The sequence below is a fragment of the Papio anubis genome, chromosome 20, assembly GCF_008728515.1.
Source record: "Papio anubis isolate 15944 chromosome 20, Panubis1.0, whole genome shotgun sequence".
Taxonomy (NCBI): domain Eukaryota; kingdom Metazoa; phylum Chordata; class Mammalia; order Primates; family Cercopithecidae; genus Papio; species Papio anubis.
In genome coordinates, this window is record NC_044995.1 from 16,766,178 (window position 1) to 17,053,039 (window position 286,862).

The 286,862-nt window shown below is 44.2% G+C and overlaps 12 protein-coding genes, 1 long non-coding RNA gene and 4 pseudogenes across 40 annotated transcripts; 11 read left to right on the forward strand and 6 right to left on the reverse strand.

Annotated features, from left to right (window-relative positions):
- Positions 1-21,381: 21,381 nt before the first annotated feature.
- Positions 21,382-30,186, forward strand: LOC103880095 (galactoside-binding soluble lectin 13-like). The gene is made up of 4 exons (XM_031659469.1): positions 21,382-21,720; positions 24,287-24,363; positions 24,883-25,093; positions 26,610-30,186. Exons 1-4 carry the CDS (start codon positions 21,706-21,708, stop codon positions 26,724-26,726), a joined length of 420 nt encoding a protein of 139 aa, XP_031515329.1. The 5' UTR covers positions 21,382-21,705; the 3' UTR covers positions 26,727-30,186.
- Positions 30,187-37,218: 7,032 nt separating this feature from the next.
- LOC101011765 lies at positions 37,219-38,133 on the forward strand (annotated as a pseudogene). Its single transcript, XR_004180273.1, has one exon. The product of XR_004180273.1 is annotated as a 40S ribosomal protein S2 pseudogene (transcript).
- Positions 38,134-40,385: 2,252 nt separating this feature from the next.
- LOC116271604 (galactoside-binding soluble lectin 13-like) lies at positions 40,386-44,095 on the forward strand. The gene is made up of 4 exons (XM_031659035.1): positions 40,386-40,467; positions 41,275-41,377; positions 41,897-42,107; positions 43,624-44,095. The coding sequence occupies exons 1-4, from the start codon at positions 40,386-40,388 to the stop codon at positions 43,738-43,740; spliced, it is 513 nt and encodes a 170-aa protein (XP_031514895.1). The 3' UTR covers positions 43,741-44,095.
- Positions 44,096-84,629: 40,534 nt separating this feature from the next.
- Positions 84,630-89,862, forward strand: LOC101014155 (galectin-10-like). Its single transcript, XM_031659470.1, has 4 exons — positions 84,630-84,713; positions 87,286-87,362; positions 87,753-87,963; positions 89,612-89,862. The coding sequence occupies exons 1-4, from the start codon at positions 84,699-84,701 to the stop codon at positions 89,726-89,728; spliced, it is 420 nt and encodes a 139-aa protein (XP_031515330.1). The 5' UTR covers positions 84,630-84,698; the 3' UTR covers positions 89,729-89,862.
- Positions 89,863-97,185: 7,323 nt separating this feature from the next.
- Positions 97,186-105,706, reverse strand: LOC108583282. Its single transcript, XR_004180274.1, has 2 exons — positions 99,200-105,706; positions 97,186-97,506 (listed from the first exon to the last, which is right to left on the reverse strand). It is a non-coding gene; the product is annotated as an uncharacterized LOC108583282 (long non-coding RNA).
- A 9,571-nt stretch (positions 105,707-115,277) lies between these two features.
- LGALS14 (lectin, galactoside-binding, soluble, 14) lies at positions 115,278-229,936 on the reverse strand. 17 transcript variants are annotated; one of them, XR_002518784.2, is made up of 8 exons: positions 189,045-191,852; positions 188,564-188,704; positions 182,811-182,876; positions 162,932-163,977; positions 136,984-137,052; positions 136,756-136,875; positions 136,325-136,534; positions 134,606-134,864 (listed from the first exon to the last, which is right to left on the reverse strand). XR_002518784.2 is itself a non-coding variant. In XM_009194447.4 (6 exons), exons 4-6 carry the CDS (start codon positions 133,066-133,068, stop codon positions 118,022-118,024), a joined length of 543 nt encoding a protein of 180 aa, XP_009192711.1. In that variant the 5' UTR covers positions 133,069-133,115; positions 134,537-134,864; positions 182,811-182,876; positions 229,836-229,854; the 3' UTR covers positions 115,278-118,021. The 17 variants fall into 17 exon arrangements, 7 of the variants coding, with proteins under 7 accessions (XP_009192711.1, XP_031514885.1, XP_017807425.1 ...); XR_004180209.1 differs by lacking the exon at positions 136,984-137,052 and having other exon boundaries at positions 136,325-136,531; positions 189,045-191,851; XR_002518783.2 differs by lacking the exon at positions 136,984-137,052 and having other exon boundaries at positions 189,045-191,851.
- On the reverse strand, positions 126,932-128,917 carry LOC108583280 (annotated as a pseudogene).
- On the forward strand, positions 148,301-148,486 carry LOC108583281 (annotated as a pseudogene).
- LGALS13P1 lies at positions 163,001-168,112 on the forward strand. 9 transcript variants are annotated; one of them, XR_002518975.1, is made up of 6 exons: positions 163,038-163,148; positions 165,174-165,250; positions 165,510-165,661; positions 165,751-165,961; positions 166,464-166,561; positions 167,797-168,112. XR_002518975.1 is itself a non-coding variant. In XM_017952436.2 (4 exons), the coding sequence occupies exons 1-4, from the start codon at positions 163,065-163,067 to the stop codon at positions 167,955-167,957; spliced, it is 420 nt and encodes a 139-aa protein (XP_017807925.1). In that variant the 5' UTR covers positions 163,038-163,064; the 3' UTR covers positions 167,958-168,112. The 9 variants fall into 9 exon arrangements, 2 of the variants coding, with proteins under 2 accessions (XP_017807927.1, XP_017807925.1); XR_002518974.2 differs by lacking the exon at positions 163,038-163,148 and adding an exon at positions 163,971-165,044; XR_001897718.2 differs by having other exon boundaries at positions 165,174-165,661.
- LOC108583279 (placental protein 13-like) lies at positions 189,207-193,354 on the forward strand. Its single transcript, XM_017952439.3, has 3 exons — positions 189,207-189,434; positions 191,223-191,328; positions 193,104-193,354. Exons 1-3 carry the CDS (start codon positions 189,313-189,315, stop codon positions 193,218-193,220), a joined length of 345 nt encoding a protein of 114 aa, XP_017807928.1. The 5' UTR covers positions 189,207-189,312; the 3' UTR covers positions 193,221-193,354.
- Positions 208,121-212,100, forward strand: LOC101010710 (galectin-16). The gene is made up of 4 exons (XM_009194459.3): positions 208,121-208,142; positions 209,232-209,364; positions 209,865-210,075; positions 211,851-212,100. Exons 1-4 carry the CDS (start codon positions 208,121-208,123, stop codon positions 211,974-211,976), a joined length of 492 nt encoding a protein of 163 aa, XP_009192723.3. The 3' UTR covers positions 211,977-212,100.
- LOC103880094 lies at positions 229,275-231,123 on the forward strand. Of its 2 annotated transcripts, XM_031659471.1 has the most exons (3): positions 229,275-229,408; positions 230,091-230,282; positions 230,984-231,123. In XM_031659471.1, the coding sequence occupies exons 1-3, from the start codon at positions 229,337-229,339 to the stop codon at positions 231,023-231,025; spliced, it is 306 nt and encodes a 101-aa protein (XP_031515331.1). In that variant the 5' UTR covers positions 229,275-229,336; the 3' UTR covers positions 231,026-231,123. The 2 variants fall into 2 exon arrangements, 1 of the variants encoding a protein (XP_031515331.1); XR_004180277.1 differs by lacking the exons at positions 230,091-230,282; positions 230,984-231,123 and adding an exon at positions 229,721-229,762.
- Positions 231,124-238,845: 7,722 nt separating this feature from the next.
- EID2 (EP300 interacting inhibitor of differentiation 2) lies at positions 238,846-240,373 on the forward strand. Its single transcript, XM_003915518.4, has one exon. The coding sequence runs from the start codon at positions 239,093-239,095 to the stop codon at positions 239,801-239,803; it is 711 nt and encodes a 236-aa protein (XP_003915567.1). The 5' UTR covers positions 238,846-239,092; the 3' UTR covers positions 239,804-240,373.
- A 3,262-nt stretch (positions 240,374-243,635) lies between these two features.
- Positions 243,636-251,315, reverse strand: LOC103880092 (annotated as a pseudogene).
- Positions 251,314-253,201, forward strand: EID2B (EP300 interacting inhibitor of differentiation 2B). Its single transcript, XM_003915517.5, has one exon. It carries the CDS (start codon positions 251,373-251,375, stop codon positions 251,856-251,858), a length of 486 nt encoding a protein of 161 aa, XP_003915566.1. The 5' UTR covers positions 251,314-251,372; the 3' UTR covers positions 251,859-253,201.
- Positions 253,202-258,294: 5,093 nt separating this feature from the next.
- On the reverse strand, positions 258,295-263,374 carry SELENOV (selenoprotein V). Of its 2 annotated transcripts, XM_003915516.5 has the most exons (6): positions 262,469-263,360; positions 259,928-259,952; positions 259,767-259,820; positions 259,583-259,657; positions 259,390-259,489; positions 258,295-258,418 (listed from the first exon to the last, which is right to left on the reverse strand). In XM_003915516.5, exons 1-5 carry the CDS (start codon positions 263,287-263,289, stop codon positions 259,412-259,414), a joined length of 1,053 nt encoding a protein of 350 aa, XP_003915565.2. In that variant the 5' UTR covers positions 263,290-263,360; the 3' UTR covers positions 258,295-258,418; positions 259,390-259,411. The 2 variants fall into 2 exon arrangements, with proteins under 2 accessions (XP_003915565.2, XP_017807923.1); XM_017952434.3 differs by lacking the exons at positions 258,295-258,418; positions 259,390-259,489; positions 259,583-259,657; positions 259,767-259,820; positions 259,928-259,952 and adding an exon at positions 260,795-261,205 and having other exon boundaries at positions 262,469-263,374.
- A 13,258-nt stretch (positions 263,375-276,632) lies between these two features.
- DLL3 (delta like canonical Notch ligand 3) lies at positions 276,633-286,125 on the reverse strand. The gene is given in 9 exon segments (XM_017952431.3): positions 276,633-276,722; positions 276,725-276,818; positions 277,027-277,606; positions 279,194-279,416; positions 280,363-280,580; positions 281,595-281,837; positions 284,009-284,066; positions 285,520-285,801; positions 285,950-286,125. Coding segments are annotated over 9 exon segments (1,857 nt in total). The 5' UTR covers positions 286,019-286,125.
- Positions 286,126-286,862: the final 737 nt, after the last annotated feature.

Sequence of the window (286,862 nt, forward strand, 5' to 3'; positions counted from 1 at the left end):
TGAACAAACAACTCAAAAGAGACTCACACGCCCAAAGCCATATTTCTTCCTTCCATAGCCCAACGCCCTTCCATCTTCTGCATAATATCCTGAGATGCTTTGACTCTGTCTCTCTTTCAGGGGCAACTATTAACATTTTAACCACCTGCATGCTTCCAAAGTCACACTCTCTACACCCCACCCAGGATGAATTTCCATTAGCAAGGGCCAAGTCCTGGCTAATACTAGGAAGATATTACTATCATTAGCTTAAGTGTGGGGATTGGGAGATACCCTGGCACCTTCTGGGAGATGCCGTGATTATGCACATTATAAAAGAGTGTAATGAGGTGGATATTTTTATTGCGAGATTCTCTGCCCCTCACAATATATCCACTGAGGTCAGGAAAGTATCTCCCTTCACCTGCACCATTTTCACAGACTGTGGTAAAAGGCAGTGGGCAAACCTTTAGGTGGACTTACCATTCACAAACACCTGGGGAAGGAGATACATTGTTTGTGAGCTCAGAACATTCAGACCTCCACCTTCCCTTTCCACAAATGCCTTTCCTCTTTCATCGCCTGTAAAATTTCTATTCTCCCTCAAAGCAAAATAACTCAAATATCTCCTTCTCCAGGAAACCTGGCCACGCCTTGGCTGCAGTAAATCATCCTCCATTGTCCCACTTCTTTGCTTCCAGAGCTTCTCATCCCTGGTCTACCCTGATGACAGTGAGCCTGTAGTTTTCCCTCAACATTCCTGACTGTCCGTGAGAGGAGGAGATGTGTTGGATTCACCTCCGAATCTCTACTTGCACACCACCCACTGTAGCGCTTAAAGAGTTGTGTTCAGTGTTTTCCTCAGGGTCAAGACCTCTGCCATACACAGGAGACATGTCTTCCACCCTCAGGGATGAAGGACTCCAGTGGGGAATGTGTCTGTGGTCTGTGTTTTCTCAATGAGAAAGAGACAGTGACCAATAAGGTTCAGAGTTTTGATGTTTCAGCTCTTTCTGCAGAAATGAGCACGTTTTATTGAGAAGACAAGGAGAGCACCAGAACCAGAGGTAAGCCTTTGTGGTTGGGGCTTGTGTGCAGCAAAGGGCATGGTAGGATATGGTATCCAATTGTCCTACCGAGAACAGATCAGAATTGGACTCAGTTCCTCCACAGCAGCCCCACCCCAGCCACTGAGGTCCATGCCCCTCACCCCTTAGGGCCCACATACCTGGTACTGATTGTCCAGCATCAAAACTCACAGCTCAAATGACTTCCCTGTCACAAAGGAGCCAGCGAAAGCAACGTTTTTCTCATTCCATAACCCTTTCTGGATACTATTCATCACTACCACATTGCTTGTGTACACTAGGAAGTGGAATGTGCTGGTGGCGTCTTCTTTGGGATATTCATAGAAATCCACCTGGAATTCTGGATTCTTTCTGCAGAGACAGGAAAACGACTTTCTCCATAAAGCCATAACTAGAGGAAATGTAACCTCCTGAGAGCAAACACGGTCCTTCTCGCTCTCTCTGTCTCAAATATCTACCTACTTTTCTCAGTTTGCACCCACCCCAACACACAGGCACACATGTGTAAAAAGGAAATCCTTTCCATCATTTAAGGATGACGAAATCCTTACATCAGCCACTTCTGTTCATTTTGGTGATGGAGAAGTCTGAGTTGCCTCTATGGTGGGTCCCAAGGCATGCTAATACTTCCCCCTTTCCCTCCACCTTCCATTACACACAAACTGTTGTCTACTCCCTTAGAAGGGAACATAAAATTTGTCGTAATCTTCATCATATGACCCACAGTCAGGGAAACAGTCAGCCAGCAGGAGTGGAGATATGGGAGAGATGGATGCATCATTAGGTGAAACCAAGACTTTGTTTCCTGTATTGATGCCCGGGTAGAATCAGGACACAGAGCATGGTTTCCTCTTGCAGCGAAGAGACACAGGCATGCCCCTGACAAGGAGATATTAATCTGAATCCAGACACACACACTCAGGGGCAGAGACACACATTGTATACACAACTAATTCCAAACTTAGATAAAAATACATAAAAACAGAAAATTATGCAAATCCAGCCATTCTCATGGACAAACATATACACATTCTCTTTTGCACTGTAGGCCAGTGTGTGGTAACCAAATCTAGGTTCAGCTGCTCACATTCAAAAGCCAAAGTCAAGAGATGAGGGTTGGTGGGAGGAGAAGCATGTTTATTGGGAACCAGCAACCTAAGGAGGTGGCAGGCTATGGTTGCAAAGACCATCTCAAGTTTCTCAGGCGGGCTGGAGGGTTCTTATGGGAGGGTGATATGAGGAAACGATGCTTAGGGGTTGGGATCAAGAGGTGACTGAGGACTGCAGACATATGTGTGCACACGAGGCTCTGAGAAGATTGGGAACTTCTTTGTCCTTAGTCAAGTCACAATGCTCCTATAAATCTTTAGGAAAACATAGTTGTTTCCACATCTCCCCTTTCCTTGCACAGTTCACTTAAAAACTACATGGTTGCTTTTATGTTTTATCTCAGTGCTTTACAATTATCTTAACTTACATGCAGGAATGGGTAAAAGTCTCTTAAACAAAAGTGGAGTTTGTTTTGGTGATTCCTCTGCTGTTTCACTGTTACATGTGTTCAGTGATTTGCACCCAGATGACCTCCTCACTCAGAGGGAGATGTAGGATTTGCCTTGATCTTTATCAAATGACTCAGGGAAACAGTGAGCCTTGGAGAAAAAGGTTTCAGACAGGGATATCAGCTACTGATAAGGACCATTATGAGGAAGTGTCAATAGAAGTTTTAAGGAGCAACAAGGAGGCCACTGCATGTGGTGTAGAGGGGGAAAGAGGTGTGAGATGAAATTGAACAGAACATAGAAAAATAGATCACAGAGAAACTTATGGACCATTGTAAGGACTTTGACTCTAAGTGAAAGACGGGAGCCATGACAGAGGACAGATATGATCATGCTTATATTTTAAAAGGATCCCCCTTGCTGCTGTGTACGGAATGGACTAAGGATAGGCATGGACAGAAGAAGAAGGACTATTTGTAAGGCTATGACAGTAATCCTCCAGTGAAAATGGTAACTCAGATCAGATTGGTGGAAGTAGAGCTGGTAGAATTGGTTAGAATATTTATATGTTTTACAGGAAGAGCAAACTGTATTTCCTGGTGAATTAGATGTGGGAGGTCATGAAAAGAGAAGAATCAAGAATGACTCCAGGGATTTTGGCCCAAGACACTGAGCTGGTGAGGAAGTCATAAATTAAGATTGGCAAACTGAGGATGGAGCATGTTTAAGGGGGAAGCATATCAGGAGCTCAGTTTTGGGAACCTTGAGTTTGAGATGCCTGTTGTATGTCCAAGTGCAGGGAGTTGAATGCATGAGTTTAGAGTTTGGTACAGAGGTCTGGATTGGGGATGTAAATTTGGAGCTTGTAACAGATAGATAACATTTAAAACGTGAGAGGCTGAGATCACTAAGGGAGTAAGTACAGCTGAAAAACAGAAGGGAAACAGCATTGGGTCAACCCAAGATAAAGAAGTCAAGAGGAAAGGAGGAAGCAGTAAAGGACATTGAGATGGAGCAAACAGCGAGATGAGAAGAAACCATAAGAGTTCCGTGTCCTGGTGGCTAAGTGAAGAAAGTTTATCAAGCAGGAAGAAATAATCAACTGGCAGGTTAAGTAAGATGAGACCTGATAACTGACCATTGTGTTTAGCAATATGCAGGCCATTAATGACTTTCACAAAATCATTTCTATGAGGTGGGAGGAGAGAAGGCCATTTCAGATTCAGTTTAAGGAGAAATGAGTGAAGAAATTAGAAGAAAGTGAGACTATGCAGTTCTTTTTTTCATATTAAGTAATCAACGTAATTCTTTCACCTATTATATGAAAGCTTGCATGACTGTTCTTTATTTTATCCTTTAAATCCTTTACAAAGATTCTCAAGATTTCTTTTTTCAAAAATTTTAGATTTAGGGGGTGCCTGTGCATGTTTGTTACATTGGTGTATTGCACAATGTTAGGGACTGGGCGTCTAGCGTACCCGTCACTCAAAAACTGAACACTGTGTTCAATAGGTAATCTTTCAATCCTCACTCCCTCCTCTCTCTGCCTTTTTTTGGAGTCTCCAGTGTTTATTATTTCCATTTTTTATGTCCATGTGTACCCATCATTTACCCCCCATTTTAAGTGAGAACATGCAGAATTTGATTTTCTGCTTCTGAGTTAACTCTCTTAGGATAATAGCCTTCAGCTTCATCCACATTGCTGTAAAGGACATGATTTTATTTTTTTTTTATGGCTACATAGTATTCCACAGTGTATATGAAGCATGTTTTCTTTTCTTTCTTTTTTTCTTTTTTTTTAAGATAGCACTTCACTCTGTTGCCCAGGCTGGAGTGCAGTGGCACAATCTCGGCTCACTGCAACCTCTGCCTCTTGGGTTCAAGTGATTCTCCTGCCTCAGCTTCCTGAGAAGCTGGGATTACAGGTGGTGGCCACCACACCCAGCTAATTTTTATATTTTTTGTAGAGTTGGGGTTTCACCATGTTGGCCAAGCTGGTCTCGAACTCCTGACCTCAAGTGATCTGCCCGGCTCGTGATCGTCCCAAAGTCCTGGGATTACAGGTGTGAGCCACTATGCCTGGCCATATGTAGCATATTTTCTTTATCCAGTCAACTGTTAATGTACACTTAGATTGGTTCCATGAATTTTCTATTGTGACTAGTGCTGGAATAAACATAGGAGAGCAGGCTGGGCACTGTGGCTCATGCCTGTAATCCTAGTACTTTGGGAGGCTGAGACAGGTGGATCATCTGAGGTCAAGAGTTCGAGACTAGTTGGGCCAACAAGGCAAAACACTGTCTCTACTAAAAACAGAAAAATTAGCTGGACGTGGTGGCATGCACCAGTCTACTCGGGAGGCTGAGGCAGGAGAATCTCTTGAACCTGGGAGGCAGAGGTTGCAGTGAGCCGAGATCATGCCATTGCACTCCAGCCTGGGCAACAAAAGCAAAACTCAAAAAATAAACAAATAAATAAAATTTTTTTAAAAAGTAAATAAAAATAAACATAGGAGTGCAGGTGTTTCTTTTCCTTTGGGTAGGTACTGTTGGGTCAAAGGCGAACTCTATGTTTAATTCCTTGAGATATGTACACACTGATTTTCATAAAGGTAGAACCAATCTACCTTCCCACAAACAGTGTACAAGCATTCCCTTTCCTCTGCATCCATGCCAACATCTGTTGTTTTTGACGTTTTATTAATAACACCCAAGAGGAAGAAAAGAAATGGAGCCACATCTAGCAGAAGAATGAGATCAAAGATGGACTTCTCTGTATTGTCTGGATTAAAAGTTTTAAGTGCCCAGCACTTTGGGAGGCCAAGGTGGATGGATCACGAGGTCAGGAGATCGAGACCACCCTGGCTAACACAGTGAAACCCCGTCTCTACTAAAAGTACAAAAAAAATTAGCCAGGCGCAGTGGCGGGTCCCTGTAGTCCCAGCTACTCAGGAGGCTGAGGCAGGAGAATGGCATGAATTGGGGGGCGGAGCTTACAGTGAGCGGAGATCGTGCCACTGCACTCCAGCCTGGGCGATAGAGCGAGACTCCGTCTCAAACAAAACAAAACAAAACAAAACAAAAAAATTAAATTGACGGAGAAGTTGCAGTTTTATTGAAGCAGCTCCACAAATGGAAAGGCTTTTATTTTTTGTTCACTATTTCAAGAAAATTTTTTCACCATTTTTTGTGAAGCATCCTTAAGATTGTTGGCCTCACTATATTTTTATTTGCTAATATCCTGAAATCAACTTTCTGCTTCAGACAAGCATTGAAAAAAGTGGCTTATAGACCTTGAATCTGGAAACATGTCAGTGGAGAAGTTTAACTGTCTTTCTTTTTTATTATTTCAATTTCTTTGTTAAATACTTCTGAAAGCATTCTGAATTCCATCTTTGTGTTATCTTGAATTTCTTTGAGTTTCCTCAACACGGCTATTTTTCTCTGCCTGAAAGGTCACATCCCTCTATTTCTCCAAGATTGGTCCCTGGTGCCTTATTTAGTTCATCTGGTGAGGTCATGTTTTCCTGGATGGTGTTGATGCCAATAGATGTTCTTCAGTGTCTAGGCATTGGAGGGTTACGTATTTGTGGTAGTCTTCACTGTCTGGGCTTATTTGTAGCCATTCTTTTTGGGAAGGCTTTCTGGATATTTGAAAGAACTCGGATGTGGTGATCTAAGCAGTATCTGCTTTAGAGGATACCCCAAGCCCAGTAACGTGATGCTTCTTGCAAACTCTTAGAGGTACCGCATTGATGGTCTTGGACAAGATCCAGGAGAATTCTTTGAGTTACAAGGCAGAGACTCTTGTTCTATTCCCTTAATTTCTCCCAAACACAGAGTCTCTCTGTGCTGGGCTGCCTGGAGCTGTGGAAAGGTGACACAAACACCATTGTGGCCACAACCACTATGACTGCTGTGGGTCAGACCTGAAGCCAGCACAGTACTGGTTCTCCCGCAAGGCTTTCTGTAACCACTGCCTGGCTGCTGCCTATGTTTGCTCAAGAACCTGGGGCTCTAATATAGGCAGGTAGCAAAGTCCCCCAGGCCCTAGGTGGGTCCAGAAGTGCCATCTAGGAGTCAGGGACTGGAGTCAAAAACCTTAGAAGCCTACCTGGTGTTCTGTTGTATTGTGGCTGAGCTGGCACTCTTCCTGCTCTTTCCAAAGGCCATGGTCACCCCATAGCCACTGCCACCCCAGGCCACAAGGAACACTGCCAGACTCCCTTTGATGTTCTCTTAGGGCTCAGCAGCTCCTAGGTCAGCTTGTAGTGAATGTTGCCTGGCCTGGGGCTCACCTTCCAGGGCAGTGGGCTCTCCTCTGACCCAGGGCGGGTTCAGAATTGCTGTTCAAGAGTCAAGTCCTAGAGTCAGTGACTCCAAGACCTCGATTGGTGCTCTACTCCCTGTGGTCATGCTGGTACCTAAGGTGCAAGACCAAGTCCCCTTTACTTTTCCCTCTGCTTTACTCAAGCAAGAGCCCTGCCCCATAACAACCACAGATGGGAATGTGCTGAGTCTCAGCTGAAGCTGCAGGTCTCAGAGGCTCACCCACGGCCCTCAGCATAGTACCTGGGTATCGCTGCATGTTATTCGGAGTCCAAGGTGATAAATGACTATTCAGTTAGCAGGTGATGAATGCTTCCAGGAATGAGTCCTTTCCTTGAAGACAGCAAGTTTCCTTCTGACACAGGGTGTGTCTAGAAATGCCATCTGCGAGCTAGGGCCTGGAAAGAGGGCCTCATGCCTCCAACCAGTGCCCTATCCTGCTGTGGCTGAGGTGATATCCTAGATGCAAGGCAAAGCCTTCCCCATTCTTCCCTCTCCTCCCCTCAAGTGAAAGAAAGGGGTCTGTTTTGGAGCTGTGAGCTGTGCAGCTTGGAGTTAGGGGAGGAGATGCCGGTACTCCCTTGGCTGCCCAAGCTGGTGTTTTGGTATGTCATGTGCACTGTTTCTGGCATGTGCACTGTTTCCAAGTCCCCTGTTTCTGGCCCTCGTTGAGCACTAGGACTAGCCTAAGAGTTGCAGTCCTTACAGCCTAGACTGCCTTTCCAGGTTCCTTGGAGACACAGAATGCTGTAGCTGTCAGTGGTGAGATTCTCAAGTTCACTCAAGTTCAAGATCACTGGGATCTGATTCCCCTCTGGCTAGCACTAGTTTAAATGCTTCCTCCGTGAGCAGGGGTCAGCTGAATGTGGTCCAGTTTTCCTTTCTGCTCTAACAGGACGGCACTGAGTTCAATGCCTCACCAGTGCTGTGTTCTTCCTCTCCCAGCTCCCAGAGACCTCTGTACCGCTATGCTGCTGCCAGGGAGTGCTGGGGGAGGTGGTACCAGAGATTCAGGACTGGTTTTTTTCTCTCTTCAGTCCCTCTTTCAGCAAGATAAAGTTAAAACCAGAATCTACAAATGCTCACTTGATTATTGGTTCTTATGAAGGTTTGTTTGTTTGTTTGTTTGTTTGTTTGTTTTTGAATTAGATACTTGTTAACTTGGCATCTTTGTAGGGGGGATAATCAGTGGAACCTTCTATTCCACCATCTTGCTCCTCTGTCTTCGTAATTGGCTTTCAAACTAACAAAATCATATTTACATTTCCACCTGTGTCTTAGGTTTACTTATGCACACACCAATTGTTTGATGGTCCCTGGAGTGGAGAATAATAGGAGAGTCCTTACAGCAGCAGTCACGTAGGAAATATTATCCCCCAGAAGGTACATCAGTAGCATTTCTTCGGTGGGTCCCAGAACACAAACAACTCTTTCTGAAAACAGCCATTAGATGTATTTAATCTTGTTTTGTTGGCATCCTAGAAGTGGATGATGGTAGAATAGGTCAGAATACTGATATATTTTAAAGGAAGAGCCAACTGTATTTCTTGGTGAATTGGATGTGGGGTGTGATGTAAAGAGAATAAAGAATGACCACCAAGATTTTTGCCCAAGACACTGGACGGGTGAAGAATTCATAAACTGAGTTTGGCCAAGCTGTGGATGGAACACATTTAAGGGAGAAGGATATCAAGAGATCAGCTTTGGGAATCTTGAACTTGACATGCCTGTTATATGACCAAGTGCAGAGAGTTTACTATATCAGATCAGAGTTTAGTAGAGAGGTCTAAATTGGAGATATAAATTTGGGGCTTGTAACAGATAATATTTCAAACTTGAGAGGTTGAGGTTATCGAGGGAGTAAGTGCAGCTACAAAAGAGAAGGGGAACAGCATTGGGTCAATCCAAGATAAAGAGGTCAAGAGAAAAGGAGGGAAGCAGTAGAGGACACTGAGATGGAAGAACCAAGAGATTCCAGCGTCCTGGTGGCTAAGTGAAGAAAGTTTATCAAGGAGGAAAGAGCAATCAACTGACAAGTTAAGTAAGATGAGGACTGATAACTGACCATTGTGTTTAGAAATGTGCACGCCATTAATGACTTTCACAGAAATCATTTCTATGAGGTGGAAAGAGAGAAGGCCATTTCACACTGAGTTTCAAAAGAAATGAAGGAAGAAAATATTAAAAAAGTGAGAATAGGCAGTTTTTTCCTTTTGAGTAATCAATATGATTTTATCATCTATTATTATATGAAAGCTTGCATATGCTTTAATTATTTTACCCTCTAAACCCTGCATAAAGAAAGTCAAGATTCTTTTTTTTTTTCCAAAACTTTTGCATTCAGGGTGTACATGTGCATGTTTGTTACATGGGTGTATTGCATAATGGCAGGGATAGGGCTTCTGGGGTACCCATCACCCGAATACTGAACATTGTGTTCAGAAGGCAGTCTTTCTATCCTCACTCCCTCCTCTCTTTGCACTTCCTGGAGTCCCCAGTGTCTATTATTTCCATTTTTATGTTCATGTGTACTCATCATTCACCTCCCCTGTAGAAGTGAGAACATGCAGTATTTGATTTTCTGCTTCCGAGTTAGTTCACTTAGGATAATAGACTCCAGCTTCATCCATGTTTCTGCCAAAGACAAGATTTCATGCTTTTCATGGCTACATAGTGTTCTACGGTGTATATGTAGCAGATTTTCTTTATCCAGTCAAGTGTTGATAGACACTTAGGTTGGTCCCATGAATTTGCTATTGTGAATAGTGCTGTAATAAACATACAAGTCCAGGTGTCTTTTTTATATCATCATTTCTTTTCCTTTGGGGGGGTGCTCAATAGTGGGATTGCTAAGTCAAAATGTAGCTTTGGTTTTGATCCCTTGAGATATCTCCAAACTGTCTTCTATCGAGGTAGAACCAACATACCTTCCCACGAAGAGTGTACAAGCATTCCCTTTTCTCTGCATCCACACCAACATCTGTTGCTTTTTGACTTTTTAATATTACCCAAAGACTAGGCACTTCCTTCAGGGAGACTTGTGGCAAGAGGAGGCAAAGAAATGGGGCTGTAGCTAGCAGAAGAATGAGATCAAGAGACGGACATTTCTTTATTGCTCTGGCCTTGAAGTTTTAATTGATGGTGAGGTTGCAGTTTTATTGAAGTAACTCGACAAATGGAAGGGTTTTTTGTTGTTGCTGTTCACTATTTAAAGAAAATTCTTTCCCAATATTTTCAGAAGTATTCGTGAGATTGTTGGCTTCACTCTACTATTGTTTGCTTGACAGCACTGGGATTGACTCTGCTGAAAGTAATTCAAAGCCCTTGATGTGGTACCTGGGTCACGCTGCTGGTTACCTTGACATCAACTTTCTGCTTCATACAATCATTGAAAAAAGTGGTTTACAGACCTTGAATCTGGAAACATGTCAGTGAAGCAGTTTAATTGGCTTCCTTTTTATTTCAATCTCTGTTAAATACATCTAATAGAATTCCAAATTCCCCTTATGTTATCTTGAATTTCTTTGAGTTTCCTCAACACAGCTATTTTGAATTCTCTGTATAGATGGACACATATCTCTGTTTCTTCAAGACTGGTCCCTGGTCCCTTATTTAGCTCATCTGGTGAGACCATGTTTTCCTGGTTGGTGTTAATGCTGGTAGATGTTATTCGGTGTGTATGCATTGGAAGGTTAGGTATTTATTGTAGCCTTCACTGGCTCTGCTTATTTGTAGCCGTCCTTCCTGGGAAGGCTTTCTAGATGTTTGAAAGGATTTGGGTGTGGTGACCTAAGCTGTACCTACTTCATTGGATGCCCCAAGCCCAATAACGTGATAATACTCAAGAAATAGGCACTTCTTTCCTTTTTTTTTTTTTTTTTTATTATTATTGTACTTTAACTTCTGGGGTACATGTGCAGAACGAGCAGGTTTGTTACATAGGTATACCCGTGCCATGGTGGTTTGCTGCACTTATCAACCCGTCACCTATATTAGGTATTTCTCCTAATGTTATCCTTCCCCTAGCCCCCGACTCCCTGACAGGCCCCAGTGTGTTGTGTCCCCCTCCCTGTGTCCATGTGTTCTCATTGTTCAACTTCCACTTATGAGTGAGAACATGTGGTGTTTGGTTTTCCGGTCTTGTGACAGTTTGCTGAGAATGATGGTTTCCAGCTTCATCCAGGTCCCTGCAAAGGACATGAACTCATCCTTTTTTATGGCTTCATAGTATTCCATGATATATATGTGCCACATTTTCTCAATCCAGTCTATTATTGACGGACATTTGGGTTGGTTCCAAGTCTTTGCTATTGTGAATAGTGCCGCAATAAACGTCAGTGATAGGCACTTCTTTCAAGGAGATTTGTGTTTTACAGATTCTTAGAGGTATGGCCTTGATGGTCTTGGACAAGATCCAGGAGTGTTCTCTGGATTACCAGGCAGAGACTCTGCTCTCTTCCCTAAATTTCTCCCAAACATACAGAATCTTTCCGTGCTGAGCTGCCTGGAGCTGGGGGAAGGGTATCACAAACACCCCTGTGGCTACCACCACTATAAGCGTGCTAGGTCATACCCGATGGCAGCACAGCATGAGTCTCCCCCAACATCTGCCGTAACCACTGCCAGGCTGCTACCTATGTTTACTCAAGGCCCTGGGGCTCTAGTATCAGCAGGCGGCAAAACCAGCGAGGCCTGTGTTTTTCCCTTTAGGTCAAGGAGATCTCCCAGGCACCAGGTGGGTCCAGAAGTCCCAACTGGGAGTCAGGGACTGGACTCAAAAATCCTTAGAAGTCTACCTAGTGTTCTATTATATTGCGGCTGAGCTGACACTCAAACTACATGACACAGTCCTTCCCACTCTTCCGGCGCCTTTCCTAAGGCTGATTCTGTAGCCATTGCCTCTCCAGGCCATGAGGAGTACTGCCAGTCTACCACTGATGTACCCTTACGACCCAAAAGCCCTTAAGTCAACTTGTGAATGCTGCCTGGACCGGGGCTTACCCTTCAGGGCAGGCATCAGCCAAGTTTGGTCCAGTTCTTTTTTCTACTCTAGCAGGACAGCACTAAGTCCATTGCCTCACAATCGCTGTTCTCCCTCCACCACTGCCCAGAGATGCTCTCTGTACCACACTGTTGCTGCCAGGGAGTGTGTGGGGTGGGGGTGGGGAGGTGGGTGGAGATGATGCCCCCGATTCAGGGCTGTTTTTTCTATCTTTTCAGTGCCTCTTTCAGGGATATGAAGTTAAAACCAGGTACTATAAGTGCTCACCTGGTTTTGGTTCTTATGAAGGTGTTTTTTCTGGGCAGGTCCTTGTTAACCTGTTGTCCTTCCATGGGGGATGATCAGCGGAGCCTTCTATTCTACCATCTTGCTCCTCTGCCTTCATAATTGGCTTTCAAACTAACAAAATCATCTTTTCATCTTCAACTGTGTCTTAGGTTTACTTACACACACACTGATTGCATTATGTTCCCTGGAGTGGAGAATAATAGGAGGGCTCCTACGGCAAACCACTTGTGGTAAGAAATACTGGCTCCAGAAAATACACGCGGCGCTGTTTTCAATGTCCCCTAATAAACAAACATCTGTCTCTTGAAACAATCATTGGATGTATTTAATCCTGAGTTTTTGGCATCATAGAAATGGATCTGGTAGAATTGGTCAGAATATTTATATGGTTTTTTTTAAAGTGCAAACTGTATTTTCTGGTGGATTGGATGTGGGATGTGATAAAAGGGGAATAATTGAGAGTAATTACCAGGATTTGGCCCAAGGCACTGTGTTGAATAAGCCATCAACTGAGATTGGCAAAGCTGTGGATAGAACACGTTTAAGGGGGAAGGTTATCAGAAGCTCAGCTTTGGGAATCTTGAACTTGAGATGCTTTTGTATGTCCAAGTGCTTGAGAGAGTTGAATATATGGGTTTAGAGTTTAGTAGAGAGATTTGGACTGGGGATATATATTGGAGGGTTGTAACAGATAGATAACATTTCAAATCTGAGAGATTGCCATCACCAAGGGTGTAATTACAGCTAAAAAAGGAAGAGAAACAGCATTGGGTCAATCCAAGATAAAGAAGTCAGGAGAAAAAGAGGAAGCAGTAAGGGACACTGAGATGGAGCAAACAGTGAGATGAGAAGAAACCGAGAGAGTTCAGTGCCCTGGTAGCTAAGTAAATAAAGTTTATCAAGGAGGAAGGAATAATCAACTGGCAGGTTAAGTTAGATGAGGCCTGACCGCTGACCATTGTATTGAGCAATACGCAGGCCATTAATGGCTTTTACAGAATCATTTCTATGAGGCGGAAGGGTAGAAGGTCATTCAGACTGAGTTTGAGGGGAGATGAATGAAGAAATTAGAAGAAAGTAAGACTATGTAGTTCTTTTTTCCTTTTGAGTAATCAATATATATATTCTCATCTATTATTATATGAAGGCTTGCATAGTTATACTTTATTTTATCCTTTAAACCCTGCATAAAGAGGGTTAGATTTTTTTTTAATTTTAGATTTGGGGGCACATGTGCATGTTTTTTTTTCTCCTGAACATATTGCATAATGGTAGGGATTGGGCTTCTAGTGTGCCCGTCACTCAAATACTGAACATCGTGTTCAATAGATAATCTGTCAACCCTCACTCCCTCCTCTCTCTGCCCCATTCTGGAGCCCCCATTGTCTATTATTTCTATTTTTATGTCCATATGTACCCATCGTTTGCCTCCCAACTTGTAAGTGAGAACATGCAGTATTTGACTTTCTGCTTCTGAGTTAGTTCACATAGGATAATAGTCTCCAGCTCCATCCATGTTACTGCAAAGGATAGAATTTCATTTTTTTGTGGCTACTTAGTGTTCCCTGGTGTATACGTAGCACACTTTCTTTATTCAATCAACTGTTGATGGACACTTACTTTGATTCTGTGACTTTCCTATTGTGAATAGTGCTGCAATAAACATAAGAGTTTAGATGTCTTTTCATATAATGACTTCTTTTTGGGGGTGTATATACTGAGTATTGGGATTACTGGGTGGAATAGTAGGTCTTTTTTTAATTTGTGGAGATATCGCCATACTGTTTTCCATAGAGGTACAACCAATTATGTTCCCACCAACAGTGTATTAGCATTCCCTTTTCTTTGCATCCATGCCAACATCTGTTGTTTTTTATTTTATTATTAATAATGCTTAAGGAATAGGCACTTCTTTCAAGGAGATTTGTGACAAGAGGAAGCGAAGAAATGTAGTCACAGCTAATAGAAGAATAAGATGAAATGATGGACTTTCCTTTATTGCCTGTATTTACAGTTTTAATTGATGGTAAATTTGCAGTTTTGTTGAAGCAACTATGCAAATGGAAGGGCTTTTTTGGTTCACTATTTAAAGATAATTCTTTTACAGTATTTTCAGAAGTTTTCTTAATATTTTTGGTCTCGGTAGGTCCTGGCAATCAAACTACTCCCTTTAAGAAAAAACCATTAGATGCCTTTGATCCTGTTTGGTTGGCATCATGGAAGCAGAGCTGGTAGAATTGGTCAGAATATTAATAAGTTTTAAAGGAAGAGCAAACTGTATATCCCGGATTGAAGATGTAATGTGATTGGAAGAGAAGAAGAAAGAATGACTAGCAAGATTCTCTTATTATAGTTTTATTAACTGTCTGTCCATTCTTTATTTAGTTATTTGAAATTGTTAATGGATTTTTTCCCAGAAAAGGAAGACTTTATAAGGTCAACCCAGCTTGTAGCATTTTGCTATTGCAATAATAAACGTGTATGTCTATTTTCAGTGGCTGATAGAGCAATGGATTTGAACCATAGCTTGGACTTACCAGATATTTGAACATTCTACCCAACAGCTGCAGAATATACATTCTATTGGTCAGCAGATGAAACATTCTCCAAGACAGACTATGTGATAGGCCACAAAACAAGTCTCAATAAATTTAAGAAAATTGAAATTCTATCAAGTGCTCTTTCAGAACACAGTGGGATTAAGTTGAAAATCAACTCCAAAAGGAGCCCTCAAAACTATGCAAATACATAGAAATTAAATAACCTGCTCCTGAATGATTGTTGGGACAAGGATGAAATCAAGATGGAAATTAAAAAATTCTTTGAATGGAATGATAATAGTGACACAAGGTACCAAAAACATATAGAAATCTCTGGGATACAGCAAAGGCAGTGCTAAGAGGAAAGTTCAAAGCCTTAAATGCCTGCATCAAAGAATTTGACGGAGCACAAATAAACAATCTAAGGTCACACCTGAAGGAACTAGAGAAACAAGAACAAACCAAAGCCAAACCCAGCAGAAAAGAAATAACCAAGATCAGAGCAGAACTAAATGACATTGAAACGAAAAAAATACAAAAGATAAATGAGACCAAAAGCTGATTCTTTGAAAAGATAAATAAAATTGATGGATCATTAGCAATATTAACCAAAAAAGAACAGAGAAGATCCAAATAAGCTCAATTAGAAATAAAATGGGAGATATTACCACCAGTACCACAGAAATACAAAAAGATCACTCAAGGCTGCCATGAGCACCTTTCTGTGGGTAAACTAGAAAACCTAGAGGAGATGGATAAATTCCTGGAAATATACAACCCTCCTAGATTAAACCAGGAAGAATTAGAAACCCTGAAAAGACCAATAACAAGCAGTCAGATTGAAATCCTACAAAAAATTGTCAACCAAAAAGTCCAGGATCAGACAGATTCACAGCTGAATTCTATCAGACATTCAAAGAAGAATCAGTATGAATCCTGTTGACACTATTTCACGAGATAAAGAGGAAATCCTCCCTAAATCATTCTATGAAGCCAATATCACCCTAATACCAAAGCCAAGAAAGGACATAACAAAAAAAGAAAAGTACAGGCCAATATCACTGATGAATATACATGCAAAAATTCTCAACAAAGTACTAGCTAACCAAATCCAACAGCTTATCAGAAAGGTAATCCACTACGATCAGATGAAACCTACTGCATCCCTGCATACCAAAAAATGCAATCATGGTTTAACATACACAAATCAATAAACGTGATACACCATGTAAACAGAATTAAAAACAAATATCACATTATCATCTCAACAGATGCAGAAAAAGCATTGGACAAAATCCAGCACCGCTTTATGGTTACAACCCTCAGCATAATAGCTATAGAAGGGACATAACTTAAAGTAGTAAAAGCCGTCTATGACAAACCCACAGCCAATATAATACTGAACGGGAAAAAGTTGAAAGCATCCCCTCTGAGAACTGCAACAAGACAATGATGCCCACTCTCACCACTTCTATTCAACATAGAACTGGAAGCCCTAGCCAGAGCAATCAGACAAGAGAAAGAAATAAAGGGCATCCAAATCAGTAAAGATGAAGTCAAACTGTCGCTGTTTGCTGATGATAAGATTGTATACCTAGAAAATTCTAAAGACTCCTCCAAAAGCTCCTAGAGCTGAAAAATAAACTCAACAAAATTTCAGGGATACAAAATTAATGTTCACAAACTAGTAGCTCTGCTATACATCAACAGCAACTAAGCTGAGAAACAAATCAAGAACACAACCCCTTTTACAATAGCTGCAACAAAATAAATAAAATACTTAGGAATATACCTAACCAAGGAGGTGAAAGACCTCTACGAGGAAAACTACAAAACACTGCTGAAAGAAATCATAGATGACACAAATGGAAACACATCCCATGCTCTAGCATCCCATGTGAAATTTCAACATTGTGAAAATGACCATACTGCCAAAAGCAATCTACAAATTCCATGCAATTCCTATCAAAATACCACCATCATTTTTCACAGAACTAGAAAAAACAATCCTAAAATTCATATGGAACCAAAAAGAGCCCACATACCAAAGCAAGACTCAGCAAAAAGAACAAATGTGGAGGCATCACATTACCTGACTTCAAGCCATACTGTTAATATAAGGTCATAGTCATCAAAACAGCATGGTACTGGTACAAAAGTCAATAGACCAATAGAACGGAATAGAAAACCCAGATATAAAGTCAAATAGTTACTGCCAACTGATCTTTGACAAAGTAAACAAAAATATAAAGTGGGGGAAATGATGCCCTATTCAACAAATGGTGCTGGGATAATTGGCAAGCCACATGTAGAAGAAGGAAACTGGATCCTCACTTCCCATCTTATACAAAAAATCAGCTCAAGATGGATGAAGACTTAAATCTAAGACCCAAAACTGTAAAAATTCTAGAAGATAACATCAGAAAAATCCTTCCAGACACTGACTTAGGCAAAGGCCTCATGATCAATAACTCTAAAACAAATGCAACAAAAGCAAAAAGATAAATAGATGGGACTTAATTAAACCAAAAACTTCTGCACAGCAGAAGAAGCAATCCGGAGAGTAAACACACAACCCACAGAGTGGCAGAAAATCTTTGCAACCTGTACGTCTAACAAAGGACTAATACCCAGAATCTACAAGGAACTCAAACAAATGATCGTGAATAAACTAAATAGTCCTATCAAAAAGTGGGCCAAGGACCTGAATAGAAAATTCTCAAAAGAAGATAAACAAGTGGCCAAAAAACATATGAAAAAATGCTCAACATCACTAATGATCAGGGAAATGCAAATCAAAACCACAGTACAATACCACCTTGCTCCTGCAAGAATGGCCAAAATAAAAAAATATTTAAAAAGTAGATGTTGGTGGGGATGCGTTGAAAAGGGAACACTTTTACACTGCTGGTGGGAATGTAAACTAGTACAACCACTATGGAAAACAGTGTGGAGAATTCTTCAAGAACTAAAAGTAGAACTACCATTTGATCCAGCAGTCCCACTACTAGGTCTCTACCCAGAGGAAAATAAATCATTATTTTAAAAAGATTCTTGCACACACATTTATGGCAGCACAATTTGCAATTGCAAAAATATAAAACCAGCTCAAATGTCCATCAATCAACGAGTGGATAAAGAAATTGGGATGTATATGTATACCATGGAATACTACTCAGCCACGAAAAGGAACAAACTATTGGCGTTCACAGCAACCTGGATAAAACTGGAGACCATTATTCTAAGTGAAGTAACTTAGGAATGGAAAACCAAACATTGTATGTTATCATTCATAAATGGGATCTAAGCTATGAGGATGCAAAACATAATAATGATATAATGGACTTATGCAAAGGCATCAGAATGACACAATGGTTGTTGTTTTTTTTTTTTTTTTTTTTTTGTATGTCAATGATATAATTAATGTTTGGATTATGCATGACAAGATTTTCTTGAGAACAAAGGCCAGCTCAGCTGGTGAACACTGTCACACTCATAATGACAGCCTGGCCACACTCTGCATCTGTTCCCCAGAATGTTCCTTTACTTGTTCTACTGACTGAACTTGTCAACCCAGCTGAAAATCCATTTTTGTTTCATTTTCTCTTCTAGCCACAAAACTATTAAGAGATTCAAATGAAATCCATAGCCCGGACATATCTCACCACTCAGTCAACTGATAATTCCTGAGAAGCACTCTCTGGTTTGAATTCCAGGAAGAAGTTAGAGGAAGAGGTATTTCTTTCTCAGAGAAGGAGCTGTCGAGCATCTGCTCTAAGCCAGACACTTAGTAGTCAACACAAAGCTGCTCTCAGTGAACTGGCAGACGATGAGAAGTGGCCACGCCGTGGCTGTTCTATGAGAGTAGAGGCATGGGATTGTCCCGTCAGTCATGTGAAGGGTGTGATGGAGAGAGAAAGGCCAGGAATCACACTGATGTTTCTGTATAAAAGAAGGGAAGGGAGGGAGGGAAGGAGAGAGGGAATAAATGTGGATCTCCTTAAAAGGAAACACCGGGCTATCAATACCTGGCATAAAACCATGGCATTGAAATTTATGCATTCAGTGAACATTTATTGAGCACTTACCTTGTGACAGGCAATTTATGAAGTGCCGGGATGTTCCAGGATAGAGAGGAGGCTGAGCAAACCCACCTTGCTGTATAGAGTGGTCGAACCTTGCTGGAGGAATGAGAAACACAGAACACAAAATAGTTACAAAGAGCTCTCTGTAACAAGAAGGATGGTTGTTGGGTTCCAAACTGTGATTAAATTTTTAAAAAAATTTGTGCCGGGCGCGGTGGCTCAAGCCTGTAATCCCAGCACTTTGGGAGGCCGAGACGGGCGGATCACGAGGTCAGGAGATCGAGACCATCCTGGCTAACCCCATCTCTACTAAAAAGAATACAAAAAACTAGCTGGGCGAGGTGGCGGGCGCCTGTAGTCCCAGCTACTTGGGAGGCTGAGGCAGGAGAACGCCGTGAACCCAGGAGGCGGAGCTTGCAGTGAGTCCAGATCGCGCCACTGCACTCCAGCCTGGGTGACAGAGCAAGACTCCGTCTCAAAAAAAAAAACTTTGTTTACTGTATTATGACCTTTATTTTTAAAATGTTTATACAAGTCATTTAAGTAATATAATACCTTCTTGTGTGTAAAATTCAGACATTACAGATTTATACCTTGACCTCATTTCTTCCAAACCCAGTGTCCCCCCTACAAGGAATGCCTTCTTTTGACATTTTCTAGTACATTTATGAGTGTTTGTGTGTACCTATGAGATCAATTTTATTTTTTTGTCTTTAAAATAATTGGTCTCGGCCGGGCGCGGTGGCTCAAGCCTGTAATCCCAGCACTTTGGGAGGCCGAGGCGGGTGGATCACGAGGTCAGGAGATCGAGACCATCCTGGCTAACACGGTGAAACCCCGTCTCTACTAAAAATACAAAAAAATAGCCGGGCGAGGTGGCGGGCGCCTGTAGTCCCAGCTACTCGGAGGCTGAGGCAGGAGAATGGCGGGAACCCGGGAGGCGGAGCTTGCAGTGAGCCGAGATCGCGCCACTGCACTCCAGCCTGGGCGACACAGCGAGACTCCGTCTCAAAAAAAAAATAAATAAATAAAATAAAATAAAATAAAATAAAATAATTGGTCTCATATTATGCATGTTTTCTTCATGCCTTTTCATACTACAGCATTTCTTGAAGATATAGCCATGCCAGTACTGATCATTTTGTTTTTCTTTTATATATAGTCTATACACTGACTACTTGATTAAAAACTGTATTGCAAAACATTTCAAATGTATGCAAAAGTAGAGAACCATCATCCCCAGATTATTTTAAAGCAAATCTCAGCTATTATATAATTTCATACACAAAACCTAAAGTTTTTCAGGGGAACAGTGTGTGCTGGGAAAGATGTAATTGAAAAGAAAGACTGAAAGCAAGTCATAGGGCATAATGGATTTCTGAAGAAATAGTTGTAACCAGCTTTACCCATGTCCCTACAAAGGACATGAAGTCATCATTTTTTATGGCCGCATAGTATTCCATGTTGTATATGTGCCACATTTTCTTAATCCACCGACATGGCACATGTGTACATATGTAACAAACCTGCATGTTGTGCACATGTACCCTAGAACTTAAAGTGTAATACAAAAAAATAAAAAAATAGTTGTAACCAGCAAAAGTATGGGCTATTGCGCAGAGGATTTGGAAGTCAAAGAAGATCAATCTCTGTGGATCACTGACAGGATTACTGGAATGCCTGAGAAGGAAATAACATCAACATCTTTATGCACAACTTACTAGGTGGCCAGATGCCCTGAACTGATATTTCTTCCCCAGTTCAGATGAATAACTGGGATATTACTCAAAATTCTGTTGCATATCTGTTTCAAGGAAAAGCAGTTCCTCTTTCCCTTCTGTGGTAATTTCTTATCAGCCACAGTTCTGGGCAGGGTGTGAGGGTGGTTACCTAGAATGGGGTTTCCAAATCTCCTCAATTGTGACCTCTGACCCTTTTCGTTTCTTCCATGTCCATACCTAGAGTCAAAATCCAAGGAATGCAGTGGGATGACACTACGAATTCATCTTAAGGAAATACCTTATATGCCAACACAACTGTGTGATTGTGCTGATTTATATGAACGGAAACTTGGGGTGTATGCTTGGAAATGAATTGTCAGGGTTCTAGACCAGGGAAAGTGGAATTTATTGTCGGGTCAAGCACGACCAATATTAATGTTAATGCATCCTCATAGCTTAGCTCCCACTTATGAGTGAGAAATCTCACCTTTCTCCAAGAATCTGCAGGAGAACAAGAGCTTCTGAGATTTTGATTCACATGAAAAGAAATAGAGAAACAAGAGGGCATACCTAAAACCCAGGTGTCTGAGAGACAGAGTGCGGGTGGCCCTCGCCTGGGGGGATGGGTGAAGAAGACACAAGTGTTTTCTCTACTTCTGTCCCTAGGTCCTGCTAAGGATCAAGGTCTATGCTCTCCCAGAACCTCTGGAGAAGAAAGCAGAGGATTTTCTTTCAAGGCCAAGTGCCTTGCCCCCAGGATGTCCAGCTTTTTACCATTGCACAAGCTAGGAAAATGCCCACCTTCCTGGTAGATTCTGCACAGTGGAGGAAAGGCTTCATGAGAAGCATGGAGGCTGGAATTCACACCCCTCAGCCTCACTCCATCATCTTTATCTGTGCATTTCCCTGGTGACCCCCTTCCTCCCCCAGTACCTCCCTCACGGTCATTTCTGCTGCATCACAGACACAGGCCTCCAAACAGGTGTGGTTGTGAATGAGTCTGTTTCTAACACCCCACCCCTTCTCACTCTGTGGGGAAACCTTCCTGGGAGGGGCTTGGAATCAGGAATAAAGCCAGAGGGCAGGGGTGACAGGGACCCTTTAAATTCTGCAACTCAGAGATTCACACAGAAGCCTGGACACAGTTCAGAAGAGCAGCCCAGATCGAGGCAACAATGTCACCGTTACCCGTGAGTTGAAAAGGCGTAGCCTTCCATAATCTCAAGTTATGTAAAGAAGAGAAAGAGGGAGATTTTATGAGATGAAAATATCAGCATTTCCAGTGAATGCTTTACTGAGAGTTGTGAGGGTACGGAAGAGAGACCCCGGGGAAATGGTATCTGAGATGGCTGTAGGGTGTGGTGTGTGGAGCCTGGGTTAGCATAACCTTCTGTGCGTGTGTGATAGTGTCTGATAGGGTGGACTCTGCACAAATGATGTGACTTTAAGTAGGAGGTGGATGGGTCTGTGAGTATAAGGGGATAACTGTGCTTTGTTTTCATGACTGTGATGTGAGTGTGTGTGTGAGCCCTGCCAGACCAGTGCATGGGCATCTTTATATGCATGGTGAGCAGCGATGCATGACTCAGTGAGCGGCATGGCTCTGTGTGACTGTGGGTGTGTGTGCTGGGATGTGACTGGGTATTAAACTGGGAACATGCATTGGCCTTTCATTCGTGTGAAGGTTCCTCCCCACACAGAAATGCCTCTGATGAAGCAGCTGTGCACCTTCCCATGTGTGTTAATGTGGATCTCAGGTGGCAGAGCTGTTGGGGATCTTGGGAACCATGAGTTATTGAGGACTCGTCTCTGAGCATGCATAAGAGCAGAATGCATGAATTCTCAGGCACCTCTTCCCAAGCAGAGTGGGAAAGAGAAGCAGGCTATGGGGCCCATGGTTCCTCAAGTGGGGTCTGCACAGTGACCACTGGCTCCTGCTCCCAGGCTCAACTTCCCTGTCTCCACCTCCTGCTGTTCCTCCCATTGTGTGCCAGGACGATGAGCAGATCCTGATTCGCTAGGGAAGGACATTGAGAGACTTGGGTTCAAAGACAGAATCACCCAAAACAAGAAAGTAACATGTTTGACTTCAGTTCAGGCAGAGCTTCCAATGGACATTCATCAAGTTTGCTAAGGCCTGTAATCACAGCACTTTGGGAGGCCAAGAGGGGAGGATCACTTGAGGCTGGGAGTTGGAGACCAGTCAGGGAAACACAACAAGATTCCATCTTTCCAAAATTAAAAAATTTGCCAGGCATGGTGGTGCATGTCTGTAGTCATAGGTGTCTGGGGGCTGGTTGATGTGAGAGGATCACTGAGGCCCAGGCGTTCAAGGCTGCAGGGAGCTGTGATGGTGCCATTGCATTCCGGCCTGGACGACAGTGTGAGACCCTGTCTCAAAAAGGAAAAACGTCATTCACTTATCGATTCCTTCCAATTGCTTCCCCAACTCACACTTTTCATGTGTGCAAGTACTGAGGCCGTGCTCTCAGCAATGTGTGCCCCTTCTGGGAGGGACATCCATTACCCTCGATGGTTGTGATGCATGTGCCTCCCACACAGAGGGGTTTCCTGTTATTTTATGATTTCTCTCTCTCTTTCAACGAGTGTTGTTTCTCATGGAGTGACTCTCTCTGCTGTTACATCCTCCAGTCTTGTTTTCAGTTTCAGAGTTGAAATTGATCACAGGTCAGTGTTCCATAAGGACCCTCCCCATTCTGCCAGGTCATAACCAACAAGCCCTATATATGGCAGGGATTAGGCTAAAGATTTTACATGTATTAATTCCTGAATTACTGAAAACACCCTGCAAAGTACGAGATTTTGATAATCCCCCTTGTACGCGGGACACTGAGGTAGGGAGCATTTAAGTAATGAATCTAAGGTTGCATTGCTGGCTGGGTAGAGTGGCTACCCCTGTAATCCAGCAGTTTGGGAAGCTGAGGCAGGAGGATCCCTTGAGCCCAGGTGATCCAGACCAGCCTGCACAACATCATGAAACCCTGACTCTCCAAAAACGTAAAAAATTAGCCTAGTGTGTGGTGTGCACCTGTAGCCCCAGCTACTCAGGGGCCTGAGGTGAGAAGATCCCTTGAGCCTGAGGAATTGAAGCTGCAGTGAGCCCTGATCACCCCACTGTACTCCAGCCTGGGAGGTAAAATGAGACCCTGTCTCGACAAACAAACAAACAAAAAGTTTTTTAAAAAGTTAACTTCCCACTGCTAATAAGAGGCAGAATCAAGGATGGAATCAAGGCAGCCCACTTTCTGAAACTCTGCTTTTTTTTTTTTTTTTTTTTTCTCTCTGTTGGCCAGTCTGGAGTGCAGTGGCGTGATCTCGGCTCACTGCAACCTCCACCTCCCAGGTTCAAGCGATTCTCCTGCCTCAGCCTTGCAAGTAGCTGGGATTATAGGCGTCCGCCACCACGCCCAACTAATTTTTGTACTTTTAGTAGAGACAGGGTTTCACCATGTTGGTCAGACTGGTCTTGAACTCCTGACCTTGTTATCTGCCCACCTCGGCCTCCCAAAATGCTAGGATTACAGGTATGAGCCACCACGCCCAACCCGAAGCTCTGCTCTTAACTAGGATCCCCCATTTCTTCAGGAATATTGGGCCCTGACTGTGCTAGAATGGAAAAAGTGAGGCTCAGAATCTGCCCTTTGATCTCTAACCTTCTGCACCCTGGGAATCTGTTACAGGAGAGGAGGCCACACTTGCCCATGCCCCTCTCATCCACTCTCAATCCCCTGGCAGGTGCCACACACACGGCCTGTGTCCTTGTCCACTGGTTCTTGCGTGACAATCAAAGGAACACCGATCCTCCCTTTCATGTGAGTACTCCATGGTCCATGGCAGAGGGATGGAGGAGAAGGGAAAACATTTGCTCGGGAGGTCACCTCATGTGTGAGTGATGTGGAAATGTCTAGTTGGCAGGATGGAGGCACCATGTAAATGCAGGTCCTGGAGAATCTCCTGCACCAGGCATGGGAACTGCAGTTCCTGCATTATGGGCCACTCTTGGACTCTAGGAAAGAAGAAAACTCAGTGGTTGGAGATGTGGCTCTTTTTTTGTTGTTGTTGTTAAATCAAGGGGCATAGGATTTTCAGGGAATGAACAAGTCACAGACTCGAGTCAGTGATTATGGCTCAGTTTCCATGCAGGGATGAAAGACAGGGCATCTCACCCCACAGGACAGGAAGGGCTGAAACAGCCTCATAGGGATGAGGCCGCAGTGTGAGCACCAAGACTTCACTCCACCTAAGGAAAGAGGGAAGGGATTTGTGTGTGTGTCCTTTGTGTGCCCACAAAGGGAGGGACCTGCCGAACACACTGTGTGCTCTGCCCTCAGCAATGACCCACAGCTGCAGGTGGATTTCCACACTGAGACGTGTGAGAAGTCAGACATTGCCTTCCACTTCCGAGTGTACTTTGGCCATGTTGTGGTCATGAACAGCCGTGAGTGTGGGTCCTGGAAGTCTGAGATGAGATGCAACAATGTGCCCTTTGAGGATGGCAAACCGTTTGAGCTGTGCATCTCCGTGTTGGACAATGAATACCAGGTGAGTACCCCAGGAGCTCCCAGCACCCAGCCTCTGTGGGATCCCAGGGCAGGAGGCAGCCCTCCCTCAGCTTGCCCCACAAGACCCATGGGGCGCATCTTCCATAACAACTTTTGCCCCAGGCTTTTCATCACACAGCACCCTCTGCTTGCACTGCCACTCTCATCTCTTTTCCCTCAGTGGCCACAGTCAAGGTCAGTTCATCTGCCATTTCTCCCAAGGTGAAGAATCTCTTCCGTCTTCACCCATAGCTCTCATTTCTATGTGTGCTGTTATTTACATTTTCATGTGGCTAAGTGGATAAAATGTCATATGACTGAAACTGTTTTAGTCAGTCAAAAATTAGGTCTTCCTCTCACTCCTGAACCCCAATCTTCAGAGCAATATTACTACCTCTCTATTCTCCTTCTATACACAGTGCATGTTTATGGAAGCATGTGTATCTATATATGTGTGTGTCTATGAATACATGCTTTCATTTATTTTTAAACAAATGCTGGCATCAGTTTCTCTACACATTACTCTTTAGAAACTAGAATTGATTTGTGCTCAAAGAGTAGATCTTGAAGAAGTCATCTATCCATGGTGCTGCCTCATTTTTGAAAGACTGCATGATATCCCCCTAGAAGGATTTCCAAAACTTGCTCAACTTGACCCTTTACATGACCATTGAAGTTGTTTCCTATATTATGTGCCCACAAATGCTGCCACATTAAGCTTTCTAATCAACCTTCTTGCCATTATGCACCTCCCAATACTTATATTGGAAGATAATTACAGAGAAATGGAATAGTTGGTTCAAAATTGTGTGCATTTTAAATTGGAGAATGAAACTTAAAAGATGACTTCCTGTAGAGCCTCAGTAGTAAAGAATGTGAACAAACGTTCTGACTTTTAAAACCCAAAAATCCTTTGGGTGGGCCAAAAGATGTACATTTTATTCAGATTTAAGTCAGAGATGTTTTCCTATGTTTATAAGCTGTTAAAGGTAACATCCTATGTATTGCAACGCTTGTCCAGTTCCACCTCTCTGAGAACACTTGAGTTTCATTCTCTGCCACCACCAGCCCACAGATGGGCAACTCCTAAGAGGAACTGGGTCATCAGGAATGAAGGGCAGTCATAGATTGTGCAGGTGAACAGCATGCATTCAGTGAACTTTGTCGAGCACGAACCCCATGCACGGCCCAGTGCAAGATGCAGGGATTCAAGTTCATGGGACACTGTCCCTGGCCATGGAGATCATCAGGGTTAGAGGGAGGCTGAGCAAACATGGACTGCGTGACTCAGAGTGGTAGAACCTGCTGGAGAAATGAGAGGAAGCACTGAAAATAAAGGAGAGAACTGTCTGAAATAGACACAAAAGGAGTCTGTAAAAAGAAGCCTGTCTACTGGCTTCTCGTTTCCAATTAGGCATTTTCTGTTTGGATGCTGTAGGTTCCAGGGCAGTCTGGAGAGGAGGCTGAAAGCTTGTTTTGTAAAATACTGTCGTCCTGATGCATTTTTACTCTTGTAGGTAAGTGTCAATGGCCAGCACTGTTACAGCTTTCCTCATCGCTTCCCGCCATGCTATGTGAAGATGGTGCAAGTGTCTAGAGATATCTCCCTGACTTCGATGTGTGTCTGCAATTGAAGGTGATAGCCAGACTCCTCGTTGTGCCAGAAGTCCCTCTTTCTACATGATCATGGGATTCCCAGAGCCAGCTAACAGCATGATCCCTCCTCACTTCAACCCTTACACTTGCGCATTAAAACTTCACCACACTTCACAAAATTTGGTTCTTGCTTTCAAGGGGAAAAAGAGGTAGTGGTCATCATGAAGAGGGCCTGGGGGATTTTATGGGTGGTGGGACGAAATAAAATAAAATAAATCTTCCTGGGGCACAAATAGTGAGAAACAAGGCCACTGAAAGGTCTGAGAACACATTAGGAGTAACACTCTTCAATAGCATGGAGTTTATGTCAGACACGCTGAACCAAAATCCCTACCCAATTTCAGAAGAGTCGCTGCACCAAAATGTCCTGTAGTTGTTTCCAGCCACACAGGGATAAGCAATGGGATTGGGGGCTTGACCCATAACAGGGTGAGTGGGACTGTGTCTGAGTTGATCAGGGCTGAGTATGAACCTCACTGTCTACACTGAAAACAGAGGGGAGGGAACACTTCAGGGATCCCATTTTCCCACCTGCACCCGAAATCTCACCTGTCCCTCCACTTAACCAGGAAGAAAGCCCAGAAGTAAATCACCTGAGAAGAAACTCATATGCTGTCCCCACTCAGTTCGGGAACAAAAGATACACAATATTATTTCTGGAAATGTAGAGCACAGATGTAGAAATCTGATTTGTTCATTTACAGAGTGCTCATGGATGATCATGCCCTTTCCCATCCTCGCTGCAGACTGAGAAAGGGAAGTCATTTCACAGAGAAGGACGTGTAGGCTGCAACAGTGGACATGACAGTCGGTACTTTGTAGAGTGTAAGTCTTGGTCAGAGATGGAAGCAAGAAAGCCTTTCATCAGGGCACACAATGCTGGCCCTCACTGATACTCTTTCCTTTAGCCCTGATTCATCTCCACCCACAGACACAAAGTTAGGAACCCTCTATTGCCACCCTCTGAATTGCCCCCACTGCCTCCCCTCCCCTTGCAGGAGCCCAGTCATTGATCTTAGAAGACCCCTACTGATGTCCTAGTCCTCTGCTAAACTCTTTTTCTTCCTGGAGTGTTTTCTTTGGGAGGAATTCTGGACTAGCTCCCTCCATCTGAGATTCTCTAATTACTTTCATCTTCAGAGGGTCTTGATCTCTGGCTTCCCTGTAAGTCTCTGCGTCCATTCTGGACATTTATTTCCATTCACCATTCAGAAAGGAAGACATCTATCTGCTTCACATTGCATGGAGTCCATGATCTTTCTGGGGACTCTCCTAGAATAAAGAAATGAGCTGTATGAGGAGACTGGGACAATTCCATGTGGAAGGCAATGTTTGCAATAGCCTCAAGCTGGAAGCCACCCAATGTCCATCAGGAGTGAAATTCCTGAGTATTCAGTTTTCATAAAACTCGAGAGTGGAGAGCGGTGAAAAGGAAGGGACTCCATGTATCAATATGGATGAATCCTAGAAACAGAAACGTGAAGGATAGATGCATGACCGAAGAGAAGAAATCCAAGATAAACATCTACAGGCAGAATTCAACAAAGTGATAACACTAAAACAAATCACAAAAGAAAGGCAGGAGCGTGGTCGCCTGTGTGGGCAAGAAGGTCCCATGGTGGGAAAGGACATATAGGAGACTATGGGTGTCAGCAACGGGCCATGCCTAGAATTGGGGTGGTTACCTGAGTGCTAGTTTAATGCGAATTGACTGAGATTTCATCGCATATGGACAACCAGAGAAAAATAAGTGAAGGAACCCAGGCGTATGAGAGACGAGAGTGTGAATGGCCCTCACCTGGCAGAGGCAAGGGGCCTGGATGGGGTCAGGATGACACAGAGACTCTCTCTACCTCTCTCCCCAGGTCCTGCTGAGGATTAGGGTCTATGGTCTCCCAGAAGGTCTGGAAGAGAAAGAGGAGAATTTCCTTCAAGGACTGGGTGTCTTCCCCCCGAATTTTCACTTTTTCACCATTGTACAAGTTGGGAAAATGCACACCTTCCAGGGGAATTCTGCACAGTGGAGAAAAGACTTCATGAGACGCATGAAGGCTGGACTTCACACCCCTCACTCTCACTCCGTCATCCTTATCTGTGCATTTCCCTGGTGACCCCTTCCTCTCCCCTGTACTTCCCTCATTGTGGTTTCTGCTGAAGCACAGTTACAGGCCTGCAAACAGGTATGGTTGTCACTGAATGTCTTTCTGACATCCCACCCCCTCTCACATCACAACTTGATGAGAAGGGCTTGAAATCAAAAATGAAGCCAGAGGGCATGGCTGACAGGATGATTTAAATGCTGCAACCCCAAGAGATTCGCACAGAAGACAGGACACAATTAGGAAGAGCTGCCCAGAGGGAGACAACAATGCCACTGCTACCTACCCATGAGTTGAAAAGGCACAGCTTTCAAATCTCCCAAGTCACATAAGGAAAGGAAGAAAAGGGGCAGATGTTGTGAGAAGAAAATTTGAGCATTTGTACTGTCAATGCTTTGCTGAGAGCTGCAGGTGTGTGGAAGAGGGAGACCCTGGGGAAATGGTATCTGATCCCTGTGGGGTGTAGGGTGTGGACCCTAGACCAGTTTAACCCTTTGTTAGCATGTGATGGTGTCTGTGACAGCAAACTCTGCTGAAATGTGACTTTAGGTGGGAGGTGGATGGTGTACTAGGATAGGTGGATGTGTGAGTGAGTGTAAGGCGGTGATTGTGCTTTGTCTTCTTGACTGATGTGAGTGTGTGTGACAGCACAGCTGGACCAGTGCGTTAGCGTCTTTATACGCACAGTGAGCAGGTGTTTGTAACTCACTGAGTGGCCTGGCTCTGTGTGACTGTGGGTGTGTGTGCTGGGATGTGACTGGGTGTTGAACTGAGACCATGGATGTAGCCTGCTGTGCATATGAAGGTTCCTCCGCACACAGCAGGGCCTCTGATAAAGCAGCTGTGTGTCTTCCCGTATGTGTCACTGTGGATCCTGGGTGGCAGAACTGGTGGGGATCTTGGGGACTGGGAGTTAGCAAGGTCTAATGCCTGAGCATTCATGAGAGTGGGATGCACGAATCCTCAGGTGCCTCCTCCCACGCAGAGTGGAGGGGAGGAAGGCAGGCTTTGTTGGAGTGTATCCTCAGGTGGGATCTGCACACAGTGACCACCAGCTCCTGCCTCCAGCCTCAGGTCTCTCCCTGTCCCCTACCCTAGCCTGTCCTTCCCATTGAGCACCAGGATGGTGGGCAGTTGTGATTCACTAAGGAAGGACATTGGGGGACTTGGTTTCAGAGACTGAATCACCCAAAACCAGGAAGGTACAAGTTTAACCTCAGTTCAGACAGAGCTTACAGTGAATATTCATCAAGAAATTTGCTGAAGCCTGTAATCCCAGCATTTTCGGAGGCTGAGGTGGGAGGATCACCTGAAGCCAAGGGTTGGAGACTAGCCTGGGCAACACAGCAAGATTCTGTCTTTCCAAAAATTACAAAAATTACTGGGGATGGTGATGGGTACCTGTAGTCCCAGCTGCTTGGGAACTGAGGCTGGAGGATTGCTACTGCCCAGACATTCAAGGCTGCAGTGAGCTGTGATGGTGCCACTGCATTCTGGGGATTAGGGTGAAGGTTTTACACATATTAACTCCTATATTACTGAAAACACCCTACAAAGTAGGACTTTTGGATAATCCTGCCTGTATTGGGGAAACTGAGATAGGGAGAGTTAAAGTAGTGAATCTAAGGTCACACTGCTGGCTGAGTGAAGAGGTTCACCCCCGTAAATCAGCAGTTTGGGAGGCCAAGGCAAGAGGATCTTTTGAGCCTAGGAGCTCCAGACAAGCTTGGGCAGTATCTATGGGACCCTGACTCTCCCAAACCATAAATAGCTGGTTCTGTGGTGTGGACCTGTAGTTTCAGCTACTTGGGGGACTGAAGTAAAAGGATTGCTTGATCTCAGAAGATTGAGGCTGCAGTGAGCAGTGATGGCCCCACTTCACTTGAGCTTGGGCAATAGAATAAGACCTTGTCTCAAAAAAAGTTCAAAAAAGTTCAAAAAATATTAACATCTCACTTCTAGTAGAAGGCAGAATCAACAAGGGAATTGAAGCAGCCCAGTTTCTGAAGCTCTGCTTTTGACTATGGGCCCCCAATGTCTTCAAGAATACAGGGTGCTGACTGTAGTAGGGTGGGAGTGGGGAGGCCCCAGGGGCTACCTTTCAACCTCTAACCAACTGCAACATGGGAACCTGTTACAGGAGAGGAGGCCTCACATGGCCCTGTGCTTCTCACTCAGTCTCAGTTTTCTTGCAGGTGCTATACACAGAGTCCGTGTCCTTAAATACTCGTTCTTCTATGACAATCAAAGGGAAACCGGTTGCCCCTTTCATGTGAGTACTCCATGGTCCAAGGGTGGTGGGGTAGAGGAGAAGGGAGAACATTTGCTCAGGGGGTGACCTCATGTGAGTGATGTGGAAATGTCTAGTTGGCAGGATCGAGGCACCATGCAGGTGCAGGTCCTAGAGACCCTCCAGCAACAGGCATGAAACCTGCAGCGGCTACACTGTGGGCCAGTCATGAGGCCTAGGGGAAGAGGACACTTAGGGGTTGGGGTTGTGGCTCTTTATCTATAAAGGGACACATTTTCAGGGAGTGGACAACTCATAAGATTAGTGAGTGTTTCCATTTCCATCTGGGAATGCTGGGCAGAGCGTCTTTTCCCACGCTTCCCCAGGAAGGAGGAGATGAAGCAGCCCTACAGAGAGGAAGCCTACAGTATTATCAGGAAGGCTTCTGTCTGCCCTGGAGAAAAATGTGAAGGATTTGTGGGTATGTTGTGTGTGTATCCAACAAGAGAGGGATCTGCCCAATACACTGTGTGCTTTGCCTTCAGCGATGAAACCGCAGTTACAGGTGGATTTCCACACTGTGGTGAATGAGGACTCATACCATTGCTTTCCATTTCCAAGTGTACTTTGGCCATTGTGTGATCATGAACAGCTGTGAGTATGGGGTCTGGAAGCAGGAGGTGAAATCCAAGAATACGCCCTTTGAGGATGGCAAAGAATTTGGGCTGTGCATCTCAGTGTTGGATAATGTGTACCAGGTGAGTGCCATAGGAGCTCCCAGCCTCCATGGGCTCCCAGAGCAAAAGACAGCTCTCCCTGCCCTGGCCCCAAGAGTTTCTTGGGGCTCATCTGCCATAACCACTCTTGCCCCAGGCTTTTTCTCTCACACACAGGGGTTTCCTTAACTTCTATCATTTTCCTCTGTTTCAACAAGTGTTGTTGCTTGCACAGCCATCATCTCTGCTTGCACTGCCCTCCTCAGTTCTTTTCCCATTTCTGACCTGGGCCAAGGGCAACTCATCTGACATTTTCTCCAAGGCGGATAATCTCTTCTATCTTCCACAGTTCTCATTTCCACTTATGCTGTTATTTCAATTTTCATGTGGCTAAATGAATAAAATTGTTTTAGTCAGTCCAATACAAAGACTTTCTGTTACTCCTGAAGTCCAATCCTCAGAAGAATATTGGTAGCTTCTCTACTCTTCTTTTATAGCTAGTCTATGCTTATGGATGCATGTAAATACACACACATATTCTTTCATTTCTTTTTAAACAAATGCTGATGTAGATTCCTTTACACATTACACTTTAGAAAAACACAGGTTTTTGTACTCAAAGTATATATCTTGGAGAAATCATCTATCCATGGTGCTGCCTCATTTTTTAAGGATTGCATAATATTCCCATTGAAAAATTACCAAAATTTGTTGAATTTGATTCTTTACAAGAGCATTGAAGGTGTTTCCAGTGTTGTTGTTGTTGTTGTTGTTTTAATTATTATACTTTAAGTTCTGGGGTACATGTGCAGAACGTCCATTTTTGTTCCATAGGTATACACGTGCCATGGTGGTTTGCTGCACCCATCAACCCGTCATCTACATTAGGTATTTCTCCTAATGTTACCCCTCCCCTAGCCCCCACCTCCTGACAGGACCCAGTGTGTGGTGTCCCCCTCCCTGTGTCCATGTGTTCTCATTGTCCAACTACCATTTAAGAGTGAGAACTTGCGGTGTTTGGTTTTCTGTTCTTGTGATAGTTTGCTGAGAATGATGGTTTCCAGCTTCATCAGTGTCCCTGCAAAGGATCTGAATTCATCCTTTTTTATGGCTGCACAGTATTCTATGGTGAATATGTGCCACATTTTTTATCCAGTCTATCATTGATGGGCATTTGGGTTAGTTCCAAGTCTTTGCTATTGTGAACAGTGCTGCAGTAAACATACAGGTGCATGTGTCTTTATAGTAGAATGATTTATAATCCTTTGAGTATATACAGTAATGGGATTGCTGGGCAAATAGTATTTCTAGTTCTAGATCCTCGATGAATTGCCACACTGTGTTCCACAATGGCTGAACAAATTTACACTCCCACCAACAGTGTAAAAGCATGCCTATTTCTCCACAACTTCTCCTGCATCTGTTGTTTCCTGACTTTTTAATGACCACCATTCTAACTGGCATGAGATGGTATCTCAGTGTGGTTTTGATTTGCATTTCTCTAATGACCAGCAATGATGTGCTGTTTTTCATACGTTTGTTGGCTGCGTGAATGTCTTCTTTTGAGACATATCTGTTCATATCCTTCGCCCACTTTTTGATGAGGTTGTTTGTTTTTTTTTCTTGTAAATCTGTTTAAGTCCTTTGTAGATTCTGGATATTAGCCCTTTGTCAGATGGATAGATTGCAAAAATTTCCTCCCATTCTGTAGGTTGCCTGTTCACTCTTATGAGAGTTTCTTTTGCTGTGCAGAAGCTCTTTAGTTTAATTAGATTCCATTTGCCAGTTTTGGCTTTTGTTGACCTTACTTTTGGCATTTTAGTCATGAAGTCTTTGCCATTGCCTATGTCCTTAATGGTATTACCTAAATTTTCTTCTAAGGTTTTTATGGCTTTAGGTGTTATGTTTAAGTCTTTAATCCATGTTGAGTTCATTTTTGTATAAGGTGTAAGGAAAGGGTCCAGTTTCAGTTTTCTGCGTATGGCTTTTCCCAACATCATTTATTAAATAGAGAATCATTTCCCCATTGCTTCTTTTTGTCAGGTTTGTGAAAGATCAGATGCTTGTAGATGTGTGGCATTATTTCTGAGGCCTCTGTTCCGTCAGTTTGGCCTATATAACTTTTTTGATACTTAGCACCATGTCGTTTTGGTTATGTAGCATTTTAGTGTAGTTTGAAGTCAGGTAGTGGGATGCCTCCAGCTTTGTTCTTTTTGCTTAGGATTGTCTTGGTTATGTGGGCTTTTTGGTTCCATATACAATTTAAAGTAGTTTTTCTAATTCTGTGAAGAAAGTCAGTGGTAGCTTGATGGGGATAACATTGAAATCTAAATTGCTTTGGGAAATATGGCCATTTTCACGATATTGATTCTTCCTATCAATGAGCATGGAATGTTTTTCCATTTGTTTGTGTCTTCTCTTATTTCCTTGAACAGTGATTTGTAGTTCTCCTTGAAGAGTTCCTTCACATCCTTTGTAGGTTGTATTCCTAGGTATTTTATTCTCTTTGTAGCAATTGTGAATGGGAGTTCACTCATGATTTGACTCTCTGTTTGTCTATTATTGGTGTATAGGAATGCTTGTAATTTTTGCGCATTGATTTTGTATCCTGAGACTTTGCTGAAGTTGCTTATCAGCTTAAGGAGATTTTGGGCTGAGACGATTCATAACATGGAATTTGGCAGTGGATTTTTGGATATGACCTTAAAAGCACATAATCACAAAGTGATCCCAGCACTTTGGGAGAGCAAGGTAGGTAGATCACTTGAGGCCAGGAGTTTCATATCAGCCTGGCAATATAGCAGATCCTCGCCTCTACTAAAAATACAAAAACAATCAGCTGGGCATGGTGGCTCATGCCTGTAATCCCAGCTACTTGATAGGCTGAGGCAGTTCCTCAACATGGTTACCATATGACCCAGCGATACCACTTCCAGGTATATATACTAAAGAACTGAAGAAAGAGACTCACACAGATATTTGTTCAGCAATGTTTTTAGCAGCATTATTCATATAGGCAAGTGATGGAAACAGCCCAAATGTCCATCTACTGATATATAGCTAATGGAAGATTATTAGCCTTAAAAGTGGATAACATTCTGATAGTAGCTATCACATGAATGAATCTTTAAAACGTGCTAAGCGAAATAAGCTAGACTCCCTTGAGGCTCTAGGTGCAGGTTAGAGAGAGAAGGTAATGGGGCAGGAGTAGGGGCTATGGACATTTGAATCCTTCCTCCTGCAGCTTTCTCGTGCCTTCAGGGACTGCTTAAGCCTCATCTCACATGGACCATTTCTAGTTGATAACGGAGTGATGCTGCGTAGGAACAACCTTTTGACTGGGTGGTCAGATAGCAACCAGTTCTTGACAGGCAATTAAATCGCAATATAAATTGATGCTCACGGTTAAGCATTCACTCTCTAATTAGGCCAGATAGCAAGACAAACGCTTTTACTTGAAAGCAGAAAACTTACTCACAAAAGATGGCATGGTTTTGCTCCACAACTTCAGGGTGTATGCTGCGATTCACCTGTGGAATCCTGCTAAATTTCGCAAGAGCAACACTACCTGCCATTGACACTTCAAGCAGGACTACAACTCCTGAGTGCCTAACCAGAGATAGATGCATGCAGCCTGGGTCTGGTGTAGACCCTTCTCTTGTGCTGGGTCCCACACAAGTTAATAGCTTTTTAGGATACTGGGTAAACAGGCCAGAGTAATGTACCAAAGTGAGGCAAGTGTTGCCTCCAATATTGAACGAGATTTACTAGGCAGGTGCCCCTTTGCTGGTGGTACAAGGGACCTCGTGCAACAACTCATCCTGCACCTAGAAAGAGACAACTTCACATGTCCCACTCACTGAAGGCTTGCATAGTTCCTTGAGTGGGAAAGCCCCTGAATGTTGGAGGAACTTGTTTCCCGTGGGCAGAAACACACAAACTTCTTAGCAGTATGTCTAATGTAGTGGCCACCTCCTGACTGCCAGGTCTCATCAACATAATATCATCAATGTAAAGAACCAGCATAGTATCTTCCAAAAGAAAGAATTGGCCAAGGTCCGTGGGAACTAAATTGACACAGGGTAGGGGAGTGAATATGCTCTGACATAGGATAGTGAAGGCAGCTGATCCTCCCAGCTGGAAAGAAATGGCTTCTGGTGGCCTTTACTGACAGGTGACAGGTACCAAGAAGAAAACATTCAATTGCCAGGTGGATAGATGCACACCATACACCTGGGGATGTTTATTTGCTCAAGCAATAAACCACATCTGGTACGGCAGCTGCACTTGCAGTTCCCATCTGATACAGCAGCTGAAATTGAAGTTCGCATCTCTTGAAATTGATGAGAATGCACCGTCATTCTCCAAGACCCAATTGTTTTCTACACAGGCCCAATACGTGAGTGAATGAGAATGTGATGGAATCACCAGCCCTGTATCTTTCGAGTTCTTCACGGTTGCACTAATTTCTGCAAACACTCCAGGAATGTGGTATTGCTTTTTCTTTACTAGTTTTGTAGGTAGAGGCAGCTCTAATGGTTTCCATTGACCTTTCCTATCATCATAGCTCTCCCTGCACAGGTCAGAGAACCGATGTGACATTCTTCCATTTGCTGAGCGTGTCTATTCCACTTATGCAACCTGAAACTTAGCAAATAACCACAGATGGATTGGAAGCCAATTGGGAGGCTGCCAAGGACTCTTCAATACTTCCACTTCATTATAACCCTGGTTTAACTTTTAAGCCAGATAAAAATCCGATTATGTTTTATTTGCACACCTACGTACAAGGTCAGGTGTGGTTTCCCAAGAAATTCATGGTGGGGACATAAATGATTTCATAACCCACTGCTGGAATCTTACAAATTCTGTTTCTACCACATCAGTGTTACAGAAAGAAGTTACAGAAAAGACATTTGTTCATTAAGAAAACAGCAAGACACTCAGAGTAGATACACAATTGCCTGTCCTAGGTGAACTGGCATGAAATAAGAATTTTTCAATTCATGGCTGTTTCATTCAGGTAGAGCCATAGGACTTTCCCATAGGGGTCAGAAAGGTTGTAATAGAAAGAGAAGGGTAAGGGAGTGCCTGTAGGCTTCTGGACTGAGAGAGGGGATTTGGAATGTGAATAACTGAGTCGCGGGGTGTGAGGGGATGTGTCTGAGCTGAGTAGGACTGAGGGGGAGCCACATTCTACACTGAAAACAGAGTGGGGGGCACTCCTGGGGTCTCCCTTTCACTTACCTGGACTCCAAACCTCACAGGTCCCTTCACTCAACCAGGAAAAACAAAAGCAAAAACCCCTGCGCTGTCTCTCTTTCTCAGGTTAGGCATGGGGGATAAACAATTTTGTTTCAGGAAAGGTTGAGACCCAGACTTAGAAAAAGCTAACTCGTTCATGTCAAGAGTGCTCATGGCTTCTTCTCCGAGAAAACACCAAATGGCGGATGACGCCCGTGCAGCTGGGGGGCCCGGAGGCCCTGGTGGCTCTGGGATGGGGAACCGCGGTGGCTTCCGCGGAGGCTTCGGCAGTGGCATCCGGGGCCGGGGTCGCGGCCGTGGACTGGGCCGGGGCCGAGGCCGCGGAGCTCGCGGAGGCGGGGCCGAGGATAAGGAGTGGATGCCCGTCACCAAGCTGGGCCGCTTGGTCAAGGACATGAAGAGCAAGTCCCTGGAGGGGATCTACCTCTTCTCTCTGCCCATTAAGGAATCTGAGATCATTGACTTTTTCTTGGGGGCCTCTGTCAAAGACGAGGTTTTGAAGATCATGCCGGTGCAGAAGCAGACCCGTGCTGGCCAGCGCACCAGGTTCAAGGCGTTTGTTGCTATCGGGGACTACAATGGCCACGTCGGCCTGGGTGTTAAGTGCTCCAAGAAGGTGGCCACCGCCATCCGTGGGGCCATCATCCTAGCCAAGCTCTCCATTGTCCCTGTGTGCAGAGGCTACTGAGGGAACAAGATCGGCAAGCCCCACACCGTCTCTTGCAAGCTGACAGGCCGCTGCGGCTCTGCGCTGGTGCACCTCATCCCTGCACCCAGGGGCACTGGCATCGTCTCAGCGGCTGTGCCCAAGAAGCTGCTCATGATGGCTGGTATTGATGACTGCTACACCTCAGCCCGGGGCTGCACTGCCACCCTGGGCAACTTTGCCAAGGCCACCTTTGATGCCATCTCTAAGACCTACAGCTACCTGACCCCTGACCTCTGGAAGGAGACTGTGTTTACCAAGTCTCCCTATCAGGAATTCACTGACCACCTTGTCAAGACCCGCACCAGAGTCTCCGTGCAGCGGGCCCAGGCTCCAGCTGTGGCTACAACATAGGGTTTTTACACAAGAAAAATAAAGTGAATTAAGCCTGCTACTAATAAAAAATAAAAAATAAAAAAAAAAAAAGAGTGCTCATGGATGACCACGCTCTGCTCCCATCCTCCCTGCAGACTGAGAAAGGAAAAAAGCCATTTCACAGAGGAGAAGCTGCAGGTTCCAGTAGTGTCCAGGGCAGTCATTGCATTGCTGAGTGTGAACCCTTCTTGGAGATGGATGGAAGGTGATCAGGGCACTGATGAGGATACACACTATCAGCTCTCTCTGATGGTCTTCCTTGCAAGTCTCATTCTTCTCCCCCCTACAGAGATGGAGTTATGACACCTCCATTGCCATCCCCTGCAGTGCCCAACACCATAGCCTATCCCCATGTCAGAGCCTGGACCTTGATCTCAGATGAACCCTCCTGACACACCGGTCCACTCCTAAGATTGACTTTTCTCATGGAGTGTTTGCTTTTGGGTGGACTCTGAGTCAGCTCCATCTATCGGAGGTGCTCTAAAGATTCTAATCCTCAGTGGGTCATGGTTCTTGCCTTCTCAGTAAGTCTCTGCTTGCCTTATGAACGATTACTTGTATTCACAGTGAGAAAGGGAGTGATTTGCTTTAAATTTCAGGAAGTCCATGATACGTCTTGGGATTTTCCATGAAAAGAAAAAATGATCAGCACGGGGAGACTGGGTAATTTTGTGTAGAAAGCAATGTTTACGATTGCCCCAAGCTGGGACCCTCCCAATGTCCATCAGGAGTAAAACTGGTGTATATGTGTTGATCTATTTATAAAACTTCAAAGTGTACAGCAGTGAAAATGAAGGAACTACAGCTGCACACGGCAGTATAGATGAATCCTAAAAACACAAATGTGAACTAAAGATGCACCACCCAGAAGAAGTCTTCCAAGAAAACCATCTACAAGCAACATCCAACAAAGTGGTGAAACTGAGAGAAAAGCAAATAGGAAAGGCAGGAGCAGGGTTCTCTGTGGGGGCACGAAGGTCACATGGGGGGAAGGAACAGGAAGATAGGAATCTCATCTTTCTTTTTTTTTTTTTTTTTTTTGAGACGGAGTCTCGCTCTGTCGCCCAGGCTGGAGTGCAGTGGCGCGATCTCGGCTCACTGCAAGCTCCGCCTCCCGGGTTCACGCCATTCTCCTGCCTCAGCCTCCCGAGTAGCTGGGACTACAGGCGCCCACAACCGCGCCCGGCTAATTTTTTGTATTTTTAGTAGAGACGGGGTTTCACCGTGGTCTCAATCTCCTGACCTTGTGATCCGCCCGCCTCGGCCTCCCAAAGTGCTGGGATTACAGGCGTGAGCCACCGCGCCCGGCTGGAATCTCATCTTTCTCCCAGAATCTGCAGGAGAAGCAGGGAATCTGAGATTTCCATGCACACAGACTCCCACAGAGAGAGGACAGGGTGTGTGAAACAGGAGAGCTTAGGTGTGTGAAACAGGAGAGCAGTCCTCATTCACCAGAGCCAAGGGGCCTGAGTTGGGCTCAGGAGAACACAAGGACTCTACCCACTTCTCCCCCCAGGTCCTGCTGAGGATCAAGGTCAGTGCTCTCCCAGAAAATTTGGCACAGAAAACAGAAGATTACATTCTATGGCCAACGCCTTTCCCCAGAAGCCCAGCCTGTTTCCTATTGCACAAGTTAGGAAAATGCAAACATCTCAGATCGATTCTGCACGGTGGAAAAAAGGCTTCATGTGAGGCATGGAGGCTGGACTTGAAACCCTTCACCCTCACGCCATCCTCCTTATCTGTGCATTTTCCTGGTGACCCCTTTCTACCCCTGCTACCTCCCTCATGATCATGTGTGCTGCATCAATGACACAGGACTGCAAACAGGTGTGACTGTGACAAAGTTTATATCTAACACCCCATCCCTTACCCTATAGGGAAACCTTTCTGAGAGGGTCTTGGAATCTGGAATGAAGCCAGAGGGCAGGGCTGACAGGGACCATTTAAATGCTGCAACTCCAAGAGATTCACACAGAAGCCTGGACACAGTTCAGAAGAGCCACCCAGAGGGAGACAACAATGTCACCGCTATCCGTGAGTTAAAAAGGCACAGTTTTCAATAATTTCAGGTCACACAGGAAAGGGAAGAGGGAGATTTTATGGGATGAAAATATGAACATTTCTACTATGAATGCTTTACTGAGAGTTGTGGGTGTGTGGAAGAGAGGCCCCAGGGCTATGGTATCTGAGATGCCTGTGGGGTTTGGGGTGTGGATGCTGGACCATTGTAACCCTCCGGGAGCATGCGAAGGTGTCTGATGACACTGAACTCTGCTAAAAATGATGTGACTTTAGATGGGAAGTGTATGACCCTCCAGGATATGGGTGGGTGTGTAAGTAATCCAGCAGTTTGGGAGGCTGAGGCAGGAGGATCCCTTGAGCCTAGGTGATCCAGACCAGCAGGCACAACATCATGAAACCCCAACTCTCCAAAAACGTAAAAAATTAGCCGAGTGTGTGGTGTGCACCTGCAGCCCCAGCTACTCAGGGGCATGAAGTGAGAAGATTCCTTGAGCCTGAGGAATTGAAGCTGCAGTGAGCCCTGATCACGCCACTGCACTCCAGCCTGGGGGGTAAAATGAGACCCTGTCTCGACAAACAAACAAACAAACAAAAAGTTTTAAAAAAGTTAACTTCCCACTGCTAATAAGAGGCAGAATCAAGGCAGCCCGGTTTCTGAAACTCTGCCTTTTTTTTTTTTCTTTCTGTTGGCCAGTCTGGAGTGCAGTGGTATGATCTCGGCTCACTGCAATCTCCACATCCCAGGTTCAAGCGATTCTCCTGCCTCAACCTTGCAAGTAGCTGGGATTATAGGCGTCCGCCACCACGCCCAACTAATTTTTGTACTTTTAGTAGAGACAGGGTTTCACCGTGTTGGTCAGACTGGTCTTGAACTCCTGACCTTGTTATCTGCCCACCTCGGCTTCCCAAAGTGCTAGGATTACAGGCGTGAGCCACCGTGCCCAGCCCGAAGCTCTGCTCTTAACTAGGATCCCCCATTTCTTCAGGAATATTGGGCCCTGACTGTGCTAGAATGGAAAAAGTGAGGCTCAGAATCTGCCCTTTGATCTCTAACCTTCTGCACCCTGGGAATCTGTTACAGGAGAGGAGGCCACACTTGACCATGCCCCTCTCATCCACTCTCAATCCCCTGGCAGGTGCCACACACACGGCCTGTGTCCTTGTCCACTGGTTCTTGCGTGACAATCAAAGGAACACCGATCCTCCCTTTCATGTGAGTACTCCATGGTCCATGGCAGAGGGATGGAGGAGAAGGGAAAACATTTGCTCGGGAGGTCACCTCATGTGTGAGTGATGTGGAAATGTCTAGTTGGCAGGATGGAGGCACCATGTAAATGCAGGTCCTGGAGAATCTCCTGCACCAGGCATGGGAACTGCAGTTCCTGCATTATGGGCCACTCTTGGACTCTAGGAAAGAAGAAAACTCAGTGGTTGGAGATGTGGCTCTTTTTTTGTTGTTGTTGTTAAATCAAGGGGCATAGGATTTTCAGGGAATGAACAAGTCACAGACTCGAGTCAGTGATTATGGCTCAGTTTCCATGCAGGGATGAAAGACAGGGCATCTCACCCCACAGGACAGGAAGGGCTGAAACAGCCTCATAGGGATGAGGCCGCAGTGTGAGCACCAAGACTTCACTCCACCTAAGGAAAGAGGGAAGGGATTTGTGTGTGTGTCCTTTGTGTGCCCACAAAGGGAGGGACGTGCCGAACACACTGTGTGCTCTGCCCTCAGCAATGACCCACAGCTGCAGGTGGATTTCCACACTGAGACGTGTGAGAAGTCAGACATTGCCTTCCACTTCCGAGTGTACTTTGGCCATGTTGTGGTCATGAACAGCCGTGAGTGTGGGTCCTGGAAGTCTGAGATGAGATGCAGCAATGTGCCCTTTGAAGATGGCAAACCGTTTGAGCTGTGCATCTCCGTGTTGGACAATGAATACCAGGTGAGTACCCCAGGAGCTCCCAGCACCCAGCCTCTGTGGGATCCCAGGGCAGGAGGCAGCCCTCCCTCAGCTTGCCCCACAAGACCCTTGGGGCGCATCTTCCATAACAACTCTTGCCCCAGGCTTTTCATCACACAGCACCCTCTGCTTGCACTGCCACCCTCATCTCTTTTCCCTCAATGGCCACAGTCAAGGTCAGTTCATCTGCCATTTCTCCCAAGGTGAAGAATCTCTTCCGTCTTCACCCATAGCTCTCATTTCTATGTGTGCTGTTATTTACATTTTCATGTGGCTAAGTGGATAAAATGTCATATGACTGAAACTGTTTTAGTCAGTCAAAAATTAGGTCTTCCTCTCACTCCTGAACCCCAGTCTTCAGAGCAATATTACTACTTCTCTATTCTCCTTCTATACACAGTGCATGTTTATGGAAGCATGTGTATCTATATATGTGTGTGTCTATGAATACATGCTTTCATTTATTTTTAAACAAATGCTGGCATCAGTTTCTCTACACATTACTCTTTAGAAACTAGAATTGATTTGTGCTCAAAGAGTAGATCTGGAAGAAGTCATCTATCCATGGTGCTGCCTCATTTTTGAAAGACTGCATGATATCCCCCTAGAAGGATTTCCAAAACTTGCTCAACTTGACCCTTTACATGACCGTTGAAGTTGTTTCCAATATTATGTGCCCACAAATGCTGCCGCATTAAGCTTTCTAATCAACCTTCTTGCCATTATGCACCTCCCAATACTTATATTGGAAGATAATTACAGAGAAATGGAATACTTGGTTCAAAATTGTGTGCATTTTAAATTGGAGAATGAAACTTAAAAGATGACTTCCTGTAGAGCCTCAGTAGTAAAGAATGTGAACAAACGTTCTGACTTTTAAAACCCTAGAATCCTTTGGGTGGGCCAAAAGATGTACATTTTATTCAGATTTAAGTCAGAGATGTTTTCCTATGTTTATAAGCTGTTAAAGGTAACATCCTATGTATTGCAACGTTTGTCCAGTTCCACCTCTCTGAGAACACTTGAGTTTCATTCTCTGCCACCACCAGCCCACAGATGGGCAACTCCTAAGAGGAACTGGGTCATCAGCAGTGAAGGGCAGTCATAGATTGTGAAGGTGAACAGCATGCATTCAGTGAACATTGTCAAGCACGAACCCCATGCACGGCCCAGTGCAAGACGCAGGAATTCAAGTTCATGGGACACTGTCCCTGGCCATGGAGATCATCAGGGTTAGAGGGAGGCTGAGCAAACATGGACTGCGTGACTCAGAGTGGTAGAACCTGCTGGAGAAATGAGAGGAAGCACTGAAAATAAAGGAGAGAACTGTCTGAAATAGACACAAAAGGAGTCTGTAAAAAGAAGCCTGTCTACTGGCTTCTCGTTTCCAATTAGGCATTTTCTGTTTGGATGCTGTAGGTTCCAGGGCAGTCTGGAGAGGAGGCTGAAAGCTTGTTTTGTAAAATACTGTCGTCCTGATGCATTTTTACTCTTGTAGGTAAGTGTCAATGGCCAGCACTGTTACAGCTTTCCTCATCGCTTCCCGCCATGCTATGTGAAGATGGTGCAAGTGTCTAGAGATATCTCCCTGACTTCGATGTGTGTCTGCAATTGAAGGTGATAGCCAGACTCCTCGTTGTGCCAGAAGTCCCTCTTTCTACATGATCATGGGATTCCCAGAGCCAGCTAACAGCATGATCCCTCCTCACTTCAACCCTTACACTTGCGCATTAAAACTTCACCACACTTCACAAAATTTGGTTCTTGCTTTCAAGGGGAAAAAGAGGTAGTGGTCATCATGAAGAGGGCCTGGGGGATTTTATGGGTGGTGGGACGAAATAAAATAAAATAAATCTTCCTGGGGCACAAATAGTGAGAAACAAGGCCACTGAAAGGTCTGAGAACACATTAGGAGTAACACTCTTCAATAGCATGGAGTTTATGTCAGACACGCTGAACCAAAATCCCTACCCAATTTCAGAAGAGTCGCTGCACCGAAATGTCCTGTAGTTGTTTCCAGCCACACAGGGATAAGCAATGGGATTGGGGGCTTGACCCATAACAGGGTGAGTGGGACTGTGTCTGAGTTGATCAGGGCTGAGTATGAACCTCACTGTCTACACTGAAAACAGAGGGGAGGGAACACTTCAGGGATCCCATTTTCCCACCTGCACCCGAAATCTCACCTGTCCCTCCACTTAACCAGGAAGAAAGCCCAGAAGAAAATCACCTGAGAAGAAACTCATATGCTGTCCCCACTCAGTTCGGGAACAAAAGATACACAATATTATTTCTGGAAATGTAGAGCACAGATGTAGAAATCTGATTTGTTCATTTACAGAGTGCTCATGGATGATCATGCCCTTTCCCATCCTCGCTGCAGACTGAGAAAGGGAAGTCATTTCACAGAGAAGGACGTGTAGGCTGCAACAGTGGACATGACAGTCGGTACTTTGTAGAGTGTAAGTCTTGGTCAGAGATGGAAGCAAGAAAGCCTTTCATCAGGGCACACAATGCTGGCCCTCACTGATACTCTTTCCTTTAGCCCTGATTCATCTCCACCCACAGACACAAAGTTAGGAACCCTCTATTGCCACCCTCTGAATTGCCCCCACTGCCTCCCCTCCCCTTGCAGGAGCCCAGTCATTGATCTTAGAAGACCCCTACTGATGTCCTAGTCCTCTGCTAAACTCTTTTTCTTCCTGGAGTGTTTTCTTTGGGAGGAATTCTGGACTAGCTCCCTCCATCTGAGATTCTCTAATTACTTTCATCTTCAGAGGGTCTTGATCTCTGGCTTCCCTGTAAGTCTCTGCGTCCATTCTGGACATTTATTTCCATTCACCATTCAGAAAGGAAGACATCTATCTGCTTCACATTGCATGGAGTCCATGATCTTTCTGGGGACTCTCCTAGAATAAAGAAATGAGCTGTATGAGGAGACTGGGACAATTCCATGTGGAAGGCAATGTTTGCAATAGCCTCAAGCTGGAAGCCACCCAATGTCCATCAGGAGTGAAATTCCTGAGTATTCAGTTTTCATAAAACTCGAGAGTGGAGAGCGGTGAAAAGGAAGGGACTCCATGTATCAATATGGATGAATCCTAGAAACAGAAACGTGAAGGATAGATGCATGACCGAAGAGAAGAAATCCAAGATAAACATCTACAGGCAGAATTCAACAAAGTGATAACACTAAAACAAATCACAAAAGAAAGGCAGGAGCGTGGTCGCCTGTGTGGGCAAGAAGGTCCCATGGTGGGAAAGGACATATAGGAGACTATGGGTGTCAGCAACGGGCCATGCCTAGAATTGGGGTGGTTACCTGAGTGCTAGTTTAATGCGAATTGACTGAGATTTCATCGCATATGGACAACCAGAGAAAAATAAGTGAAGGAACCCAGGCGTATGAGAGACGAGAGTGTGAATGGCCCTCACCTGGCAGAGGCAAGGGGCCTGGATGGGGTCAGGATGACACAGAGACTCTCTCTACCTCTCTCCCCAGGTCCTGCTGAGGATTAGGGTCTATGGTCTCCCAGAAGGTCTGGAAGAGAAAGAGGAGAATTTCCTTCAAGGACTGGGTGTCTTCCCCCCGAATTTTCACTTTTTCACCATTGTACAAGTTGGGAAAATGCACACCTTCCAGGGGAATTCTGCACAGTGGAGAAAAGACTTCATGAGACGCATGAAGGCTGGACTTCACACCCCTCACTCTCACTCCGTCATCCTTATCTGTGCATTTCCCTGGTGACCCCTTCCTCTCCCCTGTACTTCCCTCATTGTGGTTTCTGCTGAAGCACAGTTACAGGCCTGCAAACAGGTATGGTTGTCACTGAATGTCTTTCTGACATCCCACCCCCTCTCACATCACAACTTGATGAGAAGGGCTTGAAATCAAAAATGAAGCCAGAGGGCATGGCTGACAGGATGATTTAAATGCTGCAACCCCAAGAGATTCGCACAGAAGACAGGACACAATTAGGAAGAGCTGCCCAGAGGGAGACAACAATGCCACTGCTACCTACCCATGAGTTGAAAAGGCACAGCTTTCAAATCTCCCAAGTCACATAAGGAAAGGAAGAAAAGGGGCAGATGTTGTGAGAAGAAAATTTGAGCATTTGTACTGTCAATGCTTTGCTGAGAGCTGCAGGTGTGTGGAAGAGGGAGACCCTGGGGAAATGGTATCTGATCCCTGTGGGGTGTAGGGTGTGGACCCTAGACCAGTTTAACCCTTTGTTAGCATGTGATGGTGTCTGTGACAGCAAACTCTGCTGAAATGTGACTTTAGGTGGGAGGTGGATGGTGTACTAGGATAGGTGGATGTGTGAGTGAGTGTAAGGCGGTGATTGTGCTTTGTCTTCTTGACTGATGTGAGTGTGTGTGACAGCACAGCTGGACCAGTGCGTTAGCGTCTTTATACGCACAGTGAGCAGGTGTTTGTAACTCACTGAGTGGCCTGGCTCTGTGTGACTGTGGGTGTGTGTGCTGGGATGTGACTGGGTGTTGAACTGAGACCATGGATGTAGCCTGCTGTGCATATGAAGGTTCCTCCGCACACAGCAGGGCCTCTGATAAAGCAGCTGTGTGTCTTCCCGTATGTGTCACTGTGGATCCTGGGTGGCAGAACTGGTGGGGATCTTGGGGACTGGGAGTTAGCAAGGTCTAATGCCTGAGCATTCATGAGAGTGGGATGCACGAATCCTCAGGTGCCTCCTCCCACGCAGAGTGGAGGGGAGGAAGGCAGGCTTTGTTGGAGTGTATCCTCAGGTGGGATCTGCACACAGTGACCACCAGCTCCTGCCTCCAGCCTCAGGTCTCTCCCTGTCCCCTACCCTAGCCTGTCCTTCCCATTGAGCACCAGGATGGTGGGCAGTTGTGATTCACTAAGGAAGGACATTGGGGGACTTGGTTTCAGAGACTGAATCACCCAAAACCAGGAAGGTACAAGTTTAACCTCAGTTCAGACAGAGCTTACAGTGAATATTCATCAAGAAATTTGCTGAAGCCTGTAATCCCAGCATTTTCGGAGGCTGAGGTGGGAGGATCACCTGAAGCCAAGGGTTGGAGACTAGCCTGGGCAACACAGCAAGATTCTGTCTTTCCAAAAATTACAAAAATTACTGGGGATGGTGATGGGTACCTGTAGTCCCAGCTGCTTGGGAACTGAGGCTGGAGGATTGCTACTGCCCAGACATTCAAGGCTGCAGTGAGCTGTGATGGTGCCACTGCATTCTGGGGATTAGGGTGAAGGTTTTACACATATTAACTCCTATATTACTGAAAACACCCTACAAAGTAGGACTTTTGGATAATCCTGCCTGTATTGGGGAAACTGAGATAGGGAGAGTTAAAGTAGTGAATCTAAGGTCACACTGCTGGCTGAGTGAAGAGGTTCACCCCCGTAAATCAGCAGTTTGGGAGGCCAAGGCAAGAGGATCTTTTGAGCCTAGGAGCTCCAGACAAGCTTGGGCAGTATCTATGGGACCCTGACTCTCCCAAACCATAAATAGCTGGTTCTGTGGTGTGGACCTGTAGTTTCAGCTACTTGGGGGACTGAAGTAAAAGGATTGCTTGATCTCAGAAGATTGAGGCTGCAGTGAGCAGTGATGGCCCCACTTCACTTGAGCTTGGGCAATAGAATAAGACCTTGTCTCAAAAAAAGTTCAAAAAAGTTCAAAAAATATTAACATCTCACTTCTAGTAGAAGGCAGAATCAACAAGGGAATTGAAGCAGCCCAGTTTCTGAAGCTCTGCTTTTCACTATGGGCCCCCAATGTCTTCAAGAATACAGGGTGCTGACTGTAGTAGGGTGGGAGTGGGGAGGCCCCAGGGGCTACCTTTCAACCTCTAACCAACTGCAACATGGGAACCTGTTACAGGAGAGGAGGCCTCACATGGCCCTGTGCCTCTCACTCAGTCTCAGTTTTCTTGCAGGTGCCATACACAGAGTCTGTGTCCTTAAATACTCGTTCTTCTATGACAATCAAAGGGAAACCGGTTGCCCCTTTCATGTGAGTACTCCATGGTCCAAGGGTGGTGGGGTAGAGGAGAAGGGAGAACATTTGCTCAGGGGGTGACCTCATGTGAGTGATGTGGAAATGTCTAGTTGGCAGGATCGAGGCACCATGCAGGTGCAGGTCCTAGAGACCCTCCAGCAACAGGCATGAAACCTGCAGCGGCTACACTGTGGGCCAGTCATGAGGCCTAGGGGAAGAGGACACTTAGGGGTTGGGGTTGTGGCTCTTTATCTATAAAGGGACACATTTTCAGGGAGTGGACAACTCATAAGATTAGTGAGTGTTTCCATTTCCATCTGGGAATGCTGGGCAGAGCGTCTTTTCCCACGCTTCCCCAGGAAGGAGGAGATGAAGCAGCCCTACAGAGAGGAAGCCTACAGTATTATCAGGAAGGCTTCTGTCTGCCCTGGAGAAAAATGTGAAGGATTTGTGGGTATGTTGTGTGTGTATCCAACAAGAGAGGGATCTGCCCAATACACTGTGTGCTTTGCCTTCAGCGATGAAACCGCAGTTACAGGTGGATTTCCACACTGTGGTGAATGAGGACTCATACCATTGCTTTCCATTTCCAAGTGTACTTTGGCCATTGTGTGATCATGAACAGCTGTGAGTATGGGGTCTGGAAGCAGGAGGTGAAATCCAAGAATACGCCCTTTGAGGATGGCAAAGAATTTGGGCTGTGCATCTCAGTGTTGGATAATGTGTACCAGGTGAGTGCCATAGGAGCTCCCAGCCTCCATGGGCTCCCAGAGCAAAAGACAGCTCTCCCTGCCCTGGCCCCAAGAGTTTCTTGGGGCTCATCTGCCATAACCACTCTTGCCCCAGGCTTTTTCTCTCACACACAGGGGTTTCCTTAACTTCTATCATTTTCCTCTGTTTCAACAAGTGTTGTTGCTTGCACAGCCATCATCTCTGCTTGCACTGCCCTCCTCAGTTCTTTTCCCATTTCTGACCTGGGCCAAGGGCAACTCATCTGACATTTTCTCCAAGGCGGATAATCTCTTCTATCTTCCACAGTTCTCATTTCCACTTATGCTGTTATTTCAATTTTCATGTGGCTAAATGAATAAAATTGTTTTAGTCAGTCCAATACGAAGACTTTCTGTTACTCCTGAAGTCCAATCCTCAGAAGAATATTGGTAGCTTCTCTACTCTTCTTTTATAGCTAGTCTATGCTTATGGATGCATGTAAATACACACACATATTCTTTCATTTCTTTTTAAACAAATGCTGATATAGATTCCTTTACACATTACACTTTAGAAAAACACAGGTTTTTGTATTCAAAGTATATATCTTGGAGAAATCATCTATCCATGGTGCTGCCTCATTTTTTAAGGATTGCGTAATATTCCCATTGAAAAATTACCAAAATTTGTTGAATTTGAATCTTTACAAGAGCATTGAAGGTGTTTCCACTGTTTTGTTTGTTTGTTTGTTTGTTTTAATTATTATACTTTAAGTTCTGGGGTACATGTGCAGAACGTCCATTTTTGTTCCATAGGTATACACGTGCCAGGGTGGTTTGCTGCACCCATCAACCCGTCATCTACATTAGGTATTTCTCCTAATGTTACCCCTCCCCTAGCCCCCATCTCCTGACAGGACCCAGTGTGTGGTGTCCCCCTCCCTGTGTCCATGTGTTCTCATTGTTCAACTACCACTTATGAGTGAGAACATGCGGTGTTTGGTTTTCTGTTCTTGTGATAGTTTGCTGAGAATGATGGTTTCCAGCTTCATCAGTGTCCCTGCAAAGGATCTGAACTCATCCTTTTTTATGGCTGCATAGTATTCCATGGTGAATATGTGCCATATTTTTTCATCCAGTCTATCATTGATGGACATTTGGGTTAGTTCCAAGTCTTTGCTATTGTGAACAGTGCTGCAGTAAACATACAGGTGCATGCATCTTTATAGCAGAATGATTTATAATCCTTTGAGTATATACCCAGCAATGGGATTGCTGGGCAAATAGTATTTCTAGTTCTAGATCCTCGATGAATTGCCACACTGTGTTCCACAATGGCTGAACAAATTTACACTCCCACCAACAGTGTAAAAGCATGCCTATTTCTCCACAACTTCTCCTGCATCTGTTGTTTCCTGACTTTTTAATGACCACCATTCTAACTGGCATGAGATGGTATCTCAGTGTGGTTTTGATTTGCATTTCTCTAATGACCAGCAATGATGTGCTGTTTTTCATACGTTTGTTGGCTGCGTGAATGTCTTCTTTTGAGACATATCTGTTCATATCCTTCGCCCACTTTTTGATGAGGTTGTTTGATTTTTTCCTGTAAATCTGTTTAAGTTCTTTGTAGATTCTGGATATTAGCCCTTTGTCAGATGGATAGATTGCAAAAATTTTCTCCCATTCTGTAGGTTGCCTATTCACTCTTATGATAGTTTCTTTTGCTGTGCAGAAGCTCTTTAGTTTAATCAGATCCCATTTTTCTATTTTGGCTTTCATTGTCATTGCTTTTGGTGTTTTAATCACGAAGTCTTTGCCTATGCCTATATCCTGAATGGTATTATGGTATTGCCTAGGTTTTCTTCTAGGGTTTTACGGTTTTAGGTCTTACGCTTTTTTTTTTTTTCCCCGAGATGGAGTCTCACTCTGTCGCCAGGCTAGAGTTCAGTGGCACGATCTCGGCTCACTGCAAACTCTGCCTCCCAGGTTCAAGGAATTCTCTTGCCTCAGCCTCCCAGGTAGCTAGGACTACAGGCTCATACCACTACACCCAGCTGAATTTTTTTTTTTTTTTTTTTTTGTATTTTTAGTAGAGACGGTGTTTCACCATGTTGGCCAGGGTGGTCTCAATCTCTTGACCTTGTGATCCTCCCACCTTGGCCTCCCAAAGTGCTGGGATTACAGGCGTGAGTCACCGTGCCTGGCCTAGGTCTTACATTTAAGTCTTTAATCCATCTTGAGTTAATTTGTGTATAAGGTATAAGGAAGGATTCCGGTTTCAGCTTTCTGTATATGGCTAGTCAGTTTTCCCAACACTATTTACTAAATAGGGAATCCTTTCCCCATTGCTTGTTTTTGTCAGGTTTGTCAAAGATCAAATGGTTGTAGATGTGTGGTATTATTTCTGAGGACTCTGTTCTGTTCCATTGGTCTATATATCTGCTTTGGTACCAGTACCATGCTGTTTTTATTACTGTAGCCTTGTAGTATAGTATCGTTTGAAGTCAAGTAGCGTGATGCCTCCGGCTTTGTTCTTTTTGCTTAGGATTGCGTTGGTTATGTGGGCTCTTTTTTGGTTCCATATGAATTTTTAAGTAGTTTTTTCCCCAATTCTGTGAAGAAAGTCAACGGTAGCTTGATAGGGATAGCATTGAATCTGTAAATTATTTTGGGCAGTACGACCATTTTCACAATATTGATTCTTCCTATCTATGAGCATGGAATAGATTTGTTTGTGTCCTCTTATTTCCTTGAGCAGTGGTTTGTAGTTCTCCTTGAAGAGGTCCTTCACATCCCTTATAAGTTTTATTCCTAGGTATTTTATTCTCATTGTAGCAATTGTGAATGGGAGTTCACTCATGATTTGGCTACCGTTTTGTCTGTTATTGGTGTATAGGAATGCTTGTGATTTCTGCACATTCATTTTGTATCCTGAGACTTTGCTGAAGTTGCTTATCAGCTTAAGGAGATTTTGGACTGAGACGATGGGGTTTTCCAAATACACAACTATGTAATCTGCAAGCAGAGACAATTTGACTTCCTCTTTTCCTAATTGAATACGCTTTGTTTCTTTCTTTTGCCTGATTTCTCTGGCCAGAACTTCCAATACTATGTTGAATATAAGTGGTGAGAGACGGTATCCTTGCCTTGTGCCGATTTTCAAAGGGAATGCCTCCAGTTTTTACCCATTCAGTATGATATTGGCTGTGGGTTTGTCATAAATAGCTCTTATTATATTGAGATTCCATCAATACCTAGTTTATTGAGAACTTTTAGCTTGAAGGGCTGTTGAATTTTTCTCGAAGGCCTTTTCTGCATCTATTGAGGTAATTACGTGGTTTTTTAAATTGGTTCTGTTTATGTGATAGATTACACTTATTGATTTGAATATGTTGAACCAGCCTTGCATCCCAGGGGTAAAGCTGACTTGATCATGGTGGATAAGCTTTTTGATGTGCTCGGTTTGCAGTATTTTACTGAGGATTTTTGCATCTATGTTCATCAGGGATACTGTCCTGAAATTTTCTTTTTGTGTTGTTTCTGCCAGGCTTTGGCATCAGGATGATGCTGTCCTCATAAAATGAGTTAGGGAGGATTCCCTCTTTTTCCATTGTCTGGAATAGTTTTAGAAGGAATGGCATAAGCTCCTCCTTGTGACTCTGGCACAATTCAGCTGTGAATCCGTCTGGTCCTTTTTTGGTTGGTAGGCTATTAATTATTGCCTCAAATTCAGAACTTGTTATTGATCTAGTCAGTGATTCAACTTCTTCTTGGTTTAGTCTTTGGATCGTGTATGTGTCGAGGAACTTATCCATTTCTTCTAGATTTTCTAGTTTATTTGCGTAGAGGTGTTTATAGTATTCTCTGAAGGTAGTTTGTATTTTCTGTGGGATGGGTGATGATATCCCCTTTAACATTTTTTTATTATGTCTATTTAGTTCTTCTCTCTTTTCTTCTTTATTAGTCTGGCTAGTGGTCTATCTATTTTGTTGATTTTTCAAAAATCCAGCTCCTGGACTGGTTGATTTTTTTGAAGGGTTTTTTTTTGTTTGTTTGTTTTTTGTTTTGTTTCTTTGTCTCCTTCAGTTCTGCTCTGATCTTAGTTATTTCTTGTCTTCTGCTAGGTTTTGAATTTATTTGCTCTTGCTTCTCTAGTTCTTTTAATTGTGATGTTCAGATGTCAATTCTAGATCTTTCCTGCTTTCTCTTGTGGGCATTTAGTGCTATAAATTTCCCTGTACACACTGTTTTAAATGTGTCCCAAAGATTCTGGTACATTGTTTCTTTGTTCTCATTGGTTTCAAAGAACATCTTTATTTCTGCCTTCATTTCGTTATTTACCCAGTAGTCGTTCAGGAGTAAGCTATTCAGTTTCTATGTAGTTGTGCGGTTTTGAGTGGGTTTCTTAATCCTGAGTTCTAATTTGATTGCACTGTCATCTGAGAGACTGTTTGTTATGATTCCCATTCTTTTGCATTTGCTGAGGAGTGTTTTACTTCCAATTATATAGTCAATTTTAGAATAAGTGCAATGTGATGCTGAGAAGAATGTATATTCTGTTGATTTGGGTTATTGAGTTCTGTAGATGTCTATTAGGTCCTCTTGCTCTAGAGCTGAGTTCAAGTCCTGAATATCCTTGTTAATTTTCTGTCTCGTTGATCTGTCTAGTGTTGACAGTGCAGTGTTAAAGTCTCCCACTATTATCGTGTGCGAGTCTATGTCTCTTTGTATGTCTCTAAGAACTTGCTTTATGAATCTGGCTGCTCCTGTATTGGGTGCACATATAATTAGGATAGTTAACTCTTCTTGTTGCATTGATCCCTTTACCATTATGCAGTGGCCTACTTTGTCTCTTTTGATCTTTGTTGGTTTAAAGTCTGTATTATCAGAGACTGGAATTGGAACCCCTGGGTTTTTTTTGCTTCCCTTTGCTTTGACTATTCCTCCATTCCTTTATTTGAGCCTATATGTGTCTTTGCATGTGAGGTGGGTCTCCTGAATGCAGCACACCAATTAGTGTTGACTCTTTATCCAATTTGCCAGTCTGTTTCTTTTAATTGGGTCATTTAGCCCATTTTCATTTAAGGTTAGTATTGTTATGTATGAATTTGATCCTGTCATTATGATGCTAGCTGGTTCTTTTGCCCGTTAGTTGATGCAGTTTCTTCATAGCATCGATGGCCTTTATAATTTGGTATGTTTTTGCAGTTGATGGCACTGGTTGTTCTTTTCCATGTTTAGTGTGTCCTTCAGGAGCTCTTGTAAGGCAGGCCTGGTGGTGACAAAATCTCTCAGCATTTGCTTGTCTGTAAAGAATTTTATTTCTCCTTCACGAATGAAGCTAAATTTGGCTGAATATGAAATTCTGGGTTGAAAATTCTTTTCTGTAAGAATGTTGGATATTGTCCCACGCTCTCTTCTGGCTTGTAGGGTTTCTGCAGCGAGATCTTCTGTTAGTCTGATGGGCTTCCCTTTGTGGGTAACTCGACCTTTCTTTCTGGCTACCCTTAACATTTTTTTGTTTATTTTAACCTTGGTGAATCTGACAATTATGTGTCTTGGGTTTGCTCTTCTCAAGGGGCATCTTTGTGGTGTTCTCTGTATTTCCTGAATTTGAATGTTGGCCTGCCTTCCTAGGTTGGGGAAGTTCTCCTGGATAATATCCTGAAGAGTGTTTTCCAATTTGGTTCCATTCTCTCCATCACTTTCAGGTATAACAATCAAATGTGTATTTGGTCTTTTCACATAGTCTCATATTTCTTGGAGGCTTTGTTCATATATTTTCATTCTTTTTTCTCCAATCTTGTCTTTTCACTTTACATTATTGAGCTGATCTTTAATCTCTGATATCCTTTCTTTCACTAGATTGATTCAGCTATTGATACTTGTGTATGCTTCATGAAGTTCTCGTGCTGTGTTTTTCAGCTCCATCAGGTCATTTATGTTCTTCTCTAAACTGGTTATTCTAGTTAGCAATTTGTCCAAACTTTTTTCAAGGTTCTTAGCTTCCTTGCATTGGGTTAGAGCATTGCTCCTTTAACTCAGAGGCATTTGTTATTACCCCCTTTCTGAAGCCTACTTCGGTCAATTCATCAAACTCATTCTCCATCCAGTTTTGTTCCCTTGCTGGCGAGGAGTTGTGATCCTTTGGAGGAGAAGAATAATTCTGGTTTTTGGAATTTTCAGCCTTTTTGCTCTGGTTTCTCTCCATCTTCCTGGATTTATCTACCTTTGGTCTTTGATGTTGATGACCTTCGGATGGCGTCTCTGAGTAGACGTCCTTTTTGTTGATGTTGCTACTATTCCTTTCTGTTTGTTAGTTTTACTTCTGACAGTCAGGCCTCTCTTCTGCAGGTCTGCTGGAGTTTGCTGGAGGTCCATTCCAGACCCTGTTTGCCTGGAGATCACCGGCAGAAGTTGCAGGACATGAATGATTGCTGCTTGTTCCTTCCACTGGAAGCTTTGTCCCAGAGGGGCACTTGCCAGATGCCAGCGACAGCTCTCCTGTATGAAGTATCTGTTGGCCCCTTCTGGGAGGTGTCTCCCAATCAGGATACACGGGAGTCAGGGACCCACTTGAGGAGGCACCCTGTCGCTCATCAGAGCTTAAATGCTGTGCTGGGAGATCCGCTGCTCTCTTATGAGCTGTCAGGCACGAAAGTTTAAGTCCGCTGAAGCTGTGCCCGCAGTCACCCCTTCCCCCAGGTGCCCTGACATAGGGAGATGGGGGTTTTATCTATCAGCCCCTGACTGGGGCTTCTACATTTTTTTCAGAGATGCCCTGCCCAGAGAGGAGGAAATCTAGAGAGGCAGTCTGGCTGCAGTGTCCTTGCTGAGCTGTGGTGGGCTCCCCCGTTTCAACTTCCTGGCAGCTTTGTTTGCATTGTGAGGGTAAAACTGCCTACTCAAGCCTCAGCAATGGTGGATGCCCCTCTCTCTACCAAGCTTGAGCATCCCAGGTCGACCTCACACTGCTGTGCTAGCAGCGAGGATTTCAAGCCATAATTTTAGCATGCTGGACTCCACGGGGTTGGGAACTACCAAGCCAGGCACTGGAGGGAATCTCCCAGTCTGCCGGTTGTGAAGACCATGGGCAGAGCACAGTATCTTGGCCAGAGTGCACTGTTCCTCCCAGTACCGTCTCTCATGGTTTCCCTTGGCTAGGAAAGGAAATCTCCCGACCCCTTGCACTTCCCAGGTGAGGCGATCTCCCACCCTGCTTCGGCTAGCCCTCCGTGGGCTGCACCCACTGTCCAAACCGTCCCAATGAGATGAACCGAGTACCTCAGTTGGAAATGCTGAAATCACCCGCCTTCTGTGTTGATCTCGCTGGGAGCTGCAGACTGGAGTTATTTCTATTCGGTTGTCTTGCCAGCAAATCCCAGAAATCCCTGTTTCTACATGACGATGAGATCTCCAGAGTCTGTTAACAGAATAATCCCTCCTCACTCATTCCCATACACTTGGTCATTAAAAGTTCACCAAATTACCCAGGATTTGGTTCTTGCTTTAAGAAGGGAAAGAGAAAGTAGTCATCTCAAGGGGGTCTGAGCGATTATTTGGGAAGCATTAAAACATCAAAGAGGAAAAACCTTCCTGTGACTCAAGGAGTGAGTGACGAGGTCCCTGGAATGTCTGAGAAATTAGGAATGGCATCCTCCTATAGCACATAGTTGACATCAGACACTCAACCAAAATTTTTACCCAATCTCAGATGACTCACTGTACTAAAATGTTAGGTATCTGCTTACAGCCACACAGGTATAACTGGTGGCTTTGGGGAGAAACTGTAACTTTAGGACAATCAGGTGGAATTTCTTAATTCTTTACATTGTTCCCTGGATGTTTACTGTATGTGAACACTGGAACACTGTGCCTTGCTCTATGCAGGCTGCCATGAAGGAACTTTAGAAAAAGATGACAAATTCCTGGTCAGGCATGGTTGCTCATGCCTGTAATCCCAGCACTTTGGGAAACCGAGGTGGGCAGATCACTTGAGGTGAGGAGTGTGAGACCAGCCTGCCCAACATGGCGAAGCCATCTCTACTAATAATACAAAAGTTAGCTGAGAGTGGTGGCTTGCGCCTGTAATTCCAGCTAGTGGGGAGGCTGAGGCATGAGAATCGCTTGAACCCAGCAGGCAGAGGTTGCAGTGAGCCAAGATTGTGCCTCTGCTCTCCAACTTGGGTGACAGAGTGAGACTCTGTCTCAAAAAAAAAAAAAAAAGACAAGTTCTCCATGTGAAAATTTCACTCCAAGCAATAGTTAGAGAAACACAGAAGTTTAATGATTTCTCTTCAATGATCCTGATTGTTCTTGTTTCTAAACACTTACAATATTTTTCCAATTTATGTGGACACAATTCTGGGATTTCTCTTTGGAAACAAGTGGTTATGGTTTTCAGATCAGAAAATATGTAGTTTATTGTTGGACTAAACACAATTCACACACATGGACACACTGAGGAGACTCTGCTTTGCTGCTGTTACGTTTAGACACTGCAGCACAGCAAACCTCCCAACACATATTGGCTGAAAGCAACCATTTATTCTGATCTCTCCCAGCTTTGTAGGTTTACTGGACTCATGTGGTTGGTAGATCATGAGGTGGGAGTCACGTTGTTTAAAGGATCTATAGGCTGGGATTCCAGGGGATGCTTCACTCACGTCTGACTCAACACTAGGGCTGGGTTAACACCTGGGGGCTGGCTGGTTATCTCCTTCCCTGACTCATCTCCCCTTTTGTGACTTCAATTTCCTCAAATCGTGAGAGACTCATGGTTCTCTCGAACTTAATGAATGGTGATTGACATCCACGAATGAAAGCCGTCCAAAAGGCTCAAGGAGAAGGTGCAGGGCATTATAGGACCTAGTTCTGAAAGGCTGATAGTGTCACTTCTATGACATTGTATTGATCAAGGTGAGTCACACAGGCAGCCCACATCAAATGAAGATGAATCCACAAACTGTGATTATTTTGACTTGTGGTCCTGAACGGTCATCCTTGGCAACTATTTCCACTCAGTTCCACACAAACATGTATAAACGTGTATATGGGTTTACACGCTTCCCACATACAAAAAACACTAACCCTGTAAGGAACCACTGGAGGCAATACAATTACAGAAACAGGCTCAGATTGAAATCTAGCATTTTATCATCCAGTGAGGATCTGGTGTCCATGAGGTGACTACGAATTATCAGGTGCCCTTTCTCTCATCCTGTGCACTAAAGGGACACATTATTTACTCTATACAAATGAAACATACGAGACTGAAACAGACATAGGAAAATTCAGTGAATACACCTGTTTTAGAGGGGCAAGATGTAATAAAAGGCACCCTTTGCCTCATTGCACTCCTGAAAGCAAGAGGGGTCACCAGCAGCTCTGTTGGAACCACCCATGAAAATTCAGCCAGGGTTCTTGCTCTTGTTGCATCAGTTCAACACAGCACGGTCTGTTCTGGAAATACTGCCTCAATATGTGCCCCCACTGTTTCTATAAGTATATAAAGGACAAACATTTCATTAAGTTGGAGTAAGATGTCTTCCTTGAATGGACAACCAAGGCATGACCCAGTGAAAGAAACCATATTAACTCTGTACATAAATTAAAAATTCAAACAAACAGACAAGAACAGAAAAGAAAACAGACCACAGTCATGGTCCATATCACTGAGGAAACCAACAAGGCCCCTATTTTCATTTTCTCTGGGAGAGTTTCCCTGCGGCAATTGGCTTCATCCTCCATTCTTAGCTTCTTGGGGCTCCTACAAAGATGGTGTAATGACAACCTTTTTCCCTCTACAAGAGCTGTGATTATCTGCTTCATAGTGCAAATGGAGAACCACTTAGGAGAAGATAACATATTACCTAAAGCTCAACCAAGGCAGATTGAAGAGGGTCTCATTAAATAGCTTCTTTTCCTGCTGGGCCCATCTCAGGCATCATTTTGATCATCTTCATCCTCTCTTCTCATGTTCATTGCCACAACTCATTTAACTCCAACCTTACTCATGGGTATGCCTCTGTCTGTACCGCTTCTTTAACCTAACATCCAGATACCTTGAGGGGTCAATGCACAGTGAATTACACTCTTCATGCCTCTCTTCCTTGTTTCTTTCTAGTGTGGACTGAAATTTCTTCCCCTCTCATTGGAAACTCTCAGATTCTGATTAGATACACTCTCCTCCTTACATCATCCCTGACAGAATCTTGGTCACTTCTCTATTTTGATAAGGGACTGTAGGCCACATGACCAGCATGGAATTCATTTCTTGAGGAATTAGGCAATTCTTGCTCTGAGTGGATGAAGAATTTCCTGGGCCCTATGAATTCCTGAGTAGAACATGACTTTGATTTCACATCTGCTTGCCCCCTGGATGACACCCATTTTATTCGAATAACTTACAGAGTCCTACATGCTGGCCTTGCAACACACACGATGACTCCTCTTTCTTGACTGATATTCACCAGCTCATTTCAGTTCACATGGGCCATTTGTTACACTTATTTTTACCTCAGATACTACCCTTTGCTCATGGTGGCCTGGATGACATTTCAGATACAAAGAGATGACAAAGAGAGTTCAGGAACCAATGTTCAACAAATAACTTTTAAATTGCCTCTTGGGGCCTACTCAACATCTTTTTCAGGCTCCTTAACCTGAATTCCTAAACTTCTTCCAGCAAATTCGGCATAGCTCAAAACACAGAAAGTCATTTCTGGGCTCTAAAGCCTTCATTCATAAAGGTCTTTAGGCTTTTCAGTTTTTGTTGAAGCCTTCCACAGAATAAATGTACTCTGTTATAATAATGTCCTTGACGCCCAAGTCGCTTAGCCTGTGGCGCTGTCCATGGTGCTGAGCATCGGTGCATTCGGCCCTGTGCAAGTGAGGGGCCAATATGACACAACAAGAGAGGAATTCCATTTTGTTTTGTTTTGTATTTAGTAGATCACGGTCCAAATCTCCATGAGGAATGAAGCAGAGATTCAACTTGGATTTTCAAACCACAATTTCTGCAATACCCTCTTTCACCATTCCTATTCAACATAGTGTTGGAAATCTTGACCAGAGCAATCATGCAAGAGAAAGGAAGAAAGGGCATCTAAATGGAAAGAGAGGTTAAACCATCCCTGTTAGCAGATTTTATAATTCTATCTCTAGAAAACCCCATAGTCTTCGTCCAAAAGATCCCTAAGCTGGTAAATAACTTCAGCAAAGTTTCAGGATACAAAATCAATGTGCAAAAATCACTAGAACTCCTATATGCCAACAACAGTGAAGTGTAGAGCCAAACCAGGAATGCAATTCCATTTACAATTTCCATAAAAAGAATAAAATAGCTAAAACCCCAGCTAACCAGGGAGGCAAAAGACCACTACAATGAGAATTACAAAAAAACTGCTCAGAGAAACAAGATATGACACAAAGAATTGAAAAAACTTCCACGATTATGGATAAGAAAAATAAATATTATCAAAACAGCCATACTGCCTAAATAAATTTATGAATGTAATGTTATTGCTATCAAACTATGAATGAGATTCTTTACAGATTTAGGAAAAAAAGCATTTTAAAATTCACAGGGAACAAAAAGAGTCAAATTAACCAAGGCAATTTTAAGCAAAAAGAACAAAGCTGAAGTCATCTCATTGCCCAACTTCAAACTATACTACAAGGCTGTGGTAACCAAAACAGTGTGGTATTGGTATGAAAATAGACACATAGATCAATGGAACAGAATGAAGAGCCCAGAAATAAGGCATACACCTACAATCATCTGATCTTTGACAAAGCTGACCAAACAAGCAATGGAAAAGGATTTCCTGTTCAAGAAATGGTGCTGGGAGAACTGGCTATCCATATGCAGAAGAGTGAAATTCAATCCCTTCTTTACATCATATACAAAAATCAACTCAAGATGGATTAAAGACTTAAATGTAAAACCCAAAACCATAAAAATCCTGGAAGACAATCCAGGTAGTACCATGCAGGACATAGGTATGGGCAAAGATTTCATGATGAATATGTCAAAAGCAATCACAACAAAAGCAAAAATTCACAAATGGGATCTAATTAAACTCAAGAGCTTCTGCACAGTGAAAGAAACTATCAACAGAGTAAACAGAGAGCCTAAAGAATGGGAGAAAATATTTGCAAATTAGGTATCTGACAAAGGTCTAATATCCAGCATCTATAAGCAACTTCAACAACTTTACAGGAAATAAACATACCCATGAAAAAGTGGGCAAAGGGCTTGGCACGGTAGCTCATGCCTGTAATTCCAGCACTTTGGGCAGCCACTTCTAATGGGCCACTCGAGACCAGGAATTTGAGAAAAGGCTGGGCAAGCCGGGCGCGGTGGCTCACGCCTGTAATCCCAACACTTTGGGAGGCTGAGGCGAGCGGATCAAGAGGTCAGGAGATCGAGACCACAGTGAAACCCCATCTCTACTAAAAATACAAAAAATTACCTGGGCACTGTGGCAGGTGCCTGTAGTCCCAGCTACTCGGGAGGCTGAGGCAGGAGAATGGCGTGAACCCAGGAGGCAGAGCTTTCAGTGAGCCGAGATCACGCCACTGCACTCCAGCCTGGGTGACAGAGCGAGACTCTGTCTCAAAAAAAAAAAGACTGGGCAGCACGTCAAAAATCCGTCTCTACTAAATATAGAAAAATTAGTCTGGCATGGTGACATGCGCCTGTAGTCCCAACTGCTCAGGAGGCTAAGCTGGGAGGATCACCTGAGCCCAGGAACCAGAGGTTTCAGTGAGCCGAGATGGTGCCACCCCAGTTGAGCCTGAGTGTCAGAGTGAGCCCTGTCTTAAAGCAACAACAAAAAAAGGTGAGCAAAGACAGGAACAGACACTTCTCAAAAGTAGACATACAGGTGGCCAACAAGCATATAAAAAAGTTCAACATCATTGAACATTAGAGAAATGCAAATGAAAACCACAGTGAGATACCATCTCATATCAGTCAGAGTGGCTCTTATTAAAAAGTCAAAAAAGATGCTGACAAGGTAGTGGAGAAAAGGGAGCACTTACACATTGTTGGTAGCAGTGTAAATTATTTCATCCATTGGGGAAAGCAGTGTGGTGATTCCTCAAAGAGCTAACAACAGAACTACCATTCAACCCAGTAACCCCATCACTGGGATTGGTGTATGCACCATTGTGTACACAGAAGAATAGAAATTATTCTGCCATAAAGACACATGCACATGAATGTTCATTGCAACACTATGCAGAATAGAAAGGACGGAATTAACCTAAATGCCCATCAAGGACAGATTGAATACAGAAAATGTGGTATGTGTACACAATGGAATGTTATGCAGCCCTAAAAATGATGAAATTATGTCTTTTGCAGGAACACAGATGGAGCTGTAGGCCATTATTCTTAGTAAACTAATGCAGGAACAGAAAACCAAATATTTTATGTTCTCACCTGTAATTGTGAACTAAATGACGAGACTCGTGGACACCAAGAGGGGAACAACACACACTGGGGCCTACTTGAGGCTGGAGGGTGAAAGGCGGGAGAGGAGCAGAAAAGATAACTATTGAGTACTATGCTTAGTACCCAGATGAAGAAATCATGTGTACCACAAACCCCATGACACTGCTTTATCTGTATATGTATCCCTGAACCTAAAATACAAGTAAAAAAAAAAAATCAAAGAAAAAAATAAATCTCACTTTTCTGCTAGAATCTGCAGGGGAAACAGTGTCTCTGAAACTTTGATTTACATGGACACCAAGAGGAAGAAGACGGTGTAGCTAGAGCCCAGGTTCGTGTCAGGCAGATGAGTGTGGCCCTCACCTGGCAGAGCCAAGTGTCCTAGTGTGGGACAGGTTTATGCAAGAACTTTCTCTACTTCTCTTCCCAGATCCTCCTGAGGATCAAGGTCAGTGCTCTCCCAGAACCTTTAAAGGCAAAGAGAAGAATTACCTCTAGGGCTAACATCGTTCCCCAAAATCTCCAACATTTTTTTTTCTTAGCTATTGTACAAATTAGGAAAATTTCTACCTTCTGGGTAGATTCTACATAATGGAGAAAAGACCTGAGACGCATAAAGCATGGGCATTACAATTACTACCCCTCATATCATTATCCTTATCTATGCATTTCCCTGGTAACACAATCCACATCCTGGTACCTCCTCACCGTCATTTCTGCTGCATTACAGACACAGACCTGCAAATAGCTATAGCTGTGACCGAGTTTCTGCCTGACACATGACCGTTTCTCATGCTGCAAGGAAAGCTTGCTGGGAGGAGCATGGAATCTGGAATGAAGCCAGAGGGCAAGGCTGAAAGGGGTCATTTAAATGCTGCAACTCAAGAGATTCACTCAGAAGACTGGACGCAATTCTGAAGGTCGCCCAGAAGGAGAGAACAATGTCATTTCTAACTGTGAGTTGAAAAGGCACAGCCTTCAATAATCTCATGTCACACAAACCAAGAAAGAAATGGGGTATTTTATGAGATGAAAATATGAGCATTCCTACTATGAATGCTTTACTGAGAGTTGTGGGAGTGTGGAAGAGAACCCCTGAGGCTAGGTATCTGAGATGATTGTGGGGTGTGCGGTGTGGATCCTGGACCAGTGCAACCCTCTGTGAATGTGTGGTGGTGTCTGATGAGAGTGAACTCTGCTGAGATCATGTGATTTTAGGTGGGAGGTGGATGGCCCACCAGGACAGGTGGGTGTGTGATTGAGTGTAAGTGGTTGAGTGTGCTTTGTCTTCCTGTCTGGGATGTGAGTGCGTGTGTGAGCACAGCCAGACCAGTGCATGAGCATCTTTATGTGCACACAGTGAGCAGGCATGTGTGACTCAGTGAGTGGCGTGGCTCTGTGTGTCTGTGGGTGTGTGCGGGGATGTGACTGGGTGTTCAACTGGGAACATGCATGTGGCCTTTTGTGCATGTGATGGTTCCTCCCCACACAGCAGGGCCTCTGATGAAGCAGCTGTATATCTTCAATGTGTGTCAATGTGGATCCCGGGTGGCTTAACTGGTGGGGATCTTGGGGATTATGAGTCACCAAGGACACCGTGATGGTCCCAAACATTGGTGTATGTGGGCCTCTATTTGTAAGTAAGGGGCCAAGAAGATGGAATAAAAGAGAAAACATTTCCTCAATTTATTTGTTTTTACCATTTTTAACTTTTATTTTAAGCTCAAGTGTACATGTGCAGGTTTGTTATACAGGTAAACCCCTTGTCATGGGTGTTTGTTGTGCAGATTGTTTCATCATCCAGATACTAAGCAAAGTACCCAACAGTTATTTTTTTCTGCTCTTCTCCCTCCTCCCACCCTCCACTCTCAAATAGGCCACTGTGTTTGTTGTTCCCGTCTTTGTGTTTATGAGTTCTCATCATCTAGCTCCCACTTATAAGAACATGCAGTATGTTTTTTCTGGTTCTGCAGTAGTTTGCTGAGGATAATGGCCTCTAGCTCTATCTATGTTCCCCCAAAAGGCGTGACCTTGTTCTTGTTTATGGCTGCATAGTATTCCATGGTGTATATGTACCACATTTTCTGTATTCAATCTGTCATAAATGGGCATTTAGGTTGTTTCCATGCCTTTGCTATTGGGCATAGTGCTGCAATGAACATTTGTGTGCATGTGTATTTATTGTAGAATGCTTCATATTCTAATAGTTATATATATTTTTGTTTCAATAATTTTTGGGGTACAGGTGGTTTTTGGTTACATGGATACATTCTTTGGTGGTGATTTTTGAGACTTTGGTGCACCCTTCACCCGAGCACTTTACACTATACCCAATATGCAGCTTTTTATCCCTCACCCTTCCCACCCTTCCCTTGAATCCCCAAAGTTTATTACACCATTTTAATGCCTTTGCATCCTCATGGTTTAGCTTCCACTTATGAGTGAGAGCATATAGTATTTGGTTTTCCACTCCTGAGTTGCTTCACTTAGAATAATGACCTCCAGTTGCATCCAAGTTATTGCAGTGGCCGTTATTTCATTCTGCTTTATGGTTGAGTAGTATTCTATGGTGCATATTTACCACATTTACTTTCTCCACTCATTGTTTGATGGGCATTTAGGTAGGTTCTATATTTTTGTAATTGTGAATTGTGCCACTGTAAACATGTGTGTGTGTGCATGTGTCTTTTTCATATAATGACTTCTTTTTCTTTGGGTAGATACGCAGTAATGGAATTGCTGGATCAAATGGTGGTTCTAGTTTCAGTTCTTAAAGGAATCTCCATACTCTTTTCCATAAAGGTTGTACTAGTTTGCATTCCCACCAGCAGTGTAAAAGCATTCCATTTTCACCACATCCACACAAACATATTTTATTTTTTAACTTTTTATTTATGAACATTCTTGCTGGAGTAAGTTGGTATTTCATTGTGGTTTTTATTTACATTTCCCTGATGATTAGTGATGTTCAACATTTTTTTCATAAGTGTATTGGCTATTTGTGTATCTTTTTTGTCTCTGTACTGAAATTTTATTGCATTTTATTTTATTTTTTTGAACTTGTCAATTCAGTTTATTTTTTCCCATAAGTTATTGGGGTACAGGTGGTATTTGGTTACATAAGTAAATTCTTTATTAGTGATTTGTGAGATTTTGGTACACCCACCACCAGAGCAGTATACACTGAGTTCTATTTGTAGTCTTTTATCCCTTGCCCCCTCCCACTCTTTCCCCAAATCCCCAAAGTCCATTGTGTCATTTTTATGCCTTTGCATCCTCATAGCTTAGCTCCCATATATCAGTGAGAACACAAGATGTTTCGTTTTCCATTTCTGAGTTATTTCACTTAGAATAATAGTCTCCAATCTCATCCAGGTCAATGCGAATGCTATTAATTCATTCTTTTTTATGGTTGCATATTACTCCATTGTATATATATGTACCACAGTTTCTTTATCCATTGGTTGATTGATGGGCAATTGGGTGAGTTCCATGATTTTGCTGTTGTGAATTGTGCCACTATAGACATGTATGTGCAAGTATCTTTTTCGAATAATGACTTATTTTCCTCTGGGTAAACCCAGTAGTGGGATTGCTGGCTCAAATGGTAGTCCTCCTTTTAGTTCTTTAAGGAATCTCCACACTGTTTTCCATAGCAGCGTTAACAGTTTACATTCCCACCATCAGTGTAGAAGTGTTCCCTGTTCACCACATCCAGCCAACATCTACTGTTTTTTGATTATGGCCATTCTTTCAGGAATGAGGTGGTATCCTATTGTGGCTTTGATTTGCATTTTCCTGATCACTAGTGATGTTGAACAATTTTTCATATGTTTGTTGGCCATTTGTATATCTTCCTTTGAGAATGGTCTATTCATGTCCTTAGCCCATATTTGATGGGATTGTTTGCTTTTTTCTTGCTGATTTGTTTGAGTTCCTTGTAGATTCTGGAAAGTAGTCTTTTGTTGGATGCATACTTTGTAAATATTTATTTCCCACTCTGTGAGTTGTCTGTTTACTCTGCCGATAAGAAGAGTACTACAAAGAAGATTTTTAGTTTAGTTAGGTCTCATTTGTTTGTTTTTGTTGCATTTACTTTTGGATTCTTAGTCATCAATTCTTTGCCTAAGCCAATGTCTAGAAGAGTTTTTCCAATGTTATCGTCTAGGATTTTAATGGTTTCACATCTTAGATTTAAGTCTTTGATCCACTTTGAGTCGATTTTTGTGTAAGACGAGAGTTGAGGATCCAGTTTAATTCTTCTACATGTGGCTTGTCAGTTTTTCCAGCACCATTGAGTATGGTGTCCTTCCCCCACTGTTATGGTTTTGGCCTGCGTCCCCTCCCAAATTTCAAGTCAAATTGTAATCCCTACTGTTGGAGGAGGGAGGAGGAAGGAGGGAGGTGATTTGAACATGGGGGTGGATTTTCCCCTCACACTTCTCATGATAGTGAGTCAGTCCTCATGAGATCTGGTTGTTTAAAAGTGCAGCAACCCCCACTTCACTCTCTCTTTTTCCTGCTTCAGCCACATGTAAGACATGTCAGCTTCTCCTTCACCTTCTACCACGCTTGTAAGTTTCCTGAGGGCTCCTCAGCCACACTTCCTATACACCCCATGGAATGGTGAACCAATTAAATATCTTTTCTTGATAAATTACGCAGTTTCAGGTATTTCTTTATAGCAGTGTGAGAATGGACTAATACCAAAAATTGGTACCAGGAGTGGTGCATTTCTATGAAGATAACTGAAAATGTGGGAGCAACTTTGGAACTGGGTGATGGGCAGAGATTGGAACAGTTTGGAGGGATAGAAGAAGACAAGATGACGAGGGAACGTTTTAAAATTTCTATAGACTTGTTGAATAGTTGTGACTGAAATGCTGATAGTGATATGGACAGTGAAGTCCAGGCTGAGGAGTTCTCAGGTAGAGATGAGGAAGTTATTGGGAACTGGAATAAACGTTGCTCTTGCTAGGCTTTAGCAAAGAGACTGGTGGCATTTTGCCCCTGTTCTAGGGATATGTGGAACCTCACACTGGACAGAGGTGGTTTAGGGCATCTGGCAGAAGACATTTCTAAGCAGCAAAGCATTCAAGAGTAGCCTGGCAACTTCTAACAGTGTATGTTCATATGCATGAGCAGAGATGATCTGAAACTGGAACTTATATTTAAAAGGGAAGCAGAGCATAAATGTTTGGAAAATTTGTAGCCTGATTATGTGGTTGGAGAGAAAAACTCATTTTCTGGGGAGAAATTCAAGTTTGCTGCAAACATTTGGGTAAGTGAAGAGCAACCAAGACAACAAATGCCTTCATAGGCCCATAGGCCTAGGAGGAAAGAATGGTTCTGTGGGCTGGGCCCAGGGCTCTGCTGCCTGCCCTGCACAATCTTGGGACACTGCTCCCTGCATCTCAGCTGGTCCAGCTCCACCTGTGGCTAAAAGGCCCCCAAATATGTCTCAGGTCACTACTCCAGTGGGTGCAAGCCATAAGCCTTGACAACTTCCATGTGGTGTTAAGCCTATGGGTGCACAGAGGGCAAAAGTTGAGACTTAGGAACCTCTGCCTAGATTTTAGGGGATGTATGGAAATGCCTGGATAGCCAGGCACAAATCTGCTGCAGGGGTACAGCCCTCATGGAGAACCTCTACTAGGTAAGTGCATAGGGGAAATGTGGGACTGGAGTCCCCACATAGAGTCCCTACTGGAGCACTGTCTAGTGGAGCTGTGAGAAAAGGGCCACCATTCTTCAGACCCCAGAATGGTAGATCCACCCAGATCACCAGAAAGGTGATCCTCCCAAAGTCCTGGGATTACAGGTGTGAGCCACTGTGCTCAAATAACATGCTACACTGGCCATATGTAGCATATTTTCTTTATCCAATCAACTGTTAATGTACACTTAGATTGGTTCCATGAATTTTCTATTGTGACCAGTGTTGGAATAAACATAGGAGGGTAGGCCGGGCGCTGTGGCGAAACATTGACTCTACTAAAAATAGAAAAATTAGCTGGACGTGGTGGCATGCACCAGTAATCCAAGCTACTCTACTCAGGAGGCTGAGGCAGGAGAATCGCTTGAACCTGGGAGGCAGAGGTTTCAGTGAGCCCAGATCGCGCCATTACACTCCAGCCTGGGCGACAAAAGAAAACTCAAAAAAAAAAAAAGTAAATAAAAATAAACATAGGAGTGCAGGTTTTTCTTTTCCTTCGGGTAGGTACCCAGTAGCGGGACTGTTGGGTCAAAGGCAAGCTCTATTTTTAATCCCTTGAGATATCCACATGCTGATTTTCATAGAGGTAGAACCAATCTACCTTGCCACGAATGGTGTACAAGCATTCACTTTTCTCTGCATCCATGACAACATCAGTTGTTGTTTGATATTTTATTAATAACACCCAAGAGGAAGCAAAGAAATGGAGCCACAGCCAGCAGAAGAATGAGATCAAAAGATGGACTTCTCTCTATTATCTGGATTAAAAGTTTTAATTGATGGAGAAGTTGCCGTTGTATTGAAGCAACTTCACAAATGAAATGGCTTTTATTTTTTGTTCACTATTTGAAGAATATTTTTCACCACTTTTTAGAAGCATTCTTAAGATTGTTGGCCTCACTATATTTTTATTTGCTAATATCCTTAAATCAACATTCTGCTTCAGACAAGCATTGAAAAAAGTGATTTATAGACCTTGAATCTGGAAACATGTCAGTGGAGAAGTTTAACTGTCTTTCTTTTTAATTATTTCAGTTACTTTGTTAAATACTTCTGAAAGCATTCTGAATTCCATCTTTGTGTTATCTTGAATTTCTTTGAGTTTCCTCAACACGGCTATTTTTCTCTGCCTGAAAGGTCACATCCCTCTATTTCTCCAAGACTGGTCCCTGGTGCCTTATTTAGCTCATCTGGTGAGGTCATGTTTTCCTGGATGGTGTTGATGCCAATAGATGTTCTTCAGTGTCTAGGCATTGGAGGGTTACGTATTTGTGGTAGTCTTCACTGTCTGGGCTTATTTGTAGCCATTCTTCTTGGGAAGGCTTTCTGGATATTTGAAAGAACGCGGGTGGGGTGATCTAAGCTGTATCTGCTTTAGAGGATACCCCAAGCCCAGTAACATGATGCTTCTTGCAGACTCTTAGAGGTACCGCATTGATGGTCTTGGACAAGATCCAGGAGAATTGTCTGAGTTACGAGGCAGAGACTCTTGTTCTCTTCCCTTAATTTCTCCCAAACACAGAGTCTTTCTGTGCTGGGCTGCCTGGAGCTGTGGAAAGGTGACACAAACACCACTGTGGCCACCACCACTATGACTGCTCTGGGTCAGATCTGAAGCCAGCACAATACTGGGTCTCCTGCAAGGCTTTCTGTAACCACTTCCTGGCTGCTGCCTATGTTTGCTCAAGAACCTGGGGCTCTAATATAGGCAGGTAGCAAAGTCCCCCAGGCCCTAGGTGAGTCCAGAAGTGCCATCCAGGAGTCAGGGACTGGAGTCAAAAACCTTAGAAACCTACCTGGTGTTCTACTGTATTTGGCTGAGCTGGCACTCAGACCGCAAGACATAGTCCTTCCCACTCTTCCCTGCTCTTTCCAAAGGCCATGGTCACCCCATAGCCACTGCCACTCCACGCCACAAGGAACACCGCCAGACTCCCTCCGACATTCTCTTAGGGCTCAGTCAACTTGTAGTGAATGCTGCCTGGCCTGGGGCTCACCTTCCAGGGCAGTGGGCTCTCCTCTGGCCCAGGGCAGGTTCAGAATTGCTGTTCAAGAGTCAAGTCCTAGAGTCAGTGACTCCAAGACCCCCATTGGTGCTCTACTCCCTGTGGCCATGCTGGTACCTAAGGTGCGAGACCAAGTCCCCTTTACTTTTCCCTCTGCTTTACTCAAGCAAGAGCCCTGCCCCATAACAACCACAGATGGGAATGTGCTGAGTCTCAGCTGAAGCTGCAGGTCTCAGAGGCTCACCCAAGGCCCTCAACATAGTACCTGGGTATCGCTGCATGTTATTCGGGGTCCAAGGTGATAAATAACTACTCAGTTAGCAGGTGATGAATGCTTCCAGGAGTGGGTCCTTTCCTTGAAGACAGCAAGTTTCCTTCTGGCGCAGGCTGTGTGTCGAAATGCCATCTGCGAGCTAGGGCCTTGGAACGGGGGCCTCATGCCTCCAACCAGTGCCCTATCCTGCTGTGGCTGAGGTGATATCCTAGATGCAAGGCAAAGCCTTCCCCATTCTTCCCTCTCCTCCCCTGAAGTGAAAGAAAGGGGTATGTTTTGGAGCTGTGAGCTGTGCAGCTTGGAGTTAGGGGAGGAGATGCCGGTACTCCCTTGGCTGCCCAAGCTGGTGTTTTGGTATGTCATGTGCACTGTTTCTGGCATGTGCACTGTTTCCAAGTCCCCTGTTTCTGGCCCTCGTCGAGCACTAGGACTAGCCTAAGAGTTGCAGTCCTTATAGCCTAGACTGCCTTTCCAGGTTCCTTAGAGACACAGAATGCTGTAGCTCTCAGTGGTGAGATTCTCAAGTTCACTCAAGTTGAAGATCACTGGGATCTGACTCCCCTCTGGCTAGCGCTTCCTCCATGAGCAGGCATCAGCTGAATGTGGTCCAGTTTTCCTTTCTGCTCTAACAGGACGACACTGAGTTCAATCCCTCACCAGTGCTGTGTTCTTCCTCTCCCAGCTCCCAGAGACCTCTGTACCGCTATGCAGGGAGCACCCAGGGAGTGCTGGGGCAGGTGGTACCTGAGATTCATGGCTGTTTTTTTTTTCTCTCTTCAGTCCCTCTTTCAGCAAGATAAAGTTAAAACTAGAATCTACAAGTGCTCACCTGACTGTTGGTTCTTTTTTTTTTTTATTTTATTTTTTTTATTTTTCATTATTATTATACTTTAAGTTCTAGGGTACATGTGCATAACGTGCAGCTTTGTTACATATGTATACTTGTGCCATGTTGTTGTGCTGCACCCATCAACTCGTCAGCACCCAACTACTCGTCATTTACATCAGGTACAACTCCCAATGCAATCCCTCCCTCCCTCCCCATAATAGGTTCCCTCGTGTGATAAACTCTTCCCAGTCCAAGTGATCTCTCATTGTTCAGTTCCCACCCATGAGTGAGAAATTACGTGGTGTTTGTTTTCTGTTCTTGTGGGATAGTTTGTTGAGAATGATGGCTTCCAGCTGCATCCATGTCCCTGCCACAAAGGACACAACTCATCCTTTTTATGGCTGCATAGTATCTCCATGGTGTATATGTGCCACATTTTCTTAATCCAGTCTGTCACTGACGGACATTTGGGTTGATTCCAAGTCTTGCTATTGTGAATAGTGTCAAGAAATGAACATACATGTGCATGTGTCTTTATAGCAGCATGATTTATAATCCTTTGGGTATATACCCAGTAAATGGGATGGCTAATATATGGTACATCTAGTTCTAGATCCTGGAGGAATCACCATACCTGTTTTCCATAATGGTTGAACTAGTTTACAATCCCACCAACAGTGTAAAGTGTTCTATTTCTCCACATCCTCCTCCAGCAATCTGTTGTTTCCTGACTTTTTAATGATTGCCATTCTAACTGGTGTGAAACAGGTTCATTGTGGTTTTGATTTGCATTTCTCTGATGGCCAGTGATGATGAGCATTTTTTCATGTGTCTGTTGGCTGTATGAATGTCTTCTTTTGGAGAAATGTCTGTTCATAATATCCTTTGGCTCCACTTTTTTGATGGGGTTGTTTGTTTTTTCTTGTAAATTTGTTTGAGTTCTTTGTAGGTTCTGGATATTAGCCCTTGTCAGATGAGTAGATTGCAAAATTTTCAAGCGAGCAAGATGGCCGAACAGGAACAGCTGCAGTCTCCAACTCCCATGCCAGCTGCACAGAAGACCGGTGATTTCTGCATTTCAACTGAGGTACTGGGTTCATCTCACTAGGGTGTGCCGACAATCGGTGGTGGTCAGCCGTTGCAGCCCGACCAGCGAGAGTTGACTATGCGAGGCATCAGCCTCACCTGGAAGCTGCAAGGGAAAGGGAATCCCTTCCTAGCTAGGGGAACTGAGACACACAACACCTGGAAAATCGGTAACTCCCACCCAATACTGGCGCTTTTAAGCAAAACTGGCACACCTGGAGATAATATCCCACACCTGGCCGGGAGGGTCCCATGCCCACGGAGCTCCCTCATTGCTAGCACAGCAGTTCAAGCATCTCCAAGCAAGGCAGCAGCCAGGTTGGGGAGGGGCCATTGCTGAGGCTTAAGTAGGTAAAACAACCCGCTGGGAAGCTTTAACTGGTGGAGCTCACAGCAGCTCAAGGAAACCTGTCACCCCAGACTCCACCGGGGACAGGGCACTGATAACAACAACAAAAGCAGCAGAAACCTCTGCAGACGAACCACTCTGTCTTGACAGCTTGAAGAGATATGGATCTCCCAACACGGGAGGCTGAGATCTGAGAAGGGACAGACTGCCTGCCTCAAGTGGGTCCCTGACCCTGGAGTAGCCTAACTGGGAGACATCCCCCACTAGGGGCAGTCTGACACCCCACACCTCACAGGGTGGAATACACCCTGAGAGGAAGCCTCCAAAGGAAGAATCAGACAGGTACACTCGCTGTTCAGCAATATTCTATCTTTCTCTGCAGCCTCTGCTGCTGACACCCAGGCAAACAGGGTCTGAGTGGACCTCAAGCACCTCCACCAGACCTATTGCAGCTGAGGGTCCTGACTGTTAGAAGGAAAACCATCAAACAGGAAGGACACCCCTACACCAAACGCCATCAGCACGCCACCATCATCAGTTGACCAGGAGGCAGATAAAACCACAAAGATGGGGGAAAAGCAGGGCAGAAAAGCTGGAAATTCAAAAATAAGAGTGCATCTCCGCAAAGAAGCCGCAGCTCATCGCTAGCAACGGATCAAAGCTTGACGGAGAATGACTTCGAATTTAGATGAGAGAGAGAAGAAGGTTTGTGTCCATCAAACTTCTAGACTTGAGGAATTACAATCCAGTGCAAAGAAACCAAAAAAAAAAAAAAAAATGAAAAAGTGGAAGATCTGATATGAGGACGACGTAAGGTCGAACGAAATGAAAGATGAAAACCATGACGAGAAATGGATTAAACGTGAATAAGCTCAGGTGAACTCCGACCTGATCAATCCTGAAGAAAGAGGATCGAAGGATTGAGGGATCCAAAACGAAACGGTCGAAGAAACCAAAGAAAAAGAAGAAAAAGAAAAATGAAACAAAGCCTGCAAGAAGTAAGGATTATGTGAAAAGACCAAATCTACGTCTGATTGGGGTGCCTGAAAGTGAGGGGAGAAATGGAACCAAGTTGGAAAACACTTCAGGATATCATCCAGGAGAACTTCTCCAACCTAGTAGGGCAGGCCAACATTCAAATCCAGGAAATAAGAGAACGCCACAAAGATACTCCTCGAGAAGACACTTAATTGCCAGATTCACCAAAGTTGAAATGTTGGTTCTTATGAAAGTTTTTTTTGTTTGTTTGTTTGTTTCGAGTTAGATACTTGTTAACTTGGCATCTTTGTAGGGAGGATAATCAGTGGAACCTTCTATTCCACCATCTTGCTCCTCTGCCTTCGTAATTGGTTTTCAAACTAACAAAATCATATTTAAATTTCCACCTGTGTCTTGGGTTTACTTATGCACACACCAATTGTTTGATGGTCCCTGGAGTGGAGAATAATAGGAGAGTCCTTACACCAGCAATCACATAGGAAATACTGTCCCTCAGAAGAAATGTCCCTCAGTGGCATTTCTTCAGTGGGTCCCAGAAAACAAACGACTCTGAAAAAAACCATTAGATGTTTTTAATCCTGTTTTGTTGGCATCCTGGAAGTGGATGATGGTAGAACTGGTCAGAATACTGATATGTTTCAAAGGAAGAGCAAACTGTATTTCTTGGTGAATTGGATGTGGGATGTGATAAAAAGAGAACAGAGAATTACCACCAAGATTTTTGCCCAAGACACTAGACGGGCCAAGAATTCCTAAACTGAGTTTGGCAAACCTGTGGATGGAACACATTTAAGGGAGAAGGATATCAAGAGATCAGCTTTGGGAATCTTGAACTTGACATGCCTGATATATGACCAAGTGCAGAGAGTTTACTATATGAGATCAGAGTTTAGTAGAGAGGTCTAAATTGGAGATATAAATTTGGGGCTTGTAACAGATAATATTTCAAACTTGAGAGGTTGAGGTTATCGAGGGAGTAAGTGCCGCTACAAAAGAGAAGGGGAACAGCATTGGGTCAATCCAAGATAAAGAGGTCAAGAGAAAAGGAGGAAGCAGTAGAGGACACTGAGATGGGGCAAGAAACCAAGAGATTCCAGCGTCCTGGTGGTTAAGTGAAGAAAGTTTATCAAGGAGGAAAGAGTAATCAACTGACAAGTTAAGTAAGATGAGGACTGATAACTGACCATTGTGTTTAGCAATGTGCAGGCCATCAGTGACTTTTACAGAAATCATTTCTATGAGGTGGAAAGAGAGAAGGCCATTTCACACTGAGTTTAAAAAGAAATAAATGAAGAAAATATAAAAATGGAAGAATAGTCAGTTTTTTCCTTTTGAGTAATCAATATGATTTTATCATCTATTATTATATGAAAGCTTGCATATGCTTTAATTATTTTACCCTCTAAACCCTGCATAAAGAAAGTCAAGATTCTTTTTTTTTTTTTCAAACTTTTGCATTCAGGGTGTACATGTGCATGTTTGTTACATGGGTGCATTGCATAATGGCAGGGATTGGGCTTCTGGGGTACCCATCACCCGAATACTGAACATTGTGTTCAGAAGGCAGTCTTTCTATCCTAACTCCCTCCTCTCTTTGCACTTCCTGGAGTCCCCAGTGTCTATTATTTCCATTTTTATGTTCATGTGTACTCATCATTCACCGCCCTTGTAGAAGTGAGAACATGCAGTTTTGATTTTCTGCTTCCGAGTTAGTTCACTTAGGATAATAGACTCCAGCTTCATCCATGTTTCTGCCAAGGACAAGATTTCATGCTTTTCATGGCTACACAGTGTTCTATGGTGTATATGTAGCAGATTTTCTTTATCCAGTCAAGTGTTGATAGACACTTAGGTTGGTCCCATGAATTTGCTATTGTGAATAGTGCTGTAATAAACATACGAGTCCAGGTGTCTTTTTTATATAATCTTTTCTTTTCCTTTGGGTAGGTGCTCAATAGTGGGATTGCTGAGTCAAAATGTAGCTTAGTTTTTGATCCCTTGAGGTATCTCCACACTGTCTTCCATCGAGATAGAACCAATATACCTTCCCACGAAGAGCATACAAGCATTCCCTTTTCTCTGCATCCATGCCAACATCTGTTGTTTTTTGACTTTTTAATATTACCCAAAGACTAGGCACTTCCTTCAGAGAGATTTCTGGCAAGAGGAGGCAAAGAAATGGGGCCGCAGCTAGCAGAAGAACGAGATCAAGAGATGGACATTTCTTTATGGTTCTGGCCTTAAAGTTTTAATTGATGGCGAGGTTGCAGTTTTATTGAAGTAACTCCAAAAATGGAAGGTGGTTGTTGTTGTTGTTCACTATTTAAAGAAAATTCTTTCCCAATATTTCTGAAGTATTCTTGAGATTGTTGGCTTCACTCTATTTTTATTTGCTTGACAGCACTGTGATTGACTCTGTTGAAAGTAATTCAAAGCCCTTGAGGTGGCCCTTGGGTGTGCTGCTGATTACCTTGACATCACCTTTCTGCTTCCCACAATCATTGAAAAAAGTGGTTTACAGACCTTGCATCTGGAAACATGTGAGTGGAGCAGTTTAATTGGCTTCCTTTTTATTTCAATCTCTTTGTTAAATACATCTGATAGGATTCCAAATTCCTCTTATGTTATCTTGAATTTCTTTGAGTGTCCTCAACACAGCTATTTTGAATTCTCTGTCTGAATGAATACATATCTCTGTTTCTTCAAGACTGGTCCCTGGTCCCTGCTCCCTTATTTAGTTCATCTGGTGAGTTCATGTTTTCCCGGATGGTGTTGATGCTAATAGATGTTCTTCAGTGACTAGGCATTGGAGGGTTAGGTATTTATTGCCGTCTTCACTGGCTGTGCTTATTCATAGCCGTCCTTCCTGGGAAGGCTTTCCAGATATTTGAAGGAACTTGGGTGTGGTGACCTAAGCTGTGTCTACTTCATTGGATGCCCCAAGCCCAATAACATGATAATACTCAAGAAGTAGGCGCTTCTTTCTTTTTTATTATTATCATACTTTAACTTCCGTGGTACATGTGCAGAACGGGCAGTTTTGGTACATAGGTATACCCATGCCATGGTGGTTTGCTGCACCCATCAACTCGTCACCAACATTAGGTATTTCTCCTAATGTTATCCTTCCTCTAGCCCCCCATTCCTCGACAGGCCCCAGAGTGTGATGTTCCCCTCCCTATGTCCATGTGTTCTCATTGTTCAACTTCCACTTATGAGTTAGAACATGTGGTGTTTGGTTTACTGTTCTTGTGGTAGTTTGCTGAGAATAGTGGTTTCCAGCTTCATCCATGTCCCTGCAAAGGACATGAACTCATCCTTTTTTATGGCCACATAGTATTCCATAGTGTATATGTGCCACATTTTCTGAATCCAGTCTATTATTGATGGACATTTGGCTTGGTTCCAAGTATTTGCTATTGTGAATAGTGCTGCAATAAACATCAGTGATAGGTACTTCTTTCAAGGAGATTTGTGTTCTTAACAGATTCTTAGAGGTATGGCCTTGACGGTCTTGGACAAGATCCAGGAGTGTTCTCTGGATTACCAGGCAGAGACTCTGCTCTCTTCCCTAAATTTCTCCCAAACATACAGAATCTCTCCGTGCTGAGCTGCCTGGAGCTGGGGAAAAGGCATCACAAACACCCCTGTGGCTACCACCACTATAAGCGTGCTAGGTCATACCTGATGGCAGCACAGCACTGAGTCTCCCCCAACATCTGCCGTAACCACTGCCAGGCTGCTGCCTATGTTTACTCAAGGCCCTGGGGCTCTAGTATCAGCAGGCAGCAAAGCCAGCCAGGCCTGTGTTTTTCCCTTTAGGTCAAGGAGATCTCCCAGGCCCCAGGTGGGTCCAGAAGTCCCATCTGGGAGTCAGGGACTGGACTCAATAACCTTAGAAGTCTACCTAGTGTTCTATTATATTGCGGCTGAGCTGGCCCTCAAACTACATGACACAGTCCTTCCCACTCTTCTGTCCCCTTTCCTAAGGCTGATTCTGTAGCCATTGCCTCTCCAGGCCATGAGGAGCACTGCCAGTCTACCACTGATGTACCCTTACGACCCAAAAGCCCTTAAGTCAGCTTGTAGTGAATGCTGCCTGGACTGGGGCTTACCCTTCAGGGCAGGCATCAGCCAAGTTTGGTCCAGTTCTTCTTTCTACTCTAGCAGGACAGCACTAAGTCCATTGCCTCACAATCGCTGTTCTCCCTCCACCACTGCCCAGAGATGCTCTCTGTACCAGGCTGTTGCTGCCAGGGAGTGTGTGGGGTGGGGGTGGGGAGGTGGGTGGAGATGATGCCCCCGATTCAGGGCTGTTTTTTCTATCTTTTCAGTGCCTCTTTCAGGGATATGAAGTTAAAACCAGGTACTATGAATGCTTACCTGGTTTTGGTTCTTATGAAGGTGTTTTTCTGGGCAGGTCCTTGTTCACCTGTTGTCCTTCCATGGAGGATGATCAGCGGAGCCTTTTATTCTGCCATCTTCCTCCTCTGCCTTCGTAATTGGCTTTCAAACTAATAAAATCATCTTTTCATCTTCAACTGTGTCTTAGGTTTACTTACGCGCACACTAATCGCATTATGTTCCCTTGAGTGGAGAATAATAGGAGGGTCCTTACAGCAACCATCAGGTAAGAAATACTGGCTCCCAGAAGATACATCAGTGGCGTTTGTTTTTCAATGGGTCCTGACATACAAACGTCTGTCTCTGAAAACAATCATTGGATGTATTTAATCCTGAGTTTTTGGCATCATAGAAGTGGATCTTGTAGAATTGGTCAGAATATTTATATGTTTTTTTAAAAAGCGCAAACTCTATTTTCTGGTGGATTGGATGTGGGGTGTGGTAAAAGGGGAAGAATTGAGAGTAATTACCAGGATTTGGCCCAAGGCACTGCCCTGTTGAATAAGCCATCAACTGAGATTGGCAAAGCTGTGAATAGAACACGTTTAAGGGGGAAGGATATCAGAAGCTCAGCTTTGGGAATCTTGAACTTGAGATGCTTTTGTATGTCCAAGTGCTTGAGAGAGTTGAATATATGGGTTTAGAGTTTAGTAGAGAGGTTTGGATTGGGGATATATATTGGAGGGTTGTAACAGATAGATAACATTTCAAATCTGAGAGATTGCCATCACCAAGGTTGTAAGTACAGCTAAAAAGGAAGAGAAACAGCATTGGGTCAATCCGAGATAAAGAAGTCAGGAGAAAAAGAGGAAGCAGTAAGGAACACAGAGATGGAGCAAACAGTGAGATGAGAAGAAACCAGGAGAGGTCAGTGTCCTGGTAGCTAAGTAAAGAAAATTTATCAAGAAGGAAGGAATAATCAACTGGCAGGTTAAGTTAGATGAGGCCTGACCGCTGACCATTGTGTTGAGCAATACGCAGGCCATTAATGATTTTAACAGAATTATTTCTATGAGGTGGAAGGATAGAAGGCCATTCAGACTGAGTTTGAGGGGAGATGAATGAAGAAATTATAAGAAAGTAAGACTATGTAGTTCTTTTTTCCTTTTGAGTAATCAATATATATATTTTCATCTATTATTATATGAAAGTCTGCATAGTTATACTTTATCCTTTAAACCCTCCATAAAGATGGTTAAATTTTTTTTTAATTTTAGATTTGGGGGCACATGTGCATGTTTTTTCTCCTGAGCGTATTACATAATGGTAGGGATTGGGCTTCTAGTGTACCCGTCACTCTAATACTGAACATTGTGTTCAATAGATAATCTGTCAACCCTCACTCCCTCCTCTCTCTGTCCCATTTTAGAGTGCCCAGTGCCTATTATTTCTATGTTTATGTCCATATGTACCCATCATTTACCTCCCACTTGTAAGTGAGAACATGCAGTATTTGATTTTCTGCTTCTGAGTTAGGTCACATAGGATAATAGTCTCCAGCTCCATCCATGTCACTGCAAAGGACAGAATTTCACTTTTTTGTGGCTACTTAGTATTCCCTGTTGTATATGTAGCACATTTTCTTTATTCAATCAACTGTTGATGGACACTTACTTTGATTCTGTGACTTTCCTATTGTGAATAGTGCTGCAATAAACATAAGAGTTTAAGTGTCTTTTCATATAATGACTTCTTTTGTGGGGTGTATATACCCAGTATTGGGATTACTGGGTGGAATGCTAGGTCTTTTTTTAATTCGTGGAGATATCGCCATACTGTTTTCTATGGAGGTAGAACCAATTACATTCCCACCAACAGTGTACTAGCATTCCCTTTTCTTTGCATCCATGCCAACATCTATTGTCTTTTGATATTTTATTATTAATAATACTTAAGGAATATGCACTTCTTTCAAGGAGATTTGTGAGAAGAGGAAGCAAAGAAATGGAGTCACAGCTAACAGAAGAATAAGATGAAATGATGGACTTTCCTTTATTGCCTATATTTACAGTTTTAACTGATGGTGAATTTGCAGTTTTGTTGAAGTAACTACGCAAATGGAAGGGCTTTTTTGGTTCACTATTTAAAGAAAATTCTTTTACAGTATTATCAGAAGCTTTCTTCATATTATTGGCCTCGGTAGGTCCTGGCAGTCAAACTGCTCCCTTTAAAAAAAAAAAAAAATTAGATGCATTTGATCCTGTTTGGTTGGCATCATGGAAGTAGAGCTGGTAGAATTGGTCAGAATATTGATAAGTTTTAAAGGAAGAGCAAACTGTATATCCCGGATTGAAGATGTAATGTGATTGGAAGAGAAGAAGAAAGAATGACTACCAAGATTCTCTTGTTATAGTTTTATTAACTGTCTGTCCATTCTTTCTTTAGTTATTTGAAATTATTAATGGACTTTTTCTCAGAAAAGGAAGATTTTATAGGGTCAACCCAGCTTGTAGCATTTTGCTATTGCAATAATAAATGTGTATGTATATTTTCAGTGGCTGATAGAACAATGGATTTGAACTATCGCTTGGACTTACCAGATACTTGAACTTTCTACCCAACAGCTGCAGAATATACATTCTATTGGTCAGCAGATGAAACATTCTCCAAGACAGATCATGTGATAGGCCACAAAACAAGTCTCAATAGATTTAAGAAAATTGAAATTCTATCAAGTACTCTTTCAGAACACAGTGGGATTAAGTTGAAAATCAACCCCAAAAGGAGCCCTCAAAACTATGCAAATACATAGAAATTAAATAACCTGCTCCTGAATGATTGTTGGTACAAGAATGAAATCAAGATGGAAATTTAAAATTCTTTGAAAAGAATGATAATAGCGACACAACGTACCAAAAACATATAAAAACCTCTGGGATACCGCAAAGGCAGTGCTAAGAGGAAAGTTCAAAGCCTTAAATGCCTACATCAAAGAGTCTGAAGGAGCACAAATAGACAATCTAAGGTCACACCTCAAAGAATTAGAGAAAGAAGAACAAACCAAAGCCAAACCCAGCAGAAAAAAAGAAATAACCAAGATCAGAGCAGAATTAAATGAAATTGAAACCAAAAAAATACAAAAGATAAATGAGACCAAAAGCTGATTCTTTGAAAAGATAAATAAAATTGATGTACCATTAGCAAAATTAACCAAGAAAGAAGAGAGAAGATCCAAATAAGCTCAATTAGAAATAAATTGGGAGATATTATGACCAGTATCACAGAAATACAAAAAGATCACTCAAGGCAGCCATGAGCACCTTTCTGTGGGTTAACTAGAAAATCTAGAGGAGACTGACAAATTTCTGGAAATATACAACCCTCCTAGATTAAACCAGGAAGAATTAGAAACCCTGATAAGACCAATAACAAGCAGCCAGATTGAAATCCTAATAAAAAAATTGCCAACAAAAAAAGTCCAGGACCAGACAGATTCACAACTGAATTCTATCAGACATTCAAAGAAGAATCGGTACGAATCCTGTTGACACTATTCCACAAGATAAAGAGGAAATCCTCCCTAAATCATTCTATGAAGCCAATATCAGCCTAATACCAAAACCAAGAAAGGACATAACAAAAAAAGAAAAATACAGATCAATATCACTGATGAATATACATGCAAAACTTCAACAAAACAGCTAACCAGATCCAACAACTTATCAGAAAGGTACTCCACCACGATCAAATGAAACCCACTGCATCCCCTGCATGCCAAAAATGCAATCATGGTTTAACATACAATAAATCAATAAACGGATACACCATGTGTAAAACAGAATTAAAACAAATATCACACTATCATCTCAATAGATGCAGAAGACACAAAATCCAGCACCCCCTTTTATGATTACAACCCTCAGTGCATAATAGCCATAGAAGTGGCATGCAATCCAAAGTAATAATAAAAGCCGCCTATGACAAAACCCACAGCCAATATAATACTGAACGAAAGTTGAAAGCTGCCTCTGAGAACTAACAAGACAATGATACCCACTCTACCACTTGCATTAACATAGAACTGGAAGCCCTAGCCAGAGCAATCAGACAAGAGAAAGAAATAAAGGCATCCAAATCAGTAAAGATGAAGTCAAACTGTCGCTGTTTGCTGGATGATAAGATTGTATACCTAGAAAATTCTAAAGACTCCTCCAAAGCTCCTAGAGTTGAAAAATAAATTCAACAAAATTACAGGATACAAATTAATGTTCACAAACTAGTAGCTCATATACATCAACAGCAACTAAGCTGAGAAACAAATCAAGAACTCTAATTCCCTTTACAATAGCTGCAACAGCAAATAAAAATACTTAGGAACATACCTAACCAAGGGAGGTGAAAGACCTCTACGAGGAAAACTACAAAAACACCAAGGAAAGAAATCATAGATGACACAAATGGAAACATATCCCATGCTCTAGCATCCCGTGGTGAAATTTCAACATTGTGAAAAATGACCATACTTCGCCAAAAGCAATCTACAAATTCCATGCAATTCCCATCAAAATACCACCATCATTTTTCACAGAACTAGAAAAAACAATCCTAAAAATTCATATGGAACCACAAAAAGCGAGCCCACATACCAAAGCAAGACTCAGCAAAAGAACAAATGTGGAGGCACTTCATTACCTGCCTTCAAGCTATACTGTTAATATAATGTCAGTACTAATAAAACAGCATGGTACTGGCTGGTACAAAAAGCCATGACCAATAGAACGGAATAGAAAACCCAGATATAAAGTCAAATAGTTACTGCAACTGATTCGACAAAGTAAAACAAAAATATAAAGTAGAGGAAATGATGCCCTATTCAACAAACGGTGCTGGGATAATTGGCAAGCCACATGTAGAAGAATGAAACTGGATCCTCATCTCCCACCTTATACAAAAAATCAGCTCAAGATGGATGAAGACTTAAATCTAAGACCCAAAACTATAGAAATTCTAGAAGATGACATCAGAAAAATCCTTCCAGACACTGGCTTAGGCAAAGGCCTCATGATCAGTAACTCTAAAACAAATGCAACAAAAGCAAAAAGATAAATAGATGGGACTTAATTAAACCAAAAAGTTCTGCACAGCAGAAGAAGCAATCCGGAGAGTAAACACACAACCCACAGAGTGGCAGAAAATCTTTGCAACCTGTACATCCAACAAAGGACTAATATCCAGAATCTACAAGGAACTCAAACAAATGATCATGAATAAACCAAACAGTCCTATTTTGTAAAAAATTTCAAATGTATGCAAAAGTAGAGAACCATCACCCCTAGATTATTTTAAAGCAAATTCCAGCTATTATATAATTTAATACATAAAACCTAAAGTTTTTCAGGGGAACAGTGTGCGCTGGGAAAGACATGGTTGAAAAGAAAGACTGAAAGCAAGTCATAGGGCATAATGGGTTTCTGAAGAAATAGTTGTAGCCAGCAGAAGTATGGGCTATTGTGCAGAGGATATGGAAGTCAAAGATCAATCTCTGTGGATCACTGACAGGATTGCTGGAATGCCTGAGAAGGAAATAACATCAACATCTTTATGCACAACTTACTAGGTGGCCAGACACCCTGAACTGATATTTCTTCTCCAGTTCAGATGAATAACTGGGATATTACTTAAAATTCTATTGCATATCTGTTGCAAGGTAAAGTAGTTCCTCTTTCCCTTCTCTGATTATTTCTTATCAGCTACAGTTCTGGGCAGGGTGTGAGGGTGGTTGCCTAGAATGGGGTTTCCAAAGCTCCTTAATTGTGACCTCTGACCCTTTTCGTTTCTTCCATGTCCATACCCGGAGGCCAAACCCAAGGAATGCAGTGGGATGACATTATGAATTAACCTTAAGGAAATACCTTATATACCAACACAACTGTGTGATTGTGCTGATTTATATGAGCAGAAATTTGGAGTGTATGCTTGGAAATGAATTGTCAGGGTTTTAGACCAGGGAAAGTGGAATTTATTGTCGGGTCAGGCACAACTATTATTAATGCTAATGCATCTTCATAGCTTAGCTCCCACTTGTCAGTGAGAACTCTCACCTTTCTCCAAGAATCTGCAGGAGAACAAAAGCCTCAGATTTTGATTCACTTGAAAAGAATAGAGAAATAAGAGGGCATACCTAAAACCCAGGTGTCTGAGAGACAGAGTGGGGGTGGCCCTCAACTGGCAGAGCCAAGAGTTCTGAGGGTGGATAAAGAAGACACAAGTGTTTTCTCTACTTCTGTCCCCAAGTCCTGCAAATGATCTAGATCTATGCTCTCCCAGAACCTCTGGAGAAGAAGGGGGAGGATTTTCTTTCAAGGTTGAGTGCCTTGCCCCCAGGATCTCCAGCTTTTTGCCATTGCACAGGCTAGGAAAATGCACACCTTCCTGGTAGATTCTGCACAGTGGAGAAAAGGCTTCATGAGAAGTATGGAGGCTGGAATTCACACCCCTCATCCTCACTCCATCATCTTTATCTGTGCATTTCCCTAGTGACCCCCTTCCTCCCCCAGTACCTCCCTCACGGTCATTTCTGCTGCATCACAGACCCAGGCCTCCAAACGGGTGTGGTTGTAAAAGAGTCTGTTTCTGACACCCCACCCCTTCTCACTCTGTGAGGAAACCTTCCTGGGAGGGGCTTGGAATCTGGAATGAAGCCAGAGGGCAGGGCTGATAGGGACCCTTTAAATTCTGCAACTCAGAGATTCACACAGAAGCCTGGACACAATTCAGAAGAGCCACCCAGAGGGAGACAACAATGTCACTGCTATCCGTGAGTTAAAAAGGCACAGCCTTCAGTAATTTCAGGTCACACAGAAAAGGGAAGAGGGAGATTTTATGGGATGAATATATGAACATTTCTACTATGAATGCTTTACTGAGAGTTGTGGGTGTGTGGAAGAGAGACCCCAGGGCTATGGTACCTGAGATGCCTGTGGGGTCTGGGGTGTGGATGCTGGACCATTGTAACCCTCTGGGAGCATGTGATGGTGTCTGATGACAGTGAACTCTGCTGAAAATGATGTGACTTTAGATGGGAAGTGTATGACCCTCCAGGATATGGGTGGGTGTGTAAGTGATCGTAATCAGATGACTGTGCTTTGTCTTTATGACTGTGATGTGTGTGTGAGCACAGCCGGACCAGTGTGTGAGCATCTTTATATGCACAGTGAGCAGGTGTGTGTGACTCAGTGATGTGACTCTGTGTGACTGTGTGTGTGCTGGGATGTGACTGGGTGTTGAACTGGGAACATGCATGTGGCCTTCTGTGCATGTAAAGTTTCCTCCCCACGTAGCAGTACCTCTGACTAAGCAGGTGTGCAACTTCCCTTGTGCATCAACGTGGATCCCGGTGGCAGAACTGGTGGGATCTTGAGGACCTTGAGTTACTGAGGATTTATCTCTGAGCATTTATGAGAGCAGAATGCATGAATCCTCAGCTGCCTTTTCCCAAGCAGAGTGGGGTGAGAAACACAGACAGTGGGGCTGACAGTTCCTTAGGTGGAATCTGCACACGGTGACCCCCTGCTCCTGCCTCCAGCCTCGGGTCTCTCCCTGTCTCCCACCTTGGCCTGTCCTTCCCATTGAGCGCCAGGATGGTGAGCAGATTCTGATTCACTAGAGAAGGACATTGAGGGACTTGATTTAAGAGACTGAATCATCCAAAATGAGCAAGGTAGAAGTTTAGCCTCTGTTCAGGCAGAACTTACAGTGGATGTTCATCAAGATGTTTGCTGAGGCCTGTAATCCCAGCACTTTGGGTGGCCGCATTGAAAGGACCATGTCAGGCCAGGACTAGTAGACCAGCCGGGAGACATAGCAAGGTTTCATCTTTCCAAAAATTTAAAAATGTATTAAATGTGGTGCTGCATGCCTGTAGTTCCAGCTACTTGGGGGCAGATGCAAGAGGATCACTGAAGCCTAGGCCTTTAAGCATGCTGTAATTTTTTTTTTTTTTTTTTTTAGACAGAGTCTCGCTCTGTTTCCCAGTCTGGAGCGCAGTGGTACAATCTCGGCTCACTGCAACCTCCACCTCCCAGGTTCAAGTGATTCTCCTACCTCAGGTTCCCGAGTAGCTGGGATTACAGGCATGTGCCACCACTCCTGGCTAATTTTTGTATTTTCAGTAGAGACGGGGTTTCCCATACTGGCCAGGCTGGTCTTGAACTCCTGACCTCAAGTGATGCACCCACCTTGGCCTCCCAAAGTGCTGAGATTACAGGCGTGAGCCACCGCGCCCGGCCTGCAGTGAGTTTTGATGGTGGCACTGCATTCCAGCCTGGGTGACAGTGTGAGACCCTGTTTCAAAAAGGAAAAATACCATCCACTTATAGATTCTATCCAATAACTTCCCTGACTCACAATCTTCATTTGTGCAAGTACTGCGGTTGTGCTCTCAGCAATGTGTGCCCCTTCTGGGAAGGACGTCCATTGCCCTTGATGATTGTGATGCATGTGCCTCCCACACACGGGGGTTTCCTGTTCTCTCCTGTTCATTTCCCTCTCTTTCAACAAGTGTTGTTTCTTACTGGCGTGAATCTCTCTACTGTTACATCCTCACATCTTGTTTTCAGTTTCAGAGTTGAAGACGATCACAGGTCTGTGTTCCACAAGGATCCTCCTTGTTTGTTAGAGGACCCCCAACAGGTCCTATACATGCCAGGGATTAGGCTAAAGGGTTTACATACCCTAACTACTGTATTATGAAAACATGATACAAAGAAGGTATTTAGGATTATCATCTATGTATTGGGGAAACTGAGGCAGGGAGAGTTTAAGCAATAGATCTAAGGTCCCATTGTTGGTTGGCAAAGTGGCTCACCCCTGTAATCCAGCAGTTTGGGAGGCTGAGACAGAAGGATCCCTTGTGCCTAGATGCTCCAGAGCAGCCTGGGAAACATTGTGAAACCCCAATGCTCCAAATACATATAAAATTAGCTGGGTGTGGAGCGGTAGTCTCAGCTACTCAAGGAGCTGAGGTGAGAGGATGGCTTGAGTCTGGGAGGCTGAGGTTGCAGTGGGCTGTGATTGTGCTAGTGCACTACAGTCTGGGTGATACGATGAGACTTTGTCTAAAAAAAAAAAAGGTTCAAAATATGTTAACATCTCACTGCCAGTATTCAGCACAATAAAGGATCTAACTGAGGTAGCTCAGTTTCTGAAGCTCTGCTCTTAATTATGGGCCCATTGTCTTCAAAAATACGGGTTCCTGACTGAGGTAGGGTGGGAGCAGGGAGGCCTGAGTCTACCATTTGATCTCTAACTGGCCGCACCACGGGAATCTGTTACTGGGGGGAGGCCGCACCTGGCCCTGCCCCTCTCACCCACTCTCAATCCCCTGGCAGGTGCCACACACAGAGTCTGTGTCCTTGTCTACTGGATCCACTGTGACAATCAAAGGGAGACCGCTTGTCTGTTTCTTGTGAGTACTCCCTGGTGCAGGGATGGGAGGTGGAAGGAGGAAGGATGTATAGCGGCTGCACGGGGGCTAGTCATGGGTCTAGGAGAAAAGGACAGACAAGGTTTGGGGCTGTGGTACTATATCTATTAAAGTGCATAGAATTGTCAGAAAATGGACACTTCATATAACCAAGTCAGTGACTATGGCTCAGTTTCCATCTGTGGATGAGGGGTGGAGCATCTCTTTCCACGCATGGAGAACACAAGGAGCTGAAGCAGCTCCACAGTGACAAGGCCTAGAATACCAACAAGTCTTTGCTCCACTATGGAAGGGGCAAAGAGACTTGTGTGTGTGTCTTGTGTGTGTCCCACAAGAAAGGGACCTGCCCAACACTGTGTGCTCTGCCCCCAGCAACGAACCACATCTGCAAGTGGATTTCCACACCGAGATGAAGGAGGACTCAGACATTGCCTTCCATTTCCAAGTGTACTTTGGCAATCGTGTGGTCATGAACAGCCGTGAGTTTAGGATCTGGAAGGAGGAGGTGGAATCCAAGAATATGCCCTTTCAAGATGGCCAAGAATTTGAACTGAAAATCTTGGTCCTGGAAGATAAGTACCAGGTGAGCACCCCTGGAGCTTCCTGCATCTGGCTTCCATGGGCTTTCAGAGCAGGAGACAGCTCTTCATGCTGTAGCTCCAGATAACTCCCTCTGCTCTATAACTCCCCCTGTCCCAGGCTTTTCATCACCCACAACTCCCCCTTTCCCAGGCTTTTCATCACCCATAACTCCCCCTGTCCCAGGCTTTTTAATCACCCATAATTCCCCTTGTCCCAGGCTTTTCATCACACACACAGGGGTTCCCTTTACTTTTCTCATTTCTCTCTCTCATTCAACAAGTGTTGTTGCTTGCACTGCCGTCACCTCTGCTTGCACTGCCATCCTCAGCTTTTTTCCCATTCCTGATCAGGGTCAATGTTGGTTCACTTGCCATTTTTCCAAAAATGAAGAATATCCTCTATGTTTCCCATAGCTCTCATTTCCATTTATGATGTTATTTAAATTTTCATGTAGCTAAATGGATAAGATATACATATGAATAAAATTGTTTTAGTCAGTCCAATATGAAGGCTTCTTCTCACTCCTCAATCCCAATCCTCAGGACAATATTGCTAGCTTCTCTACTCTTCTTGCACAGATAGTCTACCCTTAGAAAAGCATATACGTACGCCCATATATATGCTTTCATTTCTTTTTAAACAAATGCTGGTATAAGTGTCTCTACACATTATACTTTAGGAATGACAGTTGAATTGTACCCAAAGAATACATATTGGGGAAATAATCTATCCGTGGTGCTGCCTCATTTTATAAGGATTATATAGTATCCCCCAGAAGGATTTTCCCAGCTTGCTGCTCTTGACCCTTTACAAGAGTTGGTTTCCAATGTTTTGCTCTCACAGATGTTACAGTATTAAGCTTTCTAATCAACCCTTTTGTCATTGCCAACTTTTCCCTATTTATATTGGAACATGATTATAAAGAAATGGAATAACTGGTTCAAAGATGCATGGGTTTTAAATTTGAGAATGAAACCCAAAATATAACTCCCTGTGTAGCCTCAGTAATAAAAAACGTGATCAAACTTTCTGACATTTCAACTGGGTAGGCCAAAAGATTCACATTTTATTCACATTAAAGTCAGAGGTGCTATTCTATGTTTATAAGCTATTAAAGATAATATCCTATGTTTTATCACATTAATCCAGTCCCACCTCTCTGAGAACACTTGAGTTTCCTTCCTTGCCACCACCAGCTTGGATCTGAGCAATTCCAGAGAGAAACTGGGTCATCAGCAGTAAGCAACAGTCATAGTTTGTGTAACTGAAATGTATGCATTCAGTGAACATTGCTGAGCACTGACCCCGTGGCTGGCCCTGTGCAAGATGCAGGGATTCAAGTTTAGGAAACAAGTCCCCGGCCTTGAAGATCTTCCAGCATAGCAGGGAGGCTGAGCAACTATGGCCCATGTGACACAGAGTGATAGAGCCTCATTGGAGAAATGAGAGGAAACATTGAAAATACAGAGAACAGCTGTCTCAAATCGTTACCAAAGGTAGTCTGCAAAAAAGGAATGTGTTCTCCAGGTCCAATTATATAATGAGGCATTTTCTGGTTGGATGTTTCAGGTGCTACGACACCATAGAGAGCAGGCTGAAAGCTTGTTTGGTGGAATACTGTCTTTCTGATGTATTTTTCCCTTCTGTAGGTAATGGTCAATGGCCAAGCCTATTACAACTTTAACCATCGAATCCCGGTCAGTTCTGTGAAGATGGTGCAAGTGTGGAGAGATATCGCTCTGACCAAATTTAATGTCAGCAATTGAAAGAGATAACCAGACTTCATGTTGTCAAGTCATCTCTGATCTACGTGAGCATGGGATTCCCAAAGCCAGCTAACGGCGTGATCTTTTCTCACTTCAATCCTTACTTTTGCTCATTAAAACTTAATCCAACTTCACAGAATTTGGTTCTTGCTTTCATGGGGAGAAAGATAAAGTGGTCATCATCAAGAGGGCTTGGGGGATTTTATGGGTGGTGTGAATGAGTCAAAGAGGATAAGTCTTCCTGAGACACAAAAAGTAAGTGAAAAGGCCAGTGAAATGTCTGAGAAGACATTAGCAACTACATCCTTCTATAGCATCGACTATATGTCAGACTCTCTGAACCAACCCTACACAATTTCAGATGAGTCACTGAGGTGTAGCAATGGGATTGGAGGCTTGAATAACTGAGCCATGACAGGGTGGGTAGAGCTATATCTGAGCTGAGCAGAACTGAGTAGGAACCCCACCCTTTACACTGAAAACAGGGGAGCAGGAACCCTTGGGGGCTCCCATTACTCTGTCTAAACCCCATATCTCATATGTCCCTCCAATTAACTTGGAAAAATGCCAAGAAGAAAATCACCAGAGAAAGAAACTCATGGGCTCGTCCCCTCCGTTCAGGAACAACGGGTATGCAACACCATTTTTCGAAAGGTAGAGCACAGATGCAGAAATTGGATTTGTTCATTTAAAGAGTGCTCATGGGTGATCATGCCCTTCTCACTTCCTCTTTGCAGACTGAGAAAGGAAAAAGTCACTTGACAGAAAAGGAGCTGTAGGCTCAAACAGTGAAAAGGGGAGATACTACTTTCCAGAGTGTAAATCTTGGTCATAGGTGGATAGAAGGCAAACTCTTTGATCAGGGCACACAATGACGGCTCTCACTGATAGTCTCTTCTGTAGGCCTCATTCATCTCCACCACAGACACAAGGTTAGGACACTTCCATTGCCACTCCCTGCAGTGCCCCCACTGCCTCCCCTCACCCAGTAAATCCTAACCATTGATCTCAGAAGACCCCTTCTAATGCCCCAGGCTAACCAAGAGTAAATGTTCTCCCTAGAGTGTCTCCTTTTGAGAGAATTCTGGGCCAGCCCCCTCCATCTGAAATGCTCTAAAGACTTTAATCCTCAGAGTGTCTTGATCCCTGTCTTCCCAGTAGGTCTCTGTGTTTATTTTGGACAATTTATTTCTATTCACCAAGCAGAAAGGCAGACACCTGCTTGACATTTCAGGGATTCAATCGACTTTCTGGCCACTCTCCTTGAAATAAGAAATGATCAGCATGAGATCAGGAGAATTTTGCGTAGAAGACAATGTTTCAATAGCCTCAAGCTAGAAGTCGCCCAATATCTACCAAGAATAAAACTGCTGAATATGTGTTGGCCAATTTATAAAACTCCAGAGTGGAGACCAGTGAAAAGGAAGGATCTACAGCTCTACACGGCAACATAGATGAATCCTAAAAACAGAAATGTTTTAGAAAAGATGCATGATGCAAGGAAAAAAAATCCAAGATAAACATCTACAGGCAAAATTCAACAAAGTGATAAAACTAAAGCAAAGCCAAAAAGAAGGGCAGAAGCATGGTTGCCAGTAGGTGCAAGAAGGTCACATGGTAGGGAAGGAACACAGGAGTCAATGGGTGTTAGCAACAGGCCACAACTATAATTGTGGTGGCTACCTAAGTACTAGTTTAATCATGAATTCATCATAATATACATTTTTTTGTTAACTTGGATCAAGTTTTAAAAAATAGTTTAAATTCACAGTCAATAAAACTAAAGAGTAAAACAGAAAGAGAGGAGGGAGGGAGAGGGATTTGAATTCATTTCTTCTTTAAATTCCTAATATAGATTTTAAGGATGTTTTCTGTTATAACAAAGAGAATTTGAGGAGGGGTCCTGAGTGCTCCGCCCCAAGTGAAGACAGCATTGTAGCTGAAGTCTGATCACCTGCACCTGTCCCTGTCTTCGTGCAGGTTTTGAGCTAAGTAGCACACAAATCAAGGACGAGACTTAGGAATCTCACTTTTCTCCCAGAATGTGAGTATCTGAGATTTTATTGCACATGGACACCCAGAGAAAAATGAGAGAGTGTAGATGGAGCCCAGGTGTGTGAGAGATGGAGTGTGAGTGGCCCTCACCTGGCAAAGGCAAGGGGCCTGGATAGGGTCAGGATGACACAGAGACTCTCTCTACCTCTCTCCCCAGGTCCTGTTGAGGATCAAGGTCTTTGGTGCCCCAGAATCTCTGAAAGAGAAAGAGAGAATTTTTATTTTCCATGGTTGAGTGTCTTGCATTGAGAATTTCCATTTTAAAAATATCATCCAAGTTAGAAAAATGCACACATTGTGGGGGGGATGGCCAAGATGGCCGAATAGGAACATCTTCAGTCTCCAGCTCCCAGCATGAGTGACACAGAAAATGGGTGATTTCTGCATTTTCAGCTGAGGTACCAGGTTCATGTCTCTGGGGCGTGTCGAACAGTCGGTGCTGGTCAATGGGTGCAGCCCAACCAGTGAGAGCTGAAGCAGGGTGAGGCACCGGCTCACCTGGGAAGAGCAAGGGGGAAGGGAATTCCTTTTCCTAGCCAAGGGAAACTGAGACACACAACATCTGGAAAATCGGGTCACTCCCACCCTAATACTGCACTTTACCAAGAGTCTTAGCAAATGGCACACCAGGAGATTATATCCCACGCCTGGCCCGGGGGTCCCACGCCAATGGAGCCTCCCTCCTTGCTAGCACAGCAGTCTGAGATCTAACTGCAAGGCAGCAGCAAGGCTGGGGGAGGGGCGCCCACCTTTGCTGAGGCTTAAGTAGTTAAACAAAGCCCTCGGAAGTTCGAACTGGGTGGAGCCCACCGCAGCTCAAGGAGGCCTGCCTGCCTCTGTAGACTCCACCTATGGGAACAGGGGATAGCTAAACGAGAAGCAGCAGAAACCTCTGCAGATGTAAATGCCCCTGTCTGACAGCTTTGAAGAGAGCAGTGGTTCTCCCACTGTCAACATTAGACATATCAACAACACAGAAAGTTAACAAGGATATCCAGGAATTGAACTCAACTCTGCACCAAGCAGACTTAATAGACATCTACAGAACTCTCCACCCCAAATCAATAGAATATACATTCTTCACAGCACCACATCACACTTATTCCAAAATTGACCACATAGTTGGAAGTAAAGCACTCCTCAGCAAATGTAAAACAACAGAAATTATCACAAACTGTCTCTCAGACCACGGTGCAATCAAACTAGAACTCAGGACTAAGAAACTCAACCAAAACCACCCAACTACATGGAAACTGAACAGCCTGCTCCTGAATGACTACTGGGTACATAATGAAATGAAGGCAGAAATAAAGATGTTCTTTGAAACCAATGAAAACAAAGATACAGCATACCAGAATCTCTGGGACACATTTAAAGCAGTGTGTAGAGGGAAATTTATAGCACTAAATGCCCACAAGATAAAGCTAGAAAGATCTAAAATTGACACCCTAACATCACAATTAAAAGAACTAGAGAAGTAAGAGCAAACACATTCAAAAGCTAGCCGAAGGCAAGAAATAAGTAAAATCAGAGCAGAACTGAAGGAGATAGACACACGAAAAACCCTTCAAAAAATCAATGAATCTAGGAACTGGTTTTTTGAAAAGATCAACAAAATTGATAGATGGCTAGGAAGACTAATAAAGAAGAAAAGAGAGAAGAATCAAATAGATGCAATCAAAATGATAAAGAGGATATCACCACTGATCCCACAGAAATACAAACTACCATCAGAGAATACTATAAACACCTCTACGCAAATAAACTAGAAAACCTAGGAGAAATGGATAAATTCCTGGACACATGCACACTCCCAAGACTAAACCAGGAAGAAGTTGAATCCCTGAATAGACCAATAGCAGGCTCTGAAATTGAGGCAATAATTAATGGCTTACCAACCAAAAAAAATTCAGGACCAGATGGATTCACAGCCGAATTCTACCAGAGGTACAAGGAGGAGGTGGTACCATTCCTTCTGAAACTACTCCAATCAATAGAAAAAGAGGGAATCCTCCCTAACTCTTTTTAGGAGGTCCACGTCATCCTGATACTAAAGCCTGGCAGAGACATAACAAAAAAAGAGAATTTAAGACCAATATCCCTGACCAACATTGATGCAAAAATCCTCAATAAAATACTGGCAAACCGGATCCAGCAGCACATCAAAAAGCTTATCCACCATGATCAAGTGAGCTTCATCCCTGGGATGCAAGGCTGCTTCAACATACGCAAATCAGTATACATAATCCAGCATATAAACCGAACCAAAGGCGAAAACCACATGATTTTCTCAATAGATGCAGAAAAGGCCTTTGACAAAATTCAACAGCCCTTCATGCTAAAAATTCTCAATAAATTCGGTATTGATGGAACATATCTCAAAATAATAAGAACTATTTATGACAAACCCACAGCCAATATCATACTGAATGGGCAAAAACTGGAAGCATTCCCTTTGAAAACTGGCACAAGACAGGGATGCCCTCTCTCACCACTCCTATTCAACATAGTGTTGGAAGTTCTGGCTAGGGCAATCAGGCAAGAGAAAGAAATAAAGGGTATTCAGTTAGGAAAAGAAGAAATCAAATTGTCCCTGTTTGCAGATGACATGATTGTATATTTAGAAAACCCCATCATCTCAGCCCAAAATCTCCTTAAGCTGATAAGAAACTTCAGCAAAGTCTCAGGATACAAAATCAATGTGCAAAAAATCACAAGCATTCTTATACACCAGTAACAGATAAACAGAGAGCCAAATCATGAATGAACTCCCATTCAAAGTGGCTTCAAAGAGAATAAAATACCTAGGAATCCAACTTACAAGGGATGTGAAGGACCTATTCAAGGAGAACTACAAACCACTGCTCAGTGAAATAAAAGAGGACACAAACAAATGGAAGAACATTCCATGCTCATGGATAGGAAGAATCAATATCGTGAAAATGGCCATACTGCCCAAAGTAATTTATAGATTCAATGCCATCCCCATTAAGCTACCAATGACTTTCTTCACAGAATTGGAAAAAAACTGCTTTAAAGTTCATATGGAACCAAAAAAGACCCTGCATTGCCAAGACAATCCTAAGCCAAAAGAACAAAGCTGGAGGCATCACGCTACCTGACTTCAAACTATACTACAAGGCTACAGTAACCAAAACAGCATGGTACTGGTACCAAAACAGAGATATAGACCAATGGAACAGAACAGAGCCCTCAGAAATAATACCACACATCTATAGCCATCTGATCTTTGACAAACCTGACAAAAACAAGAAATGGGGAAAGCATATCCTATTTAATAAATGGTGCTGGGAAAATTGGCTAGCCATAAGTAGAAAGCTGGAACTAGATCCTTTCCTTGCTCCTTATATGAAAATTAATTCAAGATGGATTAAAAACTTAAATGTTAGACCTAAAACCATAAACACTCTAGAAGAAAACCTAGGTAATATCATTCAGGACATAGGCATGGGCAAGGACTTCATGTCTAAAACACCAAAAGCAACAGCAGCAAAAACCAAAATTGACAAATGGGATCTAATTAAACTAAAGAGCTTCTGCACAGCAAAAGAAACTACCATCAGAGTGAACAGGCAACCTACAGAATGGGAGAAAATTTTTGCAATCTACTCATCTGACAAAGGGCTAATATCCACAACCTACAAATAACTCAAAACAAATTTACAAGAAAAAAAAAAACAACCCCATCAAAAAGTGGGCAAAGGATATGAACAGACACTTTTCAAAAGAAAACATTTATACAGCCAACAGACACATACTCATCATCACTCACCATCAGAGAAATGCAAATCAAAACCACAATGAGATACCATCTCACACCAGTTAGAATGGCAGTCATTAAAAAGTCAGGAAACAACAGGTGCTGGAGAGGATGTGGAGAAATAGGAACACTTTTACACTGTTGGTGGGATTGTAAACTAGTTCAACCATTGTGGAAAATAGTGTGGTGATTCCTCAAGGATCTAGAACTAGAAATATCATTTGTCCCAGCCATCCCATTACTGGGTGTATACTCAAAGGATTATAAATCATGCTGCTATAAAGACACATACACACGTATATTTATTGCAGCACTATTCACAACAGCAAAGACTTGGAATCAACCCAAATGTCCATCAGTGACAGACTGGATTAAGAAAATGTGGCACATATACACCATGGAATACTATAGAGCCATAAAAAAGGATGAGTTCATGTCCTTTGTAGGGACATGAATGCAGCTGGAAACCATCATTCTCAGCAAACTATCACAAGAACAGAAAAGAAAACACCTCATGTTCTCACTCATAGGTAGGAATTGAACAATGAGATCACTTGGACACAGGAAGGGCCTATTGTGGGGAGGGGGGAGGGGGGAGGGATAGCATTAGGAGATATACCTAAGGTAAATGACGAGTTAATGGGTGCAGCACACCAACGTGACACACGTATACATATGTAACAAACCTGCACATTGTGCACAAGTACCCTAGAACTTAAAGTATAATTAAAAAAAGTTTTTCTTGTGTATTTATTCCTGTTTATTTATTTATTTTTAATTATTATTATACATTAAATTCTGGGATACATACATGTGCAGAATGTGTGAGTTTATTACATAAGTATATATTTCATGGTGGTTTGCTACATCCATCAACCCATCATCTACATCAGGTATTTCTCCTAATGCTATCCCTCCCTTTTGAAGGGGTGGCCTGCCCCCCACACCTGTGGGTGTTTCTCATCAGGTGGAATGAGAGACTTAAGAAAGAGACACAGAGACAAAGTATAGAGAAAGAAAAGTGGACCCAGGGGACCAGCGCTCAGCATAGGGAGGACAAGCCAGCATACAGACAAGCGCTGGCACTGATCTGAGTTCCCATAGTATTTATTGATCATTACAATAGGGTAATAGTGGGGAGAGGGTCAGCAGGAAAACATGTAAACAAAGGTCTCTGTGTCATAAACAAGGTTAAGAGAAGGTGCTGTGCCTTGATGTGCACTTACACAAACATCTGGGTGCATTAAAGAGCAGTATTGCCACTAGCAAGTCTCACCTCCAGCCTTAAGGCTGTTTTCTCCTATCTCGGTAAATAAAACATACAATAGGGTTTTACACAGAGACATTCCATTCCCAGGGATGAGCAGGAGACAGGTGCCTTCCTCTTATCTCAACTGCAAAGAGGCCTTCCTCTTTTACTAATCCTCCTCAGCACAGACCCTTTACTGGTGTTGGACTGGGGGACGATCAGGTCTTTCCCTTCCCAGGAGGCCATATCTCAGGCTATCACATGGGGAGAAATCTTGGACAACACCTGGCTTTCCTAGGCAGAGGTCCCTACAGCCTTCGGCACTGGGTACTTGAGATTAGAGAATGGTGATGACTTTTAAAAAGCATACTTCCTTCAAGCACTTTTTTAACAAAACACATCCTGCACAGCCCTAAATCCATTAAACCTTGAGTCAACACAGCACATGTCTCTGCAAGCACAGGGCTGGGGCTAAGGTTACAGATTAACAGCATCTCAAGGCAGAAGAATATCTCTTAGTACAGAAAAAAAGTGGTCTCTTATGTCTACTTCTTTCTACAGACACAGTAACAGTTGTATCTCTCTTTCTTTTCCCCACATTTCCCCCTTTTCTTTTCAACAAAACCGCCATCGTCATCATGGTATGTTCTCGATGGTCGCTGTCTCTTCGGAGCTGCTGGGTACACCTGCAGACTAACAACAGACACAACAGGCACACAAGGATTAATATGAAATTTACAATAGTAGTACTTCCGATGGTCTTAACCCAAGTTACAGGGTTAAGATTTGCGAGGCCATCAGCAACTCCCGCGATTGTCTCAGGTCCTGGTACCAAATTTAAATAGGCTTTTGATGCTTCAAAACTTTGTTCTTTTATTTTGGAAATGTCTAAAGTGAGATTATCTTCTCTTCCCTGTAGGTGGCATCTAACCATGTTCCAGTGAAGCTCAGACTCATTATAAACTCGGGGTGTAATACAAAAATCTGACGTATTCCAGTCACACTGTAACTGGAAACGATGTTCTAAGCTCATGAGCCTATCTCCCATCCAAATGACAGTTTGTCTAAGATCATTAATTTGATTTGCCAATTTTTGATCAATACCAGATTGTGAATTCCCCAATGTTGTAGAATTTTTTTTGCCAATTGTTAACAAAGTTTACCATCTGAACAGAAGAGTACAATGCAACTCCACCACAGCGGCCGTAGCTGTGACTGCAATTAATCCCACAATTACCACAATCAAAGTAAAAATGAATCTTTTGGATCTATTTAAAACACCTTTCAATACTTCAGTCAAAATATGGATGGATGGCAAGGCCTCACATGGTCGGTCCATGGACACAGGGATCCACATGCCTTCTCTTTCTCTCACTAGCAGAATACAGTGCTGCCAATTAAAAGTTGAATCAATGCAAGTAAACAATCTACAATTTTCACAGGTTATAGTTTGGGAGTCTGGGTTAATAACTCTATTTCCTACAACTAGCATATAAGGGGACTTTACATAACTTTGTAAAGGAACTGTGAGACTGGAATTTAGGTCGATAGAATAAAATGGCTTACGATCTCATTTCTATAGCTTGATTTTCAGACCAAATTCTAATGCGGTACGAGGCCACAGTAACCCTCCGTAATTCTGGATGTTCAGGACCAGAAACAGGACTTATTTTTGGTCTTGGAGTAGAGATTCCTTTTTCTCCCCATTCCCAAGGGTAGAAAGACTATAATGTTTTGTGCTTATGTTTGTCTAAACTTTCTTTTAAGTCACTATCAACAGCTGGACTGACTTGTGCACTGGGACATGATTGAGTTTGTCCTGTGCAATTGTGGTGGAATTGACCTCAAGGTGCTCAATCTATAACAGTTCTGAATTCATTGTTTTGTAGTATCACCGCACTATCGGCCACACATTCTTCCCAAACTACAACTTCTGTGTCTTTTGATCTTTTGGGAATTTCCTTGGGGCAAGGTTTCCCTTTAGGCCTAAATTTTAATGATCTTTGATAAGAAAAGTCCCGTAAATAATTTACCTGTGGCCTGAGTGACATTCCACTTACCATGTGATAAGTAAATCTACTGCTGGTACTGACAGTAGGTACTTCTACCAACCAATTTTGGATTGCAGGCATTAGACATCCTGGTGCTCTCCCTAAGCAAATAGGAGGATAATGATACCTAGTGGAAACATCTATCATCATTCCTTCTTTCTCAGGTTTGGCAGGGCAACGATTATCTGGGGGCCAGGTATCCATACACCATTATTAACATATACTTCAATAGGATTATCCGTCCGTGTGACTACCCGAATTAAGGGCGGGAAAGGCACATAGGCCCAGTGGGTATAATAAGCTGCAGCTGCTCCTGCAGGCGTGGCGAGACTTACCACCATTGATACAATCATCAAAGCTGCAAGCAGCATGTTCTCTGAAGTTTGTGTCACCTTTGTGTTCTCTAGACTTTTTTTAGCTAACTGTGTCAGCTTCTTTAATTGTGCCCAAGTTGGTGGCTCCACTTTCTTGGTGGATGGCAACTTCATCTGTTCTTCTGACATCCCCATTTTGTTCATCTTGTGACTTGATGGTGCTCGATTGCGGTGTTTCCGTCTCTGTGCAGGCGCTTTTCTTTGTATCTTCGATAGGTAGAACTCCATTTGCATCTCTGATAGGTAGAACTTCAAATGTCTAGTGGGTATCCAAACAGGAAGCTGATTTTCTCCTGGTGAAACACAAGCAAAACCTCCCCCACATTACCACCTTCCCTATTTCCCATGTCTTATTTTTTTGTCTTTCCACCAAATCAGTTTTCCTTCATGCGGGCTGTTCTTTTTACCAATAAGATGTTGTTCTGCAGAAGTAGTAGTCTGATGTCTATAAATCTCTTAAAAATTTAAAGAACAGAGTGCTAGATTAAGTTGCGTCTGAGGAGTGATACACTCCTTACTGTCTCCCCCTTCTTTTTGTTTAACTAATTGAGTTTTGAATGTTCTATTTGTTCTTTCAACTATGGCCTGTCCTTGGGAATTATAGAGAATTCCTGTTGTATTATAATTTTCCACTGATTTAAGCATTTTTGGAAAGCTTTACTACAGTATCCTGGTCCATTGTCAGTTTTAAATTTTTCTGGAACTCCCATTACAGCAAAACAAGATAATAAACATTTTTTAACATGGGAAGTACTTTCTCCTGTCTGGCAGGTTGCCCATATGAAATGTGAATAAGCATCAGCTGTTACATGGACACATGATAATCTTCCAAATGAAGGTACCTGTGTAACATCCATTTGCCGTAACGCATTAGGACACAGACCTCTGGGATTAACTCCTGCCTCTTGAGCGGGCAGGTGTAGGACTCGACACTGGGTGCAATGTCATACAATATTTTTTGCCTGTTTCCGTGTGACATTAAATTTGTTTTTTAATCCTGCTGCATTTACATGAGTCAAAGCATGAAGTTCTTGTGCTTTTATGAATGCAGAGGATACCAGTAAGTCAGCTTGTTCATTTGCTTTAGGTAAAGGCCCTGGTGAATTAGTGTGTCCTTGAATATGAGTAATATAAATTGGGAAATTTCTTTTTCTTACAGTTTGTTGTAATAAATTGAACAGCTGGTTTAACTGATCATCCATGTTATATTTAATTAGAGCTGCCTCAACATCCCTTGTAGCCTGATCTACATATGCAGAATCTGATACAATATTAATAGGTTGATTAAAATCTTATAACACTGTGATGACTGCAACCAACTCTGCTCTTTGAGCTGATTGATACTGAGTTTAGGTGACTCGCTCTTGTGGCCCTGTGTAAGCTGCCTTTTCATTGCTGGAACCATCAGGAAACACTGTCAGAGCATTTTCTAAAGGCTAATGTCTGGTAATTTTAGGTAAAATCCAAGTAGTCAATTTTAAAAACTGGAAGATTTTTGGTTTTGGGTAATGATTATCAATAATTCCCACAAAATTAGCAAGACCAATCTGCCATGCACCAGAATTGATAAGGGCTTGTCTAACTTGTTCCTCGTTTAAAGGAAAAACTATTTTGTCTGGGTCATTTCCACACAATTTTATTATTCGTAATCTTGCCTGACCAATTAATGTAGCCGTTTGATCCAAGTACAATGTAAAAGTCTTAATTGTACTGTGAGGAAGGAATGACCACTCCACAGGATCAGTATTTTGAACAATGATGCCTGTTGGAGAATGTGCAGTAGCAAAAATCAAAAGTTGAAGTGGGGCCAAGGGATTTATTCTATTTATTTGCGGTGACTGAAACTTTTCTTCCACTAATTTAATTTCTTTTGTTGCCTCTGGGGTTAATATTTTTTTACTATTTAAGTCTGGGTCTCCTCTTAAGATAGAGAACAAATTTGACATGGCATAAGTAGGAATGCCTAGAGTTGGCTGAATCTAATTAATATCCCCTAGCAATTTTTGAAAGTCATTTAATGTTTTTAATGTTTCTTTTCTTATTTCTATTTTTGTGGCTTAATTTTTCTATTTTCTATCTGCATCCCTAAATAATGAAAAGGAGTAGAGGTTTGAATCTTATCAGATGCTATTGTCAGTCCTGCATTGGCAACTTCTGCTGGCAGAAATGTGTGACAGTCAATTAATTTGTCTCTCGTTTCTGCAGCACATAAAGTATCATCAACATGATGAATGATATAACAGTCTGAAAACTTGTCTCTAACTGGTTGAAGAGCTTGAGCTACAAAAGTCTGACAAATAGTTGGACAATTAAGCATTCCCTGAGGTAACGCTTTCCACTGAAACCTGGTGGCTGGTTCTTTATTATTTATGGCTGGTATAGTAAAGGCAAATTTTTCACAATCCTGCTCTGCCAGAGGAATGGTAAATAAGCAGTCCTTCAGATCAATTATAATTAGAGGTCAGTCTTTTGGGATCATGGCCAGAGAGGGCAACCCGGGTTGGAGAGGACCTATGGGTTGAATCACGGCATTTACGGCTCAGTTAACATACGCCATCTGCCGGATTTTTTTTTAATTACAGACAGGAGAATTCCAAGGGGAGAATGAAGGCTCAATATGTCCCTTTTCTAATTGTTCCTTTGCTAATAAATGTAAAGCCTCCAGTTTTTGTTTCGGTAGTGACCAGTGATTTACCCATACTGGTTTTTCTGTTTTCCAAGTTAATGGAATAGGTTTAGGAGGCTCTACAGTGGCCGTCCCTAAAAAGGATACCCTATTCCTTTTCTTTCTTGATTTCCTTCAGTCTCAATTGGGACTTTAATGCCATTTTCATGTTTTCCTAGTCCCTTTCCAGGTATATATCCCATCTCAGTCATGATTTTTTGACTCCTGGGGCTGTATAATGGGGTGGGCATAGTGATTTCCGCACCCCATTGTTGTAATAAATCTCGACTCCACAGATTAACAGGAATTGAAGTAATCATTGGTTGAACAGTACTTTCTTGATTATCCAGCCCTAAACAATGTAAAATCATAGTACTTTGATACACTTCTGAGGCAGTGCCTACGCCGACAAGTCCTGCAACAGTCTTTTGTTTAGGCCAATTTTTTGGCCACCGATTTAAAGCAATGATAGGGACATCTGCTCCAGTGTCTGCTAACCCTTCAAACTGTTTTCCTTGAATAATGGCCTTACACACAGGTCTGCTCTGTAAGACCTGACTTGCCCAATATGCAGCCTTTCCTGTTGGATCAGTGCTTCCAAACCCTCCTGTTCTTTATATCTCATTGTTTCCAACCTTAATATAAGGCAGGAGTAATAATTGAGCAATCCTGTCTCCTGGACTGGCCCTCCAGGGAATTGAGGAGCTAATAACCAATTGAATTTCGCCTTTATAGTCTGAATCAACCACACCGGTATGAATTTGAACTCCCTTTAGATTTAGACTTGATCTTCCTCAGATTAGTTCTAGAGTCCCCTCAGGCAGTGGGCCATACACCTCTGTGGGGATTTTTAGTGGAAGCTCCCCTGGAAGGAGAGACTGCTTGTATGGTGCATAAATCTACTGCTGCACTGCCGCTTGTGGGGGGGGGATAATTGCCGTATTGTGATAACTGGCTTATTCCCTGAGGCACTTGTGACAGTGGGGGATTGTTGTCCCTGAAACCCCTGAGGTAAAAAGGGCTGAATTGGGAATGCCCCAGTTTCTTGCGGGACCTGAGCTTGGCCCCTCTTCTCATTTCCTGACAATGGTTGCCCATTTTTATCAAATTTAGAATGACATTGATTAGCCCAACATTTTCCTTTTTCACATCTTGGACATAAGTCAGGTGGCTCTTTATCTGTTGTTGTAGTATTTTGAATAGTTATACTTTGTTTATTTGAGGCTGGGCAATTCTTTTTTAGATGACCAATTTGTCCACAATTACAACATTTTCCCCCAAATGTTCTAACTTGTCCTCCTAAAGCAACTCCCGTGATTGCTTAAGCCATAAGCATAGCTTTATGCATAGCTCCTCCAGTTCCATCACAGGCTTTTACCTACTCTGAGATTACAACTGATCCTGCCGGGACCCTTCCTTTTAATGGCTGGATGGCTGATTGACACTCAGGACTGGCATTTTCGTATGCCATCAACTCCACTATGACCTTACGGGCTTTCTCATCAGTAATTGACTTTTGAGCAGCATCTTGAATCCTTGCCACAAAATCAGGGTATGGCTCTTTAGAACCTTGTCTTATTGTATTGAATGAGGGGCAGGTAGTTCCTGGGTCTTGGATTTTCTCCCAGGCCCTAAGGCAGATAGCTAGCTCTAACTTGCTCAGTGGCCTCATTTTGCATTATTGCTTGTTGACTAGTAGTGCTCCAATTTTGACTTGTTCCTAATAATTGATCTGCATCTACATTAACTGGAGGATTGGCAGCCCTGTTTTTTCAGACCTGTTCTTGTGCCCCATCAATCCACCAAGTCTTAAATTGTAAAAGTTGAGAGGGTGAGAGTGATGATTTTGCCAGAATCTCCCAATCATAAGGAATGAGCCTTGTCTCATTGTCTATGGGCAATGGTACCTAATAATGTTCTCATGCAAGGAGAGTGGGGTCCATACTGTTTTACTCCCTCTTTCATATCTTTTAGCATTTTTATAGAAACGGACTCATATCTGGCCTCAGCTGTGGGAGGCTCTCCCTCTTGGGCACCTTCTCCAGGTGGTCTTGGTTCTAATATTACTGGGAATTGCCACACCTCAATATCTCCTTGTTTTCTTGCCTTATCAATAATTTTATGTAATGCACTACCCTGTCTACTAGGCGGTGCTTTGGATTAAGTCTCATAGTGGGCGGCTGAGGCTATAGTGCCCTGCCCTGTGGGGCCGGAAACGTTCCTGGCTGTCCATACTGATTTTCTGGGGGCGGCTGATACTGAAGTTCAGCTGGCGGCCAGTATTGATAGGTTACTGGCAGCTGGGTCTTATTTTCTACCGGCTGATGTTGTGGACACTGTATTTGGATTGGCATTGCCGTGACAGAGACTCTATCTTTTTCTATTTGATCTTCTTTTGGGGTTCGTACTTGCTTAATCTGCATTTGAGGTTGTAACATTACAGGCATCTGAGCTGCAGTAAGAGGAGTTGGCCGTCGTGGTTTAGACTCTGATGGCTCTGCTAATTCTGGACCTTTTTCTTCTAATTTTAGTGTTTCAGGATATATCACCTCCTGTAATTGATTATTGTCAACATTTTGCATTGACCGAGCCATTACTGGCTCTGCTGCATATTTACAATGTGAACTTTCCATTCCCTTCTGGGATTCTATCCCTGCCTCTTCTTCACAATCTATTACACAGCTTTCAGGGACATTAGAAACTGAAATGCTATCTTCTTCTTTTTGAAACGGTTCTAAAGCTACTTTAACAATGACCCAATCATTCCATACTGTAAGGGGGATGATTTTACCTTCCCTACTTGCTTGGTTTAATTCTTTGCCAATTTTTTCCCAATATTTTAGATCTAAAGTTCCCTGTTCTGGAAACCATGGGCAAAACTGTTCTATTGTTTGAAATAGCGCAATTAGATTTTTTTTGTAGGGATGCTAACTCCCCCTCTTTTTAGAAGAATTTTAATAAAGCTGTGATAAGAGGCATATTTACTTTTAGTTTGCCCCGTTGTTACCCTAGGTTCTTCCGAGCGCACAAGCTTACCGCAAGGCTGACTGTAGACTTACTCGGGAATCTCTCATCGACTTGTCCTCAATGACCACGCTCGAGCATACCTTAACCCTAGAGAAAATCACCCACGTTGGGCACCAGATGAAGGGGTGGCCTGCCCCTCCACACCTGTGGGCATTTCTCATCAGGTGGAACAAGAGACTTGAGAAGAGAAAAAGACACAGAGACAAAGTATAGAGAAAGAAAAAGTGGGACCAGGGGACCTGCACTCAGCATACCGAGGACCCGCGCCTGCACCGGTCTCTGAGTTCCCTCAGTATTTATTGATCATTATCTTTACCATCTCAGAAAAGGGGAAGTGGCAGGACAATAGGGTCATAGTGGGGAGAGGGTCAGCAGAAAAACATATGAAGGAAGATCTCCGTGACATAATAAGTTTAAGGAAAAGTGCTGTGCCTTGATATGCATATGCAAACACCTCCATAAACGTTTTCAGTGCATAAAGAGCAGCATTAGCGCTAGCCCATCCCACCTCCAGCCCTAAGGCGGTTTTCTCCCATCTCAGTAAATAGAACATACAATTGGGTTTTACACCGAGACATTCCATTGCCCAGGGAGGGGCAGGAGAGAGATGCCTTCCTCTATCTCAACTGCCAAAAGGCCTTCTTTCCTCTTTTACTAATCCTCCTCAGCACAAACCCTTTATGGGTTTCAGGCTGGGGGATGATCAGGTCTTTCCCTTCCCACGAGGCCATATTTCAGGCTATCACATGGGGAGAAACCTTGGACAATAGCTAACTTTCCTAGGCAGAGGTCCCTGCAGCTTTCCACAGTGTTTGTGTCCCTGGGTACTTGAGATTAGAGAATGGTGATGACTTTTAACAAGCATACTGCCTTCAGGCACTCGTTTAGCAAAGCACACCCTGCACAGCCCCAAATCCATTAAACCTTGAGTCACCACCACCACAGCACATGTCTCTGCAAGGACAGGGTTGGGGGTAAGGTTACAGATTAACAGCATCTCAAGGCAGAAGAATTTTTCTTAGTACAGAACAAAATAGAGTCTCTTATGTCTACTTCTTTCTACAGAGATGCAGTAACAGTCTGATCTCTCTTTCTTTTCCCTACACTTTTCTTGTACCACATGATATCCTCTCAGCCCCACCACTTCATCCAGCCATTACTAAGGTGACCAGGTCCAAACTGGTTTTCACGAGCTTCATGCAGGTGCACACTGACAGTGTCTCTCCTTAGTATCTATCTTTCCAGTACCTTCCTCTTTCCAGCCCTGGGCTTCTTTGAGGTGGTGGAATAGGATTCTTGCAAAAATACCCTCAGCATCCATGCATTTGCAAACCAGAATTGTGGGAGAATTAATGCCAATAGGATGACTTTTTAACAATTGAGGATGGGGGCAGATGGACAAACACTTCCATTTTTATTCTGGGCAGAGAGTACTAAGAAATATTTCATAGTCTGGAGGGAAGGGTGGAAACCAAGCTTATGCCAGAAAAAGTCATAGAAAGCTGGACCCTCTAATGGGAACCTAAATCTCTTATTGGGCAGATCACAGTAAAGACTCATTGCTGATAAGTGAAGTCGTGATTATCCACGACATACTTGGTATCAAAATTACTAAGTATTTCTTAGTATTATAATTATTCATATAAAAATTACTAAGCATAGTTACCTGTGCTTTATTGGCAGGAAGTGCTGAGAGAAGGTGAAGCATTGGGCTCCAGTAGCTGTGGAACTAAAATTGTAGAGGTACAATGGTAATCATGGGATTGTAGAAGTACTTGGTTTGGTTTTAACTGCACTGGAATTCTTTTTATTAAAAAAATAATAGAGAAAGAATGAAAGAAAAAAGAAGAGAGACACATTCATTCCAAACAACCACCAATTCAAGGCACACTTTGAATACTAGGCATTCTTGATGATAGCACTTAAAGAAACCCTCACATCTGAAAAGCACAGGGAAGAGAGTGCTGAAACTCACATGTAGGATCTAATTTCAAAAAACATGGCACAACTGCAATGGAAACTGATGCATGGTCTCAACAAATCCTAGACGTCAAAGTTAATGCTCTGATAGTTGGCTAACTCAATTTCCTAATTTCACAAACTGCTTTAAAAAACTACAGTTATGAAAATGTATGGATAGTGGCTTAAATATAAACATATAGACCAATGGAACAAGAATTGAGAGTTCAGAAATAAACCTAAACATCTATTGTAAATTTATTTCAACAAGAGTGCCAAGACTATTCAATGTGGAAAGACATTGTCTCTTGAAAAAATGGTTTTTGGTTTTTGTGGGGTTTTTGTTTGTTTTAAACTTTTAAGTTCAGGGGTACATGTGCAGGATGTGCAGGCTTGTTATACAGGTAAACCTGTCATAAAGGTTTTTTTGTACTGAATATCCACATGTAAAAAAATGAAGCTGGACCCTTACCTTATACCATACACAAAAAATAACTCCAAATGGATCAATGACCCAAAGGTAAGAGATAAAACTGCCAAATACTTAGAATGAATATAAGGGTGAATCTTCTTTGTCTTGGATTTAGCAATGGTTTCTTCAATATGACACCAAAAGCATGAGCAATAAAAAAAAAAGACAAATTTGACCTTATCAAAATTTTAAAAATTTGTGCATCAGAAAACACTATAAAGCGAGTGAAAAGATAACCTGCAGAATGGAAAATATATATTGGCAAATCATCTACTTGACAAGTGTCTAGTATCCAGAATATATGAAAAACTTTCATAACTAAACAAAAAGGCAAGCAGCACAATATTAAAATAAGCAAATGACATTTCTTCAAAAAGATACAGACGACCATCAGGCATACAAGGAAATATTTAATGTCATTGGTCACAAAGGAAATTTAAATCAAAATCATAACATCTATCTTCAGCTCCCAGGGTATGTCAGGAAGGACCATCAGATGGGGACAGGGTTATGTGTTTCTGAGCACAGACCTTCCTTGGGCTCTTTGGGTGGGGCTTGCTGTGGCTGCAGTGAGGGTTCAGGGTGTGGTTCCCAGGTCAATGGAGTTATGTTCCCAGGTGGATTATGGCTGCCTCTGTGATATCACACAGATTGTCAGAAAAGTGGGGGAAAGTCAACAGGTACAGGCCTCATCCAGCTCCCACGCAACCCAAAAGACGGGTCTCACTCCAATTGTGCCACCCACAGCATCATTGAGTTTATTTCCAGGCAGTGGGTGACAAGGGCTGACAACTTACCCAGGCTAACAGCCTTCCAGCTAAGGAAGCAAGCAAGGTTTTTATGCCTCCTTGCCTGTCACGTCTGCACATAAAGATTTCATTACCACAAACCCAAAAGCAATAAAACAAAGATAAATAAGTGGACTTAATTAAAGACTTTTGCATGGTAGACAGAACAATCAGCAGAATAAACAAAACCTACAGAGTAGGAGAAAGTCTTCACAATCTACATGTCCAACAAAGAAGTAATATTCAGAATTTACAAGGAACTCAAACTAATTAGCAAGAAAAAAACAAACAATCCCATCAAAAAGTGGGCTAAGGATATGAACAGACAATTTTCAAAAGAAGACATACAAATGACCGACAAACATATGAAAAACTCCTCAACACCACTAATGATAAGGGAAATGCAAATCTAAACAAAGATACCACCTTACTCCTGCAAGAATGGCCATAATAAAAAAATTAAAAATTAAAAGATGTTGGCGTGGATGCAGTGAAAAGGGAACACTTCTAACTGCTGGTGGAAATGTGAACTAGTACAATCACTATGGAAAACAGTGTGAAGATTCCTTCAGGAATTAAAAGTAGAACTATCATCTGATCCAGCGATGCCACTACTGGGTATATATCTTGAGGAAAAGAAGTCATTGTACAAAAAGATACTTGCACACACATGTTAATAGCAGCACAACTCACAATTGCAAAAATGTGGAACCAGTCAAAATGTCCATCAATCAATAAATGGATAAAGAAACATATATATATTTATATATATACACACATACATATATGTGATGCGATACTACTCAGCCAGAAAAAGGAATGAGTCAACGGCATTTGCAGCAACCTGGATGCGATTGGAGACTATTATTGTAAGTGAAGTATCTCAGGAATGGAAAACTAAACATTGTATGTTCTCACTCATAAGTGGGAGCCAAGCTATAAGAATGCAAAGGCATGAGAATGATACAATGGATGTTGGGGACTCAAGGAGAAAGGATGTGAAGAAGGTGAGGGATAAAAGACTACAAACTGGGTTAAGGGTATACTGCTCTGGAGGTGGGCACACCAAAATCTCACAAATCACCACTACAGGACTTACTCATGTAACCAAATATCACCTGTTCCCCCAAAACCCTATGGAAAAAAAATTAAAGAATTAATAGAAAAATTATACACACAAAAAAACCATGAGATACTACTTCACACTCACGAGGATGGTTATAATTTTAAAAATGAAAAAAACAAGTGTTGGTGAGGATGCAGAAAATTTTTAGAACTCTTATACATTGGTGACAGAAATGTAAAATGGTATCACTTCTGTGGAAAATAGTTTTATGGTTCAGGGGTTCAAACAAAAACTTGTACATAAATATTCATAGAAGCACTATTCACAATAGCCAAAGAGTAGAAACAACCCAATTATCCATCAACTGCTGAATGAATAAACAAATTGTGATATCTTCACAAAATGGAATATTATTCAGCTGCAAAAAGAAGGAATGCGGATACATGCTACAATATAAATAAATCTTAAAAACATTGTATGTTTAATGTTTTCTTCTTCTTTTTTTTTTTTTTTTTTTTGAGACACAGTCTCGCTCTGTTCACAAGGCTGGAGTGCAGTGGCACTCTGGAGGCTACCCTCAGGGTTAATAAACTTTTTTTGTTTTGTTTTATTTGTTTTGTTTTGTTTTAGAACAATGGTCCATGGGTATGAGTGTGGTGGCACATGCCTTTAATCTCAGTGCTTTGTTAGGCCAAGACAGAAAAGTCACTTTAGCCCAAGAGTTTGAGGTTGCAGACAGCCATGATCACACCACTTCATTCCAGCCTGGGCCACAGAGCCAGAGCTTGTCTTAAAAATCATAGATGACACAAACAAATGAAAACCACCCCATGATCATGAATGGGTAAGACACTGTGACAATGACTATACTGCCCAAAGCAATCTACAGATTTAATGCAATTTCCGTCAAAATACCATCATCATTCTTCACAGAACTAGAAAAAACAATCCTGAAATTCACATGAAGCCAAAAAAGAGCCCACAGAGCCAAAGCAATACTAAGAAAAAAGAACAAACCTTAAGAGATCACATTCCCCAACTTCAAATTATACTACAAGGCTATAGTTACCAAAACAGCAGGTACTGGTATAAAAATAGGCATGTAGACCAATGGAACAGAATAGAGAGCCCAGAAATAAAGCCAAATACTTACAGCCAATGGATCTTCAACAAAGCATACAAAAACATGAAGTGGGTGTATTAGTCCATTTTCTCACTGCTGTAAACAAATACCTGAAAGTCGGTGATTTATTTAAAAAGTAGGTTTAATTGGCTCACAATTCCACAGGCTGTATATGAAGTATGGTTGGGGAGGCCTCAGGAAACTTACAATTATGGCAGAAGGCAAAGGAGAGGCTGGCACCTCTTACACTGTGGGAGAAAGAGAGAGCAAAGGGCAAGGGGCTATACACTTTTAAACAACCAGATCTTTGAAGATTCACTCACTGTGAGTGGATTCACTCACGAGAACATCAAGGGGGAAATCTGCCCAACATGATCCAATCACCTCCCCACAAGCCCTTCCTCCAACATTGGGGATTACAACTGAATGTGAGATTTGAACAGGCGAGCAGACCCAGACCACATCATTTTACCCCTGGTCCTTCCCAAATCTCATGTCTTTTCCACATTGCAAAATATAATCATGCCTTCCCAGCAGTCCCCCAAAATCTTAACTCATTTCAGCATTAACTCAAAAGCCCAAAGTCCCAAGTCTCATCTGAGACAAGGCAAATCCCTTCAACCTATGAGCCTGTAAAATCAAAAACAAGTTAATTACTTCCAAGATACAATGGAGGTATAAGCAATGGGTAAATACTCCCTTTCCAGAGTGAAAAATCTGCCAAAACAAAAGGACTACAGGCCCCTGCAAATCTGAAACCCAGCAGGGAAGTCATTAAATCTTAAAGATCCAAAATAATCTTATTAGAATCCATGTCTCATATGCAGGCAAAACTGATGCAAGAGGCAGCCTCCCAAGGCCTTGGGCAGCTCTGCCCATGTGGCTCTGCAGGGTACAGACCCCGTGGCTGCTTTCACAGGCTAGCTTTGAGTGTCTGCAGCTTTTCTAAGCATATGGTGCAAGTTGTCAGTGGATCTACTTTCTGAGGTCTGGAGGATGGTGGCCCACTTGTCACAGATCCACTAGGCAGTGCCCCAGTGGAGACTCTGGGTGGGGGCTGCAACCCCACATTTCCCTATGCACTTCCCTGGTAGAGGTTCCCCATGAAGGCTCTGCCCCTGCAGCAGATCTGTTCCTGGACATCCAGGAGTTTCCACACATCTCTGAAATCCAGGCAGAGGCTTCCGAGCCTCAACTTTTGCCCTCTGTGCACCCACAGGCTTAAAATCACATAGAAGTTGTCAATGCTTATGGCTTACACCCTCTGGAGTAGCGGCCTGAGACATATTTGGGGCCCTTTTAGCCACTGCTGGAGCTGGAGCAGCTTGGGATGCCTCGTTGTCTTGGTTCCTCTTTACTTGTGCAAATGTTTGCAGTAAACTTGAATTCCTCTCCAAAAAACCAGTTTTTCTTTTCTACCACATGATCAGGCTACAAATTTTCCAAACTTTTATGCTCTGCTTCCCTTTTAAATATAAGTTCCATTATCAGATCGTCTCTTTGCTCATGCATATGACCATATACTGTTAGAAGCTTCCAGGCTACCCTTGAATGCTTTGCTGCTTAGAAATGTCTTCTACCAGGTGCCCTAAATCACCTCTCTCAAGTTTGAAGTTCCACAGATCCCTAGAGCATGGGGGAAATGCCACCTATATAATTATTAGCTTTTCATTCACAATCATTCAACAAGTCTCTAGGAAGTTCAAAACTTTCCCTTATCTCCCTGTCTTTTTCTAGCCCTCCAAACTGTTCCAACCTCTGCCCATTACTGAGTTCCAAAGTTGCTTCCACATTTTCAGTTATCTTCATAGAAACCCCCCTCTTGTGGCGCTAATTTTTAGTATTAGTCCATTCTCACATTGCTATAAATAAATACCTGAAACTAGGTTGTTTATAAAGAAAAGAGGTTTAATTGGTTCATGATTCCACGGGTTGTACAGGAAGTGTGGCTGGAGAAGCCAGAGGAAACTTACAAGCATGGTGGAAAGTGAAGGAGAAGCTGGCACGTCTTACATGGCTGGAGTAGGAGGAAGAGAGAGTGAAGCAGGGGGTGCTACACTTTTAAACAACCAGATCTCATGAGGACTGACTCACTACCATAAGAAATACACGGGAAAAATCCACCCTCATGTTCAAATTAACTCCCACCAGGTCCCTCTTCTAACATTAGGGATTACAATTTGATGTGAGATTTGGGAGGGAACACAGACCCAAAGCATATCAGTGGGGGAAGAAAACCATACTCAGTAAATGGTGCTGGGAACACTGACAAACCACATGTAGAAGAATGAAACTGGATTCTCATCTCTCTTCTTATACAAAAATCAACTCAAGGTAGATCAAAGACTTAAATCTAAGACATGAAGACATTAAAATTCAAGAAGATAACATTGAAAAAACTCTTCTAGACATTGGCTTAGGTAAAGAATTCACGACTATGAACCCAAAAGCAAATGCAACAAAAATAAATAAATGAGATCTATCTAAATAAACTAAATATCTTCTGTACAGCAAAAGAAATAATCAGCAGAGTAAACAGACCACTCACAGAGTGGGAAACAAAATATTCACAAACTATGCATCTGACAAAAGACTAAGATCCAAAATCCACAAAGAATTCGAAAAAATCAACAACAACAAAAAAATCACATCAAAAAGCGGGCTAAGGACATGAATAGACAATTCTCAAAAGAAGATATACAGATGGCTAACAAACACATGAAAACTTGCTCAGCATCACTAATTATTAGGGAAATGCAAGTCAAAACAACAATGCAATACCACCTCACTCCTGCAAGAACGACCATAATTAAAAATCATAAATAAAAAAAGATTTCAGCGTGGAGGAGGTGATCAGGAAATACTTCTGTACTGCTGTTGGGAATGTAAACTAGTATGGCTGCTATGGAAAACAGCATGGAGATTTTTAAAAGAACTAAAAGTAGAACTACAATTTGATCCAGCAATCCCATTACTGGGTATCTACCCAGAGGACAAGAAGTTAATATTCAAAAAGAATACTTGTACATGCATGTTTCTAGTGGCACAATTCACAATAGCCAAATAGTGGAGCCAACACAAATGTCCATCAATCAATGAATGGATTAGAAAAAGGTGTGTGTGTGTGTGTGTGTGTGTATTCCATTGTGTGTATATATATATGTGTGTGTGTACACACACATATATATACACATATACACACACACACACATATACACAATGGAATACTATGCAACCACAAAAAGAAATGGACTATCAGCATTTCCAGTAACCTGGATGTGATTGGAGACTATTATTTTAAGTGAAGTAACTCAGGAATGGAAAACAAACATCATATGTTCTCAATGATATGTGGGAGCTAACCTATGAGGACACAAAGGCATAAAAATAATATGATGGGCTTTGGGGACTTTGGGGGAAGAGTGAGAGGGGGATGAGGGATAAAATACTACAAATATGATGCAGTATATACTGCTTGGGTGATGGGTGCACCAAAATGTCACAAATCACCAATAAAGAAATTACTCATGTAACCAAATACAATCTGTATCACAATACCATGGGAAAAAATAAACTAAACTAATGAGTTTTTAAAAATAAAAATAAAATAAAATATCAGTACAAAGACAAAAATATACACAAACTGCCAATAAACATATGAAAAAAATGTTCAACATCACTAATCATCAGGAAAATGCAAAATAAAACCATAATACCAGAGACATGGAACAACCTAAATGCCATCAATTACAGATTGAACACAGAACATGTGCTACATATACACCACGGAATACTATGCTACATATACACCACGGAATACTATGCTACATATACACCACGGAATACTATGCAGCCCGATTTTTATATACACCTGTGGATGCTAATGCTGCATATACGCCACCGGATACTGTGCTACATATGCCTGCCGCGGATGCTATGCTACATATGCCGCAATGAGATGCTATGCAGCCCGATTTACGCATATGCACCCGCGGATATGCTACATATACACCACCGGGATGCTAATGCTTCATATATACGCCGCGGATACTATGCTTTCATCACCATGGATGTAAGCCCGATTTTTATATGCCTGCAGATACTGTGCAGCCGGTGTATATATACGCCGCGGATACTATGCAGCCGGTACATATACCATGGAATGCTAATGCTACATATACGCCGCCGAGATGCTATGCTACATACACCACGGAATGCTAATGCTACGCCGCACCATGGAATACTATGCTACATATACACCATGGAATACTATGCTACATACCATGGAATACTATGCTACATATACACCATGGAATACTATGCTACATATACACCATGGAATACTATGCTACATATACATAGGGATACTAATGCTACATATACACCACCATGGAATACTCATGACCGATTTTTGTATACGCCACAGATACTATGCAGCCACAAAGAACAAGGTCATCTTTGAGGGTATAGATGGAGGCTGGGCCATTATCGCCAACAAATTAATGCAGGACCAGAAGAAAAATACTTCATGTTCTCACTTATAAGTGGAAGCTAAACGATGAGAGCTCATAAACACAAAGAAGTAAATGACAAACACTGGGGCCTATTTGAGAGTGGAGGGTGAGAAGAGGGAGAAGAGCAGAAAAAATAACTACTTTTTGGTTTGCTCAGTACCTGGATGGTGAAATAATCTGTACAACGAACACCCGTGACAAGGGGTTTACCTACACAACAAACCTGCACATGTACACTTGAACTTGAAAGAAAAGTTAAAGAATGGTGAAAATAAATAAATTGGGGAAAATTTTTTTTAATTTCCTTTTTATTCCATCTTCTTGGGCCCCTCACTTGCAAATAGAGGCCCACATACACGAATGTTTAGCACCATCACAGATGGCATCCCAGAGGAATCGCAACGCTGACAGAGTTAGGCATTAAGGACATTATTATCACAGTATATTTATTCTTTGGGGGCTTCAGTTATAACTGGAAAGACCAAAAAACCTTTGAGATGAGGAGGCTTTAGAGTTCATTAAAGAGTTTCTGCTTTTTGAGCAATCCCAAATTTGCTGGGAGAAGACAATGAATTTTGATTGAGCAGGAGGAGGAAAGTTGTTGAGTAGATTTTCAGAGGCAATTCAAAAATTATCAGTTGAATATTCACCTTGGACTCTATGTAATCTCTTTGTATGTGAGATGTCATTCCTGGCCACCATGAGCACAGAGTAGCAGCTGAATAAAGATGAATGTAACGAATGACCTTCAGGAAGTGCATTGAGCTGGTGAATATCATTCAAGAAAGGGCAGTCACTGTGTGTTTGCCTGGCAGGGCCGGCATGTAAAATTATCTCGGTTATTCAAATAAAATGACTGCCGGGCAAGCAGCAAGTCGATGTGAAATCCAAGTCATTTTCTGCTCATTAAGTCAGTGGTTTCAGGATAGTTTTCATCCACTCACAGCACAAATTACATAATTCCCCAAAAAAATGAATTCCATGGTGGTGATGGGGCCTATAATCCATTATCAAAATAGAGAAGTGATCAAGACTGTGAAACGGAAGGTGTAAGGAGGAGAGTGTACCTAATCAGAACCCAAGAGTTTCCAGTGTGAGGGGAGGGAATTTCATTCCATACTGGAAAGAAACAAGGAAGAGAGGCATGAAGAGTGTCGTTCACTGTGCGTTAGCATCTCAAGGTATCTGGATGTTAGGTTAAAGGAAGGGTAAGGAGAGAGGCATACCTATGAGTGAGGTTGGAGTTGCAGAAACTGTTGCAATGAACATGGGGAGAGACAATGAGAATGATTAAAATGACACCTGAGATGGCCCTTGCAAACCGAGAGGCTATTTAGTGGGACTCTCTTCAATCTGCCTTCATTGATTTTTAAATAATATGTTGTTTCTCTTCTCCTAAGTTGTTCTCCATACATGCTATGAAGCAGATAATCACAGCTCTTCTATTGGGGAAAGGTCTGTCATTCTGCCATCTTGGTAGGAACTCCAAGAATCTGAGAATGGAGGGTGAGAACAAGTGCTACAGAGAAACATTCCCAGAGAAAATGAAAATAACTGTCTGATTGGTTTCACCAGTGATATGGATTAGAGAATGCTGTCTGTTTCATTTTGCCCCTCTAAAGTAGGTGTGTTCATTGCCTTTTTCCTGTCTCCTTTTGTCTTTTTGGTTTCATTTGTATAAAGCAGATGGTATGTCCCTTTGGTGCACATGTTGAGAGAGACTGCAAGTGATAATTTTTAGTCACCTGATAGACACCATATCCTGATTAGATAAGATACTGCACTTCACTCTGAGCCTGTTCCTGCTGTAGTATTGCCTTCAGAGATCCCTTACGGGTTAGTGTTGTTGGTATGTGGGAAGTATATAAGCCAGTAACTACTGAATGGAACTAGTTGCCAAGGATGGCCCCTCATGACTACAGTCACAATAACCACAGCTTGTGGAGTCCTCTCCTTTTGATTAGGGGTGTCTATGTGACTCACCATGGTCAATGTAAAGCTATAGAAGTGACACTGTCTGCCGTTCAAAGGTAGGTCTTATAATGCCATGCACTGTTTCCATGAGCCTTTTGAAAGGCTTTCTTTGCTGAAAGGCAATCACCACTCATTAAATCCAAGAACCATGAGACTCTCCTGATTTGAACATATTCAAGGCATGAATGGAAAGGTGTGGTAGTGAAAGAAATAACCATCCAGTTTCTAGGTGTTCACTCAGCCCTAGTGTTGACTTGGACATGAGTGAAGCATCCTCTGAAATCCCAGGCTAAAAGATTTCTCTAAAAACATGACTCCCATCACATGACCTACCACTCACATGAGTTCAATAAACCTGTAAAGCTGGGAGAGATCAAAATAAATGATTGATTTTAGTCAATATGTGTTGGGAGGTTTGTTATGCTACAATTTGTCACTGGAACAGCAGTAAAGCAGGGTCTGTTCACTGTGACCATGTGCATGAACTATGTCTATTCCAATAATAATCTACATGTTCTCTGATCTAAAACCATGACCATTTACTTCCAAAGAGAAACCTCTGGATTCTGCACACAAAAAATGGAAAAATCTTTGAATATTTGGAAATAAGAATAATTGGGATTCTTTAAGGAAAACACTGGGCTCCAGTATTTCCCTACTACTTAGATTGAAAACTTCACAATGTGCCTACACAATAAGCATCCTGAGAACAATAAAAAAAAATTAAGGAATTCCATATGATTTTCCTCAAGTTACAGCTTCTGCCCGAAGCCACTAGGTACACCTATGTGGCTGTAAGCAGCTACCTAACATTTCAGTGCAGTGAGTCATCTGACATGGGGTAAGGATTTTGGTTCAGACTGTCTGACGTCAACTACATACTATAGAAGGATGCTGTTTCTAATGTCTTATCAGACATTCCAGGGACCTTGTCACTCACTCCCTTTGTCACAGGAAGGTTTATCCCCTTTGATTTCCTGATGCCTCCCATAGAATGCCCTGGCCCCTCTTGGGGATGACCACTTCCTCTTTTCCCCTCTTAAAGCAAGAACCAATCATGTGGGGTTTGGTGCTGTTTTAATGATCCAGTGTAGGGGAAAGGGTGAGGAGGGATTATTCTGTTAGCAGGCTCTGGGAATCCCATGGTCAGGTAGAAAGTGGGATTCCTCAACAATGAGGAGTCTGATCATCTCCCTCAATCGCTGATAAGCACTCTGGTCAGGGAGATATCTCTCAACACTTGCAGCATCTTCACAGATGCTGGCGGGAATCGATGGGCAAAGTTGTAAATGCGTTGGCCATTTACCATTACCTACAAGAGGAAAAATGCATCAGAAAGACAGTATGCACCAAACAGGTTTTCAGCCCTTTCTCCTCTCTGACCTAGTACAAATAACCTTCCCCACGAAAACTCCTAGTTACACAAAAGTGAACCTAGTAGACACATTTCTGTTTGCAGGCTACATTTTGTGCCTATTTAAGACAATTGCTCATTTTGTTTCTAATGTTTTCTCTCATTCCCCTAGTGAAGTTATACACCATGTCACACAGTCCCTGTTTACTCAGCCTCCCTTCCAACCTGGAAGATCCCCATCACCAGGGACTCTGTCTCAGGAACTTGAGACCCTGCATCTCACACAGGACCTGCCACAGGGTTACTACTAGATCATGTTCATTGAGTACATACTTTTCAGTTCCATGAACTGTGACTGCCTTTTACTACTGATGGCACAGTTCCTCTTTGGAGTAGCCTACATCTGAGATGGTAGTGGCAAAGAATGAAACCCAGGATTCTTAGAGAGTTAAGGGAGGACAGGTCTTGTAAAACATAGGATATTATCTTCAACAACTTTTAAGCATAGAAAAAGATCCCTCACTTGACTGAATAAGATGTGAATCTTTTGGCCTATTCATTAGAGAAAACCAAAAAGTATGGATATATTCCTTATATTGAGGCTATAGAGAAAGTCCCCTTCTTAATGTACATTTTTCAAATTTAAAATTTACACATTTTTGAGCTGGTTTTTTCATTTTTTTTCTAATTATCTTCCAGTATAAGTATTGGGAAATTAGTAATGACAAGAGGATTGACTATAAAACTTAATACAGCATCATATGTGAGAGCAAAATACTGGAAAAAACTTTAATGCCCAAAAAAGGGTCAAGTTCAATAATTTTGAGTAAACTTTTTAATGGAATATTATGCAATCTTTAAAAACTGAAGTGGCACCATGGATTGATAGTGTCTTCAAGCTATATTCTTTGTCAACAAATCAACTTAATTCCTGAAGTGTAATGTGTAGAGCAACTTATACTGGAATTTGCTTAGAAACAAATGAAATCATAGACATAGCTATATCCATCCATAGGCAAAGATTTCCTCTGAAAGGCTGGGCACAGTGGCTTATGCCAGTAATCCCAGTATTTTGGGAGGCCAAGGTGAGCAAATCACGCAAGGTTGGGAGTTCAAGACAAGCCTGGCCAACATGGTGAAACTCTGCTTCTACTAAAAATACAAAAGTTAGCCAGGTGTGATGGCATGCACCTGTAATTCCAGCTATTGGGAGGCTAAAGCAAGATAATCGCTTGAATCTGGGTGGTGGAGTTTGCAATGAGCTGTGATCACACCACCGTACTCCAACCTGGATGACAAAGTGAGACTGTCTCAAAAATTTTTTTAAAAAAAAGATTCTTTCTGAAGAAGAGCGGAACTCTAGTAATGCTGTTCTTATGAGTAGAATTGGGGCCCAAAAGTTAGACAAAGACATAATTTTTGAATGATTAAAACCACCTTTTTCTTAAGTATATTGTATACATTCAGCTAAATGAAAATTTAAAGAATGGCATAAGTAGAAATGAGCACTATGGGAAAAGACAGGAGATTCTCCACTTTGGGGGAAATGGCAGGTGAGCCGATCTTGATGTTGGTCAGATTTTGGAAAGAGCGGAGGATGGCAGTGCAAGCAGAGGGTGCTCTGTGACGAAAACCTGAAACAGGAGTAGTTATGGAAGATGGGCCCCGAGGGACTGGTGGCACCAGGTCAATGAAAGCTGCCTCCTCTAGGAGCCCACAAAGCTCCAGTGCTGGAAGCTCCTGAGGTACTCACCTTGTATTCTTTGTGACGCACATAGATGCACAGCTCAAATGGTTTGCCATCTTCAAAGGGCAAATAGTAGCATTTCTCCTCGTACCTCCATATGCCAAACACACGACTGTTCATGATTGCAGGATGACCAAAGTGCAGTCGGAATTGGAAAGCAATATCTGAGTCCTCATCCGTCCCAGTGTAGAAATTCACCTCCAGCTGTGGGTCCTTGCTGAGGTCAAAGCACACAGCACGTTGGGCAGGTTCCTTCATAGTGCAGACACACACTCAACACACACACAAATCCCTTTCCCCCTTTACCCAGGGCAAGAAGTCTCCCTGATGATACTGCAGTCCTGGTCCCTGTGGGGATGCTTCAGCTCCTCGTGCTCCCGGGCAGAGAGAGGCTGTGCTCCTCATCCCCAGACAAAAACTGAGCACCAGTCAGGGACCTGGGCCTACGACCTGTTCATTTCCTGGAAATTCTATGCCCTTTAATAAAGAGCCACGGCCCCAACCCACTGAGTGTCCTCCTCCCCTAGTCCCCATGGCTGGCCCACATGCAGTTGCTGCAGGTCTCATGCCTGGTGCTGGAGGGTCTCCAGGGCGTGCACTTGCATGAGGTCTTCATTATGCCAACTAGACATTTCCACATCACTCACACATAAGGTCACACCCTTAGCAAATATTCCCCCTTCTCTCCTCCACCCCCTCCATTGGACCATGGAGTACTCACACAAAAGTGAGGATCGGTGTCCCTGTGATTATCACGCAGGAACCAACAGACAAGGAAACAGGCAGTGTGTATGGTACCTGCCAGGGTATTGAGAGTGATTGAGAGGTAAAGGGTCAGCCTCCCCTATTGTAACAGATTCCCATGGTGCAGGAGGTTAGAGATCACAGGGCAGACTCTGAGGCCTCTCCCCTTTCACCCTACCACAGTCAGGGCCCCATATTCCTGAAGATATGGTGGACCCATAGGTAGGAGCAATTGTTCAAGAGCCAGGCGTCCTGGATTCCAGTCCTCATTCTGCCGCTTACTAGCAGTGCAATCTTAGATCTATTACTTAACCCTCCCTGCCTCGGTTTCCCCAGAACAAGGAGGATTGTCAGTAATTCCTACTTTGTAGGGTGTTCTCAGTAACAGAGGAGTTAATATATATAAAACTTCTACTCTAATCCCTGGCATGTGTAGGGTCTGTTAGGGGTGACCTAACAGAACAGGGGAGTCTTCCTGAGACATTGACCTGCCTTATTTTCAACTCTGAAAATGAAAACAAGACTTGAGGGTGAAAGAATTTAGAAATTCAGTCCAGTGAGAAACAACACTTGTTGAAAAAGAGAGAAATGATGAAAGAACAGGAAACGCCTGTGTGTGGGAGGCACATGCATCACAATCATCAAGGGCAATGGACGTCCTTCCCAGAAGCGGACACATTGCTGACAGCACAGCCTCAGTACTTGCACATATGAAGCCTGTGGGTCAGGGACATAACTAGAGGGAACGATTGATTTCTACGACTACTACAAGTGGTTGATGATTTTTCCATATTTTTGAGATAGGGTCTTGCTTTGTCACCCAGGCTGACATGCAGTGGTGCAATCACAGCTCACTGAAACGTCGAACTCCTGGGCTGCAGTGAGCCTCACACATCTGCCCCCTCTTGTGTAGCTGGGGCGAAAGGTGCCTGCCACTCTGCCAGTCTGATATTTAAAGGTTTTCAAAGAAAGGGTCTCACTATGATGCCCAGACTGGTCTCAAACTTCTGGCCTCAAGTTACCCTCCCATCTTTGCCTCCCAAATTGGTGGGGTGATGGCCATGAGCCAGTGAACCCAGCTGCTTTGTTGAGTAACATTCACAGTAAACTCTGTCTGAATTCAAACAGAGCTTTTTCTTTCATGAGTGGAGGAACAAGTTTAGTTTCAGTTCAGACAGAGCTTACCGTGAATATTTCACGTGGTTCAGTCGCTGAAACCATGGCCTCTAACATTCTTCCCTGGCAAATCAGTGTCTGAACACTCTCCTGTTCCACAATGGGAAGAACAGGCTGAGCTGGGGCAAGGAAGCTGAGCTTGGGAAGCCAAAGCCAGTGGTCACTCTGTGCAGTCCCCACCTGAGGAACCATCACCCCCATAGTCTGCATTGCTCTTCCCTACTCTTACTGGGAAGACATCTACCGATGCTACATTTCGCTCTCATAAGTGACCTGAAACTAGTCCTTGGTAACTCACAATCCCCAAGATCCCTACCAGTTAAGCCATCTGGGATCCACATTGCCACACATGAAAAGACACACAGCTGCTTCACATACCTGCTCACTGTGCACATAAAGATGACCATGCACTGGTCTGGCTGTGAGCAAACATACACTCACATCACAGACAGGAAGACAAAGCACACTCAACCACTTACACTCACTCACACACCCGCCCATCCTGGTGGGGCATCCACCTCCCACCTAAAGTCACTTAATCTCAGCAGAGTTTACCCTCATCAGATACCACCACACACTCACAGAGGGTTACACTGGTCCAGGATCCCCACCTCACACCCCACAGTCATCTCAGATACTACAGCCTCAGGGTTTCTCTTCCACACAACCACACCTCTCAGGAAAGCATTCGCAGTAGGAGTGCTCATATTTTCATCTCAGAAAATCTCCCCTGTTTCTTTCTTGGTTTATGTGACTTGAGATGGTTAAAGTCTGTGCCTTTTCAACTCACGGGTAGTGATGACATTGTTCTCTCCTTCTGGGCGACTCTTCGGAATTGTGTCCAGTCTTCTGTGTGAATCTCTGAGTGGGATCATTTAAATGCTGCAACTCAGAGATGCCCTCTGGCTTCATGCCAGATTCCAAGCCCCTCCCAGCAAGCTTTCCGTGTAGCAGGAGAAAGACTCAGATGTCAGGAAGAAACTCGGTCACAACCATAGCTGTTTGCTGTAAGGCAGTGGAAATGACAGTAGTGGAGGTACCAGGCTGTGGATTGGGTTACCAGGGATAGGATGATGGAGTGAGGGGTAGTGATTGTAAAGCTTCTCTTTGTGCCTCTCAAGCATTTTCTCCACTGTGCAGAATCTAGCCAGAAGGTGTACATTCTCTCAATCTGTACAATGACTAAAAGTAAATTGGGAATTTTAGAAAAAGACGTTAGACCTAGAAGGCAATTCTCTTTGCATTTAAAGATTCTGGGAGAGCCTTTGAAGGTCTGATCCTCCTGACCTTGATCCTCAGGAGAGAAGTAGAGAAAGTTACTGCATGAACCTGCCTCACACTAGGCCCCTTGGCTCTGCCATGTGAGGGTCACTCACATCTGTCTGTCACATACCTGGACTCTAACTACATTCTCTGCTTTGTCTTGGAGTCCATGTAAAACAAAGTTTCAGAGATACTGTTTCTCCTGTAGATTCTGGGAGAAAGGTGAGATTGGTTTTTTTTCTTTAATTTTTTTTTTTTTTACTTTTATTATAGGGGTACATATGCAGATAAAGTCGTGTCATGAGGTTTGTGGTACATAAGATTTCTTCACCTGGGTACTAAGCATAGTACCCAATAGTTGTTTTTTCTGCTCCTATCCCACCTTTCACCCTCCACCATAAAGTAGGCTTCTGTGTGTGTTGTTCCCCTATTGGTATCCCTGAGTCTCATCATTTAGTTCACAATTATAAGTGAGAACATGGAGTATTTGGTTTTCTGTTCCTGCATTAGTTTACTAAGATTCATGGCCTCCAGCTCCATCCATGTTCCTGCAAAAGACATGACCTCATTCTTTTTTAGGGCTTCATAGTATTCCTTTGTGCATATGTATCACATTATCTGTATCTAATCTGTCCTTGATGGGCATTTGGGCTCATTCTGTGTCTTTGCTATTGTGCATAGTGTTGAAAAGAACATTCATGTTCATATGTCTTTAAGGCAGAATCAGTTATATTCTTCTGTGTATACAATAGTGTATACACCTATCCCAGTAATGGGATTGCTGGGTTTAATGGTAGTTCTGTATAAGCTCTTTGAGGAATCACCACACTGCTTTCCTCTATGTGTGAACTAATTCACACTGCCACCAATAATGTGTAACTGCTCCTTTTTCTCCACACCCTTGCCAGCATCTGTCCTTTTTTGACTTTTTAAGAAAAGCCATTCTGACTGGTGTGAGATGGTATCTCATTGTGGTTTTGATTTGCATTTCTCTAATGTTCAGTGATACTGAGCCTTTATTATATACTTGTTGGTCACCTGTAAGTCTACTTTTGAAAAGTGTCCCCCGTCTCTACTAAAAATACAAAACATTATCCAGGCGTGGTGGCGGGCGCTTGTAGTCCCAGCTACTCAGGAGGCTGAGGCAGGAGAATGGCGTGAACCCAGGAGGCGGAGCTTGCAGTGAGCCTAGATCGCGCCACTGCAGTCCAGCCTGGGGGACAGAGCGAGACTCCATCTCAAAAAAAAAAAACAGAAAAAGAAAAACCATCTGTTCCTGTCTTTGCTCGCCTTTTGTTGTTGTTTTAAGACAGGTCTCACTCTGACACTCAGGCTCACTGCAACCTCTGGCTCCTGGGCTCAGGTGATCCTCCCAGCTCAGTCTCCTGAGTAACTGGTACTGCGTACCAGCTGTGCAGACCTCACCAAAGGGACCATCACCCCCATAGTCTGCATTCCTCTTCTCCACACTTATTAGAAAGAGACACCTACGAATCATACATTCTGCCTTTAAATTGTTCTTTTCGCCTTTAAATATTCTGGGACAGCACTGACCTTGATCCTCAGGATGATCCGGGGGAGAGGTAGAGAAAGTCCTTGCATGAACCTGCCCTACGCTAAGCCCTTTGGCTCTACTAGGTGAGGGCTGCTCTCATCTGTCTGTCCCATACCTGGACTCTAGCAATACTCTCTCCTTTCTCTTAATGTCCATGTGAATCAAAGTTTCAGAGACACTGTTTCTGCTGTAGATTCCAGGAGAAAGTGAGATTGGTTTTTTGTTTGTTTTTTAAGCATTTATTTTAGGTTCAGGGGTACATGCGCAGGGAGACTCATGTCATGGGGGTTTGCAGTAAAGGTTATTTACAGCACTAAGCCTAGTACCCAATAGTTATTTTTTCTGCTCCTGTCTCGCCTTTTACCTTCCATCCTCAAGTAGGCCTCAGTGGAGTTGTTTCCCTCTTGGTATCCACGGGCCTCATCATTTAGCTCACACTTCTAAGTGAGAATATGCAGAGTTTTGTTTTTCATTTCCACATTGGTTCACTAAGGTTAATGGCTTCCAGCTCCATCCATGTTCCTTCAAAAGTCATAATCTCATCATTTTTTGAGGCTGCATAGTATTCTATGGTGTATATGCACCACATTTTCTCTATCCAGTCTGTCCTTCATAGGCATTTAGGTTGACTCCATGTTTTTGCTGTTGTGCATAGTGTTGTAATAAACATTCACATGCACATGTTTTTATGGTAGAATGATTTCTACTCTTCTGGGTATATACCCAGTGATGGGATAGCTGGGTTGAATGTGGTTCTATTTTAGCTGTTTGAGGAATCATCACTTTTTTCCACAATAGTAAACTAATTTACACTGCCACCAACAATGTGTAAGTGTTCCCTTTTCTTTACAAGCTTGCCAGTTTCTGTTATTTTTTAACTTTTGAATACTAGCCATTCTGACTGGTGAGCGATGGTATCTCATCGCGGTTTTGATTTGCATTTTTCTAACATTCAGGGATGTTGAGCTTCTTTTCATTTGCTTGTTGGCCACCTGTATGTCTTCTTTTGAAAACTGTCTATTAATGTTCTTGGTCTACTTTTTTTGAGACAGGATTTCACTATGACACCCAGGCAGAAGTGCAGTGGTGAAATCTCGGCTAACTGCAACCTCTGCCTGGGCTCAGGCAATCCTCCCAGCTCAGCTTTCTACGTAGCTGAGATTACAGGTGCTCGAGACAAGACTTGGCTAATTTTTCTATTTTTCATAGAGATAGGGTTTTGCCATGTTGCCGAAGCTGGTCTTGAACTTCTGGACTCAAGCAGTCCTCAGCCTCCCAAAGTGCTGGAATTACAAGCATGAGCCACTGCTCCCAGCCCTTTGCCCATTTTTTATGGGGTTGTTTGTTCTTTTCTTGTAAAGTTGTTAAAGTTCCTTATAGATGTTAGATATTAGACAATTTTCAGATACATAATTTGCAAATATTTTCTCCTTTTCTGTAGGTTGTGTGTTGATTCTGTTGATAGGTTCTGTTGCTGTGCAGAATCTTTTTAGTTTAAATTGATCCATTTGTCTATTTTTCCTTTTCTTCAAGGTTACTTCAAGCTATAGTACAGCTTGAAGTTGGGTAATGTGATGCTTCCAGCTTTGTTCTTTTTACTTTGAATTGTCTGGTTTATTCAGCTTACTCTTGGTTCCATATGCATTTTAAAATAGATTTTTCTAATTCTGTGAAGAATGTTATTGATAGTGCAATAGGAATACTGTTGAATCTGTACATTTCTTTGGGCAGTGTGGCTGTTTTAATGATCATTATTCTTGCCATCCATGAGCATGGAATGTTTTTCCATTTGTTTGGGTCATCTCTACTTCTTTAAGCAGTGTTTTGTAATTCTCCTTGTACCATCTTACACCTCCTGGTTAGCTGTATTCCTAGGTATTGTATTCTTTTCATGGCAATTGTGAATGGAATTGCATTCCTGATTCGGCCCTATAGTTCACTGTCATTGGCATATAGGACTTCTAGTAATTTTTGCATATTGATTTTGTATCCTGAAGCTTTGCGAAAGTTGTTTACCAGCTTAATGATAGTTTGGGTGGGAACTGTGAGGTTTTCTAGATATAGAATCATGTCTGTAAACATGGATTGTTTAACTTCGTTCTGTATTTGGATGCCATTTGTTGCTTTCTCTTGCTGAACGCTCTGGCTGGTACTTCAAATACTATGCTGAATAAAAGTGGTGATAGAGAGCATTGCAGAAATTGTGGTTTGAAAATCCAGATTCAATTCTTGCTCCATATATCATGCATATTTCGAGCTGCAATTTGTCAACTACAAAACAAAACAAAAAAATTATCTCCTAATTCTGTTTTATTGGCCGCTCACTTGCAAATACAGGCCTAGAAGCACCAGTGTTCAGCACCACGGACAGCACCACAGAGGAAACAGTTTTGATGGACTTTGGCATCAAGGACATTTTCAAAGAGTAGATTTATTCTTTGGGGACTTTCAGCAAAAACTGAAAAAGCCCCACAGACCATTCAGAAGGCAAGGCTTTAGAGTCCAGAATAACCTTCTATGTTTTGAGTAATACTATATTTAGTGGGAATGCTATATTTAGTGAATTTAGGTTGAGGAGCATGAAAAAGATGTTGAGCGGGTCCCCAGAGGCAAATTAAAGTTCGTTTGTTGGACATCGCTTCCTGGTCTCTATATCTTCTCTTTTTATCTGAGACGTCACTCCTGGCCACCATAAGCACAGGATAGTAGGTAGTATAAAGATGAGTATAACAAATGGCCTATGTGAACTGAACTGAGCTGGTGAATATCAGTTAAGAAAAGTCAGTCACTGTGTGTTTGTCTAGCAGGGGCAGCATGTAGGACCCTGTAGGTTATTCAAATACAATGGGCATCATCCAGGGATATGTAGATATGAAATCAAACTCATGTTATTCTAAGAAAGACATGGCTTCCAAGATAGTCTTTACCCACTTTGAGCAAGAATTGCCTAACTCCCCCAAAAACTGAATTCCATGCAGATGAGAGGGCCTATGATCCATCAACAAAACAGAAAGTGACCAAAACTGTGAGAGGGATGATATATGGAGGTCAGTGTACCTAATAAGAAGCTGAGATTTTCCAGTGAGAGGGGAGGAAATTTCAGTTTACACTTTAAAGAAACAAAGAAGTGAGGCATGAAGGTGTTATTTACTGTTCATTGACACCTCAAGGTAACTGGATGTTAAGTTAAAGGAGGGCAAAAAGAGAGGCACACCCATGAGTAAGGTTGCTGTTGAACAAGCTGTGACAATGAACATGGGAAGAAAGGATGACGATGACCAAAATTATGCCTGAGATGGGCCCCGCAGAAAAAGAGGCTATTTGATGAGACCCTCTTCAATCTGCATTGTTTGGCTTTTAGGTAATATACTGTTTATCTTCTCCTAAGTGGTCCTCTATCTGTGCTATGATCCAAATGATCACAGCTCTTGTAGAAAGAAAAGGGCTGTCACTACGCAATCTTGTTAGGAGCTTCAAGAAGCTGACAATAGATGGTGGAGCCAATTGTTGCAGAGAAACATTTTCAGAGAAGATGAAAATAGGGTCCAATAATGTGGACCAGTGACTGCTGCCTATTTTCTTTTTTGTTCTTGTTTGTTTTTATTTGTCTCTTTAATTTTTATTTATGTTCAATGAACTAGCACAGTTTCATTCATTGGGTGCATGTTTTGCTTATCAATTTAAAGAAGATCACTTAGTCCAACTTAATGAAACCTATATCCTTTAAGTACTTATAAAAACACAAGCAGCAGATATCAAGACAGTATATCCAGAGAAGGCCATGCTGGTTTGAGCAGATGTAACAAGAGTGAGAACCCTGGCTGAATTTTCGTGGGTGGTTCCAGTAAAGCTGTTGGTGACCCATCTTGCTTTCAGAGTGCTGTTTATTATCTTTTCCCTTTCTAAAATAAGTGTGTTCACTGCATTTTCCTATATCTGTTTCAGTCTAATATTTTGATTTGTATAGGGCAGATAATGTATTCTTTTAGTGCATACGTTGAGAGAAAGTGCACCTGATAATTTGTAATCACCTCATGGACAGCAGATCCTAATCGGATGATAAGATGCTGAACTTCAATCTGAGCCTGTTTCTGTAGTTCTGTTGTGTTCAGTGGTTCCTTACAGGATTAGTGGTTTTGGAATGTGGGAAACATGTAAGTCATTGAGGACTGGGTGATAATAGTTGCCAAGGATGCTCCCTCATGACCACATGTCAAAATAACCACAGCTTGTGGAATCACTTACCTTTGATGTGGGCTGTCTGTATAGCTCACTGTGTTCAATACAATGTCACAGTACTGACACTGTCTGCCTTTGTAAGCTAGGTCCTGTGATGCCTTGTACCTTCTTCCTGAGCTTTTGGAAGGCTTTCTTTAGTGGAAGCCAATCATCATTCATTCAGTCCAAGAACCACGAGACTCTCATGATTTGAGGGAATTCAAGGCATGGATTGGGAGGTGAGGTAGGAAAGGAAATAACCAGTCAGCCCCCAGGTGTTCACCCAGCCCCAGTGTTGAGTCAGACATGAGTGAAGCATCCTCTGGAATTCCAGCCTAAAAGATTCTTCAGAAAACGAGACTCTCACCACATAATCTACCACCCACATGAGTCCAGTTAACTGAGAAAGATCAGAATAAATGATTGTTCTAAGTCAATATGTGTTGGGAGGTTTGCTGCGCTGCAATGCCTAGTGAAACAGCAGCAAAGCAAGGTCTGCTCACTGTGTCCATGTGTATGAATTGTGTCCATCCAAACAATAAACTACATATTTTCTGGTCTAAACCCATGACTATTTGTTTCCAAATAGAAATTCCAGGATTCTGCCACAAACATCAGAAAAATCTCGCAGTTGTTTTTAAATATCAACAATTAGAGTTCTTTAAGAGAAATCTTTGGACTCCTATGTTTACCTAATAATTGCTTGAATTAAAATTTTCACACCAGACATGTGTCTTTTTCTAAAGTTCCTGCATGGAAGCACCATGTTTATATACAACAAATATCCTGAGAACAATGGAAAGAATTAGGAAATTCCCCCAGATTGTCCTCAAGTTACAAAATTTCTCCCTAAAGCCACGAGGTACACCTGTGTGGCTGTAAACAGCTACCTAACATTTCAATGCAGTGAGTCATCTGAGATTGGGTAAGGATTTTGTTTCAGAGTCACTGACGTCAACGACGTGCCATAGAAGGATGCTGTACCTAATGACTCCTAAGACATTCTAGGCACATTGTCACTCACTCCTGGAGTCACAAGAAGATTTCTCCTCTTTGATTTCTGGATGCCTCCCATAGAATTCCTCAGGTCCTCTTGGGGATGACCACTTTCTCTTTCCCCCTTAAAGCAAGAACCAAAGAAATCCTGGGTAGTTTGGTGATGTTTTAGTAACCAAGGGTAGGGGAAAGCGTGAGGAGAGGTCATGCTGTTAGCAGGCTCTGGAGATCCTATGGTCACACAGAAAAGGGATTCCTCAACAATGGAGAGTGTGGTGATCTCCCTTAATTGCAGACAGACATTGAGGTCAGGGAGACATCTCTCCACACTTGCACTGTCTTCACAGAACGTGGTGGAAGTTGATGGACAAAGCTGTAACAGTGTTGGCTATTTCTTATTACCTACAGGAAGAAAAATGCATCAGAAAGACAGTATGCCTTCAAACAAGCTTTCACCCTCTTCTCTACTCTGTCCTAGTACTTACAACATACCGTGAGAAAACTCCTTGTTATATAATTGAACCCAAGACACACACTTCTGTTTACAGATTAACTTTCTTGCCTATTTTAGACAGTTGCTCACTTTATTTCTAATTTTTCTCTTATTCTTCAAGAAATGCTTTACCACTCTGTGACACATGGTCTATGTTTGCTCAGCCTCCCCTCTATCCTGGAAAATCCCCATGGCTACTGACTGTGTTTCACCAACTTGAATCCCTGCATCTCGTACAGGGGTTCACACAGGGTTAACGCTAGACCATGTTCATTGAATGTATATCTTTCAGTTCCACGAACTACAACTGCCATTCACTGCTGATGGCCCAGTATCTCTTTGGAGTTGCCTAGATCAGGGCTGATGGTGGCCAAGAATAAAACTCAAGTGCTGTTGGAGAGGTAGAATCGGACAAGTGTTGCAAAACATAGAATATCATTTTGAACAGCTTCTAAGAATAGGTAAAGATCCCTCACTTGAATCTGAATAAAATGTGAATCTTTTCGCCTACCCATTAGAAAGAGCCAGAACATTTGGACATATTCTCTATTACTAAGGTTGTAAAGTAACTTTATAGGTGTTAATTCGTTAAATTTAAAATGCACATATTTCATTTTTTTGTGATATCTTTCAATATAAGTAACAGAGGTGAATAATGACAAGAGAATTGACTAGAAGTCTTAATACAGCACCATTTGCAAGAGAAAAATATTGGAAATAACCTCAATGCCCATCAAAAAAGTCAAGGTCCACAATTTTTGGTAATCCTTCTAATGCAACATTATGCAACCTTTGAAAACTGAGGCAGCACCATCAATAGATGATGTCTTCAAGATGTATTCTTTGACAACAAATCAACTCAGTTCCTAAAGTGTAAGGTGGAGAGCAACATATACCAGGATTTGTTTGAAAACAAATAAATTAATAAATCTATATGTTTCCATAAGCAGAGATTTCCTGTGGAAGGAGAATAAAACACTGGTAATATTCTCAGCAGTAAGATTGGGTCCAGGAGTGAGACAAAGACTTATTTTTTCATTGACTAAAACAATTTTATTCTTATGAATATTGTGTCAGTCCACTACCTGAAAACTTAAATAACAGCACAAATAGAAAGGAGAACAATGGAAAAGACAGAGGAGATTCTCTTTCTTGGGAAAAATGCCAGGTAAGCTGATACTGACTCTGGTCAGATTTGGGAAAAGAGCTGAGGATGGCAGTGCAAGCAGAGGGTGCTCCGTGATGAAAAGCCCAGGGCAGGAGTAGTTATGGCAGATAGATCCTGAAGGACTATTGAGGCCAGGTCAGAGAGAGCTGCCTGCTGCTCTGAGAGCCCATGGATGCCTTGTACCGGGAGCTCCTAGGATGCTGACCTGGTACTCATTGTCCAGCACCAAGATGCTCAGATTATGTTTTGCCATCCTCAAAGGGCACATTGTGGCATCTCTTCTCACACTTCCAGGTCCCACACACATAGCTGTTTATGATCAAACAATGGTGAAAGTGTACTCAGAAATGGAAGCTGATGTCTGAGTCCTTATTTGTCCCTGTGTAGAAATCCATCTGCAGCTCTGGGCAAAGCACACAGAGTGTTAGGCAAGCCCCTTCTTTGTGGGGAACACACTTAACACAAACACAAATCCCTTCCCCCATTTCAGGGAAGAAAGCAGTCTCCATGGTGATACTGCAGGCCTGGTCCCTGTGGGGCTATTTAGCTCCTCGTTCCCCCAGGTGAGGACACACTCTGCCCCTCATCACAAGATCAAAAGTGAGCCACTCTAATTTACCTGGGCCTATGACTTGTCCATTCCTTAAAAATTCTATCCCCATTGGATCTAATTAAACTAAAGAGCTTCTTCACAGCAAAAGAAACTATCATCAGAGTGAACAGGCAACCTACAGAATGGGAGAAAATTTTTGCAATCTATCCATCTGTTAAAGGGCTAATATCCAGAATCTACAGAGAACTTAACCAAATTCACAAGGGAAAAAAAAACAACCCCATCAAAAAGTGAGCAAAGGTTATGAACAGACACTTCTCAAAAGAAGATATTTATGCAGCCAACAGACATAAGAAAAAATGCTTATCATCACTGGTCATTAGAGAAATGCAAATCAAACCACAATCAGATACCATCTCATGCTGGTTAGAATGGCAATCATTAAAAAGTCAGGAAACAACAGATGCTGAAGAGGTTGTGGAAAAATAATAATGCTTTTACACTGTTGTTGGGAGTGTAAATTAGTTCAACCATTGTGGAAGACAGTGTGGCAATTCCTCAAGGATCTAGAACTAGGAATACCATTTGACCCAGCAATCCCATTACTGGGTATACACCCAAAGGATTATAAATCATTCTACTATAAAGACACATGCACACGTATGATTATTGTAGCACTGTTCACAATAGCAAAGTCTTGGAACCAACGCCAATGTCCATCAATGATAGACTGGATTAAGAAAATGTGCCACATACTCACCATGGAATACTATGTAGCCATAAAAAAGGAAGAGTTCTTGTCCTTTGCAGACCTGAGATGAGCCCTGTCAAGAGAGGCCATTTGATGGAAGCTTCTTCAATTTGCATTCTTTCGTTTGTAGGTAATATGTTGTTTCTCCTAAGTGGTTCTCCAGATGTGCAACAGAGAAGATAATCACAGCTCTTGTAGAGGGAAAAGGGCTGTGATTCTGCCATCTTGGTGGGAATTCTGAGAAGTTGAGAACGGAGGGTGGAGCCAATTGCTGAGAAAAACATTCCCAGAAGAAATGAAATTAGGCATCTGGCTGGTTTCAGCAATGATGTAAACCAATGACTGCTGTCTATTTTCTGTTTACACTATAAAATAGATACGATCATTGCATTTTTATTATGTCTGTTTCAGTATTGTGTGTTTGATTTGTTCAGGGCAGATAATTTATCCCTTTAGGGAACATGTTGAGAGAAAGTGCACCTGATAATTTGTTCTCACCTCTAAACACCAGGTCCTGATTTAAATAATAAAATATTGAACTTCACTCTGAGCCTATTCTTGTATTGTATTGGTTTCTGTGGTTTTTCAGAAGGTAAGTGTTTTGGGGATGTGGCAAGTGTATGAGCCAGTGGGGGCTAAGTGGAAATAATTTCCACAAATGGCCCAACGATGATGACAAGTCAAAACAACCATAGCTTGTAGCATTCCCTCTCCTTAATTTGGGCTTTCTGCATGACACCTTGATCAATATAATGTCATAGAAGTCACACTGTCTACCTTTCAAAGCTAAGGCCTACAAGGCCTTGCACCTTCTTCATGAGACTTTTGGAAGCTTTTCATTGGTGGAAGCCAATCATTGATTCTGATTTCAGGAATTCAGGGAATTCAAGGCACTAATGTGGAGATAAGATAGGGAAGGAAACAAACAACCAGTCACCAGGTGTTCAGCCACCCTAATGTTGAGTTGGGCATGAGTGAAGCATCTTCTGAAATCTCTGACTATAGATCTTTCTAAAATCGAGACACTCACCGCATAATCTATCACCTACATGAGTCCACTAAACCTTCAAAACTCAGAGAAATCAGAATAAATGATTGATTTAAGCCAACATGTGTGGGGAGGTTGCCTGTGCTGCAATGCCAACAGTAACAGCAGCAAAGTAGAATCTGTTCACAGTGCCCATGTGCATGAATTGTGTTCATTCCACCAATAAACCACTTATTTTCTGATCTTAAACCATGACCATTTGTTTACAAAGAGAAATCTCAGGATTCTTCCCACATAAAATGGAAAAACCAGAAAATTATTTTGAAAAAAAAATGGATTCTTAAAAGGAAATCATTGAACTGTGATTCTCTAACTATTGCTTGGATTGAAAATTTAGATGTAAACATTCTCAAATTTTTCTTCCAATTCCTCCAGTGCATCCCACACAATTCCAGGCAGTTTCAAGACACAAGAAACATTCTTAGGATGAGCGAAGAATTACGATATTTCACCTGACTTTCCTCAGATTACAAAGTCTCTCCCTAAAGCCTGTGTGGTTGTAAACAGATCCCTAACATTTCACTGCAATGAGTCATCTAAAGTGAAAGAAGAATTTTAGTTCAGAGTGTTTGACGTAAAGTATGGGCTATAGAGAATGTTGTTTGTTTTGTCATCTCAGATATTCCAGTGGTGTTGTGACTCACTGCCTGTTTCACTTGTGTGTCTGTGCCACTTTGTCGTTTTCCCCAGTAGAGTGAGAACCAGATCCTGGATAATTTAGTGAAGTTTTATTGACCATGTGTAGAGGAAGGCGTGAGGAGAGATCATTCTCTTAGCAGGCTCTGGGATACCACAGTCACAGAGAAATGGGGAGTTTCTGTTGCTCCTCAGTAGCAGGGAGTGTGGACATCACTGTCAATCACAGACACACATTGAGGTCAGGGAGACATCCCACCACACTTGCACCATCTTCACGTAACATGATGGGAGTTGATGGGCAAAACTGTAACACTGTTTGTCATTGACCATTACCTGCAAGAGGAAAAATGCATCAGAAATACAGCATGCAACAAAACAAGCTATCAGTCTTATCTCCCCTCAGCCCTAGTGCCTATAGCAACCAACCAGAAAACTCCCAATTATACATCAGAAACCAGTAGACATACTTCTATCTACAGACTACCTTTGTGCCTATTTCAGACAGTTGTTCATTTTATTTCCCATGTTTCCTTCCTCTCATTACTCCAGGGAAGTTCTACCACTCTGTGTCACACAGTTCCTGTTTGCTCAACCTCTTCTCTAGCCTGGAATATGCCAGACTCTGTGTCATGAATTTGAATCCCTGCGTCTTCTACAGGGGTTCACAAAGGGTTCGTGATCAACAATGCTCATTGAATGTATACTTTTCAGTTACACAGACTATGACTGCCATTCACCACTGATGGCCCACTTTCTCTTTGGAGTTGCCGGGGGCTGCCAAGGGGTTAGCAAGGAATGAAATCCAAGTGTTTTTACAGAGAAAGAACACAATAGGTATTGCAAGACATAGTATATTATTTTGAACAACTCATAGGCATATTAAAGGATTACTCACTTAAATCTGAACAAAATGTTAATCTTTGGGTTTACCCATTTGAAAATGTCAGGAAGGTTGGAAATATTATTTATTACTAAAGCTATAAAACAGTCAATGTTTAGGTGTTAATTTACAATATTTAAAATGCACACAATTCTGATCCAGTTATTTCATTTCTTTGTGATTATTCTTTAATACAACTACTGGGAGTTTGATAACAAAAAAGATTGATTAGAAAGCTTAATACAGCATCATTTGTGAGAGCAAAATACTGGAAACAGTCTAAATGTCCATCAAAGGAGTAAAGTTCAATAATTTTTGGTAACCATTCTACAGGAATATTGTGCAGTGTTTAAAAACTGACGCAGCACCATAAATAGATGACTTTGCAAAATATAGTGTTTGACAAGCAGTCCACCTCAGTTCCTAAAGTACATTTGTTCAGAAAGAAATGAAAACATAAAACTATATATTTCTGTAAGCAGATTATCTCCATAATTTGAGTAGAGAAGCCAGTAATATTATTGTACTGGGGAGTAAAATTGGGGCTCAATCCTGAGAGAAAGACTAAATTTTTGGCTCACTGAAACTATTTTATTTACATGTGTATTTTCTACATTTTGGATAAATGAAAATATAAGTACATCATCACTAGAAATGAGCACTATGGGAAAAGACAGAGGAGATTCTTCACTTTGGGGGAAATGACAGGTGAGATGACCTTGACCCTGGTCAAATTTGGGAAAAGAGCTGAGGATGGCAGTGCAAGCAGAGGGTGCTCTGTGATGAAAAGTCTGGGGCAGGGGAAGTTATGGGAGATGGGCCCCAAGGGACTCTTGGGGCCAGCTTACAGACAGCTGCCTCCTGCTCTGGGATCCCAGTAAGGCCAAACACTGAAAGCCCCTGGGATACTCACCTGGTACTCATTGTCCAGCACTGAGATGTGCAGGTCAAATTGTTTGCCATCCTTAAAGGGCATACCCTCAGATTTTCTGTGATGCTTCCAGGCTCCACACACATGCTGTTCATGACCACTCAATTCCCAAAGTACACTCCAAAATGGAAGGCAATGTCTGACTTCTTATCTGTCCCAGTGTGGAAATCAACCTGCAGCTGTGGGTCCCTGCTGAGGTCAAAGCACACAGCACGTTGAGCAGGTCCCTCCCGTGTAGTGCACACACAGGACACACACACAACTCTCTTCCCACCTTTCCCAGGACAGACAGAAGCCTTCCTGGTGATACTGCAGGCTTCATCCCTGTGGGGCTGCTTCAGCTCCTTGTTCCCCCATGCAGGGATATGCTCTGCCCCTCATCCCCAGATGGAAACTGAGCCACAGTCACTGACCTGAGGCTATGAGTTGTCTATTCTCTGAAAACTCTATGCTCTTTGATAGAAGTGTTGGTGGCAGGTAGAGATCCTCTTGGAAATTTTGGCAGGCTCCTACAGGAGAGTCATAGCACAGATCTGGAAAATGTGGAGCAAAGACATGTCATCCTTTGTAGATAACTTCTCTCCATTTGAGAAAAAGCATTTGCCTTGCTACTGTGCCTTAGCAGAGAGTGAATACTCAACCATGGCCTCCAGTTTTCTGTGAATCCTGGCTGTCTGTCAAGAAGCAGGTCTGACCCACCATATTTGTTCCTGCAAAAGACATGATCTCATTATTTTTATAGCTGCATAGTATTCCATGGTGTATATGTACCACATTTTTCTTTATTCAGTCTACCATTGATGGGCATTTAGATTGATACCATGTCTTTGCTGTTGTGAATCGTGCTGCAACAAACATACATGTGTATGTGTCTTTATGGTAGAACAATTTATATTCCTTTGGGTATATACCTAGTAATGGGATTGCTGGGTCAATTGGTAGTTCTGTTTTTAGGTCTTTGAGGAATTGTCACACTGTGTTCCACAGTGATTGAACTAATTTACACTTCCACCATAGTGAATACGCATTCCTTTTTCTCTGTAACATTGCCAGCATCTATTACTTTTTGACATTTTAATAATAGCTGTTCTGACTGATATGTGATGGTATCAAAACTGTTGTTTTGACTTGCATTCCCTAATAATCAGAAATGTTGAGCTTTTCCACATATGTTTGTTGGCCACATGTATATCTTCTTTTAGGAAGTGACTGTTCATATCTCTTGCCCACTTTTTAATCAAATTTTTTTTTCTTGTATATTTCTTAAGTTCCCTATAGATGCTGAATGTTAGCCTTTTGTCTGATGCGTAGTTTGCAAAAATGTTCTCCCATTCTGTAGGTTGCCTGTTTACCCTGTTGATAGTTTTCCTTTGCTATGCAGAAGCTCTTTAGTTTAATTAGATCCCATTTGTCAATTTTTGCTTTTGGTGCAATAGCTTGTGTCATCTGCATCATGAATTCCTTCCCCATTCCTATATCCAGAATGGCATTGCCTAGGTTGTCTTCTAGGGTTTTATAGTTTGGGGTAATACATTTCAGTCTCTGATCCATCCTAAGTTGATTTTTGTGAATGGTATAAGGAAGGGATCCAGTTTCAATCTTCTGCATATGGCTAAACAGTTATCGCAGAACCTTTCATTGAATAGGGAGTCCTTTCCCCATTACCTGTTTTTGTCAGCTTTGTAGAAGATCAGATTGTTGCAGGTTTGTGGCCTTCTTTGTGGTCTCTCTGTTCCGTATGTGTTTGTTTTTCTACAAATACTATGCTGTTTTAGTTATTGTAGCCTCACAGTATAGTTTGAAGTCAAGTAGCATGATGTCTCCAGTTTTTTTCTTTTTGCTTAGGATTGCCTTGATCATTTGGGCTTTTTGTTTGTTCCACATGAATTTTTAAATAGTTTTACATAGCTCTTTGAATAATGTCATTGGCAATTTTACAGGAATCACTTTGGATCTACAAATTGCTTTGGGAATTATGGCCCTTTTAATGATATTGGTTCTTCCTATCCATGAGCAAGGAATTTTTTTTATTTGTTTGTTTCACCTCAGATTTCTTTGAGCAGTGTTTTCTTTTTTTTTAAATTTTGCCTTGAAGAATCTGGCAAATGGTATTTTACAAAGATGGTCATAATGACATATCTTATCCTACGTGCTCTTCTCCACTGTGATCTTTTTTAAATATATTTTTTTATTTCCATAGATTCTTGGGGAACAGGTGGTATGTGGTTCCCTGAGTAACTCTCTTAATGGAGATTTGTGAGATATGGAGTCACCCATCATCCGAGCAGTACACACTGAACCCAATTTGTAGCCTTTTATCTCTTACCCGCTTCCCACCCTTTTTCCCCCAAGTCCCCAGAGCCTATTGTATCATTCTTATGCCTTTGCATTCTCATCACTTAGCTCCCACTTATGAGTGAGAACATATGATGTTTCATTTTGCATTAATGAGTTACTTCACTTAGAATAATGGTCTCCAATCCCATCCAGGTTGCTGTTAATGCCATTAACTCATTCCTTTTTATGGCTGAGTAGTATTTCATTATATGATGGTTATTTGGGCTGGTTTCACACATTTGCAATTGTGAATTATGCTGCTATAAACATGCGGGTGCAAGTATCGTTTTTGTATAATTACTTATTTTCCTCCAGGTAGATACCAGTGAGATTGCTGGATCAAATGGTAGTTCTACTTTTAGCTCTTTAAGGCATCCCACATTGCTTTCTGTAGTGGTTGTACTAGTTTACATTCCCACCAGTTGTGTAAAAATGTCCTCTTTTCACCTCATTCCCTCCAATATCTATTATTTTGATTTTTTATTATGGCCATTCTTGCATGAGTAAGGTGGTATCGCATTGTGCTTTTGATTTACATTTCCCCGATCGTTAGTGATGTTGAGCATTGTTTCATATGTTTGTTGCTCATTTGCATATCTTCTTTTGAGAATTGTTTTTTCATGTCCTTAGCCCCCTTTTCGATGGGATTATTTGGTTTTTTGTCCTTGCTGGTTTGTATAAATTAATTGTAGATTCTTGATATTAGTCCTTTGTTAGATGTACAGATTGTGAATGTTTTCTCCCACTCTGTGGGTTGTCTGTTTACTCTGCTGACTGTTCCTTTTGCCATACAAAATCTCCTTAGTTTAATTAAGTCCCTCCTATTTATCTGTGTTTTTATTGCATTGGCTTTCGGGTTCTTGGTCATAAAATCTTTCCTTAAGCCAATGTCTAGAAGGGTTTTTCCGATGTTATCTTCTAGAATTTTTATAGTTTCAGGTCTTAGATCTCAGTTCTTAGATTTCAGTTCTTAATCCATCTTCAGTTGATTTTTGTATAAGGTGAAAGATGAGGATCCAGTTTCATTCTCTTACATTACATGTGGTTTGCCAATTATCCCAGCACCATTTGTTAAATAGGGTGTCCTTTCTCCACTTTGTGCTTTCATTTCCTTTGTCAAAGATCAGTTGGTTGTAAATATTTGGGTTTATTTTTGGGTTTTCTATTCTGTTCCATTGGTCTATGTGCCTATTTTTATACCAGTACTGTGCAGTTTTGATGACTATGGCCTTATAGTATAGTTTATAATCAGGTAATGTGATGCTTCCAGATTTATTCTTTTTGCTTAGCCTTGCTTTGACTATGCAGGTTCTTTTTTGGTGCCAAATAAATTTTAGAATTCTTTTTTCTAGTTCTGTGAATAATGATGGTGGTATTTTGATGGGAATTGCATTGAATTTATAGATTGTTTTTGGCAGCATGGTCATTTTCACAATATTGATTCTACCCATCCATGAACATGAAATGTTTTTCCATTTTTTTGTGTCATCTCTGATTTCTTTGAGCACTGTTTTGTAATTCTCATTGTACAGATATTTCACCTCCTTAGATGGCTGTATTTCTAGGTATTCTATTCTTCTTGTGGCAATCATGAATATGATTGTGTTACTGATTTGGCTCCCATCTTAGCTGTTGTAAGAAAGAATGATAGAGATTTTTGTATGTTGATTTTGTATCCTGGATTTCCCTAAAGTTGTTTGTCAGCTTAAGGGCCTTTTCAGCTGAGACTATGGGGTTTTCTAGATACAGAATCATGTTGCCTGCAAACAAGGATAGTTTGACTTATTTTCTTCCTCTTTGGATGCCCTTTTTTCCTACTCTTATCTAATTGCCCTGACCAGGACCTTCGATAATATGTTAAATAAAAGTGGTGCGAGAGAGCATCTTTGTCTTGTGCCAGTTTAGAGGGGAATGCTTCGAGCTTTGCCCATTCACTCTGATGTTGGCTGTGGGTTTGTCATAGGTGACTCTTATTATTTTGAGGTATATTCCTTCAATACTCAGTTGACTGAGGTTTTTAACATGAAAAGGTGTTGAATTCTACTGAAAGACTTTTTTGCATCTATTAAGATAATCATGTGGTTTCTGTCTTTTGCTCTGTTTATGTGACGAATCGAGTTTATTGACTGGCATATGTTGAACCAACCTTGCATGCCAGGGGTACAGCCTACTTGATCATGGTGGGTAAGCTTTTTTCATGTGCTGCTGGATTCAGTTTGCCAGTATTTCGTTGAGGATATTTTTATTGATCTTCCTCGAGGATATTTGCCTGAAATTTGTTGTTGTTGTTGTGTCTTGCCAGGTTTTGATATCAAGATAATGCTGGCCTCACAAAATGAGTTAGGCAGGTATCTCTCCTCCTCAGTTTTTTGGAATACTTTCAGTAGGAATGATACTAGCTCTTCTTTGTACACTTGGTAGAATTCAGCTGTGAATCCATCTGGTCCTGGGCCTTTTTTGGGTGGTAGACTTATTATTACTGATTCACTTTTGGAGCTCATTGTTGGTCTCTTCAGGGATTCAGTTTCTTCCTGGTTCAGTATTGGTCAGGTGTATGTATCTAAGAATGTATCCATTTTCTGTAGATTTTTTAGTTTGTATGCATAGAACTGTTTATAATCTACCTGATGGATGTTTATATTTTTGTAGCATCTGTGGTACTATCCCCTTTGTTGTTTCCAGTTGTGTTTATTTGAATCTTCTCTCTTTTCTTGTTTATTAGTCTGGCAAGCAGTTTATTTTGTCACTTTGAAAAAAAATGAACTGTTGGATTCATTCTACTTTGACTGTTTTCGTTTCTCAGTCTCCTTCAGTTTAGCTCTGATTTGTGATATTTCTTGTCTTCTAAATTTGAGGTTGGCATGCTCTTGGTTCTCGACTCTTTTTTAACTTCAAAATTAATTTTTCCAAAATCGTCACATGGTAGGCATTCTCTAGTTCTTTTAGGTGTGATGTTATGTTGCTAAGTTGAAATCCTTGTAACTTTTTCATGTGGGCATATAGTCTTATAAATAATCCTTTTAATACTGCCCTAGCTGTGTCCCAGAGATTTTGGTATGTTGTATTATTTTTCTCATTAGTTTCATTGTTCTCATTAGTTTCAAAAAAAACTTCTCAATTTCTGACTTAATATCATTATTTACCCGAAAGTCATCCAGTAGCAGGGCTATTCCATTTCCATCATTTCCATGTCTTTGTATGGTTCTGAGTGATTTCCTTAGTCTTGATTTCTAATTTTATTGTGCTGTAATCTGAAAGAAGGACTGCTATGATTTCAATTCTTTTCCATTTGCTGAGGAGTATTCTATGTCTGATTATGTGGTGAATTTTAGAGTATGTTCCATTTGGTTTTGAGAAAAATATATATTCTGTTGTTTTTTGGGTGCAAAGTCCTGGAGAAGTCTATCAGGTCCATGGATCAAGTGCTGAGTTTAAGTTCTGAATGTCTTTGTTAATTCTCTACCTCAATGGTCTTTCTAATGCTGTAAGTGGGGTGTTGGAGTCCCTCACTATTACTGTGAATTCCATTATTCAAAGTCTCTTGGAAGGTCTCTAAGAACTTGCTTTATGAATCTGGGTGCTTTTGTGCTGAATGCATATATATTTAGGATAGTCAGATGTTCCATTTGAATAAAACTCTTTACCATATGGAATGCCCTTAGACAACCTTTCAAGGTTACTTGGGTCCCCAGAGCACTGTAGGGTTTGCTGGAATTGAAGTTCCAGCCAATGAGATCAAAGATTCCCCTTGGCTAAAGCTGGTTTAAGTGCTCCCTCAGTTGGCATGCAAGACTGGAGTTACAGCACTGTTTTTCTTATCACTTCAATGCCTCTTTCAGCAATACAGAGTTAAAAACAGGTACTACGAGGGCTCACCTGATTCTTGGTTCTCATGGAGGTGCTTTTTCTATATGGATGTTACCAGATAGAGTGTCCTAAATGTGAATTATCCACGTTCTTGGCATATTGGAAAAATAAATTAAACAAAATCCCACAGAGTGGGCACAGATTTATTGAAGACAATTTACACAGTGGAAGCAGACTCCACTTGAGCAAGCAGCTGCTTAAGAGCCCCATCAACGGCTCACACCTGTAATCTCAGCACTTTGGGAAGCCAAGAAGAGCAGATCATGTGACTCCAGAAGTTTGAGACCAGCCTAGGAAATGTGGTGAAACCCTGTCTACTAAAAATACAAAAATTAGCCAGCCATAATAGCACATGCCTGTAATCCCAGCTACTCAGGAGACTGAGGCATGAGAATTCCTTGAAACCAGTAGGCAGGGGTTGCAATGAGTCCAGATTGCACCACTACACTCAGCCTGGAGTGAAAGAGTGGGACTCCGATTTAAAAAAAACAACAAAACAAAAAAGAGACTTCTTTTTTTTTTTCAGTGTCTGAAACAGTTTTTTTTTTTTTGAGGTAGTCTCGGCGCTGTTGCCGGGCTGGAGTGCGGTAACGGATCTCAGCTAACTGCAAGCTCCGCCTCCCAGGTTTATGCCATTCTCCTGCCTCAGCCTCCCGAGTAACTGGATACAAGCATCCCACTCTTCCACCCACCAGCTAGTTTTTAATATTTTAATAGGCGAGGGTTTCACCCGTGTTCACTCAGAGATGGTCTCGATCTCTGACCTCGTGATCCACCGCCTCACGACTCCCAAAGTGCTGGGATTACAGGCTTGAGCCACCGCGCCCGGCCTTGAAAACAGTTTTTATGGTGTATTTATCCCCGTGTATTTATCTATTTATTTATTTATATTTTTAATTGTTATTATCCTTCAAATTCTGGGATACATGTGCAGAACGTGCAGGTTTGTTACATAGGTACACATGTGCCATGGTGGTTTGCTGCACTCATCAACCCATCATCTACATCAGGTATTTCTCCTAAAGCTATCTCTCCCCTTGTTCCTCAACCCCCAAAAGACCCTAGTGTGTGATGTTCCCCTCCCTATGTCCATGTGTTCCCATTGTTCAACTCCCACTTATGAGAGAGAACATGCAGTGTTAGGTTTTCTGTTCGTGTGTTAGTTTGCTGAGAATGATGGTTTCCAGCTTCATCTACGTCCCTGCAGAGGACATTAACTCATCCTTTTCTATGGCTGCATAATATTCTTCGGTCTATATGTGCCACAGTTTCTTTATCCTGTCTATCATTTATGGGTATTTGGGGTGGTGCCAAGTCTTTGATATTGTGAGCAGTGCTGCAATAAACATACGTGTGCATGTTTCTTTATAGTAGAATGATTTATAATTCTTCAGGTACATACCCAGTAATGGGATTGCTGGGTCAAATGTTATTTCTGGTTCTAGATCCTTGAGGAATTGCCACACTGTCTTCCACAATGATTGAACAAACTTACACTTCCACCAACAGTGTAAAAGCATTCCAATCTCCACATCCTATCCAGCATCTGTTGTTTCCTGACTTTTTAGTGATCACCATTCCAACTGGAGTGAAATAGTATCTCATCGTGATTTTGATTTGCATTTCTTTTATGACCAGTGATGATAAACTTTTCTTCATATGTTTGTGGGCACATAAATATCTTCTTTTAAGAAGTGTCTGTTCATATCCTTCACCCACTTTTTGATGGGGTTGTTTGTTTTTTTGTGTAAATTTGTTTAAGTTTCTTGTAGATTCTTGATATTAGCCCTTTGTCAGATGGACACATTGCAAAAATTTGCTCCCATTGTGTAGGTTGCCTGTTCACTCTGATGATTGTTTCTTTTGCTGTGCTGAAGCTCTTTAGTTTTATTAGATCCCATTTGTCAATGTTGGCTTTTGTTGCCATCGCTTTTGGTGTTTTAGTCATGAAGTCTTTGTCGATGCCTATGTCCTGAGGGTATTGCCTAGGTTTTCTTCCAGGGTTTTTTTTTTTCTTTTAGGCCTTACATTTAGTACTTTAACCCATCTTGAGTTAATTTCTATATAAGGAATAAGTAAGGGGTCTAGTTTCCGTTTTCTGCATATGGCCAGCCAGTTTTCCCATCACCATTTATTAAACAGGTAATCCTTTCTCCATTGCTTGTTTTTGTCAGATTTCTCAAAAATCAGATGGTTGTAGATGTGTGGTGTTATTTCTGAGGTCTCTGTTTTGTTCCATTGGTCTATCCATCTGTTTTGGTACCAGTACCATGCCGTTTTGGCTACTGTAAACTTATAGTATAGTTTAAAGTCAGGTAGTGTGATGCCTCCAGCTTTCTTGTTTTTGCTTAGGATTGTCTTGGCTATACGGGCTTTTTGTTGGTTTCGTATGAAATTTGAAGTAGTTTTTTTTAATTCTGTGAAGAAAGTCAGTTGTAGCTTGATGGGGATAGCACTGAATCTATAAATTACTTTGGGCAGTATGGCCATTTTCATGATACTGGTTATTCCTATCCATGAGCATGGAAAGTTTTTCCATTTGTTTGTATCCTCTGTTATTTCCTTGAGCAGTGGTTTGTAGCTCTCCTTGAAGAGATCTTTCACATTCCTTGTAAGTTGTATTTCCTAGGTACTTTATTCACTTTGTAGCAATTCTGAATGGGAGTTTAGTCATGATTTGGCTCTCTGTTTGTCTATTACTGGTATATAGAAATGCTTGTGATTTTTGCACATTGATTCTGTATCCTGATACTTTGCTGAAGTTGCTTATCAGCTTAAGGAGATTTTGGGCTGAGATAATCGGGTTTTCTAAATATACCATCATGACATCTGCAAACAGAGACAATTTGACTTCCTCTTTTCCTATTTGAATATCCTTTATTTCTTTCTCTTGCCTGATTGCCCTGGCCAGAACTTCCAATACTGTGTTGAATAGAAGTGGTGAGAAAGGGCATTATTTTCTTGTGCCAGTTTCCAAAGGGAACACTTCCAGCTTTTGCTCATTCAGTATGATATTGGCTGTAGGTTTGTCATAAATAGCTCTTATTATTTTGAGGTATGTTCCATCAATACCTAATTTATTGAGAGTTTTTAGCATGAAGGGGTGTTGAATTTTATCGGAGGCGTTTTCTGCATCTATTGAGATAATCATGTGGTTTTTGTCACTGGTTCTGTTTATGTGATGGATTATGCTTAGTGATTTGCATATGTTGAAACAGCCGTGCATCCCAGGGATGAAGCTGACTGATCGTGGCGGATAAGCTTTTTGATGTGTTTCTGGATTCGGTTTGCCAGTATTCTATTGAGGATTTTTGTATCGATGTTCATAAGGGATATTGGCCTGAAAATTTCTTTTTTTGTTGTGTCTCTGCCAGGTTGTGGTATCAGAATGATGCTGGCCTCATAAAATGAGTTAGGGAGGAGTCCCTATTTTTCTGTTGTTTGGAATAGTTTCAGAAGGAATGGTACCGGCTCCTCTTTGCGCCTCTGGAACAACTCAGCTGTGAATCTGCCTGGTCCTGGGCTTTTTTTGGTTGGTAGGCTATTAATTATTGCCTCAATTTCTGTACTTGTCATTGGTCTATCCAGAGATTCGACTTCTTCCTGGTTTAGTTTTGGCAGGGTGTATGTGTTCAGAAATTTATCCATTCCTTCTAGATTTTCTAGTGTACTTGTGTAGAGGTGTTTATAGTATTCTCTGATGGTAGTTTGTATTACTGTGGGATGAGTGACGATATCCCCTTTATCATTTTTTATTGTGTCTATTTGATTCTTCTCTCTTTTCTTCTTTATCAGTCTGGCTAGTAGTCTATCTATTTTGGTAATCTTTTCAAAAAACCAGCTTCTGGATTCATTGATTTTTTGAAGGTTTTTCATGCCTCTATCTTTTTCAGTTTTGCTCTGATCTTAGTTATTTCTTGCCGCCTTCTGGCATGTGAATTTGTTTGCTCTTGCTTCTTTAGTTCTTTTAATTGTGATGTTAGCGTGTCGATTTTAGACCTTTTCCACTTTTTTGTGGGCATTTAGTGCTATAAATTTCCCTCTAAACACTGCTTTAGCTGTGTCCCAGAGATTCTGGTACATTGTGTCTTTGTTCTCATTGATTTCAAAGAATTTATATATCTCTGCGTTAATTTCCTCACTTACCCAGTAGTCATATACTTTTACATTTTAAAATACCCAAACAACTCCCATTGGATTGTTTGCAATAGAAAAGATAAATGCTTGAGTAGACAGATGTCCTACTCTCCATGACATTATTATTTGCATGCCTATATCATATTTTATGTACCCCATGAATGTATACCCCTCCTACATACCCACAAAAATTAAAAACAAATGACAAACAAAAGACCAATATGCACAAGAAAACATACGCCACTTCATGGGTCATTAGGGAAATGGAAGTCAAAACCACTGTGAGATACCACTTCACACTCATTAGGACGGCTGTTAAATTTAAAAAATGAAAACTAACAAGTGTGAGGATATGAATAAATGTGAACCCTTGAACATTGCTGTTTGGAGTGTAAGATGGTGTGGCTGCTGTGGAATATATTATGCAGTTCCTCAAAAACATTACTCATCATAATATACATCTCTTTGGCAACTGGGATCAATTTTTTTTCTATAAAAGGTTTAAATTCACTGACGATAAAACTGAAGAGAAAAGTGAAGTAAGAGGGAGAAGAAAGCAAAGGAGGAAGGGAATTCTAATCCACTCCATCTTTAAATTCTAATACAGTTTTTAAGGATGCTTCCCTTCATCATGAAAAGAGAACTTGAGGAGGAGTCCTGAGTCTTCCATCTCAGGTGAAGAGGATTTCATTATGACTGAAGTCCAATCACCTGTACCTGCACCTGTCCTCACACGGTCTGTAACTAAGGAACACACAAATCAAGTACTAGACTTAAGAACCTCAACTTTCTCCCTGAATCTGCAGGAGAAAGAGTGTCTCTGAAAATTTTGATTCCCATGGACACTCAATGAAAAGAAAAGGGTGCAGCTAGAGCCCAGGTGTGTGAGATGCAGATGGGAACAGCCCTCACCTGGCAGAGCCAAGGAGACCAGTGTGGGATCAGGGGAACACAAGGGCTTTCTCTACCTTCCTCCATAAGTCCTGCTTAGGATCAAGACCGGTGTTCCCCCAGAACCTCTATAGGCAAAGGGAAGGGTTATCTTTCATTGCCAATGATTTCTACAAGAATCCTCACTATTTTTACCATTGTACAAATTAAGAAAATGTACACTTTCTTGGCAGATTATGCACAGTGAAGAGAAGGCTTAATGAGAGGCATGGATGCTGGACTTCACAATCCCTCATCCTCACTCCATCATCCTTATCTGTGCATTTCCCTGGTGACCCCTTCCTCCCCCTGGTACCTCGCTCACTGTCATTTCTGCTGCATCACAGACACAGGCTTGCAGACAGGTGTGGTTGTGACTGAGTCTGTTTCTGACACCTTACCCCTTCTCACCCTGTGGGGAATCCTTGCTGAGAGGGTCTTGGCCTCCTGAGTAGCTGAAGGCAATACACTTACAGGAACGGGCTCAGATTGAAGTCTAGCATCTTATCATCCAATCAGAATCTGGTGTCCATGAGGTGACTACAAATTATCAGGTGCACTTTCTTTCAACATAAGCACTAAAGGAATACATTATCTGCCCCATAAAATTAAACATACAAGACTAAAACAGATACAGGAAAATGCAGTGAACACACTTATTTTAGAGGGGCAAAAGATAATAAGCAGCACCCTGAAAGCAAGATGGGTCACCAACAGCTCTACTGGAGCCACCCACAAAAATTCAGTCAGGGTTCTCACTCTTGTTGCATCTGCTCAAACCAGCATGGCCTTATCTGAAAATATTGCCTCGACATGTGCTGCTTCTGTTTCCATAAGTACTTAAAGGATATAGGTTTCAATAGGTTAGACTAAGTGATCTTCCTTCAATTTATAAGCAAGACATTCACTCAGTGAAAGAAACCATGCTAGCTCTTTGTCCATGAATAAAAATTAAAACAAAGAAACCAACTCTTAAAAAGAAAAAAGAAAAAAAAACAGGCAGCTATCACTGGTCCATAACATTGGTGAAACCAACAAGACCCCCATTTTCATCTTCTCTGAAAATGTTTCTCTGCCACAGTTGGCTCCACCTTCTACTCTCAGTGTCTTAGAGCTCCCACCAAGATGGCACAATGAAAAACCTTTTCCTGCCAAAAGAGTTGTTGTCATCTATTTCATGAAACAAATAGAGAACCATTTAGGAGAAGATAAACAACATATTACCTAAAAGCCAAACAATGCAGATTGAAGAGGGTCTCAACTTTGTCTGCAGGGCCCATCTAAGGCATAATTTTGATCATCCTCATTCTCTCTTCCCATGTTCCTTGCCACAGTTTGTTCAACTCCAACCTTACTCATGGGTATGCCTCCCATTTTGCCCTCCTTTAACCTAATATCCAGATACCTTGACGTGTCAATGAACAGTAAATAACACTTTCATGGTTCTCTTTCTTGTTTCTTTCCTGTATGAACTGAAATTCCCTCCACTCTCACTGGAGAGTCTCAGGTTCTTGTTAGATACCCTCTCCTCCTTATATCATCCCTCTCACAGTTTTGATCACTTCTCTGTTTTGATGATGGATCATAGGCTCCCTCATCAGCATGGAAATCATTTTTGGGGGAATTAGACAATTCTTGCTCTGAGTGGATAAAGACAATCTTGGAACCCATGACTTTCTGATCAGAACATGAGTTTGATTTCATATCTACATGTCCCTGGATGATGCCCATTGTATTTGAATAACCTGCAGTGTCCTACATGCTGTCCCTGCTAGACAAACACACAGTGACTGCCTTTTCTTAACTGATATTCACCAGCTCCGTTCAGTTCACATAGGCCGTGTGTTACACTCATCTTTATACCAGCTTCTACCCTGTGCTCATGGTGGCCAAGAGAGATGTCTCAGATGAAAAGGAAAGACATAGAGTCCAGGAACCAATGTTCAACAAACGATTTCTGATTTGCCTTTGGGGACCTACTCAACATCTTTTTCATACACATAAACCCAAATTCATGGTCTTCTCCCAGGAAATACAACAGTGCTCAGAACACAGTATTTCTGGACTCTAAAGCCTTGCCTTCTGAAAGGTCTGTAGGGCTTTTCAGTTTTTGCTGAAAGCCCCCAAAGAATAAATCTACTCTGATAATGTTGTCCTTGATGCCCAAGTCCCCTAAAGCTGGTGCCTCTGTGGTGCTGTCCGTGGTACTGAGCACTGGCGCTTCTGGGCCTGTATTTGCAAGTGAGGGGCCAAAAAGAAAGAATTAAGAGAGAAATTTTTTGTTTTGTTTTGTTTTGTTTTGTTTTGTGTTTGATAAATCACAGCTCAAAATATGTATGATGAATGGAGCAGGAATTAAATTTGGATTTTAAGAACCCAATGTCTGCAGGGCCCTCTCTCACCCCTCCTATTCAACATAGTTTGGAAGTCCTGGCCAGAGCAATCAGGCAAGAGAAAGAAAGAAAAGAAAAGAAAAGAGAAGGGGAACATCACACACCGGGGCCTATCATGGGGAGCGGGAAGAGGGGAGGGATTGCATTGGGAGTTATACCTGATGTAAATGACGAGTTGATGGGTGCTGACGAGTTGATGGGTGCAGCACAGCAACATGGCACAAGTATACATATGTAACAAACCTGCACGTTATGCACATGTACCCTAGAACTTAAAGTATAATAATAATAATAAATAAATAAATAAGAAAAGAAAAGAAAGAGCAAGAGAGAGCAAGAGAGAAAAAGAAAGAGCATCCAAACAGAAAGAGAGGTCAGACCATCCCTGTTTGCAGACATGATTCCATATCTAGAAAACCTCATAGTCTCCACCCAAATGATCCTTAAGCTGGTAAACAACTTTAACAAAGTTTCAGGATACAAAATCAATGTGCAAAAATCACTAGAACTCCTATATGCCAATAACACCTAAGCATATGGCCAAATCAGAAATGCAATTCCATTCACAAGTGCCATAAAAAGAATAAAATACCTAGGAATACAGCTAACTGGTGGGTGAAAGATCGTTACAAAGAGAATTACAAAACACTGCCTAAAAAAACATAGATGACGCAAACAAATGGAAAAACATTCCATGCTCATGAATAGCAATAATCATTATCATTAAAACAGCCATACTGCCCAAAGAAATATACATATTCAGTGCTATTCCTGTTGAACTACAAATGACATTTCTCACAGAATTAGAAAAGATAAAACTATTTTAAAATGCACATGGAACCAAGAATGAGTTGATTAGCAAAGACATTCTAAACAAAGAGAACAAAGCTAGAAGCATCACTTTACCCAACTTAAAAGTATACTACAGGGCCACAGTAACCGAACAGTATGGTACTGGTACAAAAACAGACACAGAGACAAGTGGGACAGAATAGAGAGCCCAGAAATAAGGTCACACACCTACAACCATGGATCTTTAACAAAGCTGACCAAACAAGCAATGGAAAATGTACTTTCTATTCAAGAAATGGTTTTGGGATAACTGGGTAGCCATATACAGATGATTGAAACTGAATCCCTTCCTTGCATTATGTAGAAAAATCAATTCAAGAGGGGTTTGAAGACTTAAATGTAAAATCCAAAACTATAAAAACCCTGGAAGACTACCTAGGCCATATCATTCTGAATGTAGGAATGGGGGAAAGTTTCATAACAAAGATGCCAAAAGCAATCACAAGAAAAGCAAAAATTGACAAATGGATCCATTTAAACTAAAGAGCTTCTGCACCGCAACGGAAACTATCAACAGAGTCAACAGACAAGCTACAGAATGGGAGAAAATATTTGCAAATTATGTATCTGAAAAAGGTCTTATATCTAGCATCTATAAGGAATTTTAATAACTTTACAAGAACAGAACAAATAACCCCATAAAAAAGTGGGCAAAGAGGCCAGGCATGGTGGCACACGCCTGTAATTCCAGCACTTTATGAGGTGGAGGAGAGCGGATGATGAGGTCAGGAGATTGAGACTGTTCTGGCTAACACGGTGAAACCTTTCTCTAATAAAAATACAAAAAATTAACCAGGTGTGGTGGCACACACCTGTAGTCCCAGCTATTCGAGAGGCTGAGGAAGGAGAATCGCTTGAACCCGAAGGCAGATGTTGCAGTGAGCTGAGATCACGCCACTGCACTCCAGCCTCGGCGATAGAGCAAGACTCCATCTCAAAATAAAAGTGGGCAAAGGGCTGAATGTGGTGGCTTATGCCTGTAATTTCTGCACTTTAAGTGGCTGGGGGCAGCTGCATCACTTCAGCCCAGGAAAGACCAGCCTTGACAATATGGTGAAACCCTATCTCTCCAAAATTAGAAAAATTAGCCGAGTGTTATCGCGGGCACCTGTAATCCCAGCTATTCAGGAGGCTGAGCTGGGAGGATCGCCTGAGTCCAGGCAGAAATTGCAGTGAGCCGAGATTGCACCGCTGCACTTCAGCCTGGGTGTCAGAGTGAGACCCTGTCTCAAAGAAAAGTAGACAAAGGACAGGAACAGGCACTTCTCAAAATAAGACATACATGTGGCCAAAAAGCATATGAAAAGAAGCTCAACATCCCTGAATGTTAGAAAAATGCAAATTAAAACCACAATGAGATACCATCTCTCACCAATCAGAATGGCTAGTATTCAAAAGTTAAAAAATAACAGATGCTAGCAAGCTTGTAAAGAAAAGGGAACATTTACACATTGCTGGTGGCATTAGTTTAATCATGGTGGAAAGCAATGTGATGATTCTTCAAATAGCTAAAATAGAACTACCATTTAACCCATGTATCCCATCACTGGGTATATACCCAGAAGAATATAAACCATCCTACCACAAAAACACGTGTACGTGAATGTTTATTACAACAGTATGCCCAATAGCAAAAACATGGAATCAACCTCAATGCCCATGAAGAACAGACTGGATAGAGAAAATTTTGTACACATACACCATAGTATTCTATGCAGCCTCAAAAAAGAATGAGATTATGTCTTTTGCAGAAACATGGATGGAGCTGTAGGCCATTTTCCTTAGCAAACAAATGTGGAAACAGAAAATGAAATGTTGCATGTTCTCACTTAGAAGTGTGAGCTAAACAATGAGGCTCATGGACACCAAGAGGGAAAAAACACACACTGGGGCCTACTTGACAGTGGAGGGTGAAAGAGGGGACAGGAGCTGAGAAAATGACTATTGGGTACTAGGCTTAGTAACTGGATTATGAAATGATCTGTACCACAAACTTGCATGACACGAGTTTTCCTGCACATGTACCCCTGAACCTAAAATAAAAGTTTTTTTAAAAAAGAAAAAAACTCAACTTTCTTCCGGAATCTGCAGGACAAACAGTATCTCTGAAACTTTGATTCATGTGGACACCAAGGGAAAGGAGAGGATATAGCTAGAGCCCAGACAGATGAGAACAGCCCTCATCTGGTAGAGCCAATGGGCCTAAGGTGGGGCAGGTTCATGCAAGGACTTTCTCTACGTCTCTCCCAGATCATCCTGAGGATCAAGAACAGTGCTGTCCCAGAATGTTTAAAGGCAGAAAGAATGATTACCCTCTAGAGCCAATGACTTTACCAAGAATCTTCACCTTAAAATTTTTTTTATTTTTGTACAAGTTGGTAAAATGTATACCTTCCAGGTAGATTCTCCCTAGTGTAGAAAAGGTTTGAGGGGCAGAAAGGCTGTGCTTTAAAATCATTATTCCTTACTCCATCATCCTTATCTATGCATTTCCCTAGTAACCCAATCCACAGCCTGGTACCTCTCCCAGCATAATTTCGATGCATTGCAGCCACAGGCCGGCAAACAGCTATGGTTTTAACTGAGTTTCATCCTGACATCTGAGCCTTTCTCACCCTGCAAGAGAAGCTTGCTGAGAGGAAATTGGAATCAGGAATGAAAGCAGAGGGCATGGTTGACAGGGACCATTTAAATTCTGCAACTCAAAGATTCACACAGAAGCCCAGACACAATTCTGAAGAGTTGCCCAGAAGAAGGAAAAATGTCAGAGCTACAGGTGAGTTGAAAAGGCACAGTTTTCAATTATCTCAAGTTACATAAACCAAGAAAGAAATGGGAGATTTGATTAGATAAAAATATAGGCCGGGCGTGGTGGCTCAAGCCTGTAATCCCAGCACTTTGGGAGGCCGAGGCGGGTGGATCACGAGGTCAGGAGATCGAGACCATCTTCCGATCTCGTGTCTGTCATCGTATCTACTAAAAAATACAAAAAACTAGCCGGGCGTGGTGGCGGGCGCCTGTAGTCCCAGCTGCTCGGGAGGCTGAGGCAGGAGAATGGCGTGAACCCGGGAGGCGGAGCTTGCAGTGAGCCGAGATCCGGCCACTGCACTCCAGCCTGGGCGACAGAGTGAGACTCCATCTCAAAAAAAAAAAAAAAAAAAAAAATGAGCATTTCTATTGTGAATTCTCTACTGAGAGTTGTGTCTTTGTGGACTAGAGACCCTGAGACTACGGAATCTGAGATGCTTGCGGAGTGTAGGGTGTAGACCCTGAACCAGTGTAACCCTCTGTGAGAGTGTGATGGTGTCTGGTAAGAGTGAACTCTGCTGAGATGATGTGACTTTAGTTGGGAGGTGGATGGCCCACCAGAGTGAGTGGGTGTGTGAGTGAGTGTTAAGGGTGTGCATGCTTTGTCTTCATGACTGTGAAGTGAGTGTGTGTGAGCACAGCCCAAGTGCTTGAGCATCTTTATATGCATGGTGAGCAGGTGTATGTGACTGTGGGTGTGTGTGCTGGGATGTGACTGGGTGTTGAACTGGGAGCATGCATGTAGCCTTGCACCATTGGCTCTACCAGGTGAGGGCTGCTCTCATCTGTCTATCACACATCTGGGATCCAGCTATACCCTCTCCTTTCTCTTGGTGTCCATGTCAATCAAAGTTTCAGAGATACTGTTGTCCTGCAGATTCCAGAAGAAAGCATGCATGCATGTGCATATGAAGGTTCCTCCCCACAGAGCAGCTCCTCTGATGCAGCAGCTGCGCATCCTCCCATGTGTGTCAATGTGGATCCTGGGTGGCAGAACTGGTGGGGATTTGGCAATTGGGAGTTACTGAGAATTCATGTTCAATCATTCTTGAGAGCAGAATGAACGATCTGTAGGTGTCTCTTCCCAGTAAGTGTGGGGAAGAGGAATGCAGACTATGGGGGTAATGTTTCCTCGGTGGGGTCTGCACAGAGTGACCACCAGCTTCTGCCTCCCAGCCTCAAGTCTCTTCCTGTCCCTCATCACAGTCTGTCCTTCCCATTGTAGGACAGGAGGATGGGCAGATCCTGGCTTGCTATCAAGGAACATTGCAGGCCCTGGTTTCAAGGACTGGATCACCCAAACAAGGAAGGAACAGGTATAGCCTCAGTTAAGACACAGCTTACCGTGCATAGTAATAAGAAAAATGGCTGGGTCCACTGGCTCATGCCTGTAATCTCACCACTTTGGGAAGCCAAGATGGGAGGATAACTTGAGGCCAAAAGTTTGAGACAAGCCTGAGCATTATAGTGAGACCCTGTCAAAAACTTTAAATATCAGATGGGCACAGTGTTGGGCACTATCATCCCAGCTACTTAGGAGGCAGAGTGGGGAGGATCCCGCAGCCCAGGAGTTCAAGGCTTGAGTGAGCTATGATTGCACCATTGTACGTCCACCTGGATGACAGACCAAGACCCAGTCTCAAAAAAACGCAAAAATCAGCTACTGGTAGTCATTGTAGAAATCAATCATTGCCTCCAGTTATGTCCCTGGCCCAAACTGTCCATGTGTGCAACTATTGGGGCTGTGCTGTCAGCAATGTGTGCCCCTTCTAGGAAGGACGTTCATTGTCCGTGACGATTGTGATGCATGTCATCCACACACAGGTGTTTCCTGTTCTTTTATCATTTCCCTCTGTCTTTCAACAACTGTTGTTTCTCACTGGATTGAATTTCTAAATTCTTACATCCTCACATCTTGTTTGCACAGTTTCAGAGTGAAAATGAATGCAGTTTAGAATTCCATGGAGACTCTCCCTTTCTTTTAGGTCACCCCAACAGGCTCTACACATGGCAGGGATTAAGGTAAAAGTTTTACATATATTAACTCATCTATTACTGAGAACACCCTACAAAATAAACATTGCTGATAATTCTTCTTGTCCTAGGAAAACTGAGGCAGGGAGAGTTCAAGTAATAAATCTAAAATGGCACTGCTAGTAAGAGGCAAAATGAAGACTGGAATTCAGGCATCCTGTCTCCTGAACCCTTGCCCTTACCTATGGGTTCTCCATTTCTTCAGGAATACAGGGCCCTGACTGTGGTAGGATGAAGGTAGGGAAGCTTCAGAGTCTGTCCTTGGATCTCTCAGATATATCTGTTACAGGAGGTGCCACTTTCACAGCTGTGTCCTTAACCATTGGTTCTTATATCACAATTAGAGGGACACCAGTCCTCCCTTTCATGTGAATTCTCCATGGTCCAAGAGTGGGGTGGAGAAGAAGGGAGAATATTTGCTCAAGGGGTGACCTCATGTGTGAGTGATATGGAAACGTCTAGTTGACAAGATGGAGGCAAGATGCACACGGAGGTCCTGGAGACCCTCCAGCTCCAGGCAAGAAACCTACAGTGGCTGCACTGTGGGCTAGTCATGGGGCCTTATGTAGGAGGTCACTCAGGTGTTGGGGCTGTGGCTCTTTGTCAAGGGCATAGAATTTTCAGGGAGTAGACAACTCTTTTTTTTTATATATATATACTTTAAGTTCTAGGGTACATGTGCATAACGTGCAGCTTTGTTACATATGTATACTTGTGCCATGTTGGTGTGCTGCACCCATCAACTCGTCAGCACCCATCAACTCGTCATTTACATCAGGTACAACTCACAATGCAATCCCTCCCCCCTCCCCCCTCCCCATGATAGGCCCCAGTGTGTGATGTTCCCCTTCCTGAGTCCAAGTGATCTCATTGTTCAGTTCCCACCTATGAGTGAGAACATGCGGTGTTTGGTTTTCTGTTCTTGCGATAGTTTGCTGAGAATGATGGCTTCCAGCTGCATCCATGTCCCTACAAAGGACACAAACTCATCCTTTTTTATGGCTGCAGAGTATTCCATGGTGTATATGTGCCACATTTTCTTAATCCAGTCCGTCACTGATGGACATTTGGGCTGATTCCACGTCTTTGCTATTGTGAATAGTGCTGCAATAAACATACGTGTGCATGTGTCTTTATAGCAGCATGATTTATAATCCTTTGGGTATATACCCCGTAATGGGATGGCTGGGTCATATGGTACTTCTAGTTCTAGAACCTTGAGGAATCGCCATACTGTTTTCCATAATGCTTGAACTAGTTTACAATCCCACCAACAGTGTAAAAGTGTTCCTATTTCTCCACATCCTCTCCAGCACCTGTTGTTTCCTGACTTTTTAATGATTGCCATTCTAACTAGTGTGAGATGGTATCTCATTGTGGTTTTGATTTGCATTTCTCTGATGGCCAGTGATGATGAGCATTTTTTCATGTGTCTGTTGGCTGTATGAATGTCTTCTTTTGAGAAATGTCTGTTCATATCCTTTGCCCACTTTTTGATGGATTTGTTTGTTTTTTTCTTGTAAATTTGAGTTCTTTGTAGGTTCTGGATATTAGCCCTTTGTCAGATGAGTAGATTGCAAAAATTTTCTCCCATTCTGTAGGTTGCCTGTTCATTCTGATGGTAGTTTCTTTTGCTGTGCAGAAGCTCTTTAGTTTAATTAGATCCCATTTGTCAATTTTGGCTTTTGTTGCCATTGCTTTTGGTGTTTTAGACATGAAGTCCTTGCCCATGACTATGTCCTGAATGGTACTACCTAGGTTTTCTTCTAGGGTTTTTATGGTATTAGGTCTAACGTTTAAGTCTCTAATCCATCTTGAATTAATTTTCATATAAGGAGTAAGGAAAGGATCCCATTTCAGCTTTCTACTTATGGCTAGCCAATTTTCCCAGCACCATTTATTAAATAGGGAATCCTTTCCCCATTTCTTGTTTTTCTCAGGTTTGTCAAAGATCAGATGGCTGTAGATGTGTGGTATTATTTCTGAGGACTCTGTTCTGTTCCATTGGTCTATATCTCTGTTTTGGTACCGGTACCATGCTGTTTTGGTTACTGTAGCCTTGTAGTATAGTTTGAAGTCAGGTAGCATGATGCCTCTACCTTTGTTCTTTTGACTTAGGATTGTCTTGGCAATGCGGGCTCTATTTTGGTTCCATATGAACTTTAAAGCAGTTTTTTCCAATTCTGTGAAGAAAGTCATTGGTAGCTTGATGGGGATGGCATTGAATCTATAAATTACCTTGGGCAGTATGGACATTTTCACGATATTGATTCTTCCTATCCGTGAGCATGGTATGTTCTTCCATTTGTTTGTGTCCTCTTTTATTTCACTGAGCAGTGGTTTGTAGTTCTCCTTGAAGAGGTCCTTTACATCCCTTGTAAGTTGGATTCCTAGGTATTTTATTCTCTTTGAAGCAATTGTGAATGGAAGTTCATTCATGATTTGGCTCTCTGTTTGTCTGTTACTGGTGTATAAGAATGATTGTGATTTTTGCACATTAATTTTGTATCCTGAGAGTTTGCTGAAGTTTCTTATCAGCTTAAGGAGATTTTGGGCTGAGATGATGGGGTTTTCTAAACATACAATCATGTCATCTGCAAACAGGGACAATTTGACTTCTTCTTTTCCTAACTGAATACCCTTGATTTCTTTCTCTTGCCTGATTGCCCTAGCCAGAACTTCCAACACTATGTTGAATAGGAGTGGTGAGAGAGGGCATCCCTGTCTTGTGCCAGTTTTCAAAGGGAATGCTTCCAGTTTTTGCCCATTCAGTATGATATTGGCTGTGGGTTTGTCATAAATAGCTCTTATGATTTTGAGATACGTTCCATCAATACCGAATTTATTGAGCATTTTTAGCATGAAGGGCTGTTGAATTTTGTCAAAGGCCTTTTCTGCATCTATTGAGATAATCATGTGGTTCTTGTCTTTGGTTCTGTTTATATGCTGGATTACGTTTATTGATTTGTGTATGTTGAACCAGCCTTGCATCCCAGGGATGAAGCCCACTTGATCATGGTGGATAAGCTTTTTGATGTGCTGCTGGATCCGGTTTGCCAGTATTTTATTGAGGATTTTTGCATCAATGTTCATCAGGGATATTGCTCTAAAATTCTCTTTTTTTGTTATGTCTCTGCCAGGCTTTGGTATCAGGATGATGTTGGCCTCATAAAATGAGTTAGGGAGGATTCCCTCTTTTTCTATTGATTGGAATAGTTTCAGAAGGAATGGTACCAGCTTCTCCTTGTACCTCTGGTAGAATTCAGCTGTGAATCCGTCTGGTCCTGGACTTTTTTTGGTTGGTAGGCTATTAATTATTGCCTCAATTTCAGAGCCTGCTATTGGTCTATTCAGGGATTCAGCTTCTTCCTGGTTTAGTCTTGGGACAGTGTAAGTGTCCAGAAAATTATCCATTTCTTCTAGATTTTCTAGTTTATTTGCGTAGAGGTGTTTATAGTATTCTCTGATGGTAGTTTGTATTTCTGTGGGGTCGGTGGTGATATCCCCTTTATCATTTCAGCTCACATGGGTCATCTGTTACACTCATTTTTATCTCAGATAATACCTTTTGCTCATGGTGGGCAGGACGAAATCTCAGATACAAAGAGATGACATAGAGTTCAGGGACCAATGTTCGACAAAAAATTTTTGAATTGCCCCTGGAGACCTACTCAACATCATTTTCATACTCCTCAACCAAAATTCCTGATCTTCTCCCAGTAAATACGGCATTGCTCAAAACACAGAAAGTCATTATTGGACTCTAAAGCCTTCATTCTCAAAGGTATTTAGGCTTTTTAGTTTTTGTTGAAGCCTCCCACAGAATACATCTACTCGGTGATAATATTGTCCTTGGTGCCCAAGTCCCTCAAAGCTGTGGCCCCTGTGGCGCTGTCCGTGGTGCTGAACATTGGTGCATTAGGCCCTGTATTTGCAAGTGAGGGGCCAATATGACAGAGTAAGAGAGGAATTTAGTTTGGTTTTCTTTTGTATTTGATAGACAATAGACAAAATCTCCATGATGAATAAGGCATAAATTAAACTAGGATTTTCTTTTTCTTTTTTTTTTTTTTTTTTGAGACGGAGTCTCACTCTGTTGCCCAGGCTGGAGTGCAGTGGCCAGATCTCAGCTCACTGCAAGCTCTGCCTCCCGGGTTTATGCCATTCTCCTGTCTCAGCCTCCTGAGTAGCTGGGACTACAGGCGCCCACGACCTCGCCCGGCTAGTTTTTTGTATTTTTTAGTAGAGACGGAGTTTCACTGTGTTAGCCAGGATGGTCTCGATCTCCTGACCTCATGATCCACCCGTCTCGGCCTCTCAAAGTGCTGGGATTACAGGCTTGAGCCACCACACCCGACCAAACTAGGATTTTCAAACCACAATTTCTTCAGTGCCCTCTCTCCTCACTTCTGTTTAACATAATATTGGAAGGCCTGACCAGAGCAATCACGCAAGAGAGAGGAAGAAAGGGTGTCTAAATACAAAGAAAGGTCAAACCATCCTTGTTTGCAGATGTCATGATTGTATATCTAGAAAACTCCATAGTCTTTACCCAAAAGATCCTTAAGCTGATAAATAACTTTAGCAAAGTTTCAGGATACAAAATCAATATGCAAAAATCACTAGAACTCCTATATGCTAACAACAGTTACAGGTAGGGACAAATCAGGAATGCAATTCCATTCAAATTTGCCTTAAAAAATACCTAAAAATACAGCTAATCAGGGAGGTAAAAGATCGTTTACAATGAGAATTACAAAACACTGCTCAAGGAAACCAGAGATGACAGAAAGATAGAAAAACATTCCATGTTTATGGATAAGAAAAATCAATATCATTAAAACAGCCATAGTGCCCAAAGAAATATACAGATGCAACGCTATTTGTATCAAACTATGAATGACATTCTTCACAGAATTAGAGGAAATACCATTTTAAAATTCACACGGAATCAAAAAAAAAAAAAAGCCAAATAACCGAGGCAATTCTAAGCAAAAAGAACAAAACTGGAGGCATCAAATTACCCAACTTCAAAATGTACTACAAGGCTACAGTAACCAAAACAGCATGGTATTGGTATGAAAACAGACACACAGACCAATGGAACAGATTGGAGAGCCCGAAAGAAGGCTACACACTTACAACCATCTGATCTTTGACAAAGCTGACCAAACAAGCAATGGAAAAAGGACTCCCTATCCAAGAAATGGTGCTGGGAGAACTGGCTAGCCATATACAGAAGACTGAAACTGGACCACTTCTTTACACCATATGCAAAAGATGGATTAAAGACTTAAATGTAAAACCCAAAACTATAAAGATCCTGGAAGACAACCTAGACAATACCATGCAGGACATAGGCATGAGCAAAGATTTCATGATGAAGATGTCAAAGGCAGTTAGGAGAAAAGCAAAAATCAACAAACAGAATCTAATTAAACTAAAGAGCTTCGCACAGTGAAGGAAACTATCAAGAGAGTAAACAGACAGCCTAAAGAATGGGAGAAAATATTTTCGAACTATGTATCTGAAGAAGGTCTAATATCTGAGCATCTATAAGAAATGTCAACAACTTTACAAGAAGGAAACAAACAAACCCATAAAAAAGTGGGTAAAGAGCTCAACACAGTGGCTCATGCCTGTAATCCCAGAACTTCAGGCAACCAAGGCTGGTGGATCACTTGAGTCCAGGAATTTGAGAACAGGCTGGGTAACATGGCAAAAACCTATCTCTACCAAAAATAGAAAAAAATTAGCCTAGCATGGTGACATGCACCTGTAGTCCCAGCTACTCAGGAGACTGAGCTGAGAAAAATCACCTAAGCCTAGGAGCCAGAGGTTACAGTGAGCCAAGATGGTGCCACATCACTCCAACCTGAGCGTCAGAGTGAGACCTGTTTTAAAACAAAAAAGGTGAGCAAAGGACAAGAGACACTTTTCAAAAGTAAACATACAGGTGGCCAACAAGCATATAAAAAAGGTCAATATCACTGAACATTAGAGAAATGCAAATCAAAACCACAATGAGATACCATCTCACACCAGTCAGAATGGCTGTTATTAAAAAGTCAAAAAAGAACAGATGCTGGCAAGGTTGTGGAGAAAAGGGAGAACTCAAACATTGTTGGTGGCAGTGTAAATTAGTTAACCCATTGTGGAAAGCAGTGTGGTGATTCCTCAAAGAGCTAACAACAGAACTACCGTTCAACCCAGCAATCCCATCACTGAGTATATACCCAGAAGAATAGAAATCATTCTGCCATAAAGACATAGGCACATGAATGTTCATTGCAACACTATGAACAAGAGCAAAGACACGGAATGAACACAAATGCCAATCAACAACAGATTGGATACAGAAAACGTGGTACATGTACACAATGGAATACTATGCGGTCCTAAAAAAGAATATTATGTCTTTTGCAGAAACATGGATGGAGCTGGAGGCCATTATTGTTAGCAAACTAATGCAGGAACAGGAAACCAAATGCTGCATGTTCTCACTTATCAGTGTGAACTAAATGATGAGACTCATGGACACCAAGAGGGAAATAACACATACTGGGGCCTACTTGAGAGTGGAGGGTGAAAGGCAGGAGAGGGACAAAAAAAATAACTCTTGAGTACTACGCTTAGTACCCAGGTGAAGAAATCATATGTACCACAAACCCCATGACACGAGTGTACCTGTATATGTACCCCTGAACCTAAAATAAAAGGAAAGAAAAATCAAACAAAAGCCACAATCTCACCTTCCTCCCACAATCTGCAGGAGAAACAGTGTCTCTGAAACTTTTATTTACATGAACACCAAGAGAAAGGGAAGGTATAGCTAGAGTCCAGGTGTGTGACAGTCAGGTAAGAGTGGCCCTCACCTGGCAGAGCCAAGCAGCCTAGTGTGGAATAGGTTCATGCAAGAAATTTATCTACTTCTCTCCACAGAGTCACTGCTTTACCAGAACATTTAAAAGCAGACAGAATCATTACCTTCTAGAGCAAATGTATTTCCCCAAAATCTCCAACTTTTTTTTTAGCCATTGTACAAATTGCAAAAATGTACACCTTCTGGGTATATTTTGCATAGGTGAGAAAAGACTTGAGAGGCATAAAGGCTGGGCTTTACAACCACTACCCATCACTCCATCATCCTTATCTATGCATTTCCCTCGTAACCCAACCCACAGCCTGGTACCTCCCCCACTGTCATTTCCGCTGCATTACAGATACAGACCTGCAAATAGCTATGGTTGTGACTGAGTTTCTTCTTGACACCTAAGCCTTTCTCAAGTTGCAAGGAAAGCTTGCTGGGAGGAGCTTGGAATCTGGAATGAAGCCAGAGGGCAAGGCTGAAGTGAGTCATTTAAATGCTGCAACTCAGAGATTCACTCAGAAGACTGGACTCAATTCTGAAGGTCGCCCAGAAGGAGAGAACAATGTCCTCTTTACCTGTGAGTTGAAAAGGCACAGCCTTCAAAAATGTCGTGTCACAGAAACCAAGAAGGAAGTGGGAGATTTTCTGAGAAGAAAATATGAGCATTTCTACTGTGAATGCTTTACTCAGAGTTAATGATGTGTGGAATAGAAACCCTGAGGCTATGCTGAGATGCTTGTGGGGCTTCGGGTGTGGACCCTGGACCAGTGTGACCCTCTATGAGCGTGAGGTGATGTCTGATGAGAGTAAACTCTGCTGAGATGATGTGACTTTAAGTGGGAGGTGGATGACCCCCCAGGATGTGCACGTGTGTGAATGGAGAGTAAGGGAGTGAGTGGGCTTTGTTTCCTGTCTATGATGTGAATATGTGTGTGAGCACAGCCAGACCAGTGCATAAGCATCGTTATGTGCACGTGAGCAGGTGTGTGTGACTCAGTGAGTGGCATGGCTCTGTGTGACTGTGTGTGTGTGTGTGTGTGTGTGCTGGGATGTGACTGTGTGTTGAAGTAGGATTATGCATGTGGCTTTCTGCACACGTGAATGTTTCTCCCCACACAGCAGCACCTCTGATGTGAATCCCAGGTGGCTTAACTGGTGGGGATCTTGGGGATTATGAGTTACCAAGGACTTGTTTCAGATCACTTATGACAGCAGAATGTATGGTCAGTAGATGTCTCTTCCCAATAAGAGTGGGGAAGAGGAATGCAGACTATGAGGGCGATGGTTTCTCAGGTGGGGTCTGCACAGAGTGACCACTGTTCTTGTCTTCCAGGCTCAGCTTACCTGTCCCCAGCCCATCCAGTTCTTCCCATTGTGGGACAGCAGGGTGTGCAGATACTGGTTTGCTAGGAAAGGACATTAGAGGCCATGGTTTCAGAGACTGAATCACATAAAGTATCCACTGTAAGCTCTATCTGAACTGAGACTAAACTTGTTCTCCACCCGTGAAAGAACAAGTTAAGTCTCAGTTCAGAAGGAGCTTATGGTGGATATTAATCAACCAAGCAGCTGGGTTCACTGAATCATGGCTATAATCCCACCAATTTTGGAGGCAAAGATGAGAGGATAACTTGAGGCCCGAAGTTTGAGACCTGTTTGGGCATCATAGTGAGACCCTTTCTTTAAAAAACTTTAAATATTCGACTGGCAGAGTGGCAGGCACCTTTCTCCCCAGCTATTCAAGAGGGGGCAGATGTGTGAGGATCACTGCAGCCCAGGAGTTTGAGGTTTCAGTGAACCATGATTGCACCCCTGCATGTCAGCTTGGGCAACAGAGCAAGAACCTATCTCAAAAGTACAGAAAAATCATCTCAACCACTTGTAGTCGTCGTAGAAATCAATCATTCCCTCCAGTTACATCCCTGACCCACAGGCTTCATTTGTGCAAGTACTGGGGCCATGCTATCAGCAATGTGTGCCCCTTCTGGGAAGGACATCCATTTCCCTTGATGATTGCAATGCATTTGCCTCCCACACCCAAGGGTTTCCTGTTCTTTCATCATTTCTCTCTCTTTCAACAAGTGTTGTTTCCCACTGGAGTGAATGTTTACATTCTTACATTTACAAGTCCTATTTTAATTTTCAGAGTTGAGAATGAAGTCAGGTCAGTGTTTCAGGAGGACTCCCCTGTTCTGTTAGGTCACCCCAAGAGGCCCTACACATGACAAGGATTAGGGTAACACTTTTACATGTATTAACTCTCTATTACAGAAAACATCCTACAAAGTAGAAATTCCTGATCATTCTCCTTGTCCTAGGGAAAATGGGGATGGAAGAGTTCAAGTAACAAATCTAAGATTGCACTGCTAGTAAAAGGCAGAATGACGACCGGAATCCAGGCATCCTGGCTCCTGAACACTTATTCTTACCTATGGGTCCACCATATCTTCAGGAATATGGGGCTCTGACTGTGGTAGGCTGAAAGGGGAGAGTCCACAGAGCCTCCCTTTCATCTCTAACCTCCTTCACCATGGGAATATGTTACAGGAGGGGAGGCTGCACCTCACCCTGCACCTCTCACTTACTCTCAATACTCTGGCAGGTGCCATACAAACTGCCTGTGTCTTTGTCTGTTGGTTCCTGCGTGATAATCAAAGGGACACCGATCGACTCTTTTATGTGAGTACTCCACGGACCAATGGAGGGGTTGGAGAAGAAGGGAGAATATTTGCTGAGGGCTTGACTTTATGTGTGGGTGATGTGAAAATGTCTAGCTGGCAGGATGGAAGCCCCATGCAGGTGCCGGTCCTTGGAGTCCCTCCAGCACCAGGCATGAGACCTGCAGCAACTGCATGTGGGCCAGCCACAGGGCCTAGGGAAGGAGGACACTCAGTGGGTTGGGGCTGTGGCTCTTTATCAAGGGGCATCGAATTTTCAGGGAATAAACAAGTCATAGGCCAAGGTCAGTGGCTGTGACTCAGTTTTCATCTGGGGATGAGGAGCACAGAATCTCCCTGCTGGGGGCACGAGGAGCTGAAGCATCCCCAAGGGACCTGGCCATCAGTATTATCAGGGAGCCATTTTCCCCAGGTAAATGGGGGAAGGGATTTGTGTGTATGTCTAGTGTATGTCTGCACAAGGGAGGGACCTGCCCAACATTCTGCATGCTTTGCCCTCAGCAACGACCCACAGCTGCAGGTGGATTTCTACACTGACATGGATGAGGACTCAGATATTGCCTTCCATTTCTGAGTGCACTTTGGCAATCACGTGGTCATGAACAGGCGTGAGTTTGGGATATGGATGTTGGAGGAGACAACAGATTATGTGCCCTTTGAGGATGGCAAACAGTTTGAGCTGTGCATCTATGTGCATTACAATGAGTATGAGGTGAGCATCCCAGGAGCTCCCAGCACCCAGACTTTGTGGGTTCCCAAAACAGGAGGCAGCGCTCATTGACCTGGCCTCAGCAGTCCCTTGGCGTCCATCTCCCATAACTACTCCTGCCCCTGGTTTTCATCACAGAACACCCCCTACTTGCAGTGCCATCCTCAGCTCTATCCCAAATCTGACCAATGTCAAGGTCAGCTCACCTGACATTTCCCCCAAAGTTGAGAATCTCCTCTGTCTTTTCACATAGTGCTCATTTCTACTTATGCCATTATTTAAATTTTCATTTAGTTGAGTGAATACAATATACTTCAGAAAAAAAAAATATTTTAAAAAAAGTTGTTTAAATCAGTCAAAAATTAAGTCTTTGTCTCATTTTGGGGCCCGAATTCTACTCATAGGAAAAACACTATCAGAGCTCTGCTTTCGTTCAAAGAGGGTTTTTTTGTTTGTTTATTTGTTTGTTTGTTTTCTTGAGACAGAGTCTCATTTTGTCGTCCAGGTTGGAGTGCAGCGGCATGATCTCAGCTCACTGCAACCTCCACCTCCAGGATCCAAACAATAATCTTGCCTCAGCCTCCCTAGTAGCTGGGACTACAGGTGCGTGCCAGCACACCTGGCTAATTTTTGTATTTTTAGGGGAGACGGGGGTTTACCACTTTGGCCAGGCTGGTCTTGAACTCCCAACCTCAAGTTATCCGCCCAACTCAGTCTCTCAATATACTGGGATTACAGGCTTAAGCCACTGTGCCTAGCCCTTCAGAGGAAATTTTTTGCTTATGGAAGCATATAGATATGTCTATGATTTCATTTGTTTTTAAGCAAATCCTGGTATAAGTTGCTCTACACATTACGCTTCAGGAACTAAGTTGATTTGTTGCCAAAGAATATATCTCGAAGACATTGTCAATCTATGATGCTGCTTCAGATTTTAAAGACTGCATAATATTGCATTAAAAAGTTTACCCAAAATTGTTGAACCTGGCCCTTTTGGGGGCATTAAATTTCTTTCCAGTATTTTGCTCTCACAAATGACGCTGTATTAAGTTTTCTAATCAATCCTTTTGTCATTACCAACCTCCCAATACTTTTACTAGAAGATAATTACAAAAAAATGAAAATACTGGCTTTAAAAATGTGTGCATTTCAAATTTGAAAAATTAATACTAATAAGGTGACTTTCTCCATAGCCTCAATATAAAGAATATATCCATACTTTCTGGCTTTCTCTAATGAGTACGCCAAAACATTCACATCTTATTCAGATTCAGGCGAGGGATCTTTTCCTATGCTTAGAAGTTGTTGAAGATAATATCCTGTTTTACAAGATCTGTTCTCCTTTCATTCTATAAGAACACTGGGTTTACTTCTTTGCCACTAACACTTCGGATGTAGGTTACTCCAAAGAGAAACTGTGCCATCAGTAGTGAAAAGCAATCACAGTTCATGGAACTGAAAAGTATGCATTCAATGAACATGGCCTAGCACTAACCCTGTGGCAGGTGCTGTGTGAGATGCAGGGTCTCAAGTATCTGAGACACAGTCTCTGGCAATGGGTAACTTCCAGGTTAGAAGGGAGGCTGAGTAAGCAGAGACTTTGTGACACAGGGTTTAGAACTTCACTAGAGGAATGAGTGGAAACATTAGAAATAAAATCAGCTACTGTCTCAAATAGGCACAAAATGTCATCTGTAAACAGAAGTGTATCTAATAGGTTAACTTGTATAACTAGCGGTTTTCTTGGGGAATGTTATTGGTACTAGGGCAGAGTGGAGAGGAGGCTGAAAACTTGTTTGGTGGCATATTGTCTTTCTGATGCATTTTTCCTCTTGTAGATAAAGGTCAATGGCATACGCATTTATGGCTTTGTCCATCGAATCCCGCCATCATTTGTGAAGATGATGCAAGTGTCCAGAGATGTCTCCCTGACCTCAGTGTGTGTCTGCAATTGAGGGAGATGATCACACTCCCTCATGTGAAGAATCCCTCTTGTTGACGGAGGATTCTTCAACAAGAATCCTTCAACAACAATCCCTCTTGTTGAAGAATCCCTCTTTCTACCTGACCATGGGATTCCCAGAGCCTGCTAACAGAATAATTTCTCGTCACAATTTCCCCTCCACTTGGTCATTAAAACAGCACGAAAACTCACATGATTTTGTTCTTGCTTTAAGAGGGGGAAAGAGGAAGTGGTCATCCCCAAGGGGGACCAGGGCATTCTATGGGAGGCATCAGGAAATCAAAGGGGATAAACCTTCCTGTGACAAAGGGAGTGAGTCACAAGGTCCCTGGAATGTCTGAGAAGACATTAGAAACAGCATCCTTCTATAGCACATAGTTGACGTCAGACAGTCTGAACTAAAACACTTACCCAATCTCAAATGACTCATGGCACTTACATGTTAGGTAGCTGTTTACAGCCACACAGGTGTACGTGGTGGCTTTGGGGGAAATCTGTAACTTGAGGAAAATTATGTAAAATTTCTTAATTTTTTCCATTGTTCTCAGATGCTTACTGTGTATGAACACTGTGCCTGGCTTTGTGTGGGCTGCTACGAAGGAACTGGAAAAAAAAAGATGACAAGTTTTGCATGTGAAGTTTTCAACCCAAGTAATAGTTTAGAGAATCACTGGAGCCCAGTGATTTCCCTTAAAGAATCCCAATTATTCTTATTTTCAAATATTTGAAGATGGTTTCACTGTATGTGTGGAGAATCCAGGGGTTTCTCTTTGGAAATAAATGGTCATGATTTGAGATCAGAGAACATATAGATTATTATTGGAATAGATACAAGTCATGTACATTGACACAGTGAGCAGACCCTTATTTGCTGCTTTTCCAGTGATGAATTGCAGCACAGTAAACCTCACAACACATATTGGCTAAAAGCAATCATTTATTTTTATCTCTCCCAACTTGACAGGTTTACTGAACTTAAGTGAGTGGTAGATCATGTGACGGGAGTCACGTTTTCTGAGAGATCTTTGAGGCTGGGATTTCAGAGGATGCTTCACTCATGTCCAACTCAACACCAGGACTGGGTGAACACCTAGAAGCTGGTGAGCTATCTCCTTCACTACCTCACCTTCCCATTCATGACACTGATTTCCTTAAATCATGAGAGTCTCATGGTTCTGGGACTTAATAAATGGTGACTGGCTTTCACCAAAGAAAGTCTTCCAAAAGGCTCATGGAGACGGTGTATGGCATCATAGGACCTACCTTTGAATGGCAGACAGTGTCACTTCTATGGCTTTACATTGATCAATATGAGTCAAACAGACAGCCCTAATCAGAAGGAGAGGACTCCACAAGCTGTGGTTATTGTGACTGTAGTCATGAGGAGCCATCCTTGGCAACTAGTTCAACTCACAACTACTTCCTGCACACCAAAAACACTAACCCTGTAAGAAATCTCTGCAGGCATTACAATTATAAAAACAGGCTCAGAGTAAAGTGCAATATCTTATCTGATCAGGATGTGGTGTCTATGATGTGACTACAAATTATCACTTGCAATCTCCCACAACATCTGCACCAAAGGGACACAAAATCTGCTTTATACAAATCAAAGAAGACTGAAAGAGACAGGAAAAATGCAATGAACACATATATTTTAGAGGGGCAAAATAAAATAGACAGCAATCCATATTTTTACTGAAACCAACCAGACACCTATTTTCATTTTCTCTGGGAATGTTTCTCTGTAGCACTTGTCCTCACCCTCCATTCTCAGCTTCTGGAGTTCCTACCAAGATGGTAGAATGACAGCCCTTTTCCCACTACAAGAGCTGTGATTATCTACCGCATAGCATGTATGAAAAACCACTTACAAGAAGAGAAACAATATATCACCTAAAAATCAATGAAACCAGAATGAAGAGAGTCCCACCAAATAGCCTCTTTGTTTGCAAGAACCATCTCAGGTGTCATTTTCTCTCCCCATGTTCATTGCAACAGTTTCTGCAACTCCAACCTCTCTCATGGGTATGCCTCTCTCCTCACCCCTCATTTAACCTAACATCCAGACACTCTGAGGTGCCAACGCACAGTGAATGACACTCTTCATGCCTCTCTTCCTTGTTTCATTCCAGGATGGAATAAAATTCCCTGCCCTCTCACTGGAAACTCTTGTGTTCTGATGAGGTACACTCTCCTCATTACACCTTCCCTGTCACAGTCTTGATCACTTCTCTTTTTGATAATGGATCATAGACCCTATCACCAGCATGGAATTCATTTCTTGTGGAATTATACAGTTTGTGCTCTGAGAGGATGAAACCTATCCTGGAACCCCTGGCTTCCTGAGCAGAAAATGACTTGGAGTTTATATCTACTTGCTGCTTGCCTGGCATCCGTTTTATTTGAATAACCAACAGAGACCTAAATTCCAGCCCTGTTAGGCAAACACATAGTGACTGCCCTTTCTTGAATGATATTCACCAGCTCAGTGCACTTCCTATGGGCCATTCATTACATTCATTTTTATTCAGCTACTACTCTGTGCTCATGGTAGTCAGGAATGATATCTCAGATACAAAGAGATGACATAGAGTCCAGGGCCAACGTCCAAACTAACAATTTTTGAATTGCCTCTGGAAACCTATTCAACATCTTTCTTCATCCTGCTCAATCCAAATTCATGATCTTCTCCCAGCAAATAGGGCATTGCTCAAGAAGGAGAAAGCCATTTCTGAACTCTAAAGCTTCCTCATCTCAAAGATCTTTTGGTCTTCCCAGTTATTGTTGAAGCTCCCAAAGAATAAATATACTCTGTGATAATACTGCCCTTGATGTCCAATTCCCACAGCATTGCTATTCCTCTGGGATGCCATCTGTGGTACTACTAAACATTGGTGTATGTGGGCCTCTATTTGCAAGTGAGGGGCCAAGAACGTGGAATAAAAGAGAAATTTAAAAATTTTTCCTCAATTTATTTTTACTATTTTTATTTTAAGTTCAAGTGTACATGTGCAGGTTTGTTATATAGGTAAATCCCTTGTCATGGGTGTTAGTTGCACAGATTATTTCATCACCCAGGTACTAAACAAAGTACCCAATAGTTATTTTTTCTGCTCTTCTCTCTTTTCCCACCCTCCACTCTCAAGTAGACCCCTGTTTGTGTTGTTCCCTTCTTTGTGTTTATGAGTTCTCATCATTTAGCTCCCACTTATAAGTGAGAACATACAGTATTTTTTTTCTGGCCCTGCATTAGTTTGCTAAGGATAATGGCCTCTAGCTCCACCTATGTTCCTGCAAAAGACATGACCTTGTTCTTTTTATGGCTGCACGGTATTCCATGGTGTATATGTACCACATTTTCTGTATTCAGTCAGTCATTAATGAACATTTAGGTTGATTCCATGTCTTTGCTATTGTGAACAGTGCTGCAGTGAACACTCGTGTGCATGTGTCTTTATGGTAGAATAATTTGTATTCTAATATTTATATGTATTTTTGTTTCAATAATTTGTGGGATCCAGGTGGTTTTTGATTACACGGTTACATTCTTTAGTGGTGATTTTTGAGACTTTGCTGCACCCATCACCTAAGCAGTGTACACCGTACCCAATATGTAACATTTTCTCTGTCACCCCTCCCACCCTTCCTTCGAGTCTCCAAAGTTCATTATATCATTTTAATGCCTTTGCATCCTCATGGTTTAGCTCCCACTTATGAATGAGAACATACAGCATCTGAGTTTTTATTCCTGAGTTGCTTTACTTAGAATAATGACCTCCAGTTGTATCCAACTTGCTGCAATGGCCATTATTTCATTCTGCTTTACAGTTGAGTAGTGTTCCATGGTGCATATTTACCACATGTTCTTTCTCCACTTATTGATCCATGGGCGTATATACATATACACATACACACATATATACACACACACACACATATGTATATGTGTATATTTACACATATATACATAATATACACATATATACATATATGTATGTGTATATATATGTATATACACATACGTATATATACACATATAAATCCTATATATAGATAGATAGATATCTCACAGTTTCTTTATCCACTCATTGATTGATGGGCATTTGTATTGGTTCCATGATTTTGCTACTATAAATTGTGCCACAATAAACATGTGTGTGCAAGGATCCCGTTAGAATATTGACTTCTTTTCCTCTGGGTAGATACCCAGTAGTGGGATTGCTGGATCAAATTGTAGTTCTACTTTTAGTTCTTTAAAGAATCTCCACACCGTTTTCCATAGCAACTATACTTATTTACGTTCCCACCATCAGTACAGAAGTGTTCCCTCATCACTGCATCCATGCCAACATCTACTGTTTTTTGTTTGTTTGGTTGGTTGGTTGGTTGGTGGGTGGGTGGGTTGATTGGTTGGTTGTTTATTATGACCATTCTTGCAGGAGTGAGGTGATATCGCATTGTGGTTTTGATTTGCGTTTCCATAATGATTAGTGATGCTGAGCATTTTTTCATGTGTTGTTTGGCCATTTGTATATCTTCTCTTGAGAATTCTCTATTCATGTCTTTAGCCCATTTGTCAATGGGATTGTTTGGTTTTTTTTTCCTGCTGATTTGTTTAAGTTCTTTGTATATTCTGGATATTAGTCTTTTGTCGATGCATAGTTTGTAAGTTTTTTTTTTCCCACTCTGTGAGTAGTCTGTTTATTCTGCTGATCATTTCTTTTACTGCACAGAAGATTTTTAGTTTAGTTAGGTCTCATTTATTTATTTTTGTTGCATTTGCTTTTGGGTTCTTAGTCATGAATTTTTTGCCTAAGCCAATGTCTAGAAGAGTTTTTCAAATGTTATCTTCTTGAATTCGAATGGCTCCATGTCTTAGATTTAAGTCTTTGATCCACCTTGAGTTGATTTTTTAATATGATGAGATGAGAATCCAGTTTCATTCTTCTACATGTGGCTTGTCAGTGTTCCCAGCACCATTCACCATGGTGTTCTTCCCCAACTGATATGGTTTGGATCTGTGTCCCCTCCCAAATTTCACATCAAATTGCAATCCCCAGTGTTGGAGGAGGGACAGTGAAGTCCAGGCTGAGGAAGTCTCAGGTGGAGATAAAGAACTTATTGGAAGTTGGAATAAGGGTCACTCTTACCATGCTTTAGCAAAGAGACTGGTAGCATTTTGCCCCTGCTCTACAGATCTGTGGAACTTCAAACTTGAGAGAGGTGATTAAGGGTATCTGACAGAAGACATTTCTAAGCAGCAAAGCATTCAAAAGTAGCTTGGCAGCTTCTAACATTTTATGGTCATACGCATGACAAAGGAGATGATCTGAAACCGGAACTTACATTTAAAAGGGGAGCAAAGCATAAAAGTTTGGAAAATTTGTAGCAAGATCACATGGTAGAAAAGAAAAACTCATTTTCTGGGGAGGAATTTTCAAGTTTGCTGTAAACATTTGCATAAATAAAAAAGAACCAAAATAACGAAAGCCTTGAAGGCATTTGTTGATCTTCACAGAAGCCCCTCCCATCATAGACCCAGAGGCCTAGGAGGAAAGAATGGTTCTGTGGGCTGGACCCAGGGCCCTGCTGCCCTGCACAATCTTGGGACACTGCTCCCCGAGTGGCAACTGCTCCAGCTTCAGCCATGGCTAAAAGGGTGCCAAATATGTTTCAGGCTGCTACTTCAGAGGGTGCAGGCCAAAAGCCTTGAAAACTTCCATGAGTTTTTAAGCTTGTGGTGCACTGAAAGCAAGATCTGAGGCTTGGGAGTCTCTGCCTAAATTTCAGAGGATGTATGGAAATGCCTGGATGTCGAGGCACAAATCCACTGCAGCGGCAGAGACCTCATAAAGAACCTGTACTAGGGAAGTGCATAGGAGAAATATAGGGTTGAGCCCCCACACAAGACCACACTGGGGCACTGCCTAGTGGAGCTGTGAAAAGAGGACTACCATCCTCCAGACCCCAGAATGGTAGATCCACTGACAGCTCACACTATGTGCTGGGAAAAGCTGCAGGCACTCAATGCTAGCCTGTGAAAGCACCCATGAGAGCTCTACCCGGCAAAGTCACATAGGCAGAGCTGTCCAAGGCCTTGGGAGACCACCCTTGGCATCAGTGTTGCCTGGATGTGAGATATGGACTCAAAAAATATTATTTTTGAGCTCTAAGATTTAATGACTGCCCTGCTGGGTTTCAGACATGCAGGGGCTTGGAACCCCTTTGTTTTGGTAGATGTTTCCCTTTTGGAAAGAGAGTATTTACCCATTGCTTACACCTCCATTGTATCTTGGAAGTAATTACCTTGTTTTTTATTTTACAGGCTCATAGGTTGAAGGGATTTGCATTGTCTCCGATGAGACTTTGGGCTTTTGAATTAATGCTGAAATGATTCAAGATGTTGGGAGACTGGGGGGGGTTCTAAGATGGCTGAATAGGAACAGCTCCAGGCTACAGCTCCCAGCATGAGCAACACAGAAGACAGGTGATTTCTGCATTTCCAACTGAGGTACCAGGTTCATCTCACTGGGATGTGTCAGACAGTGGGTGCAGGACAGTGGGTTGCAGCCCACCAAGTGACAGCCAAAGCAGGGTGAGGCATCACTTCACCTGGGAAGCACAAGGGGTAAGGGAATTCCCTTTCCTAGCCAAGGGAAACTGTGACACACAGCACCTAGAATATCAGGTCACTCCCACCCTAATACTGCACTTTTCCAAGGGTCTTAACAAATGGCACACCAGGAGATTATATCCCATGCCTGGCTCAGAGGGTCCCACGCCCACGGGGCCTACCTCATTGCTAGCACAGCAGTCTGAGATCTAACTGCAAGGCGGCAGCAAGGCTGGGGGAGGGGCGTCCACCATTGCTGAGGCTTAAGTAGGTAAACAAAGCTGCCAGGAAGCTCGAACTGGGTGGAGCCTACCACAGCTCAAGGAGGCCTGCCTGCCTCTGTAGACTCTACCTCTGGGGACAGGGCATAGCCAAACAAAAGGCAGCAAAAACCTCTGCAGATTTAAATGTCCCAGTCTGACAGCTTTGAAGAGAGTAGTTGTTCTCCCAGCACAGAGTTTGAGATCAGAGAATGGACAGACTGCCTCCTCAAGTGGGTCCCTGACCCCTGAGTAGCCTAACCAGGAGGCACCACCCAGCAGGGGCAGACTGACACCTCACACGGTTCGGTACCCCTCTGAGATGAAGCTTCCAGAGGAACGATCAGGCAGCAACATTCACTCTTTTGCAGCCTCTGCTGCTGATACCCAGGCAAACAGGGTCTGGAGTGGACCTCAAGCAAACTCCAACAGACCTGCAGCTGAGGGTCATGACTGTTGGAGGAAAACTAACAAACAGAAATGACATCCACACTAAAACCCCATCTGTACGTCACCATCATCAAAGACCAAAGGTAGATAAAGCCACAAAGATAGGGAAAAAACAGAGCAGAAAAGCTGAAAATTCTAAAAATCAAAGCACCTCTCCCCCTCCAAAGGAACGCAACTCCTTGCCAGCATCAGAACAAAGCTGAATGGGGAATGACTTTGATGAGTTGACAGAAGAAGGCTTCAGATGATCAAACTTCTCCGAGCCAAAGGAGGAAGTTCAAACCCAACACAAAGTAGCTAAGAACCTTGAAAAAGGATTAGATGAATGGCTAACTAGAATGACCAATGTAGAGAAGTCCTTAAATGACCTGATAGAGCTGAAAACCATGGCAGAAGAACTACATGACAAATGCACAAGCTTCAGTAACCGATTCAATCAACTGGAAGAAAGGGTATCAGTGATCAAAGATCAAATGAATGAAATGAAGTCAGAAGAGAAGTTTGGACAAAAAAGAGAAAAAAGAAATGAATAAAGCCTCCAAGAAATATGGGACTATGTGAAAAGACTAAATCTGCGTCTGACTGGTGTACATGAAAGTGATGGGGAGAATGGAACCAAGTTGGAAAATTCTCTTCAGGGTATTATCCAGGAGAACATCCCCAGTGTAGCGAGGCAGGCCAGTATTCAAATTCAGAAAATACAGAGAACACCACAAAGATATTCCTCAAGAAGAGCAACTCCAAGACACATAATTGTCAGATTCACCAAAGTTGAAATGAAGGGGAAAATGTTAAGAGCAGCCGGAGAGACAGCTCGGGTTACCCACAAAGGGAAGCCCATCAGACTAACAGCAGATCTCTTGGCAGAAACTCTACAAGCCACAAGAGAGTGGAGGCCAATATTCAACATTCTTAAAGAAAAGAATTTTCAACCAAGAATTTCATATCCAGCCAAACTAAGCTTCATAAGTGAAGGAGAAATAAAATCCCTTACAGACAAGCAAATGCTGAGAGATTTTGTCACCACCAGGCCTGCCCTACCAGAGATCCTGAAGGAAGCACTACACATGGAAAGGAACAACTGGTACCAGCCACTGCAAAAACATGCCAGATTGTAATGCCCATCGATGCTAGGAGTAAACTGCATCAACTAATGAGCAAAATAACCAGCTAACATCATAATGACAAGATCAAATTCATACATAACAATATTAACCTTAAATGTAAATGGGCTAAATGCTCCAATTAAAAGACACAAACTGGCAAATTGGATGAAGAGTCAAGACCCATCAGTCTGCTGTATTCAGGAGACCATCTCACGTGCAGAGACACACATAGGCTCAAAATAAAGCGATGGAGGAAGATCTATCAAGCAAATGGAAAACAAAAAAAAAGCAGGGGTTGCAATTCTAGTCTCTGATAAAACAGACTTTAAACCAACAAAGATCAAAAGAGACAAAGAAGGCCATTACATAATGGTAAAGGGATCAATTCAACAAGAAGAGCTGACTATCCTAAACATATATGCACCCAATACAGGGTGTGCCAGTTTTCTTTTTTTTTTTTTTTTTTTTTTTTTTTTGAGACGGAGTCTCTCTCTGTAGCCCAGGCTGGAGTGCAGTGGCCAGATCTCAGCTCACTGCAAGCTCCACCTCCCGGGTTCACGCCATTCTCCGGCCTCAGCCTCCTGAGTAGCTGGGACTACAGGCGCCCGCCACCTCGCCCGGCTAGTTTTTTGTATTTCTTAGTAGAGACGGGGTTTCACCGTGTTAGCCAGGATGGTCTCGATCTCCTGACCTCGTGATCCACCCGTCTCGGCCTCCCAAAGTGCTGGGATTACAGGCTTGAGCCACCACGCCTGGCCGGGTGTGCCAGTTTTCAAAGGGAATGCTTCCAGTTTTTGTCCATTCAGTATGATATTGGCTGTGGGTTTGTCATAAATAGCTCTTATTATTTTGAGATATGTCCCATCAATACCTAGTTTATTGAGAGTTTTTAGCATGAAGCATTGTTGAATTTTGTCAAAGACCTTTTCTGCATCTATTGAGATAATCATGTGGTTTTTGTCTTTGGTTCTGTTTATATGCTGGATTACATTTATTGATTTGCATATGTTGAACCAGCCTTGCAACCCAGGGATGAAGCCAACTTGATCATGGTGGATAGGCTTTTTGATGGGCTGCTGGATTCAGTTTGCCAATATTTTATTGAGGATTTTTGCATCCATGTTCATGAGGGATATTGGTTTAAAATTCTCTTTTTTTTGTTGTTGTGTCTCTGCCAGGCTTTGGTATCAGGATGATGTTGGCCTCATAAAATGAATTAGGGAGCATTCCTTCTTTTTCTATTGATTGGAATGGTTTCAGAAGGAATGGTACCAGCTTCTCCTTGTACCTCTGGTAGAATTCAGCTGTGAATCCGTCTGGTCCTGGACTTTTTTTGATTGGTAGGCTATTAATTATTGCCTCAATTTCAGAACCTGTGATTGGTCTATTCAGGGATTCAACTTCTTCCTGGTTCAGTCTTGGGAAGATGTATGTGTCCAGGAATTTATCCATTTCTTCTAGATTTTCTAGTTTATTTGCATAGAGGTATTTATAGTATCCTCTGATGGTAGTTTGTATTTCTGTGGGATCAGTGACGATATCCCCTTTATCATTTTTTATTGCATCTATCTGATTGTTCTCTCTTTTCTTCTTTATTAGTCTGGCTACCGGTCTATCAATGTTGTTCATCTTTTCAAAGAACCAGCTCCTGGATTCATTGATTTTTTGAAGCATTTTTTGTGTCTCTATCTCCTTCCATTCTGCTCTGATCTTAATTATTTCTTGCCTTCTGCTAGCTTTTGAATGTGTTTGCTCTTGCTTCTCTAGTTCTTTTAATTTTGATGTTAGATTGTTGATTTTAGATCTTTCCTGCTTTCCCTTGTGGCCATTTAGTGCTATAAATTTCCTTCTATACACTGCTTTAAATGTGTCCCAGAGATTCTGGTATGTTGTGTCTTTGTTCTCACTGGTTTCAAATAACATCTTTATTTCTGCCTTCATTTTATTATGTACCCAGTAGTCATTCAGGAGCAGGTTGTTCAGTTTCCAGGTAGTTGAGCTGTTTTGAGTGAGTTTCTTAATCCTGAGTTCTAGTTTGATTGCACTGTGGTCTGAAAGACAGTTTATTATAATTTCTGTTCTTTTACATTTGCTGAGGAGTGCTTTACTTCCAACTATGTGGTCAGTTTTAGAATAAGGGCAATGAGGTGCTGAGAAGAATGTATATTCTATTGATTTGGGGTGGAGAGTTCTGTAGATGTCTGTTAGGTCCGCTTGGTGCAGAGCTGAGTTCAAATCCTGGATATCCTTGTTAACTTTCTGTCTCGTTGATCTGCCTAATATTGACAGTGGGGTGTTAAAGTCTCCCACTATTATTGTGTGGGAGTCTAAGTCTCTTTGTAAGTCTCTAAGGACTTGCTTTATGAATCTGGGTACTCCTGTATTGGGTGCCTATATATTTAGGATAGTTAGCTCTTCTTGTTGCGTTGATCCCTTTATCATTATGTAATGCTCTTCTTTGTCTCTTTTGATCTTTGTTGGCTTAAAGTCTGTTTTATCAGAGACCAGGATTGCAACTCCCGCTTCTTTTTTTTTTTCTTTCCATTTGCTTGTTAAATATTCCTCCATCCCTTTATTTTGGGCCTATGTGTGTCTTTGCAGGTGAGATGGGTCTCCTGAATACTGATGGGTCTTGGCTCTTAATCCAATTCACCTCTCTGTGTCTTTTAATTGGGACATTTAGCTCATTTACATTTAAGGTTAATATTGTTATGCATTAATTTTATCCTGTCATTATGATGCCAGCTGGTTATTTTGCCCATTGGTTGATGTAGTTTCTTCATAGTGTCAATGGTCTTTACAATTTGGTATGTTTTTGCAGTGGCTGGTACTGGTTATTCTTTCCATGCTTAATACTTCTTTCATGAGCTCTTGTAAGGCAGGCCTGGTGGTGCCAAAATCTCTCAGCTTTTGCTTGTCTGTAAAAGATTTTATTTCTCCTTCACTTATGAAGTGTAGTTTGGCTGGATATAAAATTCTGGGTTGAAAATTCTTCTATTTAAGAATGTTGAATATTGGCACCCACTCTTTTCTGGCTTGTAGGGTTTCTGACAAGAAATCCACTGTTAGTCTGATGGGCTTCCCTTTGTGAGTAACCCAGCCTTTCTCTCTGGCTGTCCTTAACATTTTTTCCTTCATTTCAACCTTGGTGAATCTGACGACTATGTGTCTTGGGGTTACTCTTGTTGAGGAGTTTCATTGTGATGTTATCTGTATTTCCTGAATTTGAATGTTGGCCTGTCTTGCTAAGTTGGGGAAATTCTCCTCCATAATATCCTAAAGAGTGTTTTCCAACTTGGTTCCATTCTCCTCATCACTTTTCAGGTACATCAATCAAATGTAGATTTGGTCTTTTCACATGATCCCAAATTTTTGGAGGCTTTGTTCGCTCCTTTTCATTCTTTTTCTGCAATCTTCTCTTCTCATTTCATTTCATAAACTTGATCTTCAATTGCTGATATCCTTTCTTCCACTCGATCGATTCAGCTATTAATACTTGTTTATGCTTCACGAAGTTCTTATGCTGTGTTTTTCAGCTCTATCAGGTCATCTATGTTCTTCTCTAAACTGGTTATTCTAGTTAGCAATTATCTAGCCTTTTTTCAAGGTCCTTAGCTTCATTACATTGGGTTAGAACATGCACCTTTAGCTCGGAGGAGTTTGCTATTACCCACCTTCTGAAGCCTACTTCTGTCAACTCGTCAAACTCGTTCTCCGACGAGTTTTGTTCTCTTGCTGGCGAGGAGTTGTGATCCTTTGGAGGAGAAGAGGCGTTCTGGTATTTTGAATTTTCAACCTTTTTGCGCTGGTTTTTCTCCATCTTTGCGGATTTATCTACCTTGGTCTCTGATGTTGGTGACCTTCAGGTGGGGCCTCTAACAGTCAGTCCCCTCTGGTGCAGGTCTGCTGGAGTTTGCTGGATGTCCACTCCAGAGCCTGTTTGCCTGGGTATCACCAGTGGAGGTTGCAGAACAGCAAAGATTTTTGCCTGTTCTTTCATCTGGATGCTTCGTCCTAGCAGGACCCTTGCTAGATGTCATCCAGAGGTCTCCTGTATGAGGTGTCACTGAGAGGTGTCTCCCAGTCAGGAGGCACAGGGGTCAGGGACCCACTTGAGTAGGCAGTCTGACCCTTGGCAGAGCTTGAATGCTGTGCTGGGAGGTCTGCTTCTCTCTTCAGAGCCATCAGGCAGGGTCGTTTAAGTCTGCTGAAGCTGCACCCACAGCCGCCCCTTCTCCCAGGTGCTCTGTCCAAGGGAGATGGGGGTTTTATCTATAAATCCTTGCCTGGGGCTGCTGCCTTTTTTTTCAGAGATACCCTTCTGCAGTGGCCTTGCTGAGCTGTGGTAGGCTCTGCCCCTTTAGAAATTCCCGGTGACCTTACCCTATCAGGGGAAAACTACCTACTCAAGCCTCAGCAATGGCAGACGCCCCGACTGTTTTGCTGGCTGGGAGAATTTCAAGCCAGTGGATCTTAGTTTGCTGGGCTCCATGGGGGTGAGACCCGCCAAACTAGACCACTTGGCTCCCTGGCTTCAGCCCCCTTTCCAGGGGAGTGAATGGTTCTGTCTCACTGGCATTCCAGGCACCACTGGGGTATGGGGAAAAAAAAAAAACAAAACACTTCTGCTTCTGTGCTTGAAACCCAGGGCCCTGGTGGTGTAGGTATCAGAGGGAATCTCCTTGTCGGCGGGTTGCGAAGACTGGGAAAAGTGCAGAATCTGGGCTGGAGCTCTGCATTCCTCAGGCACAGTCCCTCACTGCTTCCCTTGGGTAGAGGGGATAATTCCCCAACCCCTTGCACTTCCTACGTGAAGTGATGTCCCACCCTGCTTCGGCTCGCCTTCCGTGGGGTGCACCCACTATCCAGTCACAATGAAATGTACCGGGTACACATTTTGAGTTAATTTTTGTATATGGTATAAGGTGAGGGTCCAGCTTCATTCTTTTACATGTATATATTCAGTACAAGAAAACTCCATGACAGGTTTACCTGTATAACAAGCTTGCACATCCTGCACATGTACCCCTGAACATAAAGCTTAAAATAAAACTTAAAAACAAACAAAAAAAAACCCAACAAAACCAAAAATCATTTATTCAAGAGACAATTCCTTCCCACATTGAATGGTCTTGGTACCCTTGTTGAAATCAATTTACAGTGGATGTTTAGGTTTATTTCTGGACTCTCAATTCTGTTCCAATGGTCTATACGTTTATTTTTAAGCCAATATCAATGTATTCTGATTACTGTAGTTTCACTATCACAACATTAACTTTGACATCTGGGAGTTGTTGGGACCATGCAGTCATTTTCCTTTGCAGGTATGCCCTGTTTTTTGAAATTAGATCCTCCATATGAGTTTCAGCACTCAGCACTCTCTTCCCTGTGCTTGCAGGACGTGAGGGCTTCTTTAAATGCTATCACCAGGAACATCTAGTGTTGCAAATGTGCCTTGAATTGGTAGTTGGTAGGCGTTAATGTGTCCCTCTTTTTCTTTCCTTCTTTCTTTCATTCTTTTTTCTTTTTTAAAAAAGAATTCCAATGCAGTTAAAACCAAAACAAGTACTTCCACAATCCTATGATTACCATCATACCCCTACCATTCTAGTGCCACAGCTATTGGAGTCCTTCACCTTTTCTCAGCACTTTCTGCCCATAAAGCACAAGTGACTATTCTTAGTAATTGTGATACTAAGTATGCCATGGGTAATCACCACATCACTTATCAGCAATGGATCTTTATCGTGATCTGCCCAATAAGAGATATAAGTTCTCATAATAAGGATCCAGCTTCTTTCTATGACTTTTTCTGGCCTACAGTTGGTTTCCACCCTTCTCCACCAAATATGAAATGTTTCTTAGTACTATGTGCCCAGAAGATGAAAGGAAGTATTAATCCATCTGCCCCCATCCCCAGTTGTTAAAAAGTCATCCTATTGGCATTAAGTCTCCCACAATTTTGGTTTGCAGATGCATAGCTGCTGAGAGTATTTCTGCAAGGGTCGTATTCCACCATCTCAAAGAAGCCCAGTGCTGGAAAGAGGAAGGTACTGGAAAGATAGATACTAAGGAAAGGCACTGTCAGTGTGCACCTGCATGAAGCTAGTGAAAAACTCTCTAGATCTGGTCAACTTAGTAATGGCTGGATGAAGAGGTGGGGCTGAAAGGATATCATGTGGTACAAGAAAAACCTTATATACTGACCTCCTTTCAATTTCTCATACACACCAAGCTCATTTCATTTTTGGAGCATCATATATGACAAATTCAAAAGGCGTCAAAAATGTCATAACAAGGCAGGGAGAATGTTCTGTTTTAAAACAGACTAAAGAAGCACAGCAACAAAGTACATGAAACCTGATTAAGTGATGGATTTTAAAACAGCTCTAAAGGACATGCTTTTATACAACTGGGAAAATTAAAATAGTACTGTAAATTAGATGTTGATTCTTACGTGGTGGCAGAGTAGAACTTCTATCAGTCTTGTGGATCTGAAGATACAAAAATTGTACGTTGGTGCCTGCCAAGTGAGAGAGAGAGTTAGGCTTTTAGTTGGAACCCTGAAAGGGATATACCCTAGAGCAGGGGTCCCCAACCCCCAAGCCACAGACCAGTAACAATCTGTGACCTGTTAGGAATGGAGCCACACAGCAGGAAGTGAGTAGCAGGTAAGCACTACCCCATGAGTGGCCTCCTGACAGATCAGCCGGCATTAGATTCTCATGGAGCACGAATTAGAATTTTGCAACCAGAATTCCACATTATGGGTGCCACAGTGTATAGTTTTATTGCAAATAGTAGCGTGACTGTAACAATTGCCACAAGACTGGTGTAGTAAAAAAAATTATTTAAAACCTTACTTGCCCAAGGTAAACATTTCCCTTTGGGGATTTACAGAGTTACAATTGCAATTTCATGTATCATTAAAATTCCCTGCAAATATGAATTAAAAATAAGTTTTATTATTTGGTGGCAAATTTTGAGAGTAAAGTGTGGAAATGACAATTATCTGTTTAAGTAAATGTGGGACTGAGTAAGATGAGTAGCCCTTAGTCAGTTCTTAATTTTTGTGATTTTTAGCTTATGATTTTTTATTTTTCCACAATTGATATTCTGGATGATTCTCTGGACTGTCAGGGGTTGCTCCCTCAGCTTTTTAGGCTTTGACTTGAGTGAGATGTATTCAGGAGTTGATTCCTGTAAATTTTACTTCCAACAGGGTTGAAATAAGAACAATGTAGGGCCCTTCCCAGCTTGGCTTAAGGAAAACGAAAGACCAAATTTCCTGGGTTAAATAGAGGTGGTTTTATTTCTTTGGGCTTTTGCTAGTTGTGTTAATGGCTTGAGGCTTCCTTGCCTCTGGCTTAGCTAGCTGATCCGCTAATTTATTTCCTTTGCCTACCTTATTTGTTCTCTTTTGACATTCCCTACGATGCATCCCTGCTATTTCATGTGTAAGAAAAAGTAAGGATAGTAATCTGTTAATTTCCTGGTGATGTTTTATGGGAGATTCATTAGTGGTAAGAAAATGCTTTTTCTTTTAAATGGCAGCATGAGCATGGAAAATTAGGAAAGCACACTTGGAGTTAGTAGAAATGTTAGCTACTATTTCCTTGCTTAACTTAAGTGCTCTTGTAAGAGGTATTAGCTCAGCTAATTGAGGGCTTGTGTTTGGGGAGAGTGACTACTGCTTATCCTGCCTTATCTACTTCTTGCTTTACCGGCTGTTTGCTAGCTAAGAGCTCCCCTTAGAGGACAGTGATCCTGCCACATTATGTGGGCTGTAAACAGTTGAATTATTTCCTAGGGTTAACTTGGAGGCTTTTCTGACTAGTAGAGCTATTATGACAATGACTCGGAAGCACGTGTAAATAAGTCTTTCTAACTACAACTAAGGTTGAGAAGACTATTGGATTCGAGTTTTTCCTGAGATGTATCTTACAGTTGTGCTATCTTAAAAGGGAGGCCTGGATTAGAGAGAAGAGAGAGATGGGCTCTAGTGTTTAGAAGGAGGTTTACTTTCTTACCTTCAATTTCCAGAATTATCCGGGGATCCTGTGCTATACTGGCAATTTGAGCCCCTGGAGCTAAGGTTTAAGCCCTCGGATCCATCAGTCCTGCTGAACCACCTGTGAGACTGGTTTTGAACCCAGTGACCTCTGCCTCTGGGGGCAGTTCTGTTTCCTGTGGTTTTTGCCACAGCCTGGACAGGGTTGAGGTTGCTTCATCTTGCTGCCTGGGTATTTGTTTTAAAAATGCCGTGGTCTGCCATGCCAATAGCAACTAGCGGATGCACTTTGGGAATTCTGGACTTTACAAGCTTGCAAAGCTGCTGCTGAAGTCTCTGGTGTTCTCCGGAAATTTTCCCCTTTTTGGGGACTCTTCCTGGTCCCTATTATAAAAGAAAAAGGTCGCCACCTTCAGGAGGCTCTCTGAGGTGCTATTTGGTCCTATAGCTTGCTTTTGTAGTTTTCTTTTAATATTGGGAACTACCTGTATAATAAACTTCTTTTTCAGAATGAGCTATTCCTCCACTGAATTAGGGGATAAGGAGGTGTACTCTATTAGTGCCTCTCTTGGCCTTTCCATAAAGGCTACAAAATTCTTACCTGGCTTTTGGTTCATTATAGACAGTTTAGAGTAACAGAGGTTTGGCCCTGGTTTTTCATAGGTCTCTTAAAATGCGTTTAAAAATTGGCTTCTTGGCCGGGCGCGGTGGCTCAAGCCTGTAATCCCAGCACTTTGGGAGGCCGAGACGGGCGGATCACGAGGTCAGGAGATCAAGACCATCCTGGCTTACATGGTGAAACCCCATCTCTACTAAAAATACAAAAAAAAAAACTAGCCGGGCGAGGTGGCAGGTGCCTGTAGTCCCAGCTACTCGGGAGGCTGAGGCAGGAGAATGGCGTAAACCTGGGAGGCGGAGCTTGCAGTGAGCTGAGATCCGGCCACTGTACTCCAGCCTGGGCGGCAGAGCAAGACTCCGTCTCAAAAAAAAAAAAAAAAAATATTGGCTTCTTTTTCATTCATTTCCTGAGCTATTGGGGTTTTGGTTAGGGTGGTTTACTGGAACTGCTTTCCTCCCTATTGGGAATGTTGGGGTTTTTTTGTGTTGTTTTTGTTTTTGTTTGGTTTGGTTTGGTTTATTTTTTTTAAGTTATAAAATATTTTATTTAAATGGCACAGAAGAAATTATGTGTACTTAAAAATGATTAAGCATTCATGTTAGGAAATGCTAAAAACAAAATAATTTACGCAATGATAAAAATCTAAAGTGATGAGAAAACATCAAATACTTTCATTTGGTCCTCTCATCTAACAAAACTATTATAAACATGAGATATAGTAATTACTGAAATTGAGTTAAAAGCACAAGACAACATAATTTCTTTATATGCATCCAGTCATTTTATACAAGAAACTGTTTTACCTTAAATGGAAGAGTGAACAATTTGTTTAAAATATTGAGAGTGCATTATGCACCTATAATGAAACCACTTTCTCCAAAGATTCACACAGATTAACATTGCAAAGTGGTATTTCTATATAACACTGACTTCTGAAAAATTTAATAATTCATTTTAAGAATATGCAAGCGAAATATAGTTTATTCTGATTTCAACAACGGATATTCAAACTCACAATTTTTCCCAAGAAACCATTCACTTTATAGTTTCAAAAACACATTGTAGCTTTTCTGTTACTGGTCTGCCATGTTTTCAACTAGATGCATGTTTAATCATTCACTTCAAATTTACATGCCCAGCCTGGCACAGTGGCGTGGGCTTGTAGTCCCAACCACTTCAGAGGCTGAGGCAGGAGGATCACTTGATCCCAGGAGTTCATAGCCAGCCTGGGCAACATAGCAAGACCTTGTGTCTTCAGAAATCATCCAAGGAGTGAGATAAACATTACAACCCCCATATACTGGGTAAACGACAACAAGGGAGTGAAAAATGACCTCATACGCCCTAAAGCAATGTTGAGGCAAACTCCTGATGCAATAAAGGCAGCAGTTGTAATGGGTACCTGGAATGGTATTGTGGAATTGGAGAACTTACTTTCCTAATGAAAGGAAAGCTAGCTTGAAAGAAATGTTTTTGAGGTTTTCTTTTGTTTTTCTCCTTTTTGTTTGGTTCAGGTTTGAAGTTTAGATTGGCTTGGGTTAAATTTGGGTAGCCAAAAAAAAATATTTTCTTTGGAGGAATGAATATTTATCAAATATTCTATTTTTTCACGTAAACCCTAATGAATGATATGAAATTTGAAGAAACAGGAGAGAGCAAGAACCATAGAATGGAGTCAGACAATTTGACTTTCTCTCTTCCTATTTGAATACAATGTATTTCTTTCTCTTGCCTGATTGCCCTGGCCAGAAGTTCCAATACTATGTTGAATAGGAGTGGTGAGAGAGGGCATTCTTGTCTTGTGCTGGTTTTCAAAGGGAATGCTTCCAGCTTTTGCCCATTCAGTATGATATTGGCTGTGAGTTTGTCATGAATAGCTCTTATTATTTTGAGATACCTTCATCAGTATCTAGTTTATTGTGAGTTTTTAGCATGAAAGAGTGTTGAATTTTATCAAAGGCCTTTTCTGCATCTATTGAGATAATCATGTGGGTTTTGTCATTGGTTCTCTCTATGTGATGGATTACGTTTATTGATTTGTGTATGTCGAACCAGCCTTACATCCCAGGGATGAAGCCAACTTGATCATAGTGGATAAGCTTTTTGATGTGCTGCTGGATTCGGTTTGCCAGTATTTTATTGAGGATTTGAGCATCGATGTTCTTCAGGGATAATGGCCTGAAATTTTCTTTTTTTCTTTTCTTTTTGTTTTTTGTTGTTGTGTCTCTGCGAGGTTTTGGTATCAGGATGGTGCTGGCCTCATAAAATGAGTTAGGGAGGAGTCCTTGTTCTTCTGTTGTTTGGGATACTTTCAGAAGGAATGACACCAACTCCTCTTTGTGACTCTGGTAGAATTTGGCTGTGAATTCATCCGGTCCTGGACATTTTTTGGTTGGTAGGCTATTAATTACCGCCTCAACTTCCGAACTTGTTATTGATCTTTTCAGGGATTCGACTTCTTCCTGGTTTAGTCCTGGGAGGGTGTACGTGCCCAGGAATTTATCCATTTCTTCTAGATTTTCTAGTTTATTTGCATAGAGGTGTTTATAGTATTCCCTGATGGTAGTGTGTATATCTGTGGGGTCAGTGGTGATATCCCCTTTGTCATTTTTTTATTGTGTCTATTTGTTTCTTTTCTGTTTTTTTCTTTATTTGTCTGGCTAGTGGTCTATCTATTTTGTTAATCCTTTCAAAAAAACAGCTCCTGGATTAGTTGATTTTTTGAAGGGTTTTTTGTGTCTCTATCTCCTTCAGTTCTGCTCTGATCTTAGTTATATCTTGTCTTCTGCTAGCTTTTGAATTTGTTTGCTCTTGCTTCTCTAGTTCTTTTAATTTTGATGTTAGGGGGTCGATTTTCGGTCTTTCCGACTTTCTCCTGTGGGCATTTAGTGCTATAAATTTCGCTCTGAACACTGCTTTAGATGTGTCCCAGAGATTCTGGTATGGGGTGTTTTTGTTCTCATTGGTTTCAAAGAACTTATTTATTTCTGCCTAATTTTGTTATTTACCCAGTAGTCATTTAGTTTTACATTTTGAAACACCCAAACAACTATCATTGGATTGCTTGCAACAGAAAGGATAAACGCTTGAGGGGATGGTTGCCCCATTCTCCACGATGTGATGATTTGCATGCTTGTATCATATCTTACGTACCCCATAAATATATTCACTTACTATGTACCCACAAAAATTAAAAATAAACAACAGGCAAATGACCAATATGCACAAGAAAATATACCCAACATCATGAGTCATTAGGGAAATGAAAGTCAAAAGCATCACGAGATACCACTTCACATTCATTAGGATGGCTATTACTTAAAAAATGACAACTAACAAGTGTGAGGATGTGGATAAACTGGAACCCTGGAACATTGCTGTTTGGAGTGTAAGATGGTGTGACTGCTGTGGAAAACATTATGACAGGTCCTCAGAAAGGTTACTCATCATAATAGACATCTCTTTGGCAACTGGGATACATTTTTTCTATCAATGGTTCAAATTCACTGGCAATAAAACTGAAGAGAAAAATGAAGTAAGAGGGAGAAAGAAGCAAGGAAGAAAGGGAATTCTAATTCACCTGATCTTTAAGTTCTAATATATGTTTTAAGGGTGTTTCCTTTCGTCATGAACAGAGAACTTGAGTCCTCCACACCAGTTGAAGAAGACTGCATTGTGACTGAAGTCCAATCACCTGTACCTGCTCCTGTCCTCACACAGTCTGGAAATAAGGAACACACAAATCAAGAACTAGACAAGAAGCTCAACTTTCTCCAATTTTGATACCCATGGACACTCAGAAAAGAAAAGGGTGGAGTTAAGAGCCCAGCTGTGTGAGAGGCAGATGGGAACCGGCCTCACCTAGCAGAGCCAAGGGGACCAATGTGGGATCAGGGGACACAGGGGCTTTCTCTACCTCCCTCCATAGGTCCTGCTTAGGATCAAGGCCAGTGTTCTCCCAGAACCTCTACAGGCAAAGAGAAGGGTTACCTTCCATTGCCAATAATTTCCACCAGAATCCTCACTATTTTTACCATTGTACAAATTAGGAAAATGCACACCTTCTTGGTAGATTCTGCACAGTGGTGAGAAGGCTTAATGAGAGGCATGGAGGCTGGACTTCACAACCCCTCATTCTCACTCCATCGTCCTTATCTGTGCGTTTCCCTGGTGACCCCTTCTTCTCCCTGGTGCCTCCCCCACTGTCATTTCTGCTGCATCATAGACACAGGCTTGCAAACAAGTGTGGTTGTGACTGAGTCTGTTTCCGACACCTTACCCCTTCTCACCCTGTGGCAAATTCTTGCTGAGAGGGCTTTGGAATCAGGAATGAAGCCAGAGGGCAGAGCTGACAGGGACCATTCAATGCTGCAACTCCAAGGGATTCACACGGAAGCCTGGACACAATTCAGAAGAACCAACCCAAGGAAGCAAAAATGTCACCACTACCTGTGAGTTTAAAAGGCACAGCCTTCAGTAATCTGAAGTCACATGAAAGAATGTGGAAAAAGGGAGATTTTATGAGATGAAAATATGAGTTTCTATTGTGAATGCTTTACTGAGTTTGGGGGTGTGCGGAAGAGACCCTGGGGCTATGGTGTCTGAGATGTTTGTGGGATGTCGGGTGTGAATCCTGGACCAGTGTAACCCTCTGTGAGGGTGTGATAGTGTCTGATAAGAGTCAGCTCTGCTGAGATGATGTTACTTTAGGTAAAAGGTGGAGAGCCCACCAGGATGGCTGGGATGTGCCTGAGTGTAAGAGGGTGACTGTGTTTTGTCTTCCTGTCTGTGATGTGAGTGTGTGTGTGAGCACACCCAGACCAATGCATGAGCATCTTTATATGGACAGTGAGCAGACATGTGTGACTCAGTGAGTGGTGTGGCTCTGTTTGACTGTGGTTGTGTGTGTGCTGGGATGTGACTAGGTGTTGAACTGGGAACATGCACGTGGCCTTCTGTCCATGTGAAGTTTCCTCCTCACACATCAGGACCTCTGCTGAAGCACCCATGTATCTTCTCATATATGTCAATGTGGATCCTGGATGGCAGAACTGGTGGGGATCTTGGGGACTGGGAGTTACCATTGACTCATTTGTGAGCATTCACGAGAGCAGAATGTATGATCTGTAGATGTCTCTTCCCAGACAGAGTGGAAAAGAAGAATTCAGACTATGGGAACCCTTCAAAGTAAGAATTACTAATAAAGACAAAAAAATAAAAAGTAAAGTAGAGGAAAAAAGAGTTTTAAATAATCCCCTTTGTACCCGGGAAACTAAATTAGGCAGAGTTCAAGTAATGGATCTAAGATGGCATTGCCAGTAAGAGGCAGAATCAGGACTGGAGTCCAGGCAGCCTGGCTCCTGAATCCTAGCTCCTAACTATGAGACCCTAGTGTCTTTAGGAATATGGAGTTCTGACTGTGATAGGGTGAAAGAGGGAAGTCCTCACAGTTTGCCTGTTGATCCCTAATTTTCTGCATCATGGGAATCTGTCACCAAAGAGGAAGCTGAACCTGGCCCAGCCCCTTTCACCCACTCTCAATCCCCTAGCAGGTACCACACAGAAGGCCTGTGTCTTTGTCCATTGGTTCTTGCATGAAAATCAGAGGGACACTGATCCTCCCTTTCATGTGAGTACTGTATGGCACAGGGGTGGAAAAGAAAGGAGAATATTTACTCAGGAGGTGGTCTCATGTGAGTGATGTGGAAATGTCTAGTTGGCAGGATGGAGGCACCATACAGATGCAGGTTCTGGAGACCCTCCAGCACCAGGCACGAGACCTGCAGTGGATGAACTGTCAGTCAGTCATGCAGCCTAGGGGAGGAGAACACTCAGGGGTTAGGGCTGTCGCTCTTTATCAAGAGGCATAGAATTTTCAGGGAATGGACAAGGCATAGGCCCAGGTAAGTGACTGTGGCTCACTTTCCACCTTGTGAGGGGCAGAGCCTCTCCTCACTTGGGGGATGTATGAGGAGCTAAGACAGCACCACAGGGACCAGGCCTGCAGTATCACCAGCGAGACCAGGGAGGCTTTCTTCTGCTTTGAGGAAAGGAAGGAAGGGATTTGTGTGTGTGTTGAGTGTGTGCCCCACAAGGGAGGGGTCTGCCCAACACTCTGTGTGCTTTGCTCTCAGCAGTGACCCAGAGCTGCAGGTGGAATTCTACACTGGGATGAATGAGAACTCAGACATCGCCTTCCATTTCTGAGTGCACTTTGGTCATTGTTTGATAATTGACAGCCACGTGTGTGGGGCCTGGAAGTGTGAGGGGAGATGCTGCAATGTGTTCTTTGAGGACGGCAAACCATTTGATCTGAGCATCTTGGTGCTGGACAGTGAATACCCGGTGAGTGCCCAGGAGCTCCCGGTATCCAGCCTCCATGGGTTCTCAGAGCAGGAGGCAGCTCTCCCTGGCCTGGCCCAGTAGTTTTTCAGGACCCATTTCTCATAACTACTCTTGCCCCAGGCTTTTTATCACAGAGCATCCTCTGCTTGCACTGCCATCCTCAGCTCGTTTCCAAAATCTGACCGTGATCAGTATCAGCTCATCTGGCATTTCCCCCAAGATGAAGAATCTCCTCTGTCTTTTCCCACTGTATTCATTTCTACTTATGCTGCTATTTAAATTTTCACTTCACTGAATGAATACAATATTCATAAGAATAAAATTGTTTAGTTAATGAAAAATTAAGTCTTTGTCTCACTCCTGGACCCAATCTTATCTGAGAGCATTACCCCTGCTCTGCTCTCCTTCCACAGGAAATAGTTGCTTATAGAAGCATATAGATCTATAATTTCATTTGTTTTTAAGAAAATCCTAGGCCGGGCGCGGTGGCTCAAGCCTGTGGTCCCAGCACTTTGGGAGGCCGAGACGGGCGGATCACGAGGTCAGGAGATCGAGACCATCCTGGCTAACACGGTGAAACCCCGTCTCTACTAAAAAAGACAGAAAACTAGCCGGGCGAGGTGGCGGGCGCCTGTAGTCCCAGCTGCTCGGGAGGCTGAGGCAGGAGAATGGCGTGAACCCGGGAGGCGGAGCTTGCAGTGAGCTGAGATCCGGCCACTGCACTCCAGCCTGGGCGGCAGAGCGAGACTCCGCCTCAAAAAAAAAAAAAAAAAAAAAAAGAAAATCCTAGTATACATTGCTTTACACATTACACCTTTAAAACTGAGTTGATTTGCTGTCAAATAATATATATTGAAGATATCATCTATTAATGGTGCTTCCTCAGTTTTTAAAGAATGCATAATATTGCATTATAAGGATTACCCAAAATTATTGATCTTCACTCTTTTGAAGGGCCTTGAGGTTATTTCCAATATTTTGCTCTCACTAATGGTGCTGTATTAAGACTTCTAGTCAATTCTTTTGTTTTATCCACCTCCCTTACTTATATTGAAAGATAACCACAAAGAAATGAAATAACTGATTCGAAAATTTGTGCATTTTAAATTTAACAAATTGACACATAGAAGGTTACTTTGTAGCCTCAGTAATGAAGAATATGTACAAATGTTCTGGCCCTTTCTTATGAGTAGGGCAAAAGATTCACATTTTATTCAGATTCCAGTGAGGGATCTCTTTCTATGCTTAGAAACTGTTCAGAATGATAGCCTATGTTTTGCAACACTTGTCCGGTTCTACCTCTCCAACACTTGAGTTTTATTCTTGGCCACCATCAGCCCAGATCTAGGCAACTCCAAAGAGAAACAGGGCCATCAGCAGGGAATGGCAGTCATAGTTCATGGAACTGATATATATGCATTCAATGAACATAATCAGTGTTAATCCTATTTGAATCCCTGTACAAGATGCAGGGATTCAAGTTCATGAAACAGTGACTAGCCATGGGGATTTTCTACGCTAGATACGAAGCTGAGAAAACATAGACAATGTGACATAGAGTGATACAGCCTTGCTGGAGGAATGAGAGGAAACACTAGAAATAACGTGAGCTCTCTCTCAAATAGTTAATCTTAAACAGAAGCATGAATCTTGGGTTCTGTTATATAACTAGTAGTTTTCTCAGGGGATGTTGTAGGTACTAGGCAAGAGTGGAGAGAAGGCTGAAAGTTTGTTTGGTGGCATTCTGTCTTTCTGAGGCATTTTTCCTCTTGTAGGTAATAATAAATGGCCAACACCATTACATCTTTGCCCATCCACTTCCACCATGTTCTGTGAAGACTGTGCAAGTGTGGGAAGATGTCTTCCTGATCTCAATGTCTGTCTGCAATTGAAGGAGATGACCACACATCTCATTGTTGAGGAATCCCTCTTTCCATGTGACCATAGGATCCCCAGAGCCTGTTAACAGCATGATCTCTCCTCACCCTTTTCCCTGCAGTTGGTCATTAAAACATCACCAAACTTCCCAGAATTTGGTTCTTGCTTTAAGAGGGAAAGAGGAAATGGTCATCCCCAAGAGGCCCTGAGGAACTTTATGGGAGGCATCCAGAAATCAAATAGGATAAACCTTCCTGTGACTCCATGAGTGAAAGACCAGGTCCCCGGAATGTCTGAGAAGACATTAGGTACAGCATCCTTCAACAGCACGTTGTTGACATCAGAGAATCTGAGACAAAATCTTTACCCTGTCTCAGATGACTCACTGCACCAAAATGTTAGGTAGCTGTTTACAGCCACACAGATGTACCTCATGGCTTTGGGGAGAAATTTTGTAACTTAAGAACCATCTCGTGGAATTTCCTAATTCTTTCCATTATTTTCAGGATATTCATTGTGTGTTAACATGGTGCCTGGCTCTGTACAGGCTGCCATGCAGGAGCTTTACAAAAAGACAGACTTCTCACATGAAAATTTCAATCCAAGCAATAGTTAGAGAATCACAGGAGTCCAAAGATTTCTCTTAAGGAACCCCAATTGTGGAAGACAGTGTGGCAATTCCTCATGGATCTAGAACTAGAAATACCATTTGACTCAGCAATCCCATTACTGGGCATATAACCAAAGGATTATAAATCATTCTGCGATGAAGACACATGCACACGTGTGTTTATTGCGGCACTATTCACAATAGCAAAGACTTGGAACCCACCCAAAAGTCAATCGATGATAGGCTGGATTAAGAAAATGTGGCACATATACACCATGGAAAACTATGCAGCCGTAATAAAGGATGAGTTTATGTCCTTTGCAGGGACATGGATGAAGTTGGAGACCATCATTCTCTGCAAACTATCAGAAGATCAGAAAACCAAACACCACATGTTCTCACTCATAAGTGGGAGTTGAACAGCGAGAACACATGGACACAGGGAGGGGAACATCACACACCGGGGCCTGTTTGGGGGTGGGGGCTAGGGGAGGGATAACATTAGGAGAAATACCTAATGTAGGTGACAGGTTGATGGGTGCAGCAAACCACCATGGCACGTGTCTATCTATGTAACAAAACTGCACGTTCTGCACATGTAACCCAGAACTAAAGTATAATTTTTAAAAAACTAAAAAATAATAATAATAATTGCGAGATTTTTCCAAAGTATGTGGCAGAATCCTGGGATTTCTGTTTAAAAACAAGTGGTCATGGTTTTAGATCAGAAAATATGTAGTTTATTTTTGGGATGGACACGATTCATACACATGGACACAGTAAGCTGACCTTGCTTTGCTGCTGTTTCATTAGGCATTGCAGCACAGCAAATCTCCCAACACATGTTGGCTTAGAGAAATCATTTACTCCGATCTTTCTTGGTTAACTGGACTCATGTGGGTAGTAGATCATGTGGTGAAGTCATGTTTTCTGAAGTATCTTTTAGTTTGGGATTCCAGAGGATGCTTCACTCATGTCTGACTCAACACAAGGGCTGGGTGAACACCTACGGGTTGGCTGATTATCTCCTTTCCTACGTCACTTCCCCATTCATGCCTTGAATTCCCTCAAATCATAAGAGTCTCATGGTTCTTGGACTTAAGGAATGATGATTGGCTGCCACCAAAGAAAGCCTTCCAAAAGGCTCAGGAAGAAGGTGCAAGGCATCATAGGACCTGGCTTTGAAAGGTGGACAGTGTTGGGCCGGGCGCGGTGGCTCAAGCCTGTAATCCCAGCACTTTGGGAGGCCGAGACGGGCGGATCACGAGGTCAGGAGATCGAGACCATCCTGGCTAACACCGTGAAACCCCGTCTCTACTAAAAATACAAAAAACTAGCCGGGCGAGGTGGCGGGCGCCTGTAGTCCCAGCTACTTGGGAGGCTGAGGCAGAAGAATGGCGTAAACCCGGGAGGCGGAGCTTGCAGTGAGCTGAGATCCGGCCACTGCACTCCAGCCCGGGCTACCCAGCAAGACTCCGCCTCAAAAAAAAAAAAAAAAAAAAAAGAAAGGTGGACAGTGTCACTTCTATGACATTATATGGATCAAACTGAGCCATACACAAGCCCAAATCAAAGGGAGGAGGGTTTCATAAGATGTGGTTATTTTGACATGTAGTCATGAGGGAGCATCCTTGGCAACTATTTCCATTCAGTCCTCACTGGCTTACGTGTTTCCCATATACCAAAAGCACTAATTCTGTAAGGAACCACTGAAGGTAATACACTTATAGGAACAGGCTCAGATTGACGTCCACAATGTTATCATCCCATCAGGATCTGGTGTCCATGAAGTGACTACAAATTATCAGATGCACTTTCTTTCAACATAAGCACTAAAGAAATACATTATCTGCCCTATACAAATTAAACATACAAGACTAAAACAGATGTAGGAAAATGCAGTGAACACACTTATTTTAGAGGGGCAAAAGATAATAAGCAGCACCCTGAAAGCAAGATGGGTCACCAACAGCTCTACTGGAGCCACCCACAAAAAAAAAATCAGCCAGGGTTCTCACCCTTGTTGCATCTGCTCAAACTAGCATCGCCTTGTCTGAAAATATTGTCTTGATATGTGCCGCTTCTGTTTCTATATGTACTTAAAGGATATAGGTCTCTTTAAGTTGGATTAAGTGTTGTTCCTTGAATTAATAAGCAAGACATCCACTCAGTGAAAGAAATTGTGCTAGCCTTTTGTACATGAATAAAAATTAAAACAAAAAAAACAATACAAACAAACAAAAAAAATAGGCATCCGTCACTGGTTCATCACTGCTGAAATCAGCAAGACCCCTATTTTCAACTTCTCTGAAAACGTTACTCTGCGACAATTGGTTCCACCTTCTACTGTCAGCTTCTTAGAACTCCTACCAAGTAGGAACAATGACAGCCCTTTTCCCTCTATAAGAACTGTTGTCATCTGGTTCATAGCACAAATAGAGAACCATTTACGAGAAGATAAACAATATATTACCTAAAAGCCAAACAATGCAGATTGAAAAGGGTCTCAACAAATAGCCTCTTTGTCTGCAGGGCCTATCACAGGTGTCAACTTGATCATCTTCATCCTCTCTTTCCATGTTCATTGCCACAGCTTGTTCAACTCCAACCTTACTCATGGGTATGCCTCTCTCCTTGCCCTCCTTTAAGCTAATATCCAGATACCTTGAGATGTCAATGCATAGTAAATGACATCTTCGTGCCTTTCTTGTTGCTTTCCTGTATGAACTGAAATTCCCTCCACTTTCACTGCAAAGTCTCAGGTTCTTGTTAGGTACACTTTCCTCCTTATATCATCCCTCTCACAGTTTTGGTCACCTCTCTGTTTTGATGATGGTTCATAGGCCCTCATCAGCATGGAAACTATTTCTTGGGGAATTAGGCAATTCTTGCTCTGAGTGGATAAAAACTATCTTGGAACCCATGAATTTCTGAGCAGAACGTGAATTTGATTTCATATCTACATGTCGCTGGATGATGCCCATTGTATTTGAAAAACCTACAGTGTCCTACATGCTGCCCCTACTATACAAACACACAGTGACTGCCTTTTCTTGACTGATATTCACCAGTTCAGTTCAGCTCATTTAGGCCATTTGTTACACTCATCTTCATACCAGCTACTACCCTATGCTCATCATGGCCAGGAGTGATGTCTCAGATAAAAAGAGAAGACATAGAGCCAAGGAACCAATGTTGAACAAACGATTTTTTATTTGCCTCTGGAGACTTACTCAATGTCTCTTTCATGCTTGTCCACCCAAATTTATGGTCTTCTCCCAGCAAATACATCATTGCTCAAAACACAGTAGGTTATTTCTGCACTCTAAAAGCTTACCTACTGAAAGGTCTTTAGGGCTTTTCTGTTTTTGCTGAAAGCCCCCAAAGAATAAATCTACTCTTTGACAATGTTGTCCTTGATGTCCAAGTCTCCCAAAGCTGCGTTTCTTCTGTGGTGCTGTCCGTGGTGCTGAGATCTGGTGCTTATGGGCCTGTATTTGCAAGTGAGGGGCCAATAACACAGAATTAACAGAGAAATTTTTTGTTTTGTTCTGTTTTGTATTTGATAAATCACACCTCAAAAAATGTATGATGAATGGAGCAGGAATTGAATTTGGATTTTCAGACCACGATTTCTGCAGTGCTCTCTCTCACCCCTCCTCTTCAACATAGTGTTGAAGTCCTGGCCAGAGCAATCAGGCAAGAGAAAGAAAGAAAGGGCATCCAAACAGAAAGAGAGGTCAAACAATCCCTGTTTGCAGACCTGATTCCATATCTAGAAAATATCATAGTCACCACCCTAACGATTCTTAAGCTGGTTTCAGGACACAAAATCAATGTGCAAAAATCACTAGAACTCCTATATGCCAACAACAGTGAAGCACAGGGCCAAATCAGGACTGCAGTTTCATTCATGATTGCCATAAAAAGAATAAAATACCTAGAAATACAGCTAACCAGGAGGTGTAAGATTGTTACCCTGAGAATTACAAAACATTGCTTAAAAAACCAGAGATGATCCAACCAAATGGAAAAACATCCCCTGCTCTTAGATAGCAAGAGTCATTATCATTAAAACAGCCATACTGCCCAAAGAAATGTACAGATTCAATGCTATTTCTATTGAACTACCTATGAAATCCTTCATAGAATTAGAAAAAACTATTTTAAAATACACATGGAACCAAGAATGAGTTGAATAACCAAGACAATTCTAAGCAAAAAGAACCAAGCTGGAAACATCACATTACCCAACATCAAACTGTACTACGGGGCCACAGTAACTGGACAGTATGGTGCTGGTACAAAAACAGACACGCAGACCAGTGGGACAGAAGAGAGAGCCCAGAAATAAGGTCGCACACCTACAACCATCTGACTTTCGACTAAGCTGACCAAACAAGCAATGTAAAAAGGATTTCCTATTCAAGAAATGGTTCTGAGTAACTGCCTAGTCATATGCAGATGATTGAAACTGAACTTCTTCCTCACATTATATAGAAAAATCAACTCAATATGGGTTAAAGACTTAAATGTAAATGCAAAACTATAAAAACCCTGGAAGACTACATAGGTAATATCATTCTGAATGTAGAAATGGAAAAAAGTTTTATGACAAACATGCCAAAAGCAATCACAAGAAAAGCAAAAATTGACAGTGGATTTATTTAAGCTAAAGAGCTTCTGCACAGCAACAGAAACTATCAACAGAGTCAACAGACAATCTACAGAATGGGAGAAAATATGTGAAAATTTTGTATCTGAAAAAGGTCTTATATCTAGCATCTACAAGGAACTTCAGTAACTTTGCAAGAAAAGACAAACAACTCCATTAAAAAGTAGGCAAAGGGGCTGGGCATGGTGGCTCACACCTGTAATTCCAGCACTTTGGGAGGCTGAGGCAGGCCTATCATGAGGTCAGAAGATAACTGGAGACCAGCCTGCCAAACATGGTGGTCTCAGACACCTAGACCAATGGAACAGAATGGAGACCCCAGAAATAAGGCCATACACCTACAACTATCTGATCTTCAATAAATCTGACCAAACAAGCAATGAAGAAAAGACTCCCTGTTCAAGAAATGATGCTGGGAGAACTGGCTAGCCATATGCAGAATACTGAAACCGAACTCCTTCTTTAAACCATATACAAAAATCAATTCAAGATGGATTAAAGACTTAAATGTAAAATCCAAAACTAGAAACACGCTGGAATGAGAGAACTACAAACACACCTACAGAATGTGAGAAAATACTTCCAAACTATGTATCTGAAGAAGATCTAGTATCTGAGAATCTATAAGAAACTTCAACAACTTTACAAGAAAGAAAAAACAAACCCATAAAAGAGTGGGTAAAGGGCTTAGCACAATGGCTCATGCCTGTAATTCCAGCACGTTGGGCAGCCAAGGCTGGTGGATGGCTTGAGCCCAGGAATTTGAGAACAGGCTGGGTAACATGGCAAAAACCCGTCTCTACTAAAATTAGAAAATATTAGCCTGGCATGGCGACATGAGCCTGTAGTCCCAGCTACTCAGGAGGCTGAGCTGGGAGGATCACCTGAGCCCAGGAGCCAGAGGGTGCAGTGAGCTGAGACGGTGCCACACCACTCCAGCCTGTGTGTCAGGGTGAGACCTGTTTTAAAACAACCACAAAAAAAGATGAGCATAGGACAGGAACAGACACTTTTCAAAAGTGGACATACAGGTGGCCAAAAAGCATATAATAAAAGCTTAACATCACTGAACATTAGAGAAAAACAAATCAACACCAAAATGAGATACCATCTCACACCAGTCAGAATGGCTCTTATTAAAAAGTCAGAAAAGGACAGATACTGACAAGGTTATGAAGAAAAGGGAGCACTTACACATTGTTGGTGGAAGTGTAAATTAGTTCACCCATTGTGGAAAGCAGCATGGTGATTCCTGAAACAGCCAACAACAGAACTACCATTCAACCCAGCAATTCCATCACTGGGTGTATACCCAGAATAATAGAAATCATTCTGCCATAAAGACATATGCACATGAATGTTCATTGCAAAACTATTCACAATAGCAAAGACATGGAATGAACCCAAATGCTCATCAAGGACAGATTAAATACAGAAAATGTGGTATATGTATACAATGGAATACTATGCAGTCCTACAAAAGAGTGAGATTATGTCTTTTGCATTAACATGGATGGAGCTGGAAGTCATTATTCTCAGCAAACTAATGCAGGAACAAAAAACCAAATACGGTATGTTCTCACTTATAAGAGTGAACTAAATGATGAGACTCATGGACACTAAGAGGAGAACAACACACACTGGGACCTACTTGAGGGTGGAGGGTGAAAGGTACAATAGGAGCAAAAAATAACTATTGAGTACTATGCTTAGTACCCAGATGAAGAAATCATATTTACCACAAAACCCATGACACAACTTTATCTGCATATGTACCACTGAACCTAAAATAAAAGGAAAAATAAATCAAAGAAAAAAACAAATCTCAATTCTGTTCCAAGATGGCCGAATAGGAACAGCTCTGATCTGTGGCTCCCAGCATGATCAACGCAGAAGACGGTGACTTCTGCATTTACAACTGAGGTACCTGGTTCATCTCATTGGGACTGGTTGGACAGTGGGTGCAGCCCAAGGAGGGTGAACTGAAGCAGGGCGGGGCATCGCCTCACCCGGGAAGCACAAGGGGTCGGGGGAATTCCCTTTCCTAGCAAAGGGAAGCCATGACAGACTGTACCTGGAAAATCGGGAGGCTGCCAACCAAATACTGTGCTTTTCCAATGGTCTTAGCAAACGGTACACCAGGAGATTATATCCTGCGCCTGGCTCCACAGGTCCCATGCCCACAGAGCCTTGCTCACTGCTAGCCCGGCAGTCTGAGGTCGACTTGGGAGGCAGCAGCCTGGCAGGGGGAGGGGTGTCCACCATTCCTGAGGCTTGCGTAGGTAAACAAAGTGGCTGGGAAGCTCAAACTGGGCAGAGCCCACCACAGCTCTGTAAGGCCTGCTGCCTCTGTAAACCCCCCCTCTGGGGGCAGGGCATAGCTGAACACCAGGCAGCAGAAATTTCTGCAGACTTAAATGTCCCAGTCTGACAGGTCTGAAGAGAGCATGGTTCTCCCAGCACGGTGTTTGAGCTCTGAGAACCAACAGCCTACTTCCCCAAGTGGGTCCCTGACCCCCTTGTAGCCTAACTGGGAGACAGCTCCCAAAAGGGGCCGACTGACACCTCATACAGGTGCGTATCCCTCTGGGACAAAGCTTCTGGAGGAAGGATCAGGCAGCAATATTTGCGGTTCTGCAATATTTGCTGTTCTGCAGCCTCCGCTGGTGATACCCAGGCAAACAGCGTCTGGAGTGGACCTCCAGCAAACTCAAACAGACCCGCAGCTGAGGGACCTGAGTGTTAGAAGGAAAACTAACAAACAGAAAGGAATAGCATCAACATCAACAAGAAGGACATCCACACCAAAACCCCATCTGTAGGTCACCAGCATCAAAAATGCTGTAAAACCACAAAGATAGGGAACCAGAGAAGAAAAGCTGAAAACTTGAAAAACCAGAGTGCCTCTTCTCCTCCAAAGGATCGTGGCTCCTCACCAGCACCAGAACAAAGCTGGACACAGACTGACTTTGATGAGCTGACAGAAGTAGGCTTCAGAAGGTTGGTAATAACAAACTTCTCCGAGCTAAAGGAGGTTCTTTGAACCCATTGCAAGGAAGCTAAAAATCTTGAAAAAAGATTAGATGAATGGCTAACTAGAATAAACAGTGTAGAGAAGACCTTAAATGACCTGATGGAGCTGAAAACCATGGCATGAGAACTACGTGATGCATGCACAAGCTTCAGTAGCCGATTCAATCAAGTGGAAGAAAGGGTAACAGTGATCGAAGATCAAATTAATGAAATAAAGTGAGAAGTGAAGTTTAGAGAAAAAAGAGTAAAAACAAACAAACAAAGCCTCCAAGAAATATGGGACAATGTGAAAAGAACAAATCTACATTGGATTGGTGTACCAGAAAGTGATGGGGAGAATGGAACCAAGTTGGAAAACACTCTTCAGGATATTATCCAGGAGAACTTGCCAACCTAGCAAGGCAGGCCAACATTCAAATTCAGGAAATACAGAGAATACCACAAAGATACTCCTCGAGAACAGCAACCCAAGACACATAATTCTCAGATTAGCCAAGGTTGAAATGAAGGAAAAAATGTTCAGGGCAGCTAGAGAGAAAGGTCAGGTTACCCACAGAGAGAAGTCCATCAGACTAACAGCAGGTCTCCTGGCAGAAACCCTACAAGCCAGAAGAGACTTGGGGCCAATATTCAACATTCTTAAAGAAAAGAATTTTCAACCCAGAATTTCATATCCAGCCAAACTAAGCTTCATAACTGAAGGAGAAATAAAATTCTTTACAGAGAAGCAAATGCTGAGAGATTTTGTCACCACCAGGCCTGCCTTACAAGAGCTCCTGAAGGAAGCACTAAACATGGAAAGGAACAACTGGTACCAGCCACTACAAAAACATGCCAAATTGTAAAGACCATTGATGCTAGCAAGAAACTGCATCAACTAACGGGTAAAATAATCAGCTAACATCATAATGACAGGATCAAATTCACACATAACAATATTAACCTTAAATGTAAATGGGCTAAATGCCCCAATTAAAAGACACAGACTAGCAAATTGGATAAAGAGTCAAGACCCATCAGTGTGCTGTATTCAGGAGACCCATCTCATGTGCAGAGACACACATAGGCTCAAAATAAAGGGATAGAGGAAGATCTACCAAGCAAATGGAAAGCAAAAAAAAGCAGGAGTGGCAATCCTAGTCTCTGATAAAACAGACTTTAAACCAACAAAGATCAAAAGAGACAAAGAAGGCCATTACATAATGGTAAAAGGATCAATTCAACAAGAGCTAACTATCCTAAATATATATGCACCCAATACAGGAGCATCCAGATTCATAAAGCAAGTCCTTAGACACCTGCAAAGACACTTAGACTCCCATACAATAATAATGGGAGACTTTAACACCCCACTGTCGATGTTAGACAGCTCACTGAGACAGAAGGTTAACAAGGATATCCAGGATTTGAACTCAGCTCTGGATCAAGTAGACTTAATAGACATCTACAGAACTCTCCACCCCAAATCAACAGAATATACATTCTTCTCAGCACATCGCACTTATTCCAAAATTGACCACATAGTTGGAAGTAAAGCACTCCTAGCAAACGTAAGACAACAGAAATCACAATAAACTGTCTCTCAGACCACAGTGCAATCAAACTAGAACTCAGGATTAAGAAACTCACTCAAAACAGCTCAACTACATGGAAACTGAACAACCTGCTCCTGAATGACTACTGGGTACATAACAAAATGAAGGCAGAAATAAAGATGTTCTTTGAAACCAATGAGAACAAAGACACAACATACCAGAATCTCTGGGACACATTTAAAGCAGTATGTAGAGGGAAATCTGTAGCACTAAATGCCCACAAGGGAAAACAGGAAAGATCTAATATTGACACCCTAACATCACAATTAAAAGAACTAGAGACCCAAGAGTAAACACATTCAAAAGCTAGCAGAAGGCAAGAAATAACTAAGATCAGAGCAGAACTGAAGGAGATAGAGACACACACACAAAAAAAAACCATCAAAAAAATCAGTGAATCCAGGAGCTAGTTTTTTGAAAAGATCAACAAAATTGATAGACCACTAGCCAGACTAATAAAGAAGAAAAGAGAGAAGAATCAAATAGATGCAATAAAAATTATAAAGAGGATATCACCACTGATCCCACAGAAATACAAACTACCATCAGAGAATACTATAAATACCTCTATGCAAATAAACTAGAAAATCTAGAAGAAATGGATATATTCCTGGACACATACACCCTCCCAAGACTAAACCAGGAAGAATCTGAATCTCTGAATAGACCAATAACAGACTTGGAAATTGAGGCAATAATTAATAGCCTACCAACCAAAAAAAAAGTCCAGGATCAGATGGATTCACAGCTGAAGTCTACCAGAGGTACAAGGAGGAACTGGAACCATTCCTTCTGAAACTATTCCAATCAATAGAAAAAGAGGGAATCCTCCCTAGCTCGTTTTATGAGGCCAGTATCACCCTGATACCAAAGCCTAGCAGAGACACAACAACAACAACAAAAGAGAATTTTAGAGCAATATCCCTGATGAACATCGATGCAAAAATCCTCAATAAAATACTGGTAAACTGAATCTGGCAGCACACCAAAAATCTTGTCCACCACAATCAAGTCGGCTTCATACAGGGGATGCAAGACTGGTCCGACATATACAAATCAATAAATGTAATCCATCACATAAACAGAACCAGTGACAAAAACCACATGATTATCTCAATAGATGCAGAAAAGGCCTTCGACAGAATTCAACAGCCCTTCATGCTAAAAACTCTCAATAAACTAGGTATTGATGGAACGTATCTCAAAATAATAAGAGCTATTTATAACAAACCCACAGCCAATATCATACTGAATGAGCAAAAACTGAAAGCATTCCCTTTGAAAACTGACACAAGATGGGGATGCCCTCTCTCACCACTCCTATTCAACACAGTGTTGGAAGTTCTGGACAGGGCAATCAGGCAGGAGAACGAAATAAATGGTATTCAATTAGGAAAAGAGGAAGTCAAAGTGTCCCTGTTTGCAGATGACATTATTGTATATTTAGAAAACCCCATTGTCGCAGCCCAAAATCTCCTTAAGTTGATAAGCAACTTCAGCAAAGTCTCAGGATACAAAATCAATGTGCAAAAAATCACAAGCATTCCCAAACACCAATAACAGACAAACAGACAGCCAAATCATGAGTGAACTCCCATTCACAATTGCTACAAAGAGAATAAAATACCTAGGAATCCAACTTACAAGGGATGTGAAGAACCTCTTCAAGGAGAACGACCAACCACTGCTCAATGAAATAAAAGAGAATACAAACAAATGGAAGAACATTCCATGCTCATGGATAGGAAGAATCAATATCATGAAAATGGCCATACTGCCCAAGGTAATTTATAGATTCAATGCCATCCCCATCAAGTTACCAATGACTTTCTTCACAGAATTGGAAAAAACTGCTTTAAAGTTCATATGGAACCAAAAAAGAGCCCGCATTGCCAAGACAATCGTAAGTAAAAAGAACAAAGCTTGAGGCATCATGCTACCTGACTTCAAAGTACACTACAAGGTTACAGTAACCAAAACAGCATGGTACTGGTACCAAAACAGAGATAGACCAATGGAACACAACACAGCCCTCAGAAATAACACCACACATCTACAACCATCTGATCTTTGACAAACCTGACAAAAACAAGAAATGGGGAAAGGATTCCCTATTTAATAAATGGTGCTGGGAAAACTGGCTAGCCATATGTAGAAAGCTGAAACTGGATCCCTTCCTTACACCTTATACAAAACTTAATTCAAGATGGATTAAAGATTTAAATGTTAAACCATGAAAACCCTGGGGAAAAAAACCTAGGCAATACCATTTAGGATATAGGCAAGGGCAAGGACTTCATGACTAAAACGCCAAAAGCAATGGCAACAAAAGCCAAGATAGACAAACGGGATCTAATTAAACTGAAGAGCTTCTGCACAGCAAAAGAAACTACCATCAGAGTGGGCAACCTGGCAGGTAAGTGGCTCTTACCTGGCAAAGCCAAGTGGCTTAGTGTGGGACAGAATAGGCAATCTACAGAATGAGAGAAAATTTTTGCAATCTACCCATCTGACAAAGGGCTAACTAATATCCAGAATCTACAAAGAACTTAAACAAATTTACAAGAAAAAAACAAACAACCCCATCAAAAAGTGGGCAAAGCATATGAACAGACACTTCTCAAAAGAAGACATTTATGCAGCCAACAGACACATGAAAAAATGCTTATCATCACTCACCATCAGAGAAATGCAAATCAAAACCACAATGAGATACCATCTGACACCAGTTAGAATGGCGATCATTAAAAAGTCAGGAAACAACAGATGCTGGAGAGGATGTGGAGAAACAGGAACGCTTTTACACTGTCGGTGGGACTGTAAACTAGTTCAACCATTGTGGAAGACAGTGTGGTGATTCCTCAAGGATCTAGAACTAAAAATACCATTTGACCCAGTAATCCCATTACTGGGTATATAACCAAAGGATTATAAATCATGCTGCTATAAAGACAGATGCATGCATATGTTTATTGCAGTGCTATTCACAATAGCAAAGACTTGGAACCAAACCAAATGTCCATCAATGATAGACTGAATTAAGAAAATGTGGCACACATACACCATGGAATTCTAGGCAGCCATAAAAAAGGATGAGTTCATGTCCTTTGCAGGGACATGGATGAAGCTGGAAACTGTCATTCTGAGCAAACTATCACAAGGAGAGAAAACCAAACACTGCATGTTCTCACTCATAGGTGGGAATTGTACAATGAGAACACTTGGACACAGGGCGGGAAACATCACACATGGGGGCCTGTCTGGGGTGGGGGGGGATGGAGAGGGATAGCATTAGAAGAAATACCTAATGTAAATGACGAGTTAATGGGTGCAGCAAACCAACATAGGACATGTATACCTATGTAACAAACCTGCACATTGTGCACATGTACCCTAGAAATTAAAGTATAATAATAATAGTAATAAATCTCACCTTTCTCCCAAATATGCAGAAGAAACAGTGTCTCTGAAACTTTGATTTGCATGGACATCAACAGAGGGTGTAGCTGGAGCCCAAGTGTGTGACAGTCAGATGAAAGTGGCCCTTACCTGGCAAAGCCAAGTGGCTTAGTGTGGGGCAGGTTCATTCAAGAACTTTCTCTACTTCTCTCCCCAGATCCTCCTCAGGATCAACGTCAGTGCTGTCCCAGAACGTTTAAAGGCAGGGAGAAGAATTGCCTTATAGGGCTAACATGTTTTCCCAAAATCTCCAACTTTTTTTTCTTGTTTAGCCATTGTACAAAATTGGGGAAATGTACAACTTCTGGGTAGACTCTGCATAGTGGAGAAAAGGCTTGAGAGGCACAAAGGCTGGGCTTTACAATCGCTACCCCTCACTCCATCATCCTTATCTATGCATTTCCCTGGTAACCCCATCCACAGCCTGATACCTTCCCCACTGTCATTTCTGCTGCATTACAGACACAGACTTGCAAATAGCTATGATTGTGACTGAGTTTCTTCGTGACACCTGACCCTTTCTCATGCTGCAAGGAAAGCTTGCTGGGAGGAGCCTGGAATCTGGAATGAAGCCAGAGGGCAAGGCTTAAAGGGGTCATTTAAGTGCTGCAACTCAGAGATTCACTCAGAAGACTGGACACAATTCCGAAGGTCGCCCAGAGGGAGAGAACAATGTCATTTCTAACTGTGAGTTGAAAAGGCACAGCCTTCAATAATCTCACGTCACACAAACCAAGAAAGAAATGGGGTATTTTATGAGATGAAAATATGAGCATTCCTACTGTGAATGCTTTACTGAGAGTTCTGGGTGTGTGGAAGAGAAACACTGAGGCTAGGTATCTGAGATGCTTGTACCATGTGGGGTGTGGATCCTGGACCAATGTAACCCTGTGTGAGCATGAGGTGGTGTCTGATGAGAGTGAACTCTGCTGAGATGATATGACTTTAGGTGGAAGGTGGCCCACCAGGTCAAGCAGGTGTGTGTATCAGTGTAAGGGGTGATTGTGCTTTGTCTTCCTCTTTGTGATATGTGTGTTTGTGCAGAGCCAGACCAGTGCATGAGCATCTTTATGCATACAGTGAACAGGTGTGTGTGACTCAGTGAGTGGCATGGCTCTGTGTGACTGTGGATGTGTGTGCTGGGATGTGACTGGGTATTGAAGGGAAAACATACGTGTGGCCTTCTGTGCATGTGAAGGTTCCTCCCCACACAGCAGCATCTCTGATGAAGGAACTGTGTGTCTTTTCATGTGTGGCAATGTGAATCCCAGATGGCTTAACTGGTGGGGATCTTGGAGATTGTGAGTTACCAAGGACTTGTTTCAGATCACTTGTGAGAGTGGAATGTATGATCAGTAGATGTCTCTTCCCAGTAAGAGTGGGGAAGAGGAATGCAGACTATGGGGGTGATGGTTCCTCAGGTGGGGTCTGCACAGAGTGACCACTGGCTCTTGCCTCCCAGGCTCAGCTTCCCTGTCTCCAGCCTATCCTGTACTTTTCATTGTGAGACAGGAGGTTTGCTAGAGAAGGACATTAGAGGCCATGGTTTCAGAGACTGAATCACGTAAAATACCCACTGTAAGCTCTGTCTCAACTGAGTCTAAACTTGTTCCTCCACCCATGAAGGAACAGTTTAGTCTCAGTTCAGACAGAGCTTACAGTGGAGATTAATCAACAAAGCAGCTGGGTTCACTGGCTCATGGCCATCATCCCACCAATTTGAGAGACAAAGATGAGAGGATAACTTGAGGCCAGAAGTTTGAGACTGGTCTGGGTATCATAGTGAGACCCTTTCTTTAAAAAACTTTAAATATCAGACTGTCAGAGGGGCAGGCACCTTTCGCCCCAGCTACACAAGAGGGGGCAGATGTGTGAGGATCACTGCAGCCCAGTAGTTCGACGTTTCATTGAGCTATTATCGCACCACTGCATGTCAGCCTGGGCAACGGAGCAAGACCCTATCTCAAAAATACAGAAAAATCATCCACCACTTGTAGTCATGGTAGAAATCAATCGTTCCCTCCAGTTATGTCTCTGACCCACAGGCTTCTTTTGTGCAAGTACTGGGGCTGTGCTCTCAGTAATGTGTCCCCTTCTTGGAAGGACGTCCATTGCCCTTGATGATCGTGATGCATGTGCCTCCCACACACAGGCGTTTCCTGTTCTTTCATCATTTCTCTCTCTTTCAACAAGTGTTGTTTCTCACTGGAGTGAATTTCTAAATTCTTACATCCTCAAGTCTTGTTTTCATTTTCAGAGTTGAAAATGAAGGCAGGTCAGTGTCTCAGGAGGACTCCCCGGTTCTGTTAAGTCACCACTAACAGGCCCTACCCATGCCAGGGATTAGGGGAAAAGGTTTACATATATTAACTGCTCTATTATAAAGAATTTCTTACAAAGTAGGAATTCGTGATAATCCTCTTTGTTTTAGGGAAACTGAGGAAGTCAAGTAACCGATCTAAGATTGCACGGCTAGTAAAAGGCAGAATGAGGACCGGAATCCAGGCATCTTGGCTCCTGAACCCTTGCTCTTACCTATGGGTCCACCATATCTTCAGGAACACGGGGTCCTGATGTGGTAGGGTGAAAGGGGAGAGTCCACAGAGTCTTCCCTGTGATCTCTAACCTCCTGCACTATGGGAATATGTTACAGGAGGGGAGACTGCGCCTGACCCCTGCACCTCTCACTTACTCTCAATACTCTGGCAGGTGCCATACAAACTGCCTGTGTCTTTGTCTGTTGGTTCCTGCGTGATAATCAAAGGGACACCGATCGACTCTTCTGTGTGAGTACTCCATGGTCCAATGGAGAGGGTGGAGGAGAAAGGAGTAGATTTGCTAACAGTTCGACCTTATTTGTGGGTGATGTGGAAATGTCCAGTTGGCAGGATGGAGGCCCCATGCAGGTGCAGGTCCTGGAGACCCTCCAGCATCAGGCATGAAATCTGCAGCAACTACCTGTGGGCCAGTCACGGGGTCTAGCGGAGGAGGACACTCAGTGGGTTGGGGCTGTGGCTCTTCATCAAGGGGCATAGAATTTTCAGGGAATGAACAAGTCATAGGCCCAGGTCAGTGGCTGTGACTCAGTTTTCATCTGGGGATGAGGAGCACAGCATCTCCCTGCTGGGGGCACAAGGAGCTTAAGCATCCCCACAGGGATCAGGCCTGCAGTATCATCGGGGAGACTTTTTCGTTGGGTAAAGGGGGGAAGGGATTTGTGTGTGTGTCAAGTGTGTGTCTGCACAATGAAGGAACCTGTCCAACATGCTGTGTGCTTTGCCCTCAGCAATGAACCACAGCTGCAGGTGGATTTCTACACTGAGATGAATGAGGAGTCAGAAATTGCCTTCCATTTGCGAGTGCACTTAGGCCGTCGTGTGGTCATGAACAGTCGTGAGTTTGGGATATGGATGTTGGAGGAGAATTTACACTATGTGCCCTTTGAGGATGGCAAACCATTTGACCTGCGCATCTATGTGTGTCGCAATGAGTATGAGGTGAGCACCCCTGGAGCTCCTAGCACCCAGGCTCTTTGAGATCCCAGAGCAAGAGGCAGCTCTCATTGACCTGGCCTCACCAGTCCCTCAGGGCCCATCTCCCATAACTACCCCTGCCCCAGGTTTTCATCACAGAGCACCCTCTGCTTGCACTGCCGTCCTCAGCTCTTTCCCAAATCTGACCAAGGTCAAGGTCGGCTCACCTTCCATTTCCCCAATAGTGGAGAATCTCCTCTGTCTTTTCACATAATGCTCATTTCTACGTATGCCAGTATTTAAATTTTCATGTAGCTGAATGAATACAATGTACTTAAGAAAAAAGTTTTTTCTATCAATCATACTTAAGAAAAAAGTTTTTTCTATCAATCAAAACTTACGTCTTCGTCTCACTTTTGGGCCCCAATTCTACTCATACAAATAACAGTACCAGTGCTCTGCTCTCCTTCAGAGAGAATAATCTCTCTTTTTTTTTTTTTTTTTTTTTTTTTGAGACAGAGACTCACTTTGTCATCCAGGTTGGAGGGCAGTGACATGATCTCAGCTCACTGCAACTTCCACCTCCCGGATTCAAGTGAGTCTCTTGCCTTAGCCTCCCAAGTACCTGGGATTACAGGTGCATGCCACCACATCTGGCTAATTTTTTTTATTTTTGGCAGAGACAGGGTTTCACCATGTTGGCCAGGCTGGTTTTGAACTCCCAGTCTCAAGTTATCAGCCCAACTCAGCCTCCCAATATAGTGGGATTACAGGCATATGCCACCGAGCCAACCCCTTCAGAGGAAATCTTTGCCTATGGAAGCACATAGATATGTCTATGATTTCATTTGTGTTTAAGCAAATCCTGGTATAAGTTGCTCTACACATTACACTTTAGGAACTAAGTTGGTTTTTTACCAAAGAATATATCTTGAAGACATTCTCAATCCATGGTGCTGCTTCAATTGTTCAGTTGGGCATTGAAGTTGTTCCCAGTATTTTGCTCTCACAAATGATGCTGTATCAGGCTTTCAAATAAATCATTTTGTCATTACCAACCTCCCAATACTTATATTGGGACATAATTACAAAAAAATGAAAAAATTGGTTGAAAAATATGTGCATGTTAAATTTGAAAAACTAATACTAGTAAGGTGACTTTCTCTATAGTCTCAATATAAGGAATATATCCATACTCTCTTGCTTTCTCTAATGAGTAGGCCAAAAGATTCCCATCTCATTCAGATTCATGTGAGGGATCTTTTCCTATGCTTAGAAGTTGTTGAAGATAATATCTTACGTTATATGAGACCTGTCTTCCTTTAACTCTCTAAGAACACTGGGCTTCATTCTTTGCCACTAACACCTCAGATGTAGGCTACTCCAAAGAGGAACTGTGCCATCAATAATGAAAGGCAGTCACAGTTCGTGGAACTGAAAAGTATGCATTTCAATGAACATGGTCTAGCAGTAACCCTGTGGCAGGTCCTGTGTGAGATGCAGGGTCTCAGGTTCCTGAAACACAGTCCCTGGTAATGGGGTCATCCAGTTTAAAAGGGAGGCTGAGTAACAGGGACTGTGTGACACAGAGTGTAGAACGTCACAAGAGGAATGAGAGGAAACTAGAAATAAAGTCAGCAACTGTCTCAAATAGGTACAAAACATCATCTGTAAACAGAAGTGTATCTACAACATTCACTTGTATAACTAGGAGTTTTCTTGGAGAATGTTATTGGTACTAGGGCAGAGTAGAGAGGAGGCTGAAAACTTGTCTTTCTGATGCACTTTTCCTCTTAAAGGTAAAGGTAAATGGTGAATACATTTACGCCTTTGTCCATCGAATCCCACCATCATATGTGAAGATGATTCAAGTACGCAGAGATGTCTCCCTGGACTCAGTGCTTGTCAGCAATGGATGGAGATGATTACACTCCTCATTGTTGAGGAAACCCTCTTTCTACCTGACCATGGGATTCCTGGAGTCTGCTAACAGAATTATCCCTCCTCAACCCTTTCCCCTACACTTGGTCATTAAAACAGCACGAAACCACACATGATTTGGTTCTTGCTTTAAGAGGGGGAAAGAGGATGTGATCATCCCCAAAAGGGGCCAGGGCATTCTATGGGAGGCATCAGGAAATCAAAGGGGATAAACCTTCCTGTGACAAAGGGAGTGAGTGACAAGGTCCCTGGAATGTCTGATAAGACATTAGAAACAGCATCCTTCTATAGTACGTAGTTGACGTCAGACAGTCTGAACCAAAATACTTACCCAATCTCAGATGACTCACGGCACTTAAATGTTAGACAGCTGTTTACAGCCATGCAGGTGTACCTAGTAGCTTTGGGGAAAACCTATAACTTGAGGAAAATGATGTGGAATTTCTTAATTTTTCCATTGTTCTCAGGATGCTTATTGTGTATGAACACTATGCCTGGCTTTGTGCGGGCTGCTGTGAAAGAAGTGAAGAAAAAGATGACAAGTTTTGCATGTAAAGTTTTCAATCCAAGTAATAGAGAATCACGGGAGCCCAGTGATTCCCCTTAAATAATCCCAATTATTCTTATTTGCAAATATTTGAAAAGTTTTTCATTTTATGTGGGGAGAATCCAGGGGTTTCTCTTTGGAAATAAATGGTCATGGTTTTAGATCAGAGAACACGAAGATTATTATTGGAATAGACACAATTCATGTACATGGACACAGTGAGCAGACTCTGCTTTGCTGCTATTCCTGTGATAAATTGCAGCATAGAAAACCGCCCAACACATATTGGTTAAAAGCAATCATTTATTTTGATCTCTCCCAGCTTTACAGGTTTACTGAACTCATGTGAGTAGTAGATCATGTGATGGGAGTCACATTTTCTGAGGGATCTTTTAGGCTGGGATTTCAAGGGATGCTTTACTCATGCCCAATTCAACACTAGGGCTGAGTGAACACCTGGAAACTGGCTGATTATTTCCTTCACTACCTCACCTTCCCATTCATGCCTTTAATTTCCTCAAATAGACTCTCACAGTTCTTAGACTTAATGAATGGTGATTGGCTTTCACCAAAGAAAGTCTTCCAAAAGGCTCATGGAGAAGATGCACAGCATCACAGACCTACCTTTGAATGGCAGACAGTGTCACTTCTATGACTTTACATTGATCAAGGTGAGTCACACAGACAGCCCTAATCAAAAGGAGAGGACTCCACAAGCTGTAGTTATTGTGACTGTAGTCATGAGGGGCCATCCTTGGCAACTAGTTCCCCTCAGAACTACTTCCCATATACCAAAAACACACCCTGTAAGGAATCTCTGAAGGCATACAATTATAGGAACAGGCTCAGAGTAAAGTGCAGTGTCTTATCTAATCAGAATATGGTGTCTGTGATGTGACTACAACTTATCACATGCAATCTCTCTCAACCTGTGCATCAAAGGAACACATTATCTGCTTTATACAAATCAAGCAAAGAAGACTGAAAGAGACAAGAAAAAGGCAATGAATACACCTATTTCAGAGGGGCAAAATAAAATAGACAGCAGTCCCTAATCCATATCGTTGGTGAAACCAACCAGACACCTATTTTCATTTTCTCTGGGAATGTTTCTCTGTAGCACTTACCCTCAGCCTCCATTCTCAGCTTCTTGGAGTTCCTACCAAGATGGCAGAATGACAGCCCTTTTGCTATGCCTGGCTAATTTTGTATTTTTAGTAGAGATGGGGTTTCACCATGTTGGTCAGGCTAGTCTTGAACTCCTGACCTCAGGTGATCTGCCTGCCTCAGCCTCCCGAAGTGCTGCGATTACTGGCGTCAGTCACCGTGCCTGTCCTCTAAACTTGTGTTATGGAGACTCATTTTCATGGTTAAAATGTCTTGAATTGACTGTGCCTGTTGGGAGGTGGGATGGAGGAAGCTACTTATGGAAAATGAATAAGAAAGGGAAGCACACCAGAAGCAAGAAAGTGTTACCAATTTTTACATCAAAGACTCCATGAAAAAGAGAAAGTACAAGTAGCCTGTTTTCGTAGCTGACCATTGGACTGCAGACTGCACCTGCAGCTACCAGGTTCTTCTGGATAGTCCCAGTTTTAAATTTTGACCTGATATTCAAGAACACAGTGCTACCGGTCAGACCTTTGTCCAGGTTTAAGCTTCAGAAAATAAGGTCTTCGTGCAGCAGGAGGCCTGGTTAGGTTTATGATTCTGCCCTGGGGCGTCTGCCACTTCTGACCTGGAGGTAACCTTGGCATCTATTTACCTCCACACTTGAACAGCCAAGGATGAGCTGAGCACAATGGCTCACATCTGTAACTCCAGCACTTTGGGAGGCCAAGGCAGGAGGATCACTTGAGGCCAGGAGTTCAAGACTAGCCTGGGCAATATAGTGAGACCTTCCTTGTCTCTGTAAAAACAAACAAACAAACAAACAAAACCAAGGATGGGTGGATGGCAGGGAGCAGATCAACCTGGGAAACCATTAATCTGAGAGCTGGAAGGAACCTTAGACCAGTTCCCCATTAACAGATGAGACTCTGCCCTGGAATTACAGCTTTTCTAGAGATTTGAAAATAATCAATCCTAAAACCCCCAAGCATACTGCTACTGTTTGCTACTTAATAATATTTTCTATTCCGGGTGCGGTGGCTCACGCCTGTAATCCCAGCAGTTTGGGAGCTTGAGGCGAGTGGACCACCTGAGGTCAGGAGTTCAAGACCAGCCTAGCCAACATGGTGAAACCCCATCTCTACTAAAAATACAAAAAAATTAGCCGGCCATGGTGGTGCGTGCCTGTAATATCAGCTGCTTGGGAGGCTGAGGTAGGAGAATCCTTTGAACCTGGGAGGCAGAGGTTGCAGTGAGCCAAGATTGCACCATTGCACTCCAGCCTGAGCTACAAGAGTCAAATTCTGTCTCAAAAATAATAATGATAATAATGTTTTCTATAAGCAAGGGGTTACCTTGTACTGTGAACTGGTGTGAAGGGATCCACCATGTGTCAGCTTTTGGATTGATGACAGTTATTTCCAGATCGTGGAGGTGGGAATGCTTGTTGATCATCTTCTTTGTTCTTTGTTATATTGATTGATTTTTTTAAAAAACTAGCATTTTTATAACAATAAATTCATAAAAATAAGTAATTAAAATAAAGTAAAATAATCTAAAAAGGCCAGGCGTGGTGGCTCACGCCTGTAATCCCAGCACTGTGGGAGGCTGAGGTGGGTGGATCACCTGAGGTCAGGAGTTCGAGACCAGCCTGGCCAACGTGGTGAAACTCCATCTCTACTAAAAATACAAAAATTAGCTGGGCGTGGTGGCACGTGTCTGTAATCCCAGCTACTCGGGAGGTTGAAGCAGGAGAATCGCTTGAACCCAAAAGAAGGTGCTTGCAGTGAGCTGAGATCATGCCATTGCACTCCAGCCTAGGTGACAAGAGCTAAACTCCATCTCAAAATAAAACAAAAAGTAATCTAAATATAATTGAGTTGAATATTTGAACTTTTTATTGACATTTCAAATTAGATTCTAATTCAATTTAAAAGAGCAGCATCTCACAGAAGCAGATGTACTTAATTATGTTAACTCTGTGGTTTCATTTAAGCGATTTGTTTTGTGAAGGGACACAAATCCAACCAGATTTTAACAGTGTATAAATATGTATGTATTAATTTAATTACAATGGCAATACTCTCAACTTCCCATTTGAATAAAGGAGAGCATCCAATCTCTATTCTGGGGCACCATGCACTATAGGTGTGTGGAAATACCGATGCCCTCAGCTGTGGGGCAGGCTCAGTGGGACCTGGAGTGCTGGAGACCCTGGGCCATTCACCTCTGGCCACAAAAGCCACTGTCTATTTACCCCCAACTGCTATAGAAATATTATTTTCAGTGGTTGTCATGATGCAAAAGAAAAGAAGCAGGGAGATGTATTAAACCTTTATGTATAAGTTATGTTAGTAAATAAAGTGAACTTTCTTTTGGCTTAACTAAAAAATCCATACTAGTATTTATGCCTTTTGGAAAATAGAGATGCCAATTTAAATATTTGGAAGCAAAGCAACAGATTATTAGGTAAGACAACCAATTACAACCGCAGAATTACAGAGGTTATGGGTTAAATGTAAAAGAATATTTCATAGCAATAATCTTTTAAGACTATGCAAAGAGACTCCACAGTGAAGCAGAAATTAGAACAGAATTAATAATACTGTGTATGCTCTCAGTTCACCAATTTATCAAAACTCGTTTTATGATTCAGGAGGGTGTCTGTTCTTTTGCAATTAGAAGAAAAGAAAGAATATTTTATATTTCAACTCTTTGAATTTTCTTCACTAACAGTATTTCCAAGGCTAAGTAAGGGAGTTGCAAGTAGCACCAAGAGAAAAAAGCAGGCTTGAGCAGCTTTTAAAAAATGGTCTTAAAATATGCAAAATGGAGCCAGGTGTGGTGGCTCACTCTTGTGATCCCAGCACTTTGGGAGCCTGAGGTGGGAGGATTGCTTGAGGCCAAAAGTTTTGAGACCAGCCTGGGCAGCATAGCAAGATCCCCATCGTTACAAAAAAATAATAATTTTTTTAAAAATTAGCTGGATGTAGTGGTGCATGCCTTAGAGTCCTAGTTTCTTGGGAGACTGAGGTAGGAGGAGCTCTTGAGCCCAGGAGTTCAAGTCTGCAGTGAGCTACAATTGTACCACTGTACTCCAGTCTGGGAAACAAAGTGAGACTCTGTCACTCTCTCGCTCACTCGCGCGCGCGCTCTCTCTCTCTCTCTCTCTCTCTCTCTCTCTCTCTCTATATATATATATATATATATATATATATATATATATCTGGAAAAGGGATGGGGCCAAGAATATCAAAGACATTATTGAAGAAGAGGAAAGATGTCCTGTCAAATATCAGAAGTTTTATAAAGCTACAACAATTAAGCCAGTGTGGTCTTCACTGATAAACTGACCAATGAAACAGAATAGAGAGCTCCCAAACAAATCTCCACAAATTTAATCTTTGATATGTGATGCAGGTGATATGGCAGATCAGCAAGGGAAGAAAGGACTTTTCAATAAATAGAAAAGAAAAATAATGGTTATTGATATAGGAAACAAAATGAAATTATATTCTTTCTTTGCTCTATATACAAACATTAAATTCCAGATGTACCAAAGACTTACCCATCAGAAACAAAATTTTAAAACTTTTAGTGGAAAATGTAAGTGAATGAGATACAAAAAGCCACTTAACCATTTAAAAAGATTAGACGTTTTGACTATCACAAAATTAAGAACTTTTTACATCAAAAAGTGAAAAGATAGGCTGGGCATGGTGTCTCAAGCCTGTAATCCCAATCACCTGAGGTCAGGAGTTTGACACCAGGCTGGCCAACATGGTGAAACCCCATCTCCACTAAAAATACAAGAAATTAGCCAGGCATTGGTGGCAGACACCAGTAATCCCAGCTACTTGGGAAGCTAATGCACAAGAATCGTCTGAACCTGGGAGGTGGAGGTTGCAGTGAACTACTGCACTCCAGCCTGAATGACAGAGCAACACTCTGTCTCAAAAAAAAATTAAAAATTAAAAAATAAAAGTTAAAAATTGAAAAGATAAACTATAAACTAGAGGAAGATATTTGCAGTACCTAAAACCTATGAAAGATTAATATCATATCGACGAAGTATAAGGAGCTCCTATGAATTAATTTTGAAAATAGCAACCCAACAGAAAATTGGGAAAAGACATTAATAGGGATTTCACAAAAGAGAAAGTCCCCAAAACATAAAAATTTTCTCACCCTCATTAGTAATCAGGAAAATGCACAAGATACTACATATCTATTCTCTCCAAAAATATTAAGAAGTTTGACAATACCAAATGTACTAGTCCACATTCACACTGCTGATAAACACATAACTGAGACTGTAAAGAAAAAGAGGCTTAATCGGATTTATGGTTCCACATGGCTGAGGAGGCCTCAGAGTCATGGCCATGGATGAAAGGCACTTCTTACACACCAATGGCAAGAGAATATGAGAAGGAAGCAAAAGAAGCAGAAGACGAAACCCTTGATAAACTCATCAGATCTTGTGACTTATTCACTATAACAAGAACAGCATGGGAAAGCTCAGCCCAAGAGATTCAACGACCTCGCCCTGGGTCCCTCCCTCAACACATGGGAATTCTGAGAGATACAACTCAAATTGAGATGTGGGTAGGGACATAGCCAAACCATATTAATCTGCTCCTGGCCCCTCCAAATCTCATGTCCTCACATTTCAAAACCTATCATGCCTTCCCAGCAGTCCCCCAAAGTCTTAACTCATTTCAGCATTAACCCAAATATCTGCTGTCCAAAGTCTCATCTGAGACAAGGCAAGTCTCTTCTGCCTATGAGCCTGTAAAATCCAAAGCAAGCTAGTTACTTCCTAGATACAAAGGGGGTACACGTAATTGAGTAAATACAGCTGTTCCAAATGGGAGAAATTGGCTAAAACAAAGGGGTTACAGGCCCCATGCAAGTCCAAAATCCAGCCAGGTAGTCAAATTTTAAAGCTCCAAAATGATCTCCCTTGACTTCATATTTCACATCAAGGTCATGCTGATGCAAGAGGTGGGCTCCCATGACCTTGTGTAGTTCTGCCCCTGCGGCTTTGCAAGGTATAGCCCACATCCTGGCTGTTTTCATGGGCTGATGTTGAGTGTCTGAAGCTTTTCCAGGCTCACAGTGCAAGCTATCAGTGAATCTACCATTCTGGGGTCTGGAGGACAGTGGCCATCTTCTCACAGCTCCACTAGGAAGTGCTCCAGTAGGGATTCTGTGTAGGGGCTCCAACTCCACATTTCCCTTCCACACAACCCTAGCAGAGCTTCTCCATATGAGCCCCACCCCAGCAGCAAACTTCTGCTTGGACATCCAGGCATTTTCATACATCCTCTGAAATCTAGGTGGAGGTTTCCACACCTCAACTCTTGACTTCTGTGCACGTGCAGGCTCAGCACCAGGTGGAAGCTGCCAAGGCTTGGTGCTTGCACTCTTAAAGCCATGGCCTGAGATCTGTCTTGTACCCTTTCAGCCATGGCTGGAGTGGCTGAAACGCAGAGCACCAAGGCCCTAGGCTACACACAGAGCAGTGATCCTGGGCCTGGCCCACAAAACCATTTTTTCATCCTAGGTCTCTGGGCTTGTGATGGGAGGGGCTGCTGTGATGACCTCTGACATGCCCTGTAGACATTTTTCCCATTGTCTTGGGGATTAACATTCAACTTCTCGTTACTTATGCAAATTTCTGCAGGCAGTTTAAATTTATCCTCAGAAAATGGGATTTTCTTTTCCATCACAAAATCAGGCTGCAAATTTTCCAAACTTGTATGCTCTGCTTCCTTTATAAAACTGAATGTCTTTAACATCACCTGAGTCTCCTCTTGAATACTTTACTGCTTAGAAATTTCTTCCACCAGATCCCCTGAATGATCTCTCTCAAGTTCAGAGTTCCACAGATCTCTAGGGCAGGGGCAAAATGCTGCCAGTCTTTCTGCTGAAACATAACAAGAGTCACCTTTGCTCCTGTTCCGAACAAGTTCCTCATCTCCATCTGAGACCACCTCAGCCTGGACCTTATTGTTCATAACACTATCAGCATTTTTGTCAAAGCCATTCAACAAGTCTCTAGGAGGTTCCAAATTTTCCCACATTTTCCAGTCTTCTTCTGAGCCCTCCAAACTGTTCCAACCTCTGCCTGTTACCAAGTTTCAAAGTTGCTTCCACATTTTTGGATATCTTTTCAGCAGCACCTCACTCCACTGGTACCAATTTACTGTATTAGTCCGTTTTCACACTGCTGATAAAGACAAACTCAAGTTTGAGAAGAAAAAGAGGTTTAATTGGATTTACAGTTCCACATGGTCAGGGAGGCCTCAGGGTCATGGCAGGGGGCAAAAGGTACTTCTTACATGGCAGCAGCAAGAGAAAATGAGGAGGAAGCCAAAGCAGAAACCCCTGATAAACCCATCAGATCTCACGAGACTTATTCACTGTCACAAGAATAGCACAGGAAAGACTGACCCCCATGATTCAGTGACCTCACCCTGGGTCCCTCCCACAACATGTGGGAATTCTGAGAGATAGAATTCAACCTGAGATTTGGGTGGGGACACAGCCAAACCACATCACCAAATATGGAGAGACTGTGGATCAACAGGATCATCTTGAATTAATACAGGAGGTGAGAGTTTAAATTAGAACCACCACTTTGGAAAATAATTTGGATTATCTTATAAAAATGAGCATACTCGGCCGGGCGCGGTGGCTCAAGCCTGTAATCCCAGCACTTTGGGAGGCCAAGACGGGCGGATCACGAGGTCAGGAAATCAAGACCATCCTGGCTAACATGGTGAAACCCCGTCTCTACTAAAAAATACAAAAAAAAAGAGCATACTCATATGTTATAGCACAGTAATTCCTCTACCGTAGGCCCTGGAGAAACTTTTGCCCATATGTACCAGAAGCAGTAAAAAAAGAAAAGAAATGCTCCTGTAATGTCATTCATAATCACAAAAATCTGGAAATAAGCCAAATGTTCACTAATAGGAGAAAGGGTAAATTAATAGGAGAATGGGTAAATAAATTATACCCTTAAAAAACTAAATAATATGTCATTTAGGGCAATCATATATATGCAATAAAACAATTGTTTTTAAAGGCAGGGAATCCTAAACATAAATTCAGGGTAGTAGTTATCTCTGGGGCTGAAGGGTGTAAATCAGGAAAAGGGACAAAGGAGGAGCAGATGTTAGGATCAGAACCCTAGTTCTTGGGTTGTGTTGTGGGTTCACAAGTGATTACCGTATTACTCAAATACATTCAAATATATTTATATAGAGGCCCAGGCACAGACAAGGATGAAATAGGAGCCAAGGTATGCTATGAGCCAAGGATTATGATGAATCCAATTTTGTGCACTTTAAGCCATTTGAAAAACAGAAAAGCAAAACAACAAAATAATTTTTAAGAAATTGAATATAGGGTGCTATACTGTGAATGTGTTCCCCTAAAATTAATCAGCAATTCACAGGATTAGGAAGTAGGGCCTTTAGGAAGTGATTCAGTCATGAAAGGAGAGTCTTCACTAATGGGTTTAGGGTTCTTACACAAGGACTGGAGGGAGTGGGCTTCCCCTGTTTTGCCCTTCCTCCTTCTGCCATATGAGGACACAGTGCATCCCCTCCTGAAGACAGTGCACAAGGCGCCATCTTGGATGCGGAGACCAGGCCCTCACCAGACACCAATTCTGCTGGCACCTTGATCTTGGACTTCCAGCCTATGGAACTGTGAGAAATACATTTCTGTTCTTCAGAAATTACCCAGTCTAGTGTATTTTGTTACACAGTAGCACAAACCCACTAAGGCATAGTACGTTTTGTCATTTTCTTCTACAATTTTCTTTGTTGCCTCTTTAGCAGTGGGTCATTTTATATTTGATCCTTCATAATATCTCTTACTTTGGGTTTTTCACATTTCTGTTCCAAGAGTATTCTCAGACATGTATTTTTCACTATTTGTTAGTATCCAGGTCAGAAAGTCCAGAATACTTTCTTATAAGCCTTCAGGTTCTGCAACAATGTAAGTATTAATGCCTCCTGTAAACTAGGTATTTCCTTTCCAATTGTAACTGCCATCTGGAAGCAAAGTGGAATTACTTTCATTACTTTGATTACTATGAGTGTGTGGTTGATTTTTAATGTATCTGGGGTATGGTTAAATGCTGGTTTTTAATCACACAGATACATCAATGGCTTGGCACACTAGGGTATCAGTTGCTAGTTATCTCTGTATTTATCCTTGCTGTTAGAGAGGGAAAGTACAGACTGTGAAGTTGGACCAGCTGTCATACCCACAACATTTGGAGAGCTGTGATTTTTTTTTAACCTTTAGCTGTCTAACTGTCACATGTAGCAGCTCAGGTGAAAGGCACTCTTATTGTGGGGACTTTCCCTTAATGCTCTGTGGTGCAAAAGAGCAGACCTATGTAGAAGCATTTAAGTATTTTGTGCATCAACAGGACGATTAAAGGAACAATTCTTATTGTATCTTTTAGTCCCTGAAGACAAAACCATGGTGACAGTAACTAGGTCAAGGCGTTGTATTCAGAGAGGGTCAGCCTTGGTCTTTGAGCGTGAGTCTCCTTTACCCCACTGTCAAGACTCACTGAGCAGATGGGAAAGTTCAGGTGGAACATGCAGTGAATAGCAAACACGGTGGGGGGCACTCACTGTCCCGCGCTGCCACGCCTGCCATGGTCAGCAGACCTGTCTTCTACCTGACAACAGGCAGGTTGAGAAACGTTTTCCTGGAGAGTTTCCTGATTCTTCCCAGTTGTGGCAGGATGGACTGACTTAGAGGAGCTCAGGAAGGTTGTTAAAGAACACAGAAAAACAAGATGAATTGTACTCCTCAGCAGGCCTAGGTTAGAGCAGCATGTCCTTGAAGCCTCAGCCTCTCCTGGGACACAGCATAATGCCCCTAATGATTTGAAATTTGGTGGAGAGTGGGTTGCTAATCACTATGTCCAGGGACAAAAAGAGACATGAACAGCAAAAAGTTATAAAATAAGCAGGACTAACATCTGCTTATTGTGGGAGGTAGGGATTTCAGATATAAGAATTTAGCTGCATGCGAAGTTCACACCTTAATCTTAGCACCTGGGGAGGCCAAGGCAGGAGGACGGCTTGAGCCCAGGAGCTTGACATGAGCCAGGCAACATAGTAAGTCCCCATTCGCACAAAAATGTTTTTGAAGAAAAGTAGTTGAGTGTGGGGGCACATGCCTGTAGTTCCAGGTACCTGGGAGGCTGAGGCAAGAAAATCGCTTAAGCCTGGGAGATTGAGGCTGCAGTGAGCTATGATCACACGAACGCACTCCAGCCTGTGAGTCCGGAGACCCCAGCTGGCGCCCTAAATCTCCCTCTCCACCGGTAGAAGTCAGCTCGAGGAGCTCCTGAGGACAGGACTCCCGGGGAGCCGACCCTGGGAGGCCCGAAGCCTCCACTGCCACAATGCTCACTACTACATCCCCACTCCAGCCGCCACCGCGACTGCCACAGAAGCCCCCGCACACGCGTCCCCGAACCTGTGTAAAGGGGCCGCAGCCGGACTTCAAGCACGAGTCGGCCTGGGCAATGCTCACGCGCGTGGCTCGAGCCCGTTCTCCTGTCACAGTGACTCCAACGGTTGGCTGAGGACAACTCCCTGAGCCTTAACAAAGCAGAAGCCCTCCGTGGCAGTGCGTCGGTGTCGAGGCGCCAGCCTCACCAATCCAAGGGGTCAACAAAACCGTTTTGGGACACCGCGATACACGGAGGGCCTACCAGGATGCAGAAATAGACGGAGTCCAAGGAAAGCAGCGCGGCATCCCAGCCTCAGGCCTGCCCGGACGGTGATCCGGTGAATCCCCCCAAAAGTCGTACCCCCCGTGATCTCAAGGACAGGTCTGCCTGTGTGCCTGTGGACTGCTCTCTCACCCAACAGTCGTTCTCCTCAAGAGCAGAACCCCACAGCCTCAGGGATTGCCTGGGGGGGTGTGTTTCTGTGCCACTGCTGTGTGTCTGTGGGTGTGTATCACATTCTTTCTTCTCTGTCTCTCAGTCTCTGTCTGTCTCTCTCGCTTTCTCTGTCTCTCTGTCTGTGCGCCCGTGTGCGAGTGAGTGTTGGGGTGAATGTGCCCTGTGCGCCAAAAAGCGATTTCCGGCATGCCTGCCTGTCTTTAGTGAGCCTCTTTCCTGCGTCTGGCTGGGTCACGTGGCAGGTTGTCAGTCCTTTTCGCGGCGGTTCCACTTTGGGTTTCTGAAGGCCTCGACCACGTGAGGAGAGGCGTCGTTCCCGGAGCAGTTGAAATCTCATCCCCATCCCCAGCGGCCTCTTTTCTGGGATCAAGACGAACACACTCCAGCCACGGACAAAAGCCGCACGGGAGCTCATTGTCCTGCAGGAGGGAAGCAAACCGAAGTCAAAGAAGATGGTTCTATCTCCTCGTGGCTCTTCTCCGAGAAATGAAACCACACATCACCACACAATCTTAAAAAGAAGCAGGAAAGTGGACACGGCAAGGATCCCTGTACTGGGACGCTGGACTCTCTGGACAACTCACCCGTTTGGCACTCCTTTCCTTATGCCTGTGGTGGTGAAACTGTGCGTTATCCTGCCTGGGCTCTGGCCTCTGCTCCGTCCTCCCTCTTGCTCTGTCTGCCCTGTTTTGAGGGTCTAGGTGCTTCTTGGTCTGGATCAATGCCTTCAACAAAAAACACTTCCCAGTCCATCAGGGAGACACTTCCTGGAGATCCCTGTCATGATCGTTTCTCTCTCCAAACCTGTTTCTGGTTGATTGGGTAGTTTTGACAATCCTGGACCTCTGAACTTCCATACCTGTCTCAGACAGGGAAGCTCCCTCGGTCTCCATGTTTCACCTGATGGCTGAGTAGTTTGCCTAGAATGAGCGGTAGGCGACAGTGACTGGCCTTGGATTCTAGGAAAGTGCATTTCCTCTCCACTTCCTGTCTTATTCTTGAGGGACATCCTCTCCTTTGCTCCTGGGTGGGCTGCATCCCACAACTGAATCTTTTGGCTGTAAGGAATGTCGGGGAACCAACGGGACTGGGCTGGGCCCGGGGCTGGGCGCAGGGGAGATTGCGTCAGGGCTACCTGGGCGGTGGAGTGTCGGGAATGGGGTGAACTTTGCAGAAACCTCTTTGCTCCTTTGGCAGGCATTTCAAAATGTGGCTTGGGCTCACACACAGACCCCTTCCTGGTTCCCAGGCGTTCTTTGATTTTCCCTGGCATTCATGGAAAGGTCACATGTGCCCCACTTCCGCCGGGCACATGCCTAGACACCATTGTTTCTTTCGCCATTGCTCCATATGCCCTCTGTGTCACACATTCACCCCATCTGCTCTGGGATACACCAGTGCGACGTGTGGTTGCATTGGCTCCACCTCGGAATCGCCCCTGGACCTGTTTACACATGTCCTGGAAAGCGCAATCAGCTTGAAGGAGCCCCAGGCCCTTCAGAATCACGGCAGGCCACTGCTCTTTCAAAGGAGGGAGGCAGAGGGCTCAGGGGTCAGTGAATTTTCAGCTGACACCACGCCTTGAGGCCCATGGGATGATTCTGGGCTGCAGCCAGGCCCTGCCTGCCTCACCAGATGCAGTGAGCCCTCTTTCTCACCCGGAGGGGTCCAGAATCGGATCTGAAGCGGAGTCCTGAGACCCCAGCAGGCGCCCTGAAGCTCCCCCTCCCCCGGTGGAAATCGGCTCGAGGAAGTCCTGAAGACAGGACTCCTGGGGGTCTAGGGTTTGGACGTGGGAGGCCGCCCGCGGCCCCCTCTTCCACGCGGCCCCCTACCGGACCCCGGATCCAGCCGCCACCGCAGCTGCAGCAGTAGCCCCCCTGCAGCTGTGCAGCCGCCATTGTTTCAAGGGGCCACAGTCTGACTTCCAGGAGCAGAGCGCGAGTCGGACCAGCCAATGCATGCGCGAAGCGCCAGCTGACTCTCCCGTCACAGTGATTCCCACAGTTGTCTCAGAAACTTGTCCCTGAGGCTTGGCAAAGGAGGGCTCAAGGAGCCCTCCGTGGCAGTGCTTGGGTATCAGGGCTCCGAGTCTCCGGCCTGCCCCACAGTGTTTTCATCCCCTTTCCATTCTGAGCCGCCTCTTTGCTAGGATCCAGAGGACCACACCCCAGCCAAGGACAAAGGCCTCCCAGGTGCTCACTGTCCACCCGCAGGAGGGTGCCCACACACCTTCAAGAAGATGGTTCTCACTCCTTTCGCCCTCCGCCCTCATTGAGTAATCTAGCCACAGCTCGACACAGGGACGGAGAAGGAAGCCGGCAATGACATGGGGCAAGCATCTCTGTCACGCAAACGCTGGCCTTTCTGTCCAAGTCACCCGTTTTGCACTTCTCCCCGGCTGCCCGTGATGGTTGCACTTGCAGTATCCTGCCTGGGCTCTGGCCTCTGCTCTGTCTCCCTCTTGCTCTGTCTGCCCAATTTTGGACAAGTGTTGAGGCTTCTTCGTCTGGCTCACTGTCTTCAACAAAGATCACTTCCCAGTCTATCAGGGACAAACTTCGTAGGGGTCCATTTCATGATTGCTACCCTCTGCAAACCTATTTCTGGTTGATTGGGCAGGTGTGATGATCCTGGAGCTCGGGGCTTCCATACCTGTCTGGGCGGGGAAGCTCCCTTGGTCTCCATGTCCCAACTGCTGGCTGCGTGGTCGGTCCAGGAAGAGCGGGAGAGGACACCAGCGTGACTCACCTTTGCCTTCTAGAAAAGGCGGTGTTGTATCCCACCTACACTTTCTGTCTCATTCCTGAGGGCCATCCAGTTCCTCTGCTCCTGAGGAAAGTGCCTGCAAGCACTGAATCTTTTTGCTGCCATGGATGTCAGGGGACCAAAGGACTGGGTTTTGCTGGGTGCAAGGGAGGTGGCGTGAGGGTATGTCCATCAGTGTCCGTCTGGGCATCGCCCCCTATGGCCTCAAAGACACACGCTCACTCTGTCTGCTCTTGGGGGACGTCAGTGCCACGTGTGGTCACATTGCCTCCATCTCGGACTCGCCTCTGTCTCTCTTTGCACATACGGCAGAAAGGAGTGTTGTGATGTGGAGTACCCGGGCCTTGGAGATTAAGGCAGGAGTCCACTGCTCCACCCAGGAAGGAGGGAGGCAGTGGGCTCACGGATCAGTGCATTTTCAGCGGACAGTAGGCCCTGCGGCCCTTGGGATCTTTCTGTGCCCCAGCGAGGCCCTTCCCGCCTCACTACATTGTAACCCCATTCCTGATCACCCGGTCGGATCCATAATCGGATCCGAAAAGAAGTCTGGAGAGGCCAGCCGGCACCCTGAAGCTCCTCCTCCACCGGGAACTGAAGCAGAAGACCGATGGAGAAGGTCCTGAGAACAGGACTCCTATGGGTCCGATGCTGGGTCTCCCGTAGGCCCCTCTCATAGTCCTCTTCCCACCCGCCGCCTTGGACTGCGCCGCCGCCGCTGTCAGGGCTGCCCCAGTCCCCGAAGCCGCCTCGTCGCCACCATTTTTTTTTTTTTTTTGAGACGGAGTCTCGCTCTGTCGCCCAGGCTGGAGTGCAGTGGCCCGATCTCGGCTCACTGCAAGCTCCGCCTCCCGGGTTCATGCCATTCTCCCGCCTCAGCCTCCGGAGTAGCTGGGACTACAGGTGCCCGCCACCATGCCCGGCTAATTTTTTTGTATTTTTAGTACAGACGGGGTTTCACCGTGTTAGCCAGGATGGTCTGGATCTCCTGACCTCATGATCTGCCGGCCTCAGCCTCCCAAAGTGCTGGGATTACAGGCACCTGCCACCAGGCCCAGCTAATTTTTGTATTTTTAGTAGAGACAGGGTCTCGTCATGTTGGCCAGGCTGGTCTTGAACTCCTGACCTTGGGTGATCCACCCCCCTCGGCCTCCCAAAGTGCTGGGATTACAGGCGTGAGCCACTGCGCCCGGCAACACAGGTTTTGAGAGGATGGGAACAGGACGTGGCAAGGATCTGTGAGTGTGCAGGCTGTGTTTCACATATCATTAAACATAGTCTAGTGAGTGTTCTGCAGATAGCTGGCATTTAAGTTTGTTTTACTGAATCAAGGAAAAGAAAAAATGCTGAGAAAAAAATGACACAACTTGCCTGCCAGTCCATCTGATTGTTACAAAGTTAATAGTAATTTTAATTTATCTCATGTAAAGGTCCTTGGCAGTGATACCTAATTTCCTAAGATAGCCTTGCTTTATTTTGTATGATAAAGCTGTCATGCATATCAGAGTATCTGGAAATTCTTCCCAACACCCCTGACATATGTAATCAATACATTCCCAAAATAATATACCAAACCAAACAGAAAATAATTTGTTACTTAGTTCCTTCAAATTTGTTTATTTCAGTTGTGGTTCCTTCATGCAGGAAACATTTCATGTGTGTCTGGCACTCTTCCAGTCACAGATTTCATCTTAAACAACCTAAGTATTGAAATGTTTGTGCCCTTTGATTAATTTTTCCTACATAAATACTTTGATAAAGAGCTACACTGAGGGCGGGTACAGTGGCTCACACCTGTAATCCCAGCTCTTTGGGAGGCTGAGGCGGCAGGACCAGGAGGTCAGGAGATCCAAGACCATCCTGGCCAACATGGTGAAACCCTGTCTCTTCAAAAATACAAAGAATTAGCTAGGCAAGGACAAGCGCTGGCTCGTGCCTGTAATCTCAGCACTTTGGGAGGCTGGGGCAGATGGATCACATGAGGTTAGGAGTTCGAGACCAGCCTGGCCAACATGTTGAAACCTTGGCTATACCAAAAATACAAAAATTAGACCCAGAAGGTCATATCCGAATGAGAAAGGCATTGTTTGGCTCAAATTGTCTGACACTAAGAACAGTGCAGACTGGCCAAGTGAGGTGGCTCACACCTGTAATCCCAGCACTTTGGGAGGCCGAGGCGGGTGGATCACCTGAGGTCAGAGGATCAACACCAGCCTGACCAACATGGTGAAACTCCATCTCCACTAAAAAAAAAATTACAAGAAAATTAATCAGGCGTGCTGGCACATGCCTGTAAATCCTAGCTATTCAGGAGGCTAAGGCAGGAGAATCACTCGAACCCAGGTGGCGGAGGTTGCAGTGAGCAGAGATCATGCCATCACACTCTAGCCTGGGCAACAAGAGCAAAACTGTATCTCAAAAAAACAAGAATAGTGCAAAGTTAAAGCAGATTTATTTTCCAAGAAGCAGGGAACCTGGAATTTTGGGTGAAATGTCCCAATTGCCAGAAGCTGAAAATGCTCTCAAATGTAAAATTCAGGTCAGACTATATCAAGCTTCTCCTTGTTCTATGTGTGAACAGCTAGTCTGTATCTTCACCTATGCATATTTAAAAATCAACCTTAAGAAGGCCCTTGGCCACCATAATCCTTCCACACTAGCAAGAGCCCAGCCTCTGAGACTGTGCTTCCTTCCCGCCTCCCACTGGAATGCCTTCCCCCTAATCTCCAAGGTATCAAACTGGTCAGGGACAGCTGAGACAGCCCTACTTCTGGGAGTCCTCCCCAACCCCTTGAAGTCACAGGCATCTCTGATGTCCCTGCCTTTCATCCACATCACTGAACAATTAAGTGCACATGTCTCAGTACTTTTATTTAAACCATTCCTTGTGTGTTTACAATTAACTACTTCGTGAATGACTGCAGTACGGATGGAGCAGAAAGGAATGCTGAGGGAGGACTCCGGTTAGAATGAGCTGCTCTTCCAGGACTAGGAATGAACTTTCCCCAGTACCAACCAGGCAGCCTCCAGGGCAAGAAAAGGTAAGGGGATCCATCCTGTTGACAGCCAAGATGGAATTACAGGTAATTCTCACCTCTTTTTTGACTCTCAGGTGGAAACCCCCTCCCCACGAGGTGAAGCGGAGTCCGCTCCAGAGCCCCGAAGTTGGGGTCGGGGATGTCACAGAAATCACCAGGGCAGCCAATTCCCATCCACAGGGGGCCCAGGATGACCCAGCACCCTCAAGCTCAGCCCCAAGCTCGGGTCAGGGAGTGAAGCCCTTGTCCCCAAGCAACAGAGTGAGGGTTTGTCTCTAACCCTGTGGGCTCCAGTGAAAGGAAAATGGCCTGGAGGTGCCCACAGGAGAGCACCCGAGTTCTGAGACAGATCTATGGCTCCCAGCCTGAGTCCCCGTGACTAACACAGGGACGCACAGAGGGGCATGCTGCCTGCCTATAGGGCACTCACCGAATGCGGGTGCACGCTGTGGATCCTGAAGCCGGTCAGGTAACGAGGTGCAGAGGTGTGGGAAACACCGGGAGGGAGGCCTCCCTGGGGGCCAACTAGCCTAACCAGGCGGGACCAGCGACCAGAAGTGCTTCTGACGTTAACGCGACACACGGAAGGTGCGTAGGGTACGTAGTGGAAGTGACCGCAGAGGCCTCTGGGTATTGTAGTTTTGGAGCTAGAGAGGCGGGCAAGCAGTTGGCTTTGCCCACACAGGGTGCCTCTGACATCTGCACAGCGCACACAGCCGAGTTTAAGAGCCCACTGTTAAGATGCCCAAGTGACGTTGACAAGTTTCTCCTCTGCGAGCCAATGAGATCTGATGACTCCGAGAGCATCATGGGACCGCCAAAGGATTCTGGAAAATGCGGTCCCGGGTGGCCAGTGTGCGCTGACCTTCACCTGCAGGTGAGCTGAGCTCACCACGCAAGTCTCTGCCCTGGTGCACCCTTCCCCAAGCAGACGCCAGGTTGGGACAGAAGTGGCTCAGGGAGAGGCAATACTCTCTCGGAACTCCCGGTTTGGGGGCGACACTAACCCTGTGTCCCCTAGAGTAGGACAGTGTACCAGGACAGGGAACCCCCAGACTGTTCTCAGGGAGAGCAATATTGGCTTGGGGCAAACTCCTGGAATGAAGATGGGGAGAGTCTGGTCACGTTTCCCCAGGATTTTAGGGGACTTAGGCTGGACTTGGGTGAACAGCAGAAGATCCCCTGGTGATAGTGGTGGTGAGAATTGGAGGCTTGAGCCAAAAATTCCCGAGGTTTTTGTTTTGTTTTGTTTTGTTTTTTGAGACAGTCTTGCTCTGTCTCCCAGGCTGTAGTGCAATGGCAAGATCTCGGCTCATTGTGACCGCCTCCCGAGTTCAAGTAATTCTCCTGACTCAGCCTCCCAACCCGCCACCATGCCGATTTTTTTTTCTTTCTTTTTTCGTATTTTTAGTAGAGACGGTGTTTCGCCACATTGCCCAGCCTGGTCTCGAACTCCTGACCTCAAGTGATCCACCTGCGGCGGCCTCCCAAAGTGATGGGACTACAGGCTTGAGCCCCCACACCCAGCTCATTTTTATCTTTTATCTTACAGGTTTTTATCTTTTTTTTATCTTACAGGTGCGGCTTGAGGGAAACTTCTGGAGGGTGGGGTGGAATTGAAGCAGAGGCACAATTGTAACCTTTCTGCTCAATATGGGTGTTTTCTTTATGCATTAGTTTGTGTTTTTAAAGATATTACATTAAAAATGTGTTTATCTTGATTACTGAGTTTCTTTTGTGGTGCCCCTTTAAATTCTCTCTCCACAGTCCTGAGCCTTGATAGAAGTTATGGCCTGGCCTCTGGGCATCAAGCAGCCAGCAAGTCCCTTAGTAGCTTTCTCTGAATTATTGAATTGTGAGTGATCTTTTCCTTTCCTGACTTCCTTAATATCCACAATTTCCTTGTAACCATCCTTCCAAAGCCACACCCACAAGGCACCTCCAAGACCTATCATAAAGCAGATGTTCAAAGACTATTTGTAAATCTTCACAACACACCCCTTTCAGAATGTCTTCCAACACCCTTTGCCTGGAGAAGTAAAAAACAAGGTTTGCATGTTGAGTATCAGCCTCTCCCATTGGGTGGGTGTTTAAGAAGGAAGATCAGCCGAGAACCCTATTCCAGCCCAGGTAAATGACCTTGCCAAAGATTTAATATCCACAAATGTAGAATGCTTGTAGCAGTACTCAGTGGGAACCAAAGTCAGGCATGGGGCTGGGCTTTAAGGAGCACAAACGAAAAGGAGGGACTAGAAAACTTCAGAAAGGTGTTGGCGGGGACAGGGGACAGTGAGGATGTGGGATACTGAGATAATCCAAATCCCTGTGTGGAGACCTATGTGTACAAAGGCTGTAAAGAGAGACCCAGGCTGATGGGGTATCTGTAATAAATCAAACATAATATAACAGGAGGCCAAGTGATAAGGGGACCCTGGAAAAACAGAAGAAGCAGCAAAAGGAGCAGTATCAAACTCCACAGAAATTCACAAACATCAAGACACTAAGAAAGCTGCATTCATTTAAATCAAGGTGACAGGCTGGGCGCGGTAGCTCACGCCTGTAATCCTAGCACTTTGGGAGGCCAAGGCGGGCAGATCATTTGAGGTTCAAGACCAGCCTGGCTAACGTGGTGAAAGCTCGTCTCTACTAAAAATACAAAAATTAGCTGGGAGTGGTGGTGGGTACCTATAATCCCAGCTACATGGGATTATAGACAGGGCGTAGGGGCTCATGCCTGTAATTCCGGCAGTTTGGGAGGCTAAGGCAGGAGATTCTTTGAATCCAGGAGTTTGAGACCCACCTGAGCTACACAGCCTGCCTCTGTTTCTACAAAAAACACAAAAGTTAGCCAGACATGTTGGTGCACACCTGTGTGGTCTCAGCTACCACACAAGGATGACAAATAAAAAGAATTACCTGGCTGGGTACTGTGACTCACACCTGTATTCCCAGCACTTTGAGAGGCTGAGGTGGCAGACTGCTTGAACCCAGGAGTCTGAGACTGGTTTGGGCAACATAGCAAGACCTTGTCTCTATTATTTAAAAAAATAAATAAAAAAGCAAAGAATTTCCTATGGCAAGTATTTTTTTTAATTAGAGAGGCAGCCAACTTCCATAAGAAGTCTGAAAATAAAAGCCATAAATCCCCTTAGGGGCCAAGGGCTTTGGTCCTCTCAAGGTTGCTGAAAAATCAATTTGCAAAGGGCAGATTAATTGAAGAAAAGGTATACAAATTTATTTAACATGTATACACAAGTGCTTTCAGATTGAAGACCCAAAAATACAGGAAAAATGGTTCATTTTTATGCTTAGGATTGAAACCACCTTTGCCCAAATTATAACAGTGAGAAAATTATGACAGTGGAAGACATCTGATCTAACCAATGCCCATCTTGCGTTTTTTTGGTTTTTTTATTTTTCTTTTGATTTTGTTTTCAAGATGATGTCTTGCAGATAGGATTGAGAAGCAGCGGGTTAGAATAAGTTGTCACAGAATTGATGGTGTGATGTGGCGGATACCCTTTTTCACAAGAGGTGTTAGGAGGATTTGGGGAAATGCTTATATGAGTGTAGCCTAATTTTAACTGGCCCAGCCCCATGAAGAAGCCCACCTTCATTTTCTTCAGTGAAATATAAAGGGAAAAAGAAAGATACAGAGACCAAATTTTTTGTTTATTAGAAGTCAGAACCTGGGCAACATGGCAAAACCCCATCTCTACAAAATATACCAAAAACAAACAAAAAAAAAATTAGCCAGGCATGGTGGCATATGCCTATAGTCCCAGCTACTCAGGAGGCTGAGGCAGGAGGATCAGCTGAGCCCGGGAGGTCGAAGCTCCAGCGAGCCATGATTGCACCAGCCTGGGTGACAGAGCAAGATCCTGTCTCAAAGGGAAAAAAAAAGAGAAGTCAGTATTTGTAGATTTATTATGGGAAAGCACAGTTGCAGTTCTGGGACGACCTCTAGAAATAGTCCATCTCCTCAAAATATACACAAAGTTTCAGAGGAGACCTCGACTCAACAAGGTAACAACAGAAGAAGTGCTTAGTAAGCTGCTCTGACAGGGTCCCAAAAGAACACTCATAAGGGCCGGGCGCGGTGGCTCACACCTGTAATCCCAGCACTTTGGAGGCCAGAGGCCGGTGTATCACCTGAGGTCAGGAGTTCGAGACCAGCCTGACCAACATGGAGAAACCCCCGCCTCTATTAAAAATACAAAAATTAGCCCGCATGGGGGCGCACGCCTATAATCCCAGCTACTCGGGAGGCTAAGCCAGGAGAATTGCTTGAACCTGGGAGGAGGAGGTTGCAGTGAGCCGAGATCGCACCATTGCACTCCAGCCTGGGTGACAGAGCAAGACTCCATCTCAAAAAAAAAAAAAAAGAACACTCGTAAGAGACAAATGGTGTGTGGCAACTTTGATAGACAACTTCGATAGAATTTTTCACATTAACAGTCTCAGAAGGCCGGGCCTGGTGACTCATGCCTGTAATCCCAACACTTTGGTAGGCCAAGGCAGGCGGATTGCTTGAGCCCAGGAGTTCAAGACCAGCCTGGACAACATGGCAAAACCCTGTCTCTACAAAAATTACAAAAATTAGCCTGGCATGGTGGCATGCATTTGTAATCCTAGCTATTCGGGAGGCTGAGGCAGGGGGATAGCTTGAGCCCAGGAGGGGAAGGTTGCCACCATGAGCCGAGATCGCGCCACCGCGCTTCAGCCTGGACAACAGAGCCATACCTATTTTCAAAAAAAAAAAAAAGGCCGGGCGCGGTGGCTCAAGCCTGTAATCCCAGCACTTTGGGAGGCCGAGGCGGGCGGATCACGAGGTCAGGAGATCGAGACCATCCTGGCTAACACGGTGAAACCCCGTCTCTACTAAAAAATACAAAAAACTAGCCGGGCGAGGTGGCGGGCACCTGTAGTCCCAGCTACTCCGGAGGCTGAGGCAGGAGAATGGCGTAAACCCGGGAGGCAGAGCTTGCAGTGAGCTGAGATCTGGCCACTGCACTCCAGCCTGGGCGACAGAGCGAGACTCCGTCTCAAAAAAAAAAAAAAAAACAAAAAAAAAACAAAAAAAAAACGATCCCAGAAGAGATCACCAAATCTGAGTAAAGCTTTAGACCTTGTTTGACTTGGCTGCCCTCTAGTGGGCAGAAGCCTGAACGGAGGGTAAGGGGAGGAAAAGGTGGGCTCCTAAACTTTCCCCAGTGTTTCCGTCTGGAGTGTAGATTCTGAACAACCATTTCCAGGATGCTCTGAGTCCTGGCCTCTTTTGTGTGTGTGTGTGTGTGTGTGTGTGACTTGGAGTCTCACTCTGCCGCCTGGGCTGCAGTGCAGTGGCGCGATCTCGGCTCACTGCAACCTCCGCCTCCCGGGTTCAAAGGATTCTCCTGCCTCAGGTTTCTGAGCATCGGAGATTACAGACGCACGCCACCACACCCGGCTAATTTTCTTTTGTATTTTTAGTAGAGATGGGGTTTCACCACGTTGGCAGGGCTGGTCTCGAACTCCTGAGTTCAAGTGATCTGCCTCAGCCTCCCAAAGTGCTGGGATTACAGGTGTGAGCCACTGCACCTGGCTGAGTCCGGGCCTCTATTTTAGAGGTTTATGTGCAAATGTTTATTTCAGGGATCCGTTTGCAGCAGGGACTTAGGGTAAAGGATAGTTTAATCATAAAGAAACAATCAGACAATCCCAGAAGTATGGAATGTTATACCAAACAACTGGCCTGGGCTATTCAAAAACTCAGTGTCAAGATAGCCACAAAAAAAGGGGAAGAGGCCGAGCACAGTGGCTCACGCTTGTAATACTACACCTTGAGAGGCCAAAGCAGACAGATTGCAGATGGAGAAAGGATCGCTTAAGGCCAAGAGTTCAAGAACAGCCTAGGAAACATATCAAGACTCTATTTCTACCAAAAAAAAAAAAAAATTAATTAATTAGCCAGGCATGGGGGCACCCACTTGTAGTCCCGGCTACGTGGTAGGCTCAGGTGGGAGGATCACTCAAGCCCAGGAGATCAAGGCTGCAGTGAGCCATGATCGTGCCTTTGCCGTCCAGACCAGGAGACAGCAAGACATTATCTCAAAAACAAAACCAAAGAAAAAAAACACAAGATGGGGATTGGTTAGATCAGATCTCCTACACCGTCATAATTTTCTCACTGTTATCATTTGTGCAAAGGTAGTTTCAAACCTAACCATAAAAATGAACCACTTTTTGCCAGGCATGTGCCACACGCCTGTAATCCCGGCACATCCAGCCTGGATGACAGAGCTAGACTCTGTCTCAAAATATATATATTAATTGGGTTCAAATTCTCTCTCTCTCTCTTTCTCTCTCTCTCTCTCACACACACACACACACCCCTCTGCTGTAAAGATTTTAAGCAATGTGGAGCCCCTGATCCCAGCTGCCTTAATGGTTTAGTCTACAACATGGTTGCAATCATCCTCAAGTCATCCTGAAATACTGGCGGTGAATTACAAAGATGCTGCAGCCACAACAGACACAGTCTTGGGAGCAACAGAAAACCTGGACTACCTCTCAAATTTTTGTTTGTATCCCCTCACATTATCACCAAGTTTTTCTGCCTTCCTCTATTTGTGGTTTCTTATTTTAGTTCACTTCATTTTCCTGGAACCATTTTTGTATCACTTCTGTCTAATAAATCATCATTTTACTTAGAGCAATTTCTATTCTTGGAAAATCAGAGGGCCTTTCAGCTTCTGCTGTAAGGTGATTCTTAGTCTGGAGAACAAGATTATATCTGCTTCTGTAGGATTACAGCAAATTACTATGATTTCTACTTCTTCCTGTGATAATATATGTTATTACCTAAGTCTGCAACTTCTTTTGTTAAATATTTGTGACTCTCCAGGCAGCCTGAAGGTGAGGACTCCAGCCTAGCCTGGGAGCTGCCTTAAAGGAGCCACACACTTAGTGATTGCAGAGATGCTGGTAGGAAGCAGCAAGTAGTCTAGCTGTTGTGTTTTATTAATTTGGTGCTTGGACCAGGAAAATTAAAATGCAGTCTTGTGTTCTGTGGATGAGACCTTACTGCCTCAGAATAGCTACTTCTGATAGAGCAGCGAACAATAAGTCATTTAAGTCATTTGTTGATGGTCATGAATCATGGCATCATGACAGGGACCACCACCAGCAAAATCAAAGCAAATTATTTTGTTTGTTCACATTAATCAGAACAAAGAGAAAGTAATTGGAGAGCCAGTATATAAGATGCATGTTTCAATATTACGAGACCCGTAAAAGAATGGTAATAAGCCGAGCACGGTGGTTCATGCCTGTAATCTCAGCACTCTGGGAGGCCAAAGGCAGGCGGATCACAAGGTCAGGAGTTCGAGACCAGCCTGAACAACATAATAAAACCCTGTCTCTACTAAAAATACAAAAATTAGCTGGACGTGGTGGCGCACACTTGTAATCCCAGCTACTCAGGAGGCTGAGGCAGGAGAATCACTGGAACCCGAGAGGCAGAGGTTGCAGTGAGCCAAGATCACGCCACTGCACTTCAGCTTGGGCGACAGAGTGAGACTTCGTCAAAAAACAAAACAAAACAAAACGAAAGAATGGTAATGAATATAGTAACTATCAAGAAAGTAAAATATTTAAAAACCATAATGAAAATGTAGGCTGGAGGCCCAGCACAGTGGCTCACGCCTATAATCCCAGCACTTTGGGAGGCCGAGGCAGGCGGATCATTTGAGCCCAGGAGTTTGAGACCAGCCTCGGCAACATAAGGAGACCCTGTCTCTACAAAAAAATTAAAAATTAGCAGGGTGTGGTGGTGCACACCTGTAGTCCCAGGTACTCGGGAGGCGGAAGTGGGAGGATCACTTGAACTCAGAAGGTTGAGGCTGCAGTGAGCTGTGATTGTGCCACTGCACTCCAGTCTGGGTAACAGAATGAGATGAAAGAAAGAGAGAAAGAGAGAGAGAGAGAGAGAGAAGAAAAGGAGAGAGAAAGAGAAAATGTGAATGGGTGAATCTCATAAAAATAATGTTATGTGCAAAAAACCAGATACAAGAGTATACGTGAGAAAACATTTTAAATGGTTCATTTTTGAGGCATGATAAATCTAAGTACTGGCAGCCAGGCTGAAAATGTAACAAATCACAGGGCTCATGCACCTAGAAGGTCACAATAAGGGAATAGAATGTAGAGGCGGGGTCAGCCCATAAAAGGGAAGAGAGTGGCCGGCGGCACGGTGGCTCACGCCTGTAATCCCAGCACTTTGGGAGGCCGAGGCAGGTGGATCATGAAGTCAAGAGATTGAGACTATCCTGGCCAACATAGTGAAACCTTATCTCTACTAAAAATACAAAAATTAGCTGAGCTTAGTGGCATGCGCCTGTAGTCACAGCTACTGGGGAGACTGAGGCAGGAGAATCGCTCAAACCCAGGAGGCAAAAGTTGCAGTGAGCCGAGATCACGCCACTGCACTCCAGCCTGGCTACAGAGCGAGACTCCAACTTAAAAAAAAAAGGGAAGGACATTTTATTATTGGGAAATCGAAACTTAAACGTGTAAGGGGATGGGGTATAACCTTATAAAGGGGATAATGAAACCTAGGTGAAGTCCGGGAAGATTGTAACCCCATAGTACTTGACCAATTAGGAACCGGGGGAGGGACTTGCATGCTAGGAGATAAATTACCTGTTGTGACTGCTCTGGGTGTGCCTGCCTACTCCCAGCTGATCTTGCAAGATCTTTATTAAAAGTCTCACTTCCACTGTTCTTCGTGCCTCCAAATCCATTCTTCGGGTTTGGACAGGTGAGTGTGTTTCTCACATACATAAAATTCATAATACAGACCAAACTAAACTACAGCATTAAGAATGCACCCTTAGGTGGTAAAATGAAAAGAAAAACAAGAAAGTGATTACCGTAAGTATCAGGGTAGTAGTTACTTCTGGGTAGAAAGAAAAGGATAGTGATAAGAAGAGGAAGGGTTCTGGGATACTGGAAATATTCCATTTCTTGGCCTGTGTGGCAGTTAAATGGATGTTCACTTTGTGATAAATCATTCAGCTGTATATTTATATTTTGTTTACTTTTCTGAATGTTATATTGCACAAATAAGATTTGAAAAACAAATGTCCAAGGTAGTCAATGCAATGTTAAAGATAATAAGAAAAGACTATAATTATAAAGCTTTAGTAGCTTTATGATCGATCCGTATGGGTGAAGATAGGCAAAGGAATGAATAAAAAAAAATTAAAAATCCAGAAAAGACCATGAATCTAAAATATCTTGATATATAATAGAGGTGGCATATAATCTACTGGAGAACAAAGAGAAACACCCTAGGACAGAACCTTGAGAATGCCTATAAGAAGCGATCTTGTAAGCATTTCTCATAAACATCAAGCTGGTTGAAATGGCCAATACGGCCCCGCCCTTCGTCGTTGGGCTGTTTCAGATGCGTTGGCGCTTCCCGGCCTCGAGGGGGCATCTGCAGAACGGCGGGCGCCGGGAAAGTACGCATGCGCACTGCTCCCAGGGTTTGCGGTAGAATCTAAGCTCTCGCGCCCAGTTACGCACACGGCATTTATAGTGCGCACAGCGCTCACGCACGCGCATTGGGGCGTCCACCGGGCATCGAGCTGTCCCGTTATTCCAGTTTCTTTGGGAGCAGCCGAGTTGACCCCACGGTCTAAGATGTCCAACCTGCCCGCAGACAGCAGCGTCCCGCAGACAAGCGCGGCGAATGGTGACAGAGACGTCCCGCAGGCGGAGGTAGGCCGCGGGAGGCGGGAGCCGGCCCCGGCACAGCCTGAGGAGGCCGGGGAAGGCGCGATGGCGGCGGCCAGGGGAGGCCCGATGCCGGCGGCCAGGGAAGGTCGGATGGCGGCGGCCAGGGGAGCCCCGGCGGCGGCAGCCAGGGGAGCCCCGGTGGCAGCGGCGGCGGTGGCCAGGGCAGCCGCGGCGGGCAGGGAAAGCCCGGCGGCGGCGGCAGCCAGAGAAGCCCGGATGGCGGAGGTCGCCCGCTTGCTGGGGGAGCCGGTGGACGAAGAGGGTCCCGAGGGCAGGCCCAGGTCCAGGCACGGGAACGGAGGCCTAGCTGCGTTGCCCTATCTCCGTCTCCGCCACCCACTTAGCGTTTTAGGAATAAATTACCAGCAGTTTCTCCGCCACTATCTGGAAAATTACCCGATTGCTCCCGGCAGAATACAAGAGCTTGAAGAACGCCGCAGGCGATTCGTGGAAGCCTGCAGAGCAAGGGAAGCAGCGTTTGATGCCGAATATCAGCGAAATCCTCACAGGGTGGACCTCGATATTTTAACCTTTACGATAGCTCTGACTGCATCTGAAGTTATCAACCCTCTGATAGAAGAACTTGGTTGTGATAAGTTTATCAATAGAGAATAGTTATGTGGTGACACTACTTCAAGAGAACCTCTGCATTCCAGTTATACCAATCCTGCAACTTGATTTTCAGAAGTCAAGAGTATATTGTGATAAGACAGTGCACCGGTGGAGGGGAAAATAGGGGGGAGGGGGAAGCTTATGTTGAAAAAGCATCACAGAAGAAATAGAAAAAAATGTCCAAAGCATTATAACTGTAACATTATTTGAGTTTGTGATTGATCTACATTTTTCCCCCTGCATTACGGAAAATGTCTCTCAACATTGCTTTATTACAAAGTAAAGGATGGTTTTATAAAACTGAGACTTGATGAAAAATCACCAATACTAGAGTCCATGAGGATGAAAGAAATTATCAGATAGTGCTGAACAGAATAAGACGTTAACGCTGAGTTATTGGGACTAGAAGGCTATCAAAAGAACTTGAAATTGTCGGAATATGTGCTCTCTTCATGTAATATTCAATAGAAGTTTCTAGTTTAAGATTGATTTTGTGTTTTCTTAGACATTTCAAGTGACAAGCAAAGTAAATGTACATATTATGTGATAAATCATGTTTACAAGAACATCAAATTTCTGGACTTTTTTCTTTCAATTTTTAATTTTTAAAGTTTTTTGGTATAAAAAAAATCCATTCACAAGCCAAAAAATATATAAAATATACAGTGAAAAGCCTTCCATTCTTGTTTTCCTCCATCCAGTACCAACCATGATCTCTAATAGCCACAATTTCCCTTCCGCCCTTCTAGTTTCCTTACATGTACACAGGCACATATAAATCTGGGTTTACTTGTTTTATTTATTCACAGAAGTCAGCATATTATATTTACTGGTTTATACATTGCTTTCTCATTAAGAACATATGTTGACCCTTCCAAACTACTGTATTTCCTCATTATTTTTTAAAGTGGCATTTTATTCCATTCTGAGGTTATGTCGAAATTTACTTAACCAGGAATATATTGACGGACATGTAGGTTGTTGCCCATCTATTTATTTGGGCAGAATAAAAAATTGCTAGAGTAGTTCATCTTGTATATCATGTGGCATGTGCACAAATACAGTATTGCTTCAATTCAAAATTCACTTCATATTTGAACATCTCTGAAATGTGGGTGCATCTTACATTTGATGCTGTAATAGATCATTTTTTCCTTAAGTTTTCATGAAACATTTTTTTTTTTTGAGATGGAGTCTTGCTCTGTCGCCAGGCTGTAGTGTAGTGGTACAATCTCGGCTCACTACAACCTCCACTTCCCAGGTTCAAGTGATTCTCCTGCCTCAGCCTCCCGAGTAGCTGGGACTACAGGTGCCCACCACCACACCCAGCCAATTTTTGTATTTTTAGTAGAGACGGGGTTTCACCATGTTGGCCAGGATGGTCTTGATCTCTTGACCTCGTGTTCCACCCGCCTCAGCCTCCCAAAGTGCTGGGATTCTAGGTGTGAGCCACCGCGCCCAGCCCTAATGATGTGTCTTATAATCAATAGCTACCTAGATTCCTTTTTACATGTAATATCTGTAGGCTGATTCCCCAGAAATGAGAATTCTGGGCCAAAGGTACGCCTTTGAGATTTTATGGATATTGCTATGCAACATTCTATATGTGTCCTGCTTTGCACTCCCACCAGCAGTTAATGATCATGGATGTTAAGCCTAGCCAACACACTAAACCATCAATTTCTGGCTTTTGCGAATCTGATAGTCGAAAAACTGGTATATCAGTTTTAATTTGCTTTTATTATGAGCAGACTTAAGTACCTTTTTTTTTTTTATATGGGAGTTTCGCTCTTATTGTCCAGGCTGGAGTGCAATGGTGTGATCTCGGCTCACTGCAAGCTCCACCTCCCAGGCTCAAGGGATTCTCCTGCCTCAGCCTCCCAAGAACTGGGATTACAGGCATGCACCAACACGCCTGGCTAATTTTTGTAGTTTTAGTAGAGATGGGGTTTCACCATGCTGGCCGGGCTGGTTTTGAACTCCTGACCTCAGGTGATCCACCCACCTCGGCCTCCCAGAGTGCTGGGATTACAGGGGTGAGCTACCACACCCGGCCAGTTAATTTTAAGAGTCATGGAAATTCCCTTTTCCGTAAACTCTCTGCTCATAGTCTTTTTTTTTTTTTTGAGACAAAATCTAGCTCTCTCGCCCAGGCTGGAGTACAGTGGTACCACCTCGGCTCACTGCAACTTCTGCCTCCCAGGTTCAAGCGATTCTTGTGCCTCGGCTTCCCAAGTAGCTGGGATTACAAGCACATGCCACCTCACCTGGCTCATTTTGTGTTTTTAGTGGAGACGAGGTTTCACCATGTTGACCAGGATGGTCTCCAACTCCTGACCTCAGATGATCCTCCCTCCTCGGCCTCCCAAAGTTCTGGGATTATAGGTGTGAGCCACCGGGCCTTGTTCATATTCTTCATCCACTCCCCTCCCAGATAATTTTGTACTTTCTTCGTTGAATCCAGTAGCTATTTATGACACTCATGTTAGTGATATGAGGTATGATAATAGCTTGGGATATGAGTTACTAATATCTTTTCACAATTTGATCATTAGGTTTTGGCTTTTTGGAAAGCCTTTGGCCATGGTAATTTTTGTTGCCTATTTTCCTTTAAATTTGCAGGAGGCAGGAGGCTGGGCACAGTGACTCGCACCGGTAATCCCAGCACTTTGGGAGGCTGAGGCAGGCAGACCACTTGAGCTCAGGAGTTCAAGACCAGCCTGGGCAACATGGCGAAACCCTGTCTCTATGAAAAATATGAAAAATTAGCCTGGTGTAGTGGCACACGCCTCTAATCCCATCTACTCTGGGGGCTGAGGTGGAAGGATCCTCATACTTGAGCCCAGCAGGCTCCAGCATGGGTGACAAAGTGAGATCCTGTCTCAAAAAATAAAAAATAAATAAACCTGCAGTATTTTGAATCCTAAGGTACTCTTGGGGTGTGTGTGTGTGTGTGTGGTTTCATTGTTCATATTTGAATCTTTGAACCATTTGAAATTTATTCTCAGGTACAATATAAGGATCAAATTTTTTTCAATATATTTTCCATTTTTACTGTGCATACACATATATACAATGTATTTTAAAAATGAGCTCTACAATATGTGGTTTTATCACTTGGTTTACAACTAAATACATTGTGAACATTTTCTCTTCAACAGTTAAAATAATTGTATAGCTTGGAGGAAACAATTTATTAAGCAATCTTATTGGGGACATTGAGGTATAATTTTTTTTCTGAGAAGACTTCATTCTTTTTACAGTGCCTTTGGGGGAAAAAAGGGGAGTCCTTGTCTTATGTATCTTTCTATAGATGATGGAAACTTGTCCTTCCATTTAGCCTTTTAACTTGCTTCTCTACACCCACCTAATCACCAATCAAATAACCTATTTTATGTTTTCCAACCTCTCTCTCCCATTTGCTTCCTCTTTCTTACCCAGTCTCCCTGCATACATGCAGACGGACTTCCATTCCTTCAGCTGAGATTGCGCCACTGCACTCCAGCCTGGGTGACAGAGCAAGACTCCATCTCAAAAAAAGAAAAAAAAGAAACACTGGACTTGGGCACAATGGAGATATGGCTGACTTTTGTTGTTGTTGTTGTTGTTGTCGGTTCTGAGACGGAGTTTCACTCTTGTTTCCCAGGCTGCAGTGCAGTGGCGCGATCTCAGCTCACCGCAACCTCCGCCTCCCGGGTTTGAGCGATTCTCCTGCCTCAACCTTCCGAGTAGCTGGGATTACAGGCATGCGCCACCACGTCTGGCTAATTTTGTATTTTTAGTAGAGACAGGGTTTCTCCATATTGGTCAGGCTGGTCTCGAACTCCCAACTTCAGGTGATCCACCCGCGTTGGCCTCCCAAAGTGCCAGGATTACAGGCATGAGCCACCATACCCGACCATATGGCTGACTTTCTTTTGAAAAAAGTAGTTTTTTGGGAGAGGGCAGGGCAAAGAGGTAAGAAGTAGTTGGTACTATAAGGAAACGTTAGAGACCATTTTGGAAATGTATTCATTATTTTAAGGCAACTAACAAATGATCATCCTTCAGTTAGGACATTGTAGCAGCAGCTTTTACTGGTCATGAAATTTGCATGATATCTAAAATTGTATTCCTGGAAATAGGTCAATGTCGATTAATAGTAACTTTGTATAGAAAGGCAGATGCCAGCAAGCATTAAAGTGGTACATGCAGACGGTGGTAGTTCTGGAGTCCTGGAAGCCATGAGATGCTCATCCATCACGAGGCCATCACAGCCAGGTAAAATGCCTGAGGAAAGCAGCAGAGCTGGCCCTGCCAACATTTACCCAGGGAACGCTTCTTGGGCAGCCAGGTGTCATGGAGCACAGACCCACAGTTCTCTTTGCACACATCGTGCTCACAGTTCCATCCATAGAAGGACGGGGGGGCAGCCACAAAAGGACCCCAGCATGCAGGTTCCCCTATTCAGGCAGCAGGTTCTGCTTAGCTCCTTACTGTCCCATATCTCCATGGGCGGCACACACTGGGAAGACCAAGGCCGAATTGCAGGCTCCTCCTGGAGCCAAATGCTGTCATTTCTGAAGGCCAGGTCTCCCGGAGATGGACGCGCAGGTTCCTGATGGCCCAACCTGGCAATTAATGCCAGTTCAAAGGCTACAAAATGCCCATGATCCAAATCACACTGGAAGAGAAGCAAGCCATCTTCCTGCAGTCCACAGCTCTGTCATTGTCCCCTTGAACATCCAGGCAGGCCAGAAGATGGGAGACAGCAGCAAGGATCCAATTTTTTTAGATGACTTCCTGGTTGCCCTAATATCAGTTACTGAGTAGTCCACCTTTTCCCCACTGATTGTTTTGGTTTTGTTTTTTTTCCAGATGTAGTCTTGCTCTGTCAACCAGGCTGGAGTGCAGTGGCAGGATCTCAGCTCACTGCAACCTCCACCTCCTGGGTTCAAGTGATTCTCCTGCCTCAGCCTCCCAAGGAGCTGGGATTCCTGGCACACACCACCACACCCAGCTAATTTCTTGTATTTTTAGTAGAGAGGGTTTCACTATGTTGTCTAGGTTGGTCTCAAACTCCTGACCTCAGGCGATCCACCTGCTTCAGACTCCCAAAGTGCTGGGCACCATGCCCAGCTCCACTAATTGTTTTAAGATGCCTTTTTGTACAAAAATTGTGTTTTAGATTTTCTAACTAGTTCTAAATCTGGTAATGCTAAAGCCTTTTATTATACTTCTTTTTCAGAGTGCTTCTGGGTGTTTTATTCATTATGTAACTACATCAACCTCAAAGTCAGCTCACCTCATTTCTTTTCTTTTTCTTTTTTTTTTTTTTTTTTTTTTTTTTTTTTTTTTTTTTTTTTTTTTTGAGACAGAGTCTTGCTCTGTCACCAGGCTGGAGTGCAGTGGTGCGATCTCGGCTCACTGCAACCTCCACCTCCCAGGTATCAAGTGATTCTCCTGCCTTGGCCTTCCAAGTAGCAGGGACTATAGGCGTGCACCACCATGCCCAGGTAATTTTTGTATTTTTAGTAGAAATGGGGTTTTGCCATGTTGGCCAGGCTGGTTTCAAACTCCTGACCTCAAGTGATCCGCCACCCTTGGCTTCCCAAATTGCTGGGATTACAGGTGTGAGCCACCACACCCAGCCATTCTACATCCTTACAAGTGGTGACATCTTATAGAGGTTAAACATCCAAAGTTTTGGGATTTGTGAGGGGCAGCACATAAGAATCTAGAGTTCTTGGACCAACGCACATCCTTAGAATAGCTAAATACACATTCCAACTGAATTTGAATTAAATACACATTGAAACTGAATTCAGTTTCTTTATGCAAACCTAAACATATGACCTCATATCTGAGATCCAGACTCAACTGCTTCTGGAGAAATGGCCACCTGCACATGCTGAATGTGGGAAGACCTTCCAATAAATGGGCATTGGACACCAGCTCTGAAGTGAATACAACTAGGATGGTGGGTAAGGTTCTGTTTTCTTCAGGGATTGGACAGAACACACAAAAAAGGAAAGAGGGAGGTGGTTCTCTGTCAGCTAACTACAATGACTAGATACTCCCACCTCCTCCTGTCACCAAGATCTACCCATACATATTGTTTTCTGCAAGGAAAGCAAAAAAATACCTCCATTTCTCATGCAATGGATGGGTCACGGGTTTGCTCCAAAAGGAGCAAACACCAGATGAAAATCATTGATCCTCAAAGTAAAAATAGCCTTTGTGCTATAATAAGAAAGATACAGTGTTTGGTCTTTCTCTCTGGTTCCTGGCACAGAACTCCTAAAACCCTTAGAATCAACGAGTGATAGTGTGTTAGGAACATCTTTTGCTCTAATGAGGTGATGCTTGGTGGCCCTTAGATAGTTTTGCAGTGGAGGCTAGTCACTAGAAAGACCAAGGCTTCACTGGAAGCTTGGAACTCTCAGCCCCATCCCCAACCTCCTGGTGGGGAGAGGAGCGAGGGGCTGGAGATTGAGTCAATTACCATTGGTAAGTGATTTATCAATGATGCCTATGTAAGTAAACCTCCATAAAGTCCCAAACAGCAGGATTTTGAGAGTTTCCAGATTGAACACATCAAGGTGCTGGGAGAACCCTACCAAGAGAGGGCATGGAAGCTCTACGTGCCCCCCACACCCACCCTTTACCCTGTACATCTCTTCTACATGGCTCTCTCTGAGTTGTATCCTTTATAATAAACTAGTACTGGCTGGGCGCAGTGGCTCACACCTGTAATCCCAGCACTTTGGGAGGCCAAGAAGGGTGGATCACTTGAGGACAGGAGTTCAAGACCAGCCTAGCCAGCATAGCAAAACCCCGTCTCTACTAAAAAATACACAAATTAGCCTGGCATGGTGGTAACACACCTGTAATCCCAGCTACTCAGGTGACTGAGGCACAAGAATCACTTGAATGCAGGAGGTGGAGGTTGCATTGAGCCGAGATGGAACCACTGCACTCAAGCCTGGGTAGACAGAGCGAGACTCTGTCTCAAAATAAATAAGCTAGTACTAGTAAATACAGCACTTCGCTAAGTTGTGTGAGTTCTAGCAAATTATCAAACCTGAGGTGGTGGGTCACGGGAACTCCTGAATTTGTACTTGGCTGGGTAGAAGTGTGGGTAGCCTACATACTCCATTTGTGACTGGCATCTGAAGTGGGCATAGTCTTATGGGACCTGTGGGGTCTGCACTAACTGCAGATAGTTGGTATCAGAATGGAACTGTGGGACACTCAGTTTGTTTTGGAGAATCGTTATGGAAAATCCCACACATATTTGGTGTCAGAAGTGTTGTCAGGAGAAAATCTCTCTCAGCCTTCAAATAAAGAATGCTATCTCTTTAAAAAATTTTTTTGTTCATTTGGTTGTTTGTTTGTTTCTTTGTTTGTTTGTTTGAGACAGTATGTCACCTCTGTCACCCAGGCTGAAGTGCAGTGGTATAATCATGGCTCACTGCAGCCTCAACCTCCCAGGCTCAGGTGATTCTCCCACCTCAGCCTCCTGAGTAGCAGGGACTACGGGCACCTACAACCATGCCAGGCTAATTTTTGTATTTTTTGTAGAGATGGGTTTTCACCATGTCGCCCAGGCTAATCTTGAACTCTTGGCCTCAAGCAATCCACCCGTCTCAGCTTCCCAAAGTGCTAGGATTACAGACTGAGCCACCACGCCTGGCTTAAAATGGTAAATTTTTATAATTCCCTGCCCTGTGGAATTCAGGTTCCATTCAAATAGAGGAAATAGGCATAATAAATTATTTTGTATTATAAATATAGAATATATTTTATATGTTATTGTACACAATACATGTTATTTATGTCATATATTATTACAAGTTATATGTATTCCAGGCAAACTAAACAGTCACTGTTTAAGGCAGGAGTTCTCTGAGGTATTTGAGAAGTAGTGAGGAAGTCACCTTGATTTGGAGCAGAGCAAGCAAGGGGAAAGGAATGGGGATGAAGTCAGAGAAGTAGCAAGTTGGCCTGAACTGGTATTGGAATGGTGCCTTATAGACCATTGTTGGGATTTTGGCTTTTATTCTGAGGGAAGTGAAGTTACTGGAGGTTTTGAGTCGAAGAGTGAGCTGTCTGACTTGCATTTTAAAATAATCATTGTGGGCTGGGTGCAGTGATTCACGCCTGTAATCCCAGCACTTTGAGAGGCTGAGGTGGGTGGATTACTTGAGGTCAGGAGTTTGAGACCAGCCTGGTCAACATGGCAAAATGCTGTCTCTACTAAAAATACAAAAATTAGCCGGCATAGTGGCAGGCACCTGTAATCCCAGCTACTCAGGAGGCTGAGGCAGGAGAATCACTTGAACCCGGGAGGCAGAGGTTGCAGTGAGCCGAGATCACGTCACTGCACTCCAGCCTGGGCAATAGAGCGAGACTCCATCTCAGAAAAATAATAATAACCATTCTGGATATTTTATTAAAAATAGATTGTAGAGGGCAAAGTAGAAGCAGAGAGACCAGCAGGAGGCTATTGTAATAATCTGGGGAAGAGATGGTGGTGGTTCAGCAGGATGGGTGCAGAGGAAGTGTAAACAGTGAACAACAGATTCTCATTATGTTGAGAAAGCTGACCCAACAAAATTTGCTGACAGATTGAATGTCATATTTGAGAATGTTGCCAGGCGTGGTGGCTCATGCCTGTAATCCCAGCACTTTGGGAGGCCAAGGCAGGTGGATCATGAGGTCAGGAGTTCGAGACCAGCCTGGCCAACACGGCGAAACTCCATCTCTACTAAAGATACAAAAAATTAGCCAGGCGCGGTGGTGTGTGCCAGTAGTCCAAGCCACTTGGGAGGCTGAGGCAGGGGAATCACTTGAACCCAGGAGGCAGAGGTTGCAGTGAGCCGAGATGGTGCCATTGCACTCCAGCCTGGGTGACAGGGTGAGACTCCGCACACACACACACACACACACAAAAAGAGAGAACAAATGACTCCAAGATTTTTTCATTTGGAACAACTAGAAGGATTGAGTTGCCTTCAGTTGAGATGGAGAGGCTGTGGTTGGAATTTATTTGGGACTAATTATCAAAAACTGTGTTTTGGCGGCCAGGCGTGGTGGTTCACGCCTGTAATCCCAGCACTTTATTTTGGTTTTTGGTTTTTGGTTTGGTTTGGTTTGGTTTTGAGATGGAGTCTCGCTCTGTCGCCAGGCTGGACTGCAGTGGCACGATCTCAGCTCACTGCAATCTCCGCCTCCTGGGTTCAAGCGATTTTTGTGCCTCAGCCTCCCAAGTAGCTGCAACTACAGGCGTGCACCACCACACCCAGCTAATTTTGTATTTTTAGTAGAGATGGGGTTTCATCATGTTGGCCAGGATGGTCTCAATCTCCTGACCTCGTGATCCACCCTCCTCTGCCTCCCAAAGTGCTGAGATCACAGGCATGACCACCGCGCCTGGCCTCCAGCACTTTGGGAGGCCGAGGCAGGGCAAATCACTTGAGGCCAGGAGTTTTGAGACCAGCCTGGCCAACATGGCGAAATCCTGTCTCTACTAAAAATACAAAAATTAGCTGGGTGCGGTGGTGGGCACCTGTAATCCCAGCTCCTCAGGAGGCTGAGGCAGGAGAATCACTTGAGCCCAGGAAGTGTAAGCTGCAGTGACCCGGGAGGTGGAGGTTGCAGTGAGCCTAGATCATGCCACTGCATTCCAACCTGGGTGACAGAGTGAGACTCTGTCTCAAAAAAATAAAAATAAAATAAGGTAGTTGGAGAATCAGCATTAAAACTTAGTTTAAGAATTTTTACTTGATTTTTCTATTTTTCCAGAGAGTTTCTCTGGCCTCTTTGACTTGCAGGTAATGAGCAGTGTATTATTATAGCCATTCAAATTGGAAGCTATGCTGAATTCTGGAGACTTTACGGCTAGCTCATAATTACCAATTCCCTCCAGTGATCAAGCTATCTGCCTAATTTAAAGTTACCTTCCAAAGAAGTCCTTTCTTTTGTCTTCTGTGGAATATCACAAATGTGCCTTTTGAAGCATATATGTCACATGTGGGAGAACTCACTCCATCTCTCCAAGAGAATTGTAGAAACAAAGCAAGGTACGCATGAGTCAGAATGATTTCCAACCCAATCAGCTCCCAGACACGACCTGTGATAGGTCAGAATTTTTAGATGGATCCTCCTGAAGTTCAATTGCCAGCAACTCTCATATTTGGATTCCAGTTAAATTCAAAGAATTTTTTTTTTTCGAGTCAGGGTCTCGCTGTGTCACACAGGGCTGGAGTGCAGTGATGCAATCATAGCTCACTGCACAGTCGACCTCCCAAGTTCAAGTCATCTTCCCACCTCAGCCTCCTGAATAGCTGTGACTACAGGTGCACATGCCACCATGCCTGCCTGATATGTTTTTGTAGGGACAGGGGTCTCACTATGTTGCCCAGGCTGGTCTCAAACTCATGGGCTCAAGCGATCCTCCCACCTTTGCCTCCCAACGTGCTGGGATTACAGGCATGAGCCACTACACCCAGCCACAGCTGACTGATTTTAAATGGAACACAGACTTTCACATTTTGGGTTATCATCAGCATCAGAGCTAGCCACACAGAAAGACTAACCACATCATTAGAGAGTTGGGGCTTGGAGCCATGTGATATCAGGTAGGAGGCTGGAGATTGACTTCAACAAAATGGGCAATGGTTTAATCAAGCATGCCTATGTAGTAAAACCCCAATAAAAATTCTCGACACCAAAGCCTGGGTAAGAGTCCTATGTTAGCACTACCCCCGCACTTATTGCCACACATGGACAACAAAGGGTAACACATCCCTAGGAACACAGGAACTTCACAGTTGAAACCCTCCCCATCCCAGATTGTGCCTTATACATCTCTTCTAATCTGTGTCCTTTGCCTGTAATACGCATGACTGAGTATAACATTTCAATGAGCTCTGGGAATTATCAGGCCTAAAGGTGGTTTTGGGAAACCCCCAAACTTGCAGTGTCAAAATATTACTTACAGGCCAGGCCGCATGGCTTAGGCCTGTAATCCCAGCACTTTGGGAGGCCAAGGCAGGATGATCACTTGAGACCAGAAGTTCGAAACCAGCCTGGGCAACAAAGTGAGATCCAATTTCTACAAAAAATAAAAAATTAGCTGGGTGTGGTGATGCACACCTGTAGTCCCAGCTACTCCAGAGGCTGAGGCAGGAGGATGGCTTGAAGCTGGGAGGTCAAAGCAGCAGTAACCGAGATCGCATCACTGCACTCCAGCCTAGGTGACAGGGCGAGACCCAGTCTGGAAAAAAAAAAAAAAGACAGGAGCTGGAAAATGATCTTATAAGGAACTTTACAATAATATTGAAATGGTTGTAATTTAAAATACCGCACAGTCCGCAGGTCCTCAGGCGCTCAGAGGACCAGAGGCGGCTACAGACGTAATGGCTACTCAGGACCGCTAGGGAACGCTCGAGAAGAGTGCACCGTGCTTACGCATGCGCACACTGTCGCACGCGCAGCGTTTACGCGCACACCGAGACTCGCGCATGCGCATATCCTGCATACAGCAGCGCAATACCGTTATTTCCGTCTCCGTAGAAACACTCGGACTATGGCGGAGTCGACTGGACTGTTGGAGATGTCTGAGCTCCCCGGAGACAGCAGTGTCCCACAGGTGGGCACAGCGAGTGGCGTCAGCGACATACTGCAGGGGGCAGTCGGCGGCGGGGTTCGGGTGCGGGAGTCCGGGGAAGGCCCAGTGGCCGAAGCTACGCGGTCCATGGCGCGGGTGCCGAGCCCTGTGCCCGAGCCCATCCCCAGCAGCGTCCCGGGCCTGGCGTCCGCGCCAGACCCCCATCAGCAGCTCGCTTTCTTAGAAATTAACCGGCAGCTCTTGTTCCGCGAGTATCTGGATGGTAGCTCCATGATTCCGGTCAGATTACTACGGGATTTCGAGGAACGCCGCAGGCTGTTCGTGGAAGGCTGCAGGGCGAGAGAAGCAGCCTTTGACGCGGATCCACCGCAGATGGACTTCGCTGCTGTCGCGTTTACTGTAGCGCTGACTGCCTCCGAGGCCCTCAGTCCTCTGGCCGACTGAGTCGGCTGTGATGATGGGACTGGTGGCAAAGAATAGCCGAGTGACCCTTTTCGGATCAAAAGAACAGTCAGGCTGTGCCAGTTTAGTTAACTCTGTCGTTAGGGGGAATGCAAACTGGAAGGGAATACGGCAATGTGCAATTGAAGGAGGAAGCACACTGCGAAATGGAAACAGACAAGACTGTTGAATCTTGTTTTCTTTCTTCTTTGTTAGTATTATTTAAATAGAGAAGGGAGTCTCGCATCCCTAGGCTGGTCCCGAACGCTTGGACCCGAGCGATCCTCCCGCTTCGGCCTTGCAAAGTGCTGGGATTACTTTACAGGCTTGAGCCACCGCCCCCGGCCTAATCTTGTGTTCAAACAGGTCCCAAGATACTTCTGACTTAGCACTTTGTTAGCAATGCATTTTCCTGCATTTGTGGAGAATCCTTCAAGACTTTCACCATAAAGGATGGTTTTGCAAAGATCTGAGAAAAAAAAAAAAAATGCCAATAATAGAACCCATAGAAATGAACCAAAGTGATGAAAGGAAACAAAGAAATAGAGTTGTCAGGAATCCAGGTGTACCTGAGTTACTAGGACTGGAAGGCTATTGAGAGGACTTTGAAATTTCACAATTTGTGGTCATGTCAACAAATCCTAGTGTAAGATTCATATTTGTGTTTTCTGAGGTACTTTAGATGAACGGTAAATATTCAGTAGAAAAACCCACGTATTTATTATATGATCCATGTTTTCAAGTCTATGTGAAATTGGGTAGGTGTGGAATAAACTTGTTTTTTTTTTTAATTTTAAGCTTTTTATTCTAGAATATGTATTCTATTCACAAGACTCAACAACAACAAAAAAAGTATCGGCCGGGCGCAGTGGCTCACGCCTGTAATCCCAGCACTTTGGGAGGCCAAGGCTGGTGAATCACCTGAGGTCAGGAATTCAAGACCAGTCTGGCCCATATGGTGAAACCCATCTCTACTAAAAATAAAAAATTAGCCGGGTGTGGTGGCACGCGCCTGTAGTCTCAGCTACTTGGGAGGCTGAGACAGGAGAATCGCTTGAACCTGGGAGGCAGAGGTTGCAGTGAGCTGAGTTCACGCCACTGCACTCCAGCCTGGTCAACAGAGTGGGACTCCGTCTCAAAAAAAAAGAAAAAAAGTATCAAAAGATGCTGTGAGAACTCTCTCTTGCTGCTGTCCTCTGTCAAACTCAGAACTATTCCATGCAGGTGTCATTGCTTATGGCTTGGGGTTTTGTTGTTGTTGTTTTCTTGGTTTTGCTTGTTTTTTGCTTTTTCACTGTATGCCTTTCAAGTTTTCTAATGCATATGCAAATAAACATCAATCTAAATATTGTGCATTTCCCCTTTTAAAATCAAGGCAGTTAATTTGCATCACGTGGTATACATTTTTAAAAATATAAAATCCAGGTAGCATATTATATACCTCTATCAGCATCTTGAGTTTTTTCAGTTGTATATGGAGAGATTTATATATCAGGGTTTTTTTTTCTTTTTATATATATATAGAAAGAGATGGGGCCTCATTATGTTGTCTAGGCTTGTCTCCAACTCCTAGCTTCAACTGTTCCTCCCACCTCAGTTTCCCAAAGTGCTAAGTGCTGGGCATGAGCTACTCCACTGGGCTGTTTTTTTTTTTTACAGCTACAATGTAAGGCTGTATCTTAGTATAATGAACTAGACATCTTTTGGACATTTGGGTTGTTTGCAGAATGGTTTTTTTTGTTTGTTTTTTTGAGACGGAGTCTCGCTGTGTCTCCCAGGCTGGAGTGTAGTGGTGTGATCTCGGCTCACTGCAAGCTCCGCCTCCCGGGTTCACGCCATTCTCCCGCCTCAGCCTCCCAAGTAGCTGAGACTACAGGCGCCTGCCACCACGCCCGGCTAGTTTTTTGTGTTTTTAGTAGAGACGGGGTTTCACCATGTTAGCCAGGATAGTCTTGATCTCCTGACCTCGTGATCCACCCGCCTCGGCCTCCCAAAGTGCTGGGATTACAGGCTTGAGCCACCATGCCCGGCCTGCAGAATGTTTTAATATTTTCTATGCATTTATGCATGTTTACTCATTTTCCATAGTACTTTTTTTTTTCCCCCCGAGATGGAGTCTCACTCTGTCATCCAGGCTGGAGTGCAGTGGTGCAATCTCGGCTTACTGCAATCTCTGCCTCCTGGGTTCAAGTGATTCTCCTGCCTCAGCCTCTGGAGTACCTGGGACTACAGGCACATGCCACCACACCCGGCTAACTTTTTGTATTTTTAGTAAAGACAGGGTTTCACCGTGTTAGCCAGGATGGTCTTGATCTCCTGACCTCGTCATCTGCCCGCCTCAGCCTCCCAAAGTGTTGGGATTAAAGGCGTGACCCACCGCGCCCAGCCACTGTTTGTTTTTTTGCTTGTTTTTGTTTTTTCTTTCTGAGAGTCTCACTCTGTTGCCCAGAATGGAGTGCAGTGGCACCATCTTGGCTCACTGCAGCCTCGACCTCCTGGGCTCAAGCAATCCTTCAGCCTCAGTTTCCTGAGTAGCTGGGACTACAGGCGCATGCCACCATGCTGGGCTAAGTTTTGTATTTTTTGTAGAGACAGGGTCTCCCTATGTTGCCCAGGCCGGGGTCTTGAACCCCTGGCCTCAAGCCATCCTCCCGCCTCTGCCTCTCTAAGTGCTGGGATTACAGGTGTGAGCCACCATGTCCCGCTCCTTTTCATGGCTAACTCATGTTCCTCAAAACGTTATCTTTGGGAACTACTTGGGAAATGGTTTAGCATCTTAGTTGACTTCTGTTTAATGTTAACATGTACTTGGGAACATTCCTAACCAGACATTAATTTAGATGAAATTTTGGACTTGTCAGATGGCGGGAATTTAAGTCCCAAATTTGTGAGTGCAGGCTTATTAACAGAAGGCTTTCTCTTTTTTTTTTCTTTTTTTTAAGGCGGAGTCTCCCTCTGTCGCTCAGGCTGGAGTGCAGTGGGGCGATCTGGGCTCACTGCAAGCTCCGCCTCCCGGGTTCACGCCATTCTCCTGCCTCAGCCTCCCGAGTAGCTGGAACTACAGGCGCCCACCACCACGCCCAGCTAATTTTTTTGTATTTTTAGTAGAGATGGGGTTTCACCGTGTTAGCCAGGATGGTCTCGATCTCCTGACCTCGTGATCCACCCACCTCGGCCTCCCAAAGTGCTGGGATTACAGGGTTGAGCCACCGCACACGGCCCAGAAGGCTTTCTTTCAATCATTTGCTCACTAACAAGGTGAAGATAGCTAATCACCCCAACCGCCTACCTCTGTGAGGGGCATTTTTTCCCATCCTACCCACTGGAGGGTACTGCCTCCTGGGGTTCCCGGCATCCATGTGGTCTCCACTCTGGCATCTCATCCTGCTTGGGCCTTGGGTTCTGTCTTTTCCCTTCACATTTTGAGTCATGCAGGTTCTCGTCATCAAAAATAGCAGATTTCCTCACAGCAAGTACCAACTCCAACACCAAACACCTCTGGATTTATATTTCTGTAAGATTTCTGGACTCCAGGAGTTCCCTTACCTTCCCACCAGCTCAACTTTGCATTAAAAATACTTTTAAAATATTTTAGGCCGGGCGCGGTGGCTCACGCCTGTAATCCCAGCACTTTGGGAGGCCAAGGTGGGCGGATCACGAGGTTAGGAGTTGGAGACCAGCCTGGCCAACATGGTGAAACCCTGTCTCTACTAAAGATACAAAAAATTAGCCCGGGCAGGGCTCGGTGGCTCAAGCCTGTAATCCCAGCACTTTGGGAGGCCGAGATGGGCGGATCACGAGGTCAGGAGATCGAGACCATGCTGACTAACACGGTGAAACCCCGTCTCTACTAAAAAATACAAAAAACTAGCCGGGCGAGGTGGCGGGCGCCTGTAGTCCCAGCTACTCAGGAGGCTGAGGCAGGAGAATGGCGTGAACCCAGAAGGTGGAGCTTGCAGTGAGCTGAGATCCGGCCACTGCACTCCAGCCTGGGCGACAGAGCGAGACTCCGTCTCAAAAAAAAAAAAAAATTAGCCCGGTGTGGCAGTGCACACCTATAATCCCAGCTACTCAGGAGGCTGAGGCAGGAAGAATCACTTGAACCCGGGAGGCGGAGGTTGCAGTGAGCCGAGATCACGCCATTGCACTCCAGCCTGGGCGACAGGGCGAGACTCTGTCTCAAAAAAATAAAAAATAAAAAAATTTTATCAGGTATGTTAGGCGTTCTGAACCAGGATGGTGTCACCAAGTTCATAAAAGTGTGATTAAAGCAAATCCCTGGCTGGGCGTGGTGGCTCACGTCTGTAATCCCAGCACTTCGGAAGGCCAAGGCAGGTGAATTGCTTGAGCCCAGGAGTTCAAGACCAGCCTGGGCAGCATGAGGAGACCCCCGTCTCTACTAAAAATACAAAAATCATTAGCCTGCTGGGCGCAGTGGCTCACACCTGAAACCCCAGCACTTTGGGAGGCCGAGGCAGGCAGATCCCGAGGTCAGGAGTTCGAGACCAGCCTGACCAACATGGCGAAACCCCTTCTCTATTAAGAATACAAAAATAGCTGGGCATAGTGGCGCGCGCCTATAATCCCAGCTACTCAGGAGGAGGCTGAGGCAGGAGAATGGCTTGAACTCAGGAGGCAGAGGTTACAGTGATCTGAGATCACACCACTGCACTCCAGCCTGGGGGACAGAGTGAGACTCTGTCTCAAAAAACAAAATCATTAGCCTGGCATGGTTGCACATGCCCGTAACCCCAGCTACTTGGGAGGCTGACGTGGGAGCATCACTTGAGCCCAGGAGTTCAAGGCTGCAGTGAACCAAGATTGTGCCACTACAATCCAGCCTGGGCGACAGAGCGAGACTCTGTCTCAAAACAAAACAAAACAAAAAAGCAATTCCCTAACTGTAGGGGGTGGAAAGTATCTTTCACATAGGAAATATCCTCTCATGTTTTATACCACTTGACACATACAGATTTCACTGAGACAAACCCCATATATGTTCTGGGACTTTCCCCTACCCTCCAGCACTCTGTCTTAGCAGACATGATAGATAAATTATTTCCTGCTCACACCAGCATATCGTTGTACAGGGCTAGCTCAGTATCCTGTGAGGTGTTGAAAAGATCAGGCGGGGCAAGGTGGCTCATGCCTGTAATCCCAGCACTTTAGGATGCTGAGGTGGGTGGATCACTTGAGGTCAGGCGTTTGAGACCAGCCTGTCCAACATGGCAAAACCCCATCTCTACTAAAAATACAAAAATTAGCTGGGTGTGGTGGTTCATGCCTGTAATCCCAGCTATTCGGGAAGCTGAGGCAGGAGAATCACTTGAACCCAGGAGGCAGAGGTTGCAGTAAGCCAAGATTGCGCCATTGCACTCCAGCCTGGGTGACAGAGCCAGACTCCATCTCAAAAAACAAACAAAACAGAATTTGTGTTTTCTACTGTATGAGACATTGGCAGTCAAGTCTGCTGTTACTTGCAGGCAAAAGCACTCCTAACTGAAATCTACTACTAACTGAAACCTACTAATTCTGTGATAAGCCTTCTGCTAATCCCTTCCCAAGCATAATTTAGTATGTAATTATCACAAAAATTCCACGAGTTAAATAGTGCTATGACATCCATTTTATGGAGGAGGAAACTGAGGCTCAGAGAGGTGGCATCCCTTATTGGTAGTCACACAGCAACTAAGTGGTAAAGTCTGAGTCCCCCCTGTCTGTGCCCTTGACCTCCTGGCATGTGACCACTGACCCCACCATGCCAGGTGCACAGTAGAGAGCCCCTAACGTCCAGTGAATGTGAAAATGCCTCTCCCCCAGCCCCAGGTCACAGAGACACTCCCTACAACACTGTCATTCTAAAACCTATGGGTTTTTTCCGAAACAGGGTCTCGTTCTGTTTCCCAGGCTGCAATACAGTGGCATAATCATGGCTCACTGCAGCCTCCTGGGCTCGAGCCATCCTCCTGCCTCAGCCTCCCAAATAGCTGGGACCAGAGGCACACACCACCACACCTGGCTAATTTTTTATTTTTTATAGAGTTGGGGTCTCACTATGTTGCCCAGGCTGGAACATAGATCTTACAGGTTTAGAAAGTGAGCCGTGGAGCATAATCGAGTTGGAGTGTCAAGAGTTTGAGACTGACTGCCATCCCTGTTTCCTTCACAACCCCAGTAAATGCCAATAAGATGGAAGGTTTCAAAGTGTATCTGGAACCAGGGCATGAGAAATGACAAAGCCACCAAAGAAACAAACTGGCCTCAGCAGCAAGAAGAGTGGAGGCTAGAGGACTGGAGCCACAGGACTAGCCTTCCAAGCTCCTCCTCCCTCCCACCCCTGGGGCTAGAATATTGGAGATGCTGGGAGTAGTGCAGCAGGTGACTTCCACAGACCTCAGAGGTGAGTGTGGCGACAGCAGACACAGTCAGACCGGACACAGGGGGGCAGACTCTGCATGTATTCTCCTCTTCCCCCTCCCTGAGCTCACCCCAGCCCCAACCACCATCAGAAAAGGACCTGACTTGGCAACATTTCAGCCCTTCTCATCATCCCGCTGAGACTCCTGAGATGGGAGAGAAGAGAGAAAAAAAAATTAAAATAACAATAACAATAACGGCTCCATAAAAATAAGTGTTTATATAGGGTTTACCATGCCTCAGGTACTGTTCTACTGTTTTCCATGGACTACAATGCCCATTCTAGTTTCCTCACTATTTTTTCTTTTCCTTCTTTTTATTTTTTTGTTTTTTTGAGACGGAGTCTCGCTCTGTCACCAGGTTGGAGTGCAGTGGTGCAATCTCGGATCCCTGCAAGCTCCACCTCCCAGGTTCACTCTATTCTCTGGTCTCAGCCTCCCAAGTAGCTGGGACTACAGGCGCCCGCCACCACGCCTGGCTAATTTTTTGTATTTTTAGTAGAGACAAGGTTTTACCGTGTTAGCCAGGATGGTCTCAATCTCCTGACCTCGTGATCCGCCCACCTCGGCCTCCCAAAGTGCTGGGATTACAGGTGTGAGCCACCACGCCTATCCCCTTTTTTTTTTCTTGTAGAGACAGGGTCTTGCTCTGTCACCCAACCTAGAGTGCAGTGGCCCAGTCAGAGCTCACTGCGGCCTCTAACTCCTGAGCTTAAGCAATCCACCCACCTCAGGCTTTCAACGTGCTGGAATTACAGGCGTGAGCCACTGTGCCTAGCTAATTTATTTATTTATTTATTTATTTATTTATTTATTGTAGAGACAGAGTCTTGTTATGTTGCCCTGGCTGGTCTCGAACTCCTGGGCTCAAGTGATCTGCCATCTCAGCCACCCAAAGTGCTAGGACTGTGCCCTGCCTCCTTGCTATTTTTCAAACTCACTGAACACAGTCCTACCCCAGGGTCTTACAGATGAGGAAACTGAGGCTCAGAAAAGGGTGTAGGTGACTCCTCATGATTCTAACAGTGAGGTAGGATGAGGACTGAGACAGAGCCCCGCCCCATCCTCCTACCCGGCCCCCACCCCTCCCACCACAGCCTTGGGAGCTCCCGGCTCACCTCCAGCTCCACCCCTTGCCGGCTACCTTTTCTTGATCTCCTCATAGATGACGCTCACAATTTTCTGCAGCCCAGACTCGTTCACAAAGCCATCACCCCTCTGGGCACAGAGGGGAGAAAGCACACAGGTCTCCCACGCCCAGGACCTCAGCACCACCCCGCCTCCCTGTCCCGGTCCCTTACTCAGAATCACCTTCTTGGAATGGACCAGTCTCCCGTTCACAAACACCTCAAACTCCCCTGTAGCCTGGGCAGCTCTGTCCTCCTCCTGGGAGGAGATGGCAGGGGTAGGGGAGGCTAAGATCTCCCCTCCAAGCCCTTTGGGGATCTCAGATCCCTGACCACTCCCCTCTCCCCCAGGACCCCCACACACTTACAAAGAGTAGGTGATTTGGAAATTGCTGCTCCAGGCTGTTTTTCAGTAGAATGTACTGAGGGCAGGAGATGGGGTCATGCGGTCGCAGGGGAGGGGAAACAGGGACTCCTCCCAGTCTTCCTGCCTCAGGCTCCCCCTACCTCCAAAGCCAAAACTACTCACCCGAAGGCTATAGCTTCAGAGGCCACTGGAGGCCAAGAGCAGGAGGAGAAAGTTAGAGAGAGACCAGGGAAGACACCGCATCAGTATCTTCCCCAGCTCAGGGGACCCTCTGAACACCTGAGTTGGATCATTTTCCTCCCGTTCAGAACCCTGAAGTAGCACCATCTCACGCAGGGGAAAAACCAGTCCGTCCTGTGGCCTGCAAGTCACCACAGGATCTGCCTTCTCACCCCTCTGTCCCCATCTTCTCCCACTTCTCCCCAACTCATTCAGCCTGTGCCAGCCACAGAAGCCCCTAGCTCATCTTTCTTTCTCTCTCTCTGTTTTTTTTTTTTTTTTTTTTTGAGACGGAGTCTCGCTCTGTTGTCAGGCTGGAGTGCAGTGGCGTGATCTCGGCTCACTCTGCCTCCCAGATTCACGCCATTCTCCTGTCTCTGCATCCCGAGTAGCTGGGACTACAGCGACCCCCACCACGCCTGGCTAAGTTTTTGTATTTTAAGAGAGACAGGGTTTCACCATGTTGGCCAGGATGGTTTCGATCTCCTGACCTCATGATCCACCTGCCTTGGCCTCCCAAAGTGCTGAGATTACAGGCATAAGCCACCGTGCCCGATTTTTTTTTTTTTTTTTTTTTTTTTGAGACAGAGTCTTGCTCTGTTGCCCAGGCTGGAGAGCAGCGGTGTGATCTCGACTCACTGCAACCTTCCACCTCATGGGTTCCAGCGATTCTCCCACCTCAGCTTCCCAAATAGCTGGGATTACAGGCATGCACCATCACACCCAGCTAATTTTTGAATTTTTTGTAGAGATGGGGTTTCACCATATGCCCAGGCTGAGGTCTCCCGAACTCCCGCAAGCGCCAGTGATCCACCAGCTTCGGCCTCCCAAAGTGCTGGGATTACAGGCCTGGCCCCTAGCTCATCTTTCAACACCCCAGGTATGCCCTGCCTCAGGACCTTTGCACTGGCAGTTCCCTCAGCCGAATGCTCTCCCCACAGCATCCACACAAGTCCTTCTCTCCTTCCTTCAGGGCTTCTCTCATATATCCCCTTCTCAGTGAGGCCTTCCTGACCACCCCAGCTAAAACTGCAACCCCCCAAAATGCCTTTTGTTCACAGTACGTATCACCTCCTCACATATGAGATCATTTTCCAGGGGTCATATTATTGTTTATTGCTTGCCCCTCCACACCAGCCCGTGGGAGCCACAAGGACAGGGATCTCTGTCTTGTTCACTGCTGTGTCCCTGATGCCAATAGGGCCTGGAACGTGGTGGGTGCTGAAGAAGTAGTTGTCAAATGAATGAATGAATCCATGAATCCATTGAGTCAGAGAAAGAGACAGAAAAGAGAAGATGGAGAGAAGGAAAGAGGCCAGAGATGAGGGAACCGAGATAGGGAGAAGGAGAAACACACAACACTCTGGGAAAGGAAAGACACAGGCTAGGCACGGTGGCTCACACCTGTAATCCCAGCTCTTTGGGAGGCTGAGGCAGGAGGACTGCTTGAATCTAGGAGTTCAAGAACAGCCTGGGTAACATAGTGATACTGCCCCCGCATCCCATCCCCGGCCTTGTCTCTACAAAAAATTAAAAAATTAGGGGCCAGGCGCGGTGGCTCATGCCTGTAATCCCAGCACTTTGGGAGGCCAAGGCAGGTGGATCACAAGGTCAGGAGATAGAGACTAGCCTGTCCAACACGGTGAAACCCCGTCTCTACTAAAAAAAAAAATACAAAATTAGCTGGGCGTGGTGGCACATGCCTGTGGTCCCAGTTATTCCGGAGGCTGAGGCAGAATTGTTTGAACCCGGGAAGCAGAGGTTGCAGTGAGCGGAGATCACAGCATTGCACTCCAGCCTGGGCAACAAGAGTGAAACTCTGCTCAAAAAAAAAGAAAAAAAAAAGGCAGGCATGGTGGTGCGTGCCTGTAGTCCCAGCTACTCAGGAGGCTGAGGTGGGAGGATCTCTTCAGCCCTAGAGGTCGAGGCTGCAGTGAGCTGTGAGGGCAAAATTGCACTCCAGCCTGGGCAATAAAGCAAGACCCTGTCTGAAACAAAAACAAAAACAAAACAGAGAGAGTGAGGTGGGGAGACAGAGAGTGGGAGAGACTGCCTGGGCAGAAGAGGAGAAAGAGAGAGAGAGAGAGAGAGACAAGGCGCCAGAGAGGCTTCCAGGGCAGGAAAGAGGCTGGGAAGGGAAGCCAGAGCACCCATCATGTGCGGTGCCTTTGTGTCGGTTTTGCTGGGGAGCAAAGCAGGTAGCTCTGCTCAGCACCCCATCCCCAGCACAGGCCTGGCACTTGGCCCGCTGGGATGAACGAATGAAGCTCAGATCCAAAGCAGGGATTTGAACCTGAAGTTCTCCCGCCCCAAAGAGAATGAGAGACAAGAGCGAGTTTCCAATCTAGGAACTGGGACTTTGGGGCTCTACCTGAATCCCTCCCCTCGCCCTACCCCAACCCTGACCTCCACGTCCTCGGAGACCCAGCCCCCACCGCCGGCCCTGTCCCCGGGAGTTGGGAGAGGCGTGTGTGAGGTCCTCACCAGTAGGTCACTCGAATCAGGACCCTCTTGTCCAGCGCGAAGTTCTCGCTGGTGGAGACCAAGGTTTCCGTAGAATTCTGTAAGGAGAGGGCCGACGGGATGGTCCCCAGGATGGGCGCGGGGACAGGGCTGGGAACGTGGGGATCTGCCAGCCCGGTGGCCGACGGGTCTGCCCTGAAGGTGAAGTCCAGGGTGGGCCCGGATGAGTTCGCGGCCAGAGGAGTGTGAGCGAGAAGGGGCCCCAGGGCGGGCCCGGCCTCGCTGGAGACCGACGGGATGAGCTTCAGGCTCGGGGCCGACTCAGGGTCCTCCTCGGGCGACAAAGGCGGCTCCGGAGCAGGTTCCGGGGGCGAATCCAAAGATAGGGCCGGGGCCGGGTAGGAGTCCAAGGCGGGGAGCGCGGTCCGAATCCCCGCCAGGACCTGGGCGGGGTCTGGGGCTGGGGCTGGGGCTGGGACCCGGACTGGAGGAGTCAGGGTCCGAGCCGGAGTCGGGACCGGAGTTGGGTTCCGGACGCGAGCAGGAGTCGGGACCGGAGTAGGGATCCAGGCCCGAGCAGGAGGCGGAACCAGACCGGGTATCCGGGCCAGAGCGGGAGTCGGGACCTGAGTGGGGATGTGGGCTGGAGCGGGAGGCTGGACCAGAGCGGGAAGCCGGGCCGGAGACGGAGTCAGGACTGGAGTCTGGGTCCGGATGGGGGTCCGAGTCCGGACTGGAGTCGGGGTCCGGAGTGGAGTCGGGGTCCGGGTCGGGGTAGAAGCCCGGACTGAGGTTGAGGTCCGCGCCGAGGAGGGGGCTGGGGTCCGCGCCTGGTTATTCATGGAGCCCAGGGGGAGTCCCGCCCGCCTTCCCTCTTCGGGCGGGGAGAGCGTCTCCCACACCGGGTTCTGATACGGGGCGCGACCACAGGGGCTCTGTTACACCGAGTTCCACCTGGCCCCCGGGTTCCACCGCTTTCGAAGGGCGTGCGACCTCCGGACCTCGCTGCGTAATTCCCGCCCCCTTAACCCCCGACGCGAGGCTGAGAAACACAGATTGCCCCAGTGCCCCCGCAGCTGTCGGTGGCACTCAGGTGTTCAGCATATGTGTACTGAGTGCCTGCTGCATGCACACTTCTCTGTGGGGTGAATTTGGGGACAGAGCAGGGATCAGGAAAGCTCTGGTCCCTGCCCTCACCAGGCTCCCTGTCCAGTGGGGGACACATACCCATGACCAAAGAGCCACAGCCCAGTGTTCAGGGCTGGGATGAGTGAGCCCAGGAGCTGTGAGATCCCAGAATGTGGGGAAAAGAAAGAGAGATCAGACTGTTACTGTGTCTATGTAGAAAAAAGTAGACATAAGAGACTCCATTTTGTTCTGTACTAAGAGAAATTCTTCTGCCTTGAGATGCTGTTAATCTGTAACCCTCGCCCCAACCCTGTGCTTGCACAGACATGTGCTGTGTTGACTCAAGGTTTAATGGATTTAGGGCTGTGCTGGATGTGCTTTGTTAAAAAAGTGCTTGAAGGCAGTATGCTTGTTAAAAGTCATCACCATTCTCTAATCTCTAATCTCAAGGACCTCTGCCTAGGAAAGCCAGGTATTGTCCAAGGTTTCTCCCCAAGTGATAGCCTGAGATATGGCCTCGTGGGAAGGGAAAGACCTGACCTTCGCCCCAGCCCGCCCGACACCACCCTTAAAGGGTCTGTGCTGAGGAGGATTAGTACAAGAGGAAGGCCTCTTTGCAGTTGAGATAAGAGGAAGACATCTGTCTCCTGCTAGTCCCTGGGAATAGAATGTCTTGGTGTAAAACCCAATCTATGTTATATTTACTGAGATAGTAGAAAAACGCCTTAGGGCTGGAGGTGAGACATGCTAGCAGCAAAACTGTTCTTTAATGCACCCAGATGTTTGTATAGTGCACATCAAAGCACAGCTCCTTTCCTTAAACTTATTTATGATTGGCCGGGTGCGGTGGCTCAAGCCTGTAATCCCAGCACTTTGGGAGGCCAAGACGGGCGGATCACGAGGTCAGGAGATTGAGACCATCCTGGATAACACGGTGAAACTGTCTCTACTAAAAAATACAAAAAACTAGCCGGGCGTGGTGGCGGGTGCCTGTAGTCCCAACTACTCGGGAGGCTGAGGCAGGAGGATGGAGTAAACCCGTGGCCCGGGCTTGCAGTGAGAGCTGAGATCAGGCCACTGCACTCAACCTGGGCCACAAATGAGACTCTGTCTCAAAAAAAGAAAAAACAAAACTTATTTGACACAGAGACTTGTTCACATGTTTTCCTGCTGACCCTCTCCCCACTAGTACCCTGTTGTCCTGCTACATCCCGTCTCCAAGATGACAGAATAATGATCAAAAAATACTGAGGAACTCAGAGACCAGTGCCAGCTCGGATGCTCGTATGCTGAGTGCACTTTGAGTCCCTGGAGCCCACTTTTCCTTTTCTTTTTTTTTTTTTTTGAGACAGAGGTCTGGCTCTGTGGCCCAGGCTGGAGTGCAGTGGCTGGATCTCCAGCTGCCTGCTCACGCCTCAAGTCCGCGCCATTCTCCTGCCTCCGGCCTCCTGGCTGGGACTACAGGCTCCACTCCCTGCTGCCAAACTAATTTAATATTTACAATGAAAAGCAGGGAGTTTCACCCGTGTTAGCTGATAAGTCTCGATCTCCTAGGCCTGTAATCCTGCAGCCTCCCAAAGTGCTAGGCAAACTTAACCACTACCTTGACCCACCCTCTTTCTCTGTGGCATCTTTGTGTGCTTGCTTATTTTTCTCGGTCTCACCGTCCCTGTTGAAATATCACAGGTGTGGGCTGGCCCTTCGGAATAAGTTCAGTCGGCTCTTTGACAATCGAGACAGCTTCCTGAAAGGGGACAACTGACATCTGGAGAGATGATGGCGAGCACCTCAGGGACAGTCTCACTCTGTGGCCCAGGCTGGAGTGCAGTGGCGTGATCTCAGCTCACTGCAACCTCAGTCTTCTGGATTCAAGAATTCTCCTGCCTCCTCCTGCCGCCACCATACCCAGCTAATGTTTGTATTTCCAGTAGGATGGGGTTTCACTATGTTGGCCAGGCTGGTCTCCAACTCCCTGGCCTCAAGTGATCCACTGGCCTCGTGACCCACACACCTCAGCCTCCCAAACTACTGGGATTATATGGAGTGAACCACTGTGCCAGGCTGAGAGTTCCGCATTTATTACAGTATGGCTTCAAACATTAGCCCGCAGCTAGTTAAGTGGCAGAGCTGAGTTCAAACTTGTTATTACTTCACGTTCAGTTACGTATTTGCTTTCCACATGTTTTCCCTGCTGACCCTCTCCCCACTATTACCCTGTTGTCCTGCTACATCCCCGTCTCCAAGATGACAGAATGTGATCAAAATACTGAGGGAGCACTCAGAGACCAGGTGCCAGCTCGGGTCCTGGAAGTATGCCAGGTGCACGATCCCCTAGGCCACACTGTTTCTTTTTTTTTTTTTTTTTTTTTGAGACAGAGTCTGGCTCTGTCGCCCAGGCTGGAGTGCAGTGGCTGGATCTCAGCTCACTGCAAGCTCCAGCACCTCCCAGGTTCCACGCCATTCTCCTGCCTCAGCCCCCTCCTGAGTAGCTGGGTTCTGAAGCCCGCCACCTGCCGGCCTAGTTTTGTATTTTTTAGTAGAGGCGGGGTTTCACGTTAGCCAGGATCAGGGTCACCGATCTCCTGACCGCAAGTGATCCACCCGTCTCAGCCTCCCAAAGTGCTGGGATTACAGGCTTGAGCCACTGCAGCCCGGCCCACTTTTCTTTCTCTGTGTACTTTGTCTTTGTGTCTTACTTATTTTCTCAGTCTCACAGTCCACCTGATGAAATATCCACGGAGTGTGGAGGGCTGGCCCCTTCCCGAGGAATAAGTTCAGTCAGCCTCTGCGGCAATCAGAGACAGCTTCCTAGAAAAGGGGACAACCCGACATCCTGGAGAATGATGGCGAGCACCTCAGGGACAGTCTCACTCATGGCCCAGGCTGGAGTGCAGTGGCGTGATCTCAGCTCACTGCAACCTCAGTCTTCTGGATTCAAGAGATTACTCCTCATCCTGCCGCCCACCATACCCAGCTAATGTTTGTATTTCAGTAGAGATGGGGTTTCACTATGTTAGCAGGCTGGTCTCAACTCCTGGCCTCAAGTGATCCACTGGCCTCCAAGTGACCCACACACCTCAGCCTCCCAAACTACTGGGATTATATGGGTGAACCACTGTACTGAGGCTGAGAGTTCACATTTATTACAGTGCTAGAGCTAAACATTAGCCCACAGCTAGTTAAGTACTTGAGCTGGGATTCAAACTCAACCTGTCAGGCTCCAGCATCCTGGGGGCTTAACCACTGAGAAGGAATGTCAAGCTGTGAGCTCCTCAGGATGGGGCCTTGTCCCATCTTGTTTACTGCTGTATTCCCAGCTCCCAGAACAAGATCTGGCATGCAGTAGGTGCTCAATAAATGTTTGTGGCATTAATAAAGAGACAAAGGAGTTAGCCAGGTAAAGGGAGGAGTTAGCTGGAGGCAACAGGACTAGAGCCCAGACAGTGAGCACAGCAAATACAGCAGGTGAGGGGGCAGGACGGTAACCAAGGACCTTCTTTCCCTACATTTTCACGAGTACATCAGACAAATTACTTTTCCAAAACATCTTTTATTTTTGGGGACAGGCTCTCACCTGCCAACCCAGGCTGGAGCACAGTGGTGCAATCACGAAAAACTGCAGCAAGACCTCCTGGGCTCAAGTAATCCCTCTCCCACCTTGGCCTCCCAAAGTTCTGGGAATTTTTAGCATCGCTAGCCAGTCTTTGGTTGATTTGGTCAGTGTGGGGTGACTGTTTTCAGTAATTTGCAGGAAGCCAAAGAGAGGGGGTGTCTGTGTCTAACAGCCAGGATGGTTTTACTTCCAAAGTAGAAAAGTGTTCCAGTGTTAGATACTGATTTAAAAAAAAAAAAAAAAAGCCAGAAGCGTGGTGGCTCAAGCCTGTAATCCCAGCACTTTGGGAGGCGAGGCAGGCGGCGGATCGAGGTCAGGAGATCCCGGGGCCATCCTGGCTGCTGCAGTGAAACCCCATCTCTACTAAAATTAAAAAAAAACTAGCCGGGCCCGAGGTGGGCGGGTGCCATAGTCCCAGCTACTCGGGAGGCTGAGGCAGAAGAATGGCATGAACCCGGGGCTGAGGAGCTTACAGTGAGCGAGGGTGCGCCACTGCACTCAGCCTAGAAGTGACAGGCTGAGAGACTCCGTCTCAAAAAAAAAAAAAAAGAGCCCGGTATGATTGGCTCAAGCCACAATCCCAGCACTTTGGGAGGCGAGGCAGGAGGATCACCCGAGGAGTCAGGAGATGAGAGACCATCCTAGCTAACACGGTGAAACCCCATCTCTACTAAAAATTACAAAAAAAAAAAAAACTTGCTTGGCCGAGGTGGCGGGTGCCTGTAGTCAGCTACTCGGGGGAGGCTGAGGCAGGAGAATATAGCATGAACCCGGGAGGCCCGAGGAGCTTGCAGTGAGCCGAGATCCGGCCGTGCACTTAGCCTGGGTGACAAACAAGACTCGTCTCAAAAAAAAAAAAAAAAAAAAAAAAAAAGGCCCTGATGGGAGGCGGTGGCTCACACGGTAATTCCAACACTTTGGGAGAGCGAGGCGGTGGATCATCTGAGGTCAGGAGTTTGACATCAGCCTGGCCAACATGATGAAACCCCACCTTTAATCGCAGCACTTCTGGAGACCAAAGCAAGAGGACTGCTTAAGCCCAGGAGTTCAAGACCAGACTGGACAACATAATGGGAACCCCTCTCTACAAAAAACTTAGAACTTAGCCAGCTATGGTGGTATGCACCTGCAGTTCCAGCTACTCGGGAGGCTGAGGCAGGAGGATCGCTTGAGCCCAGGAGATTGAGGCTGCCATGAGCTATGATCACACCACTGCACTCTAGACGGGGTGACAGAACAAGAGCAAGACTACGTCTCTCTTTTTTTTTGTTTTGTTTTATTTTTCTTTTTTTTTTTTTGAGACGGAGTCTCGCTCTGTCGCCCAGGCTAGAGTGCAGTGGCACGATCTTGGCTCACTGCAAGTTCTGCCTCCCAGGTTCACGCCATTCTCCTGCCTCAGCCTCCCAAGTAGCTGGGACTACAGGCGCCCGCCACCTCGCCCGGATAATTTTTTTGTATTTTATTTAGTAGAGACGGGGTTTCACCATGTTAGCCAGGATGGTCTTGATCTCCCGACCTCGTGATCCGCCCGCCTTGGCCCCCCAAAGTGCTGAGATTACAGGCGTGAGCCACCGCGCCCGGCCAGGACTATGTCTCTTAAACAAAACGAAAGCAAAGCCTAGTGGCCTGGATGTGTGCCATGAACAAAAAAGAAACCTGTGATCGTGTAAGTCAGTAAGATTTGAGGGACATTTGTTATTGCCGCAAAACCCAACTATCTTAGTTGGCTCAGGCTGCTATTAAAAAAAATACCATAATCTGGCTTAAACATTTATTTCTCATAGGTCTGGAGATTGGAAGTCAGTGGTCATGGTGCCAGCAGGTTGGGTTCTAGGGAGGGACCTCTTGCAAGCTGCAGACCACCAACTTCTTGCATCCTCATATGGCAGGAAGACAGCCAGCTAGCTCTCTGGCTTTTGTTTGTTTGTTTGTTTTGAGACGGAGTCTTGCTCTGTCGCCTGGGCTGGAGTGCAATGGCACAATCTCAGCTCACTGCAACCTCTGCCTCCCAGGTTCAAGCAACTCTCCCACCTCAGCCTCCTGAGTAGCTGGGATTACAGGCACTCCCACTATGCCCGGCTAATTTTTATATTTTTGTAGAGACCGGGTTTCACCACATTAACTTCCAGGCTGGCCTTGAGCTCTGACCTCAGGTGAATCACAGCCTCCCGACACTACCAAAGTGCTGGGATTACAGGTACTGACCACTGTGAGCCACAGCTTGACCTTCTTATTTATTTATTTATTTATTTTATTTTATTATTATTATTATTTTTTTTTTTTTTTTGAGGCGGTCTGCAGCTCTATGCATGAGCTGGGTCAGTGTGTGAACTGCGGCTCACTACAAGCTCCATCTCCTGGGTTTCCCGCCATTCTCCTGCCTCAGCCTCCCGAGTAGCTGGGACTACAGAGTAGCCAGCCACCTCGCCCGACTAGTTTTTTTGTACTTTTAGTAAGAGCGGGTTTCCCCGTGTGAGCCAAGGATGGTCTCGATCTCCTGACCCTTGTGATCCGTACGTCTCGGCCTCCCAAAGTGCTGGAATTACAGGCGTGAGCCACCTTGACCATTTTTATTTTTGAGACAGAGTCTTGCTCTGTCACCCATGCTAGGTGCACCCGGCACAATCTCAGCTCACTTCAGCCTCTGCCTCCCACGAGGTCAAAGCCGATTTTTGTGGCCTCCACCACCCAAGTAGCTGGGATTACAGGTGAGCACCACCATGTCTGCAGCTAATTTTTGTACATTTTTATAGAGACAAAGTTGCTTTCACCATTTGGTCAGGCTGGTCTCAAACTCCTGGCCTCCAAGTGATCCACCACCACTCAGCCTCCCAAAGTGTTGAGATTACAGGCATGAGCCATGCTTTTGGCCTCTGCTTCTTATACGGGTATTGATTTGGTGTGGATATTTTCACTTCCCAAATCTCATGTTGAAATGACCGCCAGTGTTGGAGGTGGGCCTGGTGGGAGGTGTCTGGGCCGAAACCCTCATGAGGTCTTGGTGCCCTCCCACAGTAATGAGTGAGGTTCTGGCTCTGTGAGTTCCCTGGTTCCCTTCCAGGAAGCTGGTTGTTTAAAAGGAGCCTGAGGCCGAGCCGCGGTGGCTCAGCTTGCAATGCAGCACTTTGGGAGGCGAGGCAGTGGATCCGCGAGGTCGAGAATTCCCGAGGCCATCCTGGCTAACTGCGCCCATCTCTACTAAAATTACAAAAACTAGCCGGTGAGGTGGGCCCGGGTGCCTGTAGTCCCAGCTACTCGGGGAGGGGCGGCTGAGGTGAAATGGCATGAACCCGGGAAGTGAGGCCTGCAGTGAGCCGGATCACCATTACACTCCAGCCTGGGTGAAGAGCAAGACTCCGTCTCAAAAAAAAAAAAAAAAGGCCCCTGATGGGGAGGCGGTGGCTAACCGGTAATTCCAACACTTTGGGGCCGGCCCGGTGGATCATCTGAGGTCAGGAGTTGACATCAGCCACGGCTGGCTTGTGAAACCCACCTTTAATGGCACTTCTGGAGACAAAACAAGAAGGTTGCTTAAGCCAGGAGTTCAAGACCAGACTGGACAACATAATGGGAACCCCTCTCTACAAAAACTTAAGAACTTAGCCAGCTATGGTGGTATGCACCTGCAGTTCCAGCTACTGAGGCTGAGGCAGGAGGATAAGCTTGAGCCCAGGAGATTGAGGCTGCCATGAGCTATGATCACACCACTGCACTTTCTAGACGGGGTGACAGAACAAGAGCAAGACTAAATCTCTCTTTTTTTTTGTTTGTTTTATTTTTCTTTTTTTTTTTTTTTTTTTGAGACGGAGTCTCGCTCACAATGTCATGTGGAAGCTAGAGTGCAGTGGCCTTGCGATCTTGGCTCCTGCAAGTTCTGCCTGGACTACAGGCGCCCGCCACCTCGCCCGGCTAGTTTTTTGTACTTTTAGTAGAGACGGGGTTTCACCGTGTGAGCCAGGATGGTCTCGATCTCCTGACCTTGTGATCCGCCCGTCTCGGCCTCCCAAAGTGCTGGAATTACAGGCGTGAGCCACCGCGCCCGGCCATTTTTTATTTTTGAGACAGAGTCTTGCTCTGTCACCCATGCTGGAGTGCACCGGCACAATCTCAGCTCACTTCAACCTCTGCCTCCTGGGGTCAAGCGATTTTTGTGTCTCCACCACCCAAGTAGCTGGGATTACAGGTGAGCACCACCATGTCTCGCTAATTTTTGTACATTTTTATAGAGACAAGTTGCTTTCACCATTTTGGTCAGGCTGGTCTCAAACTCCTGGCCTCAAGTGATCCACCTGCCTCAGCCTCCCAAAGTGTTGAGATTACAGGCATGAGCCATCATGCCCAGCCTCTGGCTTCTTATACGGGTATTGATTTGGTGTGGATATTTTCCACCCCCAAATCTCATGTTGAAATGACCGCCAGTGTTGGAGGTGGGCCTGGTGGGAGGTGTCTGGAAGCGAAACCCTCATGAAGGTCTTGGTGCCCTCCCCACAGTAATGAGTGAGTTCTCGCTCTGTGAGTTCCCTGGTTCCCTTGAGAGCTGGTTGTTTAAAAGAGCCTGAGGCCAGGCACGGTGGCTCAAGCCTGTAATCCCAGCACTTTGGGAGGCCGAGACGGGTGGATCACAAGGTCAGGAGATCGAGACCATCCTGGCTAACACGGTGAAACCCCATCTCTACTAAAAAATACAAAAAACTAGCCAGGCGAGGTGGCGGGCGCCTGTAGTCCCAGTCACTTAGGAGGCTGAGGCAGGAGAATGGCGTGAACCCGGGAGGCGGAGCTTGCAGTGAGTTGAGATCGCGCCACTGCACTCCAGCCTGGGTGACAGAGTGAAGAGCTGAGACTGGGCGTGGTGGCTCACTTCTGTAATCCCAGAACTTCGGAAGGCCAAGGCAGGCAGATTGCTTGAGGTCAGGAGTTCGAGACCAGCCTGGCCAAAATGGTGAAACCCCATCTCTACTAAAAATACCAAAAAAAATTAGCTGGTATGGTGGCGTACACCTATAGTCCCAGCTACTTGGGGGTCAAAACAGGAGAATCGCTTGAATCAGGGGGGCAGAGGTTGCAATGAGCCAAGAGCGTGCCACTGCACTCCAGCCTGAGTGACAGAGTGAGGCTCTGTATCAAATAAATAAATAAATAAATAAATAAGAGCCTGGCACCCCTCTCTCACTTCCTCCCTTGCCATGTGATGTGCTTGCTCCTCCTTCACCTTGTATCATGATTGGAAGCTTCCTGATGCCTCAGCAGAAGCAGATGCCAGTGCTGTGCTTCCTGTATAGCCTACAGAGCCATGAGCCAAAATAAACCTCTTTCTTTATAAATTACAAAGCTTCAGAAGCCTCAAGTATTTCCTTTTTTTTTTGAGACGGAGTCTCGCTCTGTCACCCAGGCTGGAGCGCAATGACATGATCTTGGCTCACTGCAACCTCCGCCTCCCGGGTTCAAGCGATTCTCCTGTCTCAGTTTCCCAAGTAACTGGGACTACAGGTGCCTGCCACTATGCCCAGCTAATTTTTGTATTTTTAGTAGAGACGGAGTTTCACCATATTGATCAGGCTGATCTCAAATTCCTGACCTCAGGTGATCCACACACCTTGGCCTCCAAAAGTGCTGGGATTATAGGCATGAGCCACTGTGCCCAGCCCTTTGTTTTTTTATTTTTTGAGACAGAGTCTCACTCTGCCACCCAGGGTGGAGTGCATTGGCACCATCACAGCTCACTGCAGCCTCAACCACCTAGGCTCAAGCAATCCTCCCAGCTCAGCCTCCCAAGTAGCTGGGACTACAGGCGAATTACACCATGCTTTGCTGATTTTTTCAATTTTTTTTTTTGTAGAGACAGGGTATTGCCATGTTGCCCATGCTGGTCTCAAATTCCTGGGCTCAAGCGGCCTGCTCAATCCTCTTGGCCTCCTGGGATTACAGGCGGGAGCTACCATGCCTGGCCTTTGGGTGATTAATCTTCTAGGCCGGGTAGCGGTGGCTCGCCTGTAATCCCAGCACTTTGGGAGGCCGAGGCTGGGTGGATCACGAGGTCAGGAGATCGAGACCAACTGGGGCTAACATGGTGAAACCCCGCCTCTCTACTAAAAAATACAAAAAACTAGCCAGGCGTGGTGGCGGGCTTCGTAGTCCCAGCTACCGAGACTGAGGCAGGAGAATGGCGTGGAACCTGGGAGGCGAGCTTGCAGTGAAATGATCGCCCACTGCACTCCAGCCTGGGTGACACAGCGAGACCCGGCCTCCCAAAAAAAAAAAAAAAAAAAAAAAAAAAGATTAATCTTCTAGGTTGGGCTCATGGCTCACGCCTGTAATCCCAGCATCTTTGGGAGGCCGAGAGTGATCACCCTGGAGGTCAGGAGTTTGAGACCAGGCTGACCTCACCAACACGGGAGAAATCCCATCTCTACTAAAAAAATACAAAATTAGGGGCCGGGCGCTGGGCTCAAGCCTGTAATCCCAGCACTTTGGGAGGCCGAGACGGGCGGATCACGCAGGTCAGAGATCGAGACCATCCTGGCTGACACGGTGAAACCCCTCGGCTCTACTAAAAAACAAAACTAGCCGGGCGAGGTGGCGGGATGCCTGTAGTCCCAGCTACTCGAGGCTGAGGCAGGAGAATGAGCGTAGTCTCAGAGGCGGAGCTTGCAGTGATCTGAGATCTCGGTTACTGCACTCCAGCCTGCACGACAGACAGACCCTGCCTCAAAAAAAAAAAATACAAAATTAGCTGGGTGTGGCGGAGATGCCTGAATCCCAGCCACTTGGGTTGGGATAGAGACCAGCCAGATGCAGTGAGCCGAGATTGTACCACTGCACTCCAGCCTGGGCAACAAGAGTGAAACTCTGTCTCAAAAAAAAAAAAAAAAAAGATGAATATTCTAGCCATGAAACTGTGAAGAAAGAGAAGGAAATTCATGCTAGTTTCACTGTCATACCTCAAACTGCCAAAGTTTCCAAGGCCACAGGGTGTGATAAATGCTCAGTCAAGATGGGAAAGGCATTGTTTGTAGGTGGAAGACATAAACAGAAATGTGTTCAGATTGCATTCAGTACTATCAGCAGCTTCAGGCATCTACTGTGGGTCTTGGAACATATGCTTCAAGGATAAGGGAGGACTACCATAATTTTTTTTGTTTTTTGTTTTTTGTTTTTTTTTGAGATGAAGTCTCACTGTTGTCCCCCAGGCTGGAGTGCAATGGCGCGATCTCGGCTCACTGCAACCTCTGCCTCCCAGGTTCAAGCGATTCTCCTGCCTCAGCCTCCCGAGTAGCTGAGATTACGGGTGCATACCACCACGCCCGGCTAATGTTTTGTACTTTAAGTAGAGATGGGGTTTCACCCTGTTGGCCAGGCTGGTCTCAAACTCCTGACCTCAGGTGATTTGCCCGCCTCGGCCTCCCAAAGTGCTGGGATTACAGGCGTGAGCCACTGCTCCCAGCCCACCATAATCCTTATAATTACATGATTACTGTCACTGCTGCTTTTTTTTTTTTTTTTGGTGACAGAATCTCACTCTGTCATCCAGGCTGGAGTGCAGTGGAGTGATCTCAGCTCACTGCAACCTCCACCTCCCAGGTTCAATTGATTCTCCTGCTTCAGTCTCCCAAGTAGCTGGGATTACAGGTACCCACCACCATGCCTGGCTAATTTTTGTATTTTTAATAGAGACAGGGTTTCATCATGTGGCCAGGCTGGTCTCAAACTCCTGACTTCAGGTGATCTGCCCGCCTCAGCTTCCCAAAGTGCTGGAATTACAGGCATGAGCCACCACGCCCAGCCTACTCTTTGGTTTTTGCCGTAGATTTGAATTACTGTCTGAGGTTACCTGCTTTCAGACTAAGGAGTTTCCATATTTCTTGTAAGATGGTCTGTCAGTTTGCCTGCCTGACACAGTACTCATTTCTGGGAACAAACTGATCTGAGGGGAGCAAGGACACCCCCTCACCTATACAATCTATGTGATCTGGGCAGGTTGACGTCACTTCCTACCACACAACAGGCAAATGAGCAAGCCTGGCCAAATCAGAGGAAGCCATACTGCCTGGCGACTGGTTTAGGAAGGCTTACCAACAAGCCAGGGCCAATGAGAGACTGCCCACAGTGAAATCAATCAAGGGGTAAGTAGAGGCAACCAGAGACCAGGAGCCCCAGTCCATTGCTGCTGGAAGCCACATCTACTCCTAGGATTTTTCCATTTTATGAGCTAATACATGTTTTTTGTTTTTTTTTTTGTTTTTTTTTTTTTAGACAGAGTCTTGTTCTGTTTCCAAGGCTAAAGTGCAATGGCACAATCTCGGCTCACTGCAACCTCCGCTTCCCGAGTTCAATCGATTCTCCGGCCTTAGCCTCCCGAGTAGCTGAGATTACAGGTGCCTGCCACCGCACCCAGCTAATTTTTGTATTTTTCAGTAGAGACGAGGTTTTGCCATGCTGGCTAGGCTGGTCTCGAACTCCCGACCTCAGGTGATCCACCCACCTCGGCTTCCCTTTGTAATCCTGTGCTGGGATTACAGGCGTGAGCCACCACTCCTGGCCACTAATACATTTTTTTTTTAAGCGACAGAATCTTGCTGTAGTGCCCAGGCTTTAGTGCAGTGGTGTTATCATAGTTCGCTGCAGCCTCAAACTCCTGAGCTGAGGCGATCCTCCGGGCCTCAGCTTCACAAGTAGGTAGAACTACAGGTGCGCCACCAAGCCTGGCTAATTTTGTTTTAATTTTTCGTATAGGGGTCTTGCTGTGTTGCCTGGCTGCTCTCCAACTCCCAGCCTCAAGCAATCCTTCCGCTTCAGCCACTGATCTCACTCTGTGGTTCAGTGGGATTACAGGCGTGAGCCTCTGCACCCAGCCATAAATTCTTTTATATTTAAAGCAGTTTGAGTCGTTTGCGACCCCTACAACATAAAGAGTCCTGTCTACTATTCTCCTCAGGAGACAAAATCTCTTCCCTTCAGCCCTAACACTACATACAAAGCATTCAGCCTCGTTAGTCAAAACTGATCACAATAATAGCCTTTATAGGTGTTTCTGGAGAGATGGGTGAGAAAAAATAGGATATAAATAACCATTATTTACAACTTGCAGCAGTAAAGTTCTCCAAGACACCCCTTCGAGATTGAACTCCAAAGCCTCTGGGGCAGAGACTGGGCACCACCAAGCAAATACAAAAATCCACGCTCTGACTCCAGGTGCGGATGGAGGAGACGCGTCAGGCCTAGAAACAAAATGAGTAGGAAGCATTAGAGAGGCTGCCCCTCTGCCTCCCCGCAGAGTAGCATCAGTGGAAAAGCTCTGGCGGAGTCCCCATAGTGACCTCTTCAAGCCCATAGCTTTTTCAAAGAGAATATGGCAGGTAGCTCAAAACGACACGAGGGATGCAAAATAGGAAGAAACTAAGTTAGAACTGAAAATGGGCTTAAAACCTTCCAGAGACTCTACCCAATTCATTTCACAGACAGAATCGAGGAAGGGTAGGGAAAAAGCAGGTTCTGCCTCTGCCCAGTGTGCCCAGTGTGTAGCGGGGGTGGGAAAGGAGCGTCGCTACCTCCCGAGCGTAGATGGAAGGAGCAGATATGACATAAATCCCTCGAGAGTCTACATCTTCAGGGCGATTCCAATCTACGGACGAGCTGTGGGAGGAAAGAAAGAAGAAAAATTCAGACCCTTTAAATTCTCAGATCTTGTTTTCCCCTACCCATCACAAACGGGAACCCAAAGCCAGCTACCGGGTAAGAGACCGACCAGGGAAATGCATCAGGGAATCGCGCCAACTGCACCACGGAGATGGGTACAAGCAGCCAGCCGCGCGAGGCGTTCGTCTGCGGCGCAGCCCCTCACCTCGGGACATCCCCGGGACCCTCCTGCGTCCTTAGGTTGTTGAGTGCATCCGGGAGTGCATGGACTGACGGCTCCGGGGTCCCAGCCAGCAAGCGAGACCCAGCATCCTGGGCGTGGCCACGGCGGCGCACGTGGACCAGCAAGAGCGCAGCGCCAGCCACGCCCACGGCCACCAGCAGCCCCAGAGCCGGCGGCAAAAGGTAGCGCTGCGGGTCCCCGGGCCTCAGGCCGGGCGGGGCCGCGGGCAAAGCGCTTACGCCGTCGGGGTGCACTGGGAACTCACACCGCGCACCCATGTAGCCGGGCGCGCAGGCGCAGACGAGGCCGGAAAAGTGGGCGTAGCAGCGGCCGCCGTGAGCACAGGGGCGCGCGGCGCACGGGTCCGCGCGCTCGCGGCAGTCGCGGCCGCCAAAGCCCAGCGCGCAGGAGCAGCGGTGCGCGCCGCCGCCCTCCACACACGTGCCGCCGTTAGCGCAGGCGCGGCCCGCGCAGTCGTCGAGGTCGTGCTCGCAGCGCGGACCCGCGAAGCCGGCACGGCAGCGGCAGCGCAGGGCGTGGCCCAGGTCCAGGCAGAGTCCGCCTGTGGGGAAGGGAGCATCAGAGGGCACAGCCTGGGAGCCGGGGGCGGGGCCCACCTGCCCGCGCTGTTTCCCAGTTCTGTCATCGCAGCACGGGGTCCCCTTTTTCTCTCTGTCTCTTAACTCAAGGGCCAGCGTCTTGGAGTGTGCCAGGAAAGCCAGCTCGCTTCTTTTCTACCTGATGAAGTTTTGGAATAATTAATTCAGTGCCACCTCTTTGGCTCTCGGTGCCCTTGTCTCTTTTTCCCTCGACTTCGATCATACTTCAATAGTAGACAGCTCCCAGAACTATGTGTTTGAACCCTCTGACCTTCTTCTGCCTAGAATACCTCCTCTCTTCCCTTCCTCCTTTTCTCCCATTTTCCCCCCTTTTCTCTTTCCTAGCCCACTCCTCAGGTCTCTACTCCGATGCTTCTTCCTCCATCCCAGCCCTGATCACTGCCCTGTGCTCCCAGATCTCAGCCCTGGCCACCCACCCTGGGCTCTGTCTGAGGGTGTCTGTCTTCCCCTCTGGGCTGGTACCTCCAGGAGGGCGCGGCCCAAACATGTCCTGGTCCCTGCTGTGTCCCTAGTACCACGCACCCCAGAGTGAACACTCTGTTTGGGACAGAATTATCGTATTCACTCGCAAGAAGATAACAGCTAGCCCTTTAGATTCATGATTTTTTTTTTTTTTTTTTTAAACGGAGTCTCGTTCTGTCCTCCAGGCTGGAGTGCAGTGGCGCGATCTCGACTCACTGCAATCTGCCTCCCTAGTTCAAGCAATTCTCTATTTCAGCCTACATTCATGATCTTATTTAATCTTTTTTTTTTTTTTTTCTTTTTTTTGAGACAGAATCTCAACTCTGTTGCCCAGGCGGGAGTGCAGTGGCACAATCTTGGCTGACTGCAACCTCCACCTCCCGAGTTCAAGTGGTTCTTCTGCCTTAGCCTTCCGAGTTGCTGGAATTACAAGCACCTGCCATCACGCCTGGCGAATTTTTTGTATTTTTAGTAGAGACGCGGTTTCACCATGTGGCCCAGGCTGGTCTCCAGCTCCTGAACTCAGGTGATCCGCCCACCTGGGCCTCCCAAAGTGCTGGAATTATAGGCGTGAGTCACTGTGCCCAGCCTCATTTAATCTTTTAGCACCGATATCAGCTCTCTTCTCTGTTCAGAACCTTCCTGTGGCTCCATCTCACTCAGGGGAAAAGTGAAAGTTCCCCTTCTTGTGACCCAGGGGGTCCCACAAGATGTGCCTCAGTCACCTCCCTGATCTCGTCTCATCAGTGTAACCCCACTGGCTTCCCTGCTTATCCTCAGCACACCAGGCACTATCAGGAGGGGCAGGGACTTTGTTTCATTCCCTGCTGTATCCTCAGTGCCTAGAATAGGGCCTGGCACACAGTAAATTCTCAGTAAATATTAATAGTTATGAGATAGGGAATGTCTCCATGCCCATTTTACAGAACAAACAGGCTTGCTGGTGGAAGGTCAGGTACCCCGGCCCTAGGGTTAGAAGAGTCAAAGCCAGGATCCCAACCCAGGACTGTCTGAGCCATGCAGGGCCCCCACCCCCATCCCTTGCCAATAGGGCCTCCAGGCCTCACCATTGCGGCATGGCTGCAGGCTGCACCGGTCCACCCTCTTCTCACAGTTGGAACCTTGGAAACCGGGTGGGCAGTGGCAGATGTAGGCAGAGTCAGGGTCTGCACCCCCAACACACAAGCCACCATTGAAGCAGGGTCCATCCGCGCATGTCACCCCGCTCACCTCACACCGGAGCCCGTAGAACCCACGCGGGCATGTGCATTCAAAGGACCCGGGTGTCTCCTGGGCAGGGACAAGAGGACTTGAGAATGGAGTTTCCTTGGAGAAAAATCCCATCCCCCTCCTCATTCCTAACCACTGGGGACTGCTCCTTGTCCAGTCCCAAGTCCCACTGTGCTGTGCAGGGGCCACCCTGGGAGGTCCTCCCGACATCCCCTCGATCCCCTCCACATTTTTGGGTCCGCCCATGTGACCCCACAGGTAGGAGGCTCTGGGGACCCAGAGTGACCCCATTCCCACCACTACACCTTTGCCTACCAAATGCTGCCTGCCTGGTCTGCCCTCCTCGCTCCTGTCTACATTGACGAGTCCTACTGGGAGGTCCTAGATCTCAGTCCACCTCCTCCAGGAAGCGTTCTCTGGATCTTTCCTTCCCAGAGCCTCCCCCTAAGTATCTGAACCCTGAGTGTGGCAGTATCCAGGTGGCCCACACTGGACCCTACTCTACCCCAGCACTCCATGCCAGGCTCACTCACTGCCACCTCTGCACCCTTGCTCCGTGCAGGCCACTCACCTGGCCACCCTCTCTAATCATGTCCCAGAAGCCCCAGCTCCGGGCCATCTCCAGGAAGCCTTCTCTGATGTCTCCACCCCCCTGTGCCCGCAGATCCCAAATCTCCAACCGATTTGGCCCCACCACCCACTACCTTGGACCCTGAACCATTCTCACTCCCACAGTGGCAGCAGCTGTGGCCCCACACGGCTCCTCATGATTTCCACTCCCACATCTTTCAGGGCCACCCACTGAGTATGCTCTCCCCAGTCCCATCCCCATCACCTAATCCTACTTCAAGGCCCCAGATGCAGACTGGATGCCTCCAGGAAGACCTCCCTGATAGTTATTCCCAGACCTCCTCCCCAAGCTGGTGTCTCCTGGAGCCCCAGGGAGGGGGCCGTGGCTCTCAGGGTAAAGTACTAAGCAGGACAAGGTGGGAAGGGTGACACTGACACTACAGCTGCCCCCATTGGCACACGGGTTCCCGTCACAGGGCCCAGGTCCAGGGACAAGGCATCCGGTGGTAGCAGAGGACGGGCCCCTGAGGCCGAGGCAGCTGCTGGTGGAGACAGGGACCGTGCAGAGGGGTCCAGTCCAGCCCTCCAGGCATCGGCATTCACCGGGCTGCTCACAGAAACCATGCTCGAGGCTGCAGCCTGCTCGGCACACCGCTATGGGGGACAGAGAGGCAGAGAGAAAGGGAACACCAAGGTCGGGGAGGGCCAGGGACAAGATGGAACTCAGGGAGGTTTCTGAGCACATTCCCTGCACCACCTTGCTTCATCCTTGTGACAGATAATCATCGGGACTAGATGGTACTGTGACCCCTACCCCCCCAGTTTACAGATAGGGAAACTGTGGCTCACAGAGACAAACTGACCAGCCCACCCAGGAAATGGAGGAGTGAGGATGTGAACCCAGGCCATCGGGCTGGAGTCTGTGCTCTTGGAAGGGGGATGGGACGGGGGCACCCACGTCAGATCGTGAGGATAGAAGACAGGAAGGGGATTGGGGATTGGTGGGGGGACCCCTGGCCTTTCAGGGAAGATAGGAGTGTCTTGAATTAGGGTGGCTCTGGGAAGACCTGGATTAGCCTGGGAGTCCTAGGGGCCTTGGTGGGGCTCTGAAATTTGAGGAGGGGTCTGAAGAATTCCAAGCTTTAAAAAGCCATGGGTTCTGGCCTGCAACCCTAGGGAGGGAGGATGGAGTCCCTTGGCCAGAGTAGACTGGGAGGAGATTCCAAAGATTGCGGGTGGGAGTCGGGAGGGCCGCAGAATTAGAAGAGCTTTGGAGTCCTAGCATCGGGACAGGGTGTGAATGTGGGTTAGGGAAGGAACTGGAGGGTGCCAGCATAGGAAATGGACGTGGACTTCCTATTTGGGGCGACAAGAGGGCTGGGAGAGGGAAGAGGGCTTGAGTAGTAAGGCAGGGCTGGAGAGAGGTCCAGGGTCCTCGGTTTCCCCGAAGGTGGCAGCTGGATGGTGGGCAGGGTTTGGGGTACATCCGCAGCAGTCACCGCATTCCCCAGCTCCCTGAAGAGGGGTGCCTGGGGTACATGGTGGGGGACTCTAGAGTACCCTGAAGAAGATAAGTGGGTTGTGAGAGGGGACTGGGGGCCGCGAGTAACGCTCAGGAGGGGCCGGGGTCCCTGGCTGGTACGGGGTGGGGTTGAACGCAGGACTCACGCGGCGCCTCACACTCGTCCTCGAGCGGTGCGCAGGGGCGCAGTCCCGGGCCGCACCGCGAGGGGGCGCTGCGCGGACGGCAGAGGCGCGTGCACGCGGTCCCGACGGCAGGCAGTTCGCAGCGCGCGCGGTAGGAGAAGCGCAGCTCCCAGGCGCCTGCGCGCTGAATGTCCCGGGCCCACGGGCCTCCGGCTGCCAAGCGCCGCCGTCTGGTCACGCGCGCCAGCAGGCTCCAGGCGGGCCCTGCGGGGACAGGCAAAGGAGGGGTGCTGGGGTGGGCCCGGCCGAACATGGATGCATACGGAGCGCCCCGGCCGCTTTCTCCCCGCCCCTCCCAGCGAGGCCAAAACACCCTCATGGAGCCCTGGGGTCCTTGGACCTCGCGAGTAGAATGGCAGTCACTTTCCTTACTTTAGCAAGGCTGCGAACTCCCCAGTGCACCCTGGGACCTGCAATGTCGTGGTCTCTTCTAGTACCCTAGATAACAGTTCTCTCGGCCAGGCGTGTGGTGGCTCAAGCCTGAAATCCCAGCACTTCGGGAGGCCGAGACAGGTGGACCACCTGAGGTCAAGAGTTCAAGACCAGCCTGACCAACATGGTGAAACAGTCTCTACTAAAAAAAAAAAAAAAAAGCCAGGCGTGGTGGCGCACGCCTGTAATCCCAGCTACTCTGGAGGCTAAGGCAGGAGAATCACTTGCACCCAGGAATGGAGGTTACGGTGAACCGAGATAGCGCCATCGCACTCCAACCTGAGTGACAGAGCAAGACTCCCTCTCAAAAAATAAAAAAATAAAAAATAAACAGTTATCTCATAGAAACCGTAATACTCCCGTATTTTGACCCAGATCTTTGTAAATTGAAGTAATAATGAGACCTCTAACACCCTGTGACATTTGGTACCTCGATACGGCCAAAGAACAATAACATGTCTGAAGTGAGGTCATAACACCCCTAAATTGTGCCTCCAGATCTTCCTATATCAAAAGAGTGGCAGAGACCCCAGTTACTAGACCGTAAATTACCACATTACCTGAGACCTTGGGATACTGGGAGAGTGACACTTTCTTGAAGGCAAAGGTGTCACCCCCCCAAAATTGTGATACAGCTTTCTACATCAGAACAGTGAAGAAGTGGCTCACTCCTATAATCCCAACGTTTTGGGAGGCCAAAGTCAATGGATCGCTTGAGCCTAGGAGTTTGAGACCAGCCTGGGCAACATAGCGAGATCCCATTTCCATAAAAAATAAAATAAGAACAAGAAAAAAAATGGTGACAAACCCCCCTGCTGTGGGCCTCACATAGCAACAGAGTCTCCCAAGTTGAGGATAAGAATGCCCTGTAACGGCCGGGCGCGGCGGCTCAAGCCTGTAATCCCAGCACTTTGGGAGGCCGAGACGGGCGGATCACGAGGTCAGGAGATCGAGACCATCCTGGCCAACACGGTGAAACCCCGTCTCTACTAAAAAAACACAAAAAACTAGCCGGGCAAGGTGGTAGGTGCCTGTAGTCCCAGCTACTGGGGAGGCTGAGGCAGGAGAATGGCGTGAACCTGGGAGGCGGAGCTTGCAGTGAGCTGAGATCCAGCCACTGCACTCTAGCCTGGGCGACAGAGCAAAACTCCATCTCAAAAAAAAAAAAAAAAAAGAATGCCCTGTATCCCTCCCAGGAACCTCTGCTCAATATTCTCTTTGGTGAAGCTCTGACATCCCACAGGGCTCCCTGGGACCTCCACATGGAGAAGGTGACAGAGCTTCACGTAGGGGCTGAGCGTGGTGGCTCACGCCTATAATCTCAACACTTTGGGAGGCCGAGGTGGGCGAATCACGAGGTCAGGATTTCGAGACCAGCCTGGCCAACATGGTGAAATCCTGTTTCTACTAAAAATACAAAAAAAAGTAGCTGGGCGTGGTTGTGGGCGCCTGTAATCCCAGCTACTTGGGAGGGTGAGGCAGGAGAATTGCTTGAACCCGGAAGGCAGAGGCTGCAGTGAGTGAGATCATGCCATTGCACTCCAGCCTGGGCAACAGAGTGAAACTCTGTCTTGAAAAAAAAAAAACAAAAAACAAAACAAAAAAAACTTCACATAGAAGAATCAGAAGTAACTCTCATTGCACCCTGAGCTCTCAATATCAGATGGTGATAAAGTAGGGCTGTGAAATGCTATGCCCTGCTCTGGAGGTGTTGATAGTAAGAGAGCTTCCCCTATTTCATCTGCTACCAGGACCACAGACTGCTACATCCAGTACCAGGGACATTTCTGTGCCTGAGATGCCAGGAGGCCTGGAGCTGTCAACACCCGGCACCACATCCCAGGAGCTGTGATGACATCATAAGACCTATAGACAATACCACCAACCTGATGTCTCAGGTGGGCCCCAGCTTCCCCACCAGTCCCAAGACTGAAGACACTCACCTCCAATCTGGTCTCCTAACTCCTCTCTCCAGGTTTCAATGATGAGAGAGAAGGTGCCCTGGTTGGGTGAAGGAAGGGGGAGATGAAAGATGAAAGACAGTGGTTAGGGTAAGTACTCAATGAAGGCCAGAGTTCAGGAATAGAGGGTGATGGCCATTGCTGGGGACTGAGCAAGCAAGGGACAATTCCCAGAGGGACCAACCCAGCCCAGGGAAGGAATGACATCTGTGGCTTTTTTGGGGGGGTCCGGGGGGGAGACAGGGTCTCACTCTGTCAACCAGGCTGGAGTGCAGTGGCACAATCTTGGCTCACTGCAACAACCTCCAAGGCTCAAGCAATCCTCCCACCTCAGCCTCCCCAGTAGCTGGGACTACACGCGCATGTCACCATGCCCCGCTATTTGTTTTGTTTTGTTTTGTTTTGTTTTAGAGATAAGGTCTCACTATGTTACTGAGACTGGTCTCAAACTGCTAGGCTCAAGCGATCCTCCCACCTAAGCCTCCCAAAGTGCTGGAATTACAGGGTGAGCCTACTGGACGTGGCTTGCTTTATTGAGCACTTACTACGTGGTAAGCACTTTATTCAAGAGATGTGGTTGAATCACTCAAAAGGGACCCTTGTGAGATACCAGGATGATCCCTTTTTTTTTTTTGAGGCCGGAGTGTGTGTCGCCAGGCTGGGTCACAGTGAGATCTCGGCTCACTGCAAGCTCGCCTCCTGGGGTTCACGCCATTCTCTCCCGCCTCAGCCTCGGTAGCTGGGACTACAGGCAGCCCGCCACCAGCCCGGCCAGTTTTTGTATTTTTAGTAGAGGCGGGGTTTCACCATGTGTAGGATAGTCTCGATCTCCTGACCTAAAGTGATCACCGATCTCCGGCCTCCCAAGTGCTGGGATTACAGGAAAAACTGATGCAGCCCGGCCCAATGATCCCATTTTTAAGCATAGGAAACTGAATCTGGAAACCAGGCAGTCACTTGTCCAAAAGGACAAGGGTTTAGAATTGCAATACAGGTCTGTCCATCTTTGTGCCTTTGGGTTGTGGGGATGGGAGATAGGATTTTGGAGGTGAAAGAATAATTAATACAGGACCCAATTGAAATAACTGAGGACAGAAAAAAAAAAAAAAAAAAAAGAGAAGATATTAGTGGTTCCCAAGACAAGGTGTGAGAGGTTTGCGGAGAAAGATGAATACCCCAGTTTTTAGGGATCCCCAAGGAGCAGAGGTAGGGTTCCTTGAGTTTAGGATTTCAGAGGTTGGGTTTGAGATTCTGGGAATTTGGGGGTCCCAGCATCCAGGGTTGGGGAATCAGAACATTTAGACTCCCGGGTGTGTAGAGTTTAGAGGTCTGGGAATGTGGGGTTCCAGATGGTGGAGTTACTGGTCTGGGAATTTGGTCCACCCCCTGGGAGGCAGGATTAGGGTCTTGGAAGTTGGAGGGGAGAGGAGGTGGAGGTTTTGGTGGCAGGGTTAGGCCTCCAGCACCGGGAATCCCCCGGGGACAGCACTTACAGGCCAGGCGTCCCGAAAGGGCACCTGCAAGAGGCCGTTGGGCAGTGGGAGATCAGGCGCGGGCGCTTCGGGCTGCTCGGTGTAGACGGGTCCGCGCGCACTCAGCGCCGCGCCCAGGGCGCACGGGGACTCGGCGGCCTCCTCCGAGAGCCCAGGCTTCAGGCAGACTCTGAAGAAGAGGCGACAGGGTCCCCGGGCGCTGCAGGGGGACCGCGGGGCCCCCGGGCCTGGACCCGGCCCGAAAGAGTGGATCTGCAGCTCGAAGACGCCAGCGGGCCGTGCCTGGGGCGAAGACGGGCACAGGGTGAGGCCGCCGGGGGGACCCAGGTGTCCCTTCCGCCCCGCGCTCCCTCCCCAAGACCTTCAGGTCGTACTCACCCCTCTCCCCCGCATTCATCCCTTTCCACGCCACCTCCCACCTGGCTCTGACCTGAGGGATGAAAATGAGCGCTAAGATCACAGTCTGGGAGAGGAGCCGAGACATCCTTGGGGAGACCATGGCCTTCTAGGGGGGGTCTCGGGAGTCGCAGCTGCTGGCTTCCGAGTCTTATATCTGAGGGAATGGCCCCGCCCCTTCAGGCAGCTACCCGGCCCCAAGGGACCAAGGGCGGGGGGAGTCACAGGGGAAGGGGAGCGTGCAGGAGCATCAGCGAGATTCCATTTGTAGTCGTAGGCACGGGCGAGGTCATGAGTGGGTGATCCCGGGACTTTGTGTGTGGCTGGGGTGGGGTGGGGTTGGGGGGCTAAGTCTGTGTGAGGTTGTACATGATTTTAAGATTCTGGATGTGTGGTATGAACCAGAGCTACTGGAGGGTGTACACGACTTTGTGATTGTGTGTCCACGTGGGACTGTGCGGCTCAGCATAGGCCTGGAGTTGTGTGTGATGGACACATTTATGAGGCTGTAAACAATTCTGACTCTGCACGCACACCCGAGTGGGAAACTAGACGTGTACACGACTTCGTGATTGTGTGACGCTTTGAGATTGTGTGGCTGTGTAGATACTTCTCTGTGCGTGTGTGTTTATGGAAGATCCTGTATAGCCGTATAAACCTGTGACTTTGTGCTGTGTGCGGGTGTGGTAGAGGCTGTGCAAGGTGGGAATGGCGGAGGGCGCCTGTATGTGAATGAGACTGGGTTTGAGAAGTCCATGGATGCAGCCACGTGTGAACACGATGAAGATCCGGAGTTCTTTGTGGATCCCTGTGTGCGTTGGTTTGTGTGACTGAGACTGGGTTTGGGAGGTCCACAGGTGTAGCTGTGTGTGGATACGATGAAGATCCAGGGCTCTTTGTGGACCCCTGTGTGCGGGCGTGTGTGCGTTCCCCCTCCCCAAGACAAA

Coding starts and splice junctions, on each gene's coding strand:
- LOC116271604 (XM_031659035.1), top strand. CDS start 40,386: ATGCGAAGGTGTCTGATGACACTGAACTCTGCTAAAAATGATGTGACT. Junction 40,468..41,274: donor TATGACCCTCCAGGATATGG/GTGGGTGTGTAA, acceptor GACCATGCCCCT/CTCATCCACTCTCAATCCCC. Junction 41,378..41,896: donor ACACCGATCCTCCCTTTCAT/GTGAGTACTCCA, acceptor CTCTGCCCTCAG/CAATGACCCACAGCTGCAGG.
- LOC108583279 (XM_017952439.3), top strand. CDS start 189,313: ATGAAGCCAGAGGGCAGAGCTGACAGGGACCATTCAATGCTGCAACTC. Junction 189,435..191,222: donor CAAAAATGTCACCACTACCT/GTGAGTTTAAAA, acceptor GATAATTGACAG/CCACGTGTGTGGGGCCTGGA. Junction 191,329..193,103: donor TGCTGGACAGTGAATACCCG/GTGAGTGCCCAG, acceptor TTCCTCTTGTAG/GTAATAATAAATGGCCAACA.
- LOC101014155 (XM_031659470.1), top strand. Junction 87,363..87,752: donor AGACCGCTTGTCTGTTTCTT/GTGAGTACTCCC, acceptor CTCTGCCCCCAG/CAACGAACCACATCTGCAAG. Junction 87,964..89,611: donor TCCTGGAAGATAAGTACCAG/GTGAGCACCCCT, acceptor TCCCTTCTGTAG/GTAATGGTCAATGGCCAAGC.
- SELENOV (XM_017952434.3), bottom strand. CDS start 263,289: ATGAATAACCAGGCGCGGACCCCAGCCCCCTCCTCGGCGCGGACCTCA. Junction 261,206..262,468: donor CTGATTCGAGTGACCTACTG/GTGAGGACCTCA, acceptor CTACTTCTTCAG/CACCCACCACGTTCCAGGCC.
- EID2B (XM_003915517.5), top strand. CDS start 251,373: ATGGCGGAGTCGACTGGACTGTTGGAGATGTCTGAGCTCCCCGGAGAC.
- LGALS13P1 (XM_017952436.2), top strand. CDS start 163,065: ATGCTGCAACTCAGAGATTCACTCAGAAGACTGGACTCAATTCTGAAG. Junction 165,251..166,463: donor ACACCGATCGACTCTTTTAT/GTGAGTACTCCA, acceptor TTTGTCGTCCAG/GTTGGAGTGCAGCGGCATGA. Junction 166,562..167,796: donor CCTAGTAGCTGGGACTACAG/GTGCGTGCCAGC, acceptor TTCCTCTTGTAG/ATAAAGGTCAATGGCATACG.
- LOC103880095 (XM_031659469.1), top strand. Junction 24,364..24,882: donor ACACCGATCCTCCCTTTCAT/GTGAGTACTCCA, acceptor CTCTGCCCTCAG/CAATGACCCACAGCTGCAGG. Junction 25,094..26,609: donor TGTTGGACAATGAATACCAG/GTGAGTACCCCA, acceptor TTACTCTTGTAG/GTAAGTGTCAATGGCCAGCA.
- LOC103880094 (XM_031659471.1), top strand. CDS start 229,337: ATGAGCTGCTCTTCCAGGACTAGGAATGAACTTTCCCCAGTACCAACC. Junction 229,409..230,090: donor AGCCTCCAGGGCAAGAAAAG/GTAAGGGGATCC, acceptor TTGCCCACACAG/GGTGCCTCTGACATCTGCAC. Junction 230,283..230,983: donor GCGCTGACCTTCACCTGCAG/GTGAGCTGAGCT, acceptor TTTATCTTACAG/GTGCGGCTTGAGGGAAACTT.
- EID2 (XM_003915518.4), top strand. CDS start 239,093: ATGTCCAACCTGCCCGCAGACAGCAGCGTCCCGCAGACAAGCGCGGCG.
- LOC101010710 (XM_009194459.3), top strand. CDS start 208,121: ATGGTTTCAGAGACTGAATCAC. Junction 209,365..209,864: donor ACACCGATCGACTCTTCTGT/GTGAGTACTCCA, acceptor CTTTGCCCTCAG/CAATGAACCACAGCTGCAGG. Junction 210,076..211,850: donor TGTGTCGCAATGAGTATGAG/GTGAGCACCCCT, acceptor TTCCTCTTAAAG/GTAAAGGTAAATGGTGAATA.
- LGALS14 (XM_017951936.3), bottom strand. CDS start 133,068: ATGGCAGAATCACAGCCCTTTTCCCTCTACAAGAGCTGTGATTATCTT. Junction 120,145..132,853: donor TGGCTACATAGTATTCCATG/GTGAGTATGTGG, acceptor CTTTGACCTCAG/CAAGGACCCACAGCTGGAGG. Junction 118,139..119,933: donor TGCGTCACAAAGAATACAAG/GTGAGTACCTCA, acceptor TTCCTCTTGTAG/GTAATGGTAAATGGCCAACG.